General features: G+C 45.2%; 3 protein-coding genes, 3 non-coding genes and 1 pseudogene across 7 annotated transcripts in view; 5 read left to right on the plus strand and 2 right to left on the minus strand.

Moving 5' to 3' along the window:
• The window catches only part of Nol10 (nucleolar protein 10), a 115,334-nt gene extending 105,185 nt beyond the window's left edge, over positions 1-10,149 (plus strand). For both annotated transcript variants that reach the window (XM_045150422.1, XM_045150423.1), the window contains exons 20-21: positions 3,545-3,647; positions 9,482-10,149. In XM_045150422.1, the coding sequence (XP_045006357.1) occupies positions 3,545-3,647; positions 9,482-9,601 (223 nt within the window). In that variant the 3' untranslated portion in view covers positions 9,602-10,149. The remainder of the gene's footprint in view (positions 1-3,544; positions 3,648-9,481) is intronic.
• A 57,153-nt stretch (positions 10,150-67,302) lies between these two features.
• LOC123461271 lies at positions 67,303-67,436 on the plus strand. The gene has a single exon (XR_006637558.1). It is a non-coding gene; the product is annotated as a small nucleolar RNA SNORA70 (small nucleolar RNA).
• Positions 67,437-96,363: 28,927 nt separating this feature from the next.
• Positions 96,364-96,725, plus strand: LOC101614901 (annotated as a pseudogene).
• Positions 96,726-121,662: 24,937 nt separating this feature from the next.
• On the minus strand, positions 121,663-231,254 carry LOC123460701 (myotubularin-related protein 11-like). Its single transcript, XM_045149174.1, is given in 3 exon segments — positions 121,663-122,080; positions 122,082-123,208; positions 230,826-231,254. Coding segments are annotated over 3 exon segments (1,974 nt in total).
• Positions 202,296-202,402, minus strand: LOC123461157. Its single transcript, XR_006637474.1, has one exon. It is a non-coding gene; the product is annotated as a U6 spliceosomal RNA (small nuclear RNA).
• Positions 231,255-231,382: 128 nt separating the features above from the next.
• Positions 231,383-239,416, plus strand: Odc1 (ornithine decarboxylase 1). The gene is made up of 11 exons (XM_045151022.1): positions 231,383-231,519; positions 234,268-234,370; positions 234,479-234,597; positions 234,817-234,990; positions 235,142-235,314; positions 235,749-235,883; positions 236,001-236,082; positions 236,375-236,458; positions 237,670-237,832; positions 237,937-238,264; positions 238,937-239,416. The coding sequence occupies exons 3-11, from the start codon at positions 234,496-234,498 to the stop codon at positions 239,079-239,081; spliced, it is 1,386 nt and encodes a 461-aa protein (XP_045006957.1). The 5' UTR covers positions 231,383-231,519; positions 234,268-234,370; positions 234,479-234,495; the 3' UTR covers positions 239,082-239,416.
• On the plus strand, positions 232,822-232,959 carry LOC123461309. The gene has a single exon (XR_006637598.1). It is a non-coding gene; the product is annotated as a small nucleolar RNA SNORA42/SNORA80 family (small nucleolar RNA).
• Positions 239,417-243,793: the final 4,377 nt, after the last annotated feature.

A 243,793-nucleotide genomic window follows, 5' to 3' on the forward strand; every position in this document is an offset into this window, starting at 1 on the left:
AGAGATGCCTCAAGAGCTAAAGGCACTTGCTTGCAAAAGCAAACTGCCCTCTTAAGAGGCTTCAGCACTTTGCATCTGTTGCCCACACCTAGGATCTTAGCGGTCCTGATGACCGCTGGTTGTGCTGATGGATGAGGCGTGGGAGTCCTCTGCCGCTTGTCTGCATCTCCCCTCCATAGGGCCTTGGAAGCGCTGGAGTCTTTCAGAGACATAGGAACCTTGATGGTGTAGGTGTAGATTTGGCGGAGCTAATTATGTAAAACAGCACCTAAAATTAAATTTTAACAATGCTTAAAGCATCGTTTACCTGTGGATTCTGTTTTGCCACATAACTCTTAGAGATTTTATGTAAAGAACACACCTTTATATTATCTCCTGCTCTCTGCCTGCCCTTCCCTGCAGAGTGATTAAAAACTCAGTTGAGAAGCATGATTTTTAATTAAATGTTGCCAATTAAAGAAATTGTAGAGTATGTGTGTATTTTAAAACCTCAAAGAAGTAAGCAAGCTATTCCTCTTTCCTGGGGCATCTAATAAATATCTCATTTGATTTTTTTTCCCCCTTGTAGTTTATGCCCATTTTTCTTTTTTAAATTAAGGTTTCCTTACTAAGATCATTTAAGTATCTGCCCTGAGATCTCTGCATTCTACACTGGGTAATCTCACATCACTTCCAGTCTTTCAAGTCTGTTCTCTGTTTTATTTATTTATTTATGTACTTATTTATTTATTTTTGTAGCTGGTTTCTTGTGATACCACAGAATTTTTGTTTGTTTGTTTGCTTTGTCCTACTTAGATTTTTTTCCCAAAAAACATAGTCAGTTGTACTATCAAGAAGGAAGTACCCCATTGCCTGTATACCTAGCCTAGCTAGGCAAAGATGTGCAGAAGCTAGCTAGCCCTCCTGGCTGTGCACTTCTCTGTGGCCTGTCTTTCAGTCATGGAGGTTCTTCCTGGGTCACTGCTGGCCAGTCACAGTCCAGCGACCCACTCTGACTTGCTGAGTGGCAGCCACATTCAGCAAGCCGGCTTTCAAAGGGAGGGGAGCAAAGCTGGCTTTAATGTAGAAATCTGCTCGTTGTCCCGGGCCGTCTCTGATCTTCTGCCATGGCTCATTCTACAACTCAACTTGCCTCTCCAGGTAGCCTAGACAGAACATGTTTTCACAAGTGCACATCGAAAGTACATTGAGAGAAAATCCAGAGTTTATATACCCTATCATGGAGGAAATAAGGTCATTTTTAAAAGAGTAGTAATTTCCCACAATTTACTTGAAAAGTCTTTGGCTTCCCAAATTAGGGTTCTCCATGGTCCACTTTGTCTCTGTGGCTCCAGAGCTGTTCAGAATTCCTGTTAACTTTTAAGCTCACCGTTTATAGCTATGAAAGGAAAGAACAAGACAGACAAAGTGAACAGGTTGAGGAATCTGCTTAGACTAACAGTTCACATGCTGCAGGCAGTCAGCTTGCACTTCACTTTCAAACTCTGGCTTGAAAAACTGTGAACATAGATTTTAATTTCATCCAGTTGGTGGTCATGTGGAAGCTTGTCATTCAGAATACCTAATGGACAAGTTTCCTGAAGATCTGTATAAATCAAGTATGGTCTGACACACGCCTGGAAACCAGAAACGCTTACCCTGGAATCCAGGTTTTAAACTTGGATCCTCACATGGCCTGGGGCAAGTCATTTAACATTTTGCCTCCCTTTTTGCCATCTATAAAGGATAAATACTTCTGTCTCGGAGATGTTGAAAGGATTAATTAGTTAGTCTGTAAAGAACTTTGAAGATGAGAAGTACTTTAAAAGTGCTTCTTAATAACATTATTGCTTAGAAAAGAGTGCTACTTTTATGCTAACCACTTTATGTCTCAAATTATATAAAGAAGCTACATTACTCTTAGTTATAAACCAGAAATAAATTTCTCATGGTGTGAACATCAAACATCGGCTTCAAAGTCTCGGAGGGAGCATCATGAGGCCCCTTCAGAGCAGCTCGACTGATAATTAGTAATGCAGCTCATTGAAGGACAGACCATCTCACAGAATTCTGTTCTATCCCATCACATCATTAGTGCCAGCTTTAAGAGAGGGCATTCACTTAGGGTCCTTCAAAGAGGACTAAGTAGGAAAGGGAAGTGAAGGTTTGTGTGTGTGTGTGTGTGTGTGTGTGTGTGTGTGTGTGTGTGTGTGTGTGTTTTGAGGAGAAAGAAACAGAAAATGTGTTCTGACCTTTTTGTCTCCTCCTATACTCATTAGGGATTGGGGAAGTGCTACTTTAGGCATTTCTAGAAGAGTCTGACTCTTAACGGTTCAAAAGTATCTTTAGGCTTAATTCAACTGTTTTCCCTCAACACAAGTTAGCAAAAAGGGCCACTGTTTTGATTTATTATAAAGCATTACAGTAAGGTCCAGTCAAGTTTTATGTAACTGCTAAAAAAATTGACTTTAACATCTTACTGGAGAGTGGGCATGGAGGTGCCTGGCTGAAGTCCCAACACTTGGAAAGCTGAAGAAGCAGGAGTGTTGCTGACAGTTCCATGCCAGCCTCAGCTATATAATGAGTGAGAGCCTGTTTCATAGAAAGAGGAAACACACACAGCCACTGGCGAGTGCGGGGAGGGATTGTGGGTTATACAGAGGTCATGTATTGCAGAACACAGCAAGTAATAATAGACCTCCACGTTACAAAAACTCTATAATGTTTTGGAAAGTTTGAAAAGCATGATTAAGAATGAAATGTGACCCTGAGATGACAGAGTTAATTCCAGGTCAGCCTGGACCAGAGTGAGACCCTACCTTGAAAAACCAAAAAAAAAAAAAAAAAGAATGAAATGTGAGCTGGGCATGGTGGCGCATGCCTTTAATCCCAGCACTTGGGAGGCAGAGGTAGGAGGATTGCCATGAGTTCGAGGCCACCCTGAGACTCCATAGTGAATTTCAGGTCAGCCTGGGCTGGGGTGAGACCCTACCTCAAAAAACAAAAACAAGAAATGTGATTTAACTTTGGGATAAAGTGTGTCAGAAAGAATAGCTAAAGTAATAAGACCTTACGACACCTGCAGAAGTCTCCTGGAACAGAGAGCAGTTACCGAAACTGCAGTTATTTTTTGTTTCCTGTGAGTATGATCAGTTTGTTCATGGTCACGTTGTCCATGCTATAAAATGGTGATTTATTAATGAAGGGTGAAAATCAGAAATGGCACAACTCTGCAGATGGAGAATTTTATGTTCATGCCTTTATAGGTAAGTCACCAGTGTGTTCACACACCTCAACTGTGTGTGGTTTAAATGTAAAATGCCTTAGAAATCATCAGACCACCATAGTACATTGTAGACTTCAGAAGCACTTTTGTCCCAGAAATGTGACTGAATATTCCACTATGACTGTTTAAGGGCAACTAATTTTTTCTATGAATTCTGCTCAGTGATATTTTCTATGTACCACATGTATAAAAGACTTTCTTGATGTGATTAGTCCTAGCTAAAACTTATCTCAAATAGAAAGTTAAACTTAATGTATCATTTTCTTAAATTTCCTACAGCAAAACTCTTGAAGATCGCTTGAAACTTGAAGCAAAAAATGGAACATTGAGTGTATCAGACACCACTGTTGGCAGCAAGCAGTTAACATTCACACTCAAGAGGGTAAGTTGTTTCTTGATATTAATTTTTTTCTTTTCTTTATTTAAGAGACAGAGAGAGAGAGAATGGCTGTGCCAGGGCCTCCAGCTGCATGAGCCACCTTGTGCACCTGGCTTATGTAGGTCCTGGGGAATCAAAGATGGGTCCTTTGGCTTTGTAGGCAAGTGCCTTAACTGCTAAGCTGTTCCTCTAGCCTTTGATGTTAAATTTTAATTCACAAAGGAAAAACAGGCTTCCAGTACTGTTGGGTGTACATCTAACTTCAGGACTAACTTCCCAAGCTTCTCTCATGAGGAAGCTCTGTTCCCTTTTCCAACATTTTTCGATAGCAAGATACCCCTCCTGGTTGATGGCCAGGGAAGCAGTCAGGAGTGTTAACGGTACAGAGAGGGCCAGGGCCTCAGTGTTGGAAGTCTGCTGTGCTAGAGGTAACCGCCTGCCTTCCTCTGGGTCACTGTGTGGCCTGAGGTATAGCCTGGGTAAGCAAAAGCCCTCATTCATGGAGATCAGTCAAAACCTACTACTTACATGGAGAAGATTAGGAACTTGCTTATTTTAATGCTTCATGACAGTCCCATCTGGCTTGTCCAAATACAGTCATTTCCCAGGGGGCATTGCTCTGCTAGTGGCAATCCTATTCTAAATTGACTCATAAGATCCATTTCTTACACGAGCTATAGTAATATGCCTGTTGTCTCTTGTAGGAGCACTGAGTTGTTGGAGTATTTACTATTAACTAAGTGAAATAGCATGACTTCATTTCTCAAAAACTTTTTTCTCATTCTCAGTCTCCTATCATCACTATAAGGACCAAGTAAGAAAAAAATGACCATTCCTTTTTTAAACTGAAATATAATTCATATCCCATAAAATGTTCTTTTTGAGGCTGGAGAGATGGCTCGGTGTTTCAGTGTGCTTCCTGTGCAAGCATGAGGCCTTGAGGAGCCTGAGACTGTTGGAATTTAAGTCTCCAGCTCTCACCTAAAACACCTGGGTATGGCCATACATGCCTGTAATTTGAGTCCCCCAAGGAACTAGAAACCTAGAGAATCTTCAAAGCCCTGCAAGCTCCAGAATTAGTAAAATTAGGGTCAAAACAAGACCAGGCGGAAGAGCAAGAGTAGTTTACCTGTTGTTCCACTCCACTCAGAGTATGGGGCACCACAAGAGCACATACACATGCATACACCACACACATGCGCACACACAGACATCCGAGTACAAGTAAAAGTACAGATAAAATTCACTGGGGTTTTTCTTCTAAATGTCTATTTTTTTTTTTTTTACATTTTTAAAAGTATACACAGGAGGGGCTGGGAAAATGGCTCAGCAGTTAAAGGCACTTGCTTGAAAAGCCAGCTGGCCCAGGTTCCATATCTCCCTATATAAAGCTAGATGCGAAAAGTGGTATAAGCATCTGACATTTTTCTTACAATGGCAAGAAACCCTAGCATGCCCCCCAAATACAAATTTTTAAAAAGAAAAATTATATTTTTAGAAAAATATTTTTAAAATACTTATGGCAGAATAAGCCATATGTTTTACATAAGAATATACACATTAACAAAGCATTTTTATAGCTTTCCAAAACTCATGCCAGTCTAAAATTTGTAAATTAAACATATCAGAAAATTTTAGATGAAAGTGAAAACCCTGTCTGGACATGGACCTTGTCTAACCACACACACCCTCAGGACCACATAAACAGAACAGGAGGTGGATGTCTGTAATCAATACCAGCGTTTGTGAGGTAGAGGCAGGATGACCCGAAATTTAAGGTTATCCTCTGTTCTGTGGAGTTTGAGACTAGTCTGGGCTAATGAGACCCTGTTTCAAAAAGACAAGGGGATTGGGCTGAGGAGATGCTCAATGGCTAGTACACCTGCCCATGCAAGTGTGAGACCTGAGTTCATAGCCTAGTAAAAAGCCAGGTGCAATAGTGCAAGTGTCTGTGATCCCAGTGTCTGGCCATATGGGAGGCAGAGAATCCCTCTGGAAGTCTGTGGAGCAGCTAGCCTGGCAAATGCAACATTGAACAATGAGAAACTCCTTGAAGGTGGAAGGTGAGGACCAAAACCCAAGGTTGTCCTCTGAACACACGCATACACACAGCAAGGTGGTAAACAAAAAAGAGAAAAGAATGAAGGAGGGGAGAAAAAGAAAAGAAAAACAAAAATCTGTGTAACTGCTGGGTATACTAAGCTTTCCAAAATCAAATGAGCATGTATATGTAGACACACATTTGTGTATTTGTTTGTAGAAGTCTCCTTATACTAGGTTTCTGTGTGCATGATATATTTAGGGAAAGTCTCGGTTCTCCCGTGTATCTGTCTATTTTCTAAACTATCCATAGACTTCGAGGGGAGACATCTGCACGGATGGCAGTTGCAGTAATTCTTCATTCAGTGTTGCGCATACGTGTGGAGCAGTGGCTGGCCTGTGCTCTGCCCTTCCCTTGAGCTGTGGGCTGCAGCAGGTAGTCAGGGCAGGAGGAGGAATGGACAACTTGGAGAAGAGATAATTGGCCCATAAATCATAATGAATGGTGACACAGTGGCAAGGTCTCCTAAACGCAGCCTTGGGGAAAGAGGTTAATAATAGTCCTTTGTCAGTGGGGAGCTTTGTCTCCAGAACAATAGTGGCCTCTTCCCAGCTCCTGCCCTGGAGTGGGGGGAGCTTGCAAAGCCGCCCTCAGTGCTGTGCGGCTGTACTGTGTGAGTAGACCTGGGGGCTGCCTTCCTTTCTCTAGCCACGGCTCCACATCCATAACATCCAGACGAAAGACTTGGGATCATCCAGTATCTGAAAACTCCTGGTGTCCTGTTGATCTGGAATAGCACGTGATTTTTCCAAAGTCGTTTGAAGAAATACTTTTTAAGAACCAGGCATGGGGGCACACACTTGTAGTCCAGGCACTTGGGAGGCTGAGGCAGGAAGATTGTGAGTTTGAAGACAGTGTAGATTACATAGACACTATCTCAAAAATAAAAACTCCTTTTTAGGAATATTTACTAATGATTAATGTGAAACAACAGAAGAGAATATTCTGTACCCCATCCCTTGCAGTGGTGCTGAAATACAAATCCAAGACCTCACACATGATAATATTATGTAACCAGCATGCGTTAACTTTGTGAGGCTCTTAATGGTGTTGTGTGAGGGTCTGCAGGGTGTGTGGGTAGCCCCCAGGTTCCCTGAGTCTCCCATTTAAAACAGGGCAACCATATTGCTATGGACACGGAGAAAATATAGACCTGTCTCCATAATTCCATTTGCCGTGAAGGTGGGGTGAAATGACTCCTTTTAGTTACATGGTTAGGTCAGTGATCCAAAGGAGAAGGGGTCCATGAGAGTGTATGGCAAGAATCCTGACTAGGAACTTTAAGGAAGCAGAAAGCTAAACTGACCAAACAGTTTTACTTTTAAGACCTCAATGTTGGAGCTGGGCATGGTGTCTTGTACCTGCTATCCCAGCACTCAGGAAGCTGAGATAGAAAGATCACCATGAGTTAGAGGCCTGCCTGGGTTACAGAGTACATTCCAGGTCAGCCTGGGCTAAATGAGACCCTGCTTCAAAACAAATAATGGTGGTTGAGGAGATAGTAGATAGTTTAGTTGGTCAAGTTCTGACCTTGTAAATATGGGGAACTGAGATTGATCCCCAGTACCCATATTTTAAAAGGGGAGGGCTGAAAAGATGGCTTAGCAGTTAAGGCACTTGCCTGCAAAGCCAAAGGACCCAGGTTCAGTTGCCCAGGACCCACATAAGCCAGATGCACAAGGTTGGTGCATGCATCTGAGTTCATTTGTGGCTGGGGGCCCTGGCATGCCCATTCTCTCTCTCTCTCTCCTTCTCCCTTCCTCCCTCTGTGGGGGGGGGGGGGGAAAGCCCAAGTATTGTGGCACATGCTTATAATCCTACTTCTGGAGAGGCAAAGACAGGCAGGCCTTAGGGCTGGTGTACTTGGTTAGCTCTGAGCCAGTGAGAGACCCTGTGTAACCTCTCTCAAAAAAGATAAGTAGTGCCTGAAAACAGTACCCATGGCTATTCTCTGGCCTCCACACACACTTGCATGTGCACATACGTAAACACACATACCTAAAACTATTGGAGTAGGCAGGATCACAAAGACACAATTGCAAGGGCCAAGTCAGAAAGAATGTAACTGGGGCCAGGTGGAGTTGTGCTAGCTATACTTAGAAGAACACACAGGTCAGAGTTTACTTTGAAAACACACAGGAAGAAATAATAAAATAGCCCTCAGAAAAGAGCCTGAGGTAATATTTAGTATTCACAGACCCAGGTGGAGAGCTCTCTAAGATGGGGAGATGGAACCCATCTGGCATTGTGAGTTGACTCTTCAAACCCTGAGCTGTGCCTGGAAAGTGAATTTAGGAGGAGATGATTCCTTTTTTTTTTTTTTTTTTCCTTTTTTGAGGTAGGGTTTTGCTGTACTTCAGACTGAGCTGGAATTCACTATGTAGTCTCAGGGTGGCCTCAAAGTCATGGTGATCGTCCTACTTTTGCCTCCCAAGTGCTGAGATTAAAGGGAGTATTTGTAGGTGTACAGTGAGAGCTCAGAATACAGCAGGGTCTCCAGACTGTTCAAGGCGAGGCCTTGGCCCTGCATAGCGCAACAGCCTCCTCAGTGTGCACAGTGTGCCTCCAGAAACCACCGTGGCTCCAGGCTCACGTGCAGGAACTCCCGATAGCAGAGCCGTCACAGGTTTGCAGTGCTGGAACTCTTCTCTCTGGATTCCACACTAATCTCCTTTGATTTTTTTTTTTTCAACATAGCATCTCACTGTAGCCCTGGCTGACTGGGAATTCATTATGTAGTCTCAGAGTGTCCTTGAACTCACAGCAGTCCTCCTACCTCAGCCTCCCAAGTGCTGAGATTAAAGGCAAGCACCACCACGCCCAGTTCTAAGAATTGCTGCTGAAAGTAGACTGTACTGGGGAGTGGGGCCAAGTCTGGGAGGAGTCTGGGCTTGTGGGTGAACAAAAGAAGATGGAGAACATATGTGCAAACTTTCCAGTGGTCAGCTGAGAGCCCCAGGGTGTCTTGTAGCTGTTAACTTGGGGGTTCTTTTTAAAAAATATAATTTTCAAAATATTTATTTATTTGAGGTAGGGGAAAAGGCAGAGAGAGAGAGAATGGGCACACCAGGGCCTCTAGCCACTGCAAACGAACTCCAGACACATGCACACTACCTAGTGCACCTGGCCTACATGGGGTACTGGGGAATTGAACCTGGATCCTTAGGCTTCACAGGCAAGTGTCTTAACCACTAAGCTATCTCTCCATTCATTCATTCATTCATTCATTCATTTATTTATTTATTTATTTGAATAGCCATAAACTCTTTGGAACCAGTCCATGTGAATGAGTGTTGAATCAGGTGTAGGTCATAACACACTTGATAAAATACAAGTATTTCTTTTGTTTCAACTTTAAAAGAGTGTAATGAAGTCACACTGGTTTATAAGCAGGAGAGGTGGGCATTCTGCATTTGGACAGCAGTGATACATTCTTCTAGTGGCTTCTCATGGATATTTGGGTGTTGGTTGAAAAGCTAGTCTTCTATTTTGTGGTCATATTAGTGTGTCCATGTGAGAAGAGAACTCTTGGTTCAGAGGTTCAGAATGTCTGCCTTCATAGTGACAGTGCAAGTTGCCCTTTTCCTGCTGCTCTAGTCAGGATGGGCCAAAGCCCAGAGGCTGGAACACAAGCCACGGCAGTGCTACACAGGCCTGTGGCTAGCTTTGCAATCAAAGAGTCACCAATTAAGTGTCAGCTTTTTCTTTTCTTCATTCAACTCACTTTTGCCCTTAGTCGGAACAACAAAAGAAGCAACAGGAGGCTGAGAAGCTACATCGTCAAGAGAGGAAGAAGCTCCGCCGTTCTGCTGGCCACCTGAGGTCCAAACCCAGAGGAGGCCGGCCCTTTCACTGAAGGGGACACAGGACTGCATGGCCCCGGAAACTGCAATGCTCTCTGATCCTCAGGAGGGTATCTGACCCAAACGAGGGAATACCTGGCTTTAAGTTCCACATGGATTCTTACACGTGAAGGTGAATGTCTGGAACCTGGGCCACTGCCTCATCCTCAGTGGTCCTAGTTAGTCCTAAGGGTGCTTTTGCTAAGTTGTTCCTCCCTTATAAATACTGTCCTTTTTCCCACCAATAGGTTAAACCAGGTCATCATTTTCTAATATTGTGGAAGGAGTACCATGAAATGAAATATTTATCCCATGCTAAAAACAAGAACTTACCATGTTCTGGGAATTTCTCTTTTTTGCAGTGCCTACTGCCAGCCAAAATTAAACCATCCTGAAGTCCTCCCCTGTTATACCCAAGGCTTGCTAATTGACCTTGCTTGTGTCTATACATTTATGTTGACAGCTTTGTTTGCTTGCTTCAGTATTACATGGGGATTTTTAAACTATTTTTATACTAACAGTATAAATTATTGGTAATAATAATAAAAACATTAAATGGAAACTACCGGTTATTCTTTTTAACTTGGCCCAAGATTAAATAGGTATTTTTTCTGCTAAAGTATAGAGAGAAACTTGCTGTAGAAAACATTTATAAAAGTAAATGTTTTCATTTGAATGGCTTCTTTAAGAAGGATCTTTGCCTTGAATTTATTTAAAAAAAATTCACTTTGGGTTCCATGGTTTTCAGGTAACTTTATATGGTTTTTTAAGTTTATTTATATACAAATACATGCGACCTTTGTGGACTGTAAGTGATAGAATCTAGCATGGGCATGCTATGGAACAGGGAATGGCCTGGGGACACCCTGTCCCCATGTAGTACATTCAAGTCACCACTCTGTCTCTTCGTCCCTCCCTCTTTCAGGTTGCTCCTCGTCTCAGTTTTCCACCCTTCTCCTACCCTGTTGCCAGTTGCTTTTGTTGCTTGTTCCACACACGGGGAACAGTGTGGGTCATAGGCCCAGTTATATGATCTGAAAAAAGAGTATACCATGTAGTGTAGGAGGGTGTGGGAAGGTATTTGTATGTAAGTCATAGCCAGGAGAAAGATTCTTGTGTCTGGGCAGCCAGCCCACCGTTATTATTTTTTTTTTTTAAGGTTTTGTTGAAGTAGGTTTTCATTCTAGCCCAGGCTGACCTGGAATTCACTATGGAGTCTCAGGGTGGCCTTGAACTCACAGCGATCCTCCTACCTCTGCCTCCCAAGTGCTGGGATTAAAGGCGTGCGCCGCCACGCCCGGCTCAGCCCAGCATTTTTTATGCAGCCTTCTGACCAGTTCAGTCCCTGTGCTGCACTGCTGCCTTCTCCAGCTTTTCTTGAGCTGTCCTTGAACTATTACCCTCAAAGCGTGGGTCTCAGCATTCAGTGCTTTTCTCTTCTGATTCCTACCTGTTTCCTTCAGGGGTGGACACTAGGAGAAGACAGAGAAGGAATGCCCCAAATGTCTGGGGACCATGCTGTACACCCATCTCCTGAAACCAGACTATTCCACACCTATCTCCCACCTGTCTTCCTGCTATAGGGAGCTCTGAGTCTAGGAGAAGTTCTGCTCTGAAACCAGTGCTCCCATGAAGCAGGTATAAGACCATCAGGTGAGGGAAGGACCATGTGACTCCGTTTAACACTTGGAAGCTGGTGACACAGTGGGAAGATGGGGGTTTTGGAGCCACTGACCCAGTATCTGTTTTCAGCTCTATACCTAGCAGTTCGGAATGCTTGGTTTTCATTGAATCTCTTTTCTGCCTATAAAGGGAGATGGCTCAGCAGCTAAAGGCACTTGCTTACAAATCCTGCAAGCAAAGGTTAGAGTTCCTACTACCTACAAAAAGCCAGACATAAGGCCAGAGACATGGCTTAGTAGTTGAGATGGTTGCCTGCAAAGCCAAAGGACCAGGTTCAATTTCCCAGAACCCACACAAGCCAAATGCATAAGGTGGCACATGCATCTGGAGTTCATTTGCAGTGGCTGGAGACCCTGGTGTGCCCATTATATCTCTCCCTCTCCTTCTCTCTGTCCTTCTCTGAAATAAGCAAATAAAAATAAAATATTAAAAAAAATAAAAGCCAAACATAAAAGTGGCACATGCCAAAAGTGGAGTGCATATATAGCAGCAAGAGTGTATGTACACAAAAATAAATATTTGGTCTACAGTGATGGCTTAGTGGTTAGAAGTGCTTGTTAGCAAAACCTGATGACCTGTGTTTGATTCCTCAGGACCCATGTAAAGCTCGATGAACAAAGTGGCACATGCATCTGGACATGTGACTTGAGTTCGTTTGCAATCACAAGGGGTCCTGGTGTGATCATATGCACTCTCCCCCACCCCCATGTTAATAAGTAAATGAATAAAATATTTTTTAAAAATTAAGCCAGCCTCACTGTGTAAAATTCAGTGAGATGCTTCTGACTAGGTTCAGCACAGTGTGAGGCCCGCAGCACTTAATGAAGCATTTTTTCTTCACCCTTTCAACTCAGGGATCCATATGTGTCCTTGACCTCCATGTGCTCTTTAGCATGGAAGTTTTCAAGAGCTGGGGTGTCCATGTGCTTTTGTAGATGAAGGGGGTTTGTTTGTTGTGGTTATGGGGAATGAACCTGGGCTCTGTGCATACACTCCTGTGCTTTGGCTCTGGAGAATTCTTTTTAAAAAATAAAAGGCATGGGCTAGAGGGATGACTTAGCAGTTAAGGTACTTACCTACAAAGCCGAAGGACCCAACTTTCATTCCTCAGGACCCACGTAAGCCAGATGCAAAAGGTGGTGTGTACATCTGGAGTTGGTTTTCAGCAGCTAGAGGCATGCCTACTCTTTCTCTCTCTGTCTCTCTACCAAATGAACAAATAAAATGTAAAGGTGCACCAGAGCCTCCTGCCACTGCAAATGAACTCCAGACACATGTGCCACTTTGTGCATCTGACTTAATGTAATACTAGGAAATTGAACCCAGGCCACCAAATTTTGCAAACAGGCCATTATCCACTGAGCCATCTGTCTCTCCAGCCCTGGTTCTGGGAAATTCTTGAAGGACAGCTGGAAGGACTAAGTGTATGTGTGTGTAGTGCATGTGTGATGTACGCTCAAGAAGACATGTACAGGAGTTCTTCCAGGTCTGTTTCCCTCACTGTGAATTCATCTACCTGCTGATCCCTCAGAGCAGACCTGCTTCCTCAGCACTAAGGTCCCTGAAGTCCCTAGTCTGATCCACATACTTCCTCAAAGCTTCCCATTTCAAATTATCCTGGCACATTTTATACTCTGCTCTATCATTTTTCTATGTCTGTGTCACTGCCCAAAATACCTGGCATGGGCCACTAAAGGGAAGAAAGGTTGGTGTTGGTATTCAGTTTCAGGCTGTTCATGTCACTGTACACCAGGAAACAGAGTGAGGCTAGAACAGGAGCCAGGCTATGACCTTCAGAGGCTTGCCCCATATCACCTCCATCCACAAGCCAGCCTCACCTTCTAAAGGACGGCAGCCTCTTAAGCCCTAATTCTGTTGTATGCCAGTTACTAGTCCTAGGAAACGGCCTTACTTCTCCCAGGGTCTCTGCCGAAACAAGTGCTCCTTCATGTACTTGTGAGCTGGTATGAGAAGTGTGGTCTTAAAGCAGGGGACCTGCCCCAGTATTGTGGCAGCATTGTGCAGGGGGTACCCAGTAACATGTTCTCCCCTTCTGTTCTTTCTCCCTCTTGGGCTCACATATCCCAGACCTAGTGCCTAAGTCTTGTTGTCAGATCATGTTTAGCAATCAGAAGTAGGGCTAGCTTTTGGAGAGAAGGGAACATGCTAAGAGAGACATGAAGTTGGGATATCCAGACTAGTTCCCTCCTTCACAAAGTTATCTCACCACAGGTGCACCTGGACCACAGGTCTACCCTCAACTTGTTCACCGTGTGTATGTATATGTGCGTGTAGTACATGTTCATGTGTGTGTGGAGGTCAGAACAACCTCAAGTGTTGTTCCTCAGGAGCCCTCCACCTCTTTTGAGACAGGGTCACTCATTGACCTGGAACTTACCAAGTAGGCTAGTGAGCCTCGTAGGTCCTCCAGACTGCCTCCCTAGTGCTGGGATTACAAGTGTGTACCACCATGCCTGGCTTTCGTCACATGAGTACTGGGGATCCAACTCAGGTCCTCAAGCATACAAGGCAGCACTTTACTAACTGAGCCTTCTGCCCAGCCCCTCATTCGCCTTTGCACATTATACTTGAATATTTCTAGGGGGCTGAAGAGATAGCTTAGTGGTTAAGGCGCTTGCCTGTAAAGCCTGATGAACTGAGCAATTTCCCAGTACCCATGTAAAGCAGATACACAATAGTGCACGTGTGTGGGATTGCTTTGCAGTGGCTAGAGGCCCTGGGTACGCCTATACTCTTTGTCTGCCAGGCGAGGTGGTGCACAGGTAGGAGGATCTTGAGTTCAGGGCCAGCTTGAGACTTCATAGTGAATTCCGGATCAGCCTGGGCTGGAGTGAGACCCTACCTCAGGGAAGAAGAAAAAAAAAAGCTGTTCTATCAAAGCGACATGTACTTATACTTCCCTTTCCATCTAATTTCCAGACAGAACTCGTATGTTCTTGTCAAGTATGTGTTTTTTCAAGAGTTTTTCTGTTTTCTAAACAACAATGTAGACATTGATGCCTGTTGTGATAATGCACATGGGATCACACTGCTCCTTAAGTTATGACTGACTATATGAGTTGTAGTGTACACATTTTCCCAAGTCTGTACATATATGTTGGGGAATCTGCTTCATTCTTTTCTACAAGCTTCAGAGTAGTTCAATCTATGACTTTATTCAATTCTCTTTGAGTACTTGTAATTTGGCCTAAAAATTAAAGACCCTTTGTAAAATCACTTCTATAATAAATGTAGCTCAAGTCACTTTTTATAATGTATGTTGTAATTTTATAAAGAACTATATGTAGCAAAGCAGTGGAAATGTTTCAATTTTCATTTCCTTTCTCCTTTGTTGTAAGAGACTTGAGAACTTCAATTACTGGTAAGGACAGTATGTCAGCTTCCTATTTAACCATCATTTGTCAGAAGAACAGAAACATACTTTGTAACACACTTCAACTAATCTTAATAACATGCTGTTAAGCACACTTAACGCAGCATTGTATTTTGTCTGCAATGAAATTATTAAAGTTCTTTAAAAAATCGTGTGAGCTTCTCATCCCATGAATGGTCGCATCACTCATCCTCCAGCTGCCCAAAGAATGGCCTGGGGGGGCGGGGTGCAAAAGCAGGGAAACCGTGTAGGCAGCGCGCCGCGCAGCACTGGGGAATGAGGCTGCCCGGCCCCAGCTTAACGCACAATGGCCCTGGTGGTTTTGAAGGGGGCGGGCAGCTTCACAGTGGAGTGAATGCATCAACGAAGGAAGGATTGTTTAGCCTCAGCAGTGGCAGGGAAAGAGTTGTCCTTGACTGCCACCGGGCAGTCCATAGCAGATGCAGGTTTAGGCAGAGGTGAGGGCTAAAAAATACTCTGAACGTGAGATTGAGTTCATATGCTTCTGCTTCTCAAAAGTCTCCAGTGGCATACTTCCCAATAACAGCCTGAGTCCTCATGGTAAAAAAAATCTGGACTCTTGTTCTCCCCCCACACCCCTGCCCCCTTTTTTGTTGTTGTTTTTGTGTTTTGACCAGCCCAGGCTGCTTTCTCGCCTCTTATTTGCTGTCATCACACCAGCTTTCATCCCTTCTCTAAAACATTCCAGGTGTCCTGGTCAGGCAGAGCCTTTCAGATTCTACTTCCTCTGCTGATGAGCTCTCCCCAGCCTTGCACAAGGCTCTCTCACCTGTCAGATCAGCGCCACCCTGTTTAAAATGTCACACCCCACTGCCAACATACTGTGTTCCTCAGGTCTAAAAATATATATGTATGTATGTATGTATATATGTGTATGTGCGTATACACACACACACACACATATACATACATATATATGATAAGCTTTTTGGAAAATACTCAGTTCATACCAGAGTGGAAAAGAATTTGATGTCAGTGATGGGTTCCTCTTTGCCATCGCCATCGCCCTGGGACATTGGGTCTTGTCACAGTGCTAGGTTTACTTGTTTATTATGAGCACCCACCCTCCAGAATGTCAATTTAGTTAGAATTGGTTGGATGTTTTAGTCTGGTTTTTTGTTGTTGTTTTTGTTTGTTTCTTGAGATAATATCTCACTCTAGCCCAAGTTTACCTGGAATTCACTCAGGTAGTCTCAGAGTAGCCTTGAGCTCATGGTGATCCTCCTACCTTTGCTGGGATTTAAAGGTGGCTTGTTTTTGTTTTTCGAGGTAAGATCTCACCCTAGCTCATGCTGACCTGGAATCTACTATGTAGTCTCAGGGTGGCCTTGATCATTCCCAGAAGCACTTGGGAGGAATTCTATTACAAGTGAACATTTTTTTTTTTATGGGAGAAGTAGCTACATGCCTTTATGCCACTGGGAATGACTGAGGGAAGGAAAAAGGTGACAATAGAGGGAGGTCATTACTGGAGTAGTTATCTATTGTGCCACAGATTACACCAAAACCTAGTGGTTTAGAAGAACCATTTTTTTTTTCTTTTAACAGCTGTTTATTCTTTTTTTTTTAATTTTTATTAGCATTTTTCATGATTATAAGAAAATATCCCATGGTAATTCCCTCCCTTCCCCCCCCTCACACTTTCCCCTTTGAAATTCCATTCTCCATATTACCTCCCCATCACAATCATTGTAGTTACATATATACAATATCAACCTATTAAGTACCTTCCTCCCTTCCTTTCTCTTCCCTTTATGTCTCCTTTTTAACTTACTGGCCTCTGCTAAGTATTTTCATTCTCACACACAAGCCCAATCATCTGTAGCTAGGATCCACATATGAGAGAGAACATGTGGCGCTTGGCTTTCTGGGCCTGGGTTACCTCACTTAGTATTAGAAGAGCCATTTTTTAAACACAGTGTAGGCCAGGTCCAGAGCATGGATGGATCTGTCTTAAGGTATTGTTGGTTTCTACTCTGTTCCAGCTGCTTTGTTTGGCCCCTCAAAAGAAAAACAAACAAACAACAGAAAACACCTCACAACCATCAACTTGATCCCTTGATACACCAACAACTCTACCCTCTACCTAACTGTCCCAGCATTCTTGCCCTACAGGGAAATGTCTCCCTGTAGCTGCTCCTAGGAATGTGATAAGCTGTGTAGTGAAACATTTTGCCAAGACAATATGAGGACTTTTAAAAATATATTTCAGCTGTGCGTGGTGGCACACATCTTTAATCCCAGCATTTGGGAGTTAGAGGTAGGATCGCAGTGAGTTCAAGGCCACCCTGAGACTACATAGTGAATTCCAGGTCAGCCTGGACTACAGAGAAACCCTACCTTGGAAAAAAGAAGTGTGTGTGTATTGATTTATTTAAGAGAGAGACAAAGACAAAGAGGCAGACAGTGATTATGGGTACACCAGGGCCTCTTGCCACTGCATACAAACTCCACACATACATGCCACTTTGTGCATCTGGCTTTATGTTGGTACTGGGGAATCAAACCCAGGCCATAAAGCTTTGCAAGCAAGTGCCTTTAACCTCTGAACCATCTCTCCAGCCTGACATTTTTGGGAGGCTGTAACCCAGGTTGACCTGGAATTTACTATGTAGATTCAGGCTGGCCTTGAACTCACAGCAGTTCTCCTACCTCAGCCTTCCAAGTGCTGGGATTAAAGGCATGCACCAGCACACCTGGCAGATTCTTTTTTAATTTTTGTTTGTTTTTTGGTTTTTCAAGGAAGGGTCTCACTCTAGCACAGGCTGACCTGGAATTCACTATGTAGTGTCTGGGTGTCCTTGAACTCACAGAGATCCTCCTACCTCTGTCTCCCAAGTGCTGGGATTAAAGGCATGCACCACCATGCCCAGCTTTTTTTTTTTTTTTTTTTTTTTTTGAGAGTAGGATCTCACTCTAGCCCAGGCTGACCTGGAAATTCACTTTGTATGCTCAGGGTGTCCTTGAACTCACGCGATACTCCTTACCTCTGCCTCCTGAGTGCTGGGATTAAAGGGTGCACCACTACGCCCAGCCAGCCCAGCTTTTTAAACTAAACATTGTATTTACTCCTTGCCTCACCTCAAGTTCTTTCATCAGCATAAAGTAATATGCAAGGTAGATTTTATAGAACAGCTAGTTTTATCAAGATGTACAAGGTTTTGTGGTTCTTTGGGAAACTTGGAGTGCATTTTGGAGCACACAGCAATGACAGAAAATCCTGTGTGTTTGATTGAAGTTGGCTTTGAAATGATTTTCGAACTGGCTTTGCATACATTACCATGAAGTTAGAAAAGTAATGTGAGTGTATTGTGTTTTAGAGTGTCTCAGTTCTTCAAAACTGTGAAAGGAAATAGCAAGTTAGTGGAGTAAGTGATTTTCAAGTGTATAATAAATAATATTATGTATTTGAATATTTTGATTCCTTCCCCCAAAGCTTATAATACACAGATTGGTATAATTTTTTTTCTTTCCCTTGGGTAAATATAGGATGTGACTCATAACTGCAATTTCCTTGTGTTTAGGCATAGCTTGCTTTAGGAAACCACATCTCTCTGAACATGTGAGGAACGTTCACACCTAGAATTTTATTTTATTTATTTATTTTTTTCGAGGTAGAATCTCACTCTGGCCCAGGCTGACCTGGAACTCACTATGTAGTCTCAAGGTGGCCTCAAATTCACAGTGATCCTCCCACCTCTGCCTCCCGAGTGCTGAGATTAAAGGCATGTGCCACCATGCCCAGCTCTAAAATTTTATCCTTAAAATTAATTTTTGAAGCCCCGTGTGGTGGTGCATGCCTTTAATCTCAGCACTGGAGAGGCAGAGGTAGGAGGATCACTGTAAGTTCAAAGCCACCCTGAGACTACATAGTGAATTCCAGGTCAGCCAGGGTTAGAGGGAGACTCTACCTCAAAAAAAGAAAAAAAAGAAGAAGAAGAAGAACAATTAATTGTTTTTCACATGGAAAATTTTCAAAACTATGTAACAATAGAAATCTGATAGTTGGTACTGGAATGTACTGCTTGGAGGCTAACGTGTTGCTTCCTCCCCACCCACACATCCTGCTAGGCATGAGCAGGTGGAGTGGTCTGGGAGTGGGCCTCACCTGTAGAGGTATGACAACCTGAAGCAGGAATTGTGGGAGTAACATGAGCCACAGTGGTAGTAAATCCAAGTGCCCCCTCTCTTGCCTGTGGGTGGAGGTCCTGTGCTCCCAGGCTTCCTGCCCAGTGAGAATTTCCATGTGCACATCTAAGGGAGGAGGAAGTCATTATTCTCTGACTGTCATTGGTTCCAGACCCTGTTTGTGGCTGTTTTTGTAAGCCCAGATGAAACTTCAAAGCTGAAGGAGTCTAACTATATTTTACTAGTAACCTTGAGTTTCTTTTAGATACAGGACAGATTTATAAATCCTAGTCTTGGGATTTTAGAGGTCTTCAAGTGCAGCTGGCCAGAACACCTGCTGGATTGGATTTCCCTGTCCAGCCCCTTTCAGCTCACTGCGGGGTTCCTACTCACATACCCTGTTGACCCTCCATTCTACAGTGCTCCACTGGGAACTGGAATTCCCTTCCCGGTCTCCCCGCAGCTCCCTCTCCCCATGGGGAACATGCTCCGAGATTTTGTTCTCTGGTGTAACATGGCATGTGCACATGAGTGTGCCGATGTTTGCACCCCTGTGCTCTCATACATGCAAAAGCCAGAGACCTCCTCTGTCACCCATTCACATATTCCCTTGAGGGCTCACTCAACCCAGAGCTGCCCAGGGATTCTCTGATCAATTCCCCAGCAGGAATGGGGTTACTGGTGTGCCTGGCCACCAAGCTGTTTACAAGTGGGGTGAGTGGTGAGTGGTTGAACTCAGGTGGACAGTGTCAGGCCCTCTCAGAGCCCCAAGCTACACAACAAGTGCTCTTCCATGCTGAGCCACCTCCCCAGCCCCAAGATCTTGTTCTTAAATCATTCTTGCTTACATAGTGTCACCTCCCAGTGTTCCAGAGCCACTTACCAACTGTGGTTCTCTGATACCTCAAGTTCAATGTGGCTCAGAGCAAAACCGGCCCATCCCCTGGGGTTGGGGCGATGGCTCAGTGGGTAAATTACTTGCTACACAAGCATGAACACATACATTTAGAACCCCAGACCCCGTGCAAAAAGCCAGAAACCGTGGCAGGCTTCTGTCACCCCAGGGCATCTACAGCAGGACAGGAGTAGACAGGAAAAACTCCCAGAAGCTTACAGACCAGCTAGCCTGGCAAATGCAGTAGCCAACAAGAGACCTCGCTTCACTCAACAGCACTACATGACATATCTCCAACATCCCTGCAAAGCGCAGGGAACACTGCAGCAGGGAGGGGCGGGGGGAGAAGGTGAGGGCCAGAGATGAGGAGGAGAACTTTGAAACACATCTTCTGGACATGAAGTAGCCATTGCACTCCTGACTTCATAGCAAAATATGTGAACAAGACCTATACAAAAATAGCTCTATCAATGGATGCTGGGGTAGGAAAAACTAAGTAAATAAAAAGACATCAAAGTGGATAGATGACTTAGTGGTTAAGGAGCTTGCCTGCAAAACCTAAGGATCCAGGTTCATTCCACAGGACCCACATAAATCCGATATATAAGGTGGCACATTTGTCTGGAGTTCATTTGCAGTGGCTAGAGGTCCTGGCGCGCCCAATAACCCCTCCACCCCCGCCACCCTCTCTCCCTCTTTTTCTCTATAATAAATAAACAAAATAAAACATTTTTTTAAAAAGAAAAAAAAAAGAGACCTCGCTTCAAAGGATATAGAAGACGAAGCCTGACAGCCGAAGTCGTCCTCTGACTTCACATCCACCTGCATGTACAGTTCCTGAGCACAAGCATCCTACACGCCAAAGAGACTTCCCCGCCCCACGCTACCCGCCCCCAAAAACACGTGCTCCTTTTCTTCACCTTTACCCAGTGACCTAAAGCAAATGGTGTGGCTTGGTTAAAAGACTTGTTGTTGGGTTGGAGAGATGGCTTAGCAGTTAAGGCACAAGCCAAAAGACCCAGGTTCAAATACCTAGAACCCACATATGCCAGATGACAAGGTGGCACCTGCATGTGGATTTCAGTACAGTGGCTGGAGACCCTGGCATGATCAAATTTAAAAATTCCAAAAAAGAGCCGGGCTTGGTGGCGCACGCCTTTAATCCCAGCACTCAGGAGGCAGAGGTAGGAGGATTGCCATGAGTACAAGGCCACCCTGAGACTACATAGTGAATTCCAGGTCAGCCTGGGCTAGAACAAGACTCTACCTAGAAAAACTAAAAAAAAAAAAAAAAAAAAAAAAAACTCATTGTCAACTCCATGTAAGTTAGTAAACAGGAACCCTGTGTTCATGGAGCTTCCATTTCCATGAGGAGTCAAAACCCTACTGAGGACTGGAGAGATGGCTTAGCAGTTAAGCGCTTGCCTGTGAAGCCTAAGGACCCCGGTTCGAGGCTCGGTTCCCCAGGTCCCACGTTAGCCAGATGCACAAGGGGGCGCACGCGTCTGGAGTTCGTTTGCAGAGGCTGGAAGCCCTGGCGCGCCCATTCTCTCTCTCTCCCTCTATCTGTCTTTCTCTCTGTGACTGTCGCTCTCAAATAAATAATAAAAATTTTAAAAAAAGTTTAAAAAACCCTACTGATGGAATGCAGGTGGTGAGTGCAGTGTGGGGCAGGGACTGCTAGGACAGACTAATCACTGAATGAAACAGGCCGGCATCAGGATAGGGCTTAAAAGAAATGTGAGATTTGAGAAGACTTACTGGTTAGAATGCTGAGAACATTCTAGGCAGAGATGCTACAGCCTGCATCCACAGTACCTGGAGAGTTTGCAAAACAGAGTTCTGATGTGATAGGGCTAGAAAATACACATTTCTAATGTTACAATTGGTCTGGGGCGCCCCTCGAGTAAAGGCACAAAGACAGGGTTTGTCATGTGTCCAAGGAAGATGCCTTAGCCACTATGGCTGGCCCTGGGACAGGCTGGGCTCAGTAGCAGCCGTGTGTCCCTTGGGACATCAGCATGAGCAGTGCTTCACAGTCTGAGTTCTCGCCACCCCTCACAGGAATGGAGGAAGCAGAGGAGGTGGCCATGGGACCAAAGATCTGCACAGGGTGCTTCCTCTACTCCTTCTGTAGCCCATCGGCCTTTGCACATGGATGGCAGCAGCGTCTGGGATCCCCGGATCAGGCTGTGAGAACCTGTAATCCTTTAATGATGGAGGGCTTCCCAAAGCCAGGATGAGTCTGGTTAGTAAAGACAACAGAGGAAATAAGAAGAGACCTTGGTCTGGCCCAGACTTGCTCCTGGCAAAGCCGCCAGTTAGTGGCACAGTCCCTTAACCTGCCCATTCCTCTGAGTCTCATCTGTAAAATGGGTTTAATAGTATCTGTCCCCTAAAGACTTCAGAAGATGTTTGCAGAGCTTAATGAGCGAGGTCCATTAAACTCCTCAGAAGAAAGGTACAGCTAAATGCAGAGCACTATTGTAATTAACCTCCAGATTCCCTGAGCCAGGCCACATCTTGTTTTAAGAGGGTAACCATGACGACAGATTTGTTTCTAAAACTTGTGTTTAAAAGGCATGGTTTTAAATCTCACACATTTTTCTGGTTTTTGTCACGAGGGGGGAGGGGTGCTGACAGCCCCTTACCAGTCTATCTGTGATAGCCACTGTTGCTGCTGATGGCTAACTTCTGTGTTCTGAGAGGCAAGAACCACATTATCCCTCCTGATCACCTAAGGAGTCTTGATTTTAACTTTCTTTTTTATTTATTTATTTGTTTATTTATTTATTTATTTATTATTTGAGAGCGACAGACACAGAGAGAAAGACAGATAGAGGGAGAGAGAGAGAATGGGCGCGCCAGGGCTTCCAGCCACTGCTAACGAACTCCAGACGTGTGCGCCCCTTGTGCATCTGGCTAACGTGGGACCTGGGGAACCGAGCCTCGAACTGGGGTCCTTAGGCTTCACAGGCAAGCGCTTAACCACCAAGCCATCTCTCCAGCCCTTAGCTTTCTTTTAAAAGTACATATTTTTAATTTATTTTTTTTAGAGAGAGTGAGAGACAGAGAGAGAGAATTGGCACACCAGGGCCTCAGCCATTGCAATCAAACTCCAGATGCGTGTGCTACCTAGTGGGCATACATATGTGACCTTTCACTTCTCTCACCTTTGTGTGTCTGGCTTATGTGGGATTTGGAGAGTTGAACATGGATCCTTAAGCTTTGCAGGCAGGCGCCTTAACTGCTAAGCCATCTCTCCATCCCTTTTTTGAACTTTCTATTGACAATATTATTGACACAGTGTACCATGATCATAGTCCCCTTCCACCACCTAGTGAATCTTAATGAATGCTGCTAAATTAGTAAATACCCAGGGTCGGTATGCAGTAGGCCCAGAGAGGTGGCTGACCCCATAGAAAGGTGTCACAGCCCTGGTGTTGGTGTCCCTGATTGTTCTCCTTAGAACCAACAGGTACAAATGGAAAGATCATCATAGGCACTGGCTCGCACAGTTAGGGAAACTGAGAAGTCCCCTTGTCTGTAGTTCACAAGCTAGAGACCCAGGAGAGCCAGTGGTGAACACTCTACTCTGGGGTCACAGTCTGGAAACCCAAGAAGAACTGATATTTCAGGCTGATTTATGGCGGAAAACAGCCAATGTCCCAGCTTGATTGCAGCCAGCTCTGCCTTTGTTCTAGTCAGGGCTTTGATGGATTGGGTTGAGGCCCATAGTACTGGGGGCAGCCATCATTTTATTCAGTCTAAATATGACTCAACCAACTTGACTCTGAACCTTAGCAAGTTTAGTGTGATCTTCTTCCCTTGCCCTTTGACTCAAGATGAAGTTGTCTCTCTGGGCTTCAGCCTCCTCACCTATAGGATGGGAATAATAAAAATACCTACCCACAGAATGTTCAACAACAGTGCTGTGGCTCAGGCCTGACTACCCTCGCCTCACGTGAAGGTTCAAAGCTTTGCCCGGACCTGTAACTTTTCCACGAACCAAGGTCCACAGATCTTGCTGAGGCCCCATAAGGTTGTCACTGTGAGTGCCTAAAGGACTTTGCCACCCTGACTCTGTGGACTCCAGATCCATTACCTGGCCTTCTCAAATATTGTGGTAGGCCTTTGCCATCACTGTGAGGATGCCAACAAAGACCTTAGCAGAGAGAGGTAGTGAACATCACACAGCTTGTGGAGACCAGCATGAGGAGGCTGGGTGTGTGGCTCAAGGGTAAAGCACTTGCCTTGCTTGCCCAAGGCCTGGGTTTCATCCCTGGTACCATGGGAAAGAAAGCCTAAATATAACTAAGGAGGTTAGAGCAAATTGTGGAAATTAAGCCAGGCACAAAGGCAGCTGGTGTAGGATTGGGCATTCCTTACATAGGGAAACCCTGATCCGCCTCCAGTGGCAGCAGTTAGTAACTGTCCCTCCCCCTCAGTTTTAGAAGGCTGAGTCTGAAAATAGCTGGGCTGTAAAAACAACAAAACAGGAAAACTTGGATGTCATTCACCCTCTCTGAACATCAGTTTCCTTGGATATAACACAGGATAACAGTTCATGCTCCCACATGGCATCTGGTGTTGCCTGGCCATCCTGAGCAATAAGGATGTCAGTTCACTTCCTCACCTTTCCTTAGGATGACAGACGACCCTTCCTTACTTTTTTTTCTCCCGAGGTAGGGTTTCTTTCTAGCCCAGGCTGACCTGGAATTCACTATGTAGTTTCAGGGTGGCCTTGAACTCATGGCGATCCTCCTCTGCCTACTGAGTGCTAGGATTAAAGGTGTGAGCCACCACACTCAGCTTCTTCCTCACTTTACCTTAGGATGTCAGACCCCTTCCTCACTTTCCATAGTATGTCAGATCCCTTCCTCACTTTTCCTCAGTCCCGGCACTGAGCTGGCCTGCAGCTGCACACATCGTGATCTCACCTCCACCCAGCCTTGTTGACAGTCAGTGGATCAGTGAGCACATGGGTCTGGATGAGCTGCTTGCTTCTGCAAGCACTTCACAGAGCTTGGTTGAGGGCATTGTGGTTGTTTGATTCAGGTGTCCCCCATAAATTTAGATATTCTGAATGCTAGTCTCCCCAGCTGATGGCAATTAGAAATTAAAGCCTCCTGGAGGCAGTATATTGTTGGGGGCAGGCTTATGGGTATTATAGCCAGTTTCCCCATACCAGTGTTTGGCACACTCTCTTGTTCCTGATGTCCACTTGATATTGGCTAGTGGGTGATGTCTACCCTCTGCTCATGCCATCATTTTCCCCTGCCATTGTGGAGCTTCCCCTTGAATCTGTAAACAAAAATAAACTTTTTTTCCCACACGCTGCTCTTGATTGGGTGATTTCTTCCAGCAGTGCAAACCTGACTGCAACAGTAATGTTTGTACCAAGGAGTGGGATTGCTGCTAGACACCTGACTATGGCTTCGGTCTTGTGGAGCTGATTTCAAGAGGAATGTAGAAGGATTTGAAACCTTGGCCTAAGAGACGCCTTGCGGTGCTATAAGTCCAGCTTGATGGACTATTCTGGTCCAATTTGCAAGACCTGAATGCAGTAAGAACTATGGACTGTGAGGTTTGGCTTATGATGCTAAGAAAGAGCTTTGCCTGGACTGGGCTAGAAGCAGTTTGTATGAGAGCCTTGCTGTTATGGCCATGTCCTGAGAAGTTGTGCAGGGTTTCATTGTGTAGAAATGAACTGGTGTGAGCAGAAGGATAGGGCACAGAAAAAAATGAAATATTTTGGCCTAAACTGCTGCCCATTCACATGCAATTGTTTGAGACACTACAACCACTGAGATTGGTCCTGCTGACCTGCTTTGGGACAACAGAAAGAATGCAGTTTTTGAAGAAGCCTGAGTGCTCAAGGAGTGTCCTGTTCTTCAAAAGTCTGCTTTACTCCCCCTACCCCCGGATTAACAAACTGCCACCCTACCTGATATTGTGGAGTATAAGAAACACAGGAAAGAGGGTCATTGAGTTTGCAACACCGTCTTGTATTTTGGGAACAGCCATGAGCAGTGTGAAGCAGGTTTGCTGGATGCCTGCATGGAGACCCAATGGAGCCATGAGGATGAACCATGGGTTGCAGTGGAGATGCCAGGACCATGACATGGCTGCTAAGGAAAGCTGCCCCTAATGAAGTTTTCCAGGATTGCTGGAGGGGTGGGATTTGAACTCCAGAGACTTGATTGTTAGAATTACCAGACTTGGTGATTTGTCATTGACTAGAGTTGTTGGCCTTGGAGCTAGAGTTTGATGTTTGTCCTGGTTGTTTTAAATCTTGCATTGGTTGAATATTTCTTTGCTATGCCCAATGCCATCTTTTGCAGTGTGAATGGTTATTCTGTGCCATTATGGGTTTGGGGGGGGATTTTTTGGTATTATGGCTCAATTAAAAGACCTTGGACTATGGGAATGTTTGAACATCATTAGGATTATTTAAGAAACTTTTTTATTCACTTTTTATTTATTTGAGAACAAAAGACACAGAGAGAGAGACAGACAGCAAAAGAGAGAGAGAGAGAGAGAGAGAGAGAGAAATTGGGCGTGCCAGGGCCTCCAACCACTGCAAAAGAACTCCAGACCGTGCGCCCCCTTGTGCATCTGGATAACGTGGGTCCTGGGGAATAGAGCCTCGAACCGGGGTCCTTAGGCTTCACAGGCAAGTGCTTAACCACTAAGCCATCTCTCCAGCCCCATTAGGATTACTTAAAACTATGTGGACTCTTAAAGTGATACTGAATGCATTGTATTTTATATCATGTATGGATATCAGTTTATAGAGGCCAGGTGGGAATGTGGTGGTTTGAATCAAGTATCCTCCATAAACTTAGGTATTCTGAATGCTAGTCTCCCTAGCTGATGCTAATTGAAAATTAAAGCCTCCAGGAGGTGGTGTATTATTGAAAGTGGGCTTATGGGTATTATAGCCAGTTTTCCCATGCCAGTGTTAGGCACACTCTCCTGTTGCTGTTGTCCATCTTATGTTGGCCAGGGGCTGATGTCCACCCTCTGCTAATGCAATCATTTTCCCCTGCCATCGTGGAGCTTCCCCTCGAGTCTGTAAGCCAAAATGAACCTTTTTTCCTACAGGCTGTTCTTGGTTGGGTGATTGCTGCCAGCAATGTGAATCTGACTGCAACAGACATCATTGAAATTTGAAGACCAGCTGTAAGACACAGGAATCAATACTGATTTAAAAAAAAAAAAATTCAGTGCTGGAGAAATGGCTCAGTGAATAAAGTGCTTGCTGTTGCAGTCTGAGGACTGGAGTTTGGATCCTCTGTACCCCTGTAAATGATAGGTGGGCCTGCCAGCATCCCAGCTCAGGGGAGAGAATAGGCGAGCCTCAGGGCAAGCTGGCTGGCTAGATTATCAAATCAGCAAGCTCTGACTTCAACTGAGAGACTCTGTGTTGGTAAATAAAGAGATAGCAACCAAGGAAGATGCCCACTGTCTGCACACATGCATGCACACCACACTTCTATACATGCAAAAAAACCCTTTCTGATTAGAGGACGGGACTAAAAAGATTAAGGATGAAAGAGAACACGCTTCTTAACTTATAAATAATGAGAGAGGAAAAAAAAAAAAACAGGTTGAGATTGAAAGTAAGCACAGAAGGCCACAGTCTATCCAGACTCTGAGAACCTGGTGTGATCGGAGCTGGGACTTTCTCCCCCTGATGACCAGGAATTGGACTTGGTATGCACGAACTTCAAGGGAGAAACAAATTCCCCCCAAGCTGGAAAGGATAGAACTACAAACACAAGCCTGTCTCATGCAGAGTACTCACAACATGTAGGTAGGACGCCCTCCGTGGAGGATCCAGAGATGCTGTTTGCTCTTGGCCATGGGGCGGTGCAGGGCTGTGCAGCTTTGCAGGGCTTGGTGCGTGGGTGAGTGGGAACTTGCTCTCTGCCTATCTCGCTGAGGGTGGGATGAGGACACCCAACAGTGCTCTGCGTGCAGCAGACTCTTGGGGGAAACATCTGTAGGTGAATGTCTTGACTGTCTGTACCTTGGGAAAATGCAAGCCCATGAGGACAAGTCACCATTGGTTAGGAGTAGATTTGGGAGAATCAGGTCTTGCATGGTAAGTTAGAGAGGAGGATGCTGGAGGAGCACAGGAGGCGGGGACAGTAGAACTGGAGCCGTGGTGGATGGCTTCGTAGTTACTTTTCTTGTTGCTGTGACAAAATACCTGACAAGGGAGGAGGGGTTACAGTTCCAGGGGAGGCAGTCCATCAAGGTGGGGGAGGCACGAAGCATCTGGTCACAGCCGATCCAGCCTGGAAACGGAGTGACGAATGCCGGTACTCACCTCACTCCGGCCCATGAAATGGTGCCACTCACAGGGAAGGTCTTCCCACCTCACTTCACCTAATCTAGAAACTCCCCCTCGGACAAGCTCAGGTTTGTGTTGTAGGTGACTCTAGGTGCTTGAAACTTAACAATATTGCCATCTCAGCTGGGCACTGAGCTTGAATCAAGCTGGGTTCAGATGATGCCTTCTGGAAGCCCGGCATAGCCCATGAGATGATGGGGCCAAGAAATTAAGTTCCAAGGCAGACAGAGAACTAGCTGGTAAGTGGCAGACCCGGGGTTTGAAGTAAGGCAGTGAAGCTACTTGACACACCTCCCTGGGACTGAAGAGCAATGGCAGCGAGTCCTCTCTATGTGGGGCCCACCGGGGCCGGAGCCTGGGGAGAGAACTGGCTGAGCTGAGCCCAGCCCAGAATCCTGGAACATCTCCACAGAGGCTTCCTGCAAAGGAGAAGTAGAGGCCACAGCAAGAGGTTGAGAAGGATATGAAGAGACAGGAAGTGGACAGCTTGCCAGGGATGCTGCATGTGGGGACAGCCTCCTTTGTCCCGGGGCAGGGGGGGGGGGGAGCTGCCTACCAGGTCTGTGGGCAAGGAGTCTCCCATTGACGGTGCCTTCTTCCAGAACTGTGGGCTTCTCACTCGTGAGGGGCATTCCCCTTGCCAAAGCAGGAGCAGGGGACTCTTTGAAGAGGTATGGAAGAAATTTCTGCTGGAAAATAATGATTTTCCCTCAGGGTTTGGCCTCACACGTGAGTTCATAGCCTTTAATGTAACCAAGCAGAGCTCCACAAGGAAGACCAGCATTCTCTTTGGTTCCAGGAAAGCACATGGTTGTTTTGGGTGAGTATTCAGCAACACTTACTGCTCTGCCTATCTCTGCTGATCCTTGGGTCCAGTGAAGACCCAATTTAGCCATACTTGTGATGACAGTAGGATCCTTGGTGGCCTCTGTCCACAAAGACAGCCATCTGACTATACAACAAAGCTACTAAGACAATAATGAAGACTCTAATCCAAATGCAACAAAGTGGTTGAAATCCTGGGGTGCCCCTTGCCAGACTCCTGTGTGATTAGATTAGATAGCATCTGGCATTCCTGTGTCCTCCTAGTAAGAAGTCACCACTAGACAAAGCCAGGCATAGTTGGCTCTGTCTCATTTATAAGTTTTTTATACTTAAAAAAACGAGGTTAGCCAAGCATGGTGTCACACTTGTAATCCTAGCACTCAGGAGGCAGAGACAGGAAGGTTGTGAGTTTGATGCTATTCTAGGCTACATAGCAAAACCCTATCTCAAAAAACCAAAGGCTGTGGTTGTAGTTCAGTGGTATAAGGCCTTGGTTCAACCTTCAGCACTACCAAATAAATAAATGAAAGTGATGAATTTCACATGATAGTCCAGTCAGGCACCATGAAGGCACACTGGGGGAAGGGGATGTGAGGCTTCACATTTAAGGAGCTCCTGATCTTAAAACAGAAGGAAACAAAACAACAACAAAAGCCCACAAAACAAAAACAACCATGGCCAGATGTGGTGGAACATGCCTTTGGTCCCAGAGGTAAGATCGATGTGAGTTCGAGGTCAGCTTGGAACTACAGAGTGAGTTCCAGATCAGTCTGGACTAGAGTGAGACCCTACCTCAAAAAAAAGCACAAGAAAAAAAATCACAACTATGTAGACCCTAAGGAGTCATGGCAATTCAATAAAGTGTGGTATTCTGCCCGGGACCCTGGAGCAGAAAGGAGACTTTAGGTTACAACTACTGAGGAAATCTGAGTAAACTAACTGAATAATGCTTTGAAACTGGTTCATTAAACTTAACAGTTGTCATTGACACCAATGTGTGCTGTCAATAGGAGACACTTGAGACAAGGAGATTAACATGGCACTTTGTGCTATGTTCTCAGTTTTTCTATAAATCTCAAACTATTGAAATAAGTAAGTCCAGTAAAAAAAGAAAGAAAGAAATTATGGGCTGGAGAAATGGATCAGTGGTTGAGGTGCTTGCCCACAGAGCCTAAGGACCTGTGTTTGATTCCCCAGCACCCATATAAAAACCAGATGCACAAAGCTGTGCATGTATCTGGAGTTAGTTTGCAGTGGCTGGAGGCCCTGGCATGTCCATTCCCTCTGTTTCCCTTCTCTCTTTCTCTCTCTGCTTGCAAATAAATAAATAATTTTTTAAATTCTAAAATAGAAATAGAAAGGTAAATGATGAGAAAATAGAGGAAGCCCAGGACTTGGTCTAAATACACAGGGTCTCTGATTGGGGACCCCAAGTTCACATACTAAGAGATCTTAGAGAGGAAGGCCCCAGGCCTTCTTGGAGCCAGCTGGCCCTGTCAGCCCCATGTCAGGGAGAACAAACTAATATCTGGTTTCGATATGGTCCTCATCCTTCCTTATAAAGCTCTGGTCTGGTACATGATGTCTGTGGCCTTGGAAATGCCACAAGACAAGGGACACAAGGAAATGAGGGTAGCAAGAAGGTGCCTTAGAGGTACTGGGCCTAGGTTAGACCTACTGCTCTGTGGCTCTGGGCCTCCTGTGCTGGCTGGCAGAAGGGCTTGTGTTGGGCCTCGTGACTAAGCAGGTATTTGTTGCTGGGCCCCTGGGAAAGAAACAACAGGTCAAGACTAAAGCCCAAGCCAGTGCGAGCAGGACCCCCAGTGGTCTTCGTTTCACTTGGGAGCAGATGAAGCAAGTACCCTGCAGGAAAGCTGCGGGTGGCCCTCTTCATCGTCCTCCTGCTTTATTATTTGTCAACTGCCCAGATCGGCTGCAGAAAGTGGCCTCAGAGACCCCCAGGCTTCCTGCCAGCCACGGCCTTTTCCTGGGGAAGTACTTGAGGCCCTGGGCTGAGGAGCTGGAGCAAGGGCTGCTCCTCTCCGGACGTGTGTTTGCGAAGGTGCTCACCGCACGCCTGCTTGGAAACATCTTGAGATAGGAAACAGAGTCGTCCCTGATGAGCGTGGAGGTAATGGGGGAGGATAAAAAATAAAATCATTTCCTCTGAGGCTGCCAAAAGTGGAGGGCCTGCCGGCGTTTGCACATCCTGCAGTGATTTAACTTGAATTTCCCTCCTGGCTCTGACGTGGTTTCCACACTCAAGGACAGCGTCTGAAAGAGCAAAGGCTGCAAGGGGCTCCCTCGCCCTGTGCTCAGGGACTTCACACTGTTCACAGGGGGAGAATGATTACCCTATTTTAGCTATTTTAAGTGCCTGGTGTTGGGGTACCCACCCCCACCATCTGCAACTTTTTCTACATCCCCAATTAAAACTGGGTGTCCCCAAACATTAACCCTCCCAGCTGGGTGTGGTGGCACACACCTTTAATTCCAGCACTTATGAGGCAGAGGTAAGGAGGGTTGCTGTGAGTTTGATGCCAGCCTGAGACTACAAAAAGAAAGAAAGAAAGAAAGAAAGAAAGAAAGAAAGAAAGAAAGAAAGAAAGAAAGAAAGAAAGAAAAAGAAAACATTAACCCTTCCAGCTGCTGGAACCTCCATTCTACCTGCTGCCTATGAACTTGCCTCCTTTGGTAAAATTACAGTCTTGTCCTTTTGTCTAGCTAGTTTCATTTCAGACAGTGTGTCCAGGTTTATCTATGTATTGGAGAACTTCATTCTTCACCGTGGCTGAGTAAGATTCTGTTGTGTGCACATACAGCTCACTTGGCTTCCCTATTCCTTTGTTACTGGGAATGCTTAGCGCTTAGCTTTTCCTCGCTTTGATTCTGGGGAGCGGTGCTGCTCTGAACACTGTTGTACAGTATCTCTTAGCGCTCCTGCTTTCAGTTCTTTGGGATAGAATCATCAAGGTAAAACTGCAAGTGGACATCTGGTTAACTGTTTAACTTTGTCAGGAACGACTAGAGGTCTTTCCCATCATTTTTACATTCCTACGAGCAACACACAAGGCTTCCAAGTTCTCCATCCTGGTCCATGCTCACTTTCTGTTTTTATTAATTACTATCTGTGATCGTTGATATTTATTGTCAAACTGAGAAGACCTAGAATCACCCCGAGAGATTATGTAAATTAGACTAGTTTCTGGGTACGCCCGTGAGGAGTTCTCTCGACTGGGGTGACTGGGATGGGAAGACCCACCTTGACCGTGGAGAGCACCACTCCATCCCATAGGCTGACGTCCTGCATTGGAGGAAAAAGGAGGGGCGGCTGAGCTGCAGCACCCAGCTCTCTGCTTCCTCGCTGTGGGCTCACCGTGAACATCTGCCTCAAGTTCCTGCTGCCGTGCCTTCCCCTCCGTGAAGGACTGTGACCTGGAAGTTGTATCATCATCATCACATGGATAATAGCCATCCTGATACAGTGTAGCACCTAATGGCTTTGATTCACCTTTTCCTCATAAGTGTTGCTACTGAAAACCATTCTACATGCATATGGACCTGTGGGACATCTCCTTTGAAGAAGCATCTATTCAAGTCTTTCTGGCCATATTTTAGTCAATTTTTTAAAATATTTTATTTTTTTTTATATTTATGAGAGAGAATGGGCATGCCAGGGCCTCCCACCACTGCAAACGGACTCCAGATGCATGTGTCACCACCTTCATCGGGCTTACATGGGTACTGGAGAATCAAACATGGGTCCTTAGGCTTCTCAGGCCTTAACCACTGAACCATCTCGCCAGCCCATCTTTTAGTCATTTTTGTTGTCACATTATGGAAGTTATTTATGTACTCCAGACATTGTTATGCTATTCTGCTATTGGATTTGCATCCATCTATCTGTGCATTTATGACTGGAGCAAGAATTCAGGTGTGTAGTGAATGGGCTGGAAGGGTTCTTAGTCACTCCTTGCCCCAGGGAAGGAAGAGGCATCTGGAATAACCAAGCAGCTCAAAGACTACCCTGAGGATGGAGGGGGTGATGGAAGGAGTGAGATTGGGAGACTCCCACCCAGGTCCCTCACATCTCTGACCTTTGGTGGCTAATATCTGAAATTCACTTTATGGGGGGACTTTCAGGGACAGGTGATACGTACAAAGCCAGTGTTCCATCTGGAGCCACCTTCTTCATAGGTTCCAGTGACCTGCTACTCAGCATTTCCAAAGGTGACTGTATGCCCGCTGTCATGGTTTGATTCAGGTATCCCCCATAAACTTATATGTTCTGATTGCTAGGTCCCCAGCTGGTAGCAATTTGGGAATTGGAGCTTCCCAGAGGAAGCATATGGTGTGTGGGTTTGGCTTATGGGTGTTATAGCCATCTTCCCCTTGCCAGTGCTGGGCATACTCTCCTGCTGCTGTTGCACACCTGATGTTGGTCAGGAGGTGATGCCCAGCTTCTGCTCATGCCACATTTCCCCCTGCCATTAGGGAGATTCCCCTTGAAACTTTAGGCCAAAATAACCCCTTTCCTCCCATAAACTGCCTTGGTCAGGCACTTTCTACCAGCAATGAAAAGCTAACTGGACTCTGACTAGCTCCTGGCACAGCAGATCACCCCTGTCCTTTGCCCATAAAAAGGGTCAGAGGTTAGCCAGGTGTGGTAGTGCATGCCTTTAATCCCAGCACTTGGGAGGGTACAGGGCCACCCTGAGACTACATAGTGAGTTCCAGGTAGCCTAGACTACAGTGAGACCCTACCTTGAAAAACCAAAAAAATAAATAAATAAAAATAAAAAGGTCAGAAGCCACATGGCTTCTCATACCTTAGAGCCAAAGTTATGAAGACAAAGGATCCATAAGTCACTCCACTGTGGAGAGATTATCCTCTGGCAGAAAGCACTTGCCAGAGGTGGGTCTGGCCTTGGGAAGGGACACAATAAAAGAGTCAAATATCAGCTCTATGACTCAAGGAAGGTCACACAGTCTCATGGAGCATCTGTTCTTTTTTGTTTAATTTTTGTTTGTTCATTTTTATTTATTTATTTGAGAGCGACAGAGAGAGAAAGAGGCAGAGATAGAGAGAGAGAGAGAGAATGGGCACGCCAGGGCTTCCAGCCACTACAAACAAACTCCAGATGCGTGTGCCCCTTTGTGCATCTAGCTAATGTGGTTCCTGGAGAATCGAGCCTCGAACCAGGGTCCTTAGGCTTCACAGGCAAGCGCTTAACCGCTAAGCCATCTCTCCAGCCTGGAGCATCTGTTCTGCAGCTCCACAAAGAAGAAAAATGTGGGGAATGAGGCGATATGCACGTTTGGTGAGTGCCTCAGTGGGGAGGGCCCATTGTCTTAGTGGCTCTTCTTCAGACTGATCACGACTCTCATTCTGGGCTTCATGCATTAACGTGCTCCCAGGAAACCTTCCCCCATCTGCACCTTCTGATCATTTGCAAGATTCTGAGGATCTCTGATAGGTTGATAAGTCATGTCACCGTGGACCACCCAGAATGTTACATTCACACATGGAACCCTCCAAAAGTCCTTGGGCTTGGGCTGGAAAGATTGCTTAGTGGTTAAGGCACTTGTCAGCAAGGCCAAAGAACCCAGGTTCGATTCCCCTGGACCCATGTAAGCCAGACGCACAAGCTGGTGCATGTATCTAGAGTTTGTTTGCATCAGCTAGAGGTCCCGGTGTGCCCATTCTCTCTCTCTCTCTCTCTTTCTCTCTCTCTCCCTTCCTCCCTCCCTCCCTCTGTGCCTCTTTCTCTCTCTCGAATAAAAATAATTTTTTAAAAAAGTCCTTGGGCCAGATGCAGCCACCTCCATTCTGCAAAAGTGAAAGCTCGTAGACTACTTGTCCAGACTTTCAGCAGTTGGGGACCAAGCTGGGCTGGTGACAAAGCCAGCCGTGGGGACCAACTCCCATTCTACTCACCCTCTCTGCCAGGTGAGATATGATAGCCAATGGCCTGGAGCTCTTCTCATTCCATGAAGCAATGGACTATCCCTAATTTTAGTTGGACGCACAATAGAGACCAACTGGCTTTGGCAAGACAAGTTTCCATCTGAATATCGCAGAGTTCAAGTACCTGGATGGGAGCCCAGCAGCTGGCCATCCTCTGTGTCTCCTCTGAGGCCCGGGCCAGAAGCAGAAGAATCAGGGTCTACAAGTGATTTCCTGCAGCAGGGTTTCTTAAACTTGCCCCTGTATGTCTGAGAAACTTCCATGTGACCCCAACTTATAAGTATATAAATATAAATATTCACTGATAACAATCATAGGGAAATTTGTTTTTAAGTGATTCTTTGATACACATATAATTTTGCTGTTTATTAAAGACAAAAGCAGATTTGCATGCTGTGAGATGGATATGCTTATTTTTACATAAAGCATTAAGTCATGGCCAAATATTTCTTATTACTTTTTACAAAGAAAGGCCTATTACTTTCTTTTATACACAGTCAGTGGTCAATGGAATAAATTTTATATGCCTCTGTTTTTATTCCAGAGAAAACAATCATTATTTTTACCGCAAGAGTGAAATGGCTTTACAAATACACAAACATCATGATGATAACGACCACTGTTATGAGGCACAGGAAAAGACCCAAACGAAGGAGGCTTTTCCCAGAGGCCCAGCAGAATGTCATGCAGATATCAGCAGCTGAAGACAAACAGGATGCTGACCTCACATCACCTGTTTATCAAATCATCACTGAAAGTTCAGAACATCTCACTCCTGAGACACATAAAATCTTGATGCCCTGCTTAGATTCCTGACCAGTGCTCAAGTCACACTGGCTTGAATAGAAAAGATTTTGATGCAGAATTTTGGAGGTCAGGAGGGGACCCCACAATCTATGAAACCCAAGTTTGAGTCCTATCCTATTTTTAACAAAGAATTGATAAAAACAGACTCAAGAAGACTAAATGATAAATTATTAAGTTTATTTAAGTTCAGGGAGAAATCACAAATTGTGGGTTGCACTTAAGGGAAACTCGGATCTAGGAAGAAGGCTAGAGGAGGGCCATCCTCACGTGGAAAGTAGAAAACACGCACTCAGATGGGAAACACAGCACAGTCGATGAGGATCACTTAGGAGAAATGGCTGGGGGGAGAATAGGAGAGCATGCCAGGCAGTGCAGAATGGATATTAAAGAGAGTTATGGACTTCCGGTTAAGATGGTGGTGTAGGTACCACACCAAAGCAGCCTAGGGGGGAAAAAGACCAAAAAAATTCAGCAAAATACACACTTTTACTAAAAAGTGAGGTGTATAGGAAATTGAAGCGGCAGCGGAGAAGCAGAAGAGTTCCAGAGAGTTATACTCATGGTTACCCCAAGTTTAGATAAATAAATTACATAGGCAACAGGCCTGGAGTTAGAGAAAGTGCCTTTGTGGTAGATCTAGAGTATAAAAGGGAACTGTACACATGGTAGATTCAGAGACCAGAGGAAAATCATCCATGTAAGGTCAATAACTTTTTTATGAAAATGAACTCATCAGTTCAAGCAACAATTTTTTTTAATTTTTATTAACATTTTCCATGATTATAAAATATATCCCATGGTAATTCCCTCCCTCAAGCAACAATTTTTGAAATCAAACATTCTAGCCCAATCCAATATAAAGACATACTAATTTGATACCTATTGAGGAGTGTGGCAGGATAATATTGAAAGTCTTTGTTTTCTATAATAACAAATAAAAATGTTTTTCAGGCTGGAGTGATGTTTTAGCAGTTAAGGTGTTTGCCTGAAAAGTCAAAGGACCCAAGTTCAATTCCCTAGTACCCACATAAAGCTGGATGCACCAGCTGGCACATGCATCTGAAGTTCGTTTGCAGTGGCTGGAGGCCTTGGTGCACCTTTTGTCTCTTCTTTCTTCTGCTTCTTTCTCTTTCTCAAATAAATAAACAAAATACTTTAAAAAAAAAAAAGAAAAACTTTTTTGAGGTAGGGTCTCACTGTAGCCCAGGCTAGACCTGGAACTTACTCTGTAGTACCAGGCTAACCTTGAATTCACAGTGATCCTCCTACCTCTGCCTCCCAAGTGCTAGGATTAAACGCATGTACCAACCCACTCAGCTTAAACTATTTTTGTGTATGTATGCATGTATGCATCCATGTTCATGTGTATAGGGGAGGAAAATTTTTGGGTTGGTCCACTCCTTCCTACCTCACTCGAGCTTCACTACACTTGTTGAAAGTTTCCAGGAACTTCTGGGATTTCTCACCTCCTCCCATCTAGCTGGGATTTTTGTATGGAGTTTGGGGTTGAACTCAAGTACTCAAGCCTGAGTGGCGAGCACTCCATCCACTGCGCCATCCCGCCAGCCCGCTTCCCATAATTAAACCGTGACATTTCCATCAGAGCAGAAAATTGTGTATGTACAAAACAAACAATTCAGAGCACAAATAATCTCAACTCGGAGTTGAGTTGTTCCAGGCAGTGTTGGGGTTGGTAGCATGCTCAATGCAATGTGTGTGTATGTGTGTGTTCAGAATCCAGGCTGTAATGAATTCACAGGCTATAACATGGGTGAATGCTACCAGAAATGCCGTGGATTCGTTACATATTTGATTTTATTTTTGAGGCAAGCCCAACAGACTGGCCCTTTTTTATGAGAAAGAGCAAGAGTGAGAGTGAGCGAGTGAGAGAGAGAGGAAAAGAATGGGGCTCCAGGGCCTTTAGCCACCGTAATTGAACTCCAGACGCATGTGTCACCTTGTGCCATGTACAACCTTGCACATGTGTCACCTTTTGCATGAAAACAGGGTACAAGGTCAGCTTCGCATGAGGCCAACGCTGGGATTCCCTGTGACGGTGTGTCCAGAGCTGCTTCTCTGGAGTTGATTATGCTGTGTTGGAATAACACAAGCTTTCTTTACAGCATAGTATAAAGAACTTAGAAACGGGGCTGGAGAGATGGCTTAGTGGTTAAGCGCTTGCCTGTGAAGCCTAAGGACCCTGGTTCAAGGCTCGATTCCCCAGGACCCACGTTAGCCAGATGCACAAGGGGGTGCACGCATCTGGAGTTCGTTTGCAGTGGCTGGAGGCCCTGGCGTGTCCATTTTCTCTCTCTCCCTCTTTCTCTGTCTGTCATTCTCAAATAAATAAATAAAAATAAAAAATATTTTTATAAAAAGAACTTAGAAACAACATATGAAAAGCCATCCTCCTTCCATTCCTAAGAGAACATTCTAGAAGAACTAGATACCCCCAAAAGACTTCTCAGTCTCTTCTCTAGAGCCTGACTGAAGCCCATGAGCCCTAAGTCTGTCTGTGAGCCTGTTTGGTGATTGTCAGGCTAGGAAAAGAAAGTCAGCCACAGCCCAACTCCCTGAAGACCCTGTGTCCCCACCGTCCTCGGCTCTGGAGCTCATGCATCCAGTCTGCACCTCCCTGAGGATGGCATGTCCCCACCTTCCTCCTGGGTGGCAGAGCTGGGACACTAAGGAGGTCAACAAGTCTGGGTAACAGGTTGCAAGACTCTACCCTACGGGGTCAACGCCTGCTTGGGAAGGGGACTCTGCCATCAAAGCTACCTGCAAGTCACATAGTGTGTTGGAAACTCCAAGCAGCTGAGGTTGTGGGGTGCACTCCAGAGATGCAGCTTCCATGAGTCCTCACCTGTGTTGGGGTGAGCTTTTCAGTACTGCAGCTGCCTTTGAGTCATCCATGTTCTTGTAAGCAACCCCTCACCCCACTCTGTAAGTGACCCCTGTAGACTCTGGTTTTGATATAATTGTGCTTTGGTCTATTATCTGGGTCCTTGCTGGGCTGTTCTCCCCAGGGAAAGTTACACACACACACACACACACACACACACACACAATGTCAACTCTACATCAATTGAGAGCTTGCCACAGAGTCAGCCTATGGGTATTTTGACTTTGGCTGTCACTACGTGCACTTGAGCACTTCGACCTCAGACTCCCACCGGCTGGGAAGAGAGAGGAGTGAGCCTCATGTCACAGGGCAGAGCAGGTGAAGAGCTCAGTCCCTCTCCTGAGTTGGAATGTGGTGCCCAGCCCTGCTTACAGGTCCCTGGGCATCTCTGGTTTCTAGTTGGGAACATCAGTCAGTCCCTTTTCAGAGAGCACAGGCTAAGGCCAGCCTGGCACCGGTGCCTGGACCCTGTTCCCTGCAAGCTTCTGCTTTGTCCTGCTAATTGCTGTCTTGTCTGACTGCGTCTGAGTCACAATGTACACAGCCCATTAGGCAGAGCCACAGCTCACAGCCCGCAGCTGTGGGGATCGTAGCTTGTGAATTCCAGCCACATCTAATGTGATCAGGGTTTCTTTCTTTCTTTGCAGAAAGAAAGGGAGGGAGGGAAGGCAGGAGTACTCACCAGGACCTCTGCAAGTGAACTCCAGATGCATGCAACATTTTATGATCTATCTGGGTACTCGGGAATTGAACCTGGACCATCAGGCTTTGCAAGCAAGCAGCTTTAATGGCTGAGCCATCTCTCCAGTCTCTACTTTCTTGACTTTATCCCCTGCTTAGTGTTCAGGAACAGTGAGCAAAGTCTTCCTAGATGCCAAGTCTGAACTCTCCCTCTGGCTCAGTTGCAGACATTTCCAACAGTGGTAGAGCCTGTCTTCCTGGCTGAAGAGCCACTGGGTATGTGAGCATCCTGACAGATGGGCAGGATTAGCTGCAGGTCACCCCTGCATACTGGCCACAGGTAGTCTTGGGTCTGTTGACATCAAATTCCATGGGTTGAGGTCCTCAGCTTCTATCTTAAAGGTGCACTTCCTTCAGGAACCATGCCACAGACCCAAATACTTCTCACTGTATTTACCCAGTTTCTGAATCCCAACACCCCCTCCCTGTTGCCTTGCAGATCCTGATAGATTTGCCCTCCTTAATTTTTTTTTAACTCCAGGACATCCAGTATACCCAGTGCTAAGGCTCAGGACCTAGAAGATGCCACCTTACTTCACGAATGAGATAATGAGGGGGTTCATGCACAGAATGCTGCCACAGGGACGGGAGCCATTAAGAGGCACTGACTTGCAGGCAAGAAAACTGAGGCTCACACTGGGGGGATGGTTCAGTGGTTAAAGGCACTTGCTTGCAAAGTCTGATGGCCTGGGTTTGATTCCTCAGAGCTCATGTAAAGGCAGATACACAAAGTGGCACATACATCTGGAGTTCATTTGCAGTGGCAGGAGGCCCTGGTATGCCCATTCTCTTTCTTTGCCTTTTAATCTCTATCTCTGTTTCTCTCTAAAATAAAATTAAAAAGAGAAAACTGAAGCTCATGGGGCAGGTGGATCACAAGAGTGGTCTACTTCACAGATGATGTCTGATGGGCTTGGCAGCATGCCAATCCTCTTAGGATCCTTACTAGCCAATCCTTGACCTGGTCCCACACATCCTGAGCCCACCTTCAGGAGGGAGTCCCAGTGTTTGTTCCCTGCAGACTGAGCCTCATTGCTGCAGGCCTGTCTTTAGAATAAACATGGGCTTTCTGCCTTTGCCTGCTTGCCTGGCTTTGATACCTCTGAATGAATTTGTTATTTAAAGACATTCTATAAGGACTGGGGATATGGCTCAGTAGTTAAGGGTGCTTGCTTGCAAAGTCTGAGGGCTTGGGTTTGATTCCCCAGTACCCATATAAAGCCAGATCCACAAAGTGGTACATACATCTGGAGTTTGCAGTGGCAAGAGGCCATGGCTATTCTCTCTCTCTCTCTCTCTCTCTCTCTCTCTCTTTCTCCTTGCAAATAAAACAAAAACATTTTCAAAAATCCTGTGATTAAACACTCAAGCAAAACCACCCCATTTTCTGTTGGAAATAGCTGTCACAGTTCTAAACCCCAGAGGTGGAAGGATGGTTTAGTGGTTAAGGTGCTGGCCTGAAAAGCTAAAGGACCACTGTTTGGTTCCCCAGGACCCACAAAAGCCACATTCACAAGGTGGCACATGCATCTGTAGTTTGTTTGCAGCAGCTAGAGACCCTGGCACCAATTTTCTCTCTCTCTAAAATAAATAAATCAAAATTTAAAATTATATAAATATATTTCTTTGCTTTTTTGAGGTAGGGTCTCACTGTAGCTCAGGCTGACCTGGAAATCACTCTATATTCTCAGGGTGGCCTCAAACTCATGGCAATCCTCCTACCTATGCCTTCCGAGTGCTGGGATTAAAGGCATGCGCCACCATGCCTGGCAAAATAAAATATTTTTTTAAAAAAGCCATATGCTGGTTCACGCCTTTTAGCCCCAGCACATGGGAGGCAGTGGTAGGAGGATCTCCATGAGTTCAAGGCCACCCTGAGACTGTATAGTGAATTCTAGGTCAGCCTGGACTAGGACTAAAGTGAGACCCTACCTCAAAAAACAAATTGTTCTAAACTCCAAATGTAACCTTACTTAGAGATTGCACCTTTACAGGGATAAATAAAATTCCAGGATTTGGGTTCAATCTCATGATTGAAGCTACAATCTCATATGTCATAGAAAGCAGAAATTTGGACCCAGAGATGACCCCAGGACATGAAGGCAAAGACAGGAGCAAGGCATCTATTATGTCAGAGATGGTTAACAAGGTGCTAAAGCTGCAAGATGCCCTGAGCAGTTTTCCTCAGGGCCAAAGAAGGAGCCATCCTTGCTCACACCCAGGTTTATGGTCTCCAAGTCCACAAGCTAACATACTTCTGGTGTTCGGGCTACCCAGTCCATAGTGCCCCGTGACACCAATCACAGTGAGCAATGTGCTGACCTTAGCCAGAGCCCTTGCATTGGTTCAGAGGGAGCTTGGGGCCCACAGGTGAAGTTTCTGTTGTCTCCATACCTCTTCGTGCTACATTTATTGCCTCTCCTGGGATCCTTGGAAGTAGTGGAAAGGTGAATCCTCTGAGGATGGTTCAAGTTGGAAAAGAAAGTTCCAGGGGCTGGGGCCATGGCTCAATAGGTAAAGTGATTGCCATGCAAGCACCTATGAGGCCAGGTATGTAGTGCACACCCCTACAGGGGAGGCAGAGACAGGAGGATCCCCAGGACTTGCTAGCTAGCTATTTCAGCCGAAGCAGTGATGTTCAGATTCAATGAGAGTCTGTCTCACAAAATAAGGTGGAGGGGTAAGCCGGGCATGGTAGAGCACGCCTTTAATCCTAGCACTGGAAAGACAGAGGTAGGAGGATTACCATGAGGTTGAGGCCACCCTGAGACTACATGGTAAATTCTAAGTCAGCCTGGGATACAGAGAGACTCTACCTTGAAATATATATATATATGGTGGAGGGGCTAGGGAGATGGCATTGGATAAGAGCACTTGCCACACAAGCATGAGGGCCAGAGAGGGCCTGATTCACCCTGAGCTCAACTCCCTCGCCCCGCATAAACAGCTGGACGTGGCCACACACCGCTGGGAACCCGTCGTAGAGGCTGGAGAATCGCTGAGACTCACTGGCCAGCAGCTCCAGGTTCAGCCACCTCAAGGGGACAGGTGGATGAACAATTGAGGAAGAGACCCAACATTCTCCTCTGGCCTCCACACAAGCAGCACACGAGGTGCGCATATCCGCATGTGCACACTCATACACCACAATACACTTATCACACGCAGACACACTAAGTAAATAAGTAAAAAGTGAAGGCCGAGAGAGGGAGACAACCAACACCAATCTCTGACTTCCACATGCAAGTGCACTTGCACATACTTGTGTGTCTCCACATATGAACACACAGATACACGTATACACACCACACATATATACACAAGCAAAAAAAAAAAAAAAGGAAAAAAAAAGGAGGAGAAGGATCCAGTAAGAAAATTTGTCCAAAACCACTCAGGGCAGCAGGAAGAGAGGCTATGAGTGCTCACGGAGATGTCTACGTACTGAGCCAGCTGGGCACGTATTAGCTGGCACATAGAGGCGTATTCTCGGGGGCCTGTTTGTGGGCACGGCCTGCCTTGTCTCTGGCAGCACCAGGACGCTGAGCCGGCTGGTGAGCAGCGAGGTGGGATTATTGCTTCCTGGATGGAGCAGGTTGGGTTTCCTTCCTGTGACCATCACCCCGGCCCAGCAGCTCCCTCCCTGGAAAAAGCTGCAGACACGTGTATCCTGGCCAGCTGGGGCTGACAGTACTTCCTCTCAATTGTTTGAAGGAAAGTTTAGGGGTAAATATGGAAAAAGCAGACAGAGCGTGGCTGGTTGCCTGGCCCTTGAAGGTGTAGCCAGGTCCATGAGGGTGGCCTGCCCTGTCACAGCTCTAGAAGACCCCAGGTCCCTGGTGTCTGGGGGGCACCGCCCATCAGCCATATTAAAGATGCCACACCTCTCCTTCGCAGCAGAGAGACCTTAGAGATGTGCGGGGTGTGAAAGGAGAAAGGGCGGTGTCAGTCCAAAGGTCAGGGTCCCTGCTACCTGCAGCAGCATGTGCCTTGGTGTGCCCCTAGCAGCCAGGGCGTGTGGAGGGGAAAATAGATAGGGACACACAGGGAGATTTTCACCTTAACTGCTGAGCCATCTCTCCAGCCCTTTCAGGAAGACTTTCAGAGTGGGGCAATCCTCGTGAAACATGGCCTATTGTGCCAGGCACCTGGGCATCGAGCCCCGTCCCTCAGCTGCTCCTCCTGATGGCTTCATGGTGTCCTCCCTCCTGTTCAGCCGCAACCACCTTCTCAGCCTCACATGCCCTCTCGTCTAGGGATGCTTTTTGTTATTAGGGAATGGATGTCAAGAGCAGGTGGCAGCTTAAGATGAAGGCCCATCAATGTCAAGGCCAGTCAGTGCATGGGCAAACAGGGGGCCTAGGGACAAATGGCCTGCAAGGGCTAAGACCTTCAGATCCTAGTGACAGGAACACACAGGCCTGTGAGGATGGACCAGGGCACAGCTCAGCTTCTGCCCAATACCAGCTGCCAGCCACACACCCATGTTTCCCTCCCGTGTACTGTGGTGAGCACTCATTACTTCACAAAAATTATGCCCCACTTCCCCCTCTTCCAACATACCTACAGCCTGCTCACATGATCTCTAGAACAAAAGCTGCCTTCCCCAGCCTTCCTCAGCTGGGTGCCAGCATGTCTCTTGACTTCTGGACAAGGAGACCTGACAGAAGTGACATGTGCCAATGCTGGGAGCTGTTCTCTAAGAAGAAGACATTGCTGCTCTATTCATAACAGTTAGGGAATGGATTCAGCATAGCTGTCCATCAACAGACAATTGGACAATGGAAACGTGGTGCATATACACAGTGGAATTTTATTCAGCCATAAGAAAAACTTGAAATTTACTGGAAAATGATGGAATTAGAAAGTATATTAAATGAGGTAACCCAGGCTCAGACAAATACTGCATGCTCTTTCATGTGTAGATCCTGGCTTCTAATTGATTAATGTGGGAATAATATGTATGTAGGATAGAGGCCAGGAAATTAAAGGGGCCATGAGATGGGAATAAAGAAGCTTTAAGGGAAGCAGGAGGGAACAGCAATAGAATACATGTGATTTGAAAGTGGGACAGGGAACCCTGGGGGCAGAGGGTTTCGGTCAGGAGACCAGGAACACGGGGGAGGTGGAGCAGAGGCAACTAAATCTAAGCATTGTGAAAATGCCACGAGGAAGACTCTCAGCTTATATGTTAACTTTTAGAAAGTGCCCATCCCCTGCAATAACTGCTTTCCCATGGCTGGAATTAGAATGCAGTGGCCCAGTGTTCCAACAGCCACACTGGGCAGGAAGACAAGGAGGAGGGGCTCCCGTCCAAGTGCAGAGAAGCAGCCCTGGAACTGGGTGGGCCAGTACTTGGAGGCTACCTTCGCACTTCTCGAACACGAGAGGATACTGCCGTGGGGTTTTCTGCCTCATGAATGCCAGATCTAACAACCGACATACAAATGTCAGCCACTATCCATGGCTGGTTTTCCTCAGAGACACAATATCTTACATTTCCTTGGATCCTTTGCAGCCTGTACCATGTGGTAAATACTTTGATTTGACTTGATATAAGCTTTTCAAACCCCAGAAATGACAATTTCCTGTTATCTCCAGTAACCCTTCCTTTTACACCCTGAAAATGGAGTTACTTTGGTTCCAGATAGGCCCTTTCTTTTAGGGGCACAGAGCTTATTTTGTTTTAATCAGAAACTTTATTTTGCATCATAACCAAAAGTCAAGTCTCTACATAAAGAAAAGACTTTTTTTTGCTTGTTTGTTTTTTCAAGGTAGGTTCTCACTCTGGCCCAGGCTGACCTGGAATTCACTATGGAGTCTCAGGGTGTCCTCGAACTCACAGCGATCCTCCTACTCCTGAGTGCTGGGATTAAAGGCGTGCACCACCACGCCCAGCTCTAAAAAGAAAAGACATTTTAAAATTTATTTTTATTTATTTGGGAGAGAAAAAGTCAGATAGAGAGAGAAAAAAATGGGCACCAGGGCCTCTAGACACTGCAAATGAACTCCAGATGTAAGTGTCTTCTTGTGCACCTGGCTCACACGGGTCCTGGGAAATCAAACCTGAGTCTGTAGGCTTTGCAAGCAAGCATTTTAACCACTAAGCCAGCTCTCCAGCCCTAAGAAAAGACTTTTATAAATAATCCTAAGGAGTATGGAGACCTCTGGATTTTTCTTAATTTAACACACAGAATTGCAATCAGTAGAAACTGTTAAAATATTTGTCATAGACAGCGCAGTATGGCCATCTACTAGTTAAAATATAATTTGGGGCTGGAGAGATGGCTAAGCGGTGAAAGCACTTGCTGGCAAAGCCAAAGGACTCAGGTTCGATTCCCCAGTACCCATGTAGATCAGATACACAAGGGGGAAGGGGCATACATCTGGAGTTTGCTGTGGCTAGAGACCCTGACGTGCCCTCTCTTCTCTCTTTCTCAAATAAGTAAATATTTAAAATATGATTTGCGAAGCAAGTACCTCTAACTCTGTAATGGTAGCTTACATGATGCAGGATGTCATACTGCATTCTAATTTTTTACTGTTTTGGGTTTTCAAGGTAAGGTTTCTCTGTAGCCCAGGCTGACCTGGAATTCCCTATGTAGGCTCAGGGTGGCCTAGGACTCACAGTGATTCTTTACCTCTGCCTTCCGAGTGCTGGGATTAAAGGCGTGCGCCACCGCACCTGACAGAAATGTTTTTATTGGGAACTTTACATATGAGCATACTATGAATTGGTCATATTCCCATCAGGTTATCCTCCTTGTCCCTTCTGTCCTGCCCCCCACTCCACTGAGGGCGCTTTTCAGTGGGTGTCATAATCACTGTGGGGTCATGAATGCACCAGTCAATTCCTCTCAGGAGGCCCGTGCCCACTCTATGCCTTCCCGTCCCGTGACTCTGACATTCTTTCCGCCCCTCTTCCACAATGCTACTGAGCCTTGGAGGGCATGACAGGGGTCCCCTTTAGTGCTGAGCTTCAGCAACCTCTTATGTTTTTTGCTTTGATGAATTTTGAGTCCCCTCAATATCTGTAGAGAAGGTTCTCTGGCTGGCTATGAGAGCAGTGCTTATACCTAATCTGCCACTTCTACTGAGCTTATCTTTATCAATTTATTGATTTCTAATCTTTTAAATTATTTATCTGAGAGAGAGAGAGAGACTGGGTGTGCCGGGGCTTCAGCCACTGTAAATGAACTCCAGATGCATGCGCCACCTTGTGCATCTGGCTCACGTGGGTCCTGGGGAATCGAACCTGGACCCTTTGGCTTTGCAGGCAAGCACCTTAACCACTAAGCCATCTCTCCAACCCTGAGCTCATTTTTGACTCAGTCCTCCTGGTCATCTGGGTTATGATCTCACTTCTCAGATCTGATCTTACGGATGGGAAGACCCTGGTGTCTGCTGCATGGCGTACTAATTGCACGTCAACAGGGCATTTCAACAAGGTCATTTGCAGTGACTGGGTGGGAAAGAGGAAGGGCTTCCGGGAGGAAAGAGTGGGGGTCAGGAAGAAATGCAGCCCAAGATGTCACGGGATGGCCACAGCATGCAGTCCTGCTGGTGGAGTGTGGGAGCTGTCCACAGAAAGTTGAGGGATGCCTGGGCAGCAAAACGCTGGCCCTTGTGCAAACATTTACAGGAATAAAACAGGACAGTGGTGCCGAGGGCCATGAGGTCATCTTGCTTCGGGTCTCACCAGCAGCGAAAGACCAGTGGCTCTCTTTCTCCCAAGAGCAGTCATTTCTTACTGGTTGTTTTCATTCTCCAGTGGCTGTGGAGGGAAAGGAGGGATGCTTTGGGCTTTGCAAAGCCTTTTCGCTTGCTCCTGCCGTGTACAAAGAATTCTTTAAAGTAGGACAGGTGTGGTGGCTCAAGCATATACTCCCAGCACTCTGGAGGCTAAGGGAGGAGGATCACTGTAAATGTGAGTCCAGCCAGCCTGGTTGTGACTTCACAGTCAGCCTGGGTTACAGTGAAACCCTGTCTCATAAACAAACAGGGCTGAAGAGATTGCTCAGTGGTTAAAGGCACGTGTTTGCAAAGCCTGAAGGCCTGGGTTGTATTCCCCAGGTCCTATGTAAAGCCAGATGCACAAAACGGCATCGCCTGCAGTGCAGGAAGCCCTGCCCTCTTTCTCTCTCAAATAAATAAAAAATTTAAGGACAAACAAAAACAAAACCCATAATTTAAAGTAGACTCTCTAGTAACCAGTAAAATTCAATTCCAGGAATGCTTATCTACTTTTCTGAGAATGGGACTTGTTTACAACCATAAGATTAGTCAGACAAGGGGTCCATGGTAAGAAAAACTTTGGGAATTCCAGTTACTACAGGATTTGCCTTTGGAGGAAGAAAAAAAAAAGTCAGAATCAAAATAGCCATTCGCAATCCCTGTCCATTGAGCATGAGACTGTCACAGATACCAACATTTCTCTGCTAGTCATGTGACCAGGAGACAAGCCCAACTTTTTTGTTTTTGTTTTCGTTTTTCGAGGTAGGTCTCACTCTGGCCCAGACTAATCTGGAATTCACTATGTAGTCTCAGGGTGGCCTCGAACTCACAGTGATCCTCCTACCTCTGCCTCCCGAGTGCTGGGATTAAAGGCGTGCGCCACCACGCCTGGCCAACATTTGGTTTTGTTTCTTGTGGTATTAGTAGTGTGGGGCTTGGGGGTTGGGAGGGAAGTCTGGCATCCAGAAAGGTCATTTACAGTGCATGAGCAACAGGACATGGATGGACATTTAATAACAAAAGGCTTCTAGCTTCTTTTTTTTTTTAATTTTTTTTGTTCATTTTTACTTATTTATTTGAGTGTGACAGAGAGAGAAAGAGACAGAGAGAGAGAGAGAGAGAATGGGCGCGCCAGAGCTTCCAGCCACTGCAAACGAACTCCAGATGCGTGCGCCCTCTTGTGCATCTGGCTAAAGTGGGTCCTGGGAAATCAAGACCAGAACCAGGATCCTTAGACTTCACAGGCAAGTGCTTAACTGCTAAGCCATCTCTCCAGCCCAGGGTTCTAGCTTCTTTATTTCTCTCCATGCTGAATTTATCCCGAAGCTTCTGAATTGTGCCCAGAAGGAAAGCTTGTGCCCGCAGAGCTCTGAGGTTGCTTCCTGATGAGAACCCCCAGATTTGGGTTCTATGGGAGCGCTCCCTTTATTATGCCATGACCAGGGGACCAGGCCCCACAGACAACTAGGGCCAGTGGGATTCATGGAGACATCTGGAAGTTTATCATGAGGGGCTGCCTTGTGATTATGGAAGATAAGAAACCCCACAAACTGGAGCTTCAGGGGAGCCTATGGTCTGGTCTGAGTCTAAAGACCCGAGAACCAGGACCTCTGATGTCCAAGATGGACATCCTAGCTGAGCAGAGACCGAGTTCACCCTTGCTCAGCCTGTTTGCTGTGCTGGATAGTGGTTCCCACCCACATGTTGCAGTCAGGTTCGCATTGCAGATAACACATGACCAAGAGCAACTTTTGGGGGGAATAAAGGGTTTATTTTGGCTTACAGACTCAAGGGGAAGCTCCATGATGGCAAGGGCAAATGATGGCATGAGCAGAGGGTGGACATCACCTCCTGGCCAATATCAGATCGGCAATAGCAATAGGAGAGTGTGCCAAACTAGCAAGGGGAGACTGGCTATAATACCCATAAGCCCCAGCAATACACTGCCTCCAGGATGGGTTACTTCTCAAATTGCCATCAGCTGGGCACCTAGAATTCACAATGTTTAAGTTTATGGAGGACACCTAATTCAAATCACTACAGCAGGTCTTTTTGGTCACTCTATCTTTAATTTATTTATTCATTTATTTATTTATTTTTATTAACAGGTTCCAAAATTATAAACAATATCCCATGGTAATTCCTTCCCTTCCCCCACTTTCCCCTTTGAAACCCCACTCTCCATCATATCCCCTCCACCTCTCAATCAGTCTATCTTTTATTTTTATGTCATGATCTTTTCCACCTATCATGATGGTCTTGTGTAGGTAGTGTCAGGCACTGTGAGGTCATGGATATCCAGGCCATTTTGTATCTGGAAGAGCACATTATAAGGAGTCCTACCCTTCCTCTGGCTCTTGCATTCTTTCTGCCACCTCTTCCACAATGGACCCTGAGCCTTGTAAGGTATGGTAGATATATTTTAGTGCTGAGAACTCCTGTTACTTCTAAGTACCATGGTGCCTTCTGAGTCATCCCAAGGTCACTGCCATCTGAAAAGAGAAGCTTCTCTAACCAAAAGTGAGGTTGGCATTAATATATGGGTATGAACATTAAAAGAAGTGCTTACTGGGTAATTTGGTGAGCACAATATATACATTTAGCCAGGCAGCAGCAGACATTACACCTCTAGGGCTCATGACTACCCCTGTTGCAGTTTTTCAGTATCAGGGATGTATTCCCTCCCATGGAGCAGGCCTCCAGTCAAATTAGAGGGCAGTTGGTTTCCTCCATAACAGTCGTGCCACTATTGTACCTGTTGGCTCATTTGGCCTGGCTGGCCAAATATAAGGCTTGCAGTGTCCACTGTTGACTATCTTCACTGGTGATTTCTCTCTCTCCCATTGAACTGCATGCAGTGTGGCTTTTTCCAGCTTTCTGACAGCTGGTCTACATGGAGGAGGTTTTCAGCTCAGCTCCAGCAGGATTTCTCAGTGACCTTGTAGCCCAAGTATGTGGAGTCTTCAGCAATAGGGTCTTACCATCGATTCCTGGTGGGAAACCAAGGGCCTCGGCAATGGCCTGTAACATTTTAGGGGTATCAAGTACCTTCCTGGCAAACTCACTGGAAGATATCACAATCCCAGGCACTGAAAATTTTCTAGTAACAATCTATGGCTTCTGAGTGTTCCATTGTCCAAAAAAGCAGTTTTCCATAGGGCTTATTTATATCCTCTTAGATTTTGATTAGCCCTCTCTCCTTTACTCAGTCTCTTCCCCTGACCTTACTTGGGTCTTTTCACCCCCATTAAGCTGTTCTTCTACTTACATACATACAATACCACTCTATCTTTTGACTCAAGTCCTAGTTTCTTCTGGACATCTTTTCAAAGAAAATACCCAGAGGTCACATTACATCAGTAATCCAGATGTCTCTCAGCCTAGTCCAGTTGGTACATAAGATGAGCCATCATACAAACCCAAGATGTGCTGTGGCCTCTTAGAGCTGAGTAGTGCATGCCATACTTCCCACCTGATCTCTAATGGCTACTTATCTGGCGTAGTGCAGACCACAATATCTGCCCCTTCCTAAGTGAGTAAACTGAGGCAGACCAAAGTCCCATGGACATTAAGGAACTCAGCATGAATTTGAATTCATGCCTATCAATCCTCTGATCTGAACTGTGGCTACTCCAGGTTGAGGCAGTCCTGGCTGGCTACCTGGGTCTGCAGGTACTGAATGTGCCCACTGAACTGAATAGAATGTTCAAACCAATGCCATTCTAATCCTGTGTTTCCCATTTCCTTATCAGTCACCTGCTGTGTGCAAGGCCTGGCAATGAGCTAAGCTGAGGTACACAGAGATGATGCCAACTTTTCCAGGAGCTGGCAGTGGCTGAGAAATAGGTGCACCAGGAAGTGACTCTCAGTGTACACTATGAGTATGGCAGATTCCAGGAGACAGAAAGGCCACCCCCCCACCCCCCGCCAATGGCCAGGGCACAGATATGGTAGGAAAGACACTTCCTGCAGAAATCTAGGGTTAAAGTGAACTGTAACATATAAACAGCACTTGAGAAAGCTAAGAACAAGGGAAGAACATTCCAGAAGGGAGAAATGAGATAAGCAAACATTAGAGATAGGCATGTGTAAGGCACGCTTGGTGCAGTGGTGGTGGAGGAGGAGGAGGAGGAGGAGGGTGGAGAATAATGGAGTAGCCTGGTTGGAGCAGCAGAGGCTGTGCTGGGGAAGGGCAAAGTTTGGAGGCACAAGTAAGGTATGATTTAGCTTTAAAAAGGAACGAGATTAGCCGGGCGTGGTGGCGCACACCTTTAATCCCAGCACTTGGGAGGCAGAGGTAAGAGGATCACTGTGAGTTTGAGGTCAGCCTGAGACTACATAGTGAATTTCAGGTCAGCCTGGGCTATAGTGAAACCCTACCTAGAACAACTGAAAAACAAAAAACAAAAACAAAACCAAGAGATTTGGACACTGTTGCAGTCACATTCATATTGCTGGCATAAATCACCCAACCAAGAGCAGCTTTGGGGGAAAAAAGGAGGTTTATTTTGGCTTATAGACTCGAGGGGAAGCTCCATGAGGGCAGGGGAAAATGATGGCATAAGCAGATGGTGGACATCACCCCCTGGCCAACATAAGACAATAGCAACAGGAGAGTATGCCAAATACTGGCAAGGGGAAACTGGCTATAATACCTGTAAGACAGGCCCCAACAATACACTGCCTCCAAGATGTGTTAATTCCCAAATCTCCATCAAGCTGGGAACCTAGCACAGAACACCTAAGTTTATAGGGGACACCTGAATCAAACCACCACATTCCATCCCTACCCCCATAAACTGATAACCATCCATGATGTAAAATGTAATGCATTCAGTCCAACATTATTTTTTTTAATTTTTATTAACATTTTCCATGATTATAAAATATATCCCATGGTAATTCCCTCCCTTCCCACCACTTTCCCATTTGAAATTCCATTCTCCATCATATTACCTCCCCATTACAATCATTGTAATTACATATATACAATATCAACCTATTAAGTATCCTCCTCCCTTCTTTTCTCTACCCTTTATGTCTCCTTTTTACCTTACTGGCCTCTGCTACGAAGTATTTTCATTCTCATGCAGAAGCCCAAACATCTGTAGCTAGAATCCACATATGAGAGAGAACATGTGGCGCTTGGCTTTCTGGGCCTGGGTTACCTCACTTAGTATAATCCTTTCCAGGTCCACCCATTTTTCTGCAAATTTCATAACTTCATTTTTCTTTACCGCTGAGTAGAACTCCATTGTATAAATGTGCCACATCTTCATTATCCACTCATCTGTTGAGGGACATCTAGGCTGGTTCCATTTCCCAGCTATTATAAATTGAGCAGCAATAAACATGGTTGAGCACGTACTTCTAAGGAAATGAGATGAATCCTTAGGATATATGCCTAGGAGTGCTATCGCTGGGTCATATGGTAGATCAATCTCTAGCTGTTTTAGGAACCTCCACACTGTTTTCCACAATGGCTGGACCAGATTGCATTCCCACCAGCAGCATAGAAGGGTTCCTTTTTTTCCACATCCCCGCCAACATTTATGATCATTTGTTTTCATGATGGTGGCCAATCTGACAGGAGTGAGATGGAATCTCAATGTAGTTTTAATCTGTATTTCCCTGATGACTAGTGACGTAGAACATTTTTTTAGATGCTTATATGCCATTCGTATTTCTTCCTTTGAGAACTCTCTATTTAGCTCCATAGCCCATTTTTTGATTGGCTTGTTTGATTCCTTATTATTTAACTTTTTGAGTTCTTTGTATATCCTAGATATTAATCCTCTATCAGATATATAGCTGGCAAAGATTTTTTCCCATTCTGTAGGTTGCCTCTTTGCTTTTTCCACTGTGTCCTTTGCAGTGCAAAATCTTTGTAATTTCATGAGGTCCCAGTGATTAATCTGTGGTTTTATTGCCTGAGCAATTGGGGTTGTATTCAGAAAGTCTCTGCCAAGACCAATATGTTGAAGGGGTTCCCCTACTTTTTCCTCTAGCAGTTTCAGAGTTTCAGGTCTGATGTTAAGGTCTTTAATCCATTTGGACTTAATTCTTGTACATGGTGAGAGAGAAGAATCTATTTTCAGCCTTCTGCAGATATATATCCAGTTTTCAAAACACCATTTGCTGAAGAGGCTGTCTCTTCTCCAATGAGTATTTTTGGCATTTTTATCGAATATCAGGTGGCTATAGCTACTTGGGCTTACATCTGGATCCTCTATTCTGTTCCACTGATCTACATGTCTGTTTTTGTGCCAGTACCATGCTGTTTTTGTTACTATGGCTGTATCAGTCAGGGTTCTCTAGAGGAACAGAATTACTAGAATGAATTATTTTATAAAGGGAATTTATTGGATTAGCTTACAGTAGTCCAATAGCAGTTGCAGGCCTGAGAATCACCGAACCTGGTAGCTGCTCAGTCCACGTGGCCAGATGCCTCAGCAGTCCCGACCGGCACTGCAGATGGTGCCGGAAAACCTGGAGGCCTCCTGAGGAGCCAGAAAGCCTGGAGGCTTCCTGAGGAGCCGCTGGGTTTCGATCCACGTGGGTCTTCAGTTGATGTTGGTCTTTAGTCCGCACTGGTCTTCAATCCACGCTGGAAGGTAGGGAGCAGCTCCCGCAGCCAAGTGGAAGGAAGGAAGGAAAAAAAGGGAACTCTTCTACCCAGAGCTTCCTTATATCAAGTCCCTCTCTGAGCGGGACCGCCCACTCTGGGGGAAGGTCTCAACCTGGGGGAAAGACCTCCTCCTTTAGTTGATCCTTCCTAGAAGCAGCCTGTGGATTACTAAACAGATCAAGTTGACAACACCTTAACTATCACAAGTCCACCCCTTGTCAACTTGGCATCAAATCATGTCTCCTTACATCATACTTAATTTCCAAATGAAAACAGTAACAAGCTCATAATTCCGCCTAACATCGCATAACTATCACACGTACAACCGGAACCGCAAAATCTTCCCCCCAACACAAGCTTAGTCTCTAATACAATGGATCTAATATAAATTCAACAGTTTAGCTAATGATACAATCTTAATATTGGTGTAGATAGAACACTCTGTTATCAAGGCAGGACAGAAACATTGCAATCACAGTCCTCGTTTCTGTAACTGATCACGTGGCCTTAGCTGATATTTGTAACTGCCTTCTTCTACTACCCATTCTGTATTCCCTCCACCTTCAGCAAGCACCTCAGCAGGTCTTGGTTCTTTACCTGGAGGGGTAACCCATACCTTCATTCCTGAAGGATCTGGGCCATTTATCACACTACTTCTATTGGGTTGTTGCAGTCGTCCATTGACTTTGACAACAGGACATGGTAACACTAACAGACGCCCTAAAGGATCTCCTGCACTCCAGGCATACTCTTCCTTACCGCCATTGTGGAGGAGCAGCCCAATTTCCCCCTGGTAATCTGGATCAATCACCCCTGCAATCACTGTAACTCCTTTCTCAGCCTGTTCACTCAAGGGCATTAGGAGCCCAAAGTGACCAGGGGGAAGTCTTAGCTTCCAGTTCAATAGAATGTTCTTTGTGTCTCCTGGCAAAAGCACTCCCCCCTCTGGGACCAAGACTTGTAGTCCAGCAGAGCGTAAGGTTGCGGGAACAGGAAGCAAAAATCTAGCTAATGGGTCACTTGGGGTGATGGCAAGTGGGACCATTCCCATTTCCACCCCTTGATTCCTGGACCCGTGAATCCGGGCTATAGGAGAAACAGTACCATATATAGGACGCTGATTCAGAGCATATACAGCCTGCTGGAGGACACTCCCCCAGCCCTCCAAGCTGTTGCCACCCAGTTGGCGCTGTAGCTGTTTCTTCAAAAGGCCGTTCCACCGTTCTATCAAGCCAGCTGCTTCAGGATGGTGGGGCACATGGTAAGACCAGTGAATTCCATGATCATGAGCCCACTGCCGTACTTCCTTGGCGGTGAAGTGAGTTCCTTGGTCAGAAGCAATGCTGTGTGGAATGCCATGACGGTGGATAAGGCATTCTGTAAGCCCACGGATGGTAGTTTTGGCAGAAGCGCTACGTGCAGGAAAGGCAAATGCATACCCAGAATAAGTGTCTATTCCAGTAAGGACGAAACGCTGCCCTTTCCATGATGGAAGAGGTCCAATGTAGTCAACCTGCCACCAGGTTGCTGGCTGGTCACCCCGAGGAATACTACCATATCGGGGGCTCAGAGTCGGCCTCTGCTGTTGGCAAATTTGGCACTCAGCAGTAGCCGTAGCCAGGTCAGCCTTAGTTAGTGGAAGTCCATGTTGTTGGGCCCATGCATAGCCTGCATCTCTGCCACCATGGCCACTTTGTTCATGGGCCCATTGGGCAATGACAGGGGTGGCTGAGGAAGGAGGTTGACCACTATCCACAGAACGGGTCAGCTTGTCTACTTGATTATTAAAGTCATCCTCCAGTGAGGTCACCTTCTGATGAGCACTGACATGGGACACAAGTATCCTTATATCCTTTGCCCATTCAGAGAGGTCTATCCACATACACCTTCCCCAAATGTCCTTTTCACCAATTTTCCAACTGTGCTCCTTCCAAGTCCCAGACCATCCAGCCAAACCATTGGCCACAGCCCATGAGTCAGTGTATAACCGCACATCTGGCCATTTTTTCTTCCAAGCAAAATGCACAACCATATGCACTGCCCGAAGTTCTGCCCATTGTGAAGACTTCCCTTCACCACAGTCCTTCAGAGTTGTCCCAGAAAGGGGCTGTAATGCTGCAGCTGTCCACTTCTGGGCAGTGCCGACATAACGTGCTGAACCATCTGTAAACCATGCCCTAGATCTCTCCTCCTCAGTCAGTTGATCATAGGGCACGCCCCATGATGCCATAGGTGCATGCTTGGGGACAGAAGGCATTGCAACAGGAGTAGCAACCATAGGCATTTGGGCAACTTCCTCATGTAACTTACTCGTACCTTCAGGGCCTGCTCGAGCCCGATCACGTATATACCACTTCCACTTGATGATGGACTGCTGCTGTGAGGGCCATGGTGCTTTTTGGGGTCTCCTGGAATCAATGTCAATTCAGAGCCAGTGTCCAGTAAGCCCCGAAAGGTCTGATTATTTCCTTTCCCCCAGTGTACAGTTACCCTAGCAAAAGGCCTCAGGTCCCTCTGAGGAAGGATAGGTGTAAGTTTAATATTGAAACTTTTGGCAATTGTAGGGGGGTCCTTCCCCGAGGGAACCCGGCCAACCCTTCAATCAAGGGGCTCAGGATCTGTAAACTGGCTCAAGTCTGGAAACTGATTAAGAGGCCTTGATTCTCTGTTGCTATAATTCAAAGTGGCTTTATGTCCCCTTGCTGTGGAACTTTTCTGCTTATACAGATCAAGAAGAAACTCAGTAGGCTTCTTATCTATTTGACTTCTGGGAACACCATGATTAATCAGCCAACGCCAAAGGTCCATACGAGTCATACCTTTATGTGCATAATTTTGCCTATGCTGTCTATTATGAAAAACACGTTCACCCCGCCTTTGGCGATTCAGCGCTGCCACTTGGCCCTTGTTACCCCGAGATCCAGTTATGCCCATTGCATCTAAATCACCTAATGCAGCAACTGCAGCTCCCACTGTGAGGTCTTCTTTACATAAAAGAGCAATGATAGAGGACTTTAAGTATGCTGGCGCTCCCCTCACAAATCTGTTTCTTATGGTCTTAGTGAAGGGCACATCTTCTGGTCGCTCCCATTGTGGGGGCAAAGATGAGTTTACATGGCAAATCCACTCCAGCATTCCAAGTTCTCTGAGCTTTTTAATCCCTTCATCGACATTAAGCCAAGGGATATCAGGCAGCTCAAGCTCATTCACAGTAGGCCATCTTTGGAGCCATACTTCAGTCAACCAATCAAATAAACTCTTGGCACCCCTTCCAACTGCACGAGCTGCATTATTAAATCTAAAATCTCTGCTCAATGGGCCCATTTCAGTAAATTCAGCCTGATCTAATCTTATGTTCCTTCCTCCATCATCCCACACCCTTAAAATCCATTCCCACACATATTCCCCATGCTTCTGCTTGTACAAGTTAGAAAACTCCTGAAGTTCTTTAGGAGTGTACCTTACCTCCTCCTGTGTCACACTTTCTATCTCACCTTTAGGAGCCTGCCTAGCCTTTCGTCTGGTTATAGGCCTAGAGGCAAAGATGGGTGGGAACTGAGAATCACCAGCATTTTCTGCTGATTCCTCAGACAAAGAGGGATGAATTCCCCCAGGCAAGGGTGGGGAGGATAATCCTTCAGGATGTGGGGGTGGGGATACAACTGGTGCTAAGGGAGGGCAGGTCATATTTTCATCCAAAACATCTTCTTCAGAATCTAACACTTCAATGTCCCCAGTTTCTTCAGGGTCTTCCCACACATCACCATCCCAAGTCACAGGATCCCACTCTTTTCCAATCAGTGCCCTCACTTTAACTTCTGATAGTTGGTGAGGCTGGGATTTAAGCTTACGTTGCAAGTTAGCTAATCTCACAATGAGAGCTTGGGTTTGGTTTTCTGAAATTTGAGCCCTGTTCTGGCTAGAGAGGAGACTCTCCTCCAGGGCACCTTTAGAAACCTTGAGATCATGTATGTGGGTCTTAAGCTTGGAATTTTCCTTTTTGAGCTTCTGCTGTTCCCTCAGTACTTTGTCTAGAGATGCTAAAAGCAACCAACCAGCCTCATCATTGGTCTTACTTTTCCACAAATATTCAAATGTTTTAAATACAGAGTCACTAAATTCCTTGCTCCTCACAAGACATGAGTCAGGGTCACCAAATACATCTATCTCATGGAGTTCTTTAAAAAGTTCACACCATGGATTATTAGTGCCCTCTTTATTTCCAGTACAGGCACTCTCCTTATCACCAGTAGGGCCTTTGGTAGCACTGAAATTGGAGAGCCAACCCCAGATAGCACTAAGCCCATTAGAGAAATCCATCCTTACAATTCTGTTTCTCTAGAACCACTCCTGGTACCAAAATCTGTATCAGTCAGGGTTCTCTAGAGGAACAGAATTACTAGAATGAATTATTTTATAAAGGGAATTTATTGGATTAGCTTACAGTAGTCCAATAGCAGTTGCAGGCCTGAGAATCACCGAACCTGGTAGCTGCTCAGTCCACGTGGCCAGATGCCTCAGCAGTCCCGACCGGCACTGCAGATGGTGCCGGAAAACCTGGAGGCCTCCTGAGGAGCCAGAAAGCCTGGAGGCTTCCTGAGGAGCCGCTGGGTTTCGATCCACGTGGGTCTTCAGTTGATGTTGGTCTTTAGTCCGCACTGGTCTTCAATCCACGCTGGAAGGTAGGGAGCAGCTCCCGCAGCCAAGTGGAAGGAAGGAAGGAAAAAAAGGGAACTCTTCTACCCAGAGCTTCCTTATATCAAGTCCCTCTCTGAGCGGGACCGCCCACTCTGGGGGAAGGTCTCAACCTGGGGGAAAGACCTCCTCCTTTAGTTGATCCTTCCTAGAAGCAGCCTGTGGATTACTAAACAGATCAAGTTGACAACACCTTAACTATCACAATGGCTCTGTAGTATAGGTTAAAATCAGGTATGGTGATACCACCAGCCTCTTTTTTGTTGCTCAGTATTATTTTAGATATTCGAGGTTTTTTGTGATTCCAAATGAATTTTTGGATTGTTTTTTCTATTTCCATGAAGAAAGCCTTTGGAATTTTGATAGGGATTGCATTAAATGTGTAGATTGCTTTAGGTAAGATTGCCATTTTCACAATATTGATTCTTCCAATCCAGGAACAAGGGATGTTTCTCCACTTTCTAGTGTCTTCTGCAATTTCTTGCTTGAGTGTTTTAAAGTTCTCATTGTAGAGATTCTTTACTTCCTTGGTTAAGTTTATTCCAAGGTACTTTATTTATTTGATGCAATTGTGAACGGGAGTGATTCTCTGATTTCATCCTCTGTGTGTTTGTTGTTAGCATATATGAAGGCTACTGATTTCTGTGTATTTATTTTGTATCCTGCTACATTGCTGTAGGTTTTGATCAGCTCTAACAGTTTGCTAGTAGAGTCTTTAGGGTCCTTTATGTATAGAATCATGTCATCTGCAAATAATGATAACTTGATCTCTTCCTTTCCAATTTGTATCCCTTTTATGTGTGTCTCTTGCCTTATTGCTATGGCTAAGACTTCCAAAACTATATTAAATAAAAGTGGGGACAGTGGACACCCTTGTCTTGTTCCTGATTTTAGTGGAAAAGCTTCCAGTTTTTCCCCATTTAGTAATATGTTGTCTGTAGGCTTGTCATAAATAGCCTTTATTATATTGAGATATGTTCCTTCTATTCCCAGTCTCTGTAGGACTTTTATCATGAAGGGATGTTGGATTTTGTCAAATGCTTTCTCTGCATCTAATGAGATGATCATGTGATTTTTGTCCTTCAACCCGTTTATGTAATGTATTACATTTATAGATTTGCGTATGTTGAACCATCCCTGCATCTCTGGGATAAAGCCTACTTGGTCAGGGTGAATGATCTTTTTGATATACTCTTGTATTCTGTTTGCCAATATTTTGTTGAGAATTTTTGCATCTATGTTCATGAGGGAGATTGGTCTGTAATTTTCTTTTTTTGTTCTATCTTTGCCTGGTTTTGGTATCAGGGTGATGCTGGCCTCATAGAAGGAGTTTGGTAGAATTTCTTCTTTTTCTATTTCCTGGAAAAGCTTAAGAAGCAATGGTGTTAGCTCTTCCTTAAAAGTCTGGTAAAATTCAGCAGTGAATCCATCTGGGCCTGGGCTTTTTTTAGTTGGGAGATTATTGATAACTGTTTGGATCTCCATGTTTGTTATAGGTCTATTTAAGTGATTAATCTCATTTTGATTTAATTTAGGTAGGTCATATAGATCAAGGAAATCATCCATTTCTTTCAGATTTTCATATTTTGTGGAGTATCTGCTTTTATAGTATGTCCCTATGATTTTTTGAATTTCTCTGGAATCTGTTGTGATGTTACCTTGTTCATCTCTGATTTTATTAATTTGTGTGTCTTCTCTCTTTCTTTTGGTCAGATTTGCTAAGGGTTTATCAATCTTGTTTATCCTTTCAAAGAACCAACTCTTTGTTTCATTAATTCTTTGGATTGTTCTTTTTGTTTCTATTTCATTAATTTCTGCCCTAATCTTTATTATTTCTTCCCGTCTACTGATTTTTGGTTTGCCTTGTTCTTCTTTTTCCAAGGCTTTAAGGCAAAGCATTAGGTCGTTTACTTGTGACATTTCTAATTTCTTAATATAGGCACTTAAGGCTATAAATTTACCTCTTAGAACTGCCTTAATTGTGTCTCAGAGATTTTGGTATGTTGTGTTCTCATTATCATTTGACTCTATAAATTTTTTGATTTCCTTTTTGATTTCTTCATTGACCCATTCATCATTTAGTAGTGTATTGTTTAGTTTCCATGATTTTGTGTATGTTCTATGGCCTTTCTTGCTACTGATTTGTAGTTTAATTCCATTGTGGTCAGATAGAATGCAAGGAATTATTTCAATTTTCCTGAATTTGTTAAGATTTGCTTTGTGTCCTAATATATGGTCTATTTTAGAGAATGTTCCATGTGCTGCTGAAAAGAATGTATATTCTGCACCCTTTGGATGAAATGTCCTGTATATATCTGTTAGGTCCATTCCTTCTATGACCTCATTTAGTCCAGATGCCTCTCTGTTTATTTTTTCCCGGGATGACCTGTCAATTGATGAGAGTGGGTGTTAAAGTCACCCACCACCACTGTGTTTGGTGTTATCTGTGACCTTAGTTCTAATAGTGTTTGTTTGATGAATTTGGGAGCCCCCATGTTAGGTGCATATATGTTTAGGATTGTAATGTCCTCCTGTTGGAGTGTGCCCTGAATCAATATAAAGTGACTTTCCTTATCTTTCTTGACTAACGTTGGACTAAAGTCTACCCTGTACGATATTAGGATAGCAACCCCTGCTTGTTTTCTAGGCCCATTTGCTTGAAACACCGTCTTCCAACCTTTCACCCTAAGATAATGTCTATCCTTTGTAGAAAGGTGAGTTTCTTGGAGACAACAAATTGTAGGATCCTGCTTTTTAACCCAGTCTGCAAAACTATGTCTTTTCGTTGGGGCATTGAGGCCTTCGATATTAAGAGATATTATTGAAAGGTATGTATTTATGTTTGCCCTTTTTTTTTTTTTTGTGGTTCTGGTTCTACCTGCGCTCTCTTGTGTTAACTAGTATTTGAGTATTGCTTGTTTTTTCTAGGTTCCTTATATGTGTGCTTTTCCTTTTCTTCAGCATGGAGGATTCTATCAAGTATTTTCTGTAGAGCTGGTTTTGTCTTCAAATACTCCTTTAACCTGCTTTTGTCATGGAATGTCCTTATTTCTTCATCTATTTGAATGGATAACTTTGCAGGATAAAGTAAACTTGGTTGACAGTTGTTATCTTTCAGAACTTGGAATATATCACCCGAAGACCTTCTGGCTTTAAATGTTTGTATTGAATAATCTGCTGTAATCCTGATGGGCTTACTTTTGTAGGTAACTTGATTTTTCTCTCTAACTGCTTTCAATATTTTTTCTTTGTTGTGTGTGTTTGGAAGTTTGATTATAATATGGTGAGGAGAGGTTCTTTCCAGGTTTTGTCTGGCTGGGGTTCTAAAGGCTTCCTGTATCTGTATTGGTACCTCTTTCCCAATTTGGGGGAAATTTTCTTCTATGATTTTGTTGAAGACACCTACTATCCCTTTTGAGTGAAATTCTTCTCCTTCTACTATGCCCTGAATTCTAATATTTGATCTTTTCATAGTGTCCCGAATATCTTGAAATTCCCACTCATACTCTTCTATAAGCTTGTCTTTCTCTTTGTTGGACTGTATTAGATCTGCCACCTGGTCTTCTAGCTTAGATATTCTGTCCTCTCCTTCATCCATTCTACTGGTGAGATTTTCTACAAAGTTTTTTATTTCATTAACTGTGTTCTTCATTGCTAGTAATTCTGACTGGTTTTTCTTTATTATTTCTATTTCCTTATTCATGTCTTGTATTGCCTCCTTTATTTCATTAAATTGGTGTCCTGCATCTTCTTTGATTCCTTTGATTTCCTCTTTAAGTTCCTCTTTGACTCCTTTGATTTGTTCTCTGACTTCTTTGAACATATTTACAATCATTCTTTTGAAATCTTTCTCAGGCATTTCCTCTAACTCGTTCTCACTAGGGGTCATTTCTGATGCATTAATATTTTTAGGTGGATTTATATCGTCTTGCTTTTTAGTGTTTCTTGTGTTATAATGTATATATTTTTGCATCTTGGATTAAGTTAATGCTTGGATTTTCTAGCTAGCTGTGTATTCTTAGCTGTATCAATTGATTTGATGTTATATATTTTCAGGGTAGGAGCTTAAGGTGTTAGATGTGGCTCTCAAGACTCTGAGAGTATCTACAAAGGTGCTCCTAGGGGTTGAGTTTCCCTGCTATGGGAGTATTCAAGTAGGCTGAGTGGAATAAAACACCGGTAGATTCTAAAAGTTAACTAAACACTGTACCCATTCAGTCAAAAACAGCCCCAAGTATGTATGCCAGAGTAGTTATTATAACAACCAGATCCTCTATCAACACAGAGGTTAAGATTTCTGGTCTGTTGAGGGATCCCAGTCAGCTTGTGACCAAGTGAGACCCTTCCCTGGTGCAAACCCAGTTACCTTGGATGATTTTGGTCTCAGTCAAGTTGCTGCCTGGGTCGTCGGGCTGCTGTTCTGATTTCTGGAGCTGGGCACTGGCTTTTCCTGCGGGGCAAACCAAGCCTGGCAACTGTGGCCCTGCAGATCAGCACCCCCGCTGCTGGAACTGCTGCTGCTTCTGGGTCTGCTGTTGTTGCCACTCCTGGGTCTGCTGCTGCTGCCGCTCCTGTGTCTGCTGCTGCTGGGGCCACTGGTACCAGTTCCGGAGCTGCTGATGTTGTTGCCGAACTCTGCTCCTGCTTGGGTCCCGCTGTCAGCTCAGGGTGGCGTGGCCGGGTCCCGGGCCGCTGCTCTGTTCGCTGGAGCTGGGCTCAGGCGGTGGGGGAGGGGAGGGAGCCGAGGCTGCTCTGGTTCTCTCGCTGCTCCACGTGTTCCTCTACCTCGCGGTCTGCTCCTCCGCTGCTCACTGCCGCTCTCCCCTCATGTTTCCTGAGTTGCGGAGAGCGCGGTGTGAGGGGAAGCGCCCGCACCTGGCTTTTCCTGCGGCTGGAGCCGAGTCTGGCGGCTTTCTGGTGCGCCCCGCCGCCGCGGTTGGCAGAGCTGCCAGGGCCACTTTTGCCGGCCTGTGCGGGCTCTGGATGCTCTGGATGTCTCCTACTTCTCCGCTGCCGCTTCAGTTTCCTATACACCTCACTTTTTAGTAAAAGTGTGTATTTTGCTGAGGTTTTTTGGTCTTTTTTTCCCCCCAGGCTGCTTTGGCGTGGTACCTACACCACCATCTTAACCGGAAGTCCCTCAGTCCAACTTTAAACATCCCCATAATTTTTATCAACCCCAATGATGTTCAAACATTCCCATAGTTCAAGACCTTTTCACTGAGCCACAATACAAAAAAATCCCCTCAAAACCCATAACGACACAGAATCAATATTCAAACTGCAAAAGATGGCATTGAGCAGAGCAAAGAAATATTCAACCAATACAAGATTTAAAACAACCAGGACACACTTCAAACTCTGTAGCTTCAAGTCCAACAACTCTAGTCAGTGTCAAATCTCCAAGTCTGAGAATTCTAACCATCAACAGGTCTCTGGAATTCAAATCCCACCCCTTCAGCTAGGCTACTCACAGGCCTGGAAACCTTCATCTGGGGCTGGCAGCCATCTCATGTCCCGGCATCTCCACTGAGTCTCCACTACAACTTATGGTTCATCCTCATGGCCCCATGTGGTCTCCTTGTAGGCATCCAGCAAACCTGCTTCACACTGCTCATGGCCATTTCCAAAACACAAGACCATGTTGCAAACTCAATGACCCTCTCATGTATTTCTTATATTCCACAATATCAGGTAGGGTGCCGATTTGTTAATTCAGGAGAGAATAAAGCAGACTTTGAAGAACAGGACACTACTTGAGCACTCAGACCCCTTCAAAAGTGTCTACATTCTTTCTTTTGTCCCAGTGCTGGTCAGCTGGCCCAATCTTAAAGGTTATAATCTCTCAATTGTAGTTGAATGCACAGAAGTTTCACTCAAAGATTTCATTTTTTTTCTGTGCCATATCCCTCTGCTCATACCAGTCCATTTCTATGCAATGCAACCCTGCACAGCTTCTCAAGACACAACCACAACAGCAAGCCTCTCACACAAACTGCTTCTAGCCTAGTCCAGGTAAAGCTCTTTCTCACCCTCATAAGCCAAACCTCATAGTCCATAGTTCTTACTGCATTCAGGTCTTTCAACTCTGACCAGAATAGTCCACCAAGTTTTACTTATAGCACCGCAAGGCATCTCTTAGGCCAAGGTTTCGAATCCTTCCACATTCCCCTTGAAAATCAGCTCCACAAGACCCAAGCGACACAGTCAGGTGTCTAGCAGCAATCCCACTCCTTGGTATAAACATTACTGTTGCAGTCAGAGTTGCATTGCTGGCATAAATCACCTGACCAAGAGCAACTTTGGAAGGGTGGGGGAAGGTTTATTTTGTCTTACAGACGAGGGGAAGCTCCATGATGGCAGGGGAAAACAATGGCATGAGCAGAGGGTAGACATCACCCCCTAGCCAACATAAGGTGGACAATAGCAACAGGAGAGTGTGCCAAACACTGGGAAGGGGACACTGGCTTTAATACCCATAAGCCCGCCCCCAACAATACACTGCCTCCAGGAAGTGTTAATTCCCAAATCTCCATCATCTGGGAACCTGGCATTCAGAACACCTAACTTTATGGCAGACACCTGAATCAAACCAGCACAGACACCATTGCCACCAATTTCCCTTGAGGTGATTAGACTCAGTGAAATAAGCAGGTACAACAGGACCGACATGTAAGTGAGGGCCCTAAAGTGGTCCGAGTCATACAGACAGGAAGTAGAATGGTGGTTGTCAGAGCTGGTGGTGTTTCATGGTACAGAGTGTCCGTGTTAAGTGAAGAAAGGTTTCTGGAGATAGACAGTGACTGTCACTGAATAGCAATGAGAATGTACTCAGTGTCTCTGAGTGGCACTGGTACAGTGAGGCTGAGTGTGGGGCACACACCTGCAATCCCAGCACTCAGGAGGCTGAGACATGAAGGGTTGTGGATCTGAGCCAGCCTGGCTATAGACAGAGACCCTGTCTGAAAGAGAGAAAGAGAGCAAGAAAGGGAGTGAGAGAGAAAAAGATTAAATTGGTAAATTTAACATCAGGTGTGTTTAATCGCTTTTTTTATTATTGACAACTTCCATAATTATAGACAATAAACCATAATTCCCTCCTCCCTCACTTTCCCCTTCACAATGCCATTCTCCTTCATATCCCTCCCTCGTCTCAATCAGTCTCTCTCTCTCTCTCTTTTTGTTTTCCAAGGTAGGGTCTCACTCTAGCTCAGGCTGACCTAGAATTCACTATGTAGTCCCAGGGTGGCCTCAAACTCATAATGATCCTCCTACCTCTGCCTCTCAAGTGCTGGCATTAAAGGTGTGCGCAACAATGCCCAGCTTTCGGTCTCTCTTGTATTTTTTTTATATTTTATTTATTTATGAGAGAGAAAGAGACAGATAGAGAGAAAGAGAGAATGGGCATGCCAGGGCCTCTAGCCACTGCAAATGAACTCTAGACACAGGTGCCCTCTTGTGCATCTGGCTTATGTGGGTCCTGGGGAATTGAACTGGGGTCCTTAGGCTTCACAGGCAAATGCCTTAGCTGATATCTCTCTTGTTGTTTTTGTTGTTGGTTTTTTTTTTCTCCAGATAGGGTCTCACTCTAGCCCAGGCTGACCTGGAATTCACTATGGAGTCTCAGGGTGGCCTTGAAATCACAGCAATCCTCCTACCTCTGCCTCTTGAGTGCTGGGATTAAAGGCGTGTGCCACCACGCCCAGCTGTCTTGTATTTTGATACCTTTTATTTTGAAGGTATGAGATGGGGGAGCTGGAGAAATGATTCAGCAGGTAAGGCATTTGTCTACAAAGCCTAATGACTAAGGTTCAGTTCACCAGGACCCACGTAAAGCAAGATGCTTAAAGCAGCACACGCAACTAGGGTCCTGGGGGCACATCCACTATCTCTCTCTCTCTCTCTGCTTGCAGATAAATACTTTTTTAAGAAAGTATGAGATGGAGATTGTTGTTGGGTGAGAAAGAAGTCTTGGAATAGCCTTTTCATGTGTGTTTATTATTCTGATATGTTATATGTTTGTAAAACTGAAAAAATGAAGGTATTTACTATAAGGTCAAATTAACAATACTTTTCAATCATTCTGATGTATGTCTTCTTTAATGGCAAAAAGTTTTAAAACCTCGCTTTTAATCAACAGTGCCATTTTGTTGGTGGAATAATGTACAATGTCATTAGGTAACGTTTATTCTTTAAGAAATGTTCTGGGCTGGAGAGATGGCTTAGCGGTTAAGCACTTGCCTGTGAAGCCTAAGGACCCCAGTTCAAGGCTCGATTCCCCAGGACCCACGTAAGCCAGATGCACAAGGGGGCGCATGCATCTGGAGTTCGTTTGCAGTGGCTGGAAGCCCTGGCATGCCCATTCTTTCTTTCTCTCTCTGCCTCTTTCTCTGTCTGTCACTCTCAAATAAATAAAAATAAATAAATAATTAATTAATTAAAAAAAAATGTTCTGCTGTGATAATCGGCTTCATGGCCTGAAGATCTCATTCTAAGCTGTTGACCTGAGGATTTGGTCGGGATGACCTCCGCAGACAAAAACTCCCGGCCAGACACACAGAGGCAAAGGAAGAAGGGCTGTGTGATCCGCCCAGGACATGCTTCTGTTTTAAATCCACCAACTTAGCAAAAATTGTTGTTTGCTTTTAGACTGTGACTAATGACGTGACGTCATTCCCACTATCAGTCTGTTGTTTTTATAAATTAACCAGAGTTTTCATGTCCTTAATAAGTGTATTGTAAAACCTACCAGTTCTCCTTACTGGAGTGATGTCTAGGTCATTGTGTTCCCAAGCTTGTCATCCTTATGGCTCCCAGGTTTTATTCAGTGTGTAGATATGAGCTTAGTTGGCACTGATTATTAATTGTTTACCCCCTAGAAGCATCATACAATATGATAATATTTCCTAACAAGGTCTTCAGAATGTTCAATTGTCTATAGCCAGTTAAGCCGACTGCGTTCCTTTCCTCATGGTGGCCCAGTGTGCAGTGGCTGCAGACAGCAGCCTCCTTGGGAGTGGAGTAACCTGTTGCTCATGCAGGTGGCCCTAAGGGACCTTGAGGACCGTTTTTTGTAGACATCCATATTTCTGATCTCATGCTTTTCCCATTCTAGGCTCCACACAGGTATGGGGGGGCATCCTTGTGGGAAGCCCCAGGACACAGTGGCCAGGAATTACATTGGCCAGGTTAGCATGTCCTTCTGTACCAAGCTGCAGAATAAAGAGTGTGCGATTGAGGCCCTGCGCAGAGCCAAGTTCAAGTTTCCTGGCCTCCCAAAGATCCATATGTCAAAGAAGTGGGGCTTCACCAAGTTCAATGCAGATGACTTTGAAGATATGTTAGCTGAGAAACGGCTCATCCCTGATGACTGTGAGGTCAGACATATCCCAGTCGTGGTCCCCTGGACCAGTGGCAAGCTCTGCACTCTGAGGATTCCCACTGCTCCTATCTTAGCATCCACTCTCACTAATAAATCTCACAATACGATCAAAAAGCAAATGTTCCAGGCTGGGAAGATGGCTCAGTGGTTAAGGCACTTTCCTGCAAAGCCTAACAAGCCAGGTTCAATTCCCCAGTACCCACATAAAGCCAGATGCACAAGGTGGCACATGCATCTGGCACTTGTTTGCAGTGGCTAGATGCCCTGGCCCACAGATTCTCTCTTTTTCTCTTTCTCTCCCTTCTAGTTCTCTCTGCTTGCAAATAAAATATTTTTATTAAAAAAAAAAAGTGTTCAATCATATCAACCAAGCAATGACTTTCCTTTTCTCTATATATTTTTGGTGCGAGGGACTGAGCCTAAGGTTCTATGCATGCCTCATCAGCCCTACCACTGAGCAACATCCCCAGCACCAACGGTTGTTTTTAGGGCGATCAGCTCATTCTTCCACTGAGGTATCTCTATGTGGTGTGTGTGTGTGTGTGTGTGTGTGTGTGTGTGTGTGTGTGTGTGTTACCACCACCCACACCAACAGCCACTGGCATGAGCGGTAACTGCATTCTGTCAGTAACTTTAGAGGAGGAGACAGGAGGATCTCTAAGGCTTACTGTTAGCTTGTATAGCCCAATCAGCCAGCTCTGGGTTAAGGAGAGACCCTGTCTCAAAAATAATGTGGAAAGGGCTGGAGATATGGCTTAGCGGTTAAGCGCTTGCCTGTGAAGCCTAAGGACCCCGGTTCGAGGCTCGGTTCCCCAGGTCCCACATTATCCAGATGCACAAGGGGGCGCACGCGTCTGGAGTTCGTTTGCAGAGGCTGGAAGCCCTGGCGCGCCCATTCTCTCTCTCTCCCTCTATCTGTCTTTCTGTGTCTGTTGCTCTCAAATAAATAATTTAAATATATATATATATATCAATAATGTGGAACATGATGGAGGATGACACTCACTGAGATCCACCTCTAGCCCCCACATGCACTTGTGCTCACATGTGCACCCACAGACAGATGAGCACGCACACACGCACATTACACACACGCAAAAACCCACACATGTGGGCTGGAGAGATGGCTTAGCAATTAAGACACTTGCCTGCTGTGGTAGTTTGAATAGATGGCCCTCAATATATTCAGTGTTTTATGAGTTTGTAGTTTGGATCTGCAGCCACCTGGCTGGAGGAAGTGGATCTTAGGGTCCAGCCATAAGGTGTGGTGGTGGAGTTGAGATTTCAATCTAAAGATATGCAAAGTGCCCGAGTTCCTGAAGTGTGCTATGTTGTATTTGGCTTTTGGCTTAGGGCTTTTCCTCTCCCTGCTTGGACCTGTGAAGGCAGGCCAGCTTTTTCTGCCATTATGGAACTTCCCCTGGATCTGGAAGCTTTAATAAATCCCTTCCTCCATAACTGTGCCTGGTCTGGAAGTTCATCTCAACACACCTGAAGCTGTCTGCTATATGTGTAAAGCTTAAGGACTCATGTTCACCTCTCCAGATCCCATGTAAGCCAGACGCACTGTGTTGCAAGAAAAGGTTGCACATACTCACAAGGGGGCACATGTTTCTGGAGTTCGATCGCAGTGGCTGGAGGCCCTGGTGTGCCAATTCTCTCTCACTCACTTTCACTTTTGCATAAAAAAGGCAGTCTGAGCCAGGCATGGTGGCGCACACCTTTAATCCCAGCACTTGGGAGGGAGGCAGAGGTAGGAGGATTGCCGTGAGTTTGGGGCCACCCTGAGACTACATAGTGAATTCCAGGTCAGCCTGAGCCAGAGTGAGACACTACCTCGAAAAAACAGAAACAAACAACAACAAAAACAAAAAAGGCAATCTGTTGAGCTTGCCTCAAAAAAACCATATACACATACATATATATATACATATATATATGTATATATATGTATACACACACACACGTGAAAAAAAAAAACAGTTCTGAGGATTGGGTTCTGGATGCTTCACTCTCAAATGTGTTGGCTATGTGATCTGGCTTACTCAGCTCTGAGCTGTCATCCATGCACAGCATAGAGGGAAGTGGCTGCCTCCTTGGCATAGCTAATTCACTGTCCATTGTGTTTTTATGCTTTCTATCAACTCAGTTACTTGTTTCGTAGTTTAGTTTCCCTGCACCAAAAAGCATTTCTCCAACACCAACTTAATGTCAGACACCACAATTCATTTCTAACACTATCTACCTGTACTTGGCCCCTGACATCCCAGGTTAAAGGTCTTAATCCCATAGTACCACCCCTAGTTAAGTTGCCAGCCACAAATGGGTCACCAGGCCACCACCCTTGTGCCCAGCTGGCTGCACATTCAGGAGCTCCCATGCCAATCCCTTGGGTTGGACAGGATCGTCCAGTGGAATGGTCACAGAGATCGGGAAAGTGCTTTGCTTCTGGTCAGCATTTATCATAAAGGATGCTCACTGGCAGTTTGGGAGGGGCCCAGAGCTCTGGAGCATCTGTCCCCAGAGTGCAGTGTGCCACTCTCCTGACATGTGAATGTGTTCACCAACTTGAAAGCTGCCTGTGTTTTCTTTGTATTTTAAGGGTTTTGTTTAAATCAGTGGTCATTGAGAGTTAACTCAGTTCCCAACACCTCTCAAGAGGTGAGGCAGGACTGATAGCTTCAGCCCTCTCTTCATGGCTTGGTCTTGTTGATAACCAGCCTCTCTCTGAAGCTGGCTAGGTATTCCTGTGTCCCTTTACTCATCCAATTAGCATAGAAAGATTCTTGTGACTTCAAAGTTTTAGGAGCATTATGCTAGGTTCTCAGGGTAAAGGTCAAAAATGTGTTTGAAGTCACACCTTACTCACTTGATCTTGTGTACTGAGATTATTTTCACCTGAGGACCTTCATGTTTCTGGGTGGCTCTGTTTGCGGTGATTATGATGGAACCCAGGACATTAAGCATGCTAAGCAAGTGACCTGCTGCTGAGCTATATGCTCAGCCTTAATGAAAACGTTTTAAAGCCTCTTCCCCATTTTGCTTACTTTAGTGAAAATCAGATAGCATAATCCACATGTCCTCCAGTAAATCCTCTTCATCAGGAACAAGTGATTTGTGAATGTCACATGATGAGAAAGAGAGACAGATATAGGCAGCAAGCCACTCTGCACTCTGAGTGTGGGAATACCTTGACATATGGTCAAGAGCGGGCTGGTGATGATCTGAGCAATAAATATTTGTAAATTTTACTTCCTTAAGAAACCAAGTCATGGAAGAGCCTTGAGGTTAAGTGACTCATGGGCCCTAGGTTTCAGAGCTACAAAGTTGGGTGACAGCACCCTTGTCATTGAGAAGCCCACAGTTCCATCATCAATCCAGAGGGAAACATCAAAACTTCCATCATAAGGGTACAAATCTCATGGGGGTTGCGGGGGTGGGTGCTCAGGCCAGACCAGTGGCTCTAAATCTGTCATGAGTCATGGAAAAAAGGTGGAAGATAAACTTCCCAGAGGAAGTGATGCTTGTTGCTAAAATTTGAAGGTCACACTAGAGTCCTGACCTATGTTATGCCAACAAGGTTCAGGAAGCTGCCAGGAGTGGAGTGGAGTCACAGGGATGATCCTGAGGTTGGGCAGGAGGAAGAGAGGTCAGTGAGAGGCCATGGCACAGGTCTTCGTGTGCAAGACAAGGAGCTCTGACTTTATCCAGAAGGTCACGGGTGCCAGTGAAGAGCTAAGGAAGTGAGGGGTGTTAGGTCACATTAGAGCTTCAGAACAATCTCTCACAATAGAGTGAAGGGTGATATGGTTGGAGTTGCTGGGAGGCATGAGGCCATTCAGAAGGTTCAATGTTGCTGTGGAGTGGAGCAGAGAATGAGGCCTCCAGAAGAGGGCTATCTGGAGCCAGCCAAAGTGAAGGCCAAGGACACAGGCCCTGCAACAATGATCTCACTTACATACCAGCTACAAGTTTAGCTGTCCCTAGCCTTCTCATGTTAGACCAGCTGACCACATTTCATGGTCCCTACAAACTCTCTCGGTTTTTAAATTTCCTTAGAAAGATTCATGGGACTCAGGAAAGAGCTACATATAAGGGTCATGGTGTTTTGTAGCAAAAGGGTACAAATTAGAACTGATCAAAGAAAGGGGAGATTCGGGGGAAGTCAGGGAGGGCACCAAACAGGAAGCGTGTCCTCCTCCGTATCTTACCGTCTTCCCAGAGGGAAGTGTGACATACTCAAAAAGGATGCTTACCGGAGGTTTTTCAAGAAAAATTTTTAGCATTTTATTTTTATTTATTTATTACAAAGAAAGAGAGAGAGAGGAGAGAAATGGATGCTCCAGGGCCTCTAACCACTACAAATGAACTCCATATGCATGCACTACCATGTGCATCTGGCTTATGTGGGTTCTGGAGAATCATACCTGAGTCCTTAGCTTTCCCAGGCAAGCGCCTTAACCACTAAGCGATATCTCTGGCCCCTTACCTGGGTTTTGATGTGTTGCCTGAGCCTCAACAATCAGGGTTTTACTGGATGCTGTTCCATCTTCATAGGTGATGGATCATTAGCCGTGTGATTGAACTCAGTTCCTCTAATGACACACTGGTTTCTGGGATCACCAGCTCCCCTCCCGAGTTCCAAGTTAGCTTAGCCATCTAGTGGCCACAATGAGGTACCTCTTTAAAACTAGGAGCTCTGGTCCCGAGAGCATACCACAAGTGACACTTCTATGACCCAGGAAATCCCAAAGAGACTTGTATCGCCTGAACACTGGTCAGCCACAGGTCTCAGGATCTGGAGTGGAAATGCAGAGAGAGGTGTTGGCTATGCTGGAAAAGTGTGGGGGCAAGTAACAATGATGGGGGTGTGAGGGAAGAGTGCTTGGGAAGCAGAGCCTGTTCTTAACGTCTCCTTGGCTGTTCTACAAGTAGCCTAGTCTTGGCCAGCTGTGCCAACTGGGCTTAGATAAGGTAATGCAAGCTACACCCAATCAGGCCGCCCCCTTTCTCACTTCATTTTCCTAGGTCCATGTCTTTTTTTTTTTTCCTGGCTCCAAATAGAACCTATCTATGTGGTGTTGAATTCTGGGATCACAAGATGAAGCCAGTAAAGACCTACAAACAGTTGATCCATACTTTTGTCTCTTGACAGCTCTGAGGCAGATTTGGTCACAGCGTGCTTAAAAGTTTTGGGTTAGACTATGTATGGAGAAACCTTTAAGCCAAACTTAAAATATGTATGGATGCAGCCTTGGGACAAATTTTTTTTTTTTTTTTTTTTTTGGCTTTTTGAGGTAGGGTCTCACTCTGGTCCAGGCTGACCTGGAATTAACTCTGTAGTCTCAGGGTGGCCTTGAACTCATGGAGATCCTCCTACCTCTGCCTCCCAAGTGCTGGGATTAAAGGTGTGTGCCACCACGCCCGGCTTGGGACAAATTTAATTGCTGATGGAAAAGGAAGATTTGGAGAGGACGCTGGGCCCCATCCTCAGGACACCCTGCCCTTCTCTGAGAGCCCTGAGCCCCACCCTCCAGACCAGAGATCTAGAGTGAACCAAGGGTTCCCACAGTAGGGTACTCACAGTGTAAAATTAAGACAGTTCTGAGCAAAACAGGACAGCTGCCCCAACTCAGTTCTGAGAGATGAAGGAACTAAAAGCAGGCGGGTAGCATGTATTCAGAGTCAGAAGCCAACCACTGCCGTAAGCTTGAGGCCAGCCTGGGCTACATAGAGTTTTAGGTCAGGATGGTCGAGAGAGAGATCATCTGTCTCTATCTGACAATGATTCCAAAAATAAAATAAACAAATTAAAAAAAAAAAAACCCAAAGCACAACTATATACACATACAAAGAAAACAACAAAGGAAAATGTCATTCGCCATTGTGAATCCACAATGCCCTAGATTTAGTCACTTTCTTGCCTCTCCACTCCAGATATACCTCATACCTGGAGTAGCCTAGGACCCCTAAGCACTTCAAAAAATAATAAATGCAAGACCAAAGCTAAATTCCACCCCCCACCCCTGCCACACACAAATTAGGTTCCAGCCTGGTGAGGTGGCGCACGCCTTTAATCCCAGCACTTGAGAGGCAGAGGTAGGAGGATCACCATGAGTTTGAGACTACCCAGAGGCTACATAGTGAATGCCAGGTCAGTCTGGACTAGAGTGAAACTCTACCTCAAAAAAGAAAAAAAAAAAAAAGGTTCTAGCACCAAGGAACCCCAACCAACCAGGCTCCATTGTTTCTGAGTCTGCAAAGGTAGAGACCAGAAGACTTATTTATTTATTTTTCTAGACTGCCAGTCATAGCCGAGTTACACAGACAGATGGAAAAAGCAGCCAGCATCTATTTGCCACAGAGCCCATTAGGGGTAGAACATGGCTCCGTTTTTAATAGCCAGGGAGCTGTCAGACAGGAGGCGCCTCTCCAACTAAGTCCCAGGGTGTAGCAGGGCTAAATATAAAAGGCCAGCCCAACAGCTGATGCCTAGGCTGCAGGGCATGTTCTGAGGTTCAGCTCTGGGAGCCTGCCAGTTTCCCACCTCGTGGAGAAGACGGCATGAGAAAGAAGATCATTACAAAACCTGAAAAGTCAGGGGGATGGGGCCTGCTGCCTGCGAAGCCTGGCAAAGGGTGGCTGGCTCGGTGTGGCTCAGTCGACCTGGCTTGTCATCGCTCCTTCAGGGTGCTCAGTGGCTCGCGAGGATGTTCCAGGTGTCTGAGTTGTTTTTAAACTCAGGTTTCATCCATGATGCCACATGCATCTGCTGGGGGTGGGATAGGGGGAGGGGGCAGGGGTGTGGAGGGATAAAAGAAAGCACCTTCCCCTCTGTGTGGCAGCTCACACACCTTGCTTTCACCCCGGCGCCTTCGTTCTCCTGCGGGTACTTTGGACGTTTGAACACAGCTTTCCAGCGAGGTCTAGCTTCTTCCTCTGCTTGTCTGAGGCCTTCCACCTGCGGCCCTGCAATTAGATGGGCCAGCAACGCACTGACAGGAGAAAACCAAAGAGACATTTACGAGCATGTTCACACTTAATTTACACGTGGGAGTGCCCAGAATGAGTAAGTCACAGGGTGGGCAGACGGGCTTATGTATATATCATCCTTGCTAAGCCAAAGGAAGGGGCTTGGATGGAAGGAAAGTGCAGGACACAGAGGTTGTTGAGTGAGGGCTCCTCAGCGGGCTGGATCTGGTGTCTGCTCCATTGGGAAGAGTTGGCAAGGGTTTCCTTTGGGGCTGAAGGTAGAGCTCAGGAGTAGAACACATGGTCAACATGGGCCAGGCTCTGGTCTCAATCCCTAGCACCAAATAATGATAATAATAATAATGTTAAAATAGTTCTTTTCTCCTGGAATGGGGTAGAGACACTAGGCAAATACAAATTTTGTTCACAAAAGGAAAACATGTGGGCTGGTGAGATGGCTTAGTGGTTAAGGCCCTTGCCCTCAAAGCCAAAGGACCCAGGTTCAATTCCCCAGGACCCATGTAAGTCAGATGCACAAGGAGGCACATGCATCTGGAGTTCATTTGCACTGGCTAGAGGCCTTGGACCACCCATTCTCTCTCTGTGTACCTATTTCTTTATAAACAAATAAATAAAAAGAAAGAAAGAAAGAAAAGAAAACATGTGCCCTGCTTTTAGAGGTTTTCTTATTTATTCTCAATTACTTTATTTATTTTTTTTATTTTATTTTTTTTAATTAATTTATTTATTTGAGAGCGACAGACACAGAGAGAAAGACAGAGGAAGAGAGAGAGAGAGTGGGCGCGCCAGGGCTTCCAGCCTCTGCAAACGAACTCTAGATGCGTGTGCCCCCTTGTGCATCTGGCTAACGTGGGTCCTGGAGAATTGAGACTCAAACCGGGGTCGTTAGGCTTCATAGGCAAGCGTTTAACCACTAAGCCATCTCTCCAGCCCTATTCTCAATTACTTTAAACTTCAAGAAATCCCACTTGAAGCCAGGTGTAGTGGCTCACACCTTGAATCCCAGCACTTGGCAGGAGGAAGTAGCGAGTTTAAGGCCACTCTGAGACTACATAGGGAATTCCAGGTCAGCCTAGGCTAGAGTAAAACTCTACCTCAAAAAACAAAACAAGACAGAAAAAAAAAAAAAAAAAAACAGCCAGGTATGGTGGCGCGTGCATTTAATCCCAGCAGTGAACTCTAGGTCAACCTGGCTAGAATGAGAACCTACCTCAAAAAACAAAAGCAACAACAACAGCAAAACAAAACATCCCACTTGAAGGTGGCTTAGTCTAGTCCTCTGGTCTTCTCTCTCCCAGGAGTCTCCATGTTGACACACTGGGCTCTACTAAAGGGTCCATGTGTGGTGAGATCTCCTCCCCATCAGGACCACCGAGAGAACCTGTGAGGCCTATTGCAAAGTGAAAACGTGGGATCCTGGTTCAAAGATGTTTACACATCTCAAGATGTTGGCAGAAGGGCCTGAGACCACATCCTGCACCTTCTTCCCAGATACCTGGCTTGTCGTGATCCTGCTTGGAGGATGCTGTGTGGAAAATACTTGAGGGTATAAACCGAGTGGGGAACCCCAACTAGGTGTGTAGGTTCAGGTCCTCCTGGCTGCTCTGTGCAGCAGTCATTCTTCTAACGAACAGGGCAGGAACTCTGGAAGGAGGGTATTATGGACAAGGTAGGTCAGAGCATTTCCTCATGGCCAGGTCCTACACAGAAAGGCTGAGTGCGGAGGTCATATTTTGTTTTTGTTGTTTGTTGTTGCTTCTTGGGTGCTAGGAATGGAACCCATGGCAAACAAGGGTCCCGTGCATGTCAGGCAAGTCCTCTCCCACTGGTCTACACTCTCAACCCTATTTCTAGATTTTATGTCTCTGGTCTGGTTTCTATGACCCATTTGGGAAAAGAGAGTCTAGTTTCTAAGACCTGTCTTAGGGTAAAAGGACAGGAGAACAGAGAAGGACAGAGATACAGGGTCTGTCCTTTGGATCACTGTACTCTGAGCTTCATCTTTATATGAAACTTTCTGTTTGAAAAAGCTAAAAAATAGGGGATGGAGAGATTGCTTAGTGGTTAAGGCATTTGCCTGTAAAGCCAAAGGATCCCGGTTCAATTCTCCAGGTCCCACGTAAGCCAGATGCACAAAGGGGCACACACATCTGGAGTTCACTTGTAGTGGCTGGAGGCCCTGGCACACCCACTCCCTCGCTCCCTCTTCCTGCCTCTTTCTCTCTCATAAATAAATAAAATATTTTTTAAAACCCTAAAAACACAAAATTAAAGAAATGTACCCATAACCTGGTTTCCATAACTGTCATCTTAAGGCCAATTTCCTTCCGTCTGTGTTCCCTACCTTCCCCCTCCCACCCTCACTAACCTCCCAGAAGTATTCTAGAACAAATTCCAGTTGTTAATGTTACTTCATTTGTAAACATTCTGGTATGCATTTCTTCCTCTCCTCTCTTTGTCTTCTCTTCTTCCTTCCTTCCTTTTTTTTTTTTTTTTTTTTTTTTCTGACAGCATCTCAGGCTTCCTATGTAGCTGATAATGACCTCAAACTTCTGATCCAGCCTCCACCTCTCAGCGGCTGAGATTACGGGTGCCTGATTTATGTGGTGCTGTGGCTCAAAACCAGGGCTTTGTGGCTGCTAGGCAAACACTGTACCAGCTGAGCTACATTCCCAGCCCCCTCTAGTGTGCATTTCCAGGAGATAAGAAATGTCTGAAAATATAACCACAAGGGGCGATAGCTCACTTGGTAACATACTTGCTATGTAAGCATGAGTTTGATTCCCAGAATCCACATTAAAAAAAAAAAAAAAAAAAAGCCAGGCGGGGGGTGGTGGTACATGCCTTTAATTCCAGCACTTTCCCAAGTCTTTTTTCCAAGCCGGCTGAGGTAGGAGGATCACCTTGAGTTCGAGGCCACCCTAAGGCAACATAGTGAATTCCAAGTAGGCCTGAGCTACAATGAGACCCTATCTCAACAACAACAACAACAAAACAAAACAAACAAACAAACAAAAAAACCCAAACAACAACAACAAAAGGCCAGACATGTTGACATGCACTGTAATCCCAGGGCTGAGGAAGAAGAGACAGGTGATCCCTGGGGCTTGCTGGCTGCCAGTCTAGCCTACTCCAGGTCAGTGAGAGACCTTATCTCAAAAAGAAAGATGGACAGAGTTCCTGATGAATGACACCCTGCACTCCACAATTATGTGCACCTACACAAACACACACACACACACACACACACACACACTCCTAACCACAATGCTATCACACCAAAACCAACTTAATAATAGGAAACTGTGATTCTTGGTAAATAAAAGATGCCAATGGAAAACATTATGCTTTGTGAGGTAACCCAGGCCCAGAAGGCCAAGCGCCACATGTTCTCTCTCATATGTGGATCCTAGGTACAAATATTTGGACTTGTATGTGAGTCAAAATAAAACTCAGTAGCATAGGCCAGTAAGCTAGAAGGGGAAGGGGGCTGTAAGGGAGGAGGAAAAGAGGAGGACTTTAGGGGATGGTATTGTATATATGTAAGTAAACGAACAGATTACTGGGGGCGGAAAGGCCTAAGAGAGGTCAGGGGAAAAGATTAAGTAAAGGAAAGGTAGGAGAAAGGTTAATCAAAATCTAAGAGGGTATGAATAAGTCATATGGAAACCTACCTTTTGGACAATGGCACATCCAGGAGCCATAGATTGTTACCAGAAAACTTTCAGAGCCAGGGATGGGATACCTTCCAGTGAGTTGTTGGCCAGAAAGGTCCCTGATGCCCCCAGAACATTATAGTCCATTGACAAGGTTATTGGTTTCCCACCAGGAATAGATGGTAAGACCCTATTGCTGAAGTCTCCACATTCTTGGGCGGCAAGGTCACTGAGAAATCTTACTGGAGCTGAGTTGAAAACCTCTTCCTTATAGACCAGCAGACAGAAAGCTGGAAAAGCTATGCTGCATGCAGCTCCATGAGAGAGAGAAGTTATCAGTGGAGATAAACAACAGTGGACAAACCTTAAGTTGGGCCAGCTAAGCCAATAGTGGCATGTCTGTTATGGGGAAACGAACTGCTCTAGGGGTGTAACGTCTGCTGGTGTTTGGCTAAATGTATATACCATGCTCACCAAACTGCATAGTTGTTTACATGAAGGTTGGGAAATTGAACTCAGGGAAAATCAGGCCCTCTCCCGCTCTCATGCCAGTGTTACAAGCACTTTTACCTTCTAGGCCATCTCCCCAGCTCCTTGTTAGGTACTTTTAAAATACCAATGTTCTTGGTAGTTCACATGATGAGTTAAGTATGTCCACTTTTTCATGAGACTCTAGGATAAACAAGATCCTCTGGTAAGTTCTTCATGATTGTCTGAACCCTTCAACTACTGACTATAACACTCTTATTTTACAAACACTAGCAACCCTGTGTAAGATGAAAGACAAAGGTTTAATATTTATAGCAGTATTGATGCAAATATCCAGTAAATAAATGTAATTTTATTTTCATGTTGGTCAGTTGGCTCATTTAGGCCTTTAACTCGGAAAGATACATGATATTTATCAAAGCGAATTAGAAGAAATATTGGATGATATTCACTTAAAGTCATGCGCATAGTAAGTATAGATTTAAAAAGAATTTCTTCATGTAATTTCCTAAATACCACTCAGAAGCTCCTTGTATTTGTAACATACAGTGCTAGAGGCCTTCAAATAAAATTATAGATAATTTAAGGTCTATTATAACTTGAGATTAATTGAAATCATTTGGTAATTTATAGTGTGTCAGTGGACTGAAATATAGACAATCATATTTTCAAGATAAATTTACCCCAGAAGTCAGTTCAAATCCTTGTTGTAAGCATAGGCATTGTGATATTTATTATTTTGTTTTTTTGAGGTAGGGCCTCACTTTTAAAAATATTATATATATACATATAGAGAGAGAGAGAAAAATATTTTATATATATATATATATATATATATATATATATATATATGGAGAGAGAGAGAGAGAGAATGAATATGGGTGCAGAAGGCCCTCTAGCCACTACAAATGAACTCCAGAACTCTAGGTGCATGCACCACCTTGTATATCTGGCATTACATGGGTACTGGGAAATCAAACTCAGGTCCTTCGGCTTTGCAGGCAACCACCTTAACTGCTGAGCCATCTCTCCAGCCCCTCACTCATTTTGTATTTGCCCTTCTGAGAAGGTAGAGAGGCACCAGTGACTGCACATCCTCCAGTGTGGTCAGCAGCGAGGTACAACACACTATTTCCAGAGTAAGTAAATGGGAGAGAATAGACACCCAAGGAGGCTGGAGAAGGGCCTTGCAGGAGGACTGAGGGTCCAGAGCGGAAGACTGGGAGCACTCAGAGAGGGAGTGGTGGACCATGAGGAGGCCCAGAGCAGCAGGTGGCAGGGGTTGAGGTGGGAATTAGCTGATAATGTGTTGCTGAGTCACAAGCCTTCATCGTAATGGGTAGTCCCCAGTGAAAGGGGTAGCGGTCAAGCCTGGACATAGGCTAGAGGAAAGGAAAGGATTGTACCCAACAGAAGGGGAGGAGTTTCTGAGTCTTGGGATAAGTTGGGATGTTTAGGTACTCTTCATACTTAAATCTAAGTGAATTAGAAAAGTAACTAAGGGGGCTGGAGAGATGGCTCAGCAGTTAAGGCATTTGCCTGCAAAGCCTAACAACCCAAGTTCAATTCCCCAGTACCCATGTAAAACCAGATGCACAAAGTGGCACATGCATCTGGAATTCATTTGCAGTGGCTGGAGGCCCTGGCATGCCCATTCACTCTTCTCTCTTCCTCTCTGCTTGCAAATAAATATTTAAAAAAAGAAAAGTAACAAAGATTTTATTGAAAGTCATTTTCACAATAAATATATGAAAGGAATTTCTTTCTTTCTTTTTCTTTTTTCTTTTGTGTGTGTGTGTGTGTGTGTGTGTGTGTGTGTTTCGAGGTGGGGTCTCACTCTAGCCCAGGCTGACCTGGAATTCACTATGTAGTCTCAGGGTGGCCTCAAACTCACAGTGATCTTCCTACCTCTGCCTCCCAAGTGCTGGGATTAAGGGTGTGTGCCTCCATGCCCCAGCTGAAAAGAATGTCTTCTAGTAAATTCCTAGGCTTTACTCAGAAGTATCCGTGTTGTCTGTAAATACAGTGGAGATAGGCTCTGTGACTTCCTCCTCACCTCCTGCTTGGAGTCCTCCCTCTTCCTGTAGGCCAGTCCATCTGACGTGGGCCTGCCCTATGGCTCCGTTTACCCTCTCCTTCCTCTATGGAGTAAGTTCTGATCCCCACCTGGCAGTGGTGGCTCCCCCTGAACATCCTTAGCACCACCCTCTGTTCCATTTTCTCTCTGGGCGTTGGAGCAGGCAGACGAAAGGCACATGGCAGCTGGACCACGCCCCGGGAGCTTGGGCCTGGGGACCCTGGCCTTTCAGTCAGTCTCAGGGTAGCCCCAGGATCTCACGCTGGCAGAGGTACTTCCTCTAGACACTCTGCATACCTCTCCTGGACACTGGGATGGGGCTTCACGGCCGGCTCGCGCAGAGACGCGGAGGAGAGCTTCGCCTCCGCAGGCTCACTGGGCAGCTCGGCCCTCGGCCGCAGGCTGCGCTGCTGCCCCGCGTCCCCAGCGTGGGACCGACCTGCTCTTGCCTTCCCATCAGTCCGCTGGCTTTGGAAGCTGGACGCTTTCTTTTCACAACCACACCCTGGATCGTAGTAACCGCTGTGGCTAGTGCGGGTGTGGAATGAGCGGGCCCTGGGCCACTGCGGCATGGCTGTCAGCTGCAGCGATGGAGGGGCGCGCTGCGCAAAGGTGTGTGCTGCGGGAAGCGCTTCTAGCTACAGGCGAAAGGAAAGCGTAGGCTGCGGCACAGGGAGACCCCAGAGCGAATCCCGACAGCCTCTGGGCTCATGCAATTTAGAACGCAGTGGTATTTCAACACTAGAGCCACAGCTGCTGCCTCATTGCTGGGAAATTGCAGGAGCCTCAGGCAGCCCCTCAAGGACCCTGAAGACTTTAAGGATGTTTGTCTCAGTTAGGTTCTCAAACCCCACAGAGCTTCCCTTGAACATGAAAGTAGCCGGTCAAAGAGGCCCTGGAATTAGAGAGAAAATTTTCTGAGCAAGCATTACAAGGAAATACTGTCAGACTTCTGCTCTGTTTCCCAGGGGGCCTGTGGTCATGAGTGGTGCTAACTATGCAGTGGGGAGAGAGAAAAACCAACATCGCTGGGGTCAAGGGTTATTGGCCATTGGTTGGAGCTCTGGTTCCCAAGGGCTAGTCAGGAGGGACTGATGATGGATCTATTGGTTAGAAAACTGGCTCACGGGGCTGGAGACATGGCTTAGTGGTTAAGGTGCTTGCCTGCAAAGCCTAAGGATCCAGGTTTGATTCTCCAGATCCCACTTAAGCCAGATGCAGAAAGTGGCATAGGTATCTGGAGTTTGCTAGAGGCCCTGGCATGCCCATTCTCTCTGTGTGTCTATCAAATAAATAAAAATAAATATTAAAAAAAGAATACTGGCTTATGGGTCAAGTGATAAGATTGAGGCCATCGAGGGGCATCAAGAATTCTGATCATGGGCTGGAGAGATGGCTTAGCAGTTAAGCGCTTGCCCATGAAGTCTAAGGGCCCCGGTTCGAGGCTCGGTTCCCCAGGTCCCACGTTATCCAGATGCACAAGGGGGCGCACGCGTCTGGAGTTCATTTGCAGAGGCTGGAAGCCCTGGCGCACCCATTCTCTCTCTCTCCCTCTATCTGTCTTTCTCTCTGTGTCTGTGTCTGTGTCTGTCGCTCTCAATTAAATAAATTAAAAAAAAAAAAAAAAGAATTCTGATCATGTCTTAGACATTGGTTGGAATAGACTCATTCAACCGAGGGAAAGTTCCCATGCTGCTTCCTAACTCACAGCACAGCGAGGATGCTGCAGTGGGAAGAATGGGCGTGTCTACAGCACCCTCTCCAAAACTGCCCAAAGCAATACATACTGCTGGGAAGTTCCAATACGTTTTCACCACTAGTGACTCCAAAGATGCAGAGGTGATTTTAATTCTGTTCCTTTGGCCCCTGTAGCAACCATAGGTCTGGAGGACCACGGTGGGTTTGGTCATGTTTGTTCAGCTGTGGTCACTTCTGAAACAAACTCCCAGGGATGGTACCACTTGGGCAGTGATTGGAAAGGCCCAGTGTCTGCACCCACATGCAGAAGGCTGCTTTACCTGCTAGGGTCTGCAGTGTTTCCTCCCCTTGGCATTGCTTGCTGGTGACACCACGCTGAACATGCCTGTGAGCAGGAGGGCCAGCTTCACACAGGTACTCTGAGGACACAATGGATGACGGAGCACATGGTAGACTCCACCACAAGCCTCCTGGCTGAGCAGAAAGCCTGAGACTGGTTGAGGTATCCTACCCCAAAATGAAAGGCAACTCCTGGCACTTTGCCCCACATCCTGAGAAAGAAGAAAGGGTGAGGGGAGTCCCTGTGGGATCTAGAGTCCTGGGAACATGTCATTTCAGAAACACAGACACCTTTAAACCATTTCACAATATCAGAAGCTATTGAATAGCAATAGACCCGTAAGCTACATCAATTACATTGGCTATGATTTTCCAAGTAATGCTCTGACATTTGAAGCTGATGGACCACCAGGGGTGCCCCAGTTGTCTATATGAGCCCAGAAGGTGATGGAAGGCCACGTAGAGCCCCATAAAGGAACCACATGCAGGGGAGGGGTCAGAGGAGTAGAGCAAAGCCTTGAGGTTCTCAGCAAGCCCCTCTATTTTCATTTGAGAAACAGATCCTTGGCAAGATGTCAGCCATGGAGAGCTCTGGATGACCCTGAACATGACACCACATTTTGAGCTGCGTGTGCTGCGAGCCAGGAGCACTGATTCTTGTTACTCCCTAGGCCCTATGCCTGCGTCCCACTGAGAGTCTCTATGACGAGACATACGAGCCATAGCCTGAGTGGAAGAAATGATAGAAATGTATTCTCGATTGTCTCACAGTTCTGGAAGCTAGAGGTCCAAAGTCAAGGTGTAGGCAGGCTCAAGCTCCCTCTGAAACAGGCTCCTTGATGCCTCGGCCAGCTTCTGGGGATGGACAGGAATCTTTGCTAGCTCTAATGTTCCTTGGCAGTAGCTGCCTCCCTCCAAGCTCTTCCCATCTTTGTGGGGTCTTCTCTCTGTGCCTGGGCTGGTCCTCTTTTTTTTTTTTTTTTTTTTGAGGTAGGGTCTCACTCCAGTCCAGGCTGACCTGGAATTCACTATTAGTCTCAGGGTGGCCTCAAACTCACAGCAACCCTCCTACCTCTGCCTCCAGAGTGCTGGGATTAAAGGTGTGAGCCACCATGCCCGGCTTCCTCTTTCTTTTTTAAATTATTTATTTATTTGAGAGGAAGTGATAGAGTGAGAAAGAGGCAGCTGGAGAGTGGACGTTCCAGGGCCTCCAGCCACTGAAAATGAACTCCAGGTGCAAATGCTACCTTGTGCATCTGGTGCACATGGCTACTGGGGCTTCACAGGTAAGTGTCTTCACCAGTAAGCCATCTCTCCTGTCCTCTTTGCCTCTTATTTATTTATTATTTTTATTAAGAATATGCTTTGTATGGACACATCATGTGTTTGCACATCATTTCCCTCCCTCCTCCCTGCCCCTAATCTGCTGAGGACCCTCCTCAGTGGGGTTGCTGGTACTCCCCATGGAGTTGTGGGTTATGTGTTGTGAGAGCAAAAGTCAGTCAATGTGTCTGGGGGCAATGCCTCTGGAAATTCCCTCCCACTCCATGGCTCTTACAATCTTTCTGCCCCCTGTTCTGCCAAATTCCCTGAGCCGTGGTGGATGTATTTTAAGCCTGTTTCAGTGATGAGCTCTCAGGAGCATCTGAATTTTCACTTTGATATGTGTGGAGTATCCTCAGTGTCTGTCTCCATTAACCTGACACAGCTTGTCAGGCTTGCCATTCTTGCTCATCTCACCAAGTCCTCTGTTTCACCTGGGTCTTGGCTGAAGTGTGAGGGGTGGTTTATCTCCTCTGGTCTCGCTACCTTCTGAAAAAGGAGAACAGATTCTCCAGTGGAGAAAAAGGTCAGCATAGTTAAATGGGATAAGCACAGTTCAGTTAAAGAGGTTTCATGGATGTAGCCCCTCTTTTGGTCAAAGACTAGTGGGAGGTTGTCATTGGAGACCATAATCTTGGTCTCCATGCAATTCTGACCTGGCTCCAAGTTCCAGCCGTGGGTTCCTTTCCACTGAGCAGATCTCTTAGCCAATCAGAACGCCACCGGTTACCCATCAAGGCTGTGTGTCAGCACAGGTGTGCATGTCTTGTCAAGCTTGTTGCTTTTTAAAATATATATATATATATATATATAATTAATTTATTTGAAAGAGAGAATGGGCATGCCAGGGCCTCCAGCAACTGCAAACAAACTCCAGATGCACGCGCCCCCTTGTGCATCTGGCTTATGTGGGTCCTGGAGAGTCAAGCAGGGATCCTTTGGCTTTGCAGGCAAATGCCTTAACTGCTAAGTCATCTCTCCAGCTCAGGCTGGTTGCTTTTGAATAGCTTAGACCCCTGCTTGCTCACTTTGCCCACTCTCCTCCAGTAGCTCATGTAGCACTTTCCAGCACTAAATGGGCCAATCTTTGCCTCTTCTTAAAGGAACATGGGTCATATTGGATAAGGGGCTCAACCCTGTTCCAGGATGGTTTCATGTGAATGAATGACTTCATTTACAAATAAGGTCACATTCTGCATTGGTTACTTTTTCTTTGTTGTGACCAAACACCTGACAAGCAGTAGCTAAGTAGAGTATCAGTTACTTTCTCATCAAGGTGACAGAACACCTGGAAAAAGCAATTTAAGAGGGACTGGGGAGATGGCTCAGTGGTTAGAAGTACTTGCTGCACAAGCCACCGACACTTACTTAAACTGTACACAAAGCGGCTTATGTGTCTGTCATGCCAATGGGCCTACTGCTATGGGGGATGGAGACAGGAGAATCCTGAAGCTCATGGGCCAGCTAGTCTGGCTTTCTAGTGGCCAAGAAGAAAGAACTTTACTCAAACAAAGTAGGAGAGGATCAACAGCCCAAGTTTCCCTGACCTCCACATGCATGCTCACATGTATGCCCTGAGACACATTAAAAGGGGGAAGGGGCTGAAGAGATGGCTCAGCAGTTTAGATGCATGTCTGTGAAACCTAAGGACCCAAGTTCAATCCCCCAGTACCCATGTAAAGCAGGATGCACAAAAACATGCATCTGGAGTTTGTTTGCAGTGGCTAGAGGCCCTGGCATGCCCATCTTTCTCCCATCCAAGTAGTATCCAGGCCAGCTTCTGAGATCAGATAAGATTGGGTGCATTCAGGGTGGTATGATCATAGATTGTCCATCTTTCATTATCTCTCTCTCAAATAAATAAAAGATTTAAACAAAACTTAAGGAAGGAAGCGCTTATTTTGCTCACAGTTTCAGGGTGAAGTCTATCCTGTCAGGATGGGCCAAGGTGGGAGGAGCTTGAGGCAGCTGGTCACAGTCCACAGAGAGGAAGCAGAATGAGAGGGGGGGGGGAGAGGGAGAGAGGGAGGAATGCTGCTGCTCAGCTTTCTCCTTTTCATTCCGTCCACCTCCCCAGCCCATGGAATGGTGCTGTTCACATTAGAGGTTCTCCCACCTCAATCAACTTTATCTAGAAACTCCCTCACTGAAGGGCCCAGTGTCTCCCAGGTGATTCCACATCCAATCTAGTTGACAACAGAGACTGACGATAACATGTTTCAACGTATTAGGGTCAGGGACACCATCCAGCCCACAAGCACTTGTGTGGACTGAGAAGGAGAAATCTAGACCTGGTTTAAGGATGGCTCTGTGTGACCTGCTGGAGTAGAATGGGCCAGTGTGGCCTCTTGTAGCCCTGCAGAATCCCTAGGTGCAGCCCTGAGGGACAGTGGAGATGGCACAGCCATCTGAGTGTTAAGTAGCTGGCAGTCCGCATCAACAGTGAAGCTGGAGAACACGGAGACTCATTCTCGGGGCTTCCTGAAAGCAGCTAGCTCCCCCCAAGAAATGCCAACTAGTGAGGAAGTACTAAACAGCAGGAGGATGGCTAGAAACAGTGTTCCTGGTGTCATTAGAAAAAATGTGCATACAACTAAAAGCTTCCTGGGGGAGAAGATGCAAGGAAGGAGGGGACACTGAGGGACAATGACCTGTGAACTGGTTGGAGTACTGATCCTATCCCCACCCCCTTTTCTTTTTGGTTCTTTGGAGGTAGGGTCTCACTCTATCCCAGGCTGACCTGGAATTCACTCTGTAGTCTCAGGGTGGCCTCAAACTTACAGTGGTCCTCCCAAGTGCTAGGATTAAAGATATGCCCCCCCCCCCATGCCCAGCTGGCCCTACCCTTTTGACCTAAATCTTCTATTGGGATATTGGCAGAGGAAGGAGAGAGAAGAGCGTTGGCTAAGGATTGGCCTTGACCTCTTAGCTGGAACACTGAGCTGGGGACCAGTTCCAGACACTGCTTCGTGAAAGCTGCCTGAGCAGGAGACAGGGTGGATCCAGGTTTCCTGCGACCTGAGGCTGATTCAATTTTGGAAGCCCTATTTAAGAAAAAGAACATACATTTGTAAGCACAAAATTGCTGGCTCCATTAGTGCCCTAGAATGGCCGCCTCCAGTGGAACTGCCCAAAGGGACGAGGAAGCCCAGGAACAGAGCCGAGGAGCCCCGCGTGAGCGCCACTGAGCGCTGTGGGCCTGACTCATGCGGAGCCCAGGCTAGGGAATGTGGGATGGCACAGGGACTTTGGGAGGCTAGAGTCAGAAAGGCTGGGCCGGGAGCCCTGGTGGGGAGGCAGCCGGTGATTATAAGGAGGAAGCGTTGCTGGCAGGAACAGTTGAGTAAATTAGAGGGGAAGAAGGGCTGGTCCTGGCTGCCATGCAGGGCGCGATGAAAGACAAGGCAGGGCCAGTGCCCAATAATGGAGGCGCTCTGCTTCTACACTGAGGGGCAGAGTCGGGCGCAGGGAGAGGCCACAGCCCAGGGCTCTGGGCTGCAAGGATAGGATGGGAGGGAAGAATGGAATTCCACCAGAGGAGGGGAAAGAGGGGGACTTATGTACCAGGGCATTTGCGACTAGGAAGGGAAGGGAGCAAAAGGTGAGGAAGGAGAAAAAAAAAAAAAAAGTGAGAAAGACCAAGACTCAGGTCTGGTGGCTCGCGCTGTAATTCCAGCGCTCAGGGGACTGAGCCAGGCGGATTGCCATCAGTTCAAGGCCAGCATAGGCTGGAGACTTGAGACTGTCAGAACAACAAAGAGGAGAGGAAGGGGATGGGAGGGAGGAGAGGGGAGAGAAGAGAGATGAGGACAGAGGAAAAAGGAGGAAGGACATGAAGAGAGGAGGAGAGGGAGAAGGGCAGGATGGGAGACTGGGTATCCAGGCCCTGTCCTGGTGGCTTTCATTTGATGTTCCTCAGCTCTGGAAAGGCCTGACTTATCCCTGCTATGCTGAGGCTTATCAGGTATCTGGGGCCCAGCACAAAGCCAGCCCTCTTCTTGTCTAAAACACACATGTTTATACCATCCTCTCTCCGAAACCAGCTCACCGGCTGGTCCACTGAGCCAAGGAGAAATGGTGCTGGAGGAAGAGCGTTACCTAAGTTTCGGTGGCCCTGTCCCAGAGGGACTCCAGTCTGGCTGTGGTCTCTCTCGACCAGCATGCCCACTGTCTACCTGCCTCCAACCAAAGATCCTCCAGCCCCATGGAGGTCTGTTCTCCTACCACTGGTGGGAACCCTGGGCGGGAATACTGTGGGACAGATTAGCTGTAGGTTAGGAGGTTCAAAGGTGACAATGGTTGTGGTTCAAGGGCAGCAAGTAGTTGCCCCAGAGCAAATTTGGACCAGTGAATCCATGTCCTGAGCAGACAGAGTAACCTGGACACTGGAGGGGTGACTCAAACCCTTCATGTATAGGTGGGGAGACTGAGGCCCCAAGCGAGACCTGAGCCCAGCCCTCCATGGCAGCTTGCCCCAGTAGGCGTCTGAGGGCTCCATCCACCCCCTTGCCCAGCAGGCTTCTGGACCACAGGCAGCAGCCTTCCCATGGGAAGAAGACTTGACCAGCCTCCAGGCAAGAGGAGGGTAAAGCAGAGGCCTAGGGTAGGCGGGCTTGGGGCTGCAAAGCGAGGTCTCCCATGCAGGATGGCATCCAGGCTGCTGGAGGGCTCATCGAAAACGGTGCTTGCTTGGCTCGGTCCTCAGAGCAGCCGGCAGCCCACGCGCTCTGTCTTGGCCTCCCGTGACCTGCGGGTGCTGTGTTCACTTTCCAACTGGCACAAGAGGCAGCTGAGTTCCCAGGGGCCTGTCCCGAGCCCGAAAGAGAGCCTGGAGCAAAGAAGCCAGGTTTTCCCCGCCTGCCCACCTGCCTCACCTGCGTCCTGGGCCTTTTTTTTTTTTTTTTGATTTTTATTTATTCATTTATTTGAGAGAGACAGACAGAGAGAGAAAGACAGATAGAGGGAGAGAGAGAATGGGCGCGCCAGGGCTTCCAGCCTCTGCAAACAAACTCCAGACGCATGCGCCCCCTTGTGCATCTGGCTAACGTGGGACCTGGGGAACCGAGCCTCGAACTGGGGTCCTTAGGCTTCACAGGCAAGCGCTTAACCGCTAAGCCATCTCTCCAGCCCCGTCCTGGGCCTTTTATGACTGTGAAAGTAGCCCTGGCTCCCGAAAAAGCTGGAAATAAAAATCAGTAGGATAAAAAAGATGACATTGGCCAGGTGTGGTGGCTCATGCCATTAATCCCAGTATTTGGTAAGTTGAGGTAAAGGATCACAGTGAGTTCGGGGCGGCCTGAGACTACATAGTGAATTCCAGATCAGCCTGGGTTAGGGTGAGGTCTTACCTCGAAAAACCAAACAAAAAAGCAGGGCGGGAGGCAGAGGTGGGTGGATCACCAGGAGTTCGAGGCCTCACAATCACACAGGCCAGCAACCAGTGTAGATGGTTGGTGGTGGTTATCTTAGATTCCTTTGTAGCCAATGAATGTAACTAGAAAATCATCATCACTGGGGCTACACCACCTGCCGCCTTCTATCCTGGACCTTTCTTGTTCTTTCTTTTTAAAGTGATTATGATAGTCTCTGAAATCACATCAATAAATGTTCAAAAGAAAAATTGCTAATTCTTTTTTTTCTCCCATGATGCCTGGCACACACTAATTTCCCATTGCCAGGTAAACTATGAATTAAAATGTCCCTTCCCCTGCACCCTATACTTTCTTCCTATGAGCTGGCCAGTCTCTGTGCTGACTTAGGCCAAACAACTCAGACACAGGAGATTTAAAAGCACCAAAGCAGGCTGGAGAAGATGGCTTAGCATTTAAGGCATTTGCCTGCAAAGCCAAAGGACCCTGGTTCAATTCCCTAGGACCCACGTAAGCCACATGCACAAAGTGGCACATGTGTCTGGAGTTCATTTGCAGCAGCTAGAGGCCCTAATATGCTCATTCTCTCTGTTTCTCTTCTTTCTCTGTTTCCAAATAAAAAAATAAATTTTTACAAAATAAAAAATAAAACCAGTCAATCAGCCAAACAAACGAACAAACAAGCAAAAGTGAGGCAGGGAAACCAGCCATGTTCCTTACTTCTTCCTGCGAGCTAGAAATAGGACACGGTTGCTGGCGCTTGGGCACCATATTGGACGGGGAGGTGATGGCTGTCTTCTGAACATGGCTGGACAACAAATGAAGAAGGTCTTGGTCCCAGCATATTGTGTTACCACACTCCCAGCCCTGGATTGTTTACCTCTGGCCATTATTTTTATTTATTTATTTATTTTTGATTATGAGGCAGGGTCTTACCCTAGCTCAGGCTGACTTGGAATTCACTATGTAGTCTCAGGGTGGCCTTGAACTTACAGAGATCCTCCTACCTCTGCCTCCCAAGTGAATGGGCATTATTTCTTTTGGAATGTGTGATGTGTATGGTATGCATGTGGGTGCACATGCATATGTAGGTGCTTGTGCTCATGTGGATGCCAGAGGCCCTCCTCAGGTGCTGTCCACTTTATTTTTTGTTTTTTGTTTGAGATATAGGATCTCCCACTGAACCTAGAGCTCGCTGGGTTGTGTAGACAGTCTAGCCAGAGAGCTCCAGGGATCCTCTTGTTTCCTCCTCCCCAGAGCTGGGATTCCATGTGCATAGTGCCACCCCTGGCATTATAGGTGGGTGCTGGTGATCCAAACTCAGGGTCTCATATTTGCAAGGCACAAGCTTTAACCACTGAGCCATCTCCCCAGCCTTTCCTCCAGACTTCTTTATGTCAAAGACAGAAATTTTATATTGTTAAAAATGAAAAAAAAAAAAAGCAGTCTGGCAGGTCGTGGTGATATACACCTTTAATCCCAGCACTTGGGAGGCAGAGGTAGGAGGATCGCCATGAGTTTGAGGCCACCCTGAGACTACATAGTGAATTCCAGGTCAAAGTGAGACCCTACCTCAGAAAAACAAAACAAAATAAACAAACAAATGAAAAAACAGGTTGGAGAGATTGCTCAGTGTCAGTGGTTAAGGCATTTTCCTACAAAGCCTAATGACCCAGGCTTGATTCCTTAGGACCCACATAAGCCAGATGCACAAGATGGTGCATGTATCTGGAGTTTGTTTGCAGTGGCTGGAGGCCCTGGTGAGACCATTCTCTCTCTCTCAAATAAATAATAAAATATATCTTTAAAAAACAACACTACAGGGGTCATTTAAAGCCCTGGGCTCTCTTCATGAGACGTTGGTTCCCTGCTATTAAGGAAGGTTATAAACATCCATGGACTGTCTCCCACTTACCAGACATACTATATAACTTCCTTAATTAAATATAACATAATTTAGCTTAGTTTCATTTTCCTTCAAACCCTGAAGCATTAGTATCATTATCCCCATTCTACAGATGGAGAAACCAAGGCTCAGAGAGGCTAGGAACTTAGGTCACACAATGAAAAAGAGTCTGACTGCCCATTCCTGCTCTCCCTGCTTCCTCAGCTGCCTCAGTGCCCTGGTTTGTCAGTTTTGTCTTTTCTTTTTTGGGGAGGGGGGGAGTTTCAAGGTAGGGTCTCACTCTAGCTCAGGCTGACCTGGAATTCACTATGTAGTATCAGGGTGGTCTCAAACTCATGGTGATCCTTCTACCTCTGTGCTGGGATTAAAGGCTTGTGCCAGGCCAGGTGTGGTGTCCCACTCAGGAGGCAGAGGTAGGAGGATCACGGTGAGTTTGAGGCCACCTTGAGACTACATAATGAATCCCAGGTCAGCTTGGGCTACAGCGAGACCCTACCTTGAAAAACAAAAAAACAAACAAACAAACAACAACAACAAAAAAGCATGCTATCACTCTTGGCTTCAGTTTTGCCTTTTCTGAGGAAGTCGGGTCACTGAGGTGACTCTATCTTCTTGCTTCTCACCAACTACTCTTTTGAGATGAAACCCAGAACCTCAGCCATTCCTCAGGGGGTTGAAGGAAAACTTAAATCAGACTTTTGCTTTGTTTTTTGTTTTTTTATGGTAGAGTTTCTCTCTAGCCAAGGCTGATCTGGAATTCACTATGTAGTCTCAGGGTGGCCTCGAGCTCAGGACTAATCCTCCTACCTCTGCCTCCTGAGTGCTGGGATTAAAGGTGTGCACCACCATGGCAGGCTTTAAATCAGATTTGAACTTCAGTAACTTCTTTTCTTTCTCAAATTAAAAAAAAAAAAAAAAAGCCTATCGTCAGCTGTAATCAGTCCACTCATTACCCTTATTTTTTTTTATTTTTTATTTTTGGTTTTTCGAGGTAGGGTCTCACTCTGGCTCAGGCTGACCTGGAATTCACTACATAGTCTCGGAGTGGCCTCAAACTCCCAGCGATCCTCCTACCTCTGCCTCCTGAGTGCTGGGATTAAAGGCGTGTGCCACCACGCCCGGCTTCATTACCCCTATTATTGTGATCACCACTCCCGCCACTGTAATTGGCTTCTCCAGGGTTTGATGAAGAACTGTGTCTTCAAAGGTCTACCCTCAGCCAGTGTTACTTGGAGCAGAACCTGGCTTCAGTGGAGGACTTGGGAGCCTGGGTGGGGGGAGCTGCGGTGAGCAGAGGAGGAACCACTCCTGCAGCTTCTGGGGCAGCGCCACAGGACTAGCCTACCACAGTGCCACCGCCACCGCCACTGTGCACAGAGATCGTGTCTTGTCGGGACTGGCCTCTGCTTGTCACGTGGAGGCCTGGGCGCACTACAGCCTGACTGAAGCCTGGCTCCAGCTGGATACCGGCCGCTTTCCATGCTTTGAAAATCTCAGCTGGGGACCAACTAGTATAGGTGCTCGGGCTGGTTGTACAATGTGGTGTAAGAGGCTGGCCAAAGACTCTGAGGACTGGCATAGAGCCTTTACCTCCCCCCACCCCACCCAGCCCCATCATGGTTTGAGCAAGGAGCTTGAGCTTTCTGGGCCTCAGTTTCTCTATCTTCAAGTGGATGTCTGTTGTCATGAGTCTCAAGTTCACCTGTGGCTGCAGGTGGGCAGTGCCACATAAGGACCTCTCCACTCTGACCCTAGGGCCTCGGTTTCCCTGTCTTTAGCAGGCATTCTGGATCTGTACACACAAACATATGTCAGTCTCGCCGCCTCAAATGATTGTCGGCAGGCCTCTGTGAACAGCATGTGCCTCAGGTGTGCCAGCTCGTGGGTAGCAGAGGAAGGGGCACCCTGCTTGGGTCACCTCAGGTTGGAGTCATGACACTCTGCTCTCTGAGCCAGGTCTGAGGCTCCCCTGAGCCCCAGCTTTCCCTGCCTCAAATGCTACTGGCAATAATTCTGGTGCCCTCTCCACCGGGAGGCTTTCTTCTGGCCTCTTCTAATCAGCAATGAAGGGGCACCTTGTAAAATTCAGAGGAGCCATGACCTAGATGGTAAGTGGCTGGTGGGCAACTTAGCACCGTGCAATTTTTCTCATTTTTATTTTACCCTTGGTAATTTCATATATAGTGTGTTTTCATACTCACCCCCATTCCCTTCTCTTTTCCCCCTCGCCTTCCACCAAACCCCTTCTTCATCCCACTTAATCTCTTTCCGACTTCCAAGTCTTTTTATTTTTGTGACCCTGAGTTAAATTAGGGTCACCTGCACAAGCATGCGTGAGGGTTAGTTACCGGAATATGAGCAACTTACCCGTGACTACGCCTCTGGAGAACATGATGCCCCTCCCCCAATAACTTAACTACCAGGAACTCCTCTGGGGGCAGGATGGGGTCAGTTTCATGAGACCCTGCCATCCGAGTGTAATATTGATGGGCTGGGTCTTGTGCAAGAAACCACAGCTGGGCTGGAGAGATGGCTTAGCGGTTAAGCGCTTGCCTGTGAAGCCTAAGGACCCCGGTTCAAGGCTCGGTTCCCCAGGTCCCTCGTTAGCCAGATGCACAAGGGGGCGCACGCGTCTGGAGTTCGTTTGCAGAGGCTGGAAGCCCTGGCACACCCATTCTCTCTCCCCCCCTCTATCTGTCTTTCTCTCTGTGCCTGTCGCTGTCAAATAAATAAATAAATAAATAAATAAATAAATAAATAAATAAATAAATAAATATTAAAAAAAAAAAGAAACCACAGCTGCTGTGAGCACATGAGTGTAACAGCCTTGTTACGTCCAGAAGAGAGCATTCCACAGCCCTGTTTCCCATCCTGCTCTTACACTCTTTCTGTCCCCACTTCTGTGACACAGATGTCCTGTTTAGGGCTGGCCACACAACAGACACTTATGCTTAGCACTTTCACAAAGCTATGTATCTCTACATTAACATCTGCCCACTATCAAAAGAAACTTCTGGAGGCTTGAAAGATGGCTCAGTGAATACAGTGCTTGCTGTGCAAGCCTGAGTACCCAACTTCAGAACCCCAGACCTACATAAAAGCTGAAAGCTGTAGCAAGCTTCTGCAATCCCAGCATGCCACAGTGAGCTGGGAGGCAGTGACAGATGGAGAATGTCCACACCGCACCCCCCCCCCCCCCCGAACTCCAGCTAGCCTGTGAAGGCAGCAGAGAACAACAAGCAGGAAGAGGGCTGGAAGGTGAGGACCGACCCTCAGAAAGCTGTCCTCTCAGGTAAGATGGAGGCATGCTAGCCACTCACCAAGGCAGCATAGGGTGGGAAAAAAGAAGAAAAAGGAGGAGGAGGAGAAGGGGGGGTGGAGAAGACGACGAAACCAGCAACATACACTCTTCTACTGAAAAGGGAAGGGGTATAAGTTATTATCAACCACATCAGAGAAGCAGGAGAGACACAGATCTTCTAGAAAGGAGGAAGCTGGCCGAATCCCGCTGAGGTGCCAGCAGCCCTGGTTCTCACGCCTGCCTGCCTGCTCAGAGCTGCAAGAACAGAAACAAGGGGGAGGGATTTTCCACTCATATCAGCCTCCTTGCAACGTCAAGAATCTGAAGGGGAAGACAGCAGAAACCAGCTGAGCAGCTGCTGAAGGAGATACAAACGGGACAAGCTGAGCAGCTCTGGTACAACTCCAGGCACCCTGCGCAGCCTCCCATCCCCCAACCACCAGCGACATGGCAAACCACTGGAAAACTCATTCAGCTGCAGCCACAGGACACCCAGCACCAGATCCACATCCCAACAGACAGGGATAAAGTGGGCACTCAGTATTGGTGAGATTGGAAGCCATCCCAAAAGGTAATAGGTTCTTCTTACACAAAGGCAGGTACATAGACCTGCACTGGAAGCGCTAATCTCTTTCCATGTCAGGGCAGGTTGTGTGTTACATATTCTTGGTTGGCTTTACCATTCTCAATTAAGCTGTATTTTGGCATTGATTACTGTTGCCTTAGATGCTTCCTGATTTGTCTTTTCTTCCGTCATTATTGGGGCCAGAGTCCCAGGCTGACCTGGAACCCATTTCAAACCAGAAATCTCAACCTCCCAGTTGACAGGATTAAGGGTGTGGGGCAACACACACCCTTAGGGACTTTGACTATGTTAGAGGACCTGTTTGTTTTAATACCCACTCTTGCATAAATACTCTGCAGGCTTGGATTGAATGTCTATATTGCTCAGTTGAATTTTAGAATTTGCCAGTAAATTGCTCCACCTGGTCTACTAGAATACTTGAACAGCAGGCAAGCAACACCAAGGGTCACTTCTGCTGTCCCTCGGGGAGTGTAAGAACGTCACCTGGCACCTTCAACTCCTACCTGAAGATATAAAACTTGGATTTACGCTGCTAAGATTACTGCAGATAATTAGAAAACCCAAGCATCAAATGAATTCAGTATGCAAAAATCTCTACATTATACTATAAGAAACATAAAAATCAAGAAACTATAATCCCACCAAAAATTATAAATCCATTAGAAGTGACCTCCACTAAGACTGTTTTAGATGAAATACCTGAAAAAGATTTAAAAAATGATTATATCTATGCCCAAAGAAATTAAAGAAGAAATCAAAGGAATAAAAGAAGAAAACAGGTATTGCAGCTTGGTTTTTCTTGAAAATTGGCTGTCATTGAAGGAGCCACATGAGCAGGGTGTCCTCAGGGGTCAAGCTGTGAGCTGGGGCATTCAGAATGATCCAGCATTTGACATATCATCATAGGCTTTCCTACAATACAGACTCTAACAAAACTAGGCTGTCCTGAACCCCTGGTCATAGAATTATTTACCTGAACACCAGGAAGGTTGGGAAAGCACCAAAGTCAGCATGTGGTGTGTGCCCAGGCTGACTGCAAGGGGTTTGTGCTGTGAGACCTAAAGTCTTTATGAGATTGTCCAAAACAACAACAACAAAAAAAACATGTCAGTCGGGCCTATGGTGGTTCCATGTATGCTAAATGTGTCCATGACACGATCAGGCGAGCTTTCCTTATTGAGGAGCAGAAAATCATCATGAAGGTTGAAGACACAATCACAGAGTCAGAAAGCTAAGTAAATATGAAACTTTTTAAAATAAAAAAAGAAGAAGAAAACAAACTCCTGAAGGAATCCCAAGAGTACATAGGAAACCAACTTAATGAAATAAAAGAGCCAATATAAGACATGGGTAAGGAAATAGAAATAATGAAAAAATACCAATCAGAAATAATAGAAATGAAAAACAGAGTAAGTCAAATTGAAAACTTTGTAGAAACTCTCACCAGTAGAATATCTAAACCAAAAGACCAAGTGGAAGAACTAATACAGTCCAAGAAAGAGAAGGACAAACTAATAGAAAAGCATGAATGGGAATTTAAAGACATTCAGGGGCTGGAGAGATGGCTTAGATGTTAAGGCACTTGCCTGCAAAGCCAAAGGACCCAGGTTAAATTACCCAGTACCCACATAAAGCCAGATGCACAAAGTGGCGTATGCATCTGGAGTTTATTTGCTGTGGTTAGAGGCCCTGACACACCATTTTTTCTCTCTCTCTCAAATAAATAAAATTAAATTAAAAATTTTTAATATTGGGACACTATGAAGAGATCAAACATATGAATTCAGGCCATAGTAGAAGGAGAAGAATTTCACTCTAAAGGCATAGCAGATAATTTCAACAAAATCATAGAAGAAAACTTCCCCCAAGTAGGGAAAATGATGCCAATAGAGATACAGGAAGCCTACAGGATGCCAAACAGACAAAATCAGGAAAGAATCTCTTACCATCATGTTATAATTAAACTACAAAACACACAAACCAAAGAAAATATTTTAAAAGCAGTTAGAGAGAAAAATCACGTCACATATAAAGGCAAGCCCATCAGGATAACAGAAGATTATTCAACACAAACTTTAAAAGCCAGAGGGCTTGGAATGATGTATTCAAGTTCTGAAAGATAACAACTGCCAACCAAGATTACTTTATCCTACAAAGCTACCCATTCAAATAGATAGAGAAATAAGGATATTCCACAACAAAAGCAGGGTAAAGGAATATATGAACACTGAACCAGCTCTACAGAAAACACTTGGAAGGATCCTCCATGCTTAAGAGAAAGAAAAGCACACAAAAAGGAGAGAGGAAAAAATAAACAATACTCAAATAGTAGTTAATACAAGAGACAAAAGGTAAAACCAGAAGAACAATGGTAAGAATAAATATACACCTTTCAATAATAACTCTTTTTTAATTTTTATTTATTTATTTGAGAGTGACAGACAGAGAGAGAAAGAGGCAGAGAGGGAGAGAGAGAGGGAGAGAGAGAGAAGGAGAATGGGCATGACAGGGCTTCCAGCTACTGCAAATGAACTCCAGACACATGCACCCCCTTGTGTATCTGGCTAATGCGGGTCCTGGGGAACCAAGCCTCGAACCAGGGTCCTTAGGCTTCACAGGCAAGCGCTTAACTGCTAAGCCATCTCTCCAGCACAATAATAACTCTTTTTTAAAGTTTTTATTATTATTATTTTTTTGCTGAGGTTTTTTTTTTTGGCTTTTTCCACCCCTAGGCTGCTTTGTCGTGGTACCTACGCCACCATCTTCTTTTTTTTTTATTAGAGAGAGAATATTCATGCAAGCAATTCTAACCACTGCAGACAAATTCCAGACACATGTGCCATTTTGTGCATCTGGCTTACATGGGACCTGGAGAATCGAACTTGGATCCTTAGGCTTCACTGGAAAGTGCCTTAACCACTCTCCAGCCCTCAATAATAACTTTTTTTTATTTTTATATTTATTTATTTGAGAGTGACAGAGAGAGAGGGAGGAAGAGAGAGAGAGAGAGAGAATATGAATGGGTGCGCCAGGGCTTCCGGCCACTGCAAATGAACTCCAGATGCGTGCACCCCCTTGTGCATCTGGCCACATGGGTCCTGGGGAATCGAGCCTTGAACCGGGGTCCTTAGGCTTCCCAGGCAAGCGCTTAACTGCTAAGCCATCTCTCCAGCCCTCAATAATAACTCTTAATGTCAATGGTCTCAATGCTCCAACCAAAAGACACACGTTTGCAGACTGGGTTAACAAGCAGGATCCTTCTGTCTGTTGCCTCTAAGGAACTTACCTTTCCATAAAAGATAGACACTAATGCCAGCACTCTGAGGCAGAGGTAGGAGAATTGCCATGAGTTCAAGGCCACCCTAAGATTATATAATGAATTACAGGTCAGCCTGGGCTAGAGTGAGACCTTACCTCAAACAAAAAAAAAAGAAAGAAAAGAAAAGATGTACACTATCAGGGTGAAAGGATGGAAAACAGTATTTCAAGCAAATGGGCCTAGAAAACAAGCAGGTGTTGCCATCCTAATATCTGAAAGGATAGACTTCAAACCAATCAACATTAGTTAGGAAAGATAAGGAAGGTCACTTTATATTGATTAAAGGATACTCCAACAGGAACACATTACAATGCTAAACATATATGCACCTAACATGGGGGCTCCCAATTTCATCAAATAAATACTATCAGAACCAAGGTCACAGATAACACCAAACACAGTTGTAGTAGGAGACTTTAGCACCCCATTCTCATCAATTGACAGGTCATCCTGGAAAAAAAAAAAAAAAACCAGAGATATATCTGGATTAAATGATGTCATGGAACAAATGGACCTAATAGATATCTATAGAACATTTCATCTAAATGCTGAAGAATACACATTCTTTTCAGCAGCACATGGAACATTCTCTAAAATAGACCATATATTAGGACACAAAGCAAACCTTAACAAACACAAGAAATGAAATAATTTCTTATACTCTAATTTATTACAATGGGATTAAACTACAAATCAACAACAAGAAAAACTATAGAGCATATATAAAGTCATGGAAACTAAACAGTACACTACTAAATGATGAATGAGTCAATGAAGAAATCAAGAAGGAAATCAAAAAATCTATAGAATCAAATGTTGAGAACGAAACATACCAAAATTTTTGGCCCACAATGAAGGCAGTGCTAAGAGGGAAATTTAAAGCTTTAAGTGCCTGTATTATGAAATTACAAGCCAGGAATGGTGGCATATGCCTTTAATCCCAGCACTCAGGAAGCAGAGGTAAGAGGATTTTCATGAGTTCAAGGCCAACACGAGACTACAGAGTGAATTCCAGGTCAGGCCCTACCTTGAAAAACAGAAATTACAAAGGTTGCAAATAAACAACTTAATGCTTCACCTTAAGGCCTTGGAAAAGAACAAGGCAAACCAAAAATCAATAGATGGGAAGAAAGAATAAAGATTAAGGCAGAAATTAATGAGATAGGACCCACCCCCCAAAAAAGATAGAGAATCAGTGAAACAAAGAATTTGTTCTTTGAAAGAATAAACAAGATTGATAAACCCTTAGCAAACCTGGCCAAAAGAAAGACAGAAGAGACACAAATCAACAAAATTAGAGTTGAGAAAGGCACCATTACAACAGATATCAAAGAGATTCAGAAAATCATACTTTAAGAACATATAGTCTACTAAGTTAGAAAATCTGAAAGAAATGAATGAGTTCCTTGATATATATGACCTACCAAAATTAAATCAAGATGAGATAAACCACTTAAATAAACCTATAACAAGTATGGAAACACAGGAAGCTATTAAAAAAAAAGTCCAGGCCCAGATGGGTTCACCAGTGAATTTTATCAGACCTTAACAGAAGAACTAACACCAATGCTTCTCAAACTTTTCCACAAAATAGAAAAGGAAGAAATTCTACCAAACTCCTTCTACTAAGTCAGCATCACCCTGATACCAAAACCAGACAAAGACATTAAAAAAAAATACAGACCAATCTCCCTCATAAACACAGATGCAAAAATTCTTGACAAAATATTGGCAAATAGAAAACAAGAATATATTAAAAAGAAACTGTCCTCTGACCTCTACACATGTATGGTGGTATACACATGCTTACACACACATGAACACACATGATACATATATATATCATACACACACAAAAGAAGAGTTGTCTGTGAGGCTGGGGGCAGCTGCACAATGTCTTGTCAGCTCTGGTGACATCTATGAAGGAAAAACCACTGTCTCATGCAGGGTGGTTTTCAGGAGCTTACAACGTTCCTGTTCCTTCCCTTGGAACTGTCGTTGTCACCAGAGCAGAGCCCAGGGGTCTGGTATGGTTCTACAAAAGGGAGTGGGAGAGGATCTTGCTCTCCTGACCCCTGTGGGGCATCATTCTGGACCAAGCACCACAGGGCTTGTCCCTGAGACTCCTCATGACCTGACTCTGGTCCCTGCCTTGCACTGCCCTCCCCGTCCCCCCCCCCCCCCCAACACACACACACACTGTGGTGATACCTGGATGGTTCTGATGCCAGGAATGGTTCCTCCCATGACACATAGAATTCCTACTCAGTGTGCCTCCAGTCCTGGCAGGCAACCTGGATAGAGGAGCACTGCCAATTATAACATCCATGTTTGTTCGAGTGAGTAAATGAGGGATGGGCAAGTAGATGACTGAGGTAAGAGAAAGTGCCAGGAGGGGATGGATAGGACCATGGGGGAGCTGTAGATAATGTAATCCTGATCTGGGTGTAAGCCATAAGGTCCCCATTCCAAAGGATCCTGCCCAAGGACCAGAGGGAAGTTGCTTCAGAGAGGCCAAGATGAGGGCATCTAACCTCTCATCACGTTAGCATGAGACCATGACCTGGTGTCTAATTGGGACACAAAGCCTGTCCATCCCTCTCTGAGGCGCAGATTGGACAGCTTGCTCAGGGGCTTCAGGTCTTCATTCTGAAGGCTCTCGTGTTTCCAAAAATCACAGTCAGGCCTGGAGAGATGGCTTAGCAGTTAAGGCACTTGCCTGTGAAGTGTAAGGACCCAGATTCAATTCCCCAGTACCCATGTAAGCCAGATGACAAGGTGGTGCATGTGTCTAGAGGTCATTTGCAGTGAGAGAAGGCCCTGGCTTGCCCATTCTCTGTCTCTATCTGCCTCTTCCTCTCTCTCTCTCTGTCTCATAAATAAATAAGTAAATAAATGAATAAAATATTAAAGCCACAATCAAATAAATGCATTATGCTTTCCTCTTGGTGACTTCCTCACCTGTCTTGTGTCATACAGGTTTTTATCTCTGGAAGGTCACATGTCCCCACAGGCTTATGTAAACCCTGGGTCCTTAGATGGTGATGCTATTTTGGGAGGTTGTGGCATCTTTGAGGGTTGAGGCCTAGCTGGAGTTCATAGCTGAGCCTTGCTTCCTGTTGCATCTCTGTTTCCTATTCTACTGAGATGTGAGGAATCCCAGCCATCATCTCTACTCCCCAGCCCGCATCATGATGGACTATACCCCTTTAAACCATGATCCAAAAGAAACCCTTCCTTCTTTTAGTTTTTTGGGGGTATTTGGCTGTGAGCTGCCCCTACAGCCTTCAAGGAAGCATACTTGCTTTGGGAAAGTGATGTGTCTCCAGATATGCTTGGGAGATGTGCCCATCATGGAGGATCCCGGCCCTGGGCAGCAACTAACAGGGGGCCTGTCCTATAGAAGAATCCATGCCCACCCTCAGTGTCAGTTACCTTTTGCAGAGCTTTGTACCCATCACCGTCATTGTCACATGGGCCCCAGTTCTCCTCCAACGTCCTCGCTGTCTAGGAGAAAAATGTTTCCATTTCCCGACAGTCACCTTGTGTCCTGCTCCACTTTGAGCTATGGAACAGCTCATACTTTCTCCTTTTTGTTTTGATTTCAAGGCAGGATCTCACTCTAGCCCAGGATGACTCGGAACTCACTCTGTACCCTGGCTGGCTTTTGAACGCACATCAGTTCTCCTGCCTCAGCCTCTTGAGGGCCAGGATTAAAGGTATATGTCTGCCCCCCACCTTTTGAAGACAAGAAAGCATGTTATGGAGGATTTGAGAGTTATGGGAGGTTACAAAAATATTAAATTTATTTTACTGTTATTTCAGAATTAATTGGGTAACATTTTGTCATATTTCTTGCCATTTTCCTCCCAGTGTTTCCTGTAGGCATTTTTCCTAGAATTATACTATGTTTCATATATAAGCTGTGCCCTTCTTTACTTGTCTACATCTCATTTGTCTTTTTTAAAATTATTTTTATTTTTATTTACTTGAGAGCAACACACACACAGAGAAAGAGGCGAAAGAGAGAGGAGAGAGAGAGAATGGGCGTGCCAGGGCCTCCACCCACTGCAAACGAACTCCAGACGCGTGCGCCCCCTTGTGCATCTGGCTAACGTGGGTCCTGGGGAATCGAGCCTCGAACCAGGGTCCTTAGGCTTCACAGGCAAGCGCTTAACCGCTAAGCCATCTCTCCAGCCCTCATTTGTCTTTTTTTAGCATGGTATCACAGGCTGTGAATAATTCTCCCACTTGGGTTTAGGATTTTAGCTTTTTCTCTCATTCACTGGTGTGATACATGTGTGTAACATGTATACTTTGGGGCTCCTGTGGACATGTCAGCACTGATAATTCATCAACAAACAGAAGAATATAGCTTTAGCCCTTACAGGGCTCCAGCTGGGCTAGCAGTGAGTGACTTGGAGTGTGACAAGTGTGATGAAGGACAAGTATGGGGGCTCTAGGTGCAAATGCCAGGAGCGCCTGGCTAAAAACGTGTGTGAAGGGCTGGAGGGATGGCTTAGCAGTTAAGGCGTTTGCCTGTGAAGCCAAAGGACCCAGGACCCATGTTAGCCAGATGCACAAGGGGGCTCAAGCATCTGGAGTTTGTTTGCAGTGGCTGGAAGCTCTAGCCCACCCATTCTCTCTTTCTCTCACTCTCGCTCTCACTCTCCCTCTTTCTTTGTCAAAAAAAAAAAAATGTATCTGAAATCTGAAGTCTCTGTAGAAAGAGGTACCTAAGCCAGGTTGTGTCGGTGAGTGAGGGCCATTTTAGGCACAGTTTTAACTTCTGCAAAGGCCCTAGGTCTAGAGCAGTGCACACGAGAAATGAAAACAAAACTGTTGTGACTGGCATAGGGAAAGCCTGTGCTTCCCGCCTGCGCTAGCACATGAGGTGGACTTGCGCTGGGCGTCCCCACGCTGACATCCAGGGAAGCCCTTTCTGTCACTCACCAGCCCCTTGCACCACAGACCAGGGGTGTTCTGGGCACTGAGAAGGTGCATTTGGTCCATGCGTTCACAGACTCAGGACTGAACGTGCACCCGGCTGTGAATCCTGCAGAAGACAGGTCCAGTGCTTTCTCTACCTGGAAGGACAAGACAGCGCAGATGCCTTAGCAGAGCTCACCTTCAAAGTAGGGCAGGTGTGCCCTCTTGGACCTGTCCCCATCTGATGCTCATACTAGAGAGCGAGCCTATGGGCGGGATTTGCCCACAGGGAGGAAGCGCCTCTCATTCCAGTATCACTGTCTACGCCTTTCTCTGGCACTGAAACAGGAAAACTTGATGGTGTCATCACCCAGATGCCTGGGCTCAGGACCACGGCATGCTTTCTCTGCTGTCACAGTATGTGGACTGCCAGCCTTCATGCGTATCTGAGCAGAGCCTTCTTTAGGGCAATCTCTTCCGTTCTGCATCGTGTGTGTATGCGCGCGTGTGCACGCGTGGGGGCTCTGCAGGCTAGGCTGTCAGCTAAGCGGGTTGACTTCTTGTTGCAAGAAGTAGATGTATCAGCTCCCAGCCTAAAGACAGCAGACTGTGCTCATGATCAGTCTCCTATCTTCCTTTCCAACACAATTGTCATTGTGGTCAGAGTGGGAAAGTGTTCAATCTACACTGAATTTAGTCTCTACTAGTCATGTCCACGTGAGTCCACTCTGTAAAGATCTCAGGTTTCCTCAGGGTGGTGCAGAGCCAGTGACAGTCACAGAGTCACATCTTGAATAGGACAAATTTGCCATTAGTGGCTACTGGGAGAAGTCCTGGCCTTTCTGATAAGGCGCAGATGTGACAGGTGCTCTTTCCTTTAGACACGCCTTAAACATGGACGTGAGGTCTGTAGTGAATAGTGGCCAGCTGACAGCTATGAGATAGAAAGAGTGAGGACAAGGGACATTAAAAAGAGGCTGGGAGCTGGGAGTGGAGGGGCACCCTGGCAATGCCAGCATGCAGGAGCTGGAGACTGGAAGATTAGGAGCTCACGGCTAGCTTGGTCTATGTGAGACCCTACTGAGAAAGAAAGACAGTGAGAGTGAGAGAGAGAAGGTTCTATTAGAACCTCTGCCCCTACCTGGGGCATTTCTGAAGGGATGGGCCAGCATCACCAACTATTTATCTCTAGACTTTTTTTTGAGGTAGGGTCTCACTCTAGTCCAGGCTGACCTGGAATTCACTATGTAGTCTCAGGGTAGCCTCAAACTCACGGCAATCCACCTACCTCTGCCTCCCAAGTGCTGGGATTAAAGGCGTGTGCCACCACGTCCAGCTTAGGCTTCTTTTTTAAGTAGGAAAACTGAGTTCCTATTTGCCAGGCTACTCTCAGTGAGGAGCATTCCTAACCAGTTCATCTTGTGCATCTAAAATCCCCCAAATACTCTAAAGTTGAAGTTCATTTTATTTTTGAGACAGGCCACCACACTTGGTTTACTTGATGTTGGGGACGGAACCCAGGGCCGGATGCATGCCAGGCAAGTACTGTACAAATGGAGCCATGATGCCAGCCCTAAATAAATTATTTAACCCTTTAAAAAAAGTACAATGGAAGTGGGGAGATTGCTCGGCAGTTAAAGGCACTTGCTTGCAAGTGTCCAGGGTTCCCTAGCATCTACATAAAGCCAGATGCACAAAGTGGTACATGTATCTGGAGTCCACTTGTAGTGGCAGGAGGCCCTGGTGTGCCCATGCACACACACACACACACACTCTCTCTCTCTCATATAAATTAATAAAAATATAGTTTTAAGTACAATGGTTGAGCCAGGCACTGTGATGTGTGCCTGTAATCCCAGAATTTGAGAGGTAGAGGCAGGAAGATCAGTAGTTCAAGGTCATCCTGTCCTATATAGTAAGTTCCAGGCCAACCTGGGATACATAAGATCCTGTCTCAAAAGAAAGAAAGAAAGAAAGAAAGAAAGAAAGAAAGAAAGAAAGAAAGAAAGAAAGAAAGAAAGGAAGGAAGGAAGGAAGGAAGGAAGGAAGGAAGGAAGGAAGGAAGGAAGGAAGGAAGGAAGGAAGGAGGGAAGGAAGGAAAAAAGGAAGGAAGGAAGAAAGAAGGAAAGCAGGAAAAAGAAAAACAAACAAAAAAACCACCCTCAAATATTTTTTAAATGGCTTAAGAATAAATCTGGTTAATTACAGACCTAAGAACTCCCAATTCTCTCTCCATTACATATGGAGGATACCCAGTCCTTGAAAATAGAAGTCACAAAAAAAAAGAGAAAGAAAATAGAAGTCACATGTCATTTGTATAGACTCCTAGAAGGCAGACTGTGTATGCACCCAGTCAGTTTTATTGTTCTAGGGCATTTAATTTAAAAAGTTGCAATTGTGTATAATGTACCAAGTAAAATGTCATGCATATCATTTCAAGACCACAATTTTCCAAGGTCCCATGCACTACAGGAGATTAACCTCTGCGCTTAGATGAAGAAAGTTAATCCAGAACTCCCTGAGGTTGAGCATTAACTGGAAGCAAGAACTCTACAGGCTTATAGATCCAGGATCAATAGACACCACAAGTAAAGTTTCCCAATTCTCTTGCCACTGAGGCATTATCCCTGGAGAGTGGTGATGACACTGAACCCCTTGGGAAGACTGGCATCCTAATTCACTTCACCTGAATGGCCCAGACACTGCAAGCAGCAAGTTGAGATTAATGTTATCCTGGAGTGGAAGAATTCCCAGGTACATGCCAGAAGCAAGTACAAATCTATTCTGACAGAAGTCACAGTCATCCAGGACTCAAAGAAATTCCCATTAACCGTCTTTCTAGGGCTGGAGAGATGGCTTAGTGGTTAAGGCTTGCCTGCAAAGCCTAAGGACCCAGGTTCAATTCCCTATATCCCAGGCATGTGGTGGTGCATGCATTTGGAGTTTGTTTGAAGTGGCTAGAGGCCCTTACACACCCATTCTCTCTATATAATAAATAAATAAATAAATAAAAATTAAAATATTTTTTAAAGAATCTTTCTAGCTAGGTATTGTGGCACACACCTTTAATCTCAGCAATTGGGAGGCAGAGAGAGGAGGATTGCCTGAGTTTGAAGCCAGCCAGAGATTACATAGTGAATACCAGGTCAGCTTGGGCTACAGAGAGACCCTACCTTGAAAAACCAAAACCAAAAAATAATAATAAGTAAATAATAAAAAAAAGTAGGCTGGGGAGATGGCTGGATGGTTAATGATGTTTGCTTGCAAAGCCTGCTGGCCTGGGTTCAGTTCCCCAGTACCCACAGAAAATCCAGATGCAAAAGTATCTGGCATTTGTTTGCATCAGCAAGAATCCCTGAAATGCCCCTCACCCACAGATTCATGCAAATAAATAAGTAAAAATATTTTTTAAGAGACATTTCCAAAATAATAAGCAGAACCCAGCCAAAAATATTTAGAGGTATACAAGTAAATAAGACAACATAAATATCAAGAGAACAAAGGAGTAGACAGACTAACCCCAAATATTCCAAGTAATGGAATCAGAGGAAATAAAATTTCAAATTTCTATGTTAAAAGACAGAATACAGCCTTAAAATATCTTAAGATAACAAAAATTATGAACAATTGATCCAGCATATTAAAAAATGTTGGATAGTATGACCTCACAGTGCCTGACACTACCTACAGAAGACCATCATAATAGGAGGACAAAGACCATGACATCAAAATAAAAGAGAGACTGAGATGGGGAGGGCATATGATGGAGAGTAGAGTTTAAAAGGGGAAAGTGGGGGGAGGGAGGGCATTACCATTGGATATTGTTTATAATCATTGAAATTGTTAATAAAAATAAATTAATTTTTAAAAAGCTAAATAAAAAACATTGGATATGGGCTGGAGAGATGGCTTAGTGGTTAAGTGCTTGCCTGTGAAGCCTAAGGACCCCGGTTCAAGGCTCGGTTCCCCAGGTCCCACGTTAGCCAGATGCACAAGGGGGCGCACGCGTCTGGAGTTCATTTGCAGAGGCTGGAAGCCCTGGCGTGCCCATTCTCTCTCTCTCCCTCTATCTGTCTTTCTCTCTGTCTGTCGCTCTCAAATAAATAAATAAATAATTTAAAAAAAAAACAAACATTGGATAGGATTTCACTATGAGCCCAGGCTAGCTTCAAAATCAAGACCCTCCTCAGTCTAAATGCTGGAGTTACAGGTGTGTAACACCAAACCCAGCAGAAATTTCTTATAAGCATGAAAAAATACAACTAAAAATTAAATTCAATATATGGTTTGAGTAGTAGATTAGATACAGACAAAGAGAGAATCAGGGCAAATGAAGATAGGCCAGAAGAAATTATTTAAACAGCAACATTGAGAAATAAAAAGATGAGACTGAAGAGATTGCTTAGAGGTGAAGGTGTTTGCCTGCAAAACCAAAGGACCTTGGTTCAATCCCCCAGGACCCACGTAAGACAGATGCACAAGGTGGCACATGTGTCTGGATTTGTTTGCAGTGACTGGATTCCCTGGTTCACCCATTCTCTCTCTGTCTGTCTCTCTCTGTCAAATAAATAAATAAATAAATAAATAAATAAATAAATAAATAAATGAAATATTTTTTTAAAAGATGAGAATTATAAGAGGATCCGAGTCAGGAAAGACACAATGAGAAGCTCTAAACTACATCTAACTGGTATTTAGGAGAGAGAAGGTAGCCAGGGTGTTGTGTGAAAAGACCATGCATGAGAATTTCTTAGAGCTGATGAAAGGCCCCAATCTGTAGATTTAATAAACCCAACAAATGCCAAGGACAAATAAAAAACTTGAAACTAATTCTTAAACTTGAAATGCCCATCATAAACAGAGTGACCCAATGATGTGTCCAAGGGACTAATATCACTCATACATGCACTCCTGTTGGGGGCAAGTCAGGCAAGAGAATGCACAACAGCAGGCTCTGTGAAGATCATTTCTGGTCTGGCCAGGTCAGTTACATGTCATGATATTTAATGCCATAATAAAATATGACATGTTGATCCTTCTTCTGCTTATTATTCACAGCAGAAAAGGAACAGAAGAGGGTGAGATGGATTTATTTTTAGGAAGTGTGGCAGAAATCTATTGTTTCACCCCTAGTTCACCTGGGAACTCAGTGTCCACGTGTACCTTTGAATTATCAGGTATTTGGTATTGGATATGAAACATTCTTGTCTGGCAAAAAGACTCATTGAGCGACATGAACATGAATATTGTAAATTGCTTGAATATCAGAAGTTAGATGAGGAGATGGCTCCATGGATAAAGCACTCACTGCTCAAGCCTAAACACCCAGGCTTGTTCCTCAGACCCCACATATAAAAGGAAAGCTATTGTGGGCTTCTGCAAACCCAGCATGCTGGTGGAGAGATGGGAAGTAGACACAAGAGAATTTCTTGGATGCTCCCGGCTTTCCAGAGCCCAAAAGTTGTCATCTGAACTCCACACATGTGCCCTAGCATGTATGCACCTCCCCTGACATGAATACATATACACATACAAATAAATAAACAAAACTTAGATTTCATGTAATCCAACACCTTCCTTAAGCTAAAGAAACTGAGGCTAGACAAGAAGGAGCACAGAGGGTGTCTATAGCCAGGCCAAGCTAGGGTGGGGAGTCTCCTGCCTCCAAGTCCAGGGCTCCATCCGCACCCAGCTGCTTACTTCTTGGAGGTCCAGGAGGCAGGATGCTTCATTCTCAAAATGATGCCATTTTGGTACAGGATTTGGGGACTCAGGAGGGGTCCCCCAAATTGATGAACCCCAGATTTGGGTCCTGTCCTATTTTTAAATAAATAATCGATAAAAATCAACTCAATAAGTTTAGATTATGGATTTTTAAGTTTATCTAGGGAGGAATCACAAATCAGGGGGGAGGGAAACTGGGACCTGGGAAGAAGGGTAGAACAAAGTCATAAGCACATGGGAGGTAGGAAACATGCACTCATGTGGAAAACACATAGTTCAAAAGGCTCATTTAGGAGAACTTGAGGTTTTTTAGGGAATGACTGGAGTGGAGCCACAAGCACGTGACAATGGAACCTAGGAGCTTGTATAGGGAGACTTAGAAGGAACACATGCAGCATCCTCCTTGAGCTTCCCCATGGAGGAAAGTTAAGAGGGGAAATATCAAAACAGAGACCAAAAAATTCAGATGGGAAATGAATGGTAAGGAGAGTTATACCCATGCCTACCCCGAGTTTAGAGAAATTACACAAGTAACAGGCCCAGAGTTAGGGAAAGTACCCACATGGTAGATCTAGAATGCAATGTGGTAGATTCAGAGACCCAAGGAGAATCATACATGTAATTAAAGGGAGAAGTTACGTCAAAGTGTAAAGCAGAGGTAAGCAGAAAATCTCAGACAAAGAATCAGTACTCTACTCTCTGGAAGCCAGACTCACACGTATCCAAATAGCACAGGGCAGGGCAACGAGGAACACAGAGAAAAGTACTGGGAACAGCCTTTAGAGTTCATTGAAAATGTATTCTTGACTTCCGGTTAAGTTGGCGGCGTAGGTACCACGCCAAAGCAGCCTAGGGGGGAAAAAGACCAAAAAAACTCAGCAAAATACACACTTTTACTAAAAAGTGAGGTGTATAGGAAATTGAAGCAGCAGCAGAGAAGTAGAAGAAGCTCTAAACTACATAGTAGTTTAGAAGTAGAAGAGTTCCAGAGCATCCAGAGCCTGCACAGGTGGGAAAAGCGGCTCCGGCAGCTCGGCCAACCGCCGCGGCCACGGCGCACCAGAAAGCCGCCAGACTCGGCTCGAGCCGCAGGAAAAGCCAGGTGCGGGATTTTCCCCTCACACCGCGCTCTCCGCAACTCGGAAACGTGAGGGGAGAGTGGCAGCGAGCAACGGAGGAGCAGACTGTGAGGTAGAAGAACACGTGGAGCAGTGAGAGATCCAGAGCAGCCGCGGCTCCCTCCCCTCCCCCACCGCCTGAGCCCAGCTCCAGCGAACAGAGCAGCGGCCCGGGACCCGGCCACGCCAACTTGGGCTGACAGCGGGACCCAAGCAGGAGCAGAGTTCTGCAGCAACATCAGCGGCTCCAGCACCGGTAACAGCGGCCCCAGCCGCAGCGGACCCAGGAGCGGCAGCAGCGGCAGACTCGGGAGCAGCAGCTTCAGGGGGAGCAGCGGCGGTGGACACAGCAGCAGCAGCTTCAGCAGCAGTGGTGGCTCCAGCAGTGGCAGCTACAGCAGCAGCAGAGGCAGCAGCAGCGGCTCAGTTTGCCCCGCAGGAAAAGCAAGTGCCCAGCTCCAAAAATCAGAACAGCAGCCCGACTACCTAGGCAGCAACTTGACTGAGACCAAAATCATCCAAGGTAACTGGGATTGCACCAGGGAAGGGTCTCACTTGGTCACAAGCTGACTTGGATCCCTCAACAGACCAGAAATCTTAACCTCTTTGTTGGTAGAGGATCTGGTCGTTATAATAACTACTCTTGCATACATACTCGGGGCTGTTTTTGACTGAATGTGTACAGTGTTAAATTTTAGAATCTACCTGTATTTTATTCCACTCAGCCTGCTTGAATACTCCTATAGCAGGGAAACTCAACCCCTAAGAACATCTTTGTAGATACTCTGAGAGTCTTAAGAGCCACACCTAACACCTTAAGGTCCTACCCTGAAAATATATTACATCAAATCAATTGATACAGCTAAGAATACACAGCTAGCTAGAAAATCCAAGCATTAACTTAATCCAAGATGCAAAAATATATACATTATAACACAAGAAACACTAAAAAGCAAGATGATATAAATCCACCTAAAAGTATTAATGCATCAGAAATGTCCTCCAGTGAGAAAGAGTTAGAGGAAATGCCTGAGAAAGAGTTCAAAAGAATAATTATAAATATGTTCAAAGAGGTCAAAGAACACATGAAAATAATCAAAGAAGAAATCAAAGAGGAAATCAAAGGAATCAAAGAAGAGGCAGGACACCAATTTAATGAAATAAAGAAGGCAATACAAGACATAAATAGGGAAATAGAAATAATAAAGAAAAAACAGTCAGAATTACTAGCAATGAAGAACACAGTTAATGAAATAAAAAACTCTGTAGAAAATCTCACCAGTAGGATGGATGAGGGAGAGGACAGAATATCTAAGCTAGAAGACCAGGTGGCAGACCTAATGCAGTCCAACAAAGAGAACGACAAACTTATAGAAAAGTATGAGTGGGAATTTCAAGATATTCAGGACACTATGAAAAGATCCAATATAAGAATTCAGGGCATAGTAGAAGGAGAAGAACTCCACTCCAGAGGCATAGTAGGCGTCTTCAACAAAATCATAGAGGAAAATTTCCCCCAAATTGGGAAAGAGGTGCCAATACAGATACAGGAAGCCTTTAGAACCCCAGCCAGACAAAACCCAGAAAGAACCTCCCCTCGCCATATTATAATCAAACTTCCAAACACACACACCAAAGAAAAAATATTGAAAGCAGTTAGAGAGAAAAATCAGTTACCTACAAAAGCAAGCCCATCAGGATTACAGCAGATTATTCAACACAAACTTTTAAAGCCAGAAGGGCTTGGAGTGATATATTCCAAGTTCTAAAAGATAACAACTGTCAACCAAGGTTAATTTATCCTGCAAAGTTATCCATTCAAATAGATGGAGAAATAAAGACATTCCATGACAAAAGCAGGTTAAAGGAGTATTTGAAGACAAAACCAGCTCTACAGAAAATACTTGATAGAATCCTCCATGCTGAACAAAAGGAAAAGCACACATATAAGGAACCTAGAAAAAACAAGCTATACTCAAATACCAGCTAACAGAAGAGAGCACAGGTAGAATCAGAAACACACACACAAAGAAAATGTATTCTTAGGCTGTGAGTGGTTAAGGCACTTGCCTGCAAAGCCAAAAGACCCCGATTCAATTCCCCAGGACCCACAAGCCAGATGCACAAAGGGGTGCATGTGTCTGGAGTTTGTTTGCAGTTGCTGAAGGCCCTGGCATACCCATTCTCTCTCCCTCCCTCTCTCTCTCTCTCTCTCTCTCTCTCTCTCTCTGTCTGTCTGATAAATAAATAAATATAAAAAAAGAAAATGTATTCTTTCATCAGATTCAGGTATGTAAAGGGGAAGATCCTTATTTTTCCTTCAATTTCAACAGTGGTTCACTATACCAGGGTATGTAAACAAAGAAGAGTCTCCAAAGTGTCCTGGAAGTGACAAAGAAATACAGATAGAGACACCCTAACAGATGAAAACAGTCCCAGTTACATAATCATGACAGCAAACAGTGAATCACTGCCGTGTAATGGGAAAATCAGATTGGTCACTAGGAAAAGTAAAAGGATCTCTATGGTGAGTCATGGGCCCACCCTCCAGTGGAGCCTCTAAGCACAGACACCTGCCGGTTGATTCAGAGTCGGCCCTTTGTCTTCCTTTCTTCCACATCGAGGTTTTCATGTTTCACAATGGAATATCAAAGAGATGTAAATTTTCAAAAAGGGCTAGGCCAAAGAGAAGCCCCACCTCTGTCCCTCTGTCCCTCGGACTGTTCCCAGAGGAGGTAATAACACCAATGCGACAGCAGCAGATATCAGCAACATGTACTGTTCCAATGGCACTTGAACTATTGAGATTCATTATCCCGACAGGTCTTTATAGAAATTCAATACCAAAGGCATTGCCCTCTCTCCGCAGATGGCAAAAGAAGGCCACAGAGCATCTAATCTCTGTTAGGTAGAATCTCACAGCCAGCTTGGAATGACAATGGCAGGCTACATCCAGACACAGCTTCTCCAGGGCCCACCCTCTTCCTATGTGGCTGCAAGGCTTCCTTCAGGCTGTTGACTACCTTAGAACACAGGTGTGATCATCCTGAGAAGGGGCTCAGATCTGCTGGGAGCTGCCCTTGCACCTCAAAATGCTGTCATCAGTGTTGCTTTCCCCTAGAGTGGTCAGGAAGAATGAGTGGGGACAAATACCAAGCATAGCTTTTGGCTAAGACACCTTTTTGGTCAATGGAGAACAAAGCTTAAACCTATCTGCTACTTTAGGGTAAGCTCTGGTGTGTGTGTGTGTGTGTGTGTGTGTGTGTAGTATGTATGGCTTGGTGGTGTATGGTATGTGTGTGAGAGCTATGTATGTGTGTGCAGATGTGTGCACCCTGGGGCACACACATGCAGAGGCTAGAGGTGAAGGTTGAATGTTTTCCTTCCCCCTTCCAGTTTCTTTGAGATGGAGTCTCTCACTGAAACCGAAGCTGTCATTTTCTTCTTCTTTTTTAAAAAAATATTTTTATTTGTCTATTTATTTGCAAGCAAAGAGAGATAGAGAGAAGAGCAAGATAGGCAGAATGGGTACCCCAAGACCTCCAGCTGCTGCAAACAAACTCCAGACACATGTGCCACTTTGTGCATCTGGCTGTATGTGGGTAGTAGGAAATCAATCCCAGATCATTAGGTTTTGCAGGCAGGTGCCTTAACTTCTGAGCCATCCCTCCAGCCCTCATTTTCAATCAGACTGGCTGACCAGAAAGCCCAGGCACTCTTTCTCCACCCCCACAGGACTAGGTTGTGGGTGGCCACACTCAGCTTTTCCTTCTTTTGTTTCATGCGATTTATTAAGGCTTTCAGGTTTCATTAAATTTGGAGCGAGTTAAAATAAAAAATTTTTTTTTTTCCAAGGTAGGGTCTTGCTTTAGCCCAGGCTGACCTGGAATTCACTATGTAGTCTCAGGGTGGCCTCAAACTCACAGCAATTCTCCTACCTCTGCTCCCAAGTGCTGGAATTAAAAGCATGCACCACTATGCTGGCCTATTTTATTTTTAAAATATTTTATTCCTTTACTTGAGAGAAAGAGGAAGGTAGAAAGAGAGAACAGGCATGCCAGGGCCTCCTCTATCCACTGCAAATGAACTCTAGATGCATGTGCCACCTTGTGCATCTAGCTTTATGTAGATACTAGGGAATGGAACCTGGGTCCTTAGGCTTTGTAGACAAGCGCCTTAACCGCTAAGCCATCTCTCCAGCCCTACAGTTAAATGTGATGAAGTCTTATGAAAACACTTCAACATTATGCCTTTGTAACCATTTTCAGGGACCTTAATGTTGTCGTCTTCAGTTGTCCTTAGGCTTATGACATGTCATCACTATTGGTAACTTTTTCTAAATTTCTGCAAAAATACATTCAAGCAAGCTCCTTAACCACTGAGCAATTATCCAGCTCCAGAAACACATTCAGATAAGCATATTAATTGGCTGAATTCAGCTTTTTTAAAAAAAATTCATTCATTTATTTATTTGGAGAGAGAATGAGAATGAATGGATGTACTGCAGATGAGCTCCAGACACTTGAGCCACTTTGTACATCTGGTTGTATGTGGATACTGGGAAATCAAACCCAAGCTGTCAGGTTTTGCATGCAAACACCTTTATCCACTGAGCATCTCTCCAGCCCCTCACTAAGCTTTTTATGGAAGTGCTGGGGATCAAACTCAGGCCTGCTCAGCTTCTCTCAGGGCCTCTTGATAATGTGGCAGGTGCTCTTACCCTCTGAGCTATCTCCCCAAGCCCGGGACTGCATTTTTTTAAATAGGAATCTAGTATTTTATCTATCTGTCTGTCTACATATCTATGTATCATCTATTTAAAGAGACAGAGGGGGGGATGGGCACATCAGGGTCTCTAGCCACTGCAAATGCACTCCAGAGCATGTACCACTTTGTGGATCTGGCTTTGCATGGGTACTGGCAAATGGAACCTGGGTCCTTTAGCTTTGCAATGTATTAATTGCTGAGCCATCTCTCCAGCCCTTGATTTTTGTTTGTTGTTTTGTTTTGTTTTTGTGAAACAAGTTCTCACACAAGCTCAGGCTGACCTGGAAGTCACTCTGTCTTGTAGGCTGGCCTCACACTCATAGGGATCCTCCTAGCTCTTCCACCCTGTCTGACTTGAGCCAGTCTCTTATTGATCCCAGAGCTTGCTGTTTGTTCTCCCTGCACACTGGCTGTTCTCAAGTGTCTGCTCTTCTAAGGGCCTGCGGTTACAGATGCCCATGGCCATGCCCAGCTGTTTATGTGCAAACAGATAAAAATAAATCTCTCTGGCCCTTTGTTTCCCACCAGGAATAGATGGTAAGACCCTATTGCTGAAGACTCCACACACATACTTGGGCTACAAGGCCACTGAGAAATCCTGCTGGAACTGAGCTGATAACCTCCTCCATGTAGAAGCCATTCTGCGTGCAGTTCAATGGGAGAAAGAGAAATCACCAGTGAAGATACTCAACAGTGAACACTGCAAGCCTTATATTTGGCCAGCCAGGCCAAATGAGCCAATGGGTGCAATAGTGACATGTCTGTCATGGTGGAAACCAGCTGCCCTCTAATTGGACTAGAGGCCCGCTCCGAGGGAGGAAATATATCCCTGATACTGAAAACTTAAAACAGGGGTAGTCATGAGTCCTAGGAGTGTAACATCTGCTGCTGTCTGGCTAAATGTATATACTATGCTTATCAAGCTGCCTAGTAAGCACTTGTCTTAATGTTCATACCCTTATATTAATGTTACTCCAACTTTTGGTAGATAATCTTCTCTTTTCAGATGGCAGTGACCTTGGGATGATTCAGAAGATATCATGGTGTTGGAAAGAAGTGACCAGAGTGCTCAGTACTTGTGCCTGACACTACCTACACAAGACCATTATAAGAGGAGGAAAAGATCATGACATCAAAATAAAAGAGAGAGACTGATTGAGATGGGGAGAATGAAGTTTCAAAGGGGAAAGTGGGGGAAGTGAGATTATTACTATGGGATATTTTTTATAATCATGGAAGTTGTTAATAAAAATAAATAAATAAATCTCTCTGCATAATTGTTTGTTACATTAATCCAATCTTTTCTTTAGTATGTTCATGTGTGTTTGAAGCACATGTGTGTGTTATGCATGGTATATGTGTGGGCACATGTGTGTGTGCAAGTGCCTGCTGAGACCAGAGGTCAACATCAGGGGTCTTTCTCAGTGATTCTCCACATCATCATCATCATCATCATCATTATTATTATTATTATTATCATTATTTTGGTTGGGTCTCACTCTAGTCCAGGCTGACCTGGAATTCACTTCGTATTCTCAGGGTGGGCTTGAACTCACGATGATCCTCCTACCTCTGCCTCCCAAGTGCTGAGATTAAAGGTGTGTGCCACCACACCTGGCTGCACCATTTCTTTTTTTCTTATCTCTTGCCCAGTTCCAAAGAACTGGTTTTTTTTTCTTTTTCTCTTTTTCCTCAATTTTTATTAACATTTTCCATGATTATAAAAAAAATCCCATGGTAATACCCTCCCTCCCCCCACTTTCCCCTTTGAAATTCTATTCTCCATCAAATCCCCTCCCTATCTCAAACAATCTCTCTTTTATTTTGATGTCATGATCTTTTCCTCCTCTTATGATGGTCTTGTATAGGTAGTGTCAGGCACTGTGAGGTCATGGATATCCAGGCCACTTTATGTCTGGAGAGAGCACATTGTAAGGAGTCCTACTCTTCCTTTGGCTTTTACATTCTTTCCGCCACCTCTTCCACATTAGACCCTGAGCCTTGGAAGGTGTGATCAAGATGTTACTCAGTACTCCAGCCACCTCTTTCCAGCACTATGATACCTTCTGAGTCATCCCAAGGTCACTGCCATCTGAAAAGAGAAGATTCTCTACCCAAAGTGAGAGTAGCATTAATATAAGGGTATGGATATTAAGAGAAGTGCTTACTGGGCAGTTTATACCATACTTTTTGAAAAGGGGCATTTTGCTGGGCCTTGAACTCACTGATTTTTCAGCTAGACCTACTAGGCAACAAGCCCAGAGAGCCCCTGTCTGCCTCCCCAGCCCTGGAACTACAGGTGCGCGCTGCCACACTGGTATTTCATGTGGGTCCTAAGGGACTGAACCCATGCCCTCGGGCTTGCATGGCCTGCCCTGAGCAACCTCCTTAGGCCAAGCTCTTATTTTCTTTCTTTCCTTCTTCCTTCCTCCCTACTTTCCTTCCTTCCTTTCTTTTTTTCTTTTCTTTTTCCTCTCTTTCTTTCTTGATAGGAGCTAGCTATATAGGTCTGGCTGGTCTTGAATTTGTGATTCTCCTGCCTCAGTCTCCTTAATGCTGGATAATAGACATGCATAACTGTGCCTAGTTTATAACGTTTTGTAAAAAAAAAAGAGTTTATATCAGCCAGACATGGGGGTGCACATTTTTAATCCCAGAACCCAAGAGGCTGAGGCAGGAGGATTGCTGTAAGTTTGAAGCCAGCTTGGAACTACAGAATGAGTTGCAGGTAAGTCTGGGCTAGAGTGAGACCCTACATCAAAAACCACCACAACAAGACAAAAAATAACAAAAAATGCCGGGCATGGTGGCGCACACCTTTAATCCCAGCACTCAGAGGCAAAGGTAGGAGGATTGCTGTGAGTTCAAGGCCACCCCGAGACTACATAGTTAATTGCATGTCAGCTTGGGCCAGAATGAGACCCTACCTCAAAAAAAGTATATATCAGTGAGAAGGAGTCATGGTCTCATCTTCTTCAATGAGGTTCCTCCCACTATTTGTAAATTCACCAGGCCCTCTTTGCCATGACACCTGTATTGTAAGGGATATTCTCAGGGGTGTCTGTCACTTCCTCCTGCAAGGCCACGGAGGCCAGCTGAGGAACTGCTGCCCAGAATTCAGGGAATGTGTTTGGTTCTTTCTGTCAGAGAAGCATCTAGAAACTTGGCAGTGAAGTCTCTTTTTTTTTTTTAATTTTTTATTTTTTTATTTGAGAGCGACAGACAAGAGAGAGAAAGACAGATAGAGGGAGAGAGAGAGAATGGGCGCGCCAGGGCTTCCAGCCTCTGCAAACGAACTCCAGACGCGTGCGCCCCCTTGTGCATCTGGCTAACATGGGACCTGGGGAACCGAGCCTCGAACCGGGGTCCTTAGGCTTCACAGGCAAGCACTTAACCACTAAGCCATCTCTCCAGCCCGAACAGTCTCTTTTAACAAAACAAACAAACAAGACTTGCCTCACCTGTATCCTGCTACACACACACACACACACACACACACACACACACACACACACCACACAATTGGTTTTTAAAAGTATTTTTATTTATTTGCAAGCAGAGAGAGACATATATAGAGACAGAGAGAATGGGTGCATCTGGCCTCACATGGGTTCTGGGGACTCAAACTCAGGTCGTTAGGTTTTGTAGACAAGCACCTTAACCACTAAGCCATATCTCCAGCCCCACTGTTGTTTTGTGATTGTCATTTGTTGATTATTTATTACTCAGTTTTCTGTTTTCTTTTTTTCTTATTTATTTGAGAGACAGAGAAAGAGGCAGAGAGAGAGAGAGAAAGAAAGAATATGAGAATAGGTGCACGAGGGTCTCTAGCTGCTGCAAAGGAACTCCAGATGCATGTGCCACTTTGTGCATCTGGCTTACATGGGTCCTGGAGAATAGAATCTGGGTCCTTTGGCTTTGCAGGCAAGCACCTTAACTTCTGAGCCATCTCTCTAACCCTATTACTCAGTTTTCTATCACTGTGATGAAATATCTGAAATATACAAGCTATAAAATAAAAAGGGTTATTTTGGTTTACAATCAGTTGGCCCGGACTGCCTTGAAGACTGCGGTGAGGCACTGTGGCAGAAGCATGGGGCAAAGTCAAAATCCTCACCTCATGGGGGGGAAGTGGGATTGGAGTCCCACAATTCCCTTTGAGGGTACACCCAAGTGCTAAAACCTCCACCAGGCCTCACATCTTAAACTGCTCATCACTTTCTATACTTCCATGCCCTTGGGGGCACTTAAGATCCAAACTGTGACATTATGTAAAAACTATAGGGTTGGAAAGATGATCAATGGTTAAGGCTCTTGTCTACAAAGCCTAAGGACCTGGGCTCAGTTCCCCAGGACCCATGTAAAGCCAGATGCACAAGGTGGTGCATGCGTCTGGAGTTCATTTGCAGTGGCTGAAGGTCCTACCATGTCCATTCTCTCTATCTCTCTCTGCTTTGCAAATAAATAAATAAAAATAGTTTTTAAAAGAACTATAGGTCTACTATAGAACATGTGAAACCTATAGAAAGGACAAAACATAAATTATCCATGACCCCACTACTCAAATACAACACAGATTTTCATCCCGACATATTTTCTTCCATTATTTTTCCTATACATTATCTTTAATAGATATATTTTCAAAGGTTTTTTTTTTTTTTTTTTTTGAGGTAGGGTCTCACTCTAGCCTAGGCTGATCTGGAATTCACTATATAGTCTCAGTGTGGCCTCAAACTCATGACAATCCTCCTCCATTTTCAAAGTTTTAATGAAAAAAAATTATATTCAGAAACTTACAGAGTTATGCAACCACCACCACAATCCAGTTCTAGAACATTTTTATCACCTGAGAAGATTCTTACGTAGTCCATATGCTGTAGACTTTCTTTCTGAGCATTTCATAAAAGTAGAGTGATACAATACTGTCTTTGGGGCTGTAATGAGATTTCAGTGTGTGTGTGACGTGTGTCAGGGTGGGAATGCACAAGCCACGGCATACATGTAGAGGTCAGAGGACAACTTTTGGGTGTTGGCACTCACCTTCGACCTCATTTGAGGTGATGACTGACTCCTTGTTCATTGCTGAATCTGCCAGGCTAGCTGGCCTATGAGCTTCCAGGAAATTCTCCTGTGTCCACATCCCATCTTCCCATAGGTGTGCTGGAGTTCCAAGAAGTCGACCACACCTTCTGGCTCTTACAGAATACCTGAGATCCTAACTAAGGTACTCACCTTTGCGCAGCAAGCACTTTGTTCACTGAGCCATCTCTCTGGCTCTGCAGTGAGGTGCTTTTTTTTTTGTTTGTTTTTGTTTTTTGTTCTTTTTTTTGAGGTAGGGTCTCACTCTAGCTCAGGCTGACCTGGAATTCACTATGGAGTCTCAGGGTGTCCTTGAACTCTTAGTGATCCTCCTACCTCTGCCTCCCGAGTGCTGGGATTAAAGGCATGTGTCACCACACCTGGCTTTATGCAGTGAGTTTTGAGGTTTTTTTTCAGGGGGGGGCAGGAAAATCAGAGAGAGATCCTGTTTTGTTTTTGAGACAGGGTCTCATGCAGCCCAGGCTGGCCTTAAACTTTCTGTGTAGCCAAAGATGAGTGAACTTGAACTTCCGATCCTGCTGCCTCCGCCTCCTGAGTTCCTGCGTACTGGGGTTGTTATAGCAACCACACCTAGTTTATACTTGGGGACTCAATCTAGGGTCAGCCCATGTGAGCAAGCTGTCTACCAACTGGAGCTATGTCCCCTTGATTCTGAGGACATCCAGTGTCTTTTAATTCAAAGTACTCAAAATGCCACACTTTAGGGTAAATTTTTCTGAGCCCCAACAGACATTTAGGTCTTTTTGTTTGTTTGTTTGTTTGTTTTTTAGGTTTTTTTTTTTGAATTGGTTCTGGTTTTATTTGAAATTTTTAAAAACACAAGAAAGGAATATATTTTCAGGAATCAAACAAGACAGGAGAAGAGCCAGAGAGTAGCACCCCTGTCTGTTCCAGAAACTCATTTAGTGAGCTTTGTTAAGGACTGGAATGTGAAAGCTGAGGCACCAAGGACACATATAAAAATAAAAATAAAAATAAAATACTGAACGATTAGACAAAGTCCTCACTCGCCCAGATCTCCCTCTTCCCAGCTTTTGAGAAGGCCAGCAATTTCAGTGGGTTGGAGAGAGAATAGTATTTGGATCTTTTTTCTTGCACTGGTCCCCAGGAGATATTCTTGGTGTCCATTTTCTTAATAGCTCCTGAAGACAAGAAAGTTCATCCTGAAGACCAGCAACCGTAAGAGCAGAGCCACTCGTCTGGACCTCAGGCCTTCCTCTCAGGTAACAGCGTCTCCAGAGCCTGATCTGGGGTCCCAGATATCCAGGGAGCAGTAACCCTGCTGTCTAGGACACCAGGCATCTGGGTGGTGTTCTGGATCATAGCAAGGATTATGGAACTGCAATATCTGTTCATTGCTGTAGCGTAAATTCCAGTCCCAGACAGACAGCTGCAAGTTAATAGAGTTCCCAGCTGGAGTCTGGGAGTACCCTGGGGTGTAAACTTGTGTATAGGAATTGAACTGCCTACTCTTCTTCGCACGCTCCCAGGGGGTGTTCCTCAGAAAGGTAAGGGTGTCGGGAACTCTGACGCTGTCATGCAGAGCAAGAAGGAAAAACTCGGAGAATTCGAATTCAGCTGGAAACTGCTGAAGGAGCTGCCAGACACAGTCAAGGAAGAGGAGGAACACCGGAGCCTTGAGGAACCACAGAACGATCCCGGGACATCACTAAAACAGAGACATCACTGGCCTTCCGAAGACAAGATCTGACAAAGTCCAACCATCGCGTTCCTTCCAGAGCTGAAAGCCATTTATCATCGGCTACAGGGCAAAATGCCCTCAGCTTCAAGTGACCAAGCTGGATATCTGCAAGACTAGGCATCTCATCCACAGTGTCCACCAAAACAACTTCCGAATGGCCAGCCTGGAGCATCGACTCCATGGCTCTGATATCTTCCTTATTAGGGTCACTGGTTGTATAGAAGCTGCCACATGGCAGAAGGTCACTGCCCCCAGGGTGATGCCAGGACAAACGCGGTCCACGGCCCTGGTGGAAGTGGTCAAATACTCTCCTGACCACACTGTCCAGAACTCCATTCGGGACCCAGAAGTAGCAGGAAAGGCTGGTAGCTACGTCGAACCTCTCGTTGACGGTGCTCACCCTCCAGCCCGTGGCACCCTGCTGCTTCAGCTCAGTTTCCCAATCTTCTGAAGTCTCCAAGAGAGGAATGGGAGGTTTTCTGGAGCCAGAAGCCTGGCCAGCTGTGCTCAGGGTTACTGCTCTGTACTGTTGGGTTTGACTGCTCTGAGCTCGGGCTTGAACAATGGCCACAGTTACCTGAAAGGCCTGAGGCTCTAGCCCTCCAGCCTCAAAACCAACTTTGAGCAGCCGGAAGTCTCGGCCATAGATCACAATCTCCTCGGGGATGAATTTAAGCTGCGAACCTAGACGGAGGAGCTGAACTCGGGACAAGCCACTCACAGCCTCTAAGCGTCCAATGTTGATCAGGGCAAAATTGTATTCAGTGTTCAGGGTAGTGTCCTGATGCCGGTGCCATCCAGAAGGCTGGAAGGTGACCCTAAAGTTGGTGCAGATCAGTGTTCCAGGCAGTTCTGGGTCCTGACCTTTCCTGAGCCCTGGAGCCCACGCTAGGATCTGCTCCCCTGGGAGGTAGCCAGAGGTCAGGCAGCTGCCAAACTGACGAGTCCTTGGCTCTGGCATCCTGTTTGCCCTGGCAGACTTTGGTCCAGAGAGCCCCATCTCTGGTTCCTCCTTCTTGGGGGCGATGTTGAAACTCTGGCCCCGGCCCCCCACCACATTTCTCTGGCTCCATCCGGAAATGGAGCGGTTAAGGTGGAAAAACCTCAAAGATGCCCCTATTTTTTAGTTTTTTGAGGTAGGGTCTCACTCTAGCCCAGGCTGACCTGGAATTCACTACATAGTCTCAGGGTGGCCTCGGAACTCACAGTGATCCTCCCACCTCTGCTCTTGAGTACTGGGATTAAACATGCACCCACACACCCAGCTGCATTTGCATTTTTATAACATGTTGAGCATATATGTGTATAGCGATTTTCATATGAATTTATATTTAAATTTTGCCTATTTATAAGAGTCTCCTGTTCTGACTGAGCTAACTGGACTAATTTGCCTATTTTAAATTGGGTTGTCTGTCTTATTATGCTGAATTGTAAGAGCTCTTTATATATTCTGAGTGCCAGTTCCTTATTTACAAATATTTTCTATCAGTCTTTGTATTGCTTTTCACTTTCCTAATAGTACCATTTATTTATTTGTTTATTTATTTATTTATTTATTTTTGGTTTTTCAAGGTTGGGTCTTGCTCTGGCCCAGGCTGACCTGGGATCTACTATGTAGTCTCAGGGTGACCTCAAACTCACAGCAATCCTCCTACCTCTACCTCTCAAATCTCTGGGATTAAAGGCATGCACCACCATGCTTGGCTACTCCTAATAGTATATATATATATATTTTTAAAAATATTTACTAGGCTGGAGAGATGGCTTAGGATTAAGCACTTGCCTGTGAAGCCAAAGGACCCTGGTTTGAGGCTTGATTCCCCCAGGACCCACATAAGGCAGATGCACAAGGTGGCACATGCATCTGGAGTTCATTTGCAGTGGCTGGAGGCCTTGGCATGCCCATTCTCGCTTTCTCTATCTGCCTCTTTCTCCCTGTCTGTTGCATCAAAAAAAGAGTTTACTTATTTGCAAGGAGAGAATAAGAATGGGCACGCCAGAGCCTCCTGTCATTGCAAATGAACTCCAGATGCATGTGCCACTTTGTGCATCTGGCTTTACATGGGTACTGGGAATTGAACACATGACATTAGGCTTTGAAGCAAGTGCCTTTAACCACTGAATAATCTCTAATAGTATCTTTTGAAGCACAAAATTTTGTTTTTTCTTTTGAAGTTGAGTTAACTTTTTATTTAGCTAATTGGACTTTTGGTTTCTAAGAACTCAGCCTAACCTAAGGTTACTTTTTCTGTTGTAGACTGGGTCTCACTCAGAATTCCTGAATGGCCTGGAACTCCCTATGTAGACCAGGCTCACCTCAAACTCATAGAGATCACGTGCCTCTGCCTCCTGAGTACTGGGGTTACAGACATGAGCAACCATGTCTGACAATAAAACTTATTTTTAATTTATTTATCTGGGCTGGAGAGTTGGCCAGCAGTTAAGTGCTTGCCTGTGAAGCCTAATGACCCTGGTTCAAGGCTCGATTGCCCAGTACCCACATAAGCCAGATGCACAAGGTGGCGCATGTATCTGGAGTTCGTTTGCAATGGCTAGAGGCCCTGGTGTGCCCATTCTCTCTCTCTCTCTTTGTCGCTCTCAAATAAATAAAAAAATAAAATATTTAAAATTATTTATCTATTTGCATGCATGTGTATGTGGGGGGGGGGTACAGGGCCTCTTTGCCACTGAAACTGAATGCTCATCAGATTTTATGTGGAGGGGGTGGGGAATTGAACCCATGCCACCAGCAGGCTTTGCAAGCAAGCACCTTTAACTGCTGAGCCATCTCCCCAGTCCCAACAAAACTTTTATCCTATCCTTCTTTCTCATGTAAATGAAACTCTTACATATAGACTTAAGATCTATTCACATTAATTTGGGGTGGACTGGGGATGTAGTTCAGCTGGTAGAATGCTTGCCTACTGAGACCCAGGGCTACTTAAGCCAGGCGTGTTATTCCAGCACTTCAGAGGCAGGAAGAGCAGAAGTTCAAGGTCAGTGTGCAATATTGAGTCCATCAACATTCTGCCATGTAGCATCGAGGGGGACAAAAACAAAAAGACATCAAACTAGACTAGGGACTAGTTGGAAAGAAGGGGTTCAGTGAAAGCATGTAGGGTGGGGAGACAAAAGAAGATAAAAAGAGGATTATGGCCAAAATCCATTATGTACATAAATGAAATTTGTTAATAAAAGGTTGTTTTTCTGTGGGGAGGGGCTGGGTGTGGTGGCATATGCCTTTAATCTCAGTATTTGGGAGACAGAAATAGGAGGATTGCTGTGAATTTGAGGCCAGCTTGGAACCACAGAGTGAGTTTCAGGTCAGCCTGGGCTAGAGTGACACCCTACTTCAAAAAAAAAAAAAAAAAAATTAAAATAAAGAAGTTCAAGTTCATCCTTGGCTAGAATGTTCACGTGAATTTTGGTGTAAGCTGTGAGGAAAAGGTGAAATTGACTTCTAGCACAGTGATATAGAACTATGTCAGCAGTGTTTGCTGACAGCCATTCTTTACCCTGTGAAATTGCCTTAGCATCTTTGCTAAAAATCAACTCTAAATATAAGGCTTTGCTTCTGAAATCTTATTTCTGTTCCACTGAGATACAAACATACATTTACATAAGTACAGCATATCTTTATTATTATAGCTTTGTTTAAAAAACAAACTTTCAGGCTGTAGAGATAGCTGAGCAGTTAAGGCGCTCACCTGTGAAGCCTAAGAACTCATGTTCAAATCTCTAGGTCCCATGTTGCCAGACACACAGTGATGCAAGCGTGCAATGTCGCACATGTACACAAGGGGGAGCATGCATCTGGAGTTCTTTCACAGCAGGCGGAAGGTCCTGGCATGCCCATTCTATCCATCACTCTCACACTCTCTCTCTCTCTCTGCCTTTCTGTCTCAAAAAAAAAAAAAAAAAAAAAAAAAAACTTTGGGCTGGAGAGATGGCTTAGCGGTCATTTTGCTTGCCTGTAAAGTCAAAAGACCCAGGTTTGATTCCCCAGGTCCTGTGTAAGCCAGATGCACAAAGTGGTGCATGTGTCTGTAGTTTGTTTACAGTGGCTGGAGGCCCTGCATGCCCATTCTCTCTCTCTCTCTCTCTCTCTCTCTCTCTCTCTCTCTCTCTCTCTGCCTCTTTCTCTCTCTTTCAAATAAATAAATAAAAGCAAAATATTTTTAAAAATACATTTTTAAAACACAAACTTTGAAATCAGGAAGCATGAATCCTGAAAAATTTTGTATCATTCAAAATTATTTTGGGGGCTGGAGAGATGGCTTAGCAGTTCAGGCACTTGCCTGCAAACCCAAAGGTTCCATGTTCAATTCCCCAAGACTCACATAAGCCATATGCACAAGGTAGAGCATGTATCTGGAGTTTCTTTGCAACAGCTAGAGACCCTGGTACACTCATATTCATTCTCTCTCTCTCTCTCTCTCTCTCTCTCTCTGTCAAATAAATAAAAATAAAAAATATTTTAATAATTATTTTGGTTCTTCTGGAATTTTTTGCATTTCCCTACATGCTTTACAATTAGCTTGCCAAGTGCAAAAAGGTGGCTTTTGGAATTTGGGGGGGAAATTATTTGTGTGTATAGTCCACTTTCAGGAGAATTGCTGTCCTAACAACACTGTCTCTTTCAATCTACCAACATGAAATGTCTCTCCATTTATTTTAATCTTTATCTTCTCTCAAGAATGTTTTGTAGGTTTTGGTGTGCAGGCCTTTTTTGTAAAAATTCTTGAGGGCTGGAGTGATGGATGGCTCAGTAGTTAAGGCATTTGCCTGTAAAGCATAAGGACCCAGGTTAAATTCCCCAGTACACACATAAGCCAAATGCACAAGGTGGCACATGCATCTGGTGTGCCCATTCTCTCTCTCTCAAATAAATAAATAAAATATTTTTAAAATTATTCTTGAATAAGTTGATTGCCATTGTGAGTAGAACTGCTTTGATATTTCGTAGTCATCTTCCTTATTGTTTTTTTTTTTCTTTTTTTTTTTTTTTCTTCGAGATAAGGTCTCACTCTAGCCCAGGCTGACCTGGAATTCACTATGGAGTCTCAGGGTGGCCTCGAACTCACGGCAATCCTCCTACCTCTGCCTCCCGAGTGCTGGGATTAAAGGCGTGCGCCACCACGCCCGGCGTTTTTTTTTTTTTAATACTGATCTATAATTTGTGACCTTGCTAATCCTGTTCATTGCCTCTTCTAGCTTCAGTGTGTGTATGTGCGTGTGGGTGCATGTGTGTGTGTTTTTTCCTTAGGATTTTCTATATTCATGATCATTCTGCCTTTTTCAAATCCTTTCTTTCCATTTGGATGGCTTTCATTTATTTTTTTCTTTTGCCTGTTATTATTATTATTATTTGTCTACTTGTGCTGGCCAGTAGCTCCATTACAATGCTGAACTGAAGTTGGGAGAGCCAGTCAATGCCCTTTCTTTGTCACCAGTCTTAGAGAGAAAGCGCTCAGGCTCAATCTTGTGTTATGAAAATGGTCTTCAGTAAACACAGTTAGATAGAGGAGGTTTCTTTCTATTCCTAACTTGTTGAGAGCTTTTATCATTTCTCAAAAGCATTTTTCTGTGTCTACTCAAATGACCATGTGGCCTTTATTTGTTTGGTCATGTTTTCTATTGATATGGATGTAAACTGGTTTTCTCGCATTTTCCTGCGACAAATCCCAATTAGTCATGCTATATAATTCTTTCTCATGTCCTTGGATTCATTTTGTTTGTGCTTTGTCAAGGATTTCTGAATGCATATTTATAAGAAATATTGTTTTGTGCTTTTCTTATGATACCTTGTCTGATTTGATATCAGGGAAATACTGGCTTCCTATCATGAGTTAGCAAATATTCCTCTGTTTTCTGGACAAGCGTATGAAGGACTTGTCTTATCTCTTCTTTAAATGTTCAATAGAATTTACCAATGAAGTCATCTGGGCCTAGGCTTTTGTTGTTATTTTGAGGCAGTGTTTCTCTCTAGCACGGTCTGAACAGGAACTCACTCTGTAGCCCCAGTTGGCCTTGAATTCACATCAGTGCTTTTACTTCAACTTCCTGAATGCTGGACCTAGGCCCTTTTATGGGAAGTTTAAAAGCAATTAATATTGCGTGCGTGCGTGCATGCATGTGTGTGTGTGTGGCAAGTGACAAGTCTGTTGAGATAATCCTTTCCTGTGTAGGCTTTGATAATTTGTGGATCTTGAAACCTGAGTTGTCTAATTCGTTGGCATAAAGTTTTACTCTTTTCCCGGGGGTCTCCCCTTACCTTTTGGTAGGGGGCAGTGGTCCTCTGACACCCACGTCTTGGCCATGTAACCTCTTTTGCTCTTGGTAAGCCCAGTTCAGGCTGATCAGCGCTGCTGGTCCTCTCCGAGAACAACTGTTGGTTTTGCTGGCCACCAGTTTTGTCTTCCTATTTCTGTCTCATTTCCACTTCAGCATTCATTGTTTTTGCTTGTGTATGCATGTGGTATCCTTGTACGCGCACATATGTGGGCCCACGTGTGTGGAGGCACTTATGCACACGTGTCTTTGTGGAGGCCAGAGGTGTCTTCCTCAGTCGCTCTCTACCTTATCCTTTGAGACAGAGTCTCTCTCTGAACCTGGAGCTCACCAGTGCAGTTACACTAGCCAGCCAGTGAGCCCCAGGGACTCCTTGCCTCTCCCTCCCTAGCACTGGAATGACAGGAGTACGTCACCATGCCAGGTAATTTACGTGGGCACTGAGGATCCAACTCAGGTTCTCATGCTTGTGCAGAAAGCATTTTACCGCCCACGGAGCCCCCTTCCAGCCCCTCAATATTCATTTGATGTATATATTTTCAAATGTAGTTTGATATACACATAGCTTTATAACCTGTTTTTCCCTCCTTTAAAATCACTATAAATCTTTACACATTAAGTATTATTTAAGACCTGGTTTTAGTGGGTACTTACTGTTATAGTCCATTTCCTTAGCAAACATTTGAGTTCTTTCCTGGTTTCTCATTTTTTTTTTTTTTTTTTTTTTTTTGGTGGGTGGGGGTAAGGTCTTGCTCTAGCCCAGGCTGACCTGGAATTCATTATGTAGTCTCAGAGTGGCCTCAAACTCATGACGATCCTCCTACCTCTGCCTCTTGAGTTCTGGGATTAAAGGTGTGGACCACCATGCCTGGATAGTTTTTCATTTTCAAAAACAATGTCCCTAGATAGATATCTTCCTCCTTGACTCAAAACAGAAATAGATTTGGGAGCTCAGAGAACAAAAAAAAACTTCTCTCCAGAGGGGCTTTACAGTTTATGCTCTTACTGACTGGGCTGAGAATGCTTATTTTGTGGTTGTTATTGTTGTTGTTGTTTCGAGGTCGGGTCTCACTCTAGCCCAGGCCGATCTGGAACTCACTCTGTACTCTCAGGCTGACCTCGAACTCACAGTGATCCTCCTACTTCTGCCTCCCCAGTGCTGGGATTAAAGGTGTGGGCCACCATGCCTGGCTGAGAGGGCTTATTTAACTTTATGATGGATGCTTGAAATGCAACTCCTGGCCCAGGATTCCAGGAAACAGTAATAGAGGGGTCCCTGGGGGCCGTGGTGAGGTGAGCCAGAGGACAGACTATCACAAGGCCTCTGGTCAGGGTGGAGTAGGGGGAAGGGAGCACAGAGCCTCTTCCAGGTGGTCCTGGGATCCTGGAAACCAGGCTAGTCAGCCATGTGCTTTACTTGCTGAGGGAGATAGTTACCTGCCTTGGACCCTGATTGTGGCACCTGGAGGCTGAATACTAGGACCCTAGGATTCATGTGGCGCCCTCAGAGTCAAGGGGACTTGTGCCCACATTCCATTTAGAACACTCTTGTTGAGTACCCTGCCTGTGAACCCAGAATGATCTTTCCAATGCCCAGAAAGGGTGGTTCACCCTGTACTCAAAACCTTCCCATGTTTGCCAAGAATGCAGTTCAAGCTCCCTGGCATGCTCCTCTATGACCCGCAAGAGCCTGGCCCCCACTTACCCTGCCTTTCTGGATTTGGGTTGGGGTGACTGCTCAGTGGATGAAGCACTTGTCATGCAGCCACGAGCCCCCAAGTCCAGATCTCCAGAACCACATAAAGCCAGATGAGATGCACAAAATGGAGTTATTTGCCGTGGTTAGAGGCCCAGGCATGTTCATTCTCTCTCTCTTTCTCTCTCTCTCTCTGCTTGCAAATAAATAAATAAAACCTCAAGAAAAAAAATAAAAAGGAGACCCTAACTCAAACAAGGTAGAAAGTAAATACCGAAGTTGTCTTCTGACGTCCACATGTGCACCATGGCACACATGTGTGTGCAGTCATACACATGAACACACACGCAACCATCATACACACATATACATATAATTACATACAAATAAATGAATAAATAAATAAAACTTTCCACATTCATCCTTCTTCCTTTCCTCCATTTATTCAACAAGTGAGTAATTCTGAAAACAAAGGGGATAGAGATTCCTGTCCGGGTACTGTCCTAAGCTCCAGAAATGCAGCCATGGCGGGAACAGATATCCCCCCTTTCCTGGTGTGTGTGCAGCTCCGACCTGCCCAGCTGAACTGCTCCCCTGCGCACCTTGGGCTGGGGCCAAGCCAGACTCTTGTAGAATGAGAGAGGCCTGATGCACTTCTCTCTCACAGTTTTGCCTTACTGGCTGTGGCATGCAGCCCACTCAACACAGTAAAGCCCTTCACAGCCTCCTTCTTGAGGAGGCACACCCCAGATCCCCTGGCCATGAGCAGGCCCTTTGCACAGAGGAGGACATCAGTCTATGCTTATGGAATTTGGCTGTGCTGGTCACTCCATCATAGCCAGCTATCCAATAATGTTATGGACTTCCTGGTGATGGGCTGCATCTTCACTTCCCTTCCATCCCCTCTGTCCCTCCCTCCTCCTTTCCTTCTCCCCCATTCCTCCTCTCTCATCTCTCCTTCAGGGCTCAGCAAGATAATGCAGATAGAAGTATCACAGTGAGGTGCACGCTGAAAGCCAGCTGTGTGCCCTGGACAGGCTGTGAGCTCCTCTATAAGACAAAGGACTTACTGTACACCACATTCCTCTGAAATCAGTGTCCCAAATGGTCCCCACCTGTGTTTTAAGTGCAGGTTCCTGGAAGCTCCCAGAGGCTGAGTCAGGGACCCGTGCCAGGCCCTGGGCTCTGCATTTTCACAGGGTCCCCTTCCTGCTCAGGAAGTCCTGGAATGGTGATTTCTGAGGACCCCACAGCCCTAAGCTTCCCTTAGCTCTTGAATCTTAATTCGCTCATCTCAGAAAGATATCCCATGGAAGCTGTCATTCATGGCACATCTTCAGACTCCTTGATTCTAACCATGCCTAGGTAATTCTGCAGATTTTCTTCTAGTGGTGGGCTGAAATGGTCTGCCTGCCCCTTGAGAGAACCTGGTGGCAGGCTGGGCAAGCAATCTGTGTGTCCTTCAACGGGCTTCCCAGGACAGCAAAGCTGTGGAAGGAGCCCTGAGCAGCACACGCATTTCTCTGCGGGTTGGTGGCTGTGCACTGCATTGTTCTTCCGTGTCCCATAGGGCCTGCCGGTGCAGATGGAAGTCCTGGTCAGAAGTGTCCCCTCTGCCTGTGGGTATCCTGTACATGGGTGGAGAAAGAACCAACTAGACTGGCAGAGGCTGGGGCGGGTGTTCTCCAAGGGAGGCTCCACTCAGAGGCCAAAGGCAGAGCTGCTACCACTCTGCACCACGGTTTCTTTCCCGGCACAATGCAGAGGATGCCCGGCTGGCTTGCCCCGTGTTGGTGTGGGGGGCAGGACCACCACACCCTCCTGTCTGAGTCCAGCCACCCACCTGGGTGCTGCACCCTGAGGGAGGAGAGGTGAGGATAGCTGGTGTGTCACTCTGGCGGAGCGGACAAAAGCAGTGCAGAGCCCTGTTCTGTGTTCTTCGATTTTATATACAGGGAAACTGAGGCAGCCACACACTAGCTAGAACAAAGGCTCCAAATAGCTCTCCAGCCTGTGAACCCAGCAGCTCTCCCTGGACCCAGCCTGCTTCCCCAGCTGACACAGAATTAATGTTGGCCATTTGACAGTCTGACTGCTGTCAGTCTGTCCTGCTCATCTACCCATCCTGAGTGGGAACCAGGACTCTGCGAGGCAGCCGAGCAATGTAAGCGCAAGCAAAGAGGCCTTTACAAGGCTTTGCACAAAACACAGCCATTTGGGACTTTCAGATTTTTTTGCAAATCCTGAACTTATAATTGCTTAATTTTCTGCATTCATTCATTTTATTTAGACCAGCCTGGGGCTGTCCAGCCTGGCATATTAGAGAACTGCTTACCTTTTAAATAATAATACTTAATGTTTATATAGTGTGTTTCATGTTCAAAGTACTCTGCAAAGTTCACTAATTAATCAGAATGCTAACTACGGCCCTGGGCAGGCTTGACCACGTTCTCAGGCTCCTAATTGTGAGAGATGAATTCCTTCCTGCTGCCTGACCCCTCACTCCAGCTCTGGACCCCATTTCTATCCACAACCCAGGCTCTGGGCAAGATGTCCCAGCTTCCTCCTGCTTATTGGGTGCGTGGTCAGGGCTAAGAGATGGGGAGTGAGTCCAATGCACTGCCTTGGCGGGATCGCTCAGCAGCGGGGGAGCAGGTCTGGGCAGAGGAGAGCCGGGCCATGGAAGCACAGAGAGGCCATGTCCACCAGCTTTACCGAGCGGGGCTGGGAGAGAACGGGTTCTGAGCAGCAAAGGAGCTGTCCTGCCACAAAAGGCATCCAACGTGGAGGATAGCGCTTGAGCATAGAGGGGTTTGGGCGAGCAGGAATTCAGTATCTCAAAAAAGGCGGGGTGGGCTGGGCGTGGTGGCATATGCCTTTAATCCCAGCACTGGAGAGGCAGAGGGAGGAGGGTTGCCGTGAGTTTGAGGCCACCCTGAGACTACAGAGTGAATTCCAGGTCAGCCTGAGCTAGAGTGAACCCTACCTTGATAAACCAAAAAAAAAATAAAAAAGGCGTGGTGAGCTAAGCACAAGGACCTGTTCTGGGTTGTAGAAGCAGGTAATGGGGCTCTCAGGGTGCCCTGAAAGGTCAAGGTCATTCAACAGGGAACACGGGGCTGAACCAAGGACAGTATAAAAGTGCAGCGGCCAGAATGAGAGCAGATGGAAAGTAGGCCAAATCCAGGGCGATGGGCAACCAGCCTGGTGTGATGGGCAACCAGTCTGGTGTGCAGGGCAGGGGTAGCAACAGGGTGGCATGAGGGTCCCAGTGTGACAGCGAGAGCCCCTGCACCCCCCCTCAGAGGGGATAAGAGGTGACTGCTGAATTACCTCACAGGAATTCTTAGGCTCAGGGCTCAGGTGGGGTTTGCAGAGGTCTGGAAAGAGCCGGACTTGGGAGCTTTTGAGTTTGAGTGTTTGTGATGGTTTGAGTGATGCCGGAGCCCCTGGAAATGGCCGGGCTTCTCCCCAGGGCTATCAACGTCTGTGTAGGTGGTTTGAGGCCAGGGACTAGCACAAGTGGCTGAGTGACGTGGGTTCAAGGCTGGGATAGGGTGAGTACAAGGTTAGCTGGACAAAATTGTGCTGCATTGGGCTGGAGAGATGGCTTAGCGGTTTAGCGCTTGCCTGTGAAGCCTAAGGACCCCGGTTCGAGGCTCGGTTCCCCAGGTCCCACGTTAGCCAGATGCACAAGGGGGCGCACGCGTCTGGAGTTCGTTTGCAGTGGCTGGTGGCCCTGGCGCGCCCATTCTCTTGCTCTATCTGCCTCTTTCTCTCTCTTGTCTGTTGCTCTCAAATAAATAAATAAAAGTAAACAAAAAAATTTTAAAAAAATTGTGCTGCATCTAGCAAGGGCGGGGGATCCAGCACAGCCACGCTGGAGACCACGTCTGCACGGAGCCTGGGGCCTGGGGCCACTTTCCATCTGAAGAGCTTGGAGGAGAACAGTGTGGTTTGGGGTTGGACGTGGGGTCAGGTGGCTTTGGACGAGGGTCTAGGATCAACTGTCATGTGAGGTAGAATTGTGGGGAAAGGAGACAGGCAGTGTCTGGGGAAGGAAGAAGAAGCTGTCCACTGGGGTCCATGGTGGAGGGGCCTGGAATTTGATGAAGCAGCAGGACCCAGCAGCCCGTGTTGGAGATCCCACCCCTCCCTGCCCAGGCCCCTGCACAGCTGGGAGGAGCAGCAGCCTTGGAGACTAAGCTATGCCCAGGAAGGGCCCCAGGTTCTTCCCACGCCACACTAGCAGTTCATGGTGACCCAACTGAGGCTACCTGTACTATTTGGTACCCAGCCTCCAACCACTCCCCACCAGGCCAGAGATCATCTGTTTCAATGAGGAAGTGGCCCACAGGCCTCCTTCACAGGCCATTCTTTGGAGGGTGGGTACGGAGGGCAGAGCCACGAGCCCACCCATACCTGTGAAAGGCAGAGATATTCAACAGCTCTGAGTCCACGATACTGGAGGGAGCAGGACTTGGAGTCCCACTTTCGCACCGACTAAAATGCACCCCGAGGTGGCCCAAAACTAACCTGCGGCCCCTAATCCCCAAAGGCCAAAAATACATGAGGGATGTGAGAGAGCAGGGTCCTCCAGCTTGCCCTGCACCTCTTCCAGCCACCTGGGGTTTCCTCTGCCGTGGATCTGTTAGCAGCAGGGAGGGACAGCCTATGAAGGGCAGGGACCGGAGAGGAGGAGGAGGGAGGAGAGGCGGGAAGGCAGGCCAGGTGGCCCTCCCATCTGTGACTGTCGCAGACACAACAGCACAGCGGCAGGGCAGGACGGAGGCAGCTTGGCAGGGCAGGGCCTGCTTGGGGCCATGCCAGGTGTGTGGGGACTCTGGACGTTGCTGCCCCGGAGGGAGGGAAGAGCTGGGCTGGTTTTGAGTCTCCACTCAGGGCTCTGACTAATGGGGTGCTCACCGTCCAGGCTCAGCAGCCTCCCGGCTCGTGAGTCCCCAGGGCTGGGAAGGAAAGGAAAGTTAATTGAACATCTAATAGGGAACAGGCCCTGTGCCAAATAATAATAATTAACTTTTATTGAGCCCTATGCTTGACACTCCCCTAAGCTGTTCACATGAATTATTTCATTTCAGGTTCGCCACAGCACTATGAGAGACATGCCACCAGAGCTGCCTCCACATTACAGCCTGGGAAACTGAGGCATGCTGCAGTTAAGTGATGGACTGGAGGCCCCACCACCAGGATTTTAACTTGACAGCAAGAGCCCCTTTGCCAATCCCGACCTCATGAGGCTGTTGTCCGCGTGTGCAGGTGGGACACTGAACTGAAATTGAATGCAGCACCCAGGGGATGTCCCCAGGGTCCCATAGTTAGAAAATGGGCGGTGCACCATCCCTGTCCACGTTCTTCCAGAACATCACCTGTGCCTTCCACATCAGCTAGGGTGGGCAGAAAGCAACGGGCCCATCAGCCCATACCCTGCACATTTGCCCGTACATCAGACCCCAGGAAGATTTTCCCCACAGGGGACAGGTGGCATCAGAAAGACCCCTATCTGAGGTGTCTGTCTGGAGAACCTGGGGGAGCAGGTGGCAGCTGCTCAGCCCATTGGTGAAAAAGCAATTCTTATTTTATGATTATTATTTTTATTTCAGAGAGAGAAAGAGAAAGAACTGGCATGCCAGGGCCTCAGCCACTGCAATGGAACGCCAGGCTCTTGCGCCACCTGGTGGGCATGTGTGACCTTGCGCTTGCCTCACCTTTGTGTGTCAGGCTAACATGGCATCTGGAGAGTCAAACATGGGTCCTTAGGTTTCACAAGCAAGTGCCTTAATGGCTCAGCCATCTCTCCAACCCAGTGAAAGCAATTCTTTTTCCTTTTCTTTTTTGGTGTGTGTTAGTGTGTAAGTGCAGGTGTATGTTGGCCATGACATGCATGTGGAAGTCAAAATACATCTTTTGGGTGTTGGTCCTTGCCTACCATCTCATTAGAGGCAGCATGTCTCATTCACCACTTTGTTCACCAGGCTAGCTTGTCTGCACACTTCCCAGGAATTCTCATGCTCCACTTCCCATCTCACTAGAGGTATTCTGGGACTGCAGAAGCCCAGTTTTTTATGTGGGTCTGGGGATCAGAACTCAGGTGCTCATGATTATGCAGCAAGTGCTTTATCCACTGAGCCATCTTATTGGCCCAAAAATGGTAATGCCTACTGTAAGGCTGGGGCAGACAAAGATACCAGTGAAAACTGGTCACTGCCCTTCTGCTTCTACTCTTCTGCCCCTGTATCTATGACTCACTGTCTGAGCCACCAGGCAGTCAGATACTGCTTCCTCCTGAGCCCCCACCCCACCCGGACCTCCCAGTAGCAACATGCAAATTAGCTGTTGGCGATATCAGGGCTCCCTGGCTTCCCATGAACAGGCAGGCCACGCCATCCTCTGCTTCCTCATCCTTGGAGACAAACCTGATCAGGTGGCCAGACAGCTGCTGCCTGAATTCCTCCCCAGAGGGACCTTGCTACCTTGGAGGCAGCCTGTCTCACCCGCTATTTTTAGAAACACATAGGCCAGCCAGCCCTCAGTCAGGCTCACCTGACCTTCTCAGGGCCCTTAGAGAAACCATGAGCCTTCCTCCAGAACTCTTCAAGGGACAGGAGACAGCACCTCAGTGGGCCAGGCAAAGCAGCAGACTCCACAGTGAAAACTGCGTGCCCCCCCACACCCCGCCATGAGGCCCAGGCCCAGAATCCATCCCTGTCCTGTGCACCAAGTTGGGTCAGGCCCTCAGCCCCAATCCACAGCTCCCCTGGGCCCTTGCTGTGTGCTTGCTGCTCCATAAGAACACTGCCAGCCTCCTTTAAAGCCAGACACTGATTTTAGTGTGTACAATTTGCCAGAGTCCGTTAAGATGACCTGGCTACCCAACACCTTACTAGTGACACCTTGGGGTGGCAGGGAGAGAGAGCACATGGCCAGGATCCTGAGGACCAGGCTGTACCAGCTACTGGCCAGGTGGTTGTAGGAACAGAGGTGGGGGTGCCTGGCCAAGGACACCCTATTTGTGGTCCTCACTCCGTGGTGGGAGCTGTACCTCCTGAGGAATACCTTCTCGTTCATTTGGAGGCACCTCATCACAGGGGCTGGATGCCACGGCACTTGGCCAAGTCACAGAGCCGCTCTATGTGTAGCTTCCTGACTGCCAAAAATAATCACAGTGCAGCTACTGAGGGGGTACCCAGAAATATGTGAGTGAGTGAGTGAGTGAATGAATGGATGAGCAAATATACATCTTATTGGCCAGAAATAAGGACTCAGTGAAGTGACATAGGTACTCCCAAGCTAGTTGGGACCCAGCAGGAACTCAGTCATTGATCACTTCCTCATGTAACCTCCCCTTAGGTTGATCAGAATAAGAAAGTCACGGGCTGGAGAGATGGCTCAGTGGATAGAGCAATTGCCACACAGGCGTGAGGTCCTGAGGCCAGCCACATGCTGTAGCAGGCGTCTGCAATTCCAGCATGCCTACCACGAGATGGGGGACAGATACAGGAGAATCCCCCAGAAGCTCAGTAGGCTGAAAAATAAAGTGGTGAACAAGAGACCCCGCCTCAAAGAAGGAGGAAGGCAAGGACACATTCAAGGTTGTCCTTTGACCTCCACATGCAGACACTCTGCACACACACACACACACACACACACACACACACACACCTAGTTTAAAGAAAAAGAGGTACTGCTTCATTCTCCCCTTTCCTTGGACACAGAGGCCTGGCCCTGTCTGTCTGGCAGTTCTTTCTCTTTCCATATTGGACTCTATACTACCACCATCCTTGGCAGTATGCCATATCCAAGGTCAGGGTGAATGGTGCTATGCATGGTGGGGGAAGCTTCCTTGCTGGAACTCATGGCGGTGGGCTGGAGGAGGACCGCGCTGTCCGCCTGTCTTTCCCTGCAGAGGGGCGCCCTTGGATCGTAACCACTGACGGGGAGGAGAGTCCGTTGCCGCCCTGCGGCTCAGCAGCTGGGCAGCCCTGTTACATCACAGCCCACACACCCGCTGCCTGTCACCCACCCAAACAACACCCCTGGCGTGGCCCAGCATGGCCATGATGCATCATGCATCGTGACTATAACTTGCTGTGGCCTCTTCCAAACAGCTCGCGGGCCCTGTCTTGCCCTGGCACCTTCGACTCCTGCTCTTTCCAAGGTCATTATGGGAGGGTGGCATGTGCAGCCTCACTGTCTTCAAGGAGAGTAGCTCTTAGTGCTTGGTCTCAGGCTTCAGGGCCCTGCCCTTCCCTTCCAGCTAGCCTCTGCTGGCAGCCATCAGAAGCCACAAGGATCCACTTCAAACTGCCACTGGTTTAAAAGGCAGTGCATGGGGTGAGTGCCTGGGAGCCAAGTAACTCTGCCTGGGGCATGTGTCCTGGGCTCTCTGAATCTCAGCTTTAGCACCTGTAAAATTGGAGTTCTCACAGTGTTTTACATCACTTCCCGCAGCATTTTAAATTTTTTAAAATTTATTTTATTTTTATTTATTTATTTGAGAATGACAGACAGAGAGAGAAAGAGGGGGGAGGGAGAGAGAGAGAGAGAGAGAGAGAGAGAGAGAGAGAGAGAGGGAGAGAGAGAATGGGCGTACCAGGGTCTCCAGCCACTGTGAACAAACTCCAGACGTGTGCGCCCCCTTGTGCATCTGACTAACGTGGCTCCTGGGGAATCGAGCTTCAAACCCAGGCAAGCGCTTAACCACTAAGCCATCTCTCCAGCCCTCTCACAGCATTTTAAATCAAATGAGATAATGCTTATGAAGAATAAGAACCTGGTGCTGGGAGATGGCTCAGCCGGTGAAGTGCTTGATGCATAAGCGTGAGGGCTTGGTTCAGATCCCCAGCACCCACGAGGAAGCTGGGAAAGATGGCACACGTCTGTGACCCCAGTGCTGGGAGGTGAAGATGGGATTCTGGGGGTTTGCTGGCTAGGTAGCCTATGCTGAATTGGTGAGCTCTGGGTTCAAGGAGAGGCCCACTCCTAAAAATGAAGTGGATGGGATAGGAGGATAGCTCAGTGGATAAAGTGCTTGCCACTCAAAGTGAGATGCATGCGTTTAATCTCTAGACCCCAGATAGAAAGCCAGAAGCTGTAGCAGGCTTCTGTCACCCCAGCACTGAGATGCTGATGGCAAGATGGGAAGCAGAGACAATAAAATTTCCTGAAAGCTCATGACCAGTACAGCAAAGAACAATAGAGCAAAAGACCCAGTGACAAGTGAAATGGAAAGTCAGGGATTGACACAGAAAGTTGACTTCTGGCCTCCACACATGTGTTGTGACACATGTGCACTCGTACTAACAAGAATATACACACTCTTGGATGGGATACCTTCCAGTGAGTTGTTGGCCAGGGAGGTTCCTGATGCCCCAAAAACACTATAGGCTATTTTCCAAGGCCCTTGGTTTCCCACCAGGAATAGATGGTAAGACCCTATTGCTGAAGACTCCACATACTTGGGCTGCAAGGCCACTGAGAAATCCTGCTGGAACTGAGCTGATAACCTCCTCCATGTAGACCAGCTGACAGAAAGCTGGAAGCAGCCATTCTGCATGCAGTTCAATGGGAGAAAGATACACCACCAGGGAAGATACTCAACAGTGGACACTGCAAGCCTTATAATTGGCCAGCCAGGCCAAATGAGCCAACGGGTGCAATAGTGGCACGTCTGTCATGGTAGAAACCAACTGCCCTCCAATTGGATTGGAGGCCTGCTCCAAGGGAGGGAATACATCTCTGATACTGAAAACTTAAAACAGGGGTAGTCATGAGCCCTAAGGTTGTAACATCTGCTGATGTCTGGATAAGTATATATTCTATGCTTATCAAACTGCCCAGTAAGCACTTCTCTTAATATTCATACCTTTATATTAATGCTACTCTCACTTTGGATAGAGAATCTTCTCTTTTCAGATGGCAGTGACCTTGGGACAACTCAGAAGGTATCATAGTGCTAGAAAGAAGTAACTAGAGTACCAAGTAATATCTCGATCACACCTTCCAAGGCTCAGGGTCTAATGCGGAAGAGGAGGCAGAAAGAATGTAAGAGCCAAAGGAAGGGTTGGACTCCTTACAACGTGCTCCCTCCAGACAAAAAACTGGCCTCGATATCCATGACCTCATAGTACCTGACACTACCTACACAAGACCATCATAAGAGGAGGGAAAGATCATGGCATCCAAATAGAGGAGAGACTTATTGAGATGGGGAGTGGATGTGATGGAGAACGGAATTTCAAAGGGGAAAAAGGGGGGAGGGAGGGTATTGCCATGGGATATTTTTTTATAATTATGGAAAATGTTTAATAAAATTGAGAAAAAAATGTAAAAAAAGAATATACACACTCATGAATGCACAAACACATAAATAGGTTTTTAAACATATTTACTTACTTATTTGTTTGTTGGTTTGAGAGAGAGGCATATAGATACAGAGAAAGAGAGAGAATGGGTGCTTCAGGGCTTCTAACCACTGCAAACTTCTAGATGCATGTGCCACATTGTGCATCTGGCTTCAGGTGGGTACTGGAGATTTGAACCTGGGTCCTTTGTCTGCAAGCACCTCAACCCCTAAGCCATCTCTCCAGCCCTAAATAAGTTTTTTTTTTTAATTTTTATTAGCATTTTCCATGATTATGAAAAAAATCCCATGGTAATTCCCTCCCTCCCCACACCCCCCCCACACTTTCCCTAAATAAGTTTTTTAAATAAGGTGGGGAATGACTGAGAAAAACACTTGACTTCAACCTCTGGCCTCCCACGTGTATGTGCATCCATACACGCATGTGCTCACCCACATGTGCACACAGACACACACACACACACACACACACACACACACACACGCAAAAATAAGAACAATAAAATGGTTAGTGTCAATTGCTTAACAATGAGTCAACATGAATGCAAATATTTTTTCTGTTTTGAGACAGGGGCTCGCTGGACTCACCATGTATCCCAGACTAGTCTTGAACTTGAAATCTTCCTGCCTTAGCCTCCTGAGTATTGAAATTCCAATTATGCACCATCACACCAGGCAGCAAGTGCTTTTTTCAATGGTACATACAAAAAGAAAAAGATAGAGCCAGTTGTGATGGCACACACCTTTAATCCCAGCACAGGAGCCAGAGGTAGGATGATCACCAAGAGTTTGAGGCCACCCTGAGTTTACATAGTGAATTCCAGGATAGCCTGGGCTCCAGCAAGACCCTACCTCAAAAAAACAAAAAGAAAAGAAGAAAAGAAGGAAAAAGACAGGACTGGAGAGATGGCCTAGGGGTTAAGGTGCTTGCCTGCAAAGCCCAAGGACCCAAGTTCAATTCCCCAGTACATACATAAGCCAGATGCACAGGATGGTGCATGTGTCTGGAGTTCATTTGCAATGGCTAGAGGCCCTGGCATACTTCCTCTTTCTCTCTCAAATAAACAAATAAATGAATATTAAATTATTTTTAAAAAGAAAAAGATAGCATAATTTCAGAATTTTAAAAACCAGTTTGGAGGCTGGGCTGCTACAGGACTAGAACATTTTTTATGGACTTGGTCTATGTGCAGATGGAAAATTGAAGCAGAAAGATAATCTTATCCTGCCCAGTTGTACCCAGTTGAATAGAAAAGAGACACATAAAGAGAGTGCATATTCTTTTTTTTTTTTTTTTCAAGGTAGGTCTTACCTTGTTCTAGCTTAGGCTGACCTGGAATTCACCATGTAGTCTTAGGATGGCCTCAAACTCACAATTATCTGGGCCTCTTAAGTGCGGGGATTAAAAGATGTTCCACTATGCCTGGCATAGATTACATATTATTTTATTCATTCATTCACTCATTTATTTATTTATAGGCAGAGAGAGATAGAAGAGATGAGAGAGAGAATGGGTATGCCAGGGCTTCCAGCCTCTGAATAAAATGAACTCCAGATGCATGTGGCTTTAAATGGGTACTGGGGAATCAAACTCAGGTTTTCAGGCTTTGCAGGCAAGTGTTTTAACTGCTTAGCCATCTCTTTAGTCCTTAAATTATATATTCTTTTTTTTTTTTTTTGAGATAAGGTCTCACTCTGGTCCAGGCTGACCTGGAATTCACTATGTAGTCTCAGGGTGGCCTTGAACTCATAGTGGTCCTCCTACTTTGGCCTCCTGAGTGCTGGGATTAAAGGTGTGCACCACCACGCCCGGCTTAAATTATATATTCTTGATGAGTGCACAAAAGAAATGTCTTGGGCTGGAGAGATGGCTTAGCAGTTAAGCGCTTGCCTATGAAGCCTAAGGACTCTGGTTCTAGACTCGATTCCCCAGGACCCACATTAGCCAGGTGCACAAGGGACATACGCATCTGGAGTGTGTTTGCAGCAGCTAGAGGCCCTGGCATGTACATTCTCTCTTTCTCTCTATCTGCCTCTTTCTCTCTCTGTCTGTCGCTTTCAAATAAATAAATAAACGTGAAAAAAAATTTTTTTAAAAAAGAAGAGTCTTAGAACTTAGAGGACGTGAGCTGTACGTCTAAAGCCAAGCTTCAGGTTGGCAAGAGTGTGTGTCAGTGAGGAGGGAGGGGATTTCAGTGGCAGTAGCCTGGGCAAAGCTGTGTGATACAAACAAACAAACAAACACACAAAGAGCCAGGCGTGGTGGTGCACAGTACTCAGAAGACTGAGATAGGAGGATTGCCATGAGTTCAAGGCCTGTCTGAGGCTACAGTGTGAGTTCCAGGTCAGCCTGGGCTAGAGTGAAATCCTGCCTCTCAAAACCAATAATAATAATAATAATAATAATATAATGTGGAAGATAGTGAGGAAGATAAAGACAGCTCGGGTTGACCTCTAGCCTTTGCATGCATGTGCACATAAGTGCATGAATTCATGTGCACCCATACACATGCACATGCATATATACATGCACTTATATCACACACATGCAAAAAAGTTAAAATTGGGCTGGAGAGGTTGCTTAGTGGTTAAGACACTTGCCTGTAAAGCCAAAGGACCCAGGTTCAACTCCCCAGGATCCATGTAAACCAGATGCACAAGGTGGCACACACATCTGGAGTTCATTTGCAGTGACTGGAGGCCCTGACATGCACATTCTCTATCTGCCTCTTTCTCTCTCTGTCTCTCAAATAAATAAATAAATAAAAATTTTTAAAAATTTAAAATATTTTTAAAAAAGAGGAGCTGAACCTTCCAAGCTGCCTGAAAACTCAGAGAGCCGCTTTCTCGGTTCCCTGCTCTGCAGACCCAGCTCGGCATGACAAGATCAGGTGGAAAGCTGTAGCATGACAGCAAGGAGGTTATTTTGTAGGAGGTTAGCCTCAACTCTCTTCCTCTCTCCCCAAGAGTCAGATCTGGCCTCAGGACACACCCAGCTGCCAGGAAGGCTACGGGCCATCATCTGACTTTTGCTCAGGAGGGTAAAGGTCTGGGTGGCAGCAAGCAAAGCCCATCTCTCTGTATCTCCAGTGCTTGGCATGTGGCAGACCATTAGGACCCTTGTTAGAGAGTGTCGGCTGATGAGATGCGTGCAGGATACCAGTGCATGCCCATCTGTCTGCTCCTGGGGGTGCAGTCCATCTGGCCACAGCTCTCCATTGTGACCACTAGCCTGTGCCCACTGCCTCCCACTAGCTCCATGAACTGGTCATGCCTCCGGCCTGGAAGCAAACAGGTGCAGCTGCTGTTGAGCCTGGGGCCTAGGTCAAACCTTTGCTGGACCCAGCCCCTTGGACCTAGACTGGTTTCAGGGGGCATGTCTGTGACTTGCTATCTAGGGACAGGCTGAACTGAAGAGGGTCCTAGCCACCCAACCCCTGCCCACCCTTCTGCAGAGGCCCAAAGCTACTCGTCATCCAGGAAACAACGATAAGGCCAGTGCCAGGGCTGAAGACCTGGGTTCTGGTGTCAGCTCCATCAGCTCTGAGTTGGTATGTGTGGACAAGACACTTAAAAACTTCTGCAAGCTTTGGTTTCCTCATCAGTAAAATGGGCACAAGCACATGAGGCCCTTATTGAGCTTGGCCAAGTTCATTCCCTTCACAGATCTTGGGAGTGGGGAAGCACAGGACAACCTATATGCATTAGGGTGAGGTGGTAGGGAGTCCTTACCACACAGTCCATGAGGAATTCTGTGCTGCCTCCTCCCTGTAGGGAACACTTGCGTGTCAAGGGTCAGCCTCCATGAGTCTGATGATGACAACCTGAAATGTGTGAAACACCAGAATAATCTCCTTTGGGTCATAGCTTTTCTCCACTTAAGATGGGCTGTGTTCCAGAGATAGCTAGAGTCCATGGCCAGCTCACATTCTGCAAAAGTAAACACAGGTCAGCCTTGCTGGTTCCCTGGAGGGTTTCTGGTGAATCAATGGGATGGTTTATAAATCCTCTTAAGTAATCCTCAGCTGCCTTGGGGTTTTCCCTCTTTCCAGGATGTGACATGCAGAAAGCCTGCAGCTTCCGATGAGCCTGGTCCCAGCGTCACTGCCCAAGTTGCCTAAATGACTGGCCAGAGAGGAGAGGAAGAGGGCCTGGCTGTTGAGACAGGTACTTCGGGAGGTGATTCAGCCTCCTGAGACTCCCACGGGGGCCAGTTCTTGTCCTTTTGTTGTTATGTGGGTTATGGAAGTGTCAACCCAGGAAAGACACAGGCTTGTCCTGGCTCACGGTCATTTCCAAGGCTGACGCACCTGATTCAGGTAGCTCAAGTGCTTAGCACGTGGGAGGCAGCTCAAGCCTCAGGGCCTGGGGACTGGCGGATGAGAGAGCGCTTGCCTGAGCCTCTGCCTACTTCCTGAATGCCCCTGAGAGGGTCTCTGGGCCTTTGATCAGATAGTAGTATGGAACAGCCAAAAAGGATGCTTGCAGGGTGTGGAGGCACATGCCTTTAATCCCAGCACTGTGGAGGCTGAGGTCAGAGAATTGTCGTGAGTTCAAGGCCAGCCTGAGACTGCATAGAGAGTTTCAGGTCAGCCTGGGCTACAGTGAGACCCTACCTTGAAAATATCAAAAGAGAGAGAGGGAGAAAGAAAGAAAGAAAGAAAAAAAAGAAAGAAAGAAAGAAAGAAAGAAAGAAAGAAGGGAGGGAGGGAGGGAGGGAGGGAGGGAGGGAGGGAGGGAGGGAGGGAGGGAGGGAGAAAGAAAGAAAGAAAGAAAGAAAGAAAGAAAGAAAGAAAGAAAGAAAGAAAGAAAGAAAGAAAGAAAGAAGGGAAGAGAGAGGGAGGGAAGGAGGGAGGGAGGAAAGGAGGAAGAAAGAGAGAGAGAGAAAGGGCTCTGTCAGTCCCCTGGGACAGCCCTGTCCTCTGACCCTGGGTATGAACCTTCTTTCTCAATGCCGCCAGGCTGTGGCTAAACCCTGCTGTATTAAACACTTCCGGTGACCTGGAATCATGTCCTCTGAGGGACTCAACACTGTCCTGAAGCAGGTCTCATCAGGAGATTTCCAAAGACCTTCCATTATCCACAAAACTTGTCTCATTTCCACAGTCATGGGGCCTGCATCTCCCTACTGACCTACTGGTTTGAGTTTCTGCCTCTCCCTCATTTTTCTGTGTTTAATTAAGATGGAATTTGCATTATGAAAAGGGTCTGTGGTGTAGTTTCTATTACATTCACAGAGCTGGGCAGCCATCAGTACTGTCTGATCCACAAATATCTTCCTCTCCCTCCCAAAAACAATCCTCCACGCCCACGTTCCCATTCCCATTCCTCAATCCCTGCCAACCACTCTCTTAGTTCATGTCCATAAAGATTTGCTTATTCTGGCATTTCATATAAGTGGGCTCATACAGTATGTGGCCTATGTGTCTGGTTTCTGTCACTTAGCATAGTTGGAAGGGACACCTGTGTTGTAGCTAATAACAGTGTTTCATCCTTTTTTTTGAATGGTGTGTATGTCTATGTGCATGTACATATGCACGCAGGTGTGTGTGCGTGCATGCGTGTGGAAGCCAAACGTGATGGGTGTCTTCCATGATTGCTCTCCACTTTATTTGCTGAGGCAAAGTCCTGCACTTAAGCCCAGAGCTTGTCTATTTGGCTAGAACAGCTAGCCAGCTAGCCCCAATGTCCTGTCTCTGCACTCTGACCTCAGTGCTGACCACCGGTGGGCCATCCAGCATTTACCTGAGTGCTGGGATCTGAACGCTGGCCCTCAGGCTTCTACAGTGAGCACTTGATCCCCTGAGCCATCTCCCTGGTCCTTCATTGTGTTTTTTTCCCAAAATAGTTTTTATTTTTATTTATTTATTTATTTGAGAGAGAGGAAGACAAGAGAGGCAGATAGAGAGAGAATGGGTGAGCCAGGGCCTCCAGCCACTGCAAATGAATTCCAGACACATGCACTACCTTGTGCATCTGGTTTATGTGGGTCCTAAGGAATCAAACCTGGGTCCTTTGGCTTTGCAGACAAGCACCTTAACCGCTAAGCCATTTCTCCAGTCTTTTGTTTTGTTTTGTTTTTGAGGTAGGGTCTCACTCTAGCCCAGGCTCACCTGGAATTCACTATGTAGTCTCAGGGTGAGCTTGAACTCAGAGTGATCATCCTACCTCTGCCCACCAAGTGCTGGGATTAAAGGCATAATTCATTCTTTTTATTGGCATATAATATTCCATCATATGGATATGCCACAGTTGTAAAATTCATTCATCAATAATAGATATTGGGCTATTTTCACTTTTTGTTTCTTATGAATAATGCTTCTATGGAAGTATTTTTTGACTTTTTAAAAAAATGTTTTTTTAATTGATTTATTTGAGAGTAACAGAGAGAGAGAGAGAGAGAGAGAGAGAATGGGTGCTGGGTACACCAGGGCCTCCAGCCACTGCAAACGACTTCCAGATGCATGAGCCACCTTGTGCATTTGGCTTATGTGGATACTGGGGAATGGAGCCTCGAACCAGGGTCCTTAGGCTTCACAGGCAAACACTTAACAGCTGAGCCATCTCTCCAGCCCCCTGCTATGGAAGTTTTTAGATGAGCATTAAATGTTCAATTCTCTTGAATATCTACCAAAGAATGGGCTGGAGAGATGACTTAGCAGTTAAAGCACTTGCCTGTGAAACCTAAGGACCCAGGTCCAATTCTCCAGATCCCATGTAAGCCAGATGCACATGGTGGCATATGTGTGCTTGCAGTGGCTAGAGGCCCTGATGCACCCATTCTGTCTCTCCATCTGCCTCTTTCTCTCTCTCTCTCATACAAACACAGACACACACATACACACACACACACGCAAATAAATAAATCTACAAAATCATTTTGAAAAAAGAATGGAGCCGGGTGTGGTGGCACTCAGGAGACAGAGGTAGGAGGATTGCTGAGAGGTCAAGGCCACCTTAAGACTACACAGTGAATTTCAGGTCAGCCTTAGCTAGCATGAGACTTTCCCTTGGAAAACCAAAACAGGAAAAATTTAAAAGAAATCGGAACTGCTGGATCATGGGGTAGCTATATATATATAAGGGCTTTGTATGAGTGTGTTTGTACAGTATATGTGGTGTGCTTTGTGTGTAGTCTATGCATATGTGTGTGCAGATGCATGTGCCCTGTGTGCAGAAGAGGTCAGAAAAAAACATGGGGAGGTCCTCTCTTTTTGTTCATCTGCCTGTTTCCTTGAGACAGAGTCTCTCACTCAACCTAGAGCTGCCATTACCACAGCGATTCTCCAGTCTCCTCCCTCAACTAACAGACATGCATGGCAATGCCCATCTGTTTACCTGGGTGCTGGGGGATTGAACTGGGATGGTCTCAGACCCTTTCAGACCCTCATGTTTATGCAGCAAACACTCTTGCTGAGCTATATTATTAGTCCCCCTGAATTTTTTGTTGTTGTTGTTTTATTTTATTTTTAATTTTTTTAAAGTTTTTATTTCCTTTTTTGTTTCTTATTGCTCTTTTCTTTCTGCATGTTATATGTCTGCATGTGTATGTATGTTCATATGTGTGTGGTGTGTGTATATGTTCATGTCCAAGGTCAACATCAGGTGTCTTCCTCAGTGGCTCTCCACCTTTGTTTTGACCTAAGGTCTCTTGCTAACCATAAAGCTCACCAGTTTGGCTGGACTTCCTAGCCAGCAAGTCTCAGGGATCTGGCTGTTTCCCCCTTTCCAGTTCTGGGCTGCTAGATGTGCCTCCATACTTTGCTCTTTTTTTGTTGTTGTTTTGTTTTCTTTCTTTTTTAAAAATTTTTATTAGCATTTTCCATGATTATAAAAAAAAATCCCATGTTAATTCCCTCCCTCCGTCCCCCCCACATCTTCCCCTTTGAAATTCCATTCTCCATCATATTACCTCCCCATCACAACATACTTTGCTCTTATATGGGTGTTGAGACTACAAATCAATGTTGTCATGCTTGCATGACATGTACTTTACCAACTAAACCATCACTCCAGATTTTTTTTGTTTTTGTTTTTGTTTTTGTTTTTGTTTTTGTTTTTGTTTTTCAAGGTAGGGTCTCACTCTGGCTCAGGCTGACCTGGAGTTCACTACGTAGTCTCAGGGTGGCCTCGAACTCACGGCGATCCTCCTACCTCTGCCTCCCGAGTGATGGGATTAAAGACATGCGCCACCATGCCCGGCCACTCCAGATTTTTTTAAAAAAACATTTATTTATTTGAGAGAAAGAGAGAGAAATGTAGGGAGAGAGAGAGATAATGAGCATGCCAGGACTTCAGCCACTGCAAATAAACTCCAGACACATGCACCACCTCGTGCATCTGGCTTTATGTGGGTACTGGGGAGTTGAACTTGAGTCCTTTGACTTTGCAGGCAAATGCCTTGACCACTAAACCATCTCTATGGCCCTATTTTTGGTGGTGTTGTTGTTTGTTGGTTGGTTTGTTTTGAGACAAGGTTACATGCATCCAGGCTGGCCAGTGATGACCTTGAACTCCTGGTCCTCTTGCCTCCACATCCCAAAAGCTAGGAGTACATCACCATCTCAGCTATATGTAGGTTTCTGAGGTGCTGCTAAACTGTCTTCCAACATGTATAGGTATGAACATTAATAGAAGTGCTTACTGGGCAGTTTGGTGAGCATAGTATATACATTTAGCCAGATAGCAGCATATGTTACACCCCTAGGGCTCATGACTACCCCTTTTGTAGGTTTTCAGTATCAGGGATGTATTCCCTCCCATGGAGTGGGCCTCCAGTCCAATTAGAGACCAGTTGGTTTCCCCCAAAACAGACATGCCTCTATTGCACCTATTGGTTCATTTGGCCTGGCTGGCCAAATCTCAGTCTCTTCCCCTGACCTCTACACTATTTCTAACCTGCAAGCCTGTGTCTTTTGGTTGGGGCATTAAGGCCATGATATTAACAGTTATTATTGAAAGGTATGTGTTTATTCTCACCATTCTTCTTGTTTTGTAGTGCTTCCTGTTTCCCTTTACTCTCTTGTTTAAACTGTTATTTGAGTAAGGCTTATTTTTTTTCCTATTTCCTCACATGTATGCTTTGCTTTCTCTTCATTGTGAAGGATTTCTTCAAGTACTTTCTGTACAGCTGTCTGATTTGTCATAAATTCCTTTATCTTGTTTTTTTTTTTTTTGTGGAATGTCCTTATTTCTCTTTCAATTTTTATAGATAGCTTTGTGGGATAAAGTATTCTTGGTTGATAGTTGTTATCTTTTAGAACTTGGAATACTTCATTCCAATCCCTTCTGGCTTTTAAACTTTGTGTTGAGTAATCTGCTGTGATCTTGATGGGCTTGCCTTTGTAGGTGTCTTGCTTTTTCTGTCTCACTGCTTTCAATATATTTTCTTTGGTTTTCATGCTTAGTAGTTTAATTATAACATGGCATGAAGAGGTTCTTTCCAGGTTTTGTCTGTTTGGTGTTCTAAAAGCTTCTTTCTTTCCTTATTTGGGGGAAATTTTATTCTATGATTTTGTTAAAAACACCAACTAAAGCTGGGCGTGGTGACACATGCCTTTAATCCCAGCACTCAGGGGACAGAGGTAGGAGGATCACTGTGAGTTCAAGGCCACCCTGAGACTACATAGTGAATCCAGGTCAGCCTGAGCTAGAGTGAGACCCTACCTCAAAAAAAAAAAGAACAAAAAAGCACGTATTAAGCCTCCTTCTACTATAGCCTGATTTTTTTTTTCCCCGAGGTAGGGTCTCACTCTAGCCTAGGCTGACCTGGACTTCACTATGTAGTCTCTGGGTGGCCTCGAACTTATGGCAGTCTTCTTACCTCTGCCTCCCAAGTGCTGAAATTAAAAACATGTGCCACCATGCCTGGCCTGTACCCTGAATTCTTATGTTTGATCTTTTCATGGTATCCAAAATATCTTAAAATTCCCATTCATACCTTAGCTTGATTTTCTCTTTGTTGGACTGTATTAGATATGCCACTTGGTCTTGTAGTTTAGATATTCTGTTCTCTCCTTCATCCATTCTACTGGTGAGATTTTCCACAGAGTTTTTTATTTGGCTGACTGTGTTTTTCAGTGCTAGTATTTCTGCCTGTTTTTTCTTCAGTATTTCTATTTCCTTACTCATATCTTGTAATGACCTCCTTATTTCATTAAGCTGGTTTCTTGTGTTCTCTTAGTATTCTAGTGGGCTAGGTAGAGCAATTTACTGGCAAATTCTAAGATTAAACCTAGCAATATACACATTCAATAAAAAACCAGCACAGAGTATGCAAATGTTGGGATTGAAACAGATAATCTTATAAAGCCCAAATCCCTAAGGGTGTGTGTTGCTCTATGCCCTTAATCCTGTCATCTGGTAGGTTGAGATTTCTGTTCTGAAATGGATTCCAGGTCAGCCTGGGTCTTAATCAGACCCTGGCCCAATAGTGACAGAAGAAAAAGACAAAGGCCCTATGAATCTGAAAGCATAAAAGGCAACAATAGTCAACCCCTAAATACAGCTTAATTGAGAATGGTAATGTCAACCAATAATATGTAACACATAACCTGCTCTGACATGGAAAGAGAGATTGGCACTTTCAGTGCAGACCTATGTACCTTCTTTTTTGTCAGTTGGCCACATGACCTTTTGGGGTGGCTTCAGATCTCACCAATGCTGAGTGCCCACCTCTATCCCTCTGTGTTGTGCTGTGAATCTGGTGTTCTGATCAGCTGTGCTGGATGCCCTGCCGCCGGGAGCTGAGTGTGTTCTCTGGAGGGTTGTGATGCTGTCGGTTGGGGGATGGGAGTGTGAAGGAAACCTGGAGTTATACTAGAACTGCTCAGCTGGTCCTTCCTGTGTTACCTCCAGCAGCTTCTCTGCTATCTCCCCTTCAGGTTTCTTTGCAAGGAGGCTGATGAAGTTGAAACATCCTCTTCTTTGATCTTTGCCGTTGTAGCTGTGCATTGGGTGGATGCAGAATGGGTCCAGGTTTGCAAGCTCCTTGGTGGGATTCTGGCCGATCCTCCTTTCTTATAGATCTTAGTCTCTCCTGCTTCTCTGCTGTGGCTAATAAAAACCTGCACACCTTCACTTTTCAGATGAAGAGTGTATTTTGCTGTAGTTTTGCTCAAATCCCTCCCAGGCTGATTTGGTGTGAATCCTATGCAGCCATCTTACCCAGAAGTCCATAATTTCATTTTACTTTCCCGCTGAATAAAATTCCATTGTATAAAAATGGGAGGCAGGGACCAGCACCCAAGAGTAGTCCTCTGACCTCCAATATACACTATGGCACGTGTGCTCACGCTCATGCTCACAAACATGTATGCACACAAACACACACAAAAAGAAAATAAATTGTTCACATATATGTGTCCTTGTTTCTGGACTCACACTTTATTCTATTCATTTGTCTATTATGTCCTTATACCAACTCCTTACTATCTTCAATATGGTTGCCTCATAATAACTTTTGATATTAGGACATGTGGTTCTTCCAATCTTGTTATTATCAGTATTGTATTATTTACTCTGAATCACTTGAATTTCCTAAAATCCATATGGAATTCTTGTACACCTCATCGATTTCTGTTTAAAAAAAAAAAAAAAAAAGGATATGTTGCCTTTGGTGGAGATGACAATAACCTGTCCATCAGTTGAATAGTGACATCTTAACAATGTTAAGTCTTCTGATCCATATATGTGGGCATTTTTCTATGCATTCAGTTTTTATTTATTCTCCTTCTCTCTCTTTCTTCTCCCAACCTGTTCCTTCCAGCCCAGCAACCATAGCCCACCGAGAGTCACTCACAAGACATGGACACAGCCTCCCACTGTGTCTCTGGCTGTGCCTCCATCCATGCCCCTCTTACAGCACAGGGCAAATAACCCCCAGCACTGTGCCCTCCAGTCTAGCTGGCAGTTTAGGGGGTGGTGCTGACTCCCTGGGTCCCACCTACCCTAGGATCCCATGCTTGCCTCTGCTGACCCATCTGCTATTGGCCCCAGCATTCTGTCTCCTCCTCTGCCTCCCTGATGACACTGAAAAGGCACTGGATGCTGCGGCCAATCTCAGCCAGGTCTATGCCTCCAGGACGTGGTCCAGGGCCTCTGTCCACATGTGTGGAACAGCAAAGCAGCTCCCCCTGCTCTGGACCCAGACACTAGTAATTCCACTTATGAAGATGCTTGGGGATACTCCAGGGTATGGCGGACAGATTCAGCGGCAGGTCCTCTTTTTGGTACATGAAGCCCTCTAGGGTATCATTTAAGATTCTGTCCACTTTTCTCTTATTCCATAGCATGCTTCAAAGTGTGTTGATTCGGGACATTGTGCTCTAGTGTGGGTGTTTTACAGAGGGGCATTGTCCTCTCAAAGGTGGACTCCCTCAGATTGATGCCCCCAAAAGTTATAGGCCATTGCCGAGGCCCTTGGTTTCCCACCAGGAATAGATGGTAAGAACTATTGATGAAGACTCCACATACTTGGGATGCAAGGCCACTGAGAAATCCTGCTGGAACTGAGCTGATAACCTCCTCCATGTAGACCAGCTGACAGAAAACTGGAAGAAGCCATTCTGCATGCAGTTCAATGGGAAAAAGAGAAATCACCAGTGAAGACACTCAACAGTGTACACCTCAAGCCTTATATTTGACCAGCCAGGCCAAATGAGCCAACAGGTGCAATAGTGACATGTCTGTTATGGTGGAAACCAGCTGCCCTCTGATTGGACTGGAAGCCCGCTCCATGGGAGGGAATACATCTCTGATACTGAAAACTTAAAACAGGGGTAGTCATGAGCCCTAGGGGTGTAACATCTGCTGCTGTCTGGCTAAATGTATATACTATGCTTATCAAACTGCCCAGTCAGCACTTCTCTTAATGTTCATACACTTAATGCTACTCTCACTTTTGGTAGAGAATCTTCTCTTTTCAGATTGCAGGGAACGTTGGGACGACTCAGAAGTTATCATGGTGCTGGAAAGAAGTGACCAAAGTGCTCTGTACTAAAATATCTCTACCACACCTTCCAAGGCTCAGGGTCTAACTCAGAAGAGGTTGTGGAAAGAATGTAAGAGCCAAAGGAAGGGTAGGACTCCTTACAATGTGCTCCCCCCAGACACAAAATGGCCTGGATATCCATGACCTCACAGTACCTGACACTACCTACATAAGACCATCGTAAGAGGAAGAAAAGATCATGACATCAAAATAAAAGAGAGACTGATTGAGATGGGGAGGGGATATGATGGAGAATGGAGTTTCAAAGGGGAAAGTGGGGGAAGGGAGGGTATTGTCATGGGATATTTTTTATAATCATGGAAGTTGTTAATAATTTTTTTTAAAAAGATGGACTTCCTCAGATGTTAATAGTAATAATAACTAGCAGTATCTTCTCCTGGGAGCTAAACTTTTAAAAAATATTTTATTTATTTATTTGAGAGGGAGATAGAAAGAGGTAGATAGAAAGAGAGAGAGAATGTGTATGCCAGGACCTCCAGCCACTGCAAATTATCTGCAGACGTATGCACAACCTTGTACATCTGACTTACATGGATACTGAGATTCATAGGCATAGGCAAGTGCCTTAACTGCTAAGCATTTCTCTAGCCCTAAAAACTTTTTATTGACAGCTTCCATTATTATAGACAATAAACCATGATAATTACCTCCCTATTCTCACCCCCCTCACAAATCCACCTTCCATCATATCACCTCCCCATCTCAATAAGTCTCTCTTTTATTTTAATGTCATCACCTTTCCTCCTGTTATGAAGATCTTGTGTAGGTAGTGCCAGGCACTGTGAGATTATTAATATCCAGGCCATTTTGTATCTGGAAGAGTACATTATAAGCAGTCCTATCCTTCCTTTAGCTCCTACATTTTTTTCTGCCATCTCTTCTGCAATGGACCTTGAGCCTTGGAAGGTGCAATAGAGACATTTCAGTGCTGAACACTCCATTGTCATTTCTTCTCAGCACTATGGTGACTTTTGAGTCATCCCAGAGGTCACTGCCATCTGAAAATAGAAGCTTCTTTAATCAAAAGTAAGACTAGCATTAATATATGGGTATGAACATTAAGAGAAGTGTTTACAAGACAGTTTGGTGAGCATAATATATGCATTTAGCCAGACACGAGCAGGCATTACTCCCCTAGGGCTCATGACCTCCCCACCATAGGCTTTTGACTTGGTTTTCAGTACCAGGCATGTATTCTCTCCTGTGGAGCTGGCCTCCAGTCCAATGAGAGAGGAGATGGTTTCCCCCATAACATATATGCCACTAATGCACCAGTTGGCACATCTGACCTGGCTGGCCAAACTCAAGGTTTGCCACTGCTATTTACCACCATTAATGACTTCTTTCTTCCATAGAGTTGCATGCACCAGTTTTTTTTCCAGCTTTCTATCAGCTGGTCCACAGGGAGGAGGTTCTCAGCTCAGTTCCAGCTTGATGTCTCAGTGACCTGCAGCACTAGCATGTAGATCTTCAGCAATTAGGTCTCACCATCTGGTTCTAGTGGGAAACCAAGAGCCTTGGCAATGGGCTGTAATGTTTTTGGAGCATCAAGGAACTCTCTGGCCAACAACTCACTGGAAGGTATCCCATCTGGCACCGAAGTTTTTCTAGTAACAATCTATGGCATCTGGGTGTATCCAAAGAAGTAGGTTTCCATGTAGTTTATTCATAATATCTTCTGATTAACTCTTCTCCCACCCTTTCTTTAATCAATCTCTTCCCCTGACCTCACTTAGGCCATTTCACCCTCAGTAATCTGTTCCTCTACTTACATATCTACAATGCCCTCCCCTTAAGTCCTCCCCTCTCCTCTCTCCCTCACAGCCCCTTTCTCGCTTCTTGGCCTCTGCTACTGACTTTTACTCCAACTCATATACAAATCTGAACATTTGTAGCGAGGATCCACATGAGCAAGAACAGAGCTAAACTTTTGGGTGGTGGTTTTAGAAGCCTGCAGTCAACTTCTAGATATTTATTTATTTATTTTGTTTTGTCTTTTTCAAGCTAGGGTCTCACTCTAGCCAAAGATGACCTGGAACTCACTCAGTAGTCCAGGCTGGTCTTGAACTCACAGTGATCCTCCTACTTCTGCCTCCCAAGTTCTGGGACTAAAGATGAGCACCACCATGCCCTGGTACCTGTGGACTTCTAGATGGGAGTTGGGATGCTGACTCAGTCCCAGGAAACCAGCAAGGTGCTGATGCTGAGACACTGTAGAGGGAGACAGAAATAATCACTTTTCCAGTTGTTAGAGACAAAACTGGTCAGGATAGAGGAAGTAAGATACATGGTAGCTGGGCATGGTGACCCATGCCTTTAGTCTTGGCAGGAGGCAGAGGTAGTACAATCTCTGTGAGTCTGAGGCCTGTCTGGGACTACAGAATGAGTTCCATGTCAGCCTGCGCTAGAGTAGGACCCTACCTCAAAAAAAAAAAAAAAGATACATGATAAGGTAGACCCTGAGCCTGGATGGCACCTCATCCAGGAAGTCATCTAGGAGTCCTCTGGAAGTGACACAGTCCCTCACATTGGAGGGTCTTATTGAGGCATCCAGGAACGCCTCCCTGCCAGCAAGGATATCAACTGCCTGTGCTCATCTGGACACCACACTGGGGAAGTGACAGAAGTGAGGCTGGGTTCTCACCTCAGCATCTCAGGGCAGGCTCTACTCTGGCAGAAATTTGGTACAGCCAGCACCCCCTGCCCTGGCCACATTCTGAGGCCATCTTTCTTCAAGTGGATGCCGTGGGAATCTAATTTTCACAAGTGTATTGTTGTCCGTGTGACTCAACTCTCAAATGTTCTCTTGGGCCTGCAACATGAGGCAGAACAGGGGCACACTGGAACACCTGCCGTGGTCATGGCTGGCAGCCAGCAGTGTCACCACGTGAGCTCTCCACAGCAAGAACAAGAAAGTAGAGGGGAGGCCGGGCGTGGCGGCGCACTCCTTTAATCCCAGCACTCGGGAGGCAGAGGTAGGAGGATCGCTGTGAGCTCTAGGCCACCCTGAGACTACATAGTGAATTCCAGGACAGCCTGGGCTAGAGTGAGACTCTGCCTCAAAAGATCAAAAACAAAAAAAGAAAAGGAAAAGAAAAAGAAAAGAAAGTAGATGGGGGCTGGAGAGATGGCTTAGCGGTTAAGACACATGCCTGTGAAGCCTAAAGACCCAGGTTTGATTCTCCAGGTCGCTCCTAAGCCAGATGTGCAATGGTGGCACGTGCATTTGGAGTTTGTTTGCAGTGGCTAGAGGCCCTGGTGCACCCATTCTCTCTCTCTCACTCTCTCTCCCCTCTCTCTGTCTCTAATAAACAAATAAAAATAAAACCTTAAAAATATGCATATATATGTATGTATGTATGTATATATATATATATATATATATGTACATACATATGTATATAAAGCAGAGGGACTCAGTTCCAGGAAGGCATCATGATAATGGCCTTTCTACTGCCACCTGTGAGTTGAAGGTCAGGCTACAGGGGTGGAAAAGCGAGGAACAGCAACACATGGAGCTCTGTCGCTTCATATCCACCCCTCTTGGGCCTAGAGCCTTCCCCCTGTGCTGGCATCTCCCCCAAAGTGACCACGGGGCTTGCCGACAGTAGTATTCCCTTTCCTTGAGTTGGTAACGGGTCCCTTTTGTATTCTTTCCCTTCCCACAGCCTCTCGCCCCATTGTACACTCCTGGGCATGAAGGGCTTGGCCCTTACCTGCATTTTGTTTGTTTTGGTTTTTCAAGGTAGGGTCTCGCTCTGGCCCAGGCTGACTTGGAATTCACTATGGAGTCTCAGGGTGGCCTCGAACTCACCGCGATCCTCCTACCCCTGCCTCCCGAAGGCTGGGATTAAAGGTGTGCGCCACCATGCCTGGCTTCTGCATATTTATTATGTGAGCAAATCCCAAAATATTAAAAAATATAGCTTCTGGTAGTTTAAATGGATGCCCCTCACCCCAGGGATATTCAGGATTTTTATTAAAGCTTCTTGGATTTCCAGCTATCTGGCTGGAGGAGGTGTCACTGGGCAGATCGTGGGGTCTAGCCCTAAGGTGTTGCTGAGTGCAGATCTGAAATCCAGCCCAAGGTAAGCAGAGTGCTTGAGCTCGGCCTGGGGTTCCTGAAGTGCGCATGCTTATGGGGCTGCTGGCGGTGTTTCCCTCTGTGTGGACTTGGGAAAGGCGGCAGCTTCTTCCGCCATTAGGGGACTTCCCCTGGATCCGTGCGCTTCAATAAATCCCTTCCTCCATGAACTGTGCCTGGTCTGGAGGGTCATCCAGCAACGTGAAGCTGACTAAGCTGCAGCTATATAATTTCTACTTAAAAAAAAAAAAAAAAAGAGCCGGGCGTGGTGGTGCACGCCTTTAATCGCAGCACTCGGGAGGCAGAAGTAGGAGGATCGCTGAGAGTTCGAGCCCACCCTGAGACTACAGAGTGAATTTCAGGTCAGCCTGAGCCAGAGTGAGACCTTACCTTGAAAAACAAAAAAACAAAAAACAAAACAAAAAAAAAGAATCACACATCTGCTGGAAGTAAACAGTGCTTGGATCTTGCTGCTTGGACCCACTGGAGCTCGGTGTGGGCAGTTTCACAGGCTTTGGGCACACAGGGGTCAGACACAGGCCTGGCTACCTTCCCGGGGACCCCACTCTGATGACCAGCACTTTGGTATTTTATATCACTCAGCACCTGCACTCCAGGACAGCTCACCCAACACGAAGTTCTCTGACATCCAGCCAATGTTTGAAAAGTCTGCCTTTGGGGACAGGGTGGGGGTGCCCGGAGGGGGCGTACAGTAGCTGTCTTTTCCTACTGTGTGACTTGTGCTAGGGACAGAGCTTCTTGGATCCTCAGACTCCTCACACATAGAATGGGAGTCACACTTCACCTCTTGGTCATATGGGTTGAAATCTGCTTGAGAAACCACAAGATGCAGGACCAACCAGAGGGATTTTTACCACACGCGGCACTGGAGTACTGCGGGCCTCTGAACAACCCAATTGCAAAACGCTTCTTATTCACCCCAGTAGGTCACCTAGTAATTACTGAGAGTGACAGTCAGAGCAAAGACAGCTCACCATACTGTTACATCACCAGCTCTTACCCCCACCCCATTGTGAAACCTCTCCCATTCACAGGCTCTTGACCTCAGGGATCAAGATGAGTCCTGTCTTTGACCAAAGACCCTTGCTCCTGTCCTTATGAGGCCAACCGACATCTGGGGACAGTACCCTGGCCTGGGGCTCTGTATATCTTACTGCAGAGGGAATGCGATCGCATTGCTTGGCCTCAAAGCCCGCTCCTCACAGCTCTGCGTGGGTACGCCATGGGTCTGGGCTTCATACGTTAAAGGTGGGTGATGATGTTTTGGAATCACCTGTTCTTTAGCTAAGTTGTGTTTAGGGTGCCTTCACCCATCCAACACAGGTATCCTGTGGCACACCCCTTGCTACCACTATCCCTAAATCCTTTCCATTTCTGGGCAGGCTGTGTGTGGAGTCAGTTCCTCCCTCAGGCTGCTCAGGGGTCCCAGGCCCTCCCCCATTCTCTAGCACCCAGGCCCGCTCTCACCTCCAGGACTCCTCAGTGAGCTGGACTGGTGATTACACAAGGGTGCCCAGGGCACGTTTCCACAGCCTGCAAAGGGCCATATGCCCAGTCTCCTCACAGATGGAACTTGGAACATCTCAGAGGCATCTCCTCTCCTACTTTTCAGGAATGCAGTGAGCCACTAACTCAGGCAGAGAGCCTGGTCCTGGTTCTGTGCCTGTGGTTTGACATTTCAAAGAAAAAATGTGTTTTCCTTCTGGATTATAGCAGCACAAGTTGATTGCAGACATTTTTAGAAATTCTGAGAACTATGAGGAATACTGTAATAGTAATTAACATCTCCATTAGCTTTGTGGATTTTTTAATTATTTTATTATTTCTGATTTTTTTTTTTTTTGAGGTAATGTGTCACTCTGGTCTAAGCTGACCTAGAACTTAATCTGTAGTTCCAGACAGACCTCAAACTCAGTGATCCTCCTCCTGCCTCTGCCTCCTGACTGCTGGGATTAAAGGCATGCGCCACCATACCCAGCTGAATTATTTTTGTGGTCTTTTGTTTTGTTTTGTTTTTCAAGGCAAGGTCTCGCTCTAGCCCAAGATGATCTGGAATTCACTATGTAGTCTCAGGGTGGCCTCGAACTCATGGCGATCCTCCTACCTCTGCCTCCTGAGTGCTGGGATTAAAGGCACATGCCCCCACTCTCAGCTTGAAATATTTTTAATGTGTTGATAGATGACTGTTTCTTTTTTGAGGACACAATTCATGCTATATTTGTTTTGGGGCTTTTTTCTACTTGAACTTATTTCATAATTATCTTCTCATAACATTAATCTTTAAAAATGTTTTACTTAATTTTTCAATACTTTCCTTTGTACTTTTTAATATATATACATATTATATATTATATATAATATTATATATATTATATATACTTATTTGTAAGCCTCCAGACACTGCAAACAAACTCCAGATGCATACACCACTTTGTGCATCTGGCTACTGGGCAATCAAACTCTGATCATTAGGCTCTGCAGGCAAGCACTTCAATCACTCAGCCATCTTTTCAGCTTTTTAATTTTTTTTTAGACAGGCTCGTGCTACATAGTCCAAGCTGTCGCAAAACTCAAAATCCTCTGCCTCAGCCTCCAGAGTGTTGGGATTACAAGTGTATACCACACATGTGGCTTGAAAATAGGTTTAAAATGATGATAATGGTATTCTCTCATATGCACTTTCTTGCTTGATTTTATCATTAAAAAACGTAAATGAGTTGGGCATAATGGTGCACATCTTTTATCCCAGCACTTGGGAGGCAGAGGTAGGGCTATCGCCATGGGTTCAAGGCCACCCTGACATTACCTAGCGAGCTCCAGGTCAGCCTGGACTAGAGTAAAACCCTACCTTGAAACCTGCCTCCTGCCAAAAAAAGGTATAAGTGGCCAGGCATGGTGGTGCACGCCTTTAATCCCAGCACTCAGGAGGCAGAGGTAGAAGGATTGCCATGAGTTTGAGGCCACCCTGAGACTACATAGTGAATTCCAGGTCAGTCTGGACCAGAGTGAGACCCTACCTCAAAACAAATATATATAAGTAGACTTGAACTTTGCAAAAGCAGAAATGAATGTCTATGTTTGTTTATTATTTGTTATTCTTTGTTTTTGTGAAGGGGTCTCACTATGTAACCCAGGCTACTCTGGAATTCTCCATCCTCCTACCTCAGTAGTCAACTCCAGTGCTGGGATGACAGATGTGCAATACTATGTCCAGCTCTATTTTGGTTGGTGATGGTTAAACACTTAGACAGTCCAAATGAACCAGGTGTAAGTGTACAGTGGTTGTTTGAATGTGATAGTGTAAATGTACAGCCCCATAGACTCAGGTGTTTTATTAAAATTAAACTTGTAACTGGGGTTTCCAGTTGTCTGGATGGAGGAGGTGTCACTGGGGGCAGATCCTGGAGTCCAGCCCTAAGGTGGGTTTGAAAACAAAATAAAACAAACAAAAAAAGAAAACTCAAATGACTGGTTAAAAGTGACTAGAATTAATGAAATCTGGAGTCATTGTTAGATGAAAGATAATTATGCAAGTAGACTACTTCTCTCTATTCTAGCCATAAGTAGAAATGAAAAGAAAGCCTACTTACAAGCCACGCATGGTGGCACACACCTTTAATCCTAGCACTCAGAAGGCTGAGGTAGGAAGATGGCTATAAATTTGAGGCCAGCCTGAGACTACACAGTGAGTTTTAGGTCAGCCCGGACTAGAGGGGGACTATACTTCAAAAAAAAAAAGTCTATTTACAATAGAATTTTGAAGTACTTAGGAAGATAGACAACAACAACAACAACAACAACAACAAAAATCCCACAAAACAGTAAAATCTAATTTTAGAACTGAGTAAAGTAAAAGGTATATTCTATTTTTGGATAGACACACATATTTTCCTGTAAATTGCAAACCAAAAAACTATTCTTATTCTTTTTTTTTTTGTAATCTTTTTTTTTAATTTTTTTTTTGGTCATTATTTATTTATTTATTTGAGAGTGACAGACACAGAGAGAAAGATAGATAGAGGGAGAGAGAGAGAATGGGTGCGCCAGGGCTTCCAGCCTCTGCAAACAAACTCCAGACGCATACGCCCCCTTGTGCATCTGGCTAACGTGGGACCTGGGGAACTGAGCCTCGAACCGGGGTCCTTAGGCTTCACAGGCAAGCGCTTAACCACTAAGCCATCTCTCCAGCCCTATTCTTATTCTTATTTTAAATTTTTTGTTCATTTTTAATTATTTATTTGAGAGTGACACACAGAGAGAGAGACAGAGACAGAAACAGAGAGAGAATGGGCGCACCAGGGCCTCTAGCCACTGTATCTGGCTAATGTGGGTCCTGGGGAATCGAGACTCAAACCAGGGTCCTTAGGCTTCACAGCCAAGCTCTTAACCACTAAGCCATCTCTCCAGCCTGAATTTATTTTTTTTTATTGACAGGTTCCATAATTGGAGACAATAACCTATGGTAATTTCCTTCCCCCTTTTCCCTTTGAAACTCCACTGTCCATCATATCCCTTCCCCCTTCTCAGTCAGTCTCTTTTATTTTGATGCCATCATTTTTCCTCCTATTATGATGGTCTTGTGTAGGTAGTGTCAGGCACTGTGAGGTCATTGATATCCAGGCCATTTTGTGTCTGGAGGAGCACATTGTAAGGAGTCCTACCCTTCCCTTGGCTCTTATCCTGTGACCTCTTCCGCAATGGACCCTGAGCTTTAGAAGGCGTGATAGAGATATTTCAGTGCTGAGCATTCCTCTGTCACTTCTTCTCAGCACCATGGTGCCTTCTGAGTCATCCCAAGGTCACTGCCATCTGAAAAGAGAAGTTTATCCAACCAAAGGTGAGAGTAGCATTAATATATAAGTATGAGCATTAAGAGAAGTGCTTGCTGGGCAGTTTGGTGAGCATAGTTTATACATTTAGCCAGACACCAGCAGACATTACAACCCTAGGGCTGATGACTACCCCTGTTGTAGGTTTTCAGTATCAGGGATGTATTCTCTCCCATGGAGCAGGCCTCCAGTCTAATTAAACAGCAGTTGGCTTTCCCCATAACAGACGTGCCACTGTTGCACCAGTTGGCTCATTTGACCTGGCTGGCCAAATTTAAGCCTTGCAGTGTCCACTGTTGAATATCTCCACTGGTGATATTCTCTCTCTCATTGAACTGCATGCAGGGTAGCTTTTTCCAGCTTTCTGTCAGCTGGTTTACAAGGAGGAGGTTATCAGCTCAACTCCAGCAGGATTTCTCAGTGACTTTGCAGCCCAAGTATATGGAGTCTGTAGCAATAGGGTCTTACCATCTATCCCTGGTGGGAAACTAAGAGCCTTGGTAATGGCCTGTAATGTTTTGGGGGTATCAGTGACCTCCCTGGCTAACAACTCACTGGAAGGTATCCCATCCCTGGCACTGAAATTTTTCTAGTAATAATCTATGGCTTCGAAGTGTTCCATTGCCCCAAAAAGTAGGTTTCCATGTGACTTATTTATATCCTCTTAGGTTTTGATTAGCCCTCCCTCTACCTTTCCTTTACTCAATCTCTTAGGCCTTTTCACTCCCATTGATCTGTTCTTCTACTTACATATATACAATACCATCTTATTAAGTCCCGCCTCCCTCCCTTCCTATTCTCTTTATATTCCCTTCTAGGTTACTGGCCTCTGCTACTGAGTTTTCTTCGTACTCACATAGAAGTCCAATTATTTGTAGCTAGGATCCACATATGAGAGAGAACATTGACATTTGGATTTCTGGGCCTGGGTTACCTAAGTATAACCCTTTCCAGATCCATTGATTTTTCTGCAAATTTCATTTTTCTTTACTGCTGACAGAACTCCATTGTGTAAATGTACCACATCCTCATTAGCCACTCATCAGTTGAGGGATATCTAGGCTGGCTCCATTTCTGAGCTATTGTGAATAGAGCAGTAGTAAACATGGTTGAGCAAATATCTCTAAGGTAGTGAAACAAGTCCTCAGGATATATGCCTAGGAGTGCTATAGCTGGGTCATATGGTAGATCTATTTTTAGCTGTGTCAGGAACCTCCACACTGATTTCCACAATGGCTGGACCAGATTGCATTCCCACCAACAGTGTAGAAGGGTTCCTCTTTTTCCACACCCTCACCAGTATAGTTTTTGAGTTCTTTGTATATTTTGGGTATTAGTCCTTTGTCAGATGTATAGCTGGCAAAGATTTTCTCCCATTCTGTAGGTTGCCTCTTTGCTCTATTCACAGTGTCCTTTGCTGTACAAAAGCTTTGTAACTTCATGAGGTCCCAGCTGGTGATCTGTGGTTTATTGCCTGAGTAATTGGGGTTATATTCAGAAAGTCTTTGCCAAAGCCAGTATGTTGAAGGGTTTCCCCTACTTTTTCCTCTCGAAGTGTCAGAGTTTTGGATCTGATATTAAGGTCTTTGATCCACTGAGGGTCAATTTTTATACATGAAGAAAGATAAAGATCTATTTTCATCCTTCTACAGATACATATCCAGTTTTCCCAGTACCATTTGCTGAAGGGGATGTCTTTTCTCCAATGAGTATTTTTGGCATTTTTGTCAAAGATCAAGAGGCTATAGCTACCCAGACTTACATCTGGGTCCTGTATTCTGTTCCATTGATCTACATGTCTGTTTTTGTGCCAATACAATGTGGTTTTTGTTACTATGGCTCTGTAATAGAGGTTAAAATCAGGTATGGTGATACAACTAGCCTTATTTTTGTTGTTCAAAATTGTTTTAGACATTTGAGGTTGTTTGTGCTTCCAAATGAATTTTTGGATTGTTTTTTCTATTTCTGTGAAGAATGCCATTGGAATTTTGATGGGGATTGCATTAAATGTGTAGATTGCTTTTGGTAAGATTGCCATTTTCACAATATTGATTCTTCCAATCCAAGAACAAAGGATGCTTTTCCATTTCCTAGTGTCTTCTGCAATTTCTCACTTGAGTGTTTTACAGTTTTCATTGTAGAGATCCTTCACTTCCTTGGATAGGTTTATTCCAAGGTACTTTGTTTTTTGATGCAATTGTGAATGGGAGTGATTCTCTGATTTCATCCTTTGTGTGTTTGTTGTTAGCATATAGGAAGGCTACTGATTTCTGTGTATTTATTTTGTATCCTGCTACATTGCTGTAGGTTTTGATCAGCTCTAACAGCTTGCTAGTAGAGTCTTTAGGGTCCTTTATGTATAGAATCATGTCATCTGCAAATAATGATAACTTGATCTCTTCCTTTCCAATTTGCCTCCCTTTTATGTATGTCTCTTGCCTTATTGCTATGGCTAAGACTTCCAAAACTATATTAAATAAAAGTGGGGACAGTGGACAACCTTGTCTTATTCCTGATTTTAGTGGAAAAGCTTCCAGTTTTCTCCATTTAGTAATATGTTGGCTGTAGGCTTGTCATAAATAGCTTTTATTATATTGAGATATGTTCCTTCTATTCCCAGTCTCTGTAGGACTTTTATCATGAAGGGATGTTGGATTTTGTCAAATGCTTTCTCTGTGTCCAATGAGATGATCATGTGGTTTTGTCCTTCAACCCGTTGTCTCTTGCCTAATTGCTATGGCTAAGACTTCTAGTATTATATTAAATAAAAGTGGGGACAGTGGACACCCTTGTCTTGTTCTTGATTTTAGTGGAAAAGCTTCAAGTTGTTTTTTGTTTTTGTTTTTGTTTTTTTGAGGTAGGGTCTCACTCCAGTGCAGGCTGACCAGGAATTCACTATGTAGTCTCAGGGTGGCCTTGAACTCATGGTGATCCTCCTACCTCTGCCTCCCAGGTGCTGGGATTAAAGATGTGCACCACCATGCCTGGCAAAGCTTCAAGTTTTTCTCAATTTAGTATTATTTTGCTTGTAGGTTTGTCATAAATAGCCTATATTGTGTTGAGATGTGTGCCTTCTATTCTGAGCCTTTGTAGGACTTATATCATGCAGGGATGATGGATTTTGTCAAATGCTTTTTCTGCATCCAATGAGATGACTATGTGATTTTAAAAAAATTAAGTTTTTATTGTTATTTATTTATTTGAGATAGAGAGAAAGGCAGATATATGTATAGAGAGAATGAGTGTGCCAGGGCCTCCAGCAAATGAACTCCAGATGCATGTGCCACCTTGTGCATCTGGCTGATGTGGGTTCTGGGGAATTTAACTGAGGTCCTTTGACTTTGCAGGCAAGTGCCTTAACCGCTAAACCATCTCTCCAGCCCCCAGATCACGTGATTTTTATCCTTCAGTCCATTTATGTAATGAATAATATTTATTGATTTGCATATGTTGAACCATCCCTGCATCTCTGGGATAAAGCCTACTTGGTCAGGGTGAATGATCTTTTGATATATTCTTGTATTCTATTTGACAATATTTTGTTGAGAATTTTTACATCTATATTCATGAGGGAGATTGGTCTGTAATTTTCTTTTTTTGTTCTATCTTTGTCTGGTTTTGATATCAGGGTGATGCTGGCTTTGTAGAAGGAGTTTGGTAGGATTTCTTCCTTTTCTATTTTATGGAAAAGTATAAAAAGCAGTGATGTTAGTTCTTCCCTGAAGGTCTGGTAAAATTCACCACTGAATCCATCTGGGTCGAGACTTCTTCTAGATGGTAGATTTTTTTTGATAACTGCTTGGATCTCCATACTTGTTATAGGTCTATTTAAATGATTAATCTCATCTTGATTTAATCTAGCTTGATCATATAAATCAAGAAAATCATCCATTTCTTTCAGATTTTCATACTTAGTGGAGTATATGTTCTTATAGTGTATCCCTATGATATTTTGAATTTCTTTGGTATCTGTTGTGATGGAGCCTTTTCAACACTAATTTTATTAATTTGTGTCTCTTCTCTCTTTCTTTTGGTCAGATTTACTAAGTTTTATCAATCTTGTTTATCCTTTCAAAGAACCAACTCTGTTTAATTGATTATTTGGATTTTTTGTTTCTATTTCATTGATTTCTGCACTAATCTTTATTATTTCTTACCATCTATTGATTTTCAGTTTACCTTGTTCTTCTTTTACCAAGGCCTTAAGGTGAAGCATTAGTTGTTTACTTGTGACCTTTCTAATTTCTTAATATAGCCACTTCAGTTATGAATTTCCCTCTTAAGACTACCTTCATTGTGCCCCAAAGGTTTTGGTATGTTGTGTTCTCATTATCATTTGACTTTATGAAGTTTTGATTTCCTTCTTGATTTCTTCATTGACCATCATTTAGTAGTGTATTGCTTAGTTTCCATGATTTTGTGTATGCTGTATAACTTTTCTTGCTATGTATTTTAATTTGATCCCATTGTGATCAGATAGAGTGCAAGGAATTATTTTAATTTTCCTGTATTTGTTAAGATTTGGTTTGTGTCCTAATATATGGTCTGTTTTAGAGAATGTTCCATGTGCTGCTGAAAAGAATGTGTATTCTGCAGAATTTGAAAGAAATGTCCTGTATATATCTATTAGGTCCATTTCTTCTATGACCTCATTCAATCCAGATGCATCTCTGTTTATTTTTTGCTGAGATGATGTGTCAATTGATGTAGTGGGGTGTTGAAGTCACCCACTTCAACTGTGTTTGGTGATATCTGTGACCTTAATTCTAATAGCATTTGTTTGATGAAATTGGGAGCCCCCATGTTAGTTGCATATATGTTTAGGATTGTAATGTCCTCCTGTTGGAGTGTTCCTTTAATCAGTATAAAGTGACCTTCCTTATCTTTCCTAACTAATATTGGTCTGAAATCTACCATGTCAGATATTAGGAGAGCAACCCCTGCTGGTTTTCTAGGCCCATTTGCTTGAAACACTGTTTTCTAACTTTTCACCCTAATATAGTGTCCATCCTTTGTAAAAATGTGAGTTTCTTGGAGGCAACAAATTGAAGGGTCCTGCTTTTTAACCCAGTCTGCAAACCTATGTCGTTTGGTTGGGGCATTGAGGCCATTGATATTAAGAGTTATTATTGAAAGCTGTGCATTTATTGCTATTTTTATTTTTACTTTTTGGAGTTCTGGTTTTACCTTTGCCCTCTTGTATTAACTAATATTTGAGTATGATTTGTTTTTTCCAGGTTCCTTATATGTGTGCTTTTCTTTCTTTTCAACATGGAGGATCCTTTCAAGTATTTTCTGTAGAGCCTGTTTTGTCTTGAAACATTTCTTTAACCTGCTTTTGTTGTGTAATGTCCTTATTTCTCTGTGTATTTGATTGGATAGCTTTGCAAGGTAAAGTAATCTTGGTTGACAGCTGTTATCTTTCAGAACTTGGAATACATCTCTCCAAGCCCTTCTGACTTTTTTTTAAAAAAACGTTTTTTTTACTTTATTATTATCTTTATAATAAGTTATCACAAACACAGTCACACCCTCACTTAGTATATGTAGAATATAAAGGGAAGCAACATTATTCACATGATTTCTCCTAAGTGATAAATCCTGGTCTCAAGTTTTTTTTTTTAAATTTATTAGTTTTCTTTTCAGCAAATACAGGCAGTTTGGTACCATTGTTTAGGCTCATCCATGACCTACCCCCTCCCAATGGCCCCTCCTTGTTGATGTAAATGGGTCGTGCATTGTGGAGTTTGCCCACAGTTATTGGTACAATAAATATCTCTGCATATCATGACCCAACATGTGACTCTGACATTCTTTCCACCCCCTCTTCCACAAAATTTCCCTGAGCCATGTTGGGTTCATTTTTGGTCTGCTTCAGTGCTGAGGTGTTGGAGGCCTCTGAGGCTCTGGCTCTCTGGTTTGGTAGGAGTTGATTTTTCTCTGTGTTGGTCTCCTTCCCCTTTGTGCTGATATCTGGTTCATCAGTAAAACAGCACCTTTGCTTGTTTCGCCAATTTTCCTTAGTTTCAGTCAGGCCCCTTTTGAGGTATGATGGGGCAGCTCTCTCCTTAGAATCTGCATCTATCTGAAAAAGAGAAGCAGATTTTCCAACAGAGAGTAAGTTAGCACCCGGAAAATTGAGATAACACTTACTTTTTTAATAGAGCTTAATAGGTGTAGGCCCTCTTGTACCCCATGATTGATGGTAGCTTGATATCGGAGAGTGGGCTTATGTTTGGATCCTTCTGGCTTTTAAAGTTTGTGTTGAGTAATCTGCTGTGATCCTGATGGGTTTGCCTTTGTAGGCAACTTGATTTTTCTCTCTAACTGCTTTCAATAGTTTTTCCTTGGTTTGTGTGTTTGGTAGTTTGATTATAATATGGTGAGGAGAGGTTCTTTCCAGGTTTTGTCTGGTTGGTGTTCTAAAGGATTCCTTTATCTGCATTGACATCTCTTTCCCAATTTGAGTGAAGTTTTCTTCCATGATTTTGTTGAAAATACCTACTATGCCTTTGTAGTGAAACTCTCCTCCTTCTACGATATCCTCAATTCTTATGTTTGATCTTTTCATAGTGTCTCAAATATCTTGAAATTCCCACTCATACCTTCCTATTAGCTTGTCTTTCTCTTTGTTGGACTGTTCTCATCCATTCTACTGGTGAGATTGTCTAGTTATTTTTATTTGACTGACTGTGTTTTTCATTGTTAGTATTTCTGACTGGTTTTTCATTATTATTTCTATTTCCTTATTCATGTCTTATATTGGCTTTATTTCATTAAGTGGGTTTCCTATGTCTTCTTTGATTCCTTTTATTTCCTCGTTGATTTCTTTGAGCATATTATAATCATTCTTTTGAAATTTGTCTTAGGCATTTCCTCTAATTCAGTCTCATTGGAGGTCATTTCTGATGGATTAATAGTTTTGGGTGGATTTATATTGTCTTGATTTTTGGTGTTTCTTGTATTATAATGTTGAGATTGTTGTATCTTGGATTAACTTAATGCTTGGGTTTTCTAATTATTTGCAGTATTATTAGATGTATCAATCAATCTGATGTTATATATCTTCAGGGTACGTGCTTAAGGTACTAGCTGTGGCTCTTAAGACTCTCCAAGTAACCACAAAAGTGACCCTAGGTGTTGGGTTTGCCTATGAGAGTATTCTAGTAGATTGGGTGGAATAAAATGCAGGAAAATTCTAAAATTTAACTAAACAATATACACATTCAATGAAAAATAGCACAGAGTATTTATGCAAGAGTAGATCCTCTAACAAAGTCAAGGTCCCTAAAGATGTGTGTTGCCCCACAGCCTTAATCCTGTCAACTGGGAGGTTGAGATTTTTGGTCTATACAGGGTTCCAAGGTCAGCTTGTGACCTAGTGAGACCCTTCCCCAACAAATGATAGAAGAGGAGACAAAGACAAATCAGGAAACAACAAATGACAAGCCCAAAAGATAGCTTATTTAAGAATGGCAAATCCAGCCATCCATCTGATTTAACATATAATTTACCCTGACATGGAAGGTGCAACTAGCACTTCTGATGCAAGCCTGTATTCCAGGCTTATTTGGTGGGTACTGACCTGGTGTAATTTCAGTTACCTTTTGGGATGGTGTTGGTCTCAGCTATGCTGTGCACCCAGTTGGATCCCTCTTTGCTGTGTTGTGGGCTCAGGTAGGCTAGCTGCGTCAATGGGTCACTGCTCCAATTGTCTGTGCTGGGTGCTGTGTAGGTGAGCTCCCTTCTCGAGGTCTCTGGTACTTGCTGCTGCTTGTGCTGGCAGTAGGGGGAGAAGAGGCTGTGGAAGGTGGCTGAAGTTCTCCTCCTGGTCCTCATGATCATCTTCCTCACAGGCCCCTCCACTTTTCCCTGCCATCCTCCCTTCACATTTCTTGAGTTTGCGAGGAGGCTGGTATGAGTGGAAAATCCCCTCACCTGGCCTTACCTGTGGCTCAAGCTGAGCCTGGTGTCTGTGGCCACACAGACTTGGTGCCGCCACTGCTGGAGCCTCTTCTGCCTGCTTCTGTGGTCTCTAGATGCTCTGGATGTCTCCTATTTCTCTGCTGTGGTTGATAATTCATTATGCACCTTCACTTTTTAGTAGAAGAGTATTTTTTGCTGTTTTTTTTTTTTTCTTTTTCTCCCATAGGCAGCTTTGGCATGGTTCCCACACTGTCATCTTAAGTGGAAGTCCTTTCTTAAATTGTTTTTGTCAGGTATTTGTTGCAGCAATGATAAAAGTAAGTAATACAGTTGTTTCTTTCAGGTAGTTTATCATAGCAACGAAAAAAGTAACTAATATAGTGGTTTAATATCTATTGTATACAAAGAGTTCTTGTAAACTAATGAGACAATCACCCACTGAGAAAAATGGACCTCAGAATTAGGGAGATTGCTCAGTAGTTAAAAACTCACAAAGCCTACCTATCCTAGTTCAATATTACAGCACCTACATAAAGCTAGATGTTTCATTTACTGTGACAAGAGACCTAGGCAAACCCATACATACAGATAGACAGATGGACACACACACACATAAATAATTTTTAAAAATGGACAAGGATACAAAGAGCCAACTTAAGAGCGAGGTCCTACCACAAAAAAAAAAAAAAAGAAAAAGAAAAAAGAAGCAATTCTAGAAGATGTCCACATAACCAGCATATAAATATTAAAAAGATTCTCAGGAACTCTAGTGGTAAAAGAAATACAATATAAGATAGCAATGGGGGGCTGGAGAGATGGCTCAGCAGTTAAAGGTGCTTGTTTGCAAAGGCTGCCAATGGAATTTAATTTCCCAAAACCCATATAAAGCCAGATGTACAAAATGGTACATGTGTCTGGAATTGGTTTATAGTAACAGGAGGCCCTAGTACCCCATTCTCTCCTTCCCTCCCTCCCTCCCTTCATCCAATCATCTATCTATCTATCTATCTATCTATCTATCTATCTATCTATCTATCTATCTACCATCTTTCTCCCTCCCTCTTGCTCTCCTTCTCTCTCTCAAATAAGTAATTTTATTTTTTTTTTGAGATAAGGTTTCACTCTAGCTCAGGCTGACCTGGAATTCACTATGTGGTCTCAGGGTAGCTTTGAACTCATGGTGATCCTCCAATCTCTGCTTCCCCAGTGCTGGGATTAAAGGTGTGCACCACCATGCCCGGCAAGTAAATTATTAAAAATAAAATAGCAGGCTGGCATGGTACACATCTTTAATCCCAGCACTTGGGGGGTGGGGGTGACAGAGGTAGGATTATGTGAGTTCAAGGCCACCCTGAGACTACATAGTGAATTCTAGGTCAGCCTGGGCTAGAGCAAGATCCTACCTTGAAAAACCAAAAAATAAAAATAAAAAGATAGTAATGGTCATTCTTTACAAGTATACAACTGGCAAAATTTTTAAATAGTAGAAATATCTTTTGCTCTTGGGAATGTAAAATAAGTACTCAATTACTGGTTATTATTTACTTAGAAATCAGTGTAGCAACATATATAAAAATAATACACAGACCATCTTTAGCTTTGCAATAATTTCTGTGCTGAGAGTCTATTGCATAGACATAGAAGCATCACTTGTAAGACTTTCTCTTCAAGAATCGCAGCCCTGGAAAGTCAGGATCAAAGTGAATGTCTGAGTAGAAGAGAGTTGAATTAAGCATAGTAATTCTCACTTTAGATTGTTGGGTAGCCATTAGTCAGAGTAAATTGGAGCAGGGATTATTTGCTTCTTTGAGAAAATTTGGATGCAAAAAATAAAAACCACTGTATTTGAAAGCCAGGCATGGTGGTGCATGCCTTTAATCCCAGAACTCAGGAGGCAGAGGTAAGAGGACTGTCGTGAGTTCAAGGTCATCCCTAGACTACATAGTGAATTCCAGGTCAGCCTGGGCCATAGTGAGACCCTACCTTGGAAAAAACAACTGAATTTGCTATGGTGTCATCAGTAATCTTGCTAAGGCTGTATATGATTCTGTGTCACTGGGTGAGCAAGAAGACTGTGTATGAGGTTATTGGCATAGAAGACAGTGGGGAGTGGCATGGAGGAATATCTCAAAAAAGAAAAAGAAAAAAGAATATTAACCTAAGGCGGGTGTGGTGGCGCACACCTTTAATCCCAGCACTGGGAGGCAGAGCTAGGAGGATCACTGTGAGTTTGAAGCCACCTGAGAATACAGAGTGAATTCCAGGTCACCTGGGCTAGAGCGAGACCCTACCTTGGGGAAAAAAAAAAAAAAGAAAGAAAGAAAGAATACTAACCTCCAAATAGAAATAAACCAAAGGGAAGAATTGTTCTGGTATGTGCCTGGTCCAGAGTCCAGGAGACCAGTGGGATTTGCCACATTTGCTAATAGAAACACAGCATGGAGGCATTTCCTCTAAAGTTTAACAAGTGGGAGATCTGAGCTTATCAGTTAGTGCTTAATAGGACAGAGACCTAGCAAGTAGAATTATTCCATTTTTCACTCCTTTAAGAAAAGTAGGTGATGGGTGAAATAGTCAGAATAGGGTCTGGGGAGGGGATGGAGGACAGGAAAGGGTGGGAGGAGAGTGAATTAAAATTTAGGATGTTGCCAGGCGTGGTGACACACGTTTTTAATCCCAGCACTTGGGAGGCAGAGGTAGGAGGATCACCTTGAGTTCAAGACCAGCCTGAGACGACATAGTGAATTTCAGGTTAGCCTGGGCTAGAGCAAGACCCTGTCTCAAAAAACCACACACACACACACAAAAAAATTAAGATGTTAGGAATAAGCTATATGGAAACCTACTTCTTTGCTAGTTAATAATATATATATATATGTATATATATATATGTATATATATATATATATATATGTGTATATATGATGCCTAGTACTGAAAGCCTAATCAAAAGCCTGTGGCTGGGGAGGTCCTAAGTCCTAGGGAGGAAACTACTACTGTTGTCTAACTAAATGGATATATTATGCCCACCAAACTGCCCTCTAAATACTTATGCTTATATATTAATGCTATTCTTACTTTTGGTTAGAGAAGCTTCTCTTTTCAGATGGCAGCGACCTTGGGATGACTCCGAAGGCACTATGGTGCTGAGAAGAAGTGACAGAGGAGTGCTCAGCACTGCAATATCTCTATCACACCTTCCAAGGCTCAGGGTCCATTGCAGAAGAGGTGGCAGAAAGAATGTAAGAGCCAAAGGAAGGGTAGGACTCCTTACAATGCACTCTTCCAGACACAAAATGGCCTGGATATCCATGACCTCACAGTGCCTGACACTACCTACACAAGACCCTCATAAAAGGAGGAAAAGATGATGACATCAAAATAAAAGAGACTGAGAGGGGGAGGGGATATGATGAAGAGAGGAATTTCAAAGAGGAAAGTGGGGAGAGGGAAAGAATTACTATGGGTTATTGTCTACAATTATGGAAGCTGTCAATTAAAAATTTTTAAAAAGAACAGAAACTAATTGGAAAGAAGGGATTCAGTGGGGGAAGGATTTGGGAGGAGGAGATGGGAAGGTGGTGGGAGGGGATTATGATCATGCTATATTGTCTATATATGTGTAAGTGGTCAATAAAAAGTTAAACAAAAAAGTGGTGAAAATCTCCTCATGTCCTCTGAAAATAATACAAAATATACGTAAAGATCTATATTTACTTATTTATTGTTTTTTTGAGGTAGGGTCTCACTCTAGCCCCAGCTGAACTGGAATTCACTTTGTAGTCTCAGGATGGCCTCAAACTCATGGCTATCCTCCTACCTCTGCCTTCCATGTGCTGGGATTAAAGGCGTGCGCCACCACTCCTGGCTTATTTATTTATTTTTATGTAATTTTTTGCCTGTGTGTGGGCTCCTGTGTGTGTACATATGAGACTGGGGGGCTCACACCTAGATGCCTTCCTCGATCGCTGTCTACCTTATTTACTGAGGCATGCCCTCACACTTGAACTGAGAGCTTGCTAATTCAGCTAGCCCGGGTAAGCAGTTTGCTCCAGAAGTCCCCTGCCCTGCCTCCAGAACAGGGGGGTTGCATGCGACTTACCACGCTCACCCAGCAAACTCAGGTCCTCTTGCTCACTACCTCTCTATGCTTATTTGTTTGTTTGTTTCCCCAAGGTAGGGTCTCACTCTGGCCCAGGCTGACCTGGAATTCATTCTGTAGTCTCAGTCTCAGGCTGGCCTCAGACTCACAGCGATCCTCCTACCTCTGCCTCCAGGTGCTGAGATTAAAGGCGTGCACCATCATGCGGGCCTCCCGGTGTTTAGATATAGATCTGTGTCTCTACCCCCAGTCCCTGGCACAGTGCTCCCCAAACTTTGGTTATTTCCTGAGTGATAGGGATGCTAAGAGAATCTTTTGTTCTCATAGTCAGCCAGAATTCCTAAGATGTTTGTAATTTCCTGAATTACAGGACAGTCTGACATAGAACTCCTCACACCGCGGACTTCCTGGGTGGAGGGAGCGTCTTCGTTTCTAATGACGTGACTCGTGGTGGGGCGGGGCGGGGCTGGTCAGCAGAACGCTAACCCGTGATTAGAAGGGAGAGCTCTCGGCCCAGTCGCCGTGCCTCGGCGAGGGAAGAGCTGGATCAGGGCTATAATCTGTCAAGCCCCTATCATGGAGGCATCGTTAGAATCACTAGTTACAGGTTCAGAGAGCTGCTAGATGTTGAGCGCACAGAGATGCCTGGAGGGCAGTACTGCTAGAGAGGGCATCGAAGCTCCGCCTCCTTCCCACATACACTCTTCCTAGCCTCCCTTGCACCTGGCTGTCCACGCTTATCCTTTGGGAGATGGCTCCCAGCAACCCAATCCACATGGTCCCTTCAGCTCCGTGAGCTGCCTTAGCAATCTTGGGACTGGGTCTTCGGAACTTCCATCTACAGCTGGTCTGGCCCAAGCGTGATGTCCAAACCTGGGATTTATGACTGGTATTTGAGGGGTAACAATGATTGAGCCCCTCACCCTGGGGGACGTGACACTGCCCTCAGGAAGATAGTATCAGAACTGAGCGATAATATAGAACACCAGAGAAAGGTTAGCTCGAGAATAACATCCTTCACTCATATGGATGATGAGATGTGTTTATTTATTTATTGCTGCATGTGTATGTGTGTTTGTATATGTATGTTCATATGCATGTGGGTACACATGTATGTATGAGTACACATGCATGTGCATGTTTGTAGAAGTCAGAGATCTACATCAGATATCTTCCTCCATCACTTTGCACCGTGTTTTATTTTGTTTTGTTTGAGAAAGGGTCTGCCACTGAACCTGGCATTAACGGTTTGGTCTAAGAAGCTAGCCAGCAAGTCCCAGGATCCTCCTGTATCCACCGCCCCAGTGCTGGGATTATAGGCGCACGCCACCACACCCAGCATTTTACATGGCTGTCAGGGGTCTGAGCTCAGGTCCTAGCACTTGGGCAGTAAGTACCATGTGAACTGAGCCAACTAACTCCCCAGCCACCAAAATGACATTTTAATGGCCTGTTCCCTAGAGAGAAATCAAGAAAATAACTATTATACCCCCAAAGGCTTCCTAGGCCCCAGTCTCAGTTCTGTGAACAAGATGTTGTTTCATGAGCTTGCCCTGTGAGCCAGTTACCTATTGCTAAGTAACAACTGTCCCCTGGTTTAAGACTAAGGATTTGGCATGTTGCTGGTCTGAGTGGGGCTTAGTGGGGTGATCCCTTCAGGCTAGGCTAAGCATAGTGTTCTAGGCTTGGGGTCACTCTTATGCCTGAGGCCTCTCATTCTGCAGCTGATTTATTTCCAAGGTGACAGAAAGGTTCTCAGGCCCGTGCATAAGCACATAGCTTTTTAAGGACTAGGCATCGAACCCACAGCATTGCTTCTTTGACATCATGGTTAAGCAAGGAGGCCCACTCAGCTTCATGGTGTGAGAGAGCCACTTGCTCCTCAAAATTGAAGAAGCTTCAAAAAATGAAGTAAGTTTCACGCCTGTAGCATTTACGTACTTGAATAGATTTGTGCCCTTTCAAGCCACTGCGGATTTACTAACAGGTACTAAGAGGAATAGCACCATTAACTATCACCAAGCCCTTCCTCCTTTCTCTATGAACACACACAATTCCCTTTAAGGGCACACACCCCATAACCTCAAAGTTCCACTTCTTAAAGATTCCAGCACTACCCAAAAGCATCATTTGGGGGCATTTATGGGACATTGTTGTTGTTGTTGTTGCTGTTTGTTTTTCAAGGCAGGGTCTTACTCTAGTATAGGCTGACCTGGAATTCACTGTGTATTCTCAGGGTGGCCTTGAACTCACAGTGATCTTCCTACCACTGCCTCCTGAATGCTGGGATTAAAGGTGTGCGCCACCATGCTCGGCTTATGGGACATGTAATATACAAACTACAGCAACAACACTTACGGACATGAGCTATTAGGTCCTATCTCAGAATGGTGGCAACTAAGCTGTGTCATGACCCTGAGCAATACTGTTCTTACTGTCCCAATTGGCAGCTGGAGGTGACAGGGATACCCCTCTTGAGTCATCGCTCAATCTCAGCCCAGTGTCAGGGACCCATCATTTATTGACAATTGATTAACAAACCACTGCTACGTTTGCGTCCATCTCCTCTCAGTTGCCCTGTAGTCAGTCCATACAGGCATTGATAAATGGATAAGTTTATTCTACTAAAAGGTATTATGACACAATGCCGGGTGAATGTGTGGGTCATCTGGCCACAGTGAAATAAAAGGGATCAGTGTTTTCAGGTGGGATTGTCTATTGAGGCTAAACCAAATGTATTCCAAAATCCAGATATCAACCTTATTCAAGAGGTGATCAAAACTCTACATGAAAAAGGTATTGTAGCTATTGATATAGGCTCAAAAGCCCCCTCTTTCCCATAGCCAGAAAAAATTCTCTCTACTACTTTGGGAAGTATGAAGGGAGAAAAACACCACAGTTCTTGCCACAAAGGGATAAGAGACAGTTTATTATGGAGCCACATGTCAATGAGCATGGCCCTGGAGCACAGATTTAGGTTACCCTCAATTCCACGCAGCAACTAGGCTTTCCCCCTCTGCTCCTTCATGGCGGGAGCTCTCTGTACTTCTTTCCTCCTCTTAGAGTCTCTCTAAATCTTACCCTCTGGCCTATAGATTTTAATTCTTTTTTTTTTTTTTTTTTTTTGAGATAGGGTCTCACTCTAGCCCAGGCTGCTCTGGAATTCATTATGTAGTCTCAGAGTGGGCTCAAACTCATGGTGATTATCTTACCTCTGCCTCCCAAGTGCTGGGATTAAAAGCATGTGCCACCACGCCTGGCTGAATTATTTTTAATGTATAGATGAGTGTTTCTTTTTAGAGGAAACAGCTCATGCTATATTTGTTTTGAGGCTTTTTTTCCACTTTAACTTATTTCATAATTATCATCTCATAACATTAGTCTTTGAAAATACTTTACCTAATTTTTTTCAATGATTCTCTTTGTACTTTTTAAATTTTTATTTATTAATTTGCAAGCTTCCAGACACTGCAAACAAACTCCAGATGCTTGTACCACTTTGTGCATCTGACTTTACGTGGGTGCTGGGGAATCAAACTCTGGTCGTTAGGTTCTGCAGGCAAACACTTTAACCACTGAGTTATCTCTCCAGCCCTTTACTATATAGTCCAAGATGTCCTAAAACTCAAAATCCTCTTGCCTTAGCCTTCAGAGTGTTGGGATTACAAGTGTGTACCACATATCGGGTTTGAACATAGATAATGGTATTCTCTAACATGCAAACAATTTCTTGCTTGATTTTTATCATTAAAAACCATAAATGAGCCAGGCATGGTGGCGCACACCTTTAATCCCAGCACTCAGGATTAAAGGTATGTGCCACCATGCCTGGCTATATTGTGATTTATTTATTTATTTATTTATTTGAGAGCGACAGACTCAGAAAGACAGATAGAAGGAGAGAGAGAATGGGCGCGCCAGGGCTTCCAGCCTCTGCAAACGAACTCCAGACGCGTGCGCCCCCTTGTGCATCTGGCTAACGTGGGACCTGGGGAACCGAGCCTCGAATCGGGGTCCTTAGGCTTCACAGGCAAGCGTTTAACCGCTAAGCCATTTCTCCAGCCCTGTGATTTTTTTTTTACTCTATGTTTCTTTCACATTTTCTACCTCACTGTAATATAAATTACACTAATTGTGATATGCCACTGAAATTCATGGTATGCTGGATTCTGAGAAACTGGTTGCCCCTCCTCCCTGCCAATTCAGACCCCAAGCAGGTTCAAACCAATGTCATCACACCGTGTCCTCAGGCAAATTGGCCGAGTGCCTCTGTGACAAGAAAGGGGACATGAAAACCAGCATATGGTTTTGATTCTCTCTGTATATTCTCTCTTATCTAAGATCACTAAAGCTTTCTCAGAATACAGTTTTCAGACTTTATGAGACAGAGAAAAAAGGAACATAATAAACAATAACAACCAGATTGAACTAGGGTTTACAGCAAGTTGGAATTTTATGACTTAACAATATGTGAGCAAGTAATCTTAAATTGTTACATGGTATCACAAAATGAACTCAGATTTGTCATTGATAAGTTTATAATTCAGATTTTATAAAGGAAAGACCATCTAGCCACTTAGAAGATTATTGGAAATCATAAGATTTTACTTGGTATGTTGACTTACACCTTTACTCCCCCAAATCAGGCATTTTAAGGGGATTATGGGAGTAACAGGATCCTACTAGGTATAATGTCTCTCACCTTTAATCCCAACACTTGAGAGGAAGAAATGACAGGATCAGGAGTTCAAAGCCAGCCTGCCTCTGAACAAGGACAAAAGAAACTCTCTTAATCCCTGAGGCTACTCCAGATGACAAAACTTTATTCTACTTAGTTGACCCTTTATTTATTATTATTATTATTATTATTATGGTTTTTTTGAGGTAGGGTCTCACTCTAGCTCAGGCTGACCTGGAATTCACTACGTAGTCTCAGGATGGCTTCGAACTCACAGCAATCCTCCTACCTCTGCCTCTCAAGTGCTGGGATTAAAGGTGTGCCCCATCATACACCCAGCTTTCTTCTTTTTCTCCTTTTTTTGGGGGGGGTTATCTCAAATAAATAAAAATAAAATTTATTTCAGCCAGACTTGGTGGCACACATCTTTAATCCCAGTACTTGGGAGGCAGAGGTAGGAGGATCACCTGGAGTTCAAGGCCAGCATAGACTACATAGTGAATTTTAGGTCAGTCTTGGCTACAGTGAGACCCTGCTTTGAAAAACAAACAAAAAACATTAAAACCTACAAAATGTATTTCATAGGATTTATTTATTTTTGGTTTTTGTTGTTGTTTTATTTTTATTTTTTTAAATTTTTTTGTTTATTTTATTTATTTGAGAGTGACAGACAGAGAAAGAGGCAGATAGAGAGAAAGAGAGAGAGAGCGGGTACGCCAGGGCCTCCAGCCACTGCAAACGAACTCCAGATGCGTGTGCCCCCTTGGGCATCTGGCTAACGTGGGTTCTGGGGAATTGAGCCTCGAACTGGGATCCTTAGGCTTCACAGGCAAGCGCTTAACCGCGAAGCCATCTCTCCAGCCCCTGTTGTTGTTTTTGAGGTAGGGTCTCACTCTAGTCCAGGCTGACCTGGAACTCTGTAGTGTCAGGCTGGCCTCAAACTCTTAGCAGTCCTCCTACCTCTGCCTCTTTAGTGCTGGGATTAAAGATGTGCACCAACACACCCAGCCATAGGATTTATTTTTAAAAGTCTCAAATCAAGAGGTCATAAAGTCTAAAATTCAATTCATTGAATGTTGTTTTACTCATGATAACAGTTATAAAAACTGTTCAAAATGTTTAATCAAGTTGGTGATAACTTAGGTTTTATAAAAGAAATAATCTAAATCCATTCATTATAACCTTTGTTCCTAGGTAGACAAGGAAGTCTCCCCATCTTCTGATAACCTGTGTGCTTTCTCAAGTTTTGAGAAACTCCATTCTCAATTCCTGGGTCAAAGTGAGTTAACCTCAAGTTGTAATGCTAAACAATCTAATTTAAACGTAAACTATTAAATATCTGGTTGGAGCTTCATCTATTTTATAGTTACGGATACCAAAAAGGTTTCACTTAAGTAATTGTGACATTTCTGACTTTTCAAGTTACTTGCTCTAACTCTCAAGCCATAGTCCCTGCTCCAGGACATAACCTCATGCTCAAGTGATGTTCTGAGAAAAATGGTCTCAAGCTGCCCAGTGTTCTGTTTCCAGCCTTCCCTAGGTAATTGGTATGTTTTCAATCACATGCCAAGATTCATCCTGTCTTATCTTCTTTTACTAACATATAATTTCTCTATTTATTTATTTATGAGAGAGAATGAGCATACCAGGGCCTCTAGCCACTACAAATGAACTCTAGATGCATGTGGCCCCTTGTACATTTTGCTTATGTGCGGGGAATCAAGCCTGGGTTCCTAGGCTTCTCAGGCAAGTACCTTAACAGCTAAACCACCCCCTTAGCCCCTTCCTTTTATAAAAAAAAATATTATTTATTCATTTGAGAGAGAAAAAGAGGTAGAGAGAAAATGGTGTGCCAGAGCATTTAGTTACTGCATCAAACTCCAGATGCATGTGCCACCTTGTGCATCTGGCTTATGTGGGTACTGGGGAATAGAACCAGGGTCGTATGGCTTCACAGGCAAGCACCTTAGCCACTAAGGATGTCTCCAGCCCCCAACATATAATTCCTAAGTCAAATCAATTGATTTAAATTTGCCAGTATACTTAAAGCTGTTAGAAATGTTAAGGATAAGACATGCCTTCTTTCTTTGCTTCAGATATGGTCTCCACTGCCACAGGACAACTAAATTTAGAGGTTGGACAAAGTGACTTTAAGCCATCTTTCTTTCTTTCTTTCTTTCTTTCTTTCTTTCTTTCTTTATTTTTGGTTTTAAGGTAGGGTCTCTCTCTAGCTCAGGCTGACCTGGAATTCATTCTGTATTCTCAGGATGCCCTCAAACTCTCAGCAATCCTCCTACTTCTGCCTCCCCAGGGATTAAAGGCATGTGCCACCACGCCCGGCAACTGTGTCATTCTTTAACTAGATCTGTTTCACTAATCAAATGTACTATATCTCCACATCCTTCAAAGCTGGTAACAGTTTCATGAAGTTTTTACAGTAACACAACGCAAAGAGTTATAAATCAATATACTTTCAAACCCATTGGTGGAAATATCAGGTGGATGGATTACAGCAAAGTACAGACACTTCTATTATAGGCTACAGATTCTATCTGATATCATTCTTAGCTTGTGATTCGGTGGAAGCAGTGGTCTATTGGTACGTCCCAAAAGCTTTCATCTAATAGTCATGAGAATGTTAGGTCAAACACAGAAGTTGGCAAAAATGGCTATTAAAACCACTCAAGATATCCCAAGAGAACTTGACTCTGAACCTGTAACATTCCACCTCTCCATAATCACAGAAGTTCTAATCAGTCAATCAGCCTTGTAGGATGTTTGAGGTAGGTAAAGCTGCTTTTTGGAAACTTCACAGGACAAAAGAATCTCCATTTCTCTGTTCAATAATTTTAAAAAAATCTATTTATTTACAAGGAGAGAGAGAAAGAGAGAGAGGGAGAATATGAGTGTACCAGTGCAAATGAATCCCAGATGCATGCACTACTTGGTGCATCTGGCTTTATGTGGGTACTGGGGAATCAAATCCAGACCATGAAGCTTTGCAAGCAAGTGCCTTTAACCCCTGGGCCATCTCCCCAACCTCCATAAAATGTTTGGTATTTAAATTGGATCTTGAATTTTATTTTATTTATTTACTTTGTTTTTCAAGGTAAGGTCTCACTCTAGTTCAGGCTGACCTGGAATTCACTATGTATTCTCAGGGTGGCCTCGAACTCACAGTGAGCCTCCTACCTCTGCCTCCTGAGTGCTGGGATTAAAGGTGTGCACCACCACACCCAACTTTATTTTTTTTAAATTTATTATTTTATTTTATTTTTGGTTTTTCAAGGTTGGGTTTCGCTCTAGCCCAGGCTGACCTAGAATTCACTGTGTAGTATCAGGGTGGCCTCAAACTCATGGCGATCCTCCTACCTCTGCCTCCCCAAGTGCTGGAATTAAAGGTGTGCGCCACCATGCCTGGCTGAAACTTGAATTATTTAAATGGAAGACTCAACATTTGTGACCCCAAGCGGAAGCAGCTAGTTTCATTTCTCTCGCTGGTAGGCGTGCCTGAGTGTGCACTGGATGAACACGATCCTCTCTTCTCTGCGCTCCCACCTCTTCTCATTTTTCTGCCATTACAAAGCTGGAGGTCAGGTGGGGGTCAACATCCATCAGGAGAAAGGAAGGCTGAGCCCTCCTCACGGCTGGCTGGCAGGAAGACACAGGCATACACACACACATTATGGGTTTTGGTGGGGTCGATAGGTGGGGTACACACCCACACATTGCTGTGCAGACTTGTTCCCACAAAGTGAGTCTTTCATGATGGGAAGGGAATATTAATTTATTTGATTAGATGCCTGTCAGCATAGTTCTAGGGTGAAAGAATTCCAGAACTGAAGCAGTAGCGAGTCACAAAGCATCGGCTGAAAGGCACTCCCGCGTCTACCTCAGTTTTTTTTTTTTTTTTTTTCACCATTCCTGCCTGTTCTGGTACCTTCCTACACAGAGTCATTCATGCATTTGTTTAACATGCAAGAAATGTCTTCAATGTGATAGGGATGCCCAAAGAGATCAGGGTCCCACCTGAAGGAGCTCCCACTGGGGCGATCAGAGAATGGAGATAAATCACAGTCCCACCTGAAGGAGCTCCCATTGGGGGGTCAGAGAATGGAGATAGACCAGGGTCCCACCTGAAGGAGCTTCCATTGGGGGGTCAGAGAATGGAGATAGACCAGGGTCCCACTTGGAGGAGCTCCCATAAGTGGGTCAAAGAATGGAGATAGACCAGGCTCCCACCTGAAGGAGCTCCCATTAGGGTGTCAGAGAATGGAAATAGAATGGCCAAAATGGAAAGTACCCAGTACCCTGGCAGCTTGGAGAACAGGCAACAGGGCTTTCTGGGTGAGTTGACCTCACTGAAGAAGCCCTAAGTGCAAATGTTGGCAGGAGGGACATGGGAGGCAGATGCAGGGACCCTCCTGCAATGGGCACACATGAGGCACATCATCCACCAACCGGCCAAGATGCCACGATTGATTATTCACTTGTTTGTCCTGCCCTATAGGGCAAGAATGGTTTTTCAACTGTGGCAGCTTTCCAAGGCCCTGGCAATGATCTCACCACTGAGAAGATGGAGACTCCAACAATGGCCATCACATTGCTGACCCCACTATGGCCACAATTTTGGCCTGAATGTGAAGGGTCTTGACACACTTTCTCCTTTGGTGAGCCTGGGATTTGGGATTTGAGATTCAGTCTCAGTGTCTTCAGGGTCCCAGGTATGTCCTTGTTTGAAAGTCCCAAATCCTTCTTCTTAAAAATTATACTTTATTTATATGAGAAAGAAGAAAGAAGGAGGCATGGAGAAAAAAAAAGAGAGGGAGAATGGGTCTGCCAGGGCCTCCGGCCAGAGCAAATGAACTCCAGACACAGGTGCTACCATATGCATCTGACTTACGTGGGTACTGGGAAATCGAACCTGGGTCCTCAGGCCTCACAGGCAAGTGCCTTAACCGCTGAGCTATCTCTCCAGCCCCCAGATCCTTCTTATGTCTACTCCACGTCATACAAACAGTGGACCCAGTACAGCCATTCTGACAGTGTTGAGAATGCAGCCTTTAAAGCTCAACTGAGACACAATGCCACCTTCCAAACATGATGGTCTCCTTCCTGGTCCATAAATTAATGTCAAAGGTAGACACACAATAAAACATCATAACCCTTGCAAAAAGAAAAGAAAAATCTTTGATCAAAGAAGAATGTTTGGTAAACTTGCCCAGAGTTAAACTAATTGGTTTGGGAGCAGATACAATCTCCCTAAGGTGCTGTGCTGCTAAATTAATATTGGTCAAGATGTTTGAAGTTCAGAAGAGAGCGGATTCTCAGAGGAGAAGCCTATTTGAATAATTGGCATCACGTGCTCTTCCCAGCACCGTCTCCCAACATCCAACCCGCCTGGAGAGATGAAAGAGACACTTCTCTTAAGTGGTCTGGCTCTACCGCCAATGTAGCCATTCTGGAAACCTTTAAGAACAGGTGGCTATGACCTTCCCTCAGAATGCAGTCTGCTTAGAACCTGCTCGGGGGGCAGCGGCCAGCCAGAGCAGAAGCGGGGGTGAAGGGCAGCCCCCTGTAGGGCCTGGGCAGCAGCAGCTTTCTTGTTCTCAGTGCTGTTTCTGGGCTGCAGGGCTGTCGTGTGGGCTGTGGGTAGGATGGCAGCACCCCTGGCCTCTACCCACTATGTGCCGAGGACATGTACCCACCATAGTCACAACCAAAGTAATCTGCAGATATTGGCCATTGTCCCCTGGGAGACCACAATCATCCCTGGTGGAAAAGCACTGGATCTTCCCAAGCAGTTCTTTGGTTCTGAACACATTTGGGTGCCCGTAACTTCAACTCAGGAATGTCCTTTTTCAAAGAATGCTCGCCTCTCTGTCCATGAGTAGTGCTAACCAGACTTACCTTACAACTGTTTTTTAAATAATTTTTTATTGACAACCTCCATAATTATAAACAATATCCTATGGTAATTCCCTCCCCCCTCCCACTTTCCCCTTTGAGACTCCACTGTCCATCATATCCCCTCCCCCTCTCAGTTTCTCTTTTATTTTGAAGTCATGTTCTTTTCCTCCTATTATGATGGTCTTGTGTAGGTAGTGTCGGGCACTGTGAGGTCATGGACATTTTGTGACTGGAGGAGCACGTTGTAAGGAGCTCTACCCTTCCTCTTACATTCTTTCTGCCACCTCTTCCACAATGGAAGGCCAGTCCGCAGTGTTGCAGCCAGTTTTGGAGCTGCATTTCCTGAGTGTTGAATCCTGATTCTGACACTTGTGCAACCTTGGTGGAGCCATGTCTACTCAGGATCCCCACCAGAAGGACTGGAGAACACCAGCTTTGTCTTTTTTTGAGGGGAGCCCAGCACCTAGCTATTTTCAGGGCACAGGATTCCAACCTACTACAACATCTTTTTGCTGTTGGTAGAATTCATTCAAGTCTTAGAAAGAACTAGAAGGCTGTTTCTGTCTGTGACAGGTATAGGGGCTCAAGGGAGTACATTGGGGACAGTCAGGCCAGCCCTACCCTAGCCCCATCATTGTCCAGGGTTCAGTATGGATTCACAATGCCTTAAAATCCTTTACTGTGACTTAGTCATTGTGGCAAGTCAAAGGTCAGAACAGACACAAACCTTTCTGCAAGGCAGCTATTGGAGCTGTAACGCCTCAACCAGTGAGCCTACCAAGCATAATAGCAGCAAAGCCATGTGGGCCCCTCCACTTCCAGAAATGTGACATGTGACGCTGCAGGGACAGATGACAACCACTCTGCCAGGTGCTCAACACTGAGGGACATGAGCTGTTAGGTCCTGTCTCTGATCGGTGGCAGAGAAGCTCTGTCATGACCCTGGGAAATGCTGTTCTCACTATCACGGGGCAGTGTCCCCCTTAGCACCACAAGCCAGCCTGGAACATGGTACTAAATCTCCTCACACTGCTTGTGTGTCATGTGGACGTGGCATCAAAGTGCTGTGTTTTAAAGTCATAGGAAATTGTCCATCTGTAGTGTTTATGTCACCAACTTTATGGGCAAAATGTATTCATTCAATGTTTTTATTCTTCAGAACTTTGTCATTTTCTCAAAAATAAATATTTCACAGGGCCGGAGTGATGGCTTAGTGGTTAAGGCACTTGCCTGCAAAGCCAAAGATTCCAGGTCCAATTCTTCAGGATCCATATAAGCCAGATGCACAAGGTGGTGCATGTGTTTGTAATTCACTTGCAGTGGCTGTAGGTCCAGGCTCAATCTCTCTCTCTGCCTCTTTTTCAAATAACTAAAAATAACAAACATATATATGTAATAAAAATATTTTATAGCTGGACATGCTGGCACACACCTTTAATCCCAGCACTTGGAGGGCAGAGGTAGGAGGATTACCATGAGTTTGAGGCCACCCCGAGACTACATAGTGAATTCCAGGTCAACCTGGGCTAGAGCAAGACCCTACATCAAAGAACATATTTCATTTATTCATTTGATAGATAGTGAGTATGGGTGTTCCAGGGTTTCTTGCCACTGTGAACGAATTCCAGACACATGTGCCCCTGCACATCTGGCTTTCCGTGGGTGCTGGGGAATCAAGCCTGGGTTGGCAGCCTTCGCGAGCAAGCATTTGAACCACTAAGCCATCTCTCAACCCCTCATTTTTTCTTAAATTATGTAAAAGCCTATTGAACAGTTTGAAAATCATTACAACAAAGGCAGACACCTGCAAGGAAGTCTGACATCCCCGCTCCTGTTCCTCCCTCCTGCAGACAGCCCTCCTAACATTAATACTTGGTTTTTCCTCCCATTCTTCCACATGAAAGATGGGCAAATATGTCTTCTTGGCATATTCATTTTTTTTAATTTTTTGATTTATTTGGAAGGAGAAACAGAGATAGTGGGTATACCAGGACCTCTAGCCTCTGCAAACAGACTCCAGACACATGTGCCACTTTGTGCTTAAGTGGGTACTAGGGAGTCAAACCCAGGTCATTAGGCTTTCCAGGGAAGTGCCTTAAATACTAAGCCACCTCTCCAGCCCCTAAGCATATTCTTCTTGTGAATGTCTGTATGGATGTTATATATATGTGGGAATGCACATATTACATGTGTGTCATGTTAAAAGCAGTATACCTATATTAATTATTTTCATTGTTGCTGAGACCACATACCTGAGAAGAGGGGGCTCAGGAAATGCCTGAGGGGCTAAAGGTATTTGCTTGCAAAGTCTGCCAGCCTGGGATCATTTACCCAGTACCCACATAAAGCTAGGTGCACAAAGTAGTTTACACATCTGGAGCTTGTTTCTAGTTTCTAGAGAGGACTTCCATTCGCTCTCTGCTTGAAAATAAGTTTTTAAAATATTTTTAAACCATGGGATTTTTTTTATAATCATGGAAAATGTTAATAAAAATTAAAAAATATATATTTTTAAAGCAAGGTGTGGTGGCATACACCCTTAGTTCCAGCACTCAGGAGGCAGAGGTAGGAGGATTACTGTGAATTTGAGGCCAGCCTGGGACTACAGAATGAGGTCTAGCTCAGCCTGGGCAAGGGTGAGACCCCACCTCAAATAAGACATATGTATGGGGCTAGAGAGATGGCTTAGTGGTTAAACGCTTGCTTGTGAAGGCTAAGGACCTCAGCTCGAGGCTTAATTCCCCAGGACCCATGTAAGCCAGATGCACAAGGGGGCACATGCTTCTGGAGTTTGTTTGCAGTGGCTGGAGGCCCTGGTTCTTTTGTGTGTGTGTGTGTGTGTATATATATATATATATATGTGATTTTTTTTAAATTAAAGGGGATGCAGTCCATCCTAGCAAATAAGGCTGTCACGTTGCATTCATCATCAGGAAGCAGACAAGAAACAGGAAGTGGAGCTTGACTATAAAATCTCAAGTCCTGCCTCTAATGACCCACTTCCTCCTAGAAGACTCCACCTCCTAAAGGCTCCACAACCTCCCAGAAACAGCACCCCCAGCTGGGTACCAAATCTTTCTTCAGGAGACATTTCACAGACCACAACAGCACCTCACATGCAGTGTGCTTCTTTCGCTGGATGTATAGAAGTCTGCAGCAGAAGATAGAAGGTTCTTGGTTTCTCAGATCCAGCTCTTTATCCCTTTTCACTCCACTTGTGACAACACTGAAGCCCACAGGTCAAGTAGAACCCAGGAGCTTATTGGTCCCTCCCAGGCAACCAGCCACTATGCCCAGAGAGATGCCTCCAAAGCCCACTGGGGCACTTTTATGCAGCCAGAATCTCCTCCACACTTCATCCAGAATGGGGCTGGAAGTGACCAAAGCAGCCCAAAGTCCAAAGTCCCTATCCCAGACAAATCTCCTATCAAGAACAGTGTGATGCCCTCCCATCTCTCCCATACAGACACTGAACCTACAGACTCTTCTCTTCCCAGAAGGGCTAGGGAGCCTGGAGGAGGAGAGACGGGTTTGCATGGGGCCATACTTAGTCATCTTTCTGGGTGACCCTAGGCTGGCCACCTGGCTATCCAGGTGCTCCTAGTTTCCACCTGTGAGCCAGGGAGCTTGTTCTACAGTCTCCTGCAGAGAAATCCTGGGGGACCTGGACAGGACTGCTTCCTGGCACACAGTTGTGCTCTATCTATATATGGCAGCCACTGTTCTTTTATTCTTATTCCAGTGGGGCACATTCAAGACACAGAGGCCCAAAGTTCAAGCTGTCACAGGCCAATGTGTGCCATAGGTGAGGATAGGTACCAATCAGGAGATGGGAGCCACCTTCTCAACGGGTCTCCCCAACTCAGATGGAGCTGATTCAGCCCAGGGTGAGTGGTGAGAGCTTCCAGCAAAGGACATAAAAGGTGACAGTTCTCTCCCTGGAGCTGCCCCTCTCGGGCCAATTCCTCTGATCCTCCAGTGCAGGATCAGAAGCACAGGCCTATGTTCTGGCTCCTCCAAGCCCCTTCTTTCCTTGTGGTGGGATTGTTTCCTGCACTGTCCTCTTCAGTGGCCACCTGCTACTCACGTGATACCTTGTGCATCTCCACAGCACCAATTCTGGAGATGAAATGCTCATGTTTCTTTATACAAAATTTGCCAAATCAAGAAACTCCGATATGCACACGTGCGTGTGAATACACACTTACAAATAAGTAAACCATGTCTCCTAGGATCCAGGGTTTTACAGGCACCGAAGGGCTCAGTGTGTTCTCCCCAAATGGCATGGCCAGTGGGAGGCACCAGAACCCATCTAGGCCTTCCCCAGCACTTAATTAAACCTGTGTCAACTGTGCCCCAGGAGAAGGCTCAGAGCCCACTGCAGGCCTTGCTGGAGGCAGTGCAGCCGGGCACTTATGCGAAGGAAGCATCCCAGACCTCAGGGACACTGCCTGAGTCTTCGAGGATGGAAAGTCACCTGATTCAGGTCTACAACAGAAAAGCCTAGAGACTCCAATCCTGGAGAGAAGAGCTAGCATTCTCACTTGGATGCTAAATGATGAGTGTGGGCTAGTGGATGGGTTTCAAGCCTCAATTTGCTGCTATCCTAGCATCTCTTGTGGTTCTGGGAAATGATCATGACAGAGGCTGAAGATCCCTGGTTAACTTATGAGAAAAGTTAATAAAACATGGATCTTGGGAGTCAAAAAAAAAAAAAAAGTCAAAGCTTCTGGAAGAGATGAGAGGGATCAGCTACCCCAACCTCTCTTATGTATAGGGCTGCTCATTGTTAAAGCCCCATCCTTTCACCTATCATCTATCAATTGCTTCTGAAAGAAGGTAACTGACTCTCAGCTCAGTTCAGAGGTAGGAGGAAACTGTATCGCCTTTTTTCTTAGGATAAAAAGAAGCCTCGAGATGTGGGCTAGGTGGCATTCTTGGGGAGATGGCTGTTTGAACATGAATTAGACCACAGAGGACAGCAGCTCCTCTCCTCCGCAAACAACCTGATCTGGATTCAGGTCTCAAATCGCCCCTGCCCAGGGGAACTGGACCACAGGACTTCTGAGCTCTAGGACTGGGCTCCTTTCCCTCGGTAAAGCTGAGGTGTCCATACATACCTCAGGCCATCATGAGATGGTAGGAGGGAGCTCCTGGAGAGTCCCTAAGCAGAGACCCAGCACACAGAAACGCTGACCATTACTTGCTGGCCATTGACTGAAAACTCTGCTACACACACACACACACACACACACACACAAACACATACACACAAATAAGTAAACCACATCCCCCGGGATCCAAGATTTTACATGCACCGAAGGCCTCAGTGTGTTCTGTCCCTTGTTACATTGATTATTGGTAGGGAGAAAGCATGTTATAATTTTAAGTTGCATGAATTATCTTTGAGACTTTTTTTAAAGAAAAGCTTTCTATGACTATATTTGCCTTTGTTTCTGCTTGTATAGAAATTAAATTTTTTGCCTTTTCCTGCAAAATTATTTTTTATAGCCAACTGGAGCATGATAATAATACTTTGTACTTTTGCAGGGCCTTTTATCCAAGAATCTCAAAGCACTTCATAAACTTTAATTAATTCTTGCAACAAGCCCCGTGAGGTAGGTAAGTATTATTATCCCCATTTTACAGATAAGGAAAGTGAGACATTGAGAAGTTAAGTAATTTGCCGAAGGCCCCAAAGTAGTTAGAAGCTAAGTCTGAACAAGACCGCAGAGTGCCTGTCTTGGGCCTCGCTGGGCCCGCTGGGGCTGCCCTGCTGGGCTCCCCCGCCCTGGGCCATGATTGATGGCGAGCTAGCGCTCAATCAATTGTAGCGCCTGTGCTAAATACATGTTGTGGGGCTTAGAGGCGTTACGGGGAATTACTTAGGCTGACTCATACTTCACTGCTGGGTACTGGATCGTCTTCAGGGGAGCGGAGCAGAGGCTGCAAGCCCACTTCCCACACCTCAACGTTCCTGTGGCATAGTTGTTTCCCTAGCAAACTCCCTTTACATGGACTGGATTGAGCCTGTGTTATATACAAACAAATGCATTGCTCAGGGCTTTGGGGTCTGTGACTTGTCCTCAAAACAAAATTTTTCAGGTTTTTTTTTTTTTAACATAGGGTTTCACTCTAGCTCAGGCTAACCTGGAATTCACTATGTAGTCTCAGGGTGGCCTCAAACTCATGGTAATCCTCCTGTCTCTGCCTCCCAAGTGCTGGAATTAAAGGTGTGTGCCACCACGCCCAGCCTTCCTTTCTGTTATTTCTTTTTTCTTTTTTTAAAGTAGGGTTTCATTCTACCCCAGGATGACCTGAAATTTTGCTATGTAGTCTCAGGGTGGCCTTGAACTAAGGGTGATCCTCCTACCTCTGCCTTCCAAGTGCTGGGTTTAAGGGGTACGCCACCACACTTGGCTAAAACAATTTTTTTTAATTATTTATTTGTGAGTAGAGAGACTATGAGCACAATAGAGACTCTTTTCACTGCACACAAACTCCAGATGCATATGTCACTTTCTGCATCTGGCTTTAGGTAGGTACAGGGGAATCAAACTCAGGCCAGCAGGTTTTACAGGAAAATGCCTTTAGCCACTGAGCAATCTCCCCAGCCCAACTGTTTTATTTTAAGACAATATCATGTATCCCAGGCTGGCTGCAAGTTTGATATACAGCCAAAGATGATGTTGAACTCCTGAGCTTCTGGCCTCCACCTCCTGAGTGCTGGGATTAGAGGCATGCGCCACCAAGCCTAGTTTATGCAGTGCTGGGAATCCAACCCAGGACTTCATGCATGCCAGGTCAGCACTCTACCAACTGAGCTACAAAATAAATCCTTATGAGCCGAGTGAGCATAGTGGCACATGCCTTGAACCCAACATTTGGGAGGCAGAAGTAGGAGGACTGCTGTGAGTTCAAAGCCATCCTACGACTGTGTAGTGAATTATAGGTAAGCCTGGGCTAGAGCAAGACCATACCTCATAAAGAAAATAAAAGTAAAAATAAATCCTTATGGCAAGTCTCTGAGTGACTGTTGTCCCTGCCTTACACACGAGGGGAAAAGTAAGGCTCACAAAGTGGCATGACCAAGGTCACACAGCTGACCTGGGATCCCAAACAAATTACAGCTCAGACGTGACCATGCCGGTCTATTGGCCCCATGAGAACAGGATCTGGAAGCAGCTCTTGCCACCCAACCAATAGGCACTTGGCCGCAAATTGTGTTGCAGAAGGGGTAGGGATTCTCCGGTGACATTTCCAAGGGACATGGGGAAGGAAAGCCTTTTTATGGTGACTGTGAGCTGGGCAGAGCTGGGAGCTTTGGCTGTTGGACACATGGATTCCCACAGGTCCCTCTTAGTGGGTCTGCGAGAGTGTAAATTGCAGAAAGGAAAATGCTCCCCCCAAAGAGTCCCAGCATTTGGATGTCTCACCTGCCACCTACCCTTGCTCAGCGGCCTGTGTCACGCCTGCAGCTTAGGCTCAAGACACTGACCCAGAGCAGACTGCAGACTTGCTCTCCTCCAACATAACTGTTGAAGTCTGACAAGCCTAGATTTGAGGCCTGGTTCTGTACTCACATGTGGTTAATCTTGGGCAAGTCCCAACCTCTCCCTGCCTCAGTTTCCTCCTCTATAAAAGGAACTGTCTCAAGGATCAAATGAGTTAGCGCACGCAAATGCCACAGCATAGAGTCTGGCATAGAGTAAGTGTTCCGTAGTCAATGTCTGGTTGTCCTTCTCCCCAGCCAGCCATCAGCATATTTTCCTAATAGCTGATTGACTCAGAACATTGAGTCCGGTCCCCCCACCCCCACCCGTGGCCTTCACTAAATTGGCCCAGACCATTCAGCCTACTTCCTCCTAGCAGCTGCTCCTGGGCTGTGTGATAGCTCACGGGGCCAGAGGATCAGTGGGGTCACCTGCAGCGGGATGCCACACTGGTCCCTTCCAGATTCCTGCCTGTTAAAACAGGCTGTTGGACATGAGAAGAGCCAGGCCTACAGGCCTGCATGCTCAGAAACTTCCAGCAGTGTTGATCAACCTGACAGCATTGGAATTAGAGCTCTGCCTTGGGAACTGGGGTGTCCCCGCCCCACCCTGTCAGGTGATGGGGAAGCATTGCGAGCTTCCTCAGGTGCAGCAAATCTGGGAGAAACTAACAGATTTTTCAGCTGGATTCTCCCTTTAAGAGTGAGAAAGGAGGAATAGAGAGATGGTTCAGTGGATAAAAGTGCTCAGAAATCATGGAGACCTGAGTTCAGATTCCCAAGAGCCACATAAAAGCCAGTTGTGGGGCTGGAGAGATGGCTTAGCAGTTAAGGCGTTTGTCTGCAAAGCCGAAGGATCCAGGTTTGATTTTCCTAGGACCCACATAAGCCAGATGCACAAGCATGTGTCTGGAGTTCGTTTGCAGTGGCTTAAAGCCCTGGCACACCCATTCTCTCTCTCTCTCTCATAAATAAATGAATAAATTTTTAAAGCCAGTTATGGTGGAACGTGCCTGTAATCACAGCACTGGGGAGAAAAAGATAGGAAGCTTGCTGGGCCATATTGGCTAGCTAGTCTCACGAATCTGTGTTCTCCAGGGTTAGTAAGAGACACTGTCAAAAAATAAGGTTAGATGAGCCTAGTGTGGTGGTGCATGTCTTTAATTCCAGCACTTGGGAGGCAGAGGTAGGAGGAGTCATAAGTTCAAGGCCACCCTGTGAATTCCAGATCAGCCTGGGCTAGAGTGAAACCCTACCTCAAAAAATAAAATAAGGTTGGGAGGAGCATTCCTGGAAGGTTAAATATGATCCTAACATTGTAGTTGGTTAAGCTCAGCCCCCAAACTTGGCATCATAGCTAGCTTCTTTTTGAACCAGCCCTAGTCCAGGCCAATGAGCTTGTAGGCCAGCTAGACTGGAGCACACACAAAAACAAAACAAGAGAGACCCTGTCTCAGATACTCTGAGGTTATTCTCTGACCTCCATTCTGGCTGTGATGTGCATACCCATGCGTGTGCACACACATGTACATTGTACACATATGCACACATGCACAAATAATAATAGTTTGTTAAAAATAAGGTGGGAAATAATTGAGGAAGACATCTGATAGCGACTTCCGGTCTCTACATGCACGTGCATGCATATGCCCCTGTTCACACATGTGTACCCACATACGTATGAACACACATTTATGTATGTACGAACACCACACACACATATACACATGCCAAAAACAGTGAACTTCTTGAGTGTCCAACACTGAAAGTTCTGGCAAGCCCTACACCCCACCTGCAGTCTCCCCTTTGTCTTCCCTGTTCCTACTCCTGTTGCAAACACCCTTTCTCAGGGCGGCTCGGCGTCTGGGCACTGGCATGCACACGCGTCCCTTGAGGCGTGTTCAGTTAGCACCTCTGCATCATGAGCTTGAACGACTTGGCGGGGGCGGTATGTGTGTAGGAAGGCGGACGGGCTGTAGTCCCCACCTACGCACCTTGTCTGCTGTCTTCTCAGCCTCATCCTCAGAGTTGGCCTGTCTCGGGCTGGTCTTAGCCAACCCCACCCAAGCCTGGCTGCAGAGGAGGAGGGCTGTCCTTCCCGGATCCCGGAGCTGTCTTCTTATCTAAACAGCAGCAGGATTACACACACATTTGCTAGACAGCCTGGAGGACCCCGCCCTTGGGCAGGGAATGGTTCCACTGGAGGAACTTCGCTGCCGTGGGTCCTTCTAGAAGCTCCAGGACTGTCAGAGAGTGTATGAGCACTGTGTGTGTATGCATGTTCGTGTACATGTGTATGTGTGTACACCTGAGTGTGGCCTGTCGGCTCCAATATGAGAAACTAAACTCGAGCCACATCACAAGGTTCAGTCTGGCGGTGGGTCCATTTCTCCACCTCTGTGATCAGAGTGGAGGTGACTAAAAATTGCAGGCCCCAAACCTCTCATGTCTAAATGTCACACTTATTTATGATTAGAAGAATTTTAAATTTGTTTTAGAAAATGCAGAGGAATGTGCAGAGAAAAGTGAGATCGTCTGAAGTCCCACCATGGGGAGCAATCACGCCAATAAATGATTTGCAAGGCCCCAGGGGCCAGAGGGGGCAGATCACAGCGTTCTAGCATTCCAGGGGTCAAGGTCAGGTGGTCAAGGCCAGCTCTCCAATCTGAACTTCACCCCAGTCACGAGAGTACCAGAAACTGTTTATGTTTTATGCCTTCCTCCCAATATTACATTCTTCATCTCCAACTAACTCATATTCATTTGTGTTCTGCTTTCTGTGTGAAACCTTGTGTTACAGCTGGGTATAGTGGTATATGCCTGTAATCCCAGCACTTGTGAGGCTGAGGCAGGAAGACTGCAAGTTTGAGGCTACTGTGGGCTACATAATGAGACTGTCTCAGAAAATAAACCACAGACACAAAAAAAAAAACAGCTACCATCACAAAACTTGTGTTGAAACTTTTTACCTGATCATGGAGCATTCTTTGAAGATCATCTAAGATTCTCAACAAGCTAAAACTGAACTACAGATGACATGCATGGGCATGTACTCACAGGACTGAAGATATGCCACAGAAATACTTGCACTCCATATTCTCAGAATCTCTATTCACAGTAACTAGGAAGTGACCTCTACCTAGATGTCCATGAATAGAGGACTGGGTAATGAAAATGTAATACACACAGTGGCATTTTACTTAGCTACAAAAAAAAATGAAATTAAGAAATTTGATCTGGCTGGGTGATGTGAATTTGAGGCCACTATAAGACTACATAGTGAGTTCCAGGTTTGCCTAGGCTAGAGTGAAACCCTACCTTGAAAAAACAAAAAAAGAAAGAAAGAAAGAGAGAAATTTGTGCTGGAAAGATGGCTTAGTGGTTAAGACACTTTCCTGCAAAGCCTAACAATCCAGGTTTGATTCCCCAGGACCCACATAAGCTAGATAAACAAGGTGGCACATGTATCTAGAGTTTGTTTGCAGCAGCTGGAGGCCCTGGTGCACCCATTCTCTCTGTCTCCCTTCTCTCTGTCTCTGCTCGCAAATAAATAAATGAATAAAAATATTTTTTAAAAACCCAAAGAAACCAAATTCTTTTTTATATACTTTTATTTATTTATTTGAGACAGAGAGGCAGATGTGTGTGTGTGTGTGTATGTGTGTGTGTGTGAGAGAGAGAGAGAGAGAGAGAGAGAATGGGCACACCAGGGCCTCTAGCCACTGCAAACAAACTCCAGATGCATGCGTCACTTTGCGCATCTGTCTTTACATGGGTGCTGGGAAATTGAACCTGGGTCCTTTGGCTTTGCAGGCAAGTGCCTTAACCACTAAGCCATTTCTCCAGGCCAAGAAACCTAATCCTTGACATACTAATACAAAAACTTTATGAGAGAATGATTCCAGCCTGTGAAGGTCATGTAACTTATTTGGTACCCACTACTGGGCTTTATGAAAAGAGATGTCAAAACTGGAGGGCTCTGTGCCTTCCAAAAAGCTGTCTCTGGGCAAGCTTCTCCTCCTCAGAGCCTCTGCCAGTAGTTCGTGGCTCCCTTGGTCATACCAGCTGCATGTGTGTCAACAGCAGGGGATAGGAGCCCTAGACCTAACTCCACACTGCTGCGTGTAGCAGCCTGAGGCTTTCTTGCCTGAGCCTCAAACCCGGTGAAGCCTGGGTGCTTGATTTGCTGCAGGGAAATATAATATAATATAAGGCAGAGCTGGAGTCTACTGGGAAGAGATTTGAGCATGTATTTAAGCTCAGGGAGAAAGGCACTTGGGGAAAGAATGGGGCACACCAACGCATGGGTGTGGGCTTCTCAAGAGAGCCCCCTTCATTGTGTTTACTGCAGCTGTGTACAGGGCTGGGCAGAAGACTCAGCAGTTAAGATGCTTGCTTCTTTATAATAGCCATATGTGGGATTTGGGTGGCTTCTGAAGTTCCATCTCAAGGATTGCTAAGGAACTTAAATGAGATCACAGGAGCTCCTGGGATGCACTGGATGGGATCACAGCTGATAAGGGAAAACCCTAGGCCTGTGGTTACATGAGAAGTAAAGATGCTTTTACTGTAAACTAAAGTTTATAGTCTTGTTTGTTAGGTTATCAGAAAATTTCAAGTTTATAGTTACAAAAGGAGAAAGGCTACATATGTTCAGGCCTTAAGCATGGTTCATTACTATTTTTACCTTCTTATTTGAAATATGTCATATAAAAGGATTATTTCTGTCCAAGGCTCAGGAAACATTGCAGAAAAGATGGTGGAATGAGTATAAGAGCCACTAAAACACACACACACACACACACACACACACACACACACACACAAAAGGAATATTATATTGCCTCTATATAGGCAACATTCACAGCCTATTTTAATTCTATTGGGATCCTTGACTCCCAGCTGGTGAGAGATTTCAACCAGACTGCAGGGTAAGGAGCTCCTTCCTTTTCTCTTTAAGGTTTTATTGACAATATCCATATATATATAAAGACAATATATAGTGATCATAACACCCTCAAACCACCCTACCTTTCCCCCTCCAGAATCCTTCTTCCACTAAATCCCTCCACTGGTCGTGGTGGCGCATGCCTTTTATCTCAGCACTCCTGAAGCAGGGATAGGAGGATTGCTTGAGTTCAAGGTCAGCCTGGGCTATCTCTCTTCTATCTTTTCTTATTTTTGTTTTTAAGGTAGGGTCTCACTGTAGCTCAGTCTGACCTGGAATTCACTACGTCTGCGTCCCAAGTGCTGGGATTAAAGGCAGGCACCACCACGCCGGGCCTAAATAAAAATAATTTTTTTAAAAAAAGGCCAATCTGTTGGGCTTGCCTCAAAAAAAAAAAAATAGACATGAACTCAGGGTTTAGGATTCAAGGACTTCTCCTGAACCCCCAAAACCCCACTACATAAGCAAGCATCTTAAACTGCTAAGCCATTTCTCCAGCCCCTCTCTTCTATTTTTTTAAGAAACATTTTTTATTGACAACTTCCATAATTATAAACAATAAACCATTATAATTCCCTCCCATTCCCTATTTCCCCTTCACCAATCCACTCTCCATCATGTTCTCTCCCCATCTCAATTAGTCTCTCTTTTATTTTTTTATTCTGCATTTTTATTTATTTATTTGAGAGTGACAGAGACAGAAAGAGGCAGAGAGAGAGAGAGAATGGGCATGCCAGGGCTTCCAGCCACTGCAAACAAACTCCAGACGCGTGCATCAACTTGTGCATCTGGCTAATGTGGGTCCTGGAGAATCGAGCCTCGAACCAGGGTCCTTAGGCTTCGTAGGCAAGCACTTAACTGCTAAGCCATCTCTCCAGCCCTCTCTTTTATTTTAATGTCATCACCTTTTCCTCCTATTACCCTCTCTGTTCTATCTTTTTTTCTCATCTGAGATTCTTTAAATTTAAATTTATTTATTTATTTTATTGACAACTTTCATAATTGTATTTAATATCCCATGGTAATTCCCTCCCCCCCCCCCATTTCCCCTTTGAAACTCCACTCTCCATCATTTCACCTCCCCATCTCAATCAGTCTCTCTTTTATTTTGATGTCAGGATCTTTTCCTCCCATTATGACGGTCTTGTGTAGGTAGTGTCAGGCACAGTGAGGTCATGGATATCCAGGCCATTTTGTGTCTGGGGGGAGCACATTGTAAGGAGTCCTACCCTTCCTTTGGCTCTTACATTCTTTCTGCCACATCTTCCACAATGGACCCTGAGCCTTGGAAGGTGTGATAGAGATATTTCAGTGCTGAGCATTCCTCTGTCACTTTTTCTCAGCACCATGATGCCTTCTGAGTCATCCCAAGGTCACTGCCATCTGAAAAGAGAAGCTTCTCTAACCAAAAGTGAGAGTAGGGCTGAAAAGATGGCTTAGCAGTTAATATATTTGCCTGCAAAGCCAAATGCACAAGGTGACACATGCATCTGGAGCTTATTGACAGTGGCTGAAGGCCCTGGCATGCCCTTTCTCTCCCCGCCCCTCCCTCTTTCTATCTCTCAAATAAATAAAATAAAATAAATTTTTTTTTAAGTGAGAGTGGACAGAGCGAATTCCAGGTGAGCCTGGACTAGGGTGAGATCCCACCTTGAAAACCTGAAAAAAAGAAAAACAAGTGCTATGAGCACCTATGGAAGAGGCTGTGGCCACTGGGATGACGACTGCCTTCCAGAGGAGCAAGCCACAGGTTGTGGCTTTGGCCCATGACCTTAAAGCCCCCGGTGAGTGGCTACCTGTGGTGGTTTGATTCAGGTGTCCCCCATAAACTTAGGTGTTCTGAATGCTAGGTTCCCAGATGATGGAGATTTGGGAATTAACCCCTCTAGGAGGGAGTGTGTTGTTGGAGGCAGGCTTATGAGTGTTATAGCCAGTTTCCCCTTGCCAGTGTTGGGCCCACTCTCCTGTTCCTGATGTCCACCTTATGTTGGTCACGGGGTTATGTCCACGCTCTTCTCATGCCATTGTTTTCCCCTGCTATCGTGGCTTTCCCTCAAGCCTATAAGCCAAAATAAACCTCTTTTTCCCACAAAAAAAAATAAATAAATAAAGTGAGAGTGGGATGGAAAGTTAGCTTAGCAGTTAGGGCCCTTGCTTGCAAAGCCAAAAGATCCAGGTTCAATTCCCCAGGACCCACATAAGCCAGATGCACAAGATGGCGCATACATCTGGAGTTCGCTTTCAGTGGCTGGAGGCCCTGGTGTGCCTGTTCTCTCTATCTGCCTCTCTCTCTCTCCCTCTCCCTTTCTTTTGTCAAATTAATTGATTAATTAATTACAGTAAGCCAGGAGTGGTGGCGCATGCCTTTAATCCCAGCACTTGGGAGGCAGAGGTTGGAGGGTTGCCGTGAGTTCAAGGCCTCCCTAAGACTACACAGTGAATTTCAGGTCAGCCTGGGCTAGAGCGAGACCCTACCTTGAGAAACCAAAAAAAAAAAAAAAAAAAAAAGTACCATTAATGAGCATAAACATAAGTACTTAGAGGGTAGTTTGATGGACATAATATATGCATTTAGCCATGGATCTGGCCTCAAATCTAATCAGAGATCAGTTGTGTTACCTCCAAACAGACATGCTACCAGCTCATTCACTTAGCCTGGCAAGGCAGCCAAAGAAATTTCAGGGTACACTGCTGGTTAAAATCATTAATGACTTTTCTCCCCCAATAGGCATTATAGGTCGTTCCAGCATCCTGACAGCCAGTCAACAGAGAGGAGATTTCCAGCTCAGCTCCAGTTGATTTCTCAGTGATCTGCAGCCCAAGAATATAATGTCTTCAGCAACACAGTTTTATTATGTAGTACTAGTGAACAGCCAAGAGCCTTGGCAATAGCCTATAGTGTTTTGGAGACACAGGGGTCTCCTTGACCAACAACGCAATGGAAATTATCCCACCCCTAGCACTGAAATTTTCTTGTAACAATCTAAGCTTCTGGGCACAGCATTATCCATCCCACAGAGTGCTTCTGCCAGAACTCTGTCTTTTTTAAAAAACATTGATCTGGAGAGATGGCTTAGCAGTTAAGGCACTTGCCTGAAAACCTAAAGGACCTTAGTTCAATTCTCCAGGACCCACATAAGCCAAATGCTCAAGGTGGTGCATGCGTCTGGAGTTCGTTTGCAGTGGCTGGAAGCCCTGGTGTGCCCATTCTCTCTCTCTCTCTCTCTCTCTCTCTCTCTCTCTCTCTCTGCCTCTTTCCCTCTCTCAAATAAATAAAAATAAATTTAAAAATACATATGTGTCACTTAGCTAGCAAAGAAGTAGGCTTCCATATGATTTATTCATAGCATCTTTAATTTCTTAATACTTTATTTTATTTACTTACTTGAGAGAGAGAGAAGCAAATAGTGAGAGAGAATGAGCACACCAGGGCCTCTAGCCCTGCAAATAAGCTCCAGATAAATGCACCACATTGTACATCTGGTTTATGCGGGTCCTGGGGAATCAAACCTGGGTAATTTGGCTTTGTAGGCAAGTGCCTTTACTGCTAAATCATCTCTCCAGCCCATCTTTAATTCTTTTTTTTAACTAAACAACATTTACTTTTCACTAAAACCTTATCTGGAGGACATAACTAAATTGTGTCATCAACCCTCACCTCATCTTGAAGGGTTAGTTGAGTGAAAAGTAATAAACCAGATCTGAATTGCCTGAAGGACTAGAACCAACAGTACTGGCAAAGAACAATTTCCACTAAATTATAAAAATGTTTAAGTAAAAAAAGAAAAGGGCAATGGAGGTTTCAGATGAAAAAGATTCTCATGTTTCGTCTAATACATTCAATCTTGGCTAGAGTGTAACAAAATGGAAACAGGACTGCTATGATACAAAATTTCCACGCTGTACACACCTGTGTTCCAAGCCCACTCCCGGCCCCCTAATGCTTCCAACTCATTTCCCAGCCTGTTGGGCATGCCGATGAAGGAGCACGCAGACCTTCTCTTTAATCCAGTCTTTGTTATAAGGCTGGTGTGTCTGGGTATCAGCTCAGTAAACAAGGCAGCTGAGATCTGTCAGATCATCAATAAAATCAAACAACGGAAGCCGGCTGCAGTGGCGCACACCTTTAATCACAGCACTCGGAAGGCAGAGGGAGGAGGACTGCCTTGAATTCAAGGCTGCCCTGAGACTTTATAGTGAATTCCAGTACCCACATAAAGCCAGATGCACAAGGGGGTGTATGCGTCTGGAGTTTGTTTGCAGGAGCTAAAGGCCCTGGACTGCCCATTCTCTTTCTCTCTATCTTCCTCTTTCTCTCTCTCTATCACAAATAAATAAAATATTTTTAAAAAGTAGTCTATCAGGCCAGGCGTGGTGATGCATGCCTTTAATCACAGCACTCAGGAGGCAGAGGAAGGAGAATTGCCATGAGTTCGAGGCCACACTGGGACTACACAGTGAATTCCAGGTCAGCCTGAGCTAGAGTGAGATCCAACCTCAAAAAACAAAACAAACAAACAAATAAATAAACAAAAAGTAGCCTATCAGGTGAAAGAAACAGATGACTGATAACACATAGACATGGTCCAGTTAGATGGATGTGGAATCCCATGGGCACAGCAGGAAATACTTCTAGTTACTGAATCATAGGTGCAGAGGGGACAGGGAAGAGCTGGATACTAATCAAGGGCTGACCACTTCAGGGTTCTTCCAAAATTACAGCAATCAGCATGGCCCTGACACTTGAATATCAACGCTCATGACTTTGACTATTTTTTAAAAAAATATGAAATGCTTCACAAATTTGCAGATCATCCTTGCACAGAAGTCATGCCAATCTTCTCTGTAGCATTCCAATTTCAGTATATGTGCTGCTGAAGCGAGCATGATTTTAACTATTTTTTTAAAAAAGCAGAGATAGCTAGGTGTGGTGGTGCATGCCTTTAATCCTAGCACCCAGGAGGCTGAAGTAGGAGGATTACCATGAGTTTGAGTCCAGCCTGCGACTACTTAGTGGATTCCAGGTCAACCTGGACTAGAGAAAGACCCTACTTCAAGAAAAAAAAAAAAAACATAAATAAATAAATATAAAAATAAAAAGCAGAGATGAAAGAAGCAAAGCATTTGCAAGAGGAATCCTTGTACACTATTGGTGGGAATGCAATCTGGTCTAGCCACTGTGGAAATCAGTGTTTAGGTACCTGAGACAGCTAAAAGCAGATTTACCATATGACCCAGCTATACCACTCCTAGGCCTATATCCTAAGGACTCGTCACACTACCTGAGAGAAAAATGTACATCCAGGGCTGGAGAGATGGCTTAGTGGTTAAGCACTTGCCTATGAAGCCTTAAGGACCCCGGTTCGAGGCTCAATTCCCCAGGACCCGCATTAGCCAGATGCACAAGGGGGCACACGCATCTGGAGTTCGTTTGCAGTGGCCAGAGGCCCTGATGTGCCCATTCTCTCTCTCAGTCTGCCTCTTTCTCTCTCTCTGCCCATCACTTTCAGATAAATATTTTTAAAAAATGCACATCCATGTTTACTGATGCTCTAGTCACAATTGCTAGGAAATGGAACCAACCTAGATGTCCCTCAACTGATGAATGGATAATGAACATGTGGCACATTTACACAATGGAGTTCTACTCAGCAGTAAAGAAAAATGAAATTTGCAGGGAAATGGGTGGATCTGGAAAGGATTATACTTATGGAGAAGGCCCAGAAAGCCAAATGCTATATGTTCTCTCCATATGTGGAGCCTAGCTACAAATGTTTAGACTTGTATGTTAGTTGGTGTAAAAATCGGTAGCAGAGGCCAGTAAGCTAGAAAGGGGCTATAAGGGAGGGAAGAGAGAGGAGAACTTAAGGGGATGATATTGTGTGTGTGTGTATATATACATATACATATATATATATATACACATACACATATACACATACACACACACACACACACACACACACACATATAAAGATGAACAGATTACTGGGGGCGGAATGGCCTAAGTAAGGTCAGGGGAAGAGATTGAGTAAAGGAAGGGTGGGGAGAAGCGTTAATCAAAATCTAAGAGGATATGAATAACCCATATGTAAGCCTGCTTTTTTTTGGACAATGGCATACCCAGAAGCCATAGATTGTTAGTAGAAAAATTTCAGTGCCAAAGATGGGATACCTTCCAATGAGTTGTTGGCCAGGGAGGTCCCTGGTGCCCCAAAAACATTATAGTCCATCATCAGTGCTCTTGGTTTCCCACCAGGAATAGATGGTAAGACCCTATTGCTGAAGCTGCCCATGCTTGGGTTATAAGGTTACTGAGAAATCCTGTTGGAGCTGAGCTGAAAACCTCTTCCATGTAGACCAGCTGACAGAAAGCTAGAAAAAGCTATGCTGCATGCAGCCCTATGGGAGAGAAGTCATTAGTGGAGATAAACAACAGTGGCCACTGAAAGCCTTAAGTTTGGCCAGCAAGGCCAAATGAGCCAATGGTGCAATAGTGGCCTGTCTGTTATAGGGGAAACCAACTGCTCACTAATTGTACTGGAGACCCACTCCACAGGAGGGAATACATGCCTGATACTAAAAACCTACGATGGGGGAAAGCATGAGCCCTTGAGGTGTAAAACTTGCTGGTGTCTGGCTAAATTCATATATTATGCTTACCAAACTACCTGGCATGTACTTTTCTTAATGTGCATACTCATATATTAATGCTACTATCCCCTCTATTTAGAAAAGCTTCTCTTTTCAGATGGCAATGACCTCTGGGATAACTCAAGAAGCACCACAGTGCTGAGAAGAAGTGACAGAGGAGTGTTCAGCACTGAGACATCTCTACCATATTTTTCAAGGCTCAAGGTCCATTGCAGAAAAAGTGTGGAAAGAATGTAAGAGCCAAAGGAAGGGTAGGACTTCTTTAAAAACAATCTTTCAGACACAAAATGGCCTGGATATCCATGACCTCTCTACCTACTAATAATAGGAGGAAAATATGATGACATTTAAATAAAAGAGAGACTATTTGAGACAAGGAGGGGAGATGATGGAGAGTGGATTTATGAAAGGGAAGGAATTATCATGGTTCATTGTAATTATGGAAGTTGTCAATGTATTTTTTAAAAAAGCAGTCTTCCTATAACTGCTGTCATTCCCACTGTACACAATAGTAGGCTAAGGTAAGAGCTGTGATTGTCCATGCCCCATAACTATTCAGTGGAGACTCTGAGACTTGAATCCAAGCCTATCTGTCTCAAAGTCAAAGCCCTGTCCAGAGGAGAATTACTGGCCACAGCTCACCTGCTCCTGAATGGCTTCATGATGGTGGTTCTTAAAGCTGACATTTGCAAAGGACCCCAAGCACAGCTATGCTTGCAAGCCAGAGGCTGGACCTAGCCTTTTAAATTTATATTTATTTGTGTGGGATACACGTGTATGGGCACACATGCATGTGCATACATGCATATTGTGGCCACAGATATTCTTGGGCATTGTTCCTCAGACACTATCCCCCTTTTTATTTTTCCTAAGGTATGGTCTCATTCTAGCCCAGTCTGACCTGGAATTCACTATGTAGTCTCAGAGTGGCCTCAAACTTATATGATCCTCCTACCTCTGCCTCCCAAGTATTAGGAGTGAGCCACTACACCCACCTTTACCTTTAAACTTTTTTTCTTCTTTATTTTATTTATTTATTTATGACAGAGAGAGAAAGAGGAAGATAGAGAAAGAGAGAGAAAATGGGCAAGTCAGGGCCTCCATCTGCTGCAAATGAACTCCAGATACATGCACATCTGTGTTCATCCAGCTTATGTGGGTCCTGGGGAATCTTACCTGGGTTGTTTGGCTTTGCAGGCAAGTACCTTAACTGCTAAGCCATCTCTTCAGCCCTTAAGTCCAGCATTATATCCACCTTTCAAGGGGCAGGTTTTCTCACTGGCTTTCAACTCTCCAAGTAGGCTAGGCTGGAGTCCTCCTATTTCTTGCCTTCCCAGAGCTGGGAATATAAGCGTGCACGATCACACCTAGCTTTTTTTTTTTTTTTTTAACATGGTGTAATAGTTTGAATGTGTGTCCTCTGTAAACTCAGATGTCTTATTAAAATTGAATTTACAGGGCTGGAGATATGGCTTAGCAGTTAAGGTGCATGCCTATGAAGCCTAAGGACCCCGGTTTGATTCTCCAGGTTCCATGTAAGACAGATGCACATGGCGCATGCATCTGGAGTTCGTTTGCAGTGGCTAGAGGCCCTGGCACACCCATTCTCTCTCTATCTCTCTTTTCTTCTCTCTGTCTATAATAAATAAATGAAAATAAAATCATTAAAATTGAATTTGCAGCTTCAGCTCCTAGAAGGCTAACTGCTGCTACTGAGGGCGTGTCACTGGGGCAACTCTGGATTCCAGCCCAAAGGTGTGCAGAGAGCTGTGAGCTTGGGGGTCCTGCCCACAGCCCACTTGTGTTTGCTAGATGTTTGGTTGTTTCTGTGTGCTTGGGTCTGTGAAACGGAGTTAGCTCTTTCCTCCTGATCTGTAAGCTTGAACTAAATCCCTCCCTGCCATAAACTGCGTCTGTTTGGAAGATAGCAACGTGAAGCTGTCTGCAACACATAGGTTCAGAGAAGTTTGTACATCTGCTGTCAACGTTTATACCTCGGCCTAGGGCTGCAGTCTCCAATAGAACAAACACCAGCAGACATGGCTGTCGAAACGAACCTAAATCTAAGGTCCTTATGCTTGTAAGGAGGAACTTTCCAAGTCCAAGGTGCTGGGACTAAAGGCTTATGCCACCACACCTGGCAAAAGAGGAGTTTAGACTAGGAAACCAACTTGGCTAAAGTTGCATGAACAACAGAGCAGAGGCAGGGCTAGACCCCCGGCTCCTGACTCCCAACATGCTGCCCTGTGGCCCCCATGAGAAGCCTGGGATGCCCACGTGCCCCTTCGCAGGCCATGTGGTCAGGGCAATCCTCACTCCCTAAGTCTAAGCGCATGTGGGCAGTGACGCTGCAAGCAGCCTTCTCCACCTGTAGGTCAGTGGGCCACAAGGCTGCTCTGTGTGAGCAGTCCTCAGTGATGTCACCGGGAGTTGTCCACAGGTGACTTCATGGAAGTGAGACAGTGTCACACACACACCTCCCCTTTGCTTCAGGTCCATAGCTCAGCATCTTTTCAGACCCTTCCTGTGCTTGACAAAAGCTAATAGGTAGCCAAGAGTGGATGGAGTATAATAAGGGGTTTGGTTTTATGAGGAGGAAGAATTGCCTTTGTCCAACAGCATGGAAAAAGTGGTTTGAAAGTTAAAATTATGTCATTGGGTGTCTCTCAGTCTCTGGCCATGAATGATGCCTTACTAGATAGTTATAGAGAGATGCTTTCTTCCTCCGGGAGGGCAGAGCAGAGAGTGCACGGCTTGTGGCTTGGGAGACATTCCCAAGTGCTCCTGAAGTGCTGACTTAACAGACTTCCCAAGAAATACTCCGTCTCACCAAAGCACCAGGTTAAAAGGCACCGCAGGCCTACGAAGCCCCAGTTGTCTTTAAAACCTTCAAGTGCGGTTCAGTATATTGCTCATGCTCATTTGCCAACATTTATAGCTTGGCCCAAAGCTACAGTCTCCAACAGAGCAACCACCAGCCAGTCGTTGTTGTCTGTGTACATTTAACCTAATTCAAAAACCATGCAATTACAAATTCTGGTTATTAAGAAGGCTGAGGAGATAGCTCACTTGGTAAAGAGGTTCGGCCTGAACATGAGGACCTGAGTTTGAACCTAAAACCCACACTAAAAGAAAAAAAGAAAGACAGGGTTGTAGAGATGGTTCAGCAGTTGAGGCACTTGTCTGCAGCCCGTGTTCAATTCTCCAGTACCCACATAGAGCCAGATGCACAACATGGCACTTGCATCTGGAGTTCATTTGCAGCAGCTAGAGGCCCTGGTGTGACTATCCTCTCTGTCTATGTCTCCCTCTTTGTGGTGGTTTGAGTCAGGTGTCCCCCATAAACTTAGGTGTTCTGAATGCTAGGTTCCCAGCTGATGGAGATTTGGGAATTAATGCCTCCTGGAGGGAGTGTATTGTTGGGGACGGGCTTATTGGCTTTATAGCCAGTTTCCCCATGCCAGTGTTTGGCACACCCTCCTGTTGCTGTGGTCCATCTTCTGTTGGCCAGGGGGTGATGTCCACCCTCTGCTCATGCCATCGTTTTCCCCTGCCATCGTGGAGCTTCCCCTCGAGCCTGTAAGCCAAATAAACCTCTTTTTCCCAGAAGCTGCTCTTGGTTGGGTGATTTCTACCAGCAATGCGAACCGGACTGCAACACTCTTGCTCTGTGAATAAATAAAATATTTAAAAAAAAAAAAGATAGGTAATCCAGGCATGGTGTCACATGCTTTTAATCCCAGCACTCAGGAAGCAGAGGGAGGAGGAACGTTGTGAGTTCAAGGCCAGCCTGAGAGTACATAGTGAATTCCAGGTCAGCCTGAGCTAGAGTGAGACCCTACCTCAAAAAAACAAACAAAAATTCACCAAAGGGCTGAGAAGAAGTGACAGAGGAGTGTTCAGCACTAAGACATCTTTAAAACCAAAGCTCAGGGACCATTGCAGAAGAGGTGGCAAGAATGTAAGAGCCAAAGGAAGGGGAGGAGTGCTTTGCAATACTGTCTTCCAGACACAAAGTGGCCCTGGTACTCATGACCTTGTAGGGACTGACACTACCTACTCAAGACCTGCGTAATGGGGGGTGAGGGGAATGTTATCAAAATAGAAGAAATAAGAAATAGGAAATAATGGGCTGGAGAAATGGCTTAGCGGTTAAGTGCTTACCTGTGAAGCCTAAGGACCCCGGTGTGAGGTTCAGTTCCCCAGGTCCCACGTTAGCCAGATGCACAAGGGGGCGCACGCGTCTGGAGTTCGTTTGCAGAGGCTGGAAGCCCTGGCGCGCCCATTCTCTCTCTCTCCCTCTGTCTGTCTTTCTCTCTGTGCCTGTCACTCTCAAATAAATAAAAATTAAAAATATATATATATTTAAAAAAAAAGAAATAGGAAATAAGAAATGACCCAGTGGAGGGGGTATCCGGGAGAGGAAAAGGGTCTTATGATCATAGTATATTTTCTCTATGTAAGGAGATTGTCAACACAAAGTTAAAAGAAAAAGAAAACCAAGGTGAATGGTGTTCCTTAGGGATGACTCCTGAGGTTGTCCTCTGACCTCCACATATATGTGTACATGTGCACCCCCCCATACACACACAACATACATCCACACACAAATGTTTCTCAGTCACTCTAGCCACATTCCGAGCATGAGCTGATAGCCACCCTTCACACAGTGGAAATACAGAGCACTTCCATCTGTGCAGAACTGGGAGCCCGCCGAGGGGTGCCATCATCATCAGGAGTGGATGAAAGACACCTCGGGTACAGACACCAGGAGCCTAACAGAGCACTTGACGGACAGCTTGGTGACAACTGTGGAGCACACAGGGAAGCCACTGAAACAAATGCTTTTTTTTTTTTTTTCAAGGGAGGGTTTCACTCTAGCCCAGAATGACCTGGAACTCACTATGTAGTCTCAGGATGGCCTTGAACTCATAGCGATCCCCCTACCTCTGCCTCGAGTGCTGGGATTAAGGGCGTGCGCCCCCGCGTCTGGCTTTCCTGCTTACTCTTAAAAAACCAAACTAAACTAGATTAAGTGAAGGGAGATTCCTTTTAAGGAGCTGGGGAAATTGAATATTAACTCTGGCTTCAGGCCCTGCCCTGAGAGCTCTGAGGCTCAGAGAGCACTTATGCAGGGAATGTAGCCAGCTCATTCCTGGCCAGAGATCTGCCCTTAGTTGGTCACTGCAGCTGGAGGATGGGTAGATGTATTCTAAGACCATGGAAGGCACAGATATCCTCACAAGGGAAAGAGAAGTAGAGAGCAGCTTGACATGAGAGCATGCTAAGCAAGACAGGTCAGAGCAGAGAAAGCAAAGCAGCTGAATGTGTCTATGATCATGTCTAGTGATCAAGTATGGCTGGGAAGCCAAAAAATAAACTGAAATTTATGGTGTCCCTGATACATACATGTTTGGTGAGCTGGGCATGATGACTTACTGACCCGGAATTCACTACATAGTCTCAGGCTGGCCTCAAACTCATAAGGACCCTCCTATCTTTGCCTCCCAAGTGCTGGAATTAAAGGTGCTTGCCACCATGCCTGGCAAATAAATGTTTTTTCTTTTTTAAAAAATAATAGTAGTAACATCTCGATCACACCTTCCAAGGCTCAGGGTCTAATGTAGAAGAGGTGGCAGAGAGAATGTAAGAGCCAAAGAAAGGGTAGGACTCCTTACAATGTGCTCCCTCCAGACATAATATGGCCTGGATATTCATGACCTTACAGTGCCTGACACTACAGACCATCTTAAGAAGAGGAAAAGATCATGACATCAAAATAAAAGAGAGATAGGTTGGTATTGTATGTATGTAAGTACAATGATTGAGATGGGGAGGTAATATGATGGAGAATGGAATTTCAAAGGGGAAAGTGTGGGGGGAGGGAGGGTATTACCATGGGATATTTTATATAATCATGGAAAATGTTAATAAAAATTGTGAAAAGAAAAAAATAAAATTAAAATTGAAAAAAAAAATAAAAGAGAGACTGATTGAGATGGGGAGGGGACATGATGGAGAATGGAATTTCAAAGGGGAAAGTGGGGAGGGAGGGTATTACCATGGGATTTTTTTTTTTTTTTGTATTCCCATCAGGTTATCCTCTTTTTTATTATTAATTAGTTTTCTATTCAGCAAATACAGGCAGTTTGGTACCATTATTAGGCTCATCCATGACCTAACCCTTCCCCATTGGCCCCTCTTTGTTGAGGTATATGGATCATGCCTTGTGGAGTTAGCCCACAGTTATTGGTACGATAAATGTCTCTGCATATCCTGACCCAACATGTGGCTCTGACATTCTTTCCGCTCCCTCTTCCGCAAAATTTCCCTGAGCCGTACCATGGGATATTTTTTATAATCATGGAAAATGTTAATAAAAATTGAGAATAATAATAAATAATAATAGCTAGAGAGATGGCTTAGTGGTTAAGGCACCTGCCTGCAAAGTCAAAGGACCCAGGTTCAACTTCCCAGGACCCACATAAGCCAGATGCACAAGGGGGCGCATGTATCTGGAGTTCATTTGCTGCAGCTGGAGGCTCTGGCACTCCCATTCTCTCTCTCTCCTTGCCTATTTCTGTATCTATCTCTCTCCCTCTCTAATAAATAAATAAAAATAAAATAAAATGAATTATCAATATTTCCTTTACAAATAAATACATAAATAAATAAAGCTGGGCATGGTGGTGCACATCTTTAATCCCAGCACTCTCAGGAGGCAGAGGTAGGAGGAGCTCTGTGAGTTTGAGGCCAGCCTGGGACTACAGAGTGAGTTCTAGGTCATCCTGGGCGAGAGTGAGACCCTAACTCAGGAAAAAAAAATAATTAAAATAAAGAATTTTTGATGAACAGGTACTTGTAGAATGAATGAATGCACTGATTCTCAAAGAAGAGATTATGAGAATCTTATATTTAATTGCTGTTGTTGTTTTCTTGCCCTGCTGAACACGATATCCAGGGCCTTCAGCATGCAGGGCAATTGCTCTACCACTGAACTGCATCCCCAGCCCACGTAAGATTTAATGAGGTAGAGAACTAGCTCAGTCGGTAGAGCGCTTTCCTGACATGCTTGAAGCTTTGGGTTCCATCCCCAGCACCACATAAACTAGGCACAGTAGAACATGTCTATATTCCAATTTGGGAGGTGGAGGCAGGAGGACCTGAAGCTACATAGGGAGTTTGAGATCATCCTGGGCTAGAGACCCTGTATCAACAAGAACAAAGCAGAAAGTAACAACAAAAACAAAAACAGCCAGGCATGGTGGTACATGCCTTTAACCCCAGGATTTTGGAGGCAGAGAGAGGATTGCAGGAGTTCAGGTTCACCCTGAGACTCATCGTAAATTCCAGGTCAGCCTGGACCAGAGCAAAACCTTACCTTAAAAATGGGCCCACCCATTCTCTCTCTCAAATAAATAAATAAATAATATTTTTAAAAAAAGAAAAAAGAAAAAGAAACAAAACAACCATTTGAGCTGGGTATGGTGGCGCACACCTTTAATTCCAGCACTTGGGAGGCAGAGGTAGGAGGATTACCATGAGTTCAAGGCCACCCTAAGACTACATAGTGAATTGCAGATCAGCCTGAGCTAGAGCGAAACCCTACCTCAAAAAACCAAAATAAATAAGTAAAATAAACGTCTCTATGCATGGGAAATGGACATGAAGTTGTCAGTGTCCTTTTTTCTGCATCAATGAAAGAGATGGACCCTCAGCCTTCCTCTAGCAGCTCAGCACCTTATCTTGCAGAAGCAGCAAGTTCAAAGTTAAACAAGTAACCACTTTAGAATGAACTTCAGTGTAGCAAGTACTTGTATCCACACTTACTCTAAAGGACAGTAAAGGTGCCTTGTGCTATTACTTTGAAGATGAAGACAGTGTTTCATGGGCTGGAGAGATTGCTTAGTGGTTAAGGTACATGTCTGCAAAGTTAAAGGACCCAGGTTCAATTCCCTAGTTCAGAGATAAAGTCAGATGCTCAAGGTAATTGTAGGCCCTGGCACAGCCATTCCCCCCCCCCCTTTCTCTAGCTTGCAAATAAATAAATAAATAAAAATTTTAATTCAATATTTTACCCTTCTAACACCTTTTTTATTTTTTTTGTTTTTTGTTTTTTGAGGTAAGGTTTCACTGTAGCCCAGGCTGACCTGGAATTCACTATGGAGTCTTAGAGTGGCCTTGATCTCATGGCAATCCTCCTACTTCTGCCTCCGGAGTGCTGGGATTAAAGGTGTGCACCACCACGCCTGTTTTCCAACACCATTTTAAATGTTTAAAATTCACAAGGTGGGGCTGGAGAGATAGCTTAGCAGTTAAGGCACTTGCCTACAAAGCCTAAGGATCCATATTTGACTCTCTAGATCCCACATAAGCCAGACGCACAGGTGTCATAAGCAGAAGGTCGCACAAGAGACCTTGGTGTGTCAATTCTCCCTCTCTCTCTCTCTCTCTCTCTCTCTCTCTCTCTCTCTCTCTCTCTCTCTTTCTCTCTCTCTCTCACTAAAAAAAGATCAGTCTATTGGGCTTGCCTCGAAATAAATAAATAAATAATTTACAAAGTGTCCATTGACCGTGGCCCTAACACTTTGGAGGCTAAGATAGGAAGATCACTGGAGCCCAGAAAATCCAGACAAGCCTGGCTACATAGCTAGATCAATCAATCACTCAATAAAAATTCGAGCATTTGTACTGGAGAAATGGCTTAATGATTAAGGTGCTTGCCTGTGAAACCTAGAGACCTAGGATCAATTAACCAGTGCCCACATAAGCCAGATACATAAGATGTGGCATGCGTCTGGAGTTTGCAGTGGCTGGAGGCCCTGGTGCATCCATTTTATTTATCTGCTTCTCCTGCTCTCTTTCTCTCTCTCAAATGAATAAAATATTTTTTAAAAATTTGAGCATTTCATGCTGGAGAGATGGCTTAGCAGTTAGGGCACTTGCCTGTGAAGCTTAAGGATCCAAGTTCAATTCTCCAGATCCCACATAAGTACTTCGTGGTGCATGCATCTGGAGTTCGTTTTCAGTGGCTAGAGGCCTTAGCACACCCATTCTCACTTTCTCTCTCTCTCTCCATAATAAATAAAAAATAGAATCTTAAAAAAAATTTGAAGGGTGGTGCACACCTTTAATCCCAGTACTTGGGAGGCAGAGGTAGGAGAATCACCAAGAGTTAGAGGCCACCCTGAGACTACATAGTGAATTCCAGGCCAGCGTGGACTAGAGTGAAACTCTACCTCAAAAAAAAACAAAACAAGATAAAATAAAATAAAATAAGTGAAAATTGAGCATTTTTTTTCAGTTAACAAAGTAATTTGCTTATTGGCTAAAAGTTTAATAACATGGAACAATACAAAGAGTAAAATCCTTCCATTCATGTGCATTTATGTGACATATTACTGATCTGTGTGGGATGATGAAAAAGATCTGGATGGGCTGGAGGGTTTGGCTTAGTGGTTAAGGTGTTTGCCTGTAAAGCCAAAGGACCCAGGTTTGATACCCCAGGACCCATGTTAATCAGATGTACAAGGGGGTACACACATCTGGAGTTTGTTTGCAGTGGATGGAGGCCCTGGCAGGCTCATTTTCTCACTCTTTCTCTGTCAAATAAATAAATAAAAATAAAATATTTTTTAAAAGTAAAAGAAAAAGATCTGGAAAGAATACTCATAACTACAGTACATTGTAAGCTACTTAGTGCCAATGAACTATGCACTTGCGTGACTAACATGGTAAATTTGATGTATATATCACAACAAAGCAATAAAATATTAGCTAGGTATAGTGGTGCATGCCATTAATCCCAGCACTAGGGAGAAAGAGGTAGGAGGATTGCTGTGAGTTTGAGGCCAGCATGAGACTACATACAGAGTGAATTCCAGGTCAGCCTGGGCTAAAGTGAAACCCACCTTGCAAATAAAAAGAATAAAAACCTAGGGCTGGAGAGATGGCTTAGTGGCTAAGGCAATTGCCTACAAAGCCAAAGGACCCAGGTTTGACTCCCCAGGACCCACGAAAGCCAGATGCACAAAGGGCACATGCATCGGGAGTTGAGGATGGCCTCAAATTCATACTTATCCTCCTACCTCAGCCTCTCAAGTGCTGGAATTTGGGGTGTGAGTCACTATGCTTCATTCATAAAAATAACTTTTAAGGGCTGGAGGGATGCCTTAGGAGTTAATGCACTTGTCTGCAAAGCCAAAGAATCCAAATTCAATTCCCCAGGACTTACATTAGCCAGATGCACAAAGGGGGCACACGGGCCTGGAGTTTGTCTGCAGTGGCTGGAAGCCCTGGCACGCCCATTCTCACTTTTGGTCTCATGCTCTCTCTCTCTGTCTGACTGTAATAAATAAATTTTAAAAATTGAAAAAAAACTTTTAAAATTTTTGTTTATTTTATTTATTTGAGAGAGAGAGAGAGAGATAAAGAAACAGAGACAGAAAGAGAGGGAGAGAGAGAATGGGCATGCCAGGGCCTTCAGCCACTGCAGACAAACTCTAGACACATGTGCCACTTTGTACATCTAGCTTGTGTGGGTCCTCAGGAATTAAACCTGGGTCCTTTGGCTTTGCAGGCAAGTGCCTTGACCACTAAGCCATCTCTCCAGCCACCCCCCCAATAACTTTTAAAAACTATTTATTTGAGAGAAAAAAAGAAAAAGAAAAGAGAGAGTAGAGTATGGTCGTGCCAGAGCTTCTTGCCACTGTAAATGAACAAGATGCATGCCCCACATTGTGCATCTGGCTTTATGTGGGTACTGGGGAACTGAACCATGCTGGCAGACTTGCAAGCAAATGCCTTTAATTGCTGAACCATCTCATCAGTCCATAAAAATAATTTTAAAGACTAAAGAAGCCATGTATGTTGGTGAATGCCTATAATCCCAGCATTGAAAGGCTGAAACAAACCAGGTGTGTGGCGCAAGCCTTTCATCCCAGCACTCAGGAGGCTGAGGTAGGAGGATTGCTGAGTTCAAGACCACTCTGAAACTACATAGTGAATTTCAGATCTGCCTGGGCTGGAGTGATACCCTACCTCAAAAAAAAAAAAAAAAAAAAAAGGGAGAGAGAGAGAGAAGAAAAAAAAGCAAAAAAACAAGTAAGCAAGCTGAAATAGCAGGATTGCTACAAGTTCTATGCTTCTATGCTAGGCAGGGCTACATTGTAAGACCCTATCTCTATGCGCCCTCTAAAAAAAAGATTAGATAATATTTGATTCCCCTTGGATATTTGGAACATTCTCCATTTTTTATTATTATAAGTGAGATTGTCAAATATTTTATTTATTTAAGAGAGAGAGCATGCCAGGGCCTCTTGTTACTGCAAACAAACTCCAGACACATGCACCACCTTGTACATCTGGCTTTATGCATGCTGGGGTATCCGACCCAGGTCCTTAGGCTTTTGCAGGCAAGTGCCTTAACTGCTGAGCCATCTCTTCAGCCCAATTAAGTAATATTTTTCTTTCTTCTTCTTCTTGTGTGTGTGTTTATGTTTTCAAGATAGGGTTTTACTGTAGCCCAGGCTGGAATTCACTAAGTAGTCTCAGGGTGGCCTCGAACTCACAGCAATCCTCCTACCTCTGCCTCCCAAGTGCTGGGATTAAAGGCATGTGCTACCACGCCTGGCCTGCTTGCAAATAAATAAATATATATATTTTTTAAAGTTTTAGGTCAAGGCTGGAGAGATGGCTCAGCAGTTAAAGATACTTGCTTGCAAAGCCTGATGGCCTGTATTCAATAAATAAATAACTGCACAAAGTGGTGCATACATCTAGAGTTCTTTCACAGTGGCAAGAGGACCCGGCATACCCATACATTCTCTTTCTCTCTTAAATAAATAAAAATATGTACATAAAAAAAGAAAGTGAGCCAGATGTGGTGGCTCACACCTTTAATTCCAGCACTCAGGAGGCAAAGGTAGGAGGATTGCTGTGAGGTCAAAGACACCCTGAGACTACATAGTGGATTCCAGGTCAGTCTGTGCTAGAGCAAGACCCAACCTTAAAAAAAAGTAACTCAAACAAACAAATAAACAAACCTAGAGTGTATCTGAATCCTGAAAGTAAATCACAGAAAAGACGTGGCATCTTTTGTCACCTGCTCCCAGATGGCAATAATTAAATGTTGTACCATTTGTCCTCTCGATATATCTGAGAGAGCCATGGTAACTGCCTCATAACCCAAGCAAATAAATCATTTTTGAAGGCGCTAAACCACCTGTGTTCTCTTCCCTTCTTACTGATTAGTGTTTGGCCTGCCAGCCACTCTAAGTATTGCTGTTTTTGTTGGAAACACAGCAATGGGACCAGAGCCATGAGCTTAGACTTGCCCCCAAGGAACACTGGAAGCAGGCCTCCCCGAACCACTGAGGTGGGCGCGCAGCACAGACCGGATTCGGGCAGGTAAGTTCTGAGGAAACACTAAGGAGATGGGGCGCAGACAAGGTGATCAGAGCTGGGAGATGGAAGAGGGAAGATAGCACGTGACTTGTCAGCTGGGCCAGGGTATTGGCAGCAAGACGGGAAATGTCCATCTTGACACCAGGACTGGTGACATTAGGCAAACCAGGACCTACTCCCTGCATAAATGTCACCTAGGGTCTATGTGTATCATAAGTCATCACACACAGCCTGTATAGAGTGAGTTGTGAAATATGAGCTTGTGGAATCTGCGCTTTCACCCAAGGGTTTGGTTGGGTGCAAGGAATTGAAACCGTCAGCATGTAAGAACAGTGCCATCGTGTTACCCCATGGGTGACAAGGCAGAGTGCATAACTACAGGCTAAGAAAGACCCCATTTTGTCAGTGAAACAAAGACCAGGCAAGAGAGCTCTAACCAAGAGCATGAGATCGTTGGGGAGAGAGAAGCAGAAGCAGATAATTGGCAAGAACGACCCTTTAAGATGAAGTGTGTGTCAATCCACCAAGACCCAAGGGCAAGGTGTTCCAGGTACGGGACGTGGCACCACACAGATGCAGAGGGGAGTTAGAAGAAGGAAGAGAATGGACTGTGGTTGATTGAGCCCTTGCCCATAGCACCGCCCGAGCTCACCATCCTACAGTTCTGCGAAGTCTTACAACCAACAGCCCTGCAAAACACGAGACACGGAGTTCCAGAAAGACTTCCCCAAGTCCCCACCACTGTGTGCTCCAAGAACTCACATCGCTGCTTCCAGGGCACTGGCACCAGGCCATGTGCGGTGGCTCAGGAAGGGCGGGACAGCCCGCGCTGTCTGCCCCAGGTGGTGGCAATAAGGACAGGCATTGTCTGCGGATCATTTTAAAATGATAATAAAGCTAGCTAAAAGTTGCCGTGCTTGTTATTATCACCATACCCGTCAATCCTAAACAATGTCACTGATAAAATACCCCTCCCTGAAAACATCCCTTTGTTCTACACAATGGCTGCGGTTATGAGGGAGCTTTAATAGTATGCATGGGAGCTGCACGTTTTCATGACTTGCCCTTTCATAAAGGTATTCTGCACCGAAATTAAGGCCAAGAACTCCCAGTTCGTCAGACCCTGATTCACACAGACACGGCTCCATGTGTTCCTCCTGGCAGCGAGGTTCCTGTGCCGTGCCATCTTTCAGCCAGCTGACCAACTCGTCCCAGCTCACAGGGACGTTTCTGATTTCAGCACTTACAATCTCTAACTCTTGGACATCTCCACCTTTATGCTCAGCCTAAGGACAGTCCAGCTGTCAGGACACTTGAAATGATATTCCGGGAATTCTGAAAGCAAAGAAACAGAGTTTGAATTATGCTGATTCTGTTATTACATATGGAGTATGCTGAAAATTTAAACAAAGAAAATGTTACTTGCAAGGTGTGATATATTTGTTTGATGCATGCAAATATAAATTATACATTTTATTACTTTTCTTGGAGGTCTTTTTTTTAATTTAAAAAAATTTATTTGAGAGCAACAGACACAGAGAGAAAGACAGATAGAGGGAGAGAGAAAGAATGGGCGCGCCAGGGTTTCCAGCCTCTGCAAATGAACTCCAGACGTGTGCGCCCCCTTGTGCATCTGGCTAACGTGGGACCTGGGGAACCGAGCCTCGAACCGGGGTCCTTAGGCTTCACAAGCAAGCGCTTAACCTCTAAGCCATCTCTCCAGCCCTGGAGGTCTTTTTTTTGAGGTAGGGTTTCACTCTAGTTCAGGCTGACCTGAAAACCACTACATAGCATCAGGGTGACCTCAAATTCATGGCAGTCCTCCTTCCTCTGCCTACCAAGTGCTGGGATTAAAGGCATGCACCACCGGTTACTGATTCATGTACATGCATGTGTGTGCATGTGACGCGGCACAAGTGTGGCATGGCACTTGTGTGAAGGTCAGAGGACAACCTCTAGGTGTCTGTGCTCCTCTTTCACCTGCTTTGAAATAGGGTCTCTTGTCATTATGAGCAAATGCCAGTTTAGCTGGCCTGTTGGTTTTGGATTTTCTTGGCTCTGCTTCTATTGTAGAGAGGTTGGGATTATAGATACATGCACCATTTAGCATCTGGATTTATGTGGGTGCTGTGGAGGATAGAACTTGGGTCATCAGGCTTTGCAAACAAGTACCTGTAACCCCTGAGCCATTTCCCCATCCCTAAATTATACATTTTAAAATTACACAAGCTAATGCTTAACTTAATTTGAATGCCATTGAAATTGAATTTTCTTCCTTTATACTTAATTTTTTATTTTTTTTTAAACTTAAAGAACAAATTAGAAAAATAATGATGTCTATCCCAGCGTGCTGGCGCATGTCTATAATCCCAGCATTCAGGAGGCTGAGGTACAAGGATTGCTATGAGTTCAAGGTCAGCCTAGGATACACTGAGACTGCCTAAAAATATAACTACTGCTGACTTTGGCATGTTATAACGGAAAATAATTTTGTTGTACTAAGGAGAGGAGCATTCAAAATAATTGTTGAGCTGGAGAGATGGGTCAGTGGTTAAGTTGCTTGCCTGAAAAACTAACAACCTGGGTTCGTTCCCCAATACTCATATGTGGTGGTTTTATTCAGGTGTCTCCCATAAACTCAGGTATTCTGAATGGTAGGTCCCCAGCTGATGGAGATTTTGAAATTAATGTCTCCTGGAGACAGTGTATTGTTGGGGGCAGGCTTATGGGTGTTATAGCCAGTGTTTGACACACTCTCCTTTGCTATTGTCCTCCTTATGTTGGCCAGGGGGTGATGTCCACACTCTGCTCATGCCATCGTTTCCCCCTGACATCATGGAACTTCCCCTCAAGCCTGTAAGCCAAAATAAACCTTTTTTTCCCCCACAAGATGCTCTTGGTCGGATGATTTCTGCTAGCAATGCAAATCTGACAGCAACACCATGTAGGCCAGATTCACAAAGTGACACATGCATTTGGAGTTTCTTTGCAGTGGCTGGAGACCCTGGCTTGCCCATACTTTTCCTCTCCCTCTTTCTCTCTCTCTCTAGCTAGGACCTCAATGATGCCCCAGAAGGAGACCAAGTTCTCCCTAGGTGAGTGTCCCGCTAACACGGTAGAAAATCACATTTGGGGATGTGATCTCATACGGCCTTTGACACAGTCTCTTAGGTTCAAACGAGTTACAAGGTTAACCAGAGTAGAGGAGAGACTACTTTCTGTCAGGCCTGACCAGGTGGACCAGGGCAGCTATATCAGTAAACCCATTGTGCCCTTTCACACTGCTTTCCTTTCTCACCCTGATTCTTCCAGCCCTGCCTCCTCTGGACTGGCCTCTTCCAGTCTCAGGGCTCCCCTGGGCCCACTCACTTGTTCTTTTATTTCTTTCTTCTTTCAAAAACATTTTTATTCATTTATTTGAGAGAGAGAGAGAACAAAAAAAAGAAAAGATTCAGATAGAAAGAGAATGGGCAAACCAGGACCTATGGATGATACACATGAACTCTAGACACATGCACCACCTGGTGCATCTGGCTTGTGTGGTTCCTGGGGATTTAAACCAGGTCCTTAGGCTTTGCAGGCAAGTGCCTTAACTTCTAAGCCATCATTCCAGCTCCCTTGTGCTCTTTCTATGGCTTGTGGCCTATTCTAGGACCTGATCTATCACATGCCTGTCAAGCAGCTATATCCTGGATTAATTTTGAGGTGTGGCTCTGGGATAGGCAATAGATAAGAGGATATCTTTTTTTTGGGGGGGGTAGGGTCTTACTCTAGACCAGGATGTGTGCCAATTTTTGAGACATCACAAATATCTGTGATGTAGCTGTCCCATTGACTGTCAGTGAAAACGTATTTAGACCAAGAAATTTTATACCCATACTAACTGACCCACTGAGGAGCTATGGACAATCCTGACCCAGCCCACCATTTTCCCCCTTTCTCCTTGAAGGTACTGTTTGGTCTGCTTTCTGTCTACAGATGGCCCTTAGCTCCCACCAAAGAAGAAGAACTGAAAAGGCCACCTGCCCATGGACACCTCTGCTCTGTGTGAAGACAGAGTGCAGGAAAGATACCCTTCAAGAGTGAGTGACCAGGTCATTGAGGGAAATGGGGCCCCATTGCTTTGGAAAGGATCTAGGGCAGGGATGAAGGTCTCTGAGAGTTTCTCTGCTGGAGACATGCTAAATAATTTCTCTTCATTTATTAAAAATATTTTATTTAAGCCGGGTGTGGTGGCATACACTTTTAATCCCAGCACTCGGGAGGCAGAGGTAGGAGGAGCGCCATGAGTTCCAGGCCACCCTGAAACTACGTAGTGAGTTCCAGGTCAGCCTGAGCTAGAGGGAAACCCTACCTCTAAAAACCAAAACAATAAAAATTAAAAAATTATTTATTTACTTATTTGAGAGAAATAGAGGCAGAGAGAGAGAGAAAGAATGGGCACACCAGGGCTTCTAGTCACCGCAAACAAACTCCAGACACATGTGCCACCTTGTGCATCTGGCTTATGTGTACTAGAAAATAGAACCTGAGTCCTTAGGCTTTGCAAGCACCCTAATGGCTATCTCTCCAGTCCAAGAATTTCTTTTTCAATGTCTGAGAAGGAAGCAGGGGATGGTCAGGATTTGTTCAGATTTTTTTTTTTTTTTTTTTTTTTTTGGCAGGGGAGGAGGGATGTTGGACGATCTTGTATTTTCCAAGTTGCTGCAGAATTCCCAGGCCCAAGTGATCCTCCTGCCTCAGCCTCTTGAGTAGCTGGGACCACTATGCCCACCATTGTGTGGTGCTTTGATGCAGTGCACTTTGGGAACTAACGTCTGTGGTCTGTGGCTCCACAGGCATTACTCATCACTTGAGCTATTCCAGCTTGGGAGTGTTGAAGAAAGTTCAGTGTCAGCCCAAGTCACACATCCTATGTCATGGTTTTCTTCCTTCAGCAGCTGAATCCTGGTTTTGTGGAGAATACTGGAGTTTTCTCATACTGTTGTAAGAAAGATAAACTGGATCTAACCAACAGAAATCTGTCTCCCCAAATCTCTAGAGGCCTAAAGTTGGAGAGGAGGTATGACCGGGTTGCTTCTCACTGAACCCTGAGGGAGATGGTCCCAGCCTCTGTGCTGGCTTCTGGGGGCTGCTGGCCAACCTTGACACTCCTTACTTTCTAGAAGCATCACCCCAGGCTTTGTCTTCCTCTTTCTGTGAACGTTACCCTATGCCTGAGCCTGCCTTGGTGTGCACATTTCCCTGTGAAGACGTTAAGTCATGTTGGGTTGAGAGCCACCCTGAGCACTCATTTGATTTGATGTGCTCCGAAAGACCCAGTCTCCAATAAGGTGGCATTCTGAGGGCAGGGGGTGACAACTTCCAGGGAAGAGGTGCTATTTAACCCTAACGGATTGCAATTTCCCACTGCCTATGCTCTTCATAGGAGGCCTGCACCTGTTTCTGCACTTAAAGTGGCTCAAGTTTAAATTACCCTCCTCAAGGGCTGTGAAGATTGCCCAGTGATTAAAGCCACTTGCTTCCAAAGTATCCACGTAAAGCCAAATGCTCAAAGTGGTGCTGTGTTTGGAGTTCATTTGCAGTGGCAGGAGACCCTGACCTGCCCATACTTACACACACTCTCTCTCTAATAAATTTTTAAAAATTAAAAAAATAAGCCAGGCACAGTGGCACATGCCTTCAATCCTAGCACTCAGGAGGCAGAGGTAGGAAGATTGCTATGAATTAGAGGACAGCCTGAGACTACATAGTGAATTCCAGGTCAGCCTGGGCTAGAGGAGACCCTGCCTTGAAAAACAAAACAAAACTAAAACTAACTAAACAAATTATCTCCTTTGGGACAGGGCAGCCAAAAGATGAGTTGTATTCTCTTCAATGAGCAGGAAGGGACAGTCCCGGCTAAAGTCATTAGTAAGTTACTTTAAGTAAAGTAAAAGAGACACAGGTCAACACCCTTCCCCACTTTCTATAATCCTTCCTTTTATCTGCAAATGATGCCAAGGGCTGGGGCAGCCACCTTGAACCATAAGGAAAGCTGGGCATGGAAATGCAGAAAGAGGGAAAGAGAGCACCGGGCGGGCCTGGTGGTACACGCGTTTAATCCCAGCACTTGGGAAGTCAAGGCCACCCTGAGACTACCGAGTGAATTCCACGTTAACCTGGGCTAGAGCAAGACCCTACCTCAAAAAAACAAAAAAGGAAAAAGAAAGAAAGAGGAAGAAAAGATGGAAAGAAAGCAGATGCAGGTATTTTATGTTGCTCTTGAGATTCTCAACAACTGAACCTGGAGCCTCCCTCCCTGGGACTTCTTGTTTGGTGAGATGGTACATGGTGAGATGGTGGGTTCTCCTTGTGGCTCAAACCAACATGAAGCATCTACAAGCGTTCGGATCTCCTGTTAGGAAGCAATGTGGAAATGGCCAGACTGACTTACCTGCACCCACCACCTAGGAACACCTAGGTGTGTGTGTGTTTTGGGGGGCTAGAGGGACTGGGGACTGAGCCCTGAGGACAAGAAGAGAGCTCTCTTGCCTTCAAGTTTGGGAGCTGGGAGGAGGGAAAGCTGGCTGGTTTTCTTCTCCTCTGGCCTCTTGGTGGTTCCAACACCCTCCACAGGGTGGCACTCTGTGGGTACAGGTCCCATTGAGGCTTCAGCTCGTTGGGGGTTTTCCTCCCTTCTATTCCCAGTCCCAGCATGCTAGCTCCTAGCTGAAGCTGTGATATTTTCTGTTCATTTTCTCCACTGCACTGTCTGCTTTCTGTAGCTGGGTGATACAGGGCACAAAATGCTAAACAATAAAAATTAAAAAAAAAAAAAAACAAAAACAGGAAGGTTTTGTGTGTGCCTGATCTGTCTGTCTTGTATAATTGCTTTGCCCGATGGGAGCTGCAGGTTGATGTCACCAAAAAAAGGTGGTAGGGTGCTGCCCTCAGAGGCCCCTGCCCCACTGTGCCCTGTACGCGCAGCCCACGGATGTATCCCTTAAGAGAATCGGACACATAGACAGACACCTCTCTCTGTGCCTATAGGTCTTGTTCTTGCCCTGGGCCCTGTCAGTTCACAACCTTGGACCAGCTTGCCTAAGTCCAGCTACTTTCTCTGAGCTGTTTGTGATGTTTCTGTTCTCTGGTCATTGTGGTAGTAACCTATGCGACCACAGTCTGGATGACAGAACACATCATAGCACAGACCTGAGGCTTGGCCTCCCTCTGACCTTGAGCTGCTTAAGAATGGAGACTTCCTGAGCTCAGTGGTTAAAGGCTCTTGCTTGCAAAGCCTGACAGCCCAGGGTTCAATTCCCCAAAACCCATGTAAAACCAGATGTGTATAAGAATGGAGACTTCCTTGGGCCCAACAACTTCTTGGGCCCTAGCATAGAAGCAATCACAGATGGTAAAATGGAGACCAGAGTCTCAGATCCTGTCACACTCCCCTCCCTACTGCTTCACAGGGCCCAAGGCCCATGTGCCTCTGTTCCTAGCAGCCTCAGTACAGACCCCTGTGGGTGGTCTTGGCTGTGGCCTGGGCAGGAAATGGCACTCATACTGCCTCCAGGAAAAGCACACACCTTCCAGAGGCCTTAGTTGTGCAAGGACCATCCGGCGTACAGTTCCCTGCCGCAGAAGGAAGAAGAGAGCTTGCTGGCTCTGGGGCTTCCCAGAGGTGGGGCCCCATGAGGGTGCGGCTCCAGCAAAAATGGGACAGTGGCAAAATCCAGCAGAGGTGCTCTGACTTGTGGGAGTTGTCAGGCATTTTGGAGAAAATAAAAGCAAACGGCTGTTTTCTTGAATGTTAGGTCCTGCTAGTCCCCAGGAACTTGTCCCTAGGGGCAGCCACTGAGGGTGCCCCTGGCCTAGCATGTAGCATGTCCCTTACACACAAAAGGTGCTCAACAGACATGTCCTGAATGAACAATTCATACACAATCCAAGGATGACTACTCAAATCCTTTCATTCCTAACTCTAGAGCACACATGAGAAATTCCTGTGAGCCAGTTGCCTACACAGTAACCAGAAGTGACAGATTTTAACAGACTTTTTTCAAGGCAGCCCCAATTTTTTTTTTTTTTTTTGAGGTAGAGGTGCCTTAATTAAAGGCATGCACCACCACCACGCCCGGCTTCCCTGCGACCCCAATAGGGTCTCACTCTATCCTAGGCTGACTTGGAATTCACTATGGAGATTCAGTGTGGCCTCAACTCATGGTGATCCTCCTGCCTCTGCCTCTGGATGCTGGGATTAAAGGCATGTGCCACCACTCCCAGCTTGGTTTTGTTTTGAGACAGGATCTTAGTATGTAGCTCAGGCTGGCCCAATAAATTGAGACCCTCTTGCCTCAGCCTCAAGAGTGCTGAGATCACAGGTGACATGCACGCACCATGACACCCAGCAGATGAGCCCCAGTTTTAAGCTAAGAATATGAAATGTTTTGTGTTTTTCTTTTTTCTTTTTTTTTTTCTTTTGTGGGCCAGGCTTAAGGGTAGGAACTGGATTTATGAAGAGAAGTAAGGCTGAAGAGATGTCTCAATGGTTAAAGGCACTTGCTTGCAAAGCTTGATGGCTCGAGTTGAATTTCCCAGCACCTACATAAAGTTGGATATACAAAGTGGCACATGCATCTGAGTTCATTTGCTGTGGCATGAGGCCCTGGCATGTTCATTACCCACCCCTCCCCACTTATTCTCTCTGCTTGCAAATAAGTAAACGAAAAAAAAAATTTCTTGAAGAGAAGGAGATCGTGGTTCTGACTTCAGAGCAGAAGTGGAGGGCAGGGATAGGAAGGATGAGGTAGAAAGTCAAAGTTGCCCACCTTGTATTCTAGGGTGGGATATCAGGGGCAGGGATGAGAGGGTGACACGGTGGAGTTCAATGGATGGGTCCTGGTGCCAGGCGGGGATGTTCAAACTTTGTTGACAAAAGGCCAGTAGTGATTGAGGGCAGGCAGTCAGTTCTCAAATTTGCTGTCCTGCCATTGGCCATGTTAAGTGCCTGTCTGAATGCCAGCTTAGCCCATACTCTCACCAACACTCTTTTTGTTTTTTTTCGAAGTAGGGTTTCACTAGTCCAGGCTGACCTGGAATTCACTATGTAGTTTCAGGGTGGCCTTGAATCACCTCTGCCTCTCAAGTGCTGGGATTAAAGGTGTGGCCATCACGCCCGGCTCTCACCAACACTCTTGATTTCAACCCACCAACAAGGCAAGGAAGTTAAGCATTGCTGGGCACCCTCGTGCCATCAAAATGAACCTCTGGACAGAAGCTACTTCTCTGTTATGTTCTATGTGGTTCCTGACCTAGAGCTTTGTGGGCTCCAGTCCTGGCCTAGTCTCTATCTTTGAGCCGCTGCCTGGTCTTTCCCAGCAAGCCTGGCCAAGGCTGGGGTGAGGTACAGCAGTGATGTGGCCATGATGTAACCACAGTATTTCTAAAACAAACATCCTGCATCTTTCACACACGCATGGGAGTCTTGCTTCCAAGAGAGCCTTTGGAGGAATGCCACTTCTCTGATGATGCCACCATTGCTCAGAGCAAGGAGGGCCTCCCTGGAAGCTGCCTTCCCTGCCTTGGGCACATTATTCAGATTATCAGCATAGGTGGCACACTTTCAGCCTTGGAGGGAAGATTAGATATTTGGAAACACCCAATATGATTCCAGGGCAAGGCTAGCGTCCTGGTGAGTGACTGAGCAACAGAACACTATTTTTGGCCAAACATCTAAATGTGACTAGTGTGTCCTGTGACTAGGTCCCACTACCCAGGCATCCTGAGTAATGGCAGCTTTGCCAGGAAAGATACTAACTTTATGTGGCCAGATATGAATTCACTTCAGAGTCAATCCCTCCATGCTTTGGGGAGAAATTTGGTGAGGCAAAATACAATCTTGTACCCTTGTAAGCAGGACATGGACTCATTTTCCAGAAAGCTTTCAGTCTCAAATTGGCCAATATCAACTAGATACCTATGTGGTTGCTGAAAACTGTCTTATTTTTCAAATTTTTATTTATTTGAAAGAGAGAGAGAAAGAATGAGTGTGCCAGGGCCTCTAGCTATTGCAGATGAACTCCAGATGCATGCACCACCTTGTGCATCTGGCTTTTGTGGGTCCTGGGAAATTGAACCTGGGTCCTTTGACTTTGCAGGCAAGCTTCTTAACCACTAAGCCCCAGCCTACAACTGTCTTTTTTTTTTTTTTTCTGTTTTGCTTTTTGAAGTAGGATCTCACTCAGGCTGATCTGGAATTCACTATGTAGTCCCAAGGTGGCTGCGAACTCATGGTGATCCTCCTACCTGTCTCCTGAGTGCTGGGATTAAAGGCATGTGCCACCACACCCAGCCTATCAGAACTGTCTTTTTATGTTATTTAATTCTCTCTAATAAGGATGATGCCATAAATTTGTTACTACATACATTTATAAATCCTTTAATGTAAACAAGAAACAAATGTCACCTTTATCAGATGTGTCTTGGTTTCTGGTTTAGCATATGTATACAGGACCTTATTTGTAAAAGAGATCAGAGGTTCTTAGAACCTCAGTTTATATGGACTTGAGTTTTCATTTGTCCCAACCACCCATTTCTAGATAGGGCCCTCGCACTCCAAGGAGGGGAGTGAGGCCCAGTGCTTCATCATGAATATGAGGCGCTGAGTCCAGGATCGAGCAGGTGGGATCGCTGAGGCTCAGAGTAGCTGATCTAATGTGGTCATGATGCTTTCAGTCACCTCCTTTAAAACTTCTGCACCGAACACAAACATGTGACCCTACATTAGGGCCACATCTAGGTGTCGGGCATTACTCATTTTACAAGGTGCTGTCTAATTCTTTTGCATTGTTAGTTATTGAACCCAGGACCTTCCATGCTAGCCAAGTGCTTTTTCCTCTGAGCTGCATCACAATCCTTATTGTTTTCCTCTCAAGGAAAATGGGAAGGGAGTGGATAGAGCCCAGTGAAAATACATCGACAATAATGTTGCGTGTTTGACTAAGGTTGGGTTTAGTCACTGCCAGTCTTGTCTTCTAGAATACAGGTTAGTAGTTGAGTTTTATGACTCAGTTCCCAGATGCCTCCAAACCTGCTACAGGGGCCTCTCCTAGCCAGAGCCTGTCCAAAGGCAGCCATCAGGGTTGGCACCCAGGAAGTGGGCCCCTCCTTCCCTTGCTTCTGTCCCCACCCTGTTGGCCAGCTGGGTTATGGTGCAAGGCTTGTCCTCCCCAGGGGAAAGTGCAATGTGTAGGTTGGAGCTGTTGGTGTATCTGGGTGGGTGTGACAAGGCAGGAGTAGCTCATGTGTGTGATGGTTAAGCCAGCTGAGTTTCCTGACCAAGTCTTAGTCTCTCTCTCCCAGTTAGTTAATGCTTCTAGCTCTAAGGCAGAAGGCCCATCCTATCATATCACCCCAACCTTCCTTCTGCACCAGCTGCCATGAGACTGCACACAGGAAACAGTTTTCCCCTTTCTGAGGGAGCTATATAACAGGCAGAGTTTGAAATGAATGGAAGTACAGTCAGGGAGTTGAGTACCATGGAAGAAGGAAAATGAAATGCATTCTCACATAGAGGGGCACAAGTACTTTGACATCAGACTTAAAGATGCCCCATGAGGTGCCTCATGTTCTCTGGATGAGTTCATTGACTTGTGAATAGACAGAGAAAGCAAGATGGAGAGAGAATAAATGGGGTCTCTCCAGGGCCTCATGCTCCAGACCCATGCACCACTTTGTGTATCTGACTTTACTGGGGAATTGAACTTGGGCCAACCCTGGTGCCTTTAAGTGCAGAAGCACCTCCCCAGCCCTCTGGATAGGTTCTGATGGCTTTTTCCTTGGGGAAGAAGGGCACTCATTAAGGGTGAAAACTACATCCCATGGCTTTTGTCCATTTAGTACCCAGTGACTGCCCCAGAACTCTGTAAAGATGCAGGATGCCCAAGAGAAAAGTGTATACTGCCCATCACATCTTTTACATATGAACACACTTGATTACACTGCTTTTCCTGCTCTTGCTCCTACACAAGGCACACTTGCTCTGGGAAAAGGTGGGTCATTTGTGCCCTTAGGCCCACATTCCCTCAGAAAATACTCAGACTATGCTCCAGGTCTGGCCACATTTTTCAAAATTTCACAGGATTTTGTGGCCGTATAGTTTCTTTGGAATCTGAGACTAGAGAGAAGGGCAGTGACTCATCCAAGAATGCAAACTGGGGGTTGGAGAGACGGCTTAGTGATTAAAGTGCTTACCTACAAAGCCACAGGACCCAGGTTCAATTCCCCAGGACCCACGTAAGCCAGATATACAAGGTGGCATATGCATCTGGAGTTTGTGTGCAGTGGCTGGAGACCCTGGCACACCCATTCTCTCTCTCTCAAATCAATAAATACAAAATACAAAATAAAATATTAAATTTTTTTTTATTTTTTTAAAATTTTTATTAGCATTTTCCATGATTATAAAAAAATATCCCATGGTAATTCCCTCCCTCCCCCCACCACACTTTCCCCTTTGTAAAAAAAATTTTTTTAAAGGAATGCAAGTTGGAAGGAGAGCTAAATCAGTCTCTCCAGGGCCCCCTGCAACAAAACTGATGGCCAGGTTACACCTTCTTTCTTTGGTTTTCCCCAAAGTATATTATTTATTTATTTGCAAAAGAAACCCCAGGTGTATGTGCCATTTGCGCATACAGCTTTACACGGGTACTGAGAAATTGAACACAGGCTGGCAAATTTTGCAAGCAACCACCTTTAATTGCTGAGTCATCTTCCCAGTCCCCTTCCCCCCCCATCCCCCCCCACCCCCCCTCCCCCCCAGGTAGGGTCTCACTCTAACCCAGGCTGACCTGGAATTCATTCTGTAGGCCCACGCTAGCCTGAAGTCAGGGAGGCCTCATGAGTGCTCCCACACTTTTTTCCTCCATTTTTATTAACATTTTCCATGATTATAAAAAGTATCCCATAGTAATACCCTTCCTCCCCCACCCCACACTTTTTTTAAATATATATTTTCCTTCTGATACCTTCCCCCTCACCCACGTTTTCAATCTTTGTATGTGTATGTGTGTGTGTTTAAGTACAGGCACACTGATGCCTATAGGGGGAGGTCAGCTTTATTTATGGGTTCTGGGAATCAGAATTCAGTATGTCAGGCTAGCATTTGAAGCGTTTTTACCCAGAGCATCTCCCCAGTCTCACACTTTCTTGTTTTTGAGACTGGCCTTGAACTTCTCAATCCCCAGTGATTCCAGGCCTACACTGCCACACCTGAAAGCCTTATCCTCACACAAGCCTTAGGGTGGGGCTTGTCCTATCAGGTGAATTTGTCTTCAAAGAAATGAGTGGTAAAAATGAAAGAAAAGTCTCAAATGTTAAAAAACAAAACATTTTTTTGTTTGTTTGTTTTTTGAGGTAAGGTCTCATTCTAGCTCAGGTTGACCTGGAATTCACTATGTAGTCTCAGGCTGGCCTCCAACTCATGGCGATCCTCCTATCTCAGCCTCCAGAGTGCTGGGATTAAAGGTGTGCGCCACCACGCCCGGTTTAAAAATTTTTTTTATTTACTTGAGAGAGAGAGAAGGAGATCCAGGGAGGGTGGGAGGCACAGAGAGGGAAGGGGGGGGGGTGGTGGAGAGCGCCAGGGCTTCCTGTCACTGCAAACACCAGACACTTGCACCACTTTTGCGCATCTGGTTTTTCGTGGGTTCCGGGGAAATGGAACCCAGGCGGGCAGGGTTTACGAAGCAAGTACCTTTCACGGCCGAGCCATTTCCATTTCCCTAGACCTCAAATTTTTGTCTTCATTGAAAGGCCTGAACGATAAAAATGACTGAAAACTGTCTCAAATTCCTTCAAACTTTAGTCCCCTCTTGGGGTGGATAGCGCGGGTCTGAGTGGCCCAATCCAGTCCCCGAAGACACTGCCCTCGGACGGATCTCGAGTTTGTTGTAGTCTTTGCCATATAAATTCACTGTCCACACACTTTCATGTGGCGACTTCCATGACTCCGAGTGCCGCATGGGGTCACCCTGAAAGACCGGTTTACTAATGCGCTCCATCCAAGATTGGAGGGCAGAGGGTGCTTTGGGACGCCATCATCCCCGGCCTCCCCTAACACCTTCACGCAGGTATGTTTCCCGCCACCGCTGCCGGCCACCTGGTGTTACACCTGGTGTTACGATGGCAAAGTGACCTGCAGTCCCCTCGCCTGCAGTGCGCCCGGGGGCGTCCACGTGACGGCTCACGGCTCATCGGGCTTCGGTACACAACCGCGATCCGTTTCTCCGCTGAGTGAAAGAAACAGTTTTGCTTGGCTCGGATGCCGAAATCCAACGACGTTCAAGCCCAGACGCGGCAACTCGCGGGTGGCACGGCGCGCGTGCGCGTGTTGGCTCCGGGTCGCGGCCGGCCCGGCCTGAGGCATACTGCGCGTGCGCAGACCTGCGCAGGGCGTGGCGGGGCGCGAGGCCGGGCGGGGCGCTCGGGGCGGGGAGGCCGGGGCGCAGGCGGGCGGGCACGCGCGGACGCTCGTCTGCACTGACGTTTCCGGGCCCGCGCCCCCTCCCTCCCCACCTCCCTCACCGCTCCCGGCGCTCTTGGGCCGGGGTTGGCGGTCGCCGAGCCCCAGCCCCTCCCCCCCCACGACACCCCGGCCGGAACCGATTGCGGCTGGTTTGAGCTGGTGCGTCTCCATGACGACGCGCACAGCGTATAAGTAGCGGCGCTGCGCGCCGTCGGGCTTTGTCAGTCGCTCGCGGCCGTCACCGTCCCCACCGCTACCGCCGCCGGTCGCCCTCAGCCAGCAGCTCGGCGCCACCTCGGGCCGGCTGGCGTCTCCGGCAGGCGGGAGCGAGGCGGCTGACGGGCGCGGCGGCGGGCGGCCGAGCGCTCCTCAGGCTCTGGCGCGAGCACGGGCGGCATGTCCATGGGGCCGGCCCGCGGCGCCCCGGCCTGGTGAGGTAAGACGAGCGGTGACCAGGAGGCTCGGCCACGTGTCCCCGGCGGCCCCGGACCGACCGGCTGGCCGGCCCTGCGCCCGCTTTCACGGCCGCCGGGAACGGGACACGTGGTCGCGCAACCCTCCAGGGAGGGCCCGCCCGGGACCGGCTGCGGTGGCGAGCGGCCTCGGGTCCGGCGTCCTGCTCCTCGGGAAGGAGCGGCTGCCACTGACCCGCGGCCGCTCGCCGCCGAGGCCGCTGCGGCGTCTTGCTCGCTTCTCCCGGGCCTGGGCTCGGAGGGCCTTGGCTAGATCCGCCCGGTTCCCCCAGACCACGTCAGCGGCGGGTTCCCGGGTCGGGCGCCGGCCGGAAGGCGTTGCGGACGCCGGTTCGAGCCTCCTCCCGCCGCTTCCCTGGGCGCCCGGGTGGCAGGTCCGCGGCAGGTGCAGGGCAGATTGCCCGCCGGTACGGAGCTCGAGATGGAGACGCCGGGAATTTCCTTTTTAAAATTTGATTTTTTTTTCTTTTTTAGTTTTGCCATGTGTACAGAGTAGACAGCCCTGGTGACCCCGATGTGGAAATTGCTAGACCTGAAAGTCCAGGAGTCCCTGTTGATAATTTTTTTATTTTTAATTTTTACCTGACCGGCCATGTCTCGAGAGTTGTTTGTTTAAGGACTCTTAGAATGACTTAGTGATTTAAGAAAAAAGCCTGACTCGACCGGCTCACATGTAGGAGCCAGCTTAGAGGTTTTCAAAAGAAAAAAAATGAAAAGAGGTTGGTTGTGTTGGTTGAAAATCCTGAATAATTGAAAATGTGGGGAGCAGGACTTGACCAGGAATGTCTGGTGAACACAAAGAATGTGGTGGCTTACTTTATTCAAACCAAAGATCGGATAGAATTTGACTTGTGGAATTGTTTTTGTTTGCATTGGCTCATACCTCTTCCACTGTTACCATCGTGCTGTAATTGTCACTGTTTAAAGCTTCTCTAAACCCAGGACCAAAAGGTGTTAGTAACATTATTTCAGATAAATTACTCAGGCAAAGCTTTAGAAGACACAGAAAAGCAAAATAGTAAATAGTAACCTATTTCAAAGAAGCAAAGCTTTTCAGGTTTAGTCTGAAGGTTGCCTCAAAAACATTGAACAAGACTTTAAATAATTAGTTACTGCTTGAGCATCTATGTTTCACGCTTACAGGCAAAAACGAGTTTGCTGGTTCTGATCTCTGACCTTTTCCTTGGGGTGATTTAGATGGCATATGATGTTGACAGTGCCAGAAAAGTCACATTAGGTTGAGGTTTAAAAGCAAGTTTTACCATGCATGGGTTTGGATTTATGGCAGGCCTGTCTCCCTGGGGCTCTCATACATAGTGTTTTATGCCAAAGCAAACTGTATTCCTGAACCATTGCCTGGCTTCTCCCTGTAGGCTGCTGGCACTGAAGTGGTCTGCCCTGAGGAAAAGAAGAAAATTCTTACCTTGTAGAACATTTATTCATTTTGGTTTTTTGAAGCAGGGGCTCACTCTAGCCCGTGGCTATCCTATCTCAGCCTTCCAAGTGCTAGAATTTTAAAGTTTTAAATGGTAGAATCAGTAATTCTAAGAACTCACTTGCCAGTGTCACATTTCATGAAAGCCTAGAACATTAGTTTTTAATGCTAACAGCATAATCTTGCTTATTTTACATAAGGTTAGCCAGAAGTTCGGTAGGGTATGGTTGTTGTCCATAACCAAGTCTGTGGCAGAACCTCTGAAGATAGCTGGAATACCCAGATTGCTAATTTGGTAGGGAGCACTGATTGATGAACACTGACTTCTGATAAAATAACAGCAACTATATATTATAGTAGAGTTGTAGGTCAGTGTAAAAAAATACATGCCTAGTTGATCCAGTGTAGAAGTTATTTACTCCTGAAATTCTTAGGAAATTATGATCACTCACTAAATTGTGTGTGCAAGATACTTTCATGATGCATCCGAGTCACTAAATGATCCTGTATAAGTTGTAGAGGAAGTAAGAAATGGCAAGGTATCTATAGATAGGTCTGCAAAGAGCTGGGACAACACTAAGTAAAGACTGGCATTGTTAGATGGATCCCTATTAGTGCACTGTGTGCAGACAGCTGCTGAAACCCACATTCTATTTGTGGGAGTGGGGAAGGATTTTTTGAGTGTGTGTGTTTGTGGGGGGGGGTTAACCCATATGTAATCTGATGTCCTCAGATACTGCAGAGGCTTGTGGGATCTGGAATAGTTGAGAGTTTCATACCATTGAGTGGTATGTCTTTGGCTTCTTTTGAGTAGGGTCTTGCTGTATAGGAAGGCTGGCCTGGAATTCACTATTGTAGTCTCAGGCTGTCTTCAAATTCACAGCTATCTGATCCTCCTGCCTCTGTCTCTCAAGTGCTGGGAGTAAAGGCATGTGCCATCATACCTGGCAAAACTTAGTTAACAGAGATATGGAAGAATAGTTCCCAAATTAGAGTATAATGCTTGGTACATCTAAAATAATAAGCAATTAAGATTTTTCCATTTTAGAACTCACTAAATATCAAAGTTATACCATTAACAATATGCTGATATTTTGGCACTTAAAATAGCCTTGTTTGGCTGGGTGTGGTGGTACACACTTTCAATCCCAACACTCCAGTGGGATCACTAGCTGAGTGATCTTTTCTTGAGGACTTTATTCTCTGCTTACTGTGGTATACTATTTCATAATGCCTGACCTTTTAACTGAGTAATTCGTATGTTTCTATTCTCTAGAGCATTTCCACTGCTGCTCCAAGGACACAAAGTTTGAAATTCCCAGATAATTACCTTTGAGAAGCTGGAAATAATTTCCTTAACTCCATCTCTTAGTTTCCATGTAAGTATTCATCTTAATGATTCTCAGTGATTGCAGGCTCACCTTGATAAGCACAGTGCTAAGGATTCTGAGTGAATTTGTTCACTGTCACTTGCACTTGTATTTCAGAGGCACATTGAGAAACCATGAACAACTTTAATAAGGAAGAGATTGACTGCCACATCCTTGATGAAGGCTTTACTGCCAAGGACATTCTGGACCAAAAAATTAATGAAGTTTCTTCTTCTGTAAGTATGTGAGGCTCATGTTGTTAGTGGAGCTCTGAGAGTGCTTGCCTAGTGCTAGTGGAGTCCTAGAAAGGAAACAGTAGTGCATGAATGTCCTGCTAGGTAGGGAATTTAGAATTTAATTAGCCACCAGTAGGAGAAGAATCTGGTGAGTGCCAGAAAAGAATAGAAGCATGCCACAGGACTGCTAAGAGTTACTTGTGTTCACTCTCATTTCAGGATGATAAGGATGCTTTTTATGTTGCGGACCTTGGAGACATTCTAAAGAAACATCTAAGGTGGTTAAAAGCTCTTCCTCGTGTCACTCCCTTTTATGCAGTCAAATGTAATGATAGCAGAGCCATAGTGAACACCCTAGCTGCCATTGGGACAGGATTCGACTGTGCAAGCAAGGTGAGCCACAGCAGCACAGTATGGAAGAGATAAATATAAAACGCCTTGTTTTAACTCTTCGCCATAGGATGAGGAACACATTTGCATTGTCCTTGTGCTCTTGTTTATTGAATTTGTTTTATATATATAACACAACGCTGTTCTTTTTCAGACTGAAATACAGTTGGTGCAGAGTCTTGGGGTACCTCCAGAGAGGATTATCTATGCAAATCCCTGTAAACAAGTGTCTCAAATTAAGTATGCTGCCAGTAGTGGAGTCCAGATGATGACTTTTGATAGTGAAGTTGAGTTGATGAAAGTCGCCAGAGTGCACCCAAAGGCAAAGTGAGTTTATCTGGGCATTTGATGTTGATTCTTGCCAAGCAGTCTTAAATTTCCACTTAGATTTTTGTGCCTTTGTGGGAAATAGGTTAAACCCTTGGTTAGGTAATACAACTTACTAGTTGGGCATGGTGTCACACACCTTTAGTCCCAGCACTCGGGGCTGAAGTGGAAAATCTTTGTGAGTTCATGACCAGCCTGGACTACTTAGTTCCAGGTTAGCTTGGGCTAGAGTAAGAATCTGCCCCGGAGGAAATAAGTAAAACTCTTAGCCAGGCATGGTGGTGCACACCTTTACTCCCAGCACTTGGGAGGCAGAGGTAGGCAGACCCTACCTGCAAAACAAAACAAAAAACCCTTCATAAAACCAGAGCCAGTGTTTAGGGCAAGATTCTCTTTACCTGTCATGAGATTTGATGCAGTTTTCTTAATTCTAGGTTGGTTTTGAGAATTGCCACTGATGATTCCAAAGCAGTCTGTCGCCTCAGTGTTAAATTTGGTGCCACACTCAAAATCAGCAGACTTCTCTTGGAACGGGCAAAAGAGCTAAATATTGATGTCATTGGTGTCAGGTGAGATCTTGCTGGCATAGTTACAGGCTAAGACATTGAGCTATGCTAGTTTTATAGCATTTCCCTACTACTTGAGAACTACTAAGAAATGACATCATGTTTCCTTTTTAATCTCAGCTTCCATGTAGGGAGTGGCTGTACGGATCCTGAGACGTTTGTTCAAGCAGTATCTGATGCCCGTTGTGTCTTCGACATGGGAGTGAGTATATGTGACCCATTAGTGACAACCACTCTTAACTCTTCCTTCCTATTAAATAGATGTTTGTGTGTGTGTGTGTTTTTTGAGGTAGGGTTTCACTCTAGCCCAGGCTGACCTGGAATTCACTATGTAGTTTCACGGTGGCTTCGAACTCACGGCAAACTCAAGATCCTCCTACTTCTGCCTCCCTAGTCCTGGGATTAAAGGTGTGCGCCACCACACCCTGCTGAACAGATTTGCTTTCAGTATTTGTTACGAATTTGGCAGTTTGACTTCTTTTCTTTTCATCTAGGCTGAGATTGGTTTCAGCATGTATCTGCTTGATATTGGTGGTGGTTTTCCTGGATCTGAGGATGTGAAGCTTAAATTTGAAGAGGTAATTTATAACAAAAATAACATATTTTGGCAAGTTTCTTTTGCCTTTTGGGAACAGTACAGAATCTAGATGTGTTAAACCTAAAACAACTTTTTTTTTTTTTTTTTTTTTTGTGTGTAGTCTCACTCTGGCCTAGGCAGACCTGGAATTCACTATGCAGTCTCAGGGTGGTCTAGAACTCATGGTGATCCTCCTACCTCTGCCTCCTGAGTGGTGGGATTAAAGGCGTGCACCACCACGCCTGGCTTATTTTTTGTTTTTTTGAGGTGTAGGATCTCACTCTAGCCCAGGCTGGCCTTGAAATCATAGCAATCCTTCTACCTTAGCCTCCTGAGTCAGCTGGGATTAAAGGTGTGCGTACCACACCTGGCCATTTCAATGTTGCTTTTGAGACAGTCTGACTGTGTAGTCTGTACTGTCCTTGAACTCTTCCTTCCTCAGCCTTCCTGTGCTGAGATTACAAAGGTGTGCCAGCAGGCTTGGCTTCTCATACAACATATTAAAATGTTCAGTCCCTTTTGAAGTAAAAGTTTTTTTTGTTTTTTTTTTTTAATTTTGGGTGGGGAGAGGGAGAGAATGGGCATGCCAGGGCCTCTAGCCATTGCAAAAAAACTCCAGACACATGTGCCACCTTGTGCATCTGGTTTACGTGGGTACTCCATCTCCATCCCTGAAGTGAAGCTTTTGTGTGGTGCTTAACTATATATTGATCTTATTTGTTACATTATGTGTGGGAGGCAGAATATAAGGACTTTTATCTTATTGGTATGTATTTGCTAAACAAAATTATTTTGGCACCTTGACTGATAACTCACTTGGCAGTAACATTTTGTATCATTATTTGATAAAAATCCTACTCAATGTCTTTTAAAATGATTTTATTAGAAATTTTAGTATATGAACATACTTGTAAGTTGGTCATATTCCCATTTTGTTACTCTTGTGTTCATTTTCCTCCCTTTCACTGAAGGCCCTCCTCAGTTGGGGTATCTACCTTAAGATAAGAGAGGTTTCCAGAGAGGAATGAAAGTGGAACTGTAGGGTATGCCACTTAGTTTCCAGGGAGATGTTTATTTTGCTTGTTACTTGGTGACAAACCTGATGTGGGATCTTAGGCTGCCATCATGTTCTGTTACACATGGGACTGTGATCTTTCTCCTCTCTGTGAATTATGCATCATGAGTGACTGTTTGTTCCCTCTCACTATTAAGATCACCAGTGTGATCAACCCAGCGCTGGATAAGTACTTTCCATCAGACTGTGGTGTGAGAATCATAGCAGAGCCGGGCAGATACTACGTTGCATCAGCTTTCACGCTTGCAGTCAATATCATTGCCAAAAAAATTGTGCTGAAGGAGCAGACTGGCTCCGATGGTATGTATGATGATCAGGTTTAGTCATTACAGGAATTGGTGCAAGTTGATCCAGAAAGTGGTAATTAAGGTCAATCTGTCTTTTTTTTTTTTTTTTTTTTTTAGATGAAGATGAATTGAATGAGCAAACCTATATGTATTACGTGAATGATGGAGTATACGGATCATTTAATTGCATCCTTTATGATCATGCACATGTGAAGCCCTTGCTACAGAAGAGACCCAAACCAGATGAGAAGTATTACTCCTCCAGCATTTGGGGACCAACATGTGATGGCCTTGATCGGATCGTTGAACGCTATAACCTTCCTGAAATGCATGTGGGTGATTGGATGCTCTTTGAAAACATGGGTGCATACACTGTTGCTGCTGCTTCTACTTTCAATGGATTCCAGAGGCCTACTATTTATTATGTGATGTCACGACCAATGTGGTGAGTCAGATAATGTTTGTGGTTCTACCAAGCATAGGCACCTGGGTTGAGGATGTAGCTCAGTGGCAGAGCATTTGCTTACCATGAGTTAAAGTCCTGGCCCCTATCTTTGGCACCACCAAAAAGGAAGGAAGGAAAAAAAATCCAGGTGTAGTGACATATGCCTGTAGTCTCAGCATTTGGGAGGCTGAGCCAGGAGGGTCTGGGTTCAAAGTCATCTTTATTACATAATATTATTACACTGTGGTACATAGTAGTATGTTTGAGTCCTGCCTGAGCTACATGATACCCTGTTTAAATATGACAAAAAAAGGGACACCTTGAATTTGTTTAGCTCTTGTCTAGGTGAGTAAGAGATTTTTTTTTTTTACCATGAATTAAATGTGGACGAACAGAAAGAAATTCTCCAGCAGTACTCACCTGTGTTGTCTCAGGTTTTCCGAAGAATAGCTTTAGAACTAAGAACAATTAGGTTTCTGTGTAAGTTGAATCATTAAAATAACTAGTCAGACTACTCTATGTGACCTGTGGTTTCATTGTTTCCTGAAGTGCTTGTTTTAGGAACACACTGGTATAGTAACCAAGGAATTACTCTAAGTAAAGAATTCTCTTAGGACAGTGCCCAGTTAGGAGTGATTTGGGTTTTGAATATGCCACTTCTTTGTCTCTCAGGCAACTCATGAAGCAAGTTCAGAAGCACGGCTTCCCGCCTGAAGTGGAGGAGCAGGATGTCAGCACTCTGCCCATGTCTTGTGCTCAGGAGAGTGGGATGGACCGTCACCCGGCAGCCTGTGCTTCCACTAGTATCAATGTGTAGATACCATTCTTGTAGCTCTTAACTGCGAGTGTAGCTTGAATTAAGGGATTTGGGGGGTCCACTTAACTTAATGACTGCTAGTTTTGAAATGTCTTTGTACGAGTAGGGCTGGCACAGATGCAGCAGTGTGGAAGGCTAGGCAATGGGGTCACACTTATCTGTGTTCCTATGGAAACTATTTGAATATTTGTTTTATATGGATTTTTATTCACTTTTCAAACATACTAAAGTGTGCCCCTCAGCTGCTGAGCAAGCATTTGTAGCTTGTACAATGGCAGAATGGGCCCAAAGCTTAGTGTTGTGACCCATTTTGAAAATAAAGTATCTTGAAATAATTGGGTTTGGGAAATGTTTGTCAGCATACCCATTCCACACAGTACATACATCCCACATAGCTGTTGTGGTTTCACAAGTAGTGCATCTAGCCCACACCACAGTAAAAGGAAAAGATGGATGGGCCAAGGCCACATCCTCTGTATATAGTGTCAGTCAGTTTGCTTGGCCTATCGTGAGTGTCTGCAGTTGGCTGTGAAGTCAAAGGCCCAAGGCCTGTTACTGAGGAATGCCATATGCTTACCTGACTTGTTGTGGCCTGGCTAGTGCTCAAGGAAGACACATGAGACCCTTTGAACCTTGCCTACAGACACCATGGGCATGTCTTCTTACCTTAGCTCTACCTACATCACATTACCTCGTTACAAGTTAAAAATAACATGCAGCACTTGGTAGTCAACATCTGTAATAAATTCAGTAACGGCAATTACTGTTGCAGATTTTTACCTTATCTGACCTTGACCAGTGACCCTGTGTGTATTTAAGCATTACATCCCTCCCCAGTCCCAGAAGATTGGCAGGTTCTTGTACTATTTAACCTCCAAAATGATCTTACTGATATAGCTGCAGGCCTGTAATCCTAGCACTTGAGTAGCTGAAGCCAATGTGAGCTACTTCACAAGACTCTGCCTCAAAACAATCAGCAAAAATCCTGTCATAGTAAGGTCAGTCAGTGTGAGCATTTTGGAGTCTTTGTCAGTCTCCTTAAAGGGACACAGACAAGCTAGTAAGAGATTAATAAGAGGGGAAGGCTGTAGTTCTGCCTTGGGAGGTAAGCCGTTCACTCCTGTCCCAAAGCCCTCCAGTTAGTACTCTGAGTGCACCTCCAAGTCACGAGAGACTTCTGCTCTCCAAAGCCAATTTGACTTTCCAGCCTGTTCAGCTAGATTAACCTTTGGCTTGCTTGTTATCAGTTGCCTCTCTTCCTGGACCCAGGATTATGGCTTGGGTTGCTAAAACATGAACTTGGGAGCCCAAGAGACGATAGATGGGTGGTGGCTGGAGTGGAGACGAGCAAGGGGTGATGGGAGTGGGTGGGAAGAAATGTCCTAGCTAACAGGCCACTGTGCGTCCTGTGTCTTGCAAGTAGTTCTGGTGAGATAATTTCAAGCTACCCAGGTCCTCAGGGCCTGGGGCTCACTACTAAGACACTTAAAAGGAATTGCAGTGAGTAGGGAAACAAGTTTTCTCAGAATGCGGCAGGTTTGCAGAGAACCTCAGACAATTAGGTAAAGCATGGGTGAGTGGGTAAAAGTGCTTGCTGAGCAAGAATGAGGACCTGAGTTCCATCCCCAGCACTCAGGTATGGGCATGCTCATAACTGACCCCAGCACCAATGTGGGTGGGGGTGGGATTGCTTGTGGTCAGCATAAACAAAACCGCTGGCCTCCACAAATGTGCATATGTACATATGCATGCACCCCATACCTCGCACTGCACACACAAGCACAGTCAAGTGCCTAGCATTGGGGAATGGTGAAGAAAGTCGACTTATAGTCAGTCCTGCGTCCCTCATGCTATAGCTGGGCTTAGGCTGGAGGGTCCTTCTTAGCCCTTGGGTGTGGGAGTGAATAAGGGAACTTGGTCAAAGAGGCCAGAAACTGGTAGCACCAGATGCTGTCCTCCAGGAAGCTCTAGTTTGTAGGCAGGTATCTAATGTAAAGATGGTGTTGTCTAGGGTACACCTAAGGTTGAAAGCAAGTGCAGCCTCTGGAGAGTGTCAGTGGCCATTTCTTCCTGGGGGTGCTAATCTTACAGGCCCCAAGAAGAGGAGTCACTGGTGGTCAAGGGGCAGGAGTATAAGCAGATGTGCAGTAGAGTCACTTAGGGAGCTGCTTGCAAAGATGATTGGGCTTGGAGCAAGGTCCGGATGGGCAGGAAACATTTGAACTCAAAAGCCAGGAGTCATGGGTGAACCAATGGAAAGTGGGTGAACATGAACACAACGGTATGTGTTTAGTAGTTTGATTTATGTATGTTGTGTCCATGTGTATGTAGATGCAGTGCCCTGTGCGTTAGAGGTCAGGAGAGATTGTCAGTGTCCCCCACCATTACTCATCCACTTGTTTCCTTGAGACAGAATCTCTTACTAGAGCTTGCTGATTTTCTGCAAGCCCCAGTGATTCACAGGTTTCTGCTCCCCACAGCAGGACTGGTGCTACAGATATGTGTAACCATGTCCAGCTATTTGTGTGGATTCTGAAGAATTGAACTTATTGGTCTCAGGACCTCCTGTGCTCTTAAATGCTGAGCCGTTTTTCCAGTTCCACTTCACTGCTTTTTGAGACAGAATCTCCATTTGTAACCCTAGCTGACCCAGAACTCATGTAAACCAGGCTGCTGTAGAGTTTTAGCAGTCCTGCTTCTTCCTGAATGCTGGAATTACAGATGCACACCACCACATCTGGCTTAAGGACAACTTTCTAGCTATGAAAGTTCCAACCTCAGAAGAAATGGGCATCTTTCCTATCAGGCTGATAAGATAAAGGGCTCCTCTTGCACCTCTAGAGTACTTAAGTGCCCGACATGCACAAGGCCCTGGGTTCCATCTCTAGTTCCCTAGCACTGGTGGACACTCATGCTCATTATATACAGGTGGGACATGAAAGCATTGGTCTCTTTGGAGGGAATATAGCAATGCTACTCACATAATGTTTGACCTAGCACTTACAAAAATTCCCAAATACTTGTTTGGTTGTCTTTTTTTTCTCCTGTTATTTTTTTTCCTCCCTCCTTCTTCATAGAGATAGCCTAGCTAGTTAGGTCTGGACCTGGCTTTGAAAGCAGAGTTTTCTGCCTCAGTCTCCCAAGCGAGTGCTAGGATTACAAAAAGCTGGTTGTGCTGTCACACCAAGCTTCCTGAAACACGAGACAACTTATTGTGGCTTTGTAACTATGTATTTGCAAGAGGGTGCTGATGGATGGGATGGGATACACAGCTACTTAAGGAATGAGGTGGGTCTGCATCTGCATATGCCTTTATGGAAGTTTGAATAAAGTGAAAACAGCAACATGAGCTACTAAAATTTGTGTAAGAAGCACAAACAAACACCAAACCCCACCAAACTTTTTTTTTTTTTTTTTTTTTTTTTGGCTTTTTGTGGCAGGGTTTCACTAGTGAAGGCTGACCTGGAATTCACTATATAAGTCTGAGGATGGCTTTGAACTCATCTTCATCCCCCTACCTGTGCCTTGAGTGCCAGGACTAAAGGCCACCACACCCGGCCTCATGCAAATAATTTAAATGCACATAAATAATAAGTTAAAAAGAGAAGTGTCCCAAGTAGCCTTGGTATCTGGAGGTGGGGGTGGAGAGCAAGTGGAGGCCTCTGACCTCTCCCACCATATCCCACTTTGTACGTGGGCTTCAAGCTAGGATGCCTTGTGAAGGCTTTGCCCGGCTCTCCCAGCTGCTTTTACAGATAGGTGAACCCCAGAAAGGCCAGCGATTCCCTAGGCAAGCCAGTGAATTAAGACAAGGACCTGGGAGCAAACAGGTCCCTGTGTCACCAGCTACTTTCTAAAGAACAAGAACCATGACTGAGGCTTGGGGAGATAGCTGAGTGTTAAATATGTCTGTCCAGGTTCAGTTCTCAGCCACCCACACAGAGCTGGACAGGCATTTGCAGCAGCAAGAGTCTGGTGCGTCCATCCATATGCATTATGTACGCATCTATAGGAACACACCATGACTAGGAGTCTTTCCTTGTTCCCTGTCCAAGTGGCAGCAGGCAGGGCAACCCACAGTCCCTGCGGCCCTGGAACTCAGCCCCGGTTGGCAGCTAGAACTTCATTCTTGCCAAAGATTGAGTTTGGAGCTGGACCAACGAAGGTGAGCCCAGGCTCCACCTTTGCTAGACACAGGGACCCTCCTCACCTACCTGGCAGGATCTAAAGATGGGGCCTGTGGAGCCCAGAATTTAGCACAGGGTGCCAACACCTCAACAATTCTTGCTGCTGGGGGAAGGTGATCTTCTCCATGCTCACTGCTGGTTTTAGATGGGTAGGGTGACCAGATATGCTTAGCCTGACCAGGGGCTTCTGAAGTGGAGCCTGCTGGGCCTTCATTTCATCATGGGCAGCTGAGGTGCTATTCTGTCTGGGAGAAGGCAGAGGAAGATGGGGGCCAGAGTCTGGGCAGGAAGATGCTTCTACTAGGTGTAACCAGTAACTGCAGGGTCAGTTCTGGCTTGACAAGTAGGATGATCACATTTAGAAAAATAAATATGTGACGTCCCATGGTACCTGTGTAAGCTAGTAAACTGAAACATTGTGGTCTCTTTGAAAGTCAGTCACATTTAACTAGAGTGGCTATGTTTTATCAAAACCCTATAGAGGGACTCTTAGTTATGGACACCAAGAACTTGGCTCCAGCCTCT

This window comes from Jaculus jaculus, chromosome 5 (genome assembly GCF_020740685.1).
Source record: "Jaculus jaculus isolate mJacJac1 chromosome 5, mJacJac1.mat.Y.cur, whole genome shotgun sequence".
NCBI lineage: Eukaryota > Metazoa > Chordata > Mammalia > Rodentia > Dipodidae > Jaculus > Jaculus jaculus.

Coding starts and splice junctions, on each gene's coding strand:
- Odc1 (XM_045151022.1), top strand. CDS start 234,496: ATGAACAACTTTAATAAGGAAGAGATTGACTGCCACATCCTTGATGAA. Junction 234,598..234,816: donor TTAATGAAGTTTCTTCTTCT/GTAAGTATGTGA, acceptor CTCTCATTTCAG/GATGATAAGGATGCTTTTTA. Junction 235,315..235,748: donor AGAGTGCACCCAAAGGCAAA/GTGAGTTTATCT, acceptor TCTTAATTCTAG/GTTGGTTTTGAGAATTGCCA.